Genomic DNA, 270,989 nt, shown 5'->3' with positions numbered 1-270,989 from the left:
AAAGTTTGTAAAAAAAAAAAGAAGTAAAAAAAAAAGGAAGTTTCTGGAAACACTCACTTTATACATTGAGACGTGTCTTTATTTTTTCATAAATAAAGTTTTAAAAGCAACTTTGATTGTGAATCATAAAAACATGGAACACATATTCACAATATGTCCATAGGAGGAGCTAGACATTATATAAAATATTGTATGAGTAGCCACGGCCACTTTCATTTTTAAAAAGTAGTTCTCAAATGAAAACAGTTTTGAGACCCCTGAGCTATAATATAATATAATATAATATAATATAATATAATATAATATAATATAATATAATATAATATAATATAATATAATATAATATACTATAATTAGGGCTGTCAAATGATCATTTGACAGCCCTAATTATATTTTATTATATTATATTATATTATATTATATTATATTATATTATATTATATTATATTATATTATATTATATTATATTATATTATATTATATTATAGTCTAGCTCAGAATAAAAGTTTTTTTTACATAATATAAGTGGGTGCACTGTGTATAATTATTTTGTATATATGCAAATACACACACATGCATGTATATTTAAGAAAAAAATATTATTTATATATAAAATATTTATATTTATATAATATAAATTATATATAAATCTATATACAGTATATAGATGAAAATATTTCTTAAATATATACAAGCATGTGTGTGTATTTATATATATAAAATAATTATACACAGTGCACTCACATATATTATGTAAAAAAAACTTTTATTTTGGATGTGATTAATCACGATTAATCATTTGACAGCCCTAAATATAATATAATATAATATAATATAATATAATATAATATAATATAATATAATATAATATAATATAATATGATATAATATAATATAATATAATATAATATAATATAATATAATATAATATAATATAATATAGCATTAATCTTTAATGTAATTATATTATATAGCAGGTGTGATGATGTCATGTGAATATTTTTATCCAGGTCGCAGATTTGGGTTGCTGTGCGCCAGCATGTCCAGTCCAGAACAACAACTCAGTCAATCTCCAAAAATGCCAGGGGTTCCTTAACCTGCAACCAAGAAAACTAACACACACACCGACACACAGCTTTTCCAAGGTTGGATTTGGCCAGGCTCTAACTATAAACAGGAGAGTCCTCTCAGAACATCAAGATAATGCGTTCATTCTCTCAAGGAGAGCTACACTTTAGTCTAACTGGAAAGTAAGGCATTAAGAAAGAAATGGTACATTAAGCTTCAATGACCCCTATATGTTTTAACCATAGACTGTAAAGGTTTTAACACGTGGAAGACCTTTCTCAAACACAAAACAAGTCCATATTTCATTTCTGGAAGCCGGGCTAAATGAGCAAGCACTGTTACTGCATTCAGAAATCAAATACAGACATTAAAGAATACATGAAAAGAACATTTCAGTAATCACACTGGTAACTTCTATTACAAAGTAAAATCTCCAGAAAGGTCATTCAACTCATTTGATATTTAGAAGGAAAAATATTGATTAATACCTTGATTACAATCACTCATTCATTGCATATATACATTGAAGCAGCAGTGGATTCCAATCCACCCCCTTCAGCACCTAAACATAACAGTTTTAATTAGCAGAAATGTAAATACATTTCTAACCATTTTTATAATCAGATTTGAATTTTTTTTCATTTTCATTTTTTATGTGCCAAATATTTTGGTTTTTTTTAAAATAACTAATAAAATGTAGGCCTAAGTCAAATATCACCCTTGGATGAGTTTAATTTCCACACTCCCTCAGCACAGCCAGTAAGGCCAATCCACATTCATTTGGAAATTATACAAATTCATGTTGCAAAAACATGCAGTTAACCCAGATGTAAAAAAAAAAAAAAAATTAAATTGGTTAGTGCTAAAATGATGTGCATGTTTGCAGATATGAGAGTTTGTAAAACTTTGGTGACCCAACAAGAAAACATAATAGATGTAATGCCCTATGCAGCCTTTTCCTGATTCCTGAGACTCAGTCTTGATTGGAGAGCTGATTTGAGACTTTGGAATCCTGCTGGTGAATTCTTGATTGCATGTAGTCACAGATGTGCTTCTACAGTCGGCTGAATTTGCTCTGTTCATCTTCATAGATATTTTCACAAATTTTCAACCCATTTAAGCAGCCTGCCACCAATAAACAGCCCATGGTTTCACACTTGTATTGCTTGGTAAAGAATAGGCCTACTAGATGAATGTTGATGTCATGTGATAACATTTAAAATAGCAGAAATATGTACATAACAGATGTACAATGAGCAGAAATAATCACGATTTAAAATTACTCGTCTATAGTCTTGGTCGTCCCACCTTTATTTCATATTAAAACAGAGTGTAACAAATTCACTACATGTTTTTTCAGTATACTTGTCACGATTAACAGTTGGAGTGCCCTTGATAGCCACCAGAGGGCACTCCACCCCGGACTATTGCCACACCATCTCGGACTACATTACCCATAACCCACTGCCCGAACTAATCAACCATGATTGTCATCAGCTGTTCCTCAGCCTTGTTTAACTCTGTGTGTGTATATAAGCCTGGTTCACTCTGTCATTCACTGTGAGGTTTTGTTAGCTGTTGACACTGCATCTCTGAGCATTCTCCCATGGTTTCATTGTCTCTTGGTTATTGATTTTGCCTGTTTTAGGATTCCCTTTTTGCATTTGACCCCTGTTTGTTTGTTTGGTTGGACTGACTTCCTGTGCTTGACACTTTGTGTTTAGATTACGATTCTGGATTACTCAAAGCTGCTATGTGTCTCGGAGCAGTTCGTAACAATACTACTGTAAAAAAAATATAATAATTGACTGAAGCCTTGTAGACAAATCAGTTATACTCCCTGTGTGATCTTCAGGCAGGTGTGGCTAATGCTGGTGGACACACAACTTGTCTTTGATATCCAAATCTACTGGAAATCTCTCTTCACTTCCTTCCCATTGGAATAAGTAACTGTGGAAACTGTTGTTTTCTCTCACTACAACATTATAAAATGTTTTATTGACTGTATCCAATAATACAGATACCAAATTTGCCAATTACAAATTGTTGTTGAATATAGGCTAGTCCAATATAAACTGCAAGTTGTTTAAACATTTATCCCTAAAACGTATCTTTAGTTACAAGTATTTCAAAAGTGGCTAGTTCGTTAGATACTAGTAACCAATGCAATAGATACTAATACATTTTTATTAGATATTAGTGCTTATATGCTAGCATTTTCGCAACTAATTTGTGATGAGTCTGAGTCAAGTCGTCCAAGCCTAAGTTAAGTTTCAAATTCAAACTCCAAAATAAAATAAAAATAAAATAAAATTCAAAATAAAACAATCACGACCTTCACAATTTTCCTTATCAAAAACATATTGTTTTCAAAATATACAATTTAAAACCTAATGAAGTAAATCCATTTTTTGTGCAAAATATTATGTTGACAACATTGTTGCAAAAAATACTATGCATTGCATTTATTCTTGATCCTTATACAGTACATGAACATTCATTAAGGAGACTGTTTTGTTTTTGGTCTTAATTTAAAAAAGCACATCAGTCAAGTGATTAATCAAATTACATTTGTATGATGTCTAACAGCAAGCAGATATTTATTGTAGAGATTTACACTCTCAAATATTGTATCCTGATGTCATACCTCTTTGCTTTTTAGATATCTAAAATGGAATAAACATTAAAACTTCAAGAAATATTATTTCAGTTTTCCTGTTTTCCTTTTAGTTATTCTCTAAGCTTTGAAAAGCACATTATTTGTTTTATCTGGCTTTCATTATACATCTTGACCAGCGGTGAAATTAATAAGTTATACTTAATGACAGAATCAGCGGAGACACATTGCAAATATATGCATGTTTACTGATTTTAGCTATGCGCATAAAATACGCTACTACTTGAGGAAGATAGCAAATCATGATAAATACTAAACTTTGACAGATTACTTTGAAGGCCCTTTTTTTCTTCTGGTTCGCAACAGCTCTGCCTCTATCAGTTTTATTGTGTCTCTCTACATTCGTTCGTTCACCTGGTCCTGGACGCTTCAGTGCATAAAGGACAGAAGCACAGCAAAATGAGATTATCATCACTGCAATGTAAAAAACCAGAAAGAATATATGATCTGGGAAATATTCCATTCCAGTGAAAATGAGCCTCACGCTGTTGCCCGTTGCAATTAGCCAAGCTGCCGCTGCCGATGCAATCCTGTACTGGATGCCCTTATATCTCAGGAATGTCAGTGGATGAATCACTGCCATGTAATGGTCAATACATGCACATCTGGAGAAGAGGTCTGACAGTCCAGCTGAGACCAATGGAAAAGACAAGCAAATAGTCACCTGCCACAGTGGGATATCTGGTAACAATTAAGTCAGTAAAACAATGGATGCAAACAATCAGATCCGCTATAGTGATGTTCAGTGGAATGACCAAGTTGGGTTTGATGTTCCCATGAAGAAACACCCAGAGGGACCAGCAATGAGTCGGCGTTCCCACAATGAAGAACAGTGCTAAAGTGGCAAAAATGACAATGCTGCCAAAATGCCCCTTACAAAGACAGACCAACATTACAGACTGGTCGAATGCAGAGATTGAATCATTCATTTGGAAGGATGAATTGCACATGGTTGTAGAGATCTAGAGAAAGAAAAGGAACAAATGAGTCTGAACAAGTCAGAACACTACTGTCAAAAACCTTGGTATAATCTTTGATTCATCTCTTTCCTTCCTTCCACACATTTCCTCTCTCACTAAGTCTGCCTTCTTTCACCTTCGTAATATCGCACGCTTACGTCCATTTCTGAACACCAGCGATGCTGAAACCTTGGTTCATGCTTTCATCACATCACGGCTTGATTACTGCAATTCTCTTTTCTATGGCTTACCCAACTCATCTATAAATAAAATCCAATACATTCAGAACTCCGCAGCTAGGGTCCTTACATACACAAAGAAATCTTCCCACATTACTCCGATTTTACGCAGACTTCATTGGCTACCAGTACGTTTTCGTATTAACTACAAGATACTCCTTATCACATTCAAAGTACTCCATGGTCTTGCCCCCACCTATATCTCTGATCTCATCCATACCTACTCCCCAGTTCGCACACTTAGATCCTCCGATACCGGTCTTCTAACGATCCCACGGCACAAACTATCATCATTTGGTGGAAGGGCTTTTTGTACTGCTGCCCCAACTCTCTGGAATTCTATTCCCCAACACATCCGCGACCTTTCATCATTACACGATTTCAAAACTCACCTAAAAACGTATCTTTTTGCTACTTGTTTCCCTTGATTTCTATGTTTATGTACCACTATCTCAATTTATTTTTTGTTCTATGTCATGTTTCTGTCAGGTTTATTTGTACTTTATTGTAAAGCGACCTTGAGTACTCTGAAAGGCGCTATATAAAATAAACATATTATTATTATTATTATTATAAAGCATGTTAGAAGTAAAACTGAAGTACTTATTGAATTGAGAAATGATTTAAAGAAATGTCATACCTAGATTGATATCCAAAATATACAGCTGTTTCAAGAAATGTTTCCAATAGTGAAAATGTACCAAAAATCCCTTCAGGTTTTGTCCATTTAGACAACTATAAATGTACCTGCCTGCTGTATTTGCATATTGTCACAGGGTTTTTTTTTTGTGTGTGTGTTTTTAACTAGTGTCATTGGCATGTGCTTATAAATATCAAAAGATATGCATATTGTGAAATATTCCAAACAAATCTTGATTTGCTATCCAAACTTTGTTGATGGTGATTCTAGAGAGAATTTTCATATAGCTTCAAGGTTTTGCATATTTTCACCACCAACATGGAACAATTTTTACACGCGGTAATCATCTTATGGACATTTTTATTGGATTTTAATGCCAACTGCCTACATTTTGGCACAATTGTGTATTTTTATTGGAATTTTACTATTTCAACCCCATTTCCTTTAATAAATCTATTTTACACTGGGTACACAAAATAGTTCCACTCTGGACCTTAAGGACAAAAATGTCCCCATTGAAACCCATTAAAACTGCAATTTTTTAATGCAGGGCCATTTAACTATAAAATGATGCAATCTTTGTTAATAGGCTTTCATTTTGTTTGCAAGGCTTCAAAATAAAAACAATAAAACAAAAATGTCCAGATGGTGCCATTTTCTCAGGTTTTGGCCTATAAAGCAAATACTCACTTTATTCATCCTGTTTTCTGCTTCTGCATATTATCCAATTGGATAAATTATGCCGCTGTTTGTATGGATGTCAGAGTGTGTGGAAAAAAAATTGTGTGTGCATGTGTGTGCGTTTTAATATTTGAGAGAGAAAAACTCACAAATCCAACCACTGTGTGTACCAGTGGAGCTTTGCTGGCATCGAATGGGGAAAAGTTGGTACTGCGCCCAAACAAAATCTTACTGAAAAAAATCTTCAACCTCAAATTTGGAACACAACTTATTTAGATTTATGGCTTTGATTTCCTAGCAGTGTTAGAGTTCAACATGTTTTTAATTTTTTTTTTTTACTTCAACAAATAATCTGCCATGGGTCTTCTTTAAAATGAGACCAAACTAAAGTCTGTGCTCCCAAGCTTCTAATTTGTATGATAGTTTTTGGACATGGACTCGGAGCTATATGTAAAAAAGAATTAATTGGCGAACAAGGGTTAAATTATATACACCTATAAGTTTATTAGAACTGTGGGCAGTGAGGAGGCCTTTGCTTGATCATCACAGATAATGATGACAAATCGTGGGCACTTTTGAAATCTTATCAAAATAGCACAAAGCCTTTTGCGCACATTATGAGATTTTTCATTTGAAGTGAAAGCATATTTTTAAATCTGCCCCAGGTTTACTATTTGCCCAAAATTTAAGACAATTAGCTTTCCCCAACTACCTGATCTAAACCCATCAAACTCCATCCACTAGTGCTTTTGTTGACTTTAAGACTTGAATTTCAATTGAACAAATCAAGTAAATGCGGTTGCATTCTTTGCTATTTTCAATTAGTAACATAACATTTTGTTAAATAGGAAGTGAATCACACTCTATATGACAAATGCTAGGAATTTACTATTTCCCTCATAAAACTCCCTCAATCCGGTTACCAAAGCAACAGAGAGCACCTCATCCATCATATGTTCGTTGGAAACTATGAATGCTCCCACTCATACTGGGTTTGCATAGGACTGACTCTGTTGTTTTAGCTGGGTGTTTATGATTGTTGGTACATTCAACATATATGAAATGGTCCAAACACCAATCTTGGTGTATTTGAATATAAAATTCTGACTGTGTTGAATGTTATTGTAGACAGACTTATTTTAACTAACTTTCAGCAGCTTTAGAGTTTCGCATGTTTTCGACAATGTTTTGAATGAACAGTGACACATCATTTGGTCTCCATAAAAGAAAGATTTGCAAAGCGGCCCCAATAACTCAATGGGAAAAAATAAATATATATATATATATATATATATATTCATTGAGTTATTGGGGCCGCTTTGCAAATCTTATATTTTTGGCCTTTTTAGCTGAACTGTGTAGATAGTAAAATGTGCTGTTAATTTCAGTTATTGACTTTTAGAATATATTTGATGCTTCCTTTCTTTAAAGCAGTCTTAGTTCTAAATTCAAGATAAATTAGTTAATTTTCATATTTGCTCATATCATATATGCATGCCATATACAGTACATTGGATAAATACATTTAATAAATGTCCACATAATGATTTGAATAAGGTTCAGTATGTGCTGTTGCAATTTTCTCTTAGAGTGTTAATTGCTTTCTTTAAATATATTTGTGCTGTTAGATGTATGGCAGACATCAAAAAGGCTTCCAGATTTTTGGCACTTAACAATAGTTTTCAATCTGCTAAAATATTTAAATTACTATTTACAGTTATCTTTGTTAAACACTTTAAATTAATCAACTGCATAGTGATTAAACACATTTTTCAATTTACAGGAACATAGGCTTTTGACCAAATTTGTTGTTTTATTAAAATTCACAAAAGACACACCGATTATGTTGAAAGATTGTATTTTTAAGTTGAACGCACAAACATTGATATTACATTCTATAACGTCACATAAGAGATAAAATAATAAATAGATTTTCAGTTGCCGTTTATTTGTCTTTAAAGCTTTGAAAAACACACTATGTGCATCAGCTGGCCATCATTATACATTCTAACTAGTGGTGAAATTAATAAAGTAATCATAGTGATGGACAGAACTGATGGAACAGCTTCACATACAACTGTATGTGTACTGACTTTAGCCATGCACATAAAATAAGCTACTACGTGAGGTAAATAACAAACCAGGATAGACACTAAAATATGAGAGATGATTCTTAAGGCCTTCCTTTTCTGCTGGTTCTCAACAGCTCTGCCTCTGTCAGTTTTATTGTGTCTGTCTTTCTCTGTCATCTCTACATTATTTTGTTTTCCTGGTCCAGGACTCTCTAGTGCAAGAAGGACAGACACACAGCAAAATGAGGTTATTATCACTCCAATGCAAAAAATTAAAAAGTATACATGATCTCGAAAATAGGTAATCCTGCTGGAAACAAGCCTCAAACTGTTGCCCACTGCAATAACCCAAGCTGCTGCAACCAATGCAATCCTGTACTGGATACCCTTATATCTCAGGAATGTTAGTGGATGAATCACTGCCAAATATTGTTCAATACACACGAAGGTCTGGATGAGAGGTCTGAACGTCCAGCTGAGACCAATGAGAAAGGTACATAAGATGTAGCTCGCCCTAGATGAATACATGAAATCAATGAAGTCTGCAAAGCACTGGATGCAAAAAAGCAGCTCCAGTACAGTGATGTTCAATGGAAACAGCATCTTTGGTTTAATGTTCCCACGAAGAAACACCCAGAGGGACCAGCAATGGATCGGCGTTCCCACAGTAAAGCACAATATTGCAAGGGAAACAATGACAATAGGGCCAAAATGTTCCTGACACATGCAGAACCAACTTACATCCTGACCGAATACGGTTGAACCGTTGATAATGAAGGATGAATTGCACATAGTTCTAGAGAGCTGAGAAAACAGAAAAGAGTGTGTGCACACGACTTATAATGTTGTCTTTCATTTTATGAGCTACAAAAATAGATCATAATTCATTCAAGTCACCAGCACTTTATATAGCCTACTGTAGTAATGACTTCTGGATCAAACCTTGTAATAAATATTGCATTATGCGTGTAATTTTACTCTTGAAAACTAAGCTATATGAAAAATGATTGAAGGGATTCCTACCTGGACTGATGGTACAACCAGCAAAATATTTGTTATATTTGATGCCAGCAGTAAGAAGTGCCCCATTCACTTTGTTTCATCTGTTCATAAGCACCTGTAAATATAGATGTGCTCACTCCTATTTTTGCATATATGTTTGGCCCCATGTTTTTTTTAGGTCATGTCATAGGCAACATTAATATGTGCTTGTTCAAGGGCTGCAAAGCATGAAAATTAAGCTTCGATTTAACTCCATCGCCACATTATCTGAATCAGTTGCGACTTCCGATGTGACATGACCAAAACAGGGTTTGTCTTGGGCCATAAATGTCCTTCTCTATCTGTCAGTCACTCTTCGACATGGTGTGAATGCTGACACTAAAGGCCCTTTCACACTGAAAACGATTAAAGCTGCAGTAGGGAGTTTTGAGAAAACGTTGACTTAGCCTGAAAATTTGAACAAGCACAACTTACAGGTCCCACCCCCTTGCTCTCTGCTGCGCTACAGCCCTCCCTCCACAGCTCGTCCTCCACAGCGGAGCCTGTCGTGAACGCGCAGGCTAGTAAACAGGGCCACCGATAACAGCGGATAAAAAGTTATATGGCACATTCACTAATAGGGACTAAACGTCAATAATATGCTTTACATTGACTATGGCCTGCCCATGCTTTGACTACAAACTTGGTCCTCAAATCATTATGTATTTTGCAATAGCCTACATGTAACTTTATAACGTTGCACTCTTTCTATAAGTTATAAATAGCTAGTAAGATAACGTTAATATAACGGTAACTAACGTTACAGTGTGTAAGTAATTATTCTAGCGATATATAATGCTAGATACGGTGTGCTAGTACATTATTTCAGCAACATGACAAGCCAGTGAATTAGCAGGTTTCAATTGTTGCTTAGCAGAGTGCGTGACATTTTATCTACATGTTATGCGGCTAGAGTTTTGACACGAGTCAATGGGCTCTGTGTAATTCTTTCTTTTTACCTTGTTTATGGTCATCAGTCTTTTTCCTTTTACCTCTTTATTTTATGAGCAGGTGTCACTCGAGAATTGGCAGTTTAGGTTGTTTCTCCGTCATAAGCACAGCTGCAGCACGCCGGCAATCTTGAGTTTGAACGACGGCTCGCACTGTGCAAGAGAGGGGTGTGATCAGCGCGTACACGAGCGTGATTGACACTGCTAAGACACTCCTCCTGGCTCTGATTGGTTGTTTCTGACCGGGAGCGTGTATTTCTGCAAATGGCAATAGGACCACTGGGAGGAGCCAGAAGAGCTTGATTTTTTCACAGATTATCTGTCTCATATTCTACTGTCAGGACATAATGACAGTTTTAACAAATATGTAAAAAATATTTTTTACAAAAGTTACCTACAGCAGCTTTAAACAGTGCGAGTGTACAAAGCAACCAGTGCATCCATTTTGTCCCCCGTAGCTCCACGATGAAACAAGCCGTACAATTAGATGTGAGCGAGCCGCTGCTGTTGTACAAAAGTCAGCAAACAGAATAATACAGCAAAAAGATAACTTCTACAAAGGATTTTTATTGGCAGGTAAGTGCCAGAAACAAACGATGCAAGCAAGTGACCGAGTTCATTAAATAGCATGTGTGTCTTGATGAGGTGATAATCAGTGGCAGGTGTGGTGATGGCTGACTGTGTGCAGTTGGGAACCAGGAAGGATTGGATGATGAGAATAGATGTTGACTGTTATTGGTGTCCGAGAACAGATTTATTCCTACATTTTCTTTATACAGATTATCATTTCTATTAGTGCTGCACGATTAATCATATCGCAATTGCGATGTCAAGCCTATGCGATTATATGGCGCAAAATGCTGCGATTTTATGAAATAAATAAATACATGTGTGGACATGACAACCCATTCTCTCTGAGAGATGTTTGCCCATTTTCTATACCGCTAATAAAAAGAAGACCAGTCAGTTTCGGTTTAGGCAGTGGCACGTGTGGAGCGTATGGTCACGTCGTGACTTTCTCCGGTGTGCAGCGCAGAGAACAGGTGAAGATGGATGCAGAGCATGAGGTTAATACCACTGTAATGCAAAAAAAGAAAAAGTATACATGATCTCAAAAATAATTAATCCTGATGGAATCGCTACAGTTACTAACGTACCCTCGGTTCCCTGAGATAATGGGAACAAGCATTGCGTCAGTTTCTTACGCGTATGGGGAATCTCCAAACTCCAAATACTGAAGCATGATTGGTTGGCATCTGTGCTTTTCACAGACAAATAGCTTTTTAGCATGCTACTCGTTCCCGTTATCTCAGGGTTACGTCAGTAACCGGAGCGTTCCCTTTTATACGGTTCACTCGCATTGCGGCAGTTCCTGACTCGTATGGGGAACGCACTGCAAAACGCTGTGCTACCGGCGCAGAACAGAAGTTGTTGTCCGGGGGGCGCTCAGTGAAGAGGACCCCAGGCAGGCTACTAGAGTCAAGGACTTAGAATGCCCAGAAATGGTATGGTATCTCTTAGAAAAACCCCTGAGGGCGGAGACTGATTTAGGCAGACAGAACCCGTGCCTGAAGGACCGAGACGCCTAGGTTATAGAACCTGATAAAGATGGACGGCAAGGACCTGCCGACTGCCGCACAAATGTCAGCCATGGATATTCCGCTAGACCAGGCCCAGGAGGAGGCCATTCCTCTGAGTGGGACACCTATACTTATAAGTGATGTTGGGGCGAGGCGGGTTTAGCCTCCTGGCCCCTCTGAGAAATCTGACCATCAGGTCATGTTTCCCAATAGACTGGCCAGCTATAGAGACATGGTACACCACGATAGCTGGCGTGTCTACTTTGAGCGTGGATGGACGCGTGCTGAATAGGCCACGCCTTCGTCAGTTCTTCGGCGCCCCGGCTGCAGAAACCATCCATTAAGGCAGCTGCTGGCAGGCTCTTCCGGAGCCAACCACTCCAAGCCCAGCTCACTCACTACCTTGGTAAGGACGCAGATGAGTTCCGAGTGCTGCCGAAGCCTTGCTGAGTCTGTCTCTTTAAGCGGCGGGTGGGTGGAGTCATCATCGGAGTTCGCCCAGTCCTCTGCATAAGACACCACTAGTGACATTGTGTCATCACAATCCTCCTCAAAGCCGCCAAATGAAACAATGCAGCTTGCGCCAAGAGGGGTGTTGGTCATCGCAGGTGAAGAGCACAGGAGATTGTGCTGTGGGGAGAGCAAGGCACATGGGTGTTGGGCAGACGTGAGCTCGCTGCAGCCCTGTTGCTCAGCCCCACGGCTGACGAACTCAGAGTGCTCGTCCTTGCCAGTTAAACATTTCATTTGCGTGCTGTTTGGAGCGCGTACAACCGAAGCAAGTGCACTAAAAGCCTGCAGCGCACGAGTACTGAAAAGTTATCTTTCACGTCTTATTGGGCTTAAACTGTCAAATACACAAAGGTTTACATAAATACAGTCGGTTATGTCTAAAGTGAAAGTAGACAGTTGGGAGAATATCGGATGCGTGTCTGTATCCATGCTGCATGAGCTCTTAAAGTGACAGAAACCTAATAATAAACATGCTGCTGCTAGTCCTTTAATAAAACGACCAAAAAGAAAATCAACGTATAATGTATACAATGAAGTCTTCAGTGAAGTCTTCAGTGAATGTAGTTTTTTTTTTTTTTTTACATTTGTTTATTCAATTTCTTATTTGAATGGTGGATTATATACACCTGTTGCTGAAAAAATAAATCACTGTTTATTTAATTTGTATATTATGTTGTTGTGTATTTGTAATGTGCAAAATAATTAAATAAAGATTTTTGTCTTCGTTCACTATGGACTGTCTTTCTTTTTTCTGCTATATTTTGTTACCTTCCCACAGCAACATAGTGTCGGCCCAGATCCGGCCCACATCCGGTACACACGGATTCGACACGGATGTGGGCCGGATCTGGGCTGACACTATGTTGCTGTCTGGGTTGTATAAGGCTAAGTTTTTAAAATCGGGAAATTAGTTTGGCTGTACTGCTCAGTCACTTTCAAAATAGTAAAAACAAAATGAAAAGAATCGTGATAAAATCATGAATCATATCCATATCGCCCACAAACGATTCTTATAACGAATGTTGCGCTCCCAAATGCAAATTATAAGCGACTCAAACACACAGCACTTGCAAAGTAGCATTTACTGTGAATCGAAAATGAGAACTACAGTACTCTGAAACATGCATCACAACCATTGCGATTTGATGATCGCACTAAGCCATATCACATTCTCACATCATAATTGCATTGTCAAAATTCATAAAAAAGTTACTGGGCAACAGGCGAGTAACTTCATCTCAGTGCCAATGGTAGCACTTTATTTTACAGTCCTGCTCCACATGTTCATACTATGTACTTAGCATTATTATAGCATTTACAATAACTGGGTTATAAGGTACTAACCCTGAACCTACCCCTAAACCTAACATTAACCCATGTTACCTTATATTACCAGTACTTTCTTGGGTAAGTGCACTGTAAGTACATGTACTGTAGAATAAAGGTTAACCACAGCGATTTTTACTTGCATTTGACGTTTAGAACCCTGGCTAACATGCTAATAGTGTCCCGCAGATGGCACCATGAGCTCGTGCAGTACTGTTAGAAGCAATCCATGCATGAAATATATGTATTAGAAAACGTTTCTAATTCATTTTGCAGTTTATTTATTGTTTGAGGCCATTTCGCGATTTCAATCATCATACAGTAACCAGCATAATTTTGTTTCTCGGATTTACAAAATTTATGTGGTTCATATTTTTAAAGGCAGAAAAAAACAGAAATTCCTTCATAGCGTCAATCCAAGATGCAGTGTCGAAGTTCCACTTCGAAAGGGAACATCTCAGGTTACGAATGTAACACTGGTTCCCTGAAAAGGGGAATGAGACAAAGCGTCTGGTTACCTTGCCTCTGGCCTGCCTGCATGTCACACACTTGCATTTTAGAAACAAATAACTAAATGACCTCTACAAAAGTATTTCTTATTTTAAGTAAAAAAAAAAAAAGAGTTATACTTGATCCGAAATATGTTATGCAGTCGAAACGTATATACAGGCCCAGGGTTTGAAATTAACACCCGCCAACCTGGGTAACGCTGTCAAATCACTAGCCAATTTGGCGTGTTACTGTTTACTCACTTTGCTGGGGAAGTTCGTGTAAGCCAAATCTGCGTGGAATTAGCGCAAATACTCAACTCGTGAGTCATCGTGATCTATTAAATACAGCGTATTGCACAGAATCTGCACATTTCTGGCTTACTTGAACATACACTTCACTAAGCAACAAATAACGGTGCGCTTGTTCACCCTTATTGAAGCAACAGCGTAGATTAAAAAGCATTTGGTTAACAGAAAAGACATTGCTATTTTCCAACATCCCACATGTTCTTTGTACTGTATTGATCTGTCCACCTAAAACACATTTTTGGTATATATATATATATATATATATATATAAAAGCTGTGACGTAGTTAATCTGGTTAATTTCTTCTTCTTTTTTTGGCTAGTAGAAGTTCTGAATGGCCGGTAACTTAAAAATGTAAATTGGCCGGTGGGTGAAAAAGTTAATTTCAAAGCCTGTACAGGCCTATATACACTCACCTAAAGGATTTTTAGGAACACCTGTTCAATTTCTCATTAATGCAATTATCTAATCAACCAATCACATGGCAGTTAATTCAATGCATTTAGGGGTGTGGTCCTGGTCAAGACAATCTCCTGTACTCCAAACTGAATGTCAGAATGGGAAAGAATGGTGATTTAAGCAATTTTGAGAGTGGCATGGTTATTGGTGCCAGACGGGCCGGTCTGAGTATTTCACAATCTGCTCAGTTACTGGGATTTTCACGCACAACCATTTCTAGGGTTTACAAAGAATGGTGTGAAAAGGGAAAAACATCCAGTATGCGGCAGTCCTGTGGGCGAAAATGCCTTGTTGATGCTAGAGGTCAGAGGAGAATGGGCCGACTGATTCAAGCTGATAGAAGAGCAACTTTGACTGAAATAACCACTCGTTACAACCGAGGTATGCAGCAAAGCATTTGTGAAGCCACAACATGCACAACCTTGAGGCGGATGGGCTACAACAGCAGAAGACCCCACCGGGTACCACTCATCTCCACTACAAATAGGAAAAAGAGGCTGTAATTTGCAAGAGCTCACCAATATTGGACAGTTGAAGACTGGAAAAATGTTGCCTGGTCTGATGAGTCTCGATTTCTGTTGAGACATTCAGATGGTAGAGTCAGAATTTGGCATAAACAGAATGAGAACATGGATCCATCATGCCTTGTTACCACTGTGCGGGCTGGTGGTGGTGGTGTAATGGTGTGGGGGATGTTTTCTTGGCACACTTTAGGCCCCTTAGTGCCAATTGGGCATCGTTTAAATGCCACGGCCTACCTGAGCATTGTTTCTGACCATGTCCATCCCTTTATGGCCACCATGTACCCATCCTCTGATGGCTACTTCCAGCAGGATAATGCATGTCACAAAGCTCGAATCATTTCAAATTGGTTTCTTGAACATGACAATGAGTTCACTGTACTAAAATGGCCCCCACAGTCACCAGATCTCAACCCAATAGAGCATCTTTGGGATGTGGTGGAACGGGAGCTTCGTGCCCTGGATGTGCATCCCACAAATCTCCATCAACTGCAAGATGCTATCCTATCAATATGGGCCAACATTTCTAAAGAATGCTTTCAGCACCTGGTTGAATCAATGCCACGTAGAATTAAGGTAGTTCTGAAGTCAAACACAGTATTAGTATGGTGTTCCTAATAATCCTTTAGGTGAGTGTATTTATTGCCCTTTAACATAATATAGCACATTCACTTTCACAGGTTTATAGCTGCTTCCACTTCATAGAAATATTTATTTTTCCACAAAGTAATCTTATCTGCTATGTTCACAGTTTGTGCTATCCATACTTGATGCAAGCAGGGTAAAACAGACATCAAAATGTTTCAGACGGTTTCCATTTAAAAATCCATTTATTTGCATTTTCAACAACTCTTATAATTTTAATTATATGAATGAATTACAAAGTGTTTAAAAAGTGCTCTATCTATCTATCTATCTATCTATCTATCTATCTATCTATCTATCTATCTATCTATCTATCTATCTATCTATCTATCTATCTATCTATCTATCTATCTATCTATCTATCTATCTATCTATCTATCTATCTATCTATCTATCTAACCTGAAAATCTATCAATTGGACAGTTATAGGGGGGCCTCTTGTGGTCCAAGAGGGAAGGGAGAAGATTCAGATCTTGTACATTGTGATGAAGATTTTCACAAATCAGTAACATACAAAAGATTCAATTTTATATTGACTATAGCGCTAAAAAAAATTTTTTTTACATTGTCAAATACAATTCTGATCCTGTCACATCACTTTTTTCAATTTATTATTTTCCCTTTATTTGTTTGAAAAGCACATTATGTGCTTCAGATGGCCTTCGCTATACATCCTGACTAGTGGTGAAAAAAACACAGCAGTTATAGATATGGACAGAGTCAGTGGAACAATTTCACATAAATACAAATACTTCCTGATTTTAGCTATATTCATAAAATAAGTTACTACCATAGGCAAATAACAAATCAGGATAGACACTAAAATATGAGAGATGATTCTAAACGCCTTCTTTTTCTGCTGGTTCTCAGCAGTTTTACCTCTGTCCGTTTTATTGCGTCTGTTTTTCTCTGTCATCTCTACATTATTGCGATTGCCTGGTCCTGGACGCTTCAAAGCCCAAAGGACAGAAGCACAGCAAAATGAGGTTATTATCACTGCAATGCAAAAAATTAAAAAGAATGCGTGATCTTTAAAATAGTTTGTCCCACTGAAAATGCCCCTCAAGCTGTTGCCAAAAGAAATTAGCCAAGCTGCTGCTGCCAACGTAATCCTGTACTGGATGCCCTTATATCTCAGGAATGTTATTGGATGAATCACTGCCAAATATTTTTCAATACACATGCAGATCTGGAGAAGAGGTCTGACAGTCCAACTGACACCAATAAGAAAGTTGGCTAAACGGTCACCATGCAGAGAAGGATAGCTGATAACAATGATGTCTATAATGCATTGAATGCAAAAAAACAGCTCCAGTACAGTGATGTTCAGTGGAAACACCAAGTTGGGTTTAATGTTCCCACGGAGAAACACCCAGAGGGACCAGCAATGGATCGGCGATCCCACTGTGAAGCATAGTATTGAAGTAAAAAAAGTGGCATAGGGGCCAAAATGTCCTTCACACATGCAGAACCAGTCCACTGACTCATCAAATAAGGAATCTGTATTGTTGATGGTGATGGATGAATTGCACATGGTTGTACAGAGCTGGGGAAAACAGAAATGGGTACATTGATCAAAAATTATTTTCATTACAGCATGTCATTTAATTTCTTGTGTTTTATGCCTGGAGTTCAAATTATAAAAGTGTTTTATTTAATAGTCCGACTTGATACAAACATTGATGGTCAGGTTTGCCACTATTTGTTTAATCCTTAAATCTGAAGTATGTGAATTAAAATGATGGGGAAAAGATGTCATACCTGGATTGATGTTACAGCGTGCAAAATATACTGAAGAATTGTTCTTCAACCCAACAGCGACAAGATACTAAACGTGCCTCTGTTTCAAAAAAACAAGCTACAAAAGCATCTCATCCACCATATAAGGAACTATAAATGTATGTGTGCCCACTCCTATTTTGTTTTGCATATAAGTATGTCTGTCCGTGTACGTAGTTGTTGTTTTTTCAACAGTATCTTTTAGGATGCTCCAAGCTAATTTTTGGGTTTCCACTTATATCATTTTTATACTGTAAAAAATGTAGGCTTATATATCCCCTAACTCTAAACCTACCCATCACAGAAAACATTCTGCATTTTTACACACATAATTTGTGAATGATTTTTTTTTTTAGCTCATGTCATTAAGGATAATGTGGGTTTTCAACAGCTTATGAAAAGGTCCAAACAAATGTTGGTGCAACATTTGAATAGAAAATTATGCTGTGCATTTACAAAAACACCTGTATGCTTTGTTATTGTAGACATACTTTTTTTAATAATACAAAAGCTATAATAAAATGGGCTATAATTTAAAATATTGACTTTTTTTTCAGTCCAAGGCTAGGCTAGTATAAAGGTTTTTATTATTTCCATGTATGTCGTGTTTTTTGTTGTTGTTGTTTTTGTTTTGACAATTTTACTTTTCTTGAAAGCTGTTGTCTTATCCCCGCACCTGTTTACACATTTCCTTTTGTTAACAAAACAGAAACCAACTGTGTGTAATGTATGTGTTTTATGTAAAATTAATGTTTTTCCCTGAACATTTCCAGTTGGTTAAACTTAGAAATGAAAATGTTCACCTGCTGCCTTAAAAGTGTATGTAAACTCAACTAAACATGATTAAACTCAACATAAAGTTAAACAGATTTTTAAATTGCATACATGGCAAGAATCCAGTGAACCTAAGCCAGTGAAACAAAAGAGATATAAAATTAAACCCAGAACCAGATACTGATTGAACATCAAACAAATCTGAACAAAAGTAGAAACACAGACTTCATGAGATGATTACGACCGGGCTGGAAACAATATTAACTCACCTGTTAAACCTAAAGTTATTTGAACTTATTCCTTTTCTTTAACTCCAAATGTCATGACAAGTTTTGGATTTTGAACTCAAGTTTATACGTTTTCAAAAGTTTAACCCTCAATTTATCATTGGGGCCTATATTACCCCGATCGAATTTTCCGTAGTAAAAAACATGGTTCCCTTCATCTCAGTTGCATAAAATGTTGTCACTTTTTCTACATTACCTATCTATACTCACACAAAAAAACTGGGCTTGATTCAGTTGTTCTAAAGGTATATATAAAAAAAATGTAACACAAATGGTCTTTGGGGTCAATATGACCCCACATTGAAATGAATGGAACAATCGGAAAAAAAAAGTGTTTTTTATTTTTCCTTTGTCAAAAAAAATCAATAAATCCAGAATAAATCTGAACATTTCCATACCACAATGAAGTTCTGGTACTAGAGCACAAATGCAATGTGGAACGAACATGATCCCTTGCACACACACGTACGCGCGAGCACAAACACACACACAGGTGTGACTCCAATAGAGAGCATTTTTATAGAAATTGACAAATAAAATCAATAATTCCAGCATAAATCTGAAAATTCTCACACATAAATGAAGGCCTGGTACTAGATCACTAATGCAATGAATGAACATTATCACACACACATGTGTGCCCACACAGACACAAATACACACAGATAGAGAGAGGTGTGACTGCAAAAGAGAGCATTTTTATTAAAATTGGCAAATAAAATCAATAATTCCAGCATGAATCTAAAAATGTTCACACATAAATGAAGGCCTGGTAGAGAAAAAAACAAACAAAAAAAAACAATGTGGAATGAGCATGATTACACACACTCAAACACATGCGCGCACACAAACACACACAGACACACAGGTGTGTTTACTCTTCACTCCTGTTCCTTTTGGTTTTATTTAGTTTTTAATTTCTTATTCTAAAATTAATCATTTTATAAATTTCGATTATTGAAATAATATGTAATTGCAATCAAGTCTTTTCTTTTGGTGGCAACTTATGTGGCATTATTGAAAATTTATTTGGCATTACTGCAAATTTATATAGCATTATTGCAATAACAAGACACTTCAAAAGACCTCAAACAACAACAAAAATAATTCTAAACTTTGACAAAATACTGATTTAATGTATTTTAAAATGTTTAAATATATCTATATCCATAACAAAAGCTGTTATAAGAGCAGTAAGTCACATCCAGACAAATGAATGGATCTCTGGCCTCTGCTGGAAGTATGGTGATTACACTTTCTGGCTAAACCTATATTATCTACAAAAAAACATCTAACCAGCAGATGGCAGAATTATGCATCTAACACCTAGATCATATTCCAGAAACAACTTATATTTAAATTTGTTCATCATTAATGTGTTTTCTTTTCATAAAAATGTAATATTTCATATGTATGCTAATGTTGTAGTTGAGGAATCTTGCAGTAAATAGGTCAAAAAGTACTTAATATTCCCCAAAACACAGCATAAATATATAGATGAGAAGTAAACGAAAAAAATGATATATAATTTGTATTTATTAAAATGTATATTTTTTGTACAATCGCTGTATACATGTTTGATCATAAGTGACAAATATAGACAAAGATCATAAGTGTAAACAGGAAACAAAGATCATTGATCCAGTGTCTTCACTATTTGAGAGTTGAAACACAAGCTATATTAAAAAGTTTGAAGACAAACTTTGATGTTGGCTTGAGAAAGCCTAGTAGTTTTAAAAGCTTGAAGTTTGAAGGTTTTGAGTTTAAAGTATTTTCAAGTTTTGACGTGACATGAAGCGGTGATATCTAAGTGGGTGAGTTGTCTACTTTTTAGTCTTCCCATCAATGCCATCGTTTTGTTCATTCAGTCGGGATTTATCTCACAAACCAATCGTATCCAATCATAACCAATCATAGTGGATGGAGGCATTGCCTCCTCTCACGTGACTTTCCCCACCAAACCCACCACATGCAGTTTAGGGGGTCTGTTAAAACTCATTGGGCTCAGGGGAAGCCAGACAGACGCGGACTTCCGCTGTAAATTTTCCTGCCGGTGTCACTGTTGGACAGTGTTAGAAAAATGTCTTATTTATACACTTTTTAATGTTTTATTTTGTAGTATTTGCGCTTTTATTTTCTCATCCAATTTTTTTTTGAAAAGCACAGTATATGTTTCAGGTGACCTTCACTGTACATTCTGACTAGAGGTGAAATTAACAGAGAAATTGTGGTGATTGATAGTATCAGTGGAACAGCTTCACATATATAAGAAGGGTTTCTGACTTTAGCTAAGCGTATAAAATAAGTTACTACCAGAGGTAAATAACAAATCAGGATAGACACTAAAATATGAGAGATGATTCTGAAGGCCTTCTTTTTCTGCTGGTTCTCAACAGCTCTGCCTCTGTCAGTTTTATTGTGTCTGTCTTTCTCTGTCATCTCTACATTCTTTCGATCTCCTGGTCCTGGACGCTTCAGGGCATGAAGGACAGAAGCACAGCAAAATGAGGTTATCATCACTGCAATGCAAAAGCCCACAAAGAATATGTGATCTTGAAAGTAGTACATCCCAATGGAAACAAGCCTCAAACTGTTGCCCATTGCCAGTAGCCAAGCTGCTGCTACCAATGCAATCCTGTACTGGATACCCTTATATCTCAGGAATGTTAGTGGATGAATCACTGCCAAATATTGTTCAATACACACAAAGGTCTGGATGAGCGGTCGAAAAGTCCAGCCAAGACCAATAAGAAAGTGTAGTATGTACTGGCCCAACATAGAGGGATAATTGACAACAATGATGTCTACAATGCATTGAATACAATAAAAAAGCTCCAGTATAGTGATGTTCAGTGGAAACACCAAGTTGGGTTTGATGTCCAAACAGCGATGTACCCAGAAGAACCAGCAATGGACCGGCGTTCCAACAATGAAGCACAGTATTGAAGTAAAAAGATTGAAATAAGTGCCAAAATGTCCCTCACACATGCAGAACCAATCAAATATAGTTGCATTCCAGATTATTAATGATGAATTGCACATGGTTGAACAGAGCTGTGGAAATAAAAATGGATGAGTGTGCACAAGAGATTTTTAATCATATTTTCTTTCAATTAATCAACCACAAAAACAGAAAAGCTTTCATTCACTCTCAGAAAAAAATGGTACAAAAGCTGTCACTAAGACTGTACCCTTTAAAAAGGGTATACTATGTTCCATTTTAGGCGCTAATATGTACACTTTTGTTACCAATATGTACTTTTAAGGTACTTGTATACAACACAGGTGTACCTTTTGAAAGATTACCTCTTTTGTACCTTTTTTTCTGAGAATGAGACTATATGAAGACTATTTGTAAGTGACTATTTGTGTTGTTAACTCTTAAATATAGACTACAATAAAAAATAAAATTTGAAGAAATGTTCATACCTCAATTGATGGTAGAGAAAGAAAAATATACTGAAGAATTTTTTATTTGATCAGAAGCTACGAGCTACCAAACATGCATTATCAACTTTATTTGTTTGGTCTGTTCATAGGAAACTATGAACAGTGGCCACTCCCTTTTTTTATTTTTTTTGCATATGTCTGTCCCTCTGATTTACCTCATGTTATTATTGCATGCTTATGAATGTAATTTTTTCAACAATATATTGTGGGATAATGGATACAAATTAGGCTATGGTGTGCTTAATGTGTACATACATACACACTTTAGTCACTCAGGAGGTGATAGCTGAAGTCATCAGTCCCTAACAACAATGGCCAAATCTAAAGCCTTTTCTGCCTTCCGACCCATTCAACTTTAAACTTTAGGGTACTGTTCCACAAAAGATAGTTCTCGAGATAGTTCACGTAGTGTAACTGCGCAGCGCTTCTAGGTTGTACGTCACACGCATCACACACATGACCAGTGTCGGCCAATAGTGAGCCTACGTGTGACGTACCACACAGAAGCGCTGCGCTGTTACACTACGTGAACTATCTCGAGGCCCACAGAGAAGGAAATTAATAGTTGAATAAAGTCGTTATTTTTGTTTGTTTTTTTGCGCACAAAAAGTATTCTCGTCACTTGATAAACGATTGAGCCACTGTAGTCACTCGGACTATTTTAACGATGTCTTTAACTTTTCTGGGCCGGCCAGTTTCGATCCCTTAAGAAGCCTATAAAGGAGTGATCCAGCTCTCAGATTTAATCAAAAATATCTTAATTTGTGTTCCGAAGATGAACGAAAGTCTTACGGGGATGGAACAACATGAGGGTGAGTAATTACTGACAGAGTTTTCATTTTGGGGTGAACTAACCCTTTAAGGGTTAGGACGGATTATCATTGCCAGCTTGTTGCGTTGCTTGCAGTGGCCATGGTGATTAGTTTGCCTCTGTTAGTTTGTGTGTGATTTAACCCTGAAGTATATGAATTAAAATTATGGAAAGGTTCGTCATATCTGGATTGATGAAACAGCATGCAAACTAGGGTAAATAATGCCTTCCATCTGTTCCTAAAGAACTATAAATGTACCTGTACATGCAAATTGCATTTGCATAGAATTGTCACTGCTCTTTAGCTCATGACAGTTTTCTTATGAATGTCGATATTTACAACAGCACATTATAAAATGTTGCAAATCAATCTTATTTGCAATATTTGAATAGAAAATTTTACACTATCATAAACATGGTTATTTTACAGACATTTTTACAGATTACCTTTCATTAGCTTTAGGGTTTTGCATTATTCCTGAATCCTGATAATCATCATTATTCATTTTGGTTTGTCAACTTATGATTTATGTATTAATGCATCATGCAGACTGGTTATTACAGCAGTTAACTTACTGATTCAATTACCAGTTTTGTGCCGAATTCCAACCCCTGCCAGATTATCCTTAGGTGGGTCGTTCATGGACCATTCATTCATTTTGAAAGTTTTTTTTTACCCAAGAATAATTAATTGAGCGTGATTTGTTCAATTTGTCTTCATCAATATTATTCCTCACTGTCCACAGTATAGTTGTTCCGAAGATTAATTTGTCAACACAATGACACCGTTCTAACATTTCATATTTTTTTTTTTTTGGGAGGTCTCCTACAATATGTTTACATGCATTCAAGGTCAAAAAGGATTCAGTCTCTCTAAACCCCTCCTTTCCGAGAGCGTAGGCCTACTCTGCTCTAATTGGTCAGATGGCCTAATCTATTACGATTTGTCTGACTGTTTACAATATGTGTCGGAAACTTAAAGTGCGTATGTCAGGTTAAATTTGTAATTATGGTTAACACAAAATAGTTAGGGGAAATAGAAATACACGTTTGACAAGTTGTTGTATTGTTTTGTATGATTTTCGATACCTAAAGGCAGAATATAAGATGAAAAAGTTCGTTATTTTCAGTACTTACTTAAAACTGCTCCTCCGCCCAAACGGATCGCTTGACGTCATAAGAAGGAGACGTCTCCCAGGGCGCTGATAAAGTGAGTGTGTGAGCTGTGGTGATAATTGTGATTAGGACATTTATTTAGTTAGCTATTTAAGTTAGGTAGTTAGTTAGTTAGGTATACGCAGGCGTATTTTCACAATGGTGAATTACTGCGTTTGTGCTGGGTGCTAAAACACAGTTAAAACCGGTCACAGAGTCCACTTTTTCCCAAAAAGCAGGTCTGTGTTCCGTGCCTGGGTCAACTTTGTTCGGACCAAACGCGCTGACTTCAGTGCTGCTTCGGTATCCAAGACTTCGGTCATTTGCAGCGCACATTTCTTCCAGTTTTTATGTTTCCACTGTTCGATCGCGCCCGCGTCTCTCTCTCTCTCTCTCTCTCTCTCTCTCTCTCTCTCTCTCTCTCTCTCTCTCTCTCTCTCTCTCTCTCTCTCTCTCTCTCTCTCTCTCTCTCTCTCTCTCTCTCTCTCTCACACACACACCAACACCAACACCAACAACCTGCGTATCTAACAGTAGTTCCGCATTAATTAATTTGCACGCGAGTTTTATTTATTTTTATACTCGTGTATTTATGCACCGAACCGTGACGCCCGTACCGTTTCGGTTCAATACGAATACATGTACCGTTCCACCTCTAAGTTATGCCTATATACACCTGCCCAACTCTCCACTGGTTATCTTCACACCAGATATTTATGCTTATTCGATAGGAATTATTTAAATTTCTGTTTGCCTCCTCATCTGTCTCACGCCTGGGAGGCTCAAAAGTGTATGGCTGTGGGGGGATTTGAGGGGGATTTTGGATCTGCTCAGACTCAAAACTCTCCATACTTGAATAGAACGTTTGTGGAACGTCTCCCTCTTCTGACGTCACAGCTCAGCTGTGTTTTAAAAATATGATCTTGACAGAAATGGCTATAAAGCTTACTGTAGGGTAATTACAGTAATAATTTTAATGATAATTACATTTTCACTCAGACATCTAACCCTTATTTAATATATCTAAAAAAAAAATTTAACCTGACATAGACACTTTAATGGTCATTACCATATTTGAATTTCAGCTCTGGAGGCTGAAAGTCCAGGTGCAGTACACTGAGTTTATTAACCCTTAAATGCATGAATGTTTCAGCAATCTTTATTACATATTCGGGTCTTTAGTGATCCAGAGCTATTTCTAACACGGATGGGTCTTTACCTGTCGTGATAATATAAAACTCTCCTGATATTAGAGTAACAATTACATAAGAATAAAATAAAGCACATTTTGTTACCGTTTGGAGCTTGGATGGGTTCAGTTTGAGCAGATGTTTTATACCATCATCACTGACCTCGTCAGAGCTCATTTCCTAGTACATTCAGCATCTGGCTCATATTTGTGATCTCAAACATATTCTCAAAACGTCTCAGGTTACGACTGTAACCATAGTTCCCTGAGAAAGGGAACGAGACGATGCGTCATCGACGCTTTGGGAACGCCCCCAGCGTGAATGCATCTGAGCATCAATGTCAACTAGTCCAATGGAAAGAATGAGCATCACGGGCAGGTGACGTCATGACCAGGAAGGGATAAAAGCACATCCGGTGAAAGCCGGCATTAGCTTAAAAAATTGTCGAAGCAAGCCGATCACAGGGATGCAGGAAGTATGGCAGGGTGACGCATCGTCTCGTTCCCTTTCTCAGGGAACTATGGTTACAGTCGTAACCTGAGACGTTTTGAGAATATGTTTGAGATCACAAATATGAGCCAGATACTGAATGGACCATTCATTCATTTTGAAAGTTTTTTTTTACCCAAGAATAATGAATTGAGCGTGATTTGTTCAATTTGTCTTCATCAATATTATTCCTCACTGTCCACAGTATAGTTGTTCCGAAGATTAATTTGTCAACACAATGACACCGTTCTAACATTTCATATTTTTTTTTTTTTTGGGAGGTCTCCTACAATATGTTTACATGCATTCAAGGTCAAAAAGGATTCAGTCTCTCTAAACCCCTCCTTTCCGAGAGCGTAGGCCTACTCTGCTCTAATTGGTCAGATGGCCCAATCTATTATGATTTGTCTACTGTTTACAATATGTGTCGGAAACTTAAAGTGCGTATGTCAGGTTAAATTTGTAATTATGGTTAACACAAAATAGTTAGGGGAAATAGAAATACACGTTTGACAAGTTGTTGTATTGTTTTGTATGATTTTCGATACCTAAAGGCAGAATATAAGATGAAAAAGTTCGTTATTTTCAGTACTCACTTAAAACTGCTCCTCCGCCCAAACGGATCGCTTGACGTCATAAGAGGGAGACGTCTCCCAGGGCGCTGATAAAGTGAGTTTGTGAGCTGTGTTGATAATTGTGATTAGGACATTTATTTAGTTAGCTATTTAAGTTAGGTAGTTAGTTAGTTAGGTATACGCAGGCGTATTTTCACAATGGTGAATTACTGCGTTTGTGCTGGGTGCTAAAACACAGTTAAAACCGGTCACAGAGTCCACTTTTTCCCAAAAAGCAGGTCTGTGTTCCGTGCCTGGGTCAACTTTGTTCGGACCAAACGCGCTGACTTCAGTGCTGCTTCAGTCCTTTCGAGGGAACTCGCGATGCGTCATCGACGCTTTGGGAACGAGAATACCCAAAACGCCAGAATTCCAAGTACCTGAGTGTTAGTCTGTTGGAACTAAGCACTAAGCACCTGAGAACCTGGGGCAGCATCCAGGTCCAAACTGTAAAACCTGACGAATGTGAGCGGTGAGGACCAGCCTGCCGCATCACATACGTCTTGAAGAGAAACTCCAAATAATAAGGCTTTAGAGGCCGCCATACCCCTCGTAGAGTGAGCTCTGACCACCAAAGGACACGGCTGGTCAGAGTACTCGTATGCAAGTGAAATCCACTTCAACTATCCACTTACTACCCGTCTGTTTAGAAGCAGGAAGACCCTTCTTAGGTGATCCAAAGCAAATAAATAACTGGTCGGACTTCCTCATAGACGATGTCCGATGAACATAAGTATCCAGTGCTCGCACTGGACACAAGAGGTTCAGCCTTTCCTGGTCCGCAGATGTAAAAGGAGGAGGACAGAAAGCCTGCAGCACGATAGGCCTCGGAATCAAGGTCGGCACCTTAGGGACGTATCCCTGTTTCGGATATAAGAATGCCTTGACCATCCCCGGTGCAAACTCAAGGCAAGTGGGGGAAACCGAAAGGGCCTGAAGGTCTCCAACTCTCTTAAGGGACGAAATAGCTAGCAGAAAGATAGTCTTAAGGGTAAGAAATTTCTCTGAAACCGAATCTAAGGGCTCGAATGGAGCCCTAGACAGGCCTTCTAGTACTATTGCCAAATCCCAAGCTGGCACCCTAGTGCGAGTTGCAGGCCTCAGCCTCAATGTGCCACGAAGGAAACGTGTAATCAGGGGGTCTCGACCCAACGATGTACCCCCCACCAGGACGTGGTAAGCCGCAATGGCCGCCACGTAAACCTTAAGTGTGGAAGGACATAAACCTGACGTAAAGCGCTCCTGCAAGAACTCGAGTACTGTGTTCACAGAACAGTTAACCGGATCCCACTGATGTCGGTGACACCATACAGAAAAAACTTTCCATTTCAGCGCATATAGTTTCCTAGTAGCTGGAGCTCTGGAGCTTAGAATGGTCTCAACAACCTCAGTTGAGAGACCACTCTCTATGAGTTGGGCCCCCTCAGAGGCCAAACCCACAGATTCCAAATCTCTGGTCGGGGGTGAAATATTGTGCCCCCGGCCTGAGACAGAAGGTCTCTCCTGATCGGGATCTCCAAGGGAGGACCGTCTAGGAGATGGATCAGGTCCGCAAACCAGATCCGACTCGGCCAGCGTGGTGCTACTAGCAGTAGGCTTATACCGTACTGGCGGACTCGCTCCAGAACTCCTGGGAGCAGAGCAACAGGGGGAAATGCGTACAGACGTAGCCTCGGCCACGTCTGCACCATAGCATCCAGCCCCAGGGGGGCTGGGTGAGTAAGGGAGAACCAAAGTGGACAGTGCGTCGTATGCTGAGACGCAAACAGATCCACCTCTGCTTGGCCGTAAAACTCCCAAATTTTCTCCACCGCCTCGGGGTGGAGTCTCCAGTCCCCTGGCCTCAGCTCCTGCCTCGACAGGATGTCTGCCCCAATATTCTGGTCCCCAGGAATATACACTGCCCTCAGGGAGAGTACCTTCCCCAGAGACCACAGGAGGATCTGGTGCGCCAGCTTGCAAAGCGGACGCGACCGCAGACCCCCCTGACGGTTCAGATAAGAGACCACCGATGTGTTGTCTGTACGGACGAGCGCATGATGGCCCCTCAGGTCTGGGAGGAATTGCTTCAACGCATTGAAGACAGCCATCATCTCCAGGCAATTTATGTGCCAAGAAAGATGATGACCCCTCCACCGACCCTGAACCGAGCGGCCTTCCATTACCGCTCCCCAGCCGGTGAGGGAAGCATCTGTCGAGATAGCAACTCGATGGCAAAGAGCTCCCAACACCGGACCCTGGGTTAAGAACCAGTGTTTCCTCCATATAACCAAGGCACGAAGGCACCGCCGCGTGATCTTGATCATACGAAGTGGGTTTCCCCTCGGGGAGAACCCTCTGGTCCTGAGCCACCACTGCAAAGGTCTCATGTACAGCAGGCCAAAAGGTATCACGTTGGACGCTGCTGCCAAGAGACCCAACAGTCTCTCGAACTGTTTTACAGTGCGTGACTGGCCTAGCCTCAGCTCTTCTGTGGCTGCCAGGATAACAGCTACACGAACGGGCGATAGAGTGGCCCGCATCGTCACTGAATCCCATACCACACCAAGGAAAGTGGTTCTCTGTACTGGAGAAAGAACACTCTTCTTGGCATTGAGCCTCAACCCCAACATCTGCATATGAGCGAGAACGACACCTCGGTGCCGAACCGCTAACTGTTCTGATTCCGCTAGAATCAGCCAGTCGTCGATGTAGTTCAGAATACGTATGCCCTGAAGCCTGAGTGGGGCTAAAGCTGCATCTACGCATTTCGTGAACGTGCGGGGTGATAGAGCTAGACCGAAAGGAAGTACCCGATACTGGTATTCTTTGCCCCCGAAAGAAAACCTTAGGAACTTCCTGTGCTGAGGGAGGATGGAGACATGGAAGTAAGTGTCCTTCAGATCTATCGTGACAAACCAGTCCTCGGATCTGATTTGAGTCACGATCTGTTTGAGTGTCAGCATCTTGAACTTGAGTTTCTGTACTGAACGATTCAACAGAGGAAGATCTAAAATGGGACGCAACCCTCCATCCTTTTTCGGAACAATGAAATAACGGCTGTAAAAACCCGACTCTCTGTCGGGTGAGTACACCTGTTCTATAGCTTCCTTTGCTAACAGGGCCTTTACCTCTTGCTCCATTACCAGAGCCTGCTCGGGATGCACTACTGTGAGCAACACCCCGTTGTAGCGAGGAGGACGAGAACCGAACTGGATTCTGTATCCTTTCTCTACAATCTGCAGGACCCAACGAGAAATATTTGGCAGTAGCTTCCACGCTGCCAGAAAATCTACTAAGGGAACCAGCCTCTCGAGGCTGGTCTCTGGTGTTAACGAGACAGCCAGTTCTCGAGCCTGAAACATAATGGCAGGAACTACCTGAACTGGCTGCTCTAAAACCCCCCTCAGAGGGCGCGAAACCGATGCAGTGCCGCAGCCTAGCATCAGCGACTCGCTGGAGACCACTGCGCCCCGAAGCACCAAGGGTGGCGGGGTTGGCAGAACGGTCCCGTGAGGACCCCGAAGTGGAACGGGCACCGTATTCTGAGGTGTACACCGCTCCACTTCGGTCGGGGCCGTCCTCACAGGTCTGACGCCATTGACGTCAGGACCTCTTTTTATGAGCCGAAGTCTTCTTCGCCTGAAGAACGGTCCTCAGATCCGGCTTCGACTTAGAAGACTTCGACTGAGAGTGTTGCGCCTGTTTCCAGTGTTTATGTGGAGGTGCACGAGACGAAACACTCTCTTTTTGTTGCGCACGATATGAGGAGCTCGACGGCTGGGGCTGCTCACGCCCAGCAGCCCCAGGGGGCTGGACACGGCGAGGGAGAAACTTTTTAAACGCCTCCGCTTGCTTCTTTGACTCTTGAAATCACTCGACGACCGCATTGACTGCGTCGCCGAAGAGACCAGAAGGCTCAAGCGGAGCATCTAATAAAAAAGCCCGATCTTTTTCTTTTATTTTGGCCAAATTTAGCCAAAGATGCCTCTCAGTAGCTACAAGGGCTGCCATAGACCGCCCAATTGCTCTGGCGGTCTCCTTAGTAGCCCTGAGAGACAGATCGGTGGCCCGACGAAGTTCTCGAACCTCGTCAGGACCCACTCCCTCACTCCTATCCAGATCCCCCAGCAGGTCAGCTTGGTAAGCCTGAAGCACTGCCATAGTGTGCAGACATGCTCCAGCTTGACCTGCTGCCGTATAAGCTTTGCCCACTAACACCGAAGTTGCTTTAAGCGGTCTAGTGGGCAAAGCTGAGGCCTTCAGAGACGATGCTGGACCAGGTGACAGATAGCTCGCGAGCGTCTGTTCAGCCTGGGGCATCGCCTCATAACCGTACTCTTTCAGCCCTCTTATACCTGAATATAAATGAACTTGAGGGCAGAAAAGACGTGACGAGTACGGTTTATCCCATGATTTAGATAACTCGTTATGTAGATCAGGAAAAAAGGGAAGGCCCCGTGGTGGAGGTGATGTACCTGAAGAAAGGAAACGCTCGTCTAATTTGCTTTTGGGACGAGCACCCCTTTTCTCAGCTGGCCATTCAATATTTAATTTTTCTACAGCCCTAGACATCACATCCACCAGCTCCTCATATGCTGGGGAAACAGGTGGCAAATCTCTTTCCCCAGTGTGTGTGCTTAAACTGTCCATACTCATCGCATCAACCTCCTCAGAGGAAGAACAATGAAGTAATGGAGGGCTCTCTCCCCGGGCGGAAGAAGCCGCAGAGCGGGCTTCCGACACCGGGGGGAGAGCACTGGATCCTCCGGGTAAGGAAGGAGAAAAGGCCCTCGGACCCGTCTCCAACCCCTCCGAAAGATCCTTTTGCGATCCCCAGGAATGCATTCTCCGTGCTGCCTCGGCAGCAGCGGGTCCTGCACCCTGAGGATCGCGAACCTGACCACTCTCGTCAAAGAGTGACAGGCGAGAACGGAGCATGCTTAGCGGAAGCACCTCGCAATGCTGGCACTCAGCCCCCTCGAAGGCTGAGACCGCATGCTCCATTCCCAAACAAATAACACAAAGCTCGTGTGTGTCCCCACCCGTTAAATAACGCGGGCAGGGAGAAGCACACTGCTTGTACATTTGTTTCGCCATAACTCTTCCAATATAAATGCAACAGACAACAATAAATAGACAGAGACAGAGTAACACAGATCGCTTGCTGAGACACAGAAGCTAATGCCGGCTTTCACCGGATGTGCTTTTATCCCTTCCTGGTCATGACGTCACCCGCCCGTGACGCTCATTCTTTCCATTGGACTAGTTGACATTGATGCTCAGACGCATTCACGCTGGGGGCGTTCCCAAAGCGTCGATGACGCATCGCGAGTTCCCTCGAAAGGGAACTATAATTTTCAATGTCTTCAAAATCAATATTTTGATCGCTGACAGCTTCTTCACCAGATCCACCATCAAGTGACAGTGACACTAATATTTAAATGCATTCAATACTTGCTCTGCAGTAAATCACTGAGCCATTTCAAGTTTTGCTGATGATACTTCCTATTCTTTTGTTTTCTGCCTGCGGTAACTATGAGTGAAACATCCCTTCATCATTGTGTATCAGACATTGCCACGTTGTGGAATAAAGATAAATTGCACTTATTCAGTCATTAAAGATTCAATTATTGTTGTGCAGAAAAACATTACATACCTTGGGTTGTTAGCGACCCTATACAATTTTTACAAAAAATGAATGGGAAAACAGGCATTCTTTTATCTTTTTTTTTCTTGTTATAGGCTATTGTTTATAGTGAATTGATTGAGGAATACTAAGAAGGTTGATGTCTAACTTTAAAAAATGAATGAGGAGGAGGGTAGTGAATGAAGTCCCGGCTCACTAAAGACCCGAGGTATGCGTTTAAGGGTTAGCAAATATAACAAAAGTAAGTCCAAGCACAGGCAAAACAAAGTACATCCAAACATAGTGCGAAAACAGAACCAAAAGCAACACACGTGATGCATCCAGCTACTAGGTCAACACCAGACACTGAACAAGGGAAACACTGGGGTTGATGTACACAAGGGGTAATTGGCAAACAAGACACACCTGGGAACTAATCAACAAAGAAAACTACAAACTGATTACAAATATGATCAGAAAAAAACTAGAAATACAATATAAAAGTCAAAACAAACAGGGATGCAACATAAGGTAATTAATAGGAATTAATGTTCCTTAAAACAGTCTATATGTTTAATTTATATAGCATATGAAAATTACCATTTGCATATCCAAAAATTCTTGATCTATTAGAAAAAAGGAATATGTAATTTGTTGACAATATATGATCAAATAGAAAATTACTATTCATTGATTGTGGCTGGATTACAACAAATGGTTAGATACAGGGGTGCTCATTTTACCTCATTCTCTCTTATTCAAATACACCAAAATTTGCTTACATTTCATTATATTCTGTAGCAAATAGCATTCATAAACACACACTAATGAGTGGGAGAATCGTATGCAAACACAATTTGTATGAGCACAGATATTTATAGTTCCCCATGAACAGATGAAACAGATGAAAGTCAGGCTTGTCACTGTTGGGATCAAATGAGAAAATTCTTTAGCCTATTTTGCATGCTGTTTCATCAATCCAGGTATGGTGTTTCTTTCAATCATTTTATATTGACTTAAGTGTTAAATTCTTCATTTAACACTTCATCGTTCTGTTCATTTGAACTTAATTTGCTTAACTAACTCATTATTTCCTTTTTTTTCTAGCTCTGTACAACTATGTGTAATTCATCCTTACAAATGGACAATTCAACCTCCATATTCGATGAGACTCAAAAGTGGTTCATGTACTGCCTTTGTCAGGGATATTTTGGCACTCGTATCATTATTATCATTACAGCATTATCCTTATTTGTGGGAACACCGATCTATTGCTGGTCCTTCTGGTTGTTTCTCCGGAATGTCAAACCCAACTTGGTGTTTCCAATGAATGTCACTATAGTGGAGCTAGTGCTTTGTATTCAAAGCTTTGTATACTTAATTGATAATTATCTCTCAATGGCAAGCTATACATTTGCTTTGTTTCTCATTGGTCTCTGCTGGACTGTCAGACCTCTTCTCCAGATCTGCGTGTGTATTGAACATTACCTGGCAGTGATTCAACCAGTAACATTCCTGAGATATAAGGGCATCCAGTGCAGGATTGCATTGGCAGCGGCAGCTTGGCTGATTGGGGTGGGCAACAGCTTGAGGTTCATTTTCTCTGGAAATAACTTTTTCCCAGATCATATATTCTTTTTGGTTTTCTGGATTGCAGTAATAATAGCCTCTTTTTGCTGCATCTCTGTCCTTTGTGCTCTGAAGCGTCCAGGACCAGGCAATCGCAAGAATGAAGAGATGACAGAGAAAGACAGACACAATAAAACTGACAGAGGTAAAACGGCTGAGAACCAGCAGAAAAGGAAGGCCTTCAGAATCATCTCTCATATTTTAGTGTCTATCCTGGTTTGTTATTTACCTCACGTAGTAGCTTATTTTATGCTCATAGCTAATATCGGTAAGGAGACATACTTGTGTAACATTTTCCCGTTAAGTCTTTCCATCTCTGTGATTACTGTAATAATGTCACAATTATTCAGGATGTATTGTGAAGGCCATCTGAAGCACATAATGTGTTTATCAAAGCTTAGAGGACAAATAAAAGGCAAATAAGACAAACTGAAAAAAAGAAATGAGCTTCAAATATTATTACATTTTAGATTTCAAAACAGCTAAATTATGTGACATTATGAGTATAATAGTACTATTTGAGAGAGTAGAATCTGTATATTGAACACCTGCTAGATACATTTTATCATTTATATATGTGACAATAAAGTGGCATACTGTATATATACAGGGGTTGGACAATGAAGCTGAAACACCTGGTTTTAGACCACAATAATTTATTAGTATGGTGTAGGGCCTCCTTTTGTGGCCAATACAGCAACAAGTCCTGCACAGCGGCCAGAGGGATTTTGAGACCACTTCCAGAACAGTGGACAAGGTCACTATGTGATGCTGGTGGAGGAAAACGTTTTCTGACTTCTGACTTTGGCTCCTCCAAAACACCCCAAAGTTGCTCAAAAATATTTAGATCTGGTGACTGTGCAGGCCGTGTGAGATGTTCAACTTCACTTTCATGTTCATCAAACCATTCCGTCACAAGTCTTTCTGTCTGTATTAGTGCATTGTCATGCTGATACACGGCACACACTTCAGGGTACGTCTGGGCAGCAACAATCTGGGTGTTAAGCTTCTTTGGTGCTTCTACACTCCGTAACTCCCATGGATGTGGGAAAGACAGTAAAGTTGGACTCATCAGAGAACAATACATGTTTCACATTGTCCACAGCCCAAGATTTGCAGTGTTGAAACTGATATTTGTCACTGGTACAAGTCACCAAACTTTTGACTATAGCAACCCGACCATTAATATTGACTCTGTGAAGCTCCTGACTAAGAGTTTTGGTGGAAACAAGAGTCGAGGTGCGCATTTAATTCTGCAGTGAGTCGGGCAGTACCTGGACATCACTTTCAGACAGCTTGCGTCGACAGTTACTCCTGTTGGATGGTGGTCTTATGTGGTGGTATATCGACATTACCCTGGATATCATAGCTCTTGATACACCACAAAGTTAAGCCAGCGAGACGCGCACCAACAATTCGTCCTCTTTTGAACTCTGATATGTCTCCAATTATGCTGTGTGGATTGCAATATTTTATGTACAGCTGTGCTATTGCTCTGCTAATTCAACCTTCACATTCTGCTTTCACTGATGGAATGCAAAATCAGTGTTGTGAATCGTCCAACACTATATTGGCTATAGATAAAAAATAAACAGTTTTGCCTTTAGCCTTGCCCTTACGATATTCAAATGTGTACCGTGTTTTAATCACTAAGGAATAAACACAGCATGAATAAGGAAACTAATAAACCTACTGTTTTCATTTATATTTGTTGAAAATGGCATTGCAAGGAATCACTTGAACTTTTGTGTCTGCATGTTTGGTGCATGTGTGTGTGTATTTGAGAGAGAGAGAGAGAGAGAGTGACATTCTCTTTCAAGAAAGGTGGCATATGCATATCATATTGTATCAATATTTTTCAAAATGTGCATGCTTTTGAACTAAAAGCCTTAATGGAGTTATTTTATGCAGTCCTGTGATCACAAAGCAAGCAGAAGCAAAACATCCTTGTATAAGAACGGCAATACAAAAATTGTTGATCCTGAATGGGGATGATAACCACTATCAATTTGATAGATATTAGAACTTCCTTGTAAAAGAATAATGGGTAAAACAGAATCCGATGCCGAGAAGTCCAGGTCTAAGAAACCTTCAATCATGTGATCAAGTCGTTCATGCTAACCCACTCTTTGGTGCTTGACCCTTAATACAGTGATGATCATTAGTCGTTTTATTGTGTACTTAATATTGTTAAAATAATCAAGTGTGTAAGAGAGAGTGTGACTGCAGAGGTGCTGAGAAGGAAATGCTAGGGGGTGGTGTTGGGAGGGTGAGCAGGGTCAGGGGGATGAAAACATACTGAGGAGAAAGAATGTGTTACAGTGTGTGTCTGGCCATGTGAAGAGTGGGATAAGATTTACAGAGGGCGACAAAAGACATTTTGCTCTAGGAGTCAATAATCTGGAAGTACTTTGTAGTTTTTAGTGTTCATGTGCAATGATACATAATCAAGAGGAACAGTTATATCTGAAGTCTGAAGATTGACCCAATAATGAAGAATTCAATCCAAAGGAAAACAACCTCCAGCTCAACTATTGCTAAAGCCAACATGTGAGTATAGGGATAACTTTACATCTCCCTTTTGTATCTCATAATTACGAGTTTATTTCTCGAACTTGTGACTTTATATCTTAAGAATTGACTCTTTTTCTTGTGATTTAGATTTTTTTTTCCCTCAAAATTACAAATCTATATCTTACAATAAAACTTAACTTTTTTATTTTAAACGGTCTCTCAATTATAAATGTATTTTACTTTGAGGTTAATACATCCATTGATACACAACCTTTCCTTATGCAAATGTATCGCTAGAACAGTGGCAGTCAGATACCAAGATATATTTACCTGAAAAAAATTAGCATTATTATTCATTATAATAGCTTGGTTTTGTTTGTTTAATTTGTTCTTTTCTTTTTTTTTACTTTCAATTGAAAATCAGTCCTAAAAAGTTTTTCACATACAACACCTTAATAGGATAAGAAGCAATCAGTCAAAAGTCACTAATCACAAGCACAGAAATGTATGACGTGATCTGTTTTGGTGCCCAGCGAACAGTCTTGTCACCTGTTGCATTCCATTTTTAACATCCATTGTGAACTTAAACAGGACAAGTGTGTCAAGGTCTTGAATTTGTCCTCAAGTCAAAGTCGCATGCATGTTACTGTCTCTTGTTGTCCACGGGCTAACAACAGGCTGTAAAGTCTTTAGATTTATTCCCACATTGCAAAAAAATACTTAGTTTACCTCATACTTTATATTCAACTGGAGAATATGATATTTGCTTTTAATTCCTGGGTTACGCCAATTCAGGTTAATTCCACAGAATATAAACAATTATATATATATATATATTTAAAATTATGTTTTAGGTGATTTGAGTGCATTTTTTAATGAAACATTTTAGACCATTAGCATAGTGGCGGGCGTGTTGAAATGTATGGGTGAAGCAGGATTCCTCTTTCTGACCTTGTCCAATACCGTTCCTCATGGGGTTCATAGCTCAGATATTCAAGCACAGACCTCAGAGGTTATACTGATCTGGGTAACCTCTTTGAGGACGTCATGTACCAGAGTGACAGGATTCCCCCCACCTCCATAGTTGTTGCATATAGCTGTAACAGAGACCTGCATTTTTCAGGCGAGGCTTCTGTAATTCAGTACGTTTGGCCTTTTCGAGGTGCTGGGTCATTAACATATCTATGAGTTAACAACATAGATACTTCTGGTCTAGTTTCAGAATATGCTAAGACCCCACATCCTAGTAATACAGAGCAGAGGTTGTGCTAAGTTGTTCAACCATCACGTTTATGCTTAGTTTTGGTTTGCCCTTGACTGACCAGCATGGGCTGTTCCCATGTCCCCACCTTCCAGGAATGAAGACATGATGAATATCTATTCAGGCGTTGTAAATCAGATTATCTTAATAACTTAGCACCATCTGCTGAGCAACATGGCTTCAGGTCATCATACCATTACTGCAGTAAAAACAAAAATGTGTGCAATTATGTGCATATCATAATAATTATGATAATTATGATCATATCAATTACATTTTCATTTTCATTACATCTCTTGCTGTTAGTCCCAGTGAAAGTTGTTGAATGATTGAATCTGCTGAATATGTGAATCTGAACATACTTCTGGGAGTGATCCTGCATCAGATGAGCATCTAAAAATAAGATTTACCTAAATAGATGTGTGACCGATGAGTGAGAGAGACAGAGTGAGAAGGCTCAAATGATTTCATTAGGAAAGCAAGCTAGTGGTTGTTGATTCTCGTTGCACTTGGTATTTCAGTTATAGGCCAGGTGGATTAGAGCGCACTCAGGAACATGCCGATCTTCTATTAAATTATATGATGCTGTTCAGCTCATCTTAGAACTTCTCCAATAACAGAAAGCATAAATGCCTCTATGCTAGCATATCTTTGTTATCTAACCTCAGACACACTATTCATATGATGTTCCGGAGTCTTCTTACAGTTTCAACAATAACTTACCAAGGACAAACAGATCATTTAAAGTAGCCAATATTTCAACACAAAGGCCATATCCACACTAATACGTTTTACTTTTTCTCTCCGTTTTGGCCTTCTGTCCACACTGAGACGGCGTTTTTTTTAATAATAAAAACAATCCTTTTTGAAAACGCTCTTCAAAGTGGATACATTTGAAAACGCCGTTTTCGTGTTGTAGTGTGGACTGTCAAAATGGAGGTATTTAAAAACAATGACGTAAGTTTAGTCATGTGAGTGACGCATATTGTAGCTACCAATAAATATTCATGTTTATAGGCTACCGTTATTGTGCCTGTTATGTGCTATTCACTTTCACACTGTTGCTAAAAATGTTACTTTGCACACTCTTCATATCACAGTCCTGCAAAGATGACAGAAAATGTACTCACATTGCTGTCCTGCAGCAATATATGACTGAGAGCAGTTGCGTTTTAGACCAAACATATATGGTGAGTTGGTGACCGAGTCAGTGTGACCTAGACGCATCAGTGAATGGTGAGATATTTTGCTAAATAAAATTATCCTGCCAGAAGAATTGCGCGATAACTTTATTATTTATTTTTCCATCTCAGTGAGGTTTTACGCATGTGCAGTAAGGTGAATATAGCGCTTTCCGACGTTTCAGTGTGGATGAAAAACTTTTTGAAAACGCTGGTGTGGACTGAAAGCGTTTTCAAACGAAAATGCCGTTTTCAAATGTATCCGGATTAATGTAGTCTGATTGCTATCAGGATGTTAATAGATAGAGTTTCAACTAGCCTATAACAAAAAGTGTTTATGTAGCTAAACATTGGATACCCTACCTTTAAGATTTGAAGTATAGCCTACACTACAAGTGTATGGAGCTCGAAATGTGTCTTTATTACATGCGAGAAAATAAATGATCTGAGAGAAAAAAAAAAGTTTGAGAGAAAAAGTTATCACACTGATAGCAAAAAAATATTTCATTAGAGAAAAAATAATATTTGAGAGAAAAAGTTTTCATATCAATAGCAAAAAATAATATTTGAGACTAAAAAAAGTTTTGAGAGAAAGTATTTTCTCATAGAACATAAAAAAATATAAATTAGACATTTTTAAATTATTTCTGAGAAAAAAAATTTCTCTCAAAATACGTGTCAGGATTTTGCTTTTGCTGTGAAAATTGTGTTATGGGCGGGGCCACGTTCTTTTTTTCCTATTGGAACGTTCCTATTGGCCAGTCAGGTGAGCATCATCTTGTCTTGACCATTTCTGTGTGTCATCAACTTACTGATTTTTTTTCTCAGAAATAATTTTTAAAAATTCAAATTTATATTTTTTTATGTTCTATGAGAAAATACTTTCTCTCAAAACTTTTTTTAGTCTCAAATATAATTTTTTTGCTATTGACATGAAAACTTTTTCTCTCAAATATTCTTTTTTCTCTCATGAAATGCTTTTTTGCTATCAGTGTGATAACTTTTTCTCTCAAACTTTTTTTTCTTTCTCTCAGATCATTTATTTTCTCACATGTAATAAAGACACATTTCGAGCTCCATACAAGTGCACATTCAATACAATGTATCACTTATTTTTTCATCTAACAATGTAATTTCTCACAGGAAATCAACGCTTTTATATAAAGATATAGATTTTTTATATTTGTATTATTGATAAAGGGACTTATTTTTGAATGTCACTTTAGCAGATTGCTCTGTATATTAATCTGTTGTCCTTTAAACCAAGTTTGAACTGTGAACATGTGTGCACTCTCTTGAACAGATTTTTTGAATAATGCGTAGTCCAGGTTTTGTCAACCCCTCTTTTAAAAAATATAATTATTTATCGGATGTCACATTATTCAAAAATCAGTCCAGGAGAGTGCACACACACATGCAGGGAGCCATGGTGGCTGTGAATATATGACAGCTGTGTGGTACTTTACACTAGACAAATGTCTTTCACCTCTTACTCATGTTACGAGGACATGCTGTCACAGTGTTTGAAAAACACCCCGTTGGCGTGTTATTAATTATACGTAATGAAGTGAACACATGCCTGAGTGAAAGCCTCCACGAAGTTGTCCTTTCATGCTCTGTGGAGAATAATCGTCCATTCATTAAACTTTAAAGTATTTGTTTATGCATGTTTAACACCGGAGAACTATTTCACAGTTTGCTTGGAAGCTAAACGTTGAGCTCCAGACATGGATTGATGGCCTAGATGAAAGGAAAAGCTTATCAACAAATGTCATTTGAATAATGAGAGTCAAGGGAGTCAACAACAAACAAGAGTGTCCATGGGAAAATGAAATAAAACAAGAGGGGAAAATGTTTCAAGGTGTCAAGTTCTTAAAAATGTAGTGTTCATGCTGGTATAATATGGTTTTGAAAAAATGTTATATAATTTTCAGGAACTTTTTCAATTTAGTGATAAATTTAGTGCAAATTTGGTGTAAAAACAGCAACACAAAATACACATATAATAACAAGTGTTGTTTTCAGAAGAAAATATATATTAAAATTAAGTGACTTTAAGTGACAATAAACCTAATTTAAAGGGAAAACTAGTTTGTTTGTTTTATAAACTTGTTTTCCCTTTAAATTAAGTTAATTTTTCTTACCCCACTGACAGATATTTTTCTTGTTTTTAGCACTTAAAAAGTCACTTAATTTTGATACATTTTTCAGTAAACAAGACTTAATATCTTGTTATTTTGCTTCGAGTTAATGTACAGGTATCTTGATTTAAGAATGTTTAGATATTTGTAAAGAAATCATGTTATAAGATATAATGTTCATTATATCACAGTTTTTTCACCTGGCATTATATAAATTGCATTTTTAATGTATTTTTGAATACATTTCTAGATCATGACAAAAAAAATTGACTCTGTGCTGAATGTATGGGTTGAATGATTCAGTAATATTAGAAATGTATATTCTTACATCTTTTTCCCCCCACAGACATTCACATGCTCCTCAAATCAATACCAGGCCAGTGTGTTTGTCTCAGATGAGCAGTGTTTTCACCGGCGTGCCACCGCTATTTGGAACAACACAAGCTTTCCAGTTGAGACTAGCCCAGCTTGAAGCTCAGTTGGTCTTGAACCTGATTAGTAACATTGCAGCTGGAAAAAATAGCAGTTATGGGAACCCTCTTGTTCCTCTGAGTCTCTTACAGCCTGTTGGCATTCAAAGATCCTCATTTTTTAACATGTACCAGCCACCAGGGGGTTTTACCCTCTCCCATCTATTGAATTCCATACCTCACAGGGCAAGTTACCCCTCATCATCATTCACAGAAATTAATTCAGTTACTGCGAATAAGGAGAGTGGTGACCTTCTAGCAAAAGAGATCAATCAGGAGAAAATACCCATCATTAGTAACACAAAAGTGCCACTGCCAACATCTGAGAAACCTCTCGTTAGATCCCGCACCAACCATCTTGGCAAGCATTTTGCCTTCAAACCAGATGTGGACTGTTCTCGGTACCAGTCAATGACAGCCAAAGCAATGATTTCTCCTGATAAACCACAAATTGAAGAAGTAGAGACAAAGCAACAAGCAACACTACATTTTCCAACAGAAAACCTAAGCAAAGCTTTAGCCAGCCTTGGCCTCTCTTTTGAGGACCTAGAATTACTCAGTCACTTCCCAGACAACCAGTTAACAACAGAGAAACTTCCCTTCATCATACAAGACATCCAACAACGCAAAGAAACAAAGGGCATTTATCATGGCCATGCTAGATGGAACTCATCTGATCAGGTGGAATCAAACGCTCATGGGAAACATCATGATCAGAGGAGTATTGGTGAATGGCAGGGGTCTGCTTTACCAAGTCCCTATGGGCAATCCTGTCCATCCTCCCATTCCCATAGATCCCTCAGCGCTAAAAGATACAGCACATCTGAGGACATTCATGAGCACTTCTCAACCCAGTCTAGAGCATTAAAAAGATTAAGAGATTCATCAGGTGAGTTTTTATTACATCTATAACTGATGCACCAATGATCCAGATGAAAGGCTTTAACTTAAAATATCGAAAAATGTTGGTTGGAAAAATGGAACATCAAATTATTACAATTACCCATAAAATTACTACAATTATAGATATTATGGTATTTATTTATTTAGTATAACTTTATCTCTTCAAGTTGTTGTATTTAGTGTAAATTCGTCTATTCAAGTTTTAAACAATAAAAAAAATGTTATGTGTGTGTGTGTGTGTGTGTGTGTGTGTGTGTGTGTGTGTGTGTGTGTGTGTGTGTGTGTGTGTGTGTGTGTGTGTGTGTGTGTGTGTGTGTGTGTGTGTGTGTGTGTGTGTGTGTGTGTGTGTGTGTGTGTGTGTGTGTGTGTGTGTGTGTGTGTGTGTGTGTGCCAGAAATATACAGCTTAAAAAAATATTGTATCATAGGTTTCATGGCAAAGAGTTTGACCCCTTTCTCTCTACCTCTTAGGAAGTGGATCCAATTCCTTCCTTAAGAGACTGCAGCATGGGCCTGCTGATGTCACCAGGGGGAGGCCTGGTTCAGACTGTTTTCCCTCTCGTTCAAAATGCAGCATACGGCACAGCTTTGTCTCTACAGGCTGTAATAAAACAAGACATTATACAACAAAAAGATCCTTGTCCTCTGCACACAGATCCACCACTTTCAATTCCATGAGAAATGGCCAACAACAGTCTTTTCCAGTCAAGTCTGCAAAATCAGAAGGAACCACTGAATCTATGAACATTCAGATGCCAGGAACTAAGATGACTGAAAAAACATCAGCACAAACTGTAAGCTCTCGCAGGTGAAACAGAAGTGAATTACAAGTGATTGTTATTAATATCATTATTATACGAATAGCCAGTCTTATTAAAGGTGTTTAAAAGTGTGATCACAACCACCGTTATTGAAATACCACCATTAAACCATTAAATTATCAGTTTGGTCTCAGCAGTGCAGGCTGAAAACACACAGGTCACACTAACACAGTCCCATGATGACAAATTTGGAGACAGGGACCTCTAGTGGTGTGAGATGTGTTAATGTTTCGGAAAGGAAACAGCACATATATGTGCTTTAATAGACAAACTCAACACACTTTTAATTAAGCAGTTTACTTTTTTCCCCTCATCGCTCCTGTGTTTTCCTACAGAAGGGTGTAATTCGTGTGTCTGGAATCTCTCTTGACTACTCTGAAAGTGAACTAATCAAAATGGCATCTCCATTTAGTCACCCTGTTGAGGTTTTAATGGCAACTGAGGTTGACATGGAAACCTGTCTAGAATGGAAGAAGGTATGTGCTATTTTAGAATATAAACGTATAAATTTAATTCTATATATAATATAAATGTCTTTTACACTTCATTTTACAACAAAACTACATTTTCTGTAAAAAAAAATATTAAATGAAATTTTGGTCACACTTTAGTTTAGGCTCCAATTCTCACTAACTAACTATTAACTAGGCTATTTTTGCCTCAATAAAGTCCTAATTACTGCTTATTTATTAAAGGGTTAGTTCAAACAAAATGAAATGAAAATTAAAAAATGAAAATTCTGTCAGTAATTACTCACCCTCATGTTGTTCCAACCCCGTAAGACTTTCGTTCATCTTCGGAACACAAATTAAGATATTTTTTATTAAATCTGAGAGCTGGATCACTCCTCCATAGGCTTCTTAAGGGATCGAAACTGGCCGGCCCAAAAGTTATGAAAGACATCGTTAAAATAGTCCGAGTGACTACAGTGGCTCAATCTTAAGTTTATCAAGCGACGAGAATACTTTTTGTGCGCAAAAACAAACAAAAATAACGACTTTATTTAAACTATTCATGTCCTTCTCTGTTGGCCTCGAGATTTCACGTAGTGAAACTACGCAAAGCTTCTAGGTTGTACGTCACACGCATCACACACATGACATGACCAGCGTCGGCCAATAGGGAGCTTACGTGTGACGTGCAACACAGAAGCTTTGCGTAGTTTCACTACGTGAAATCTCACGGCCCAGGCCCACAACAGAACAACAGAACCGGAAGACAATACAATGCTGAATAAAGTCGTAGTTTTTGTTATTTTTGGACCAAAATGTATTTTCGATGCATCAGAACATTCTAACTAACCCACTGATGTCACATGGACTACTTTGATGATGTCTTTATTTCCTTTCTGGACAAGGACAGTATACCATACATACATTTTCAATGGAGGGACAGAAAGCTCTCGGACTAAATCTAAAATATCTTAAACTGTGTTCCGAAGATGAACGGAGGTCTTACGGGCTTGGAACGACATGAGGGTGAGTCGTTAATGACATAATTTTCATTTTTGGGTGAACTAACCCTTTAAGGTAGTTATTAAGTTTAGGTATTGTGTAGGATTAAGGGATGTATGGTAGTGCAGACTAAGGAACTAAAAGGTGCTTTATAAGTAATAAACAATATCCAAGTAATAGGCCTATATGCATGTTAATAAGCAACTAGTTAAGTGAGTATTGGACCCTAAACTAAAGTGTTACTGAAATTTGTGACCAAATATCCCAGCTAACAGGGAACGTTAAACTTTGGATAACATTCTGGTAATAGTAGGGAGGTTAAGCCCAAAAAATAGGCCTTTGACTTCAAGTCATGATGCAAAGGTCTCCTTTGGTATGGAAGTACCTTAGGGTCATACAAATCATTTTATCCTAAGACACAAGTAAGATCACACTTTGTATCAGAAATAAACATGTTTTTTCAAAAATGGCCGCCAATGCGCCGAAAATACTCTAGAGCCCATATTCAATTCAATTCAATTCAAATTTATTTGTATAGCGCTTTTCACAATACATATTGTTTCAAAGCAGCTTTACAGAAAGTACATTTCAGAAATGTACATAGAATAATATAGTTAGTTAATCATCATGTATTAATTTAGGGCATAACATATCGCCGGCGTTGAGTCGTCTCTTCACAGGCGTCGAGTCGTCTCTTCATAGGCGTTTAGTCATCTCATCGCAGGTGTTGGAGCGTCTGAAGTCTCCGTGAGAGGCTGGATACAAACTGGAGCTGACGAACGCTATTTACCTCGGGACTAGCGTCCCGAGATAACAGCATAAAAGCAGATGGGAAATAATTAGCGTAGCTGCTGTTCATAATATTAATGCAGTCGATCTGATTCAACAGTGGTATAAAAGGTAAGCATTATGTGAATGCTTGGCTGAAGAGATGCGTCTTTAATCTAGTTTTGAACTGGGAGAGCGAGTCTGAGCAACGAACAGTATCAGGAAGGCTATTCCAGAGTTTAGGAGCTAAATGTGAGAACGCCCTCCCTCCTTTAGTGGACTTAGATATCCTAGGAATGACCAGAAGCCTCGAATTTCGGGATCTTAAAGAACGCGATGGATTGTAGGGCGATAGAAGGTCCATTAAATACACAGGAGCTAAACCATTTAGGGCTTTATAGGTCAGTAATAGTACTTTGTAATTGATACGGAACTTGATAGGTAACCAGTGCAGAGATGATAGAATCGGTGTTATATGATCATATTTTCTTGACCTAGTAAGAACTCTAGCGGCTGCATTTTGGACTAACTGTAGCTTGTTTATTGAAGATGCAGGACAACCAGCTAATAAAGCATTACAATAATCTAGTCTCGAGGTCATGAATGCATGAACTAACTTTTCTGCATCAGAAACAGATAGCATGTTACGTAATTTAGCAATGTTTCTAAGGTGGAAAAAGGCTGTTCTTGTAACATACGAAATATGATTTTCGAAAGACAAGTTGCGGTCTAGTATAACACCCAGGTCTTTTACTGTAGTCGATAGGGTAACAGGACATCCTTCTATATTAAAGTTGTATTGTAAGAGATTTTGTGGGTAGTTTTTTGGACCAATAAGTAATACCTCAGTTTTATCTGGATTTAGTAGCAGGAAATTACACGTCATCCAGCATTTTATATCTTTAAGACATTCTGTCAATTTAGATAAGTTAGTGTTTTCATCTGGTCGTGATGAAATATATAATTGAGTGTCATCAGCATAGCAGTGGAAATTAATTCCATGTTTTCTTATAATATTACCAAGTGGCAGCATATATATTGAGAATAGCAGAGGGCCTAACACCGATCCTTGCGGCACTCCATAGTCTACTGACGTTATCTTCGATTTCTTATCTTTGCTTCTGTTATCGCTATAATGACAAATTTGGTGTCAAAGTGTACATTTTTGGGGTCAAGGAATCCAATAAAATTGGTTTCAAGTTTAGAAAAATAATAATTTTCCCCATACCATGACAATTGGGGGTAAATATGCACATTTCACATAAAAATTGTCATCAGAGTGACTTTACTTATCTTTTCGTTCAAAAACTTTAATTTTGTATTTAAGCAGTGCAGCTACTTCTGTACATTACATTTGTCCTAAGTAGCATGAGATTTCGACCAGTCAGGAGTAGCCTATAGCATATCAGTTCCGGCAACAACACATCCCATCTGCACCAGGAGCTGTGACAGCTGTTGAAGGTCAGAGGTGACAGGTTAACACTTTGTGGTTCGTATGACTTTCTCATTAAATAGAAAAATGTTTTTAATGTTAGATAACTAATAACTAGCTAGCTAGTTGACTATGGAAAAAAAACCTTTGAGGGAAAACCTCTTTTCTCGAGAATACTGAAGCCAAAAATTATCCTTATAATTTTTATTAATTTAAAACACACTTGCTGCAGCTAGCAGACCTAGGCGAGGCAGCTCGCGCGCCTATTGGATGCTATGCGGCAACTGCTGCAACCTATCGAGGCACTGCTCGTGATGTAAGCACCAATGAGTGGGCGTGTGGGCGAATGGGCGTGGCTTATGCCTATATAAGCCAGAGCTCGATAAGATGCTCCTTGGTTTTCATCGACTGAAGCGAAACCAGATGGTAGCACAAGCACGGCAGGGTTACGCAACACTCATTCCCCCTTCTAGAGAGAACCGAGGTTACGTTAGTAACCGTGACGTTCTCTTACGAGAGTACTCTCATGTTGCGTAAGCTAGCTTACGCTACGGGAATCCAATTTAAAACGCTGTGCGTGCTAAATCTACCACAACACTGACCCAAGGGCGAGCGCCCTGAGTTCATATGATATGGGGATATAAAAATGGGCAGCTAGACCTTTAGATCGTCCACCAAACGAAACAAATAGCTGTCCTGACCGTCTGAAAGCAGCCGAACGTTCCACGTAAATTCTAAGGGCCCTAACCAGGCAAAGGAGATTCACGTCACACTCGCTGTCAGATCCGAAGAGAGAATGTCAGATTGAAGAGGCAGTGGTACCAGTACCAGTCGGCCTTCCAAGGTTTCAGAGCTCCGACGCATTTCTGAGTGACCCTGAGGCGAAACAGATCGGAGGCCCAAGCTCGAGACGGCACTCGTGCTTTCAGCCACCACTGCAGTGGGCGCATGCGAAGCAGACCCAGCTGGAGTACTGATGATGATGAGGCCATGAGGCCCAGCATTTTCTGAAATCTCTTGAGCGGGACTATAGTGCCGCAATGTTCAGTATGCGCTCTGGCAATAGTCGCGCTGTCATTGACAGCGAGTTCAGCTCTGTGCCCAGAAAGGATATTTCCTGGCTGGGGGACAGCGAGCTCTTCGCCCAATTGACTGTGAGACCAAGATTCTCGAGGTGTTCGAGTAATATGGTCCTGTGTTCTATGAGCTCTGAATGAGATCGAGCTAGAATCAGCCAATCGTCCAAATAGTTCAAAGCTCGCATGCCCTGAAGTTTCAGGGGCGCGACAGCAGCGTCCATGCACATCATAATATACAGGATGCCAGGGACAGGCCGAACGGTAGGACCGTGTATTGATATGCCTGGCCCTCGAAGGCGAATCTCAAAAATCGCCTGTGACGAGAGAATGTCAGACTCGCTGTCAGATCCACAGAGACTTGTGCTCTGAAAAGAGTGGCAAGTACTTTGGGGACATAATCATGTCTTGGTTTGAGGATGACCTTGGAGTCATTAGGCCCAAACTCAAGGCACGACGCACTAACAGAAAGTGCGTGTAAGTCACCCACCAGCTTGACTGAGGCGATAGCCACCAGAAAGGCGGTTTTCAATGAGAGATACTTAAGGTCCACAGACTGTAGAGGTTCGAAAGGGGCACCCTTCATGGCCTCCAGGACCAAGGAAAGGTCCGAGGGGGGGCGAGGAGGGTTCATCCTTCTAGCTCCCCTGAGGAAGCGGACACCAAGGTCGTTCCTACCCAGTGACTGGCCATGCGAATGTTTGACAAACGCAGCAATAGCCGCCACATATACCTTGAGCATGGATGGGGATCTACCCTTATCCAAGAGCTCCTGTAGGAAGGAGAGAACCTCCGACACCCCAAAATCTTGTGCATCCAGGTTGCGAGCTGAGCACCAACCTGAGAACACTGACCACTTGGAAGCACAAAGCCGTCTAGTAGAGGGCGCTCTAGCTTGCGTAATCGTGTTTAACACTCCGTCGGGGAGACTGACGGGTACCCGTTGATGGCCCACACATGCAGAGCCCAAAGCTCGGGTCGTGGGTGCCAAATCGTACCCCCGGCCTGTGAGAGGAGATCTCTCCTCAACGGGACAGGCCACGGAGGCAAGCTCTGAAGCTGCATCAGCTCCGGAAACCAAACTTGGTTCGGCCAGAACGGAGCTAATAGAAATACACAGGAACCGTTCTCCCTTATACGCTTGATTACCTGTGGTAACAGCATGATCGGAGGGAAAGCATAGAGAGGGCGGCTGGGCCAGTGATGGGCCAGCGCCTCCTTGTTCTTTGTGAAGCATATTGGACACTGAGCGTTGTCTTGAGACGCAAAGAGGTCGACTTCTGCTGTGCCAAATGTGTCCCACAACAGCTGAATAGTCTGAGGGTGGAGGGACCATTCCCCTGGGGGAACGTTGTCCCTGGACAGCCTGTCTGGACCCACATTAAGATGGCCTGGCACATGCGCCGCTCTCAGCGAGAGTAGGTTGCGCTGAACCCATACAAGGATGCGTTCGGCCAGTGCATGAAGGTTCCGTGATCTCAGACTGCCCTGGCGATTTATGTAGGAAACCACCGACATGTTGTCCGTGCGGACAAGGACATGGTGGCCCTTTAGAAGGGGAAGGAAGAACCGCAAGGCGTTCTCGACCGCCTTCATCTCTAGACAGTTTATGTGCAAGCTCTTTTCTTGGCTTGACCACAGGCCAAAAGTCGGTCTGCCCTCATAGAGGGCGCCCCAGCCCGAATTGGAGGCGTCTGTCGAAACCACTATCAGTTTAGAGATTACTCCCAGGTTTACACCTGTCTGATACCAGTCGACCGCCTTCCAGGGCTCCATAGCTGTGACACAGTTCTGAGTTACCTTGAGACGTAAACGACCGGATGCCCATGCTCGACGCAGGACCCACGTCTTCAGCCAGTGCTGTAAAGGGCGCATGCGAAGCAGACCTAAACGAAGAAATTATTAAGTTGTGAATGGACTGTGTGTTTGGCATGTGTTTTTTAATAAAAAATTGCATACTTCACCTCCAATTGTCATGTTAAGGACAACATTATTGTTTTTTAGTCTTGGAACCTATTTTATTGGACTCCTTGACCACAAAAATGTACCCGTTGATACCAAATTTGTCATTATAGCTATAACAGAAGCAAAGATATGGGTCTCTCAAGTATGGTCGGCGGCTATTTTTAAAAAATGTGCGTATATAAGATACAAAATGTGATCTCACTTGTGTCTTAGGATAAATTTATTTCTATGGCCCTAAGGTACTTCCATACCAAAGGGGACCTTTGCATCATGACTTGAAGTCAAAAGTCATTTAACCTCCCTACTATAAGGTTCTTCAAACAAACGTTCTTCCAGTAACATTAACAGAACGTTCATAGTCATCTGGTATTTAATAATCTACACAAAACATTAGCACAAAAACATTATTTATACATTGTTCATGGAACGTTTTTTCCTGAAACGTTTTGTTTTTAAATGTTACTATTGAATGTTCTCTGAACACTCTGAAACGTTCCCATAATGTTTGCAAAATTCTAAAATTGAATGTCCCCTTTCGCATAACCAAGTAAAAATGTGTTTTAAAAACGTTCAGAGAACATTAAAAAATAAAGTTTTATAACTTAATGGGAACATTAGCATAACATTCTTGGAACATATTTTTGTTTGGATAATGCTTTCTAAAACAATTATCAATAGACATTCAGCTATATCAGCTTGTGTGTGTTTTCCAGGCTTTATTGATGCTTCCAACTGAATTCTCAGCCCAGGAGATGGTAAAGGTTTACTCTGCCATCCCGGTTCATATGAGACAGCAAAGTTTAGAGCTGGTGTCCCAAAACGTTGACCTTAGTTCACCTGTGAGTTAACACACTTATGGATGGATGAAAATTTTCTTGCATAAATACTTCATTTTTTGTTTATTTACTTATTGGGTTTGATTAACTTTTGCATTAGGTGTCAGTGTTTCATGCTTTTGTGGGGCCATCAATTTCAAATGCAAGTATCACTTGGTCTTGAGACATTTCAAATATTTAAGCTAAAAAAAACACACATTCTTTTTCAAACTTCCATCTATTCTCCATGACTCTTAACAACAGTCCTCACTGTCCTTTAGGGGCTGTTGACGCCTTTGGACCATTTGCTGGTTGTATGTAATGTACCTAACCAGCCCTGTGCTGCAACAGGAGTGCTACGTCTGATAAAACCCTTTGGAAAAGTTTTCAGAACTCTGGTGTTTAATGGAAACAATGTAAGCTATGCTGTTGCAGAACACTAAAGACATTTTTGACAGCATATATAAAAGGAGTAAAAGTGAAAATAATATGTGAAAACATGAAAGAGTTTGACTCCATTTCCACGGTCATTCTTTTACCTGTATTTGAGTCTAAAAGATCAGTGAATTTATGATATTTTCTGTTTTCTAGGTGGATGCTGAACAGTGCCATTGGAACAAGAGTAGTATCCAGATGGTTTTAGAAATGGAATCTGCTTCTGTTGCTCTATCTGTATTTGAGTGGTCTCACAAAATTCCTTGTCTTTATCACAACCATCATCTCTCTTTCCTCAGAGGATGTGATATACAGAAAGATACATCTGAGGTCAACTCAGCCAAATACCCTCAAAGTGTTTCCCCTTAAATGTGGTATATTTTCAATACCTTTGTAATAAAATACAATGAAACAAGGTTATAAGAATATTATTGTTTGTCTTTCACCTTTTATAAAGTTGTATATTTATTAAAATGTTAATCAACATATTTAACTACAACAATGCACATTCATGGAAAACCTGGAAATATCAGAACTTTTAGAAGTCTGATTTACAGGCACGGTAAAGTAAATAATAAAAAATTATTATTATGATAATAAAATTATTATTCTAAAAAAAACCTATTCTTCCATGAAAAAGTAATGGAAATTTAAAACCGAATTAAATTATTCTGGTTATCTTCAGCTTTATTTTATTGACTAGAAATTGTGAGTGCAATATCCATAAAATGATTTTTTTTAAGTCATTATCCAGTAATCTCAATCAACTAGAAAGGCCATGGAAAATTCATTTGAAATCCAGGTCAAAATTGTGAGAACCCTGTACAATTAATTGAAAATCGGATTGTCAAAATTACATAGAATTATTATAGGACATGGTTGTATTATCTTAATTGTTGGAGACCGTTAAAAAAGTCAAGATCACTGAGGTGACAAACCAAAATCACAGTTTTAAATAGTTCACCTCCAAAAATGAAAATTATTATTTTGTTTTATTTTATTGATAGCATGATGTTTCTTTCTTCTATGGAACATACACACAAAGAAATGCATTGAATTCATGCATTTTTTCCCATAAAATGAAAGCATTAGACTATAGGGGTCGCTAGAAGAACAAAAGAGCACCATATTTGTCTGTGCCAAAGGGAATATTATCTCTAATATAAGACACACTACAATGCACTCAAATTGACCTCACATACAACGAACACAAGCAACACATCTTTAAAAAGTGCGCGTTCCCTGACCGGGAATCGAACCCGGGCCGCGGCGGTGAGAGCGCCGAATCCTAACCACTAGACCACCAGGGAGAGATACAAATAGAGCGATAAAATACAGTACGAGTCAAATCATATGGTTTAATTGGACAACCAACACTTGAATATTTCTTCCGAAACAGGGGCAGTTACAGTGTTGAATTTTCATCTTGGTTCGTTTCGCTTTTACAAGTGTGTCTGTACTAAATTGTTTTTAATCACCAGGGGTTGTTCTATCTATTTTTAAACATGAGTGGGATATATCAGATTCAAATCTGGATTAATGATACTAACATTTTAGAAAGTCCTGAAAAAAGGTCAAATGTAGCTTAACGGGTATATGGCCATGCGTTCGATTCCCAATAAATGGACAGATGAAATACTGTGTATCTTCAATGCAGATAAAGCATCATGGGATAGGCTTTAACCTCTTATAAAATGTAATGTTCGCTTACAATGATATTTCCTTATTTTGCCAACTTACTACTCGGTACTATCCAAACCACATTCAAGACGTTGGCGTGAAACCAAGTAACGCTAGGCCTATTTTTCCACTGAATTTCCATGTTTGTAAATCCCTTCCAAATTGTTTATGCCGTCCTCAAAATAATATTAACAATATATTTTTGTCAAATAAAATTGACCAACTTATGAAGATTGATAGTTTTTTTATCAGCTTTTTAAATTTATCCTGGATAAAAATTTAGAAGATTAATCTTTGAATATATTTTACAAGCATGCGGGCCGTTTCGTTAAACCAGATCACTTTACATTGATCGTTTATTCTTGCAAACACGCTTGAATCCAAATAACGTTAGCTGTAGCAGGACCCGCAGCAATCCAATAATCAGATGTTAGCTTACAGCCTGTGGCCGCTGAGCTTTATACCGATGATGACCAACAGTAGGCGCGCGCGACATGTTTGTGTGAAAGGCCCACATGAGCACTCTGACGTAGGCTTGAAATCTAGCCAGGTAACGGTGTCGTTGCAAACAGGAAAATTACCTCTTTTAGTCGACTTACTTGGTGATAGTTAGAGGGACAGAAGCGTTACAATGCCGGGTGAGTCCTCTTAACAGCTCAAATCTTTGAAAGGAGCCATGTTTAATATTTTGACTTTATAAATGCGGTATGCTACTCTCTCTCTCTCTTTGTTTTGTGAAATGGTAGCCATCGCTGAATGCGTGGTGTAGCCAAATATAAGTAATTTAGCACATTTAACATGCAGTATAAAGCAAATTAAGCCCATATATGCTCACTTGGCAGAGTTTGTGTTAAGCGCAGTGTGCATGGAGGCCTAGTAATGTGTATGTGATGCAGTCGTGTGGCTAACACACGCATCCGTCGTGTTTCTTAACTTACCACACAGAAGCCTTTAAAACTATTTAACACAACTATAATCAGTTTTTGCTTCGATATAAGCAAAATAGCCATTAAACGTTACTCTTTGAGGCCAGACAACATGTTTTTTTCACGCGGAAAGACCGCTGTTGATATGGCTCGCTCGTGGCTCGAGCTAACACGCACAACGTTAGCTTCACAGTAACGTTATAGTATACGCTCGCCAAACGTGAAGTTTGAACAATTGTTTAACTTTATTTTGCTAAGGCATGAAAAATCTTCAGCAAAAGGGGGTTGTTTTAATTTAGACTTTTATAATGGTTTGTATACTACTATAGATAGTTATCTCTGGAGTCTTAGCCAGGCCTCACGTTACAATGAATCAAATCCATGTGGAGAAAGATGGTGTCTACTGACCTCCTCTTTGTCTCATTTATGCAACACTATGATGGATAGTAACAGATTGTTACATAATGTTTAAACCATGTCAGTTATGCACTATGCCGCGTCGAAGGTATTAGAAGAACTCAATAAACGTAATTGTGCCTTCATATTGTGGTATAAAACGTCTTAAGTTGGTAGCAAGTTTCGTGCTTGTGCCCGAGAGAATATTATCCAAACACAGAGGGACGAATCCTCCTTGTTGTGATAACAATCATTTAAAATTACATTTGCGTATGCATTGATTTATATACTTATTGAATAATTAATTTAGCACGTACACCATAATGATTGAGGTTTTACTTATGCATGCTATCTGTACTAGTTGTAGGCTATTCACTGTCCCAAAAGTCTCTTGTTCATTGGCATCACTTTTGTTATGTGTTTGTGTGTGGTGGGGTACTATATTCTTGGTTGCGTATTAATATTGCATTTCACACCCACAGAACCTGCTGATATTAACAGTCCAGAGGTAGCAAAGACACCAGGAGGAGGCAGTGGGCAAGGGAAGGATGAGAATGTTGTGAATGGACACAAGGAGGGGGATGCCAACCCCTTTGCAGAGTACATGTGGATGGAGAACGAGGAGGAGTACAACAGACAGGTCAGTGTGAACCTGCTGCTCTTAATTGAATTACTGTAAATACAAATTTCCTAGTTAAAAATTGGACATGAACGCCCTCTCAAGTCGTATTTACCACTGGGAAGCTCTGGTATAATTTTGATACCAAGTTTCCGAGTTGCGTGTGCCATAAACTTTATATATGTTGGAGGTGAGAACGATTGCTTCTGTGACTGTTATTCTTAATTAGTTTTTTCCTCAACAGCTACATCAACTTGTTATTAAAGTGCATTTTTACATATATGAATAATCATTTGAAGGGTATTTTATGTTTTACACACAGCAAAAATAGCCTGTATTTGACTGAAATTCCATAATTGTCAGCAAACTATTTAGATAGCACAGTGAATTTTTGTATGGTTGTCAATGAATGTGACTCTAAACATCATTTTGGCTCTAAAGGGAATAGTTCACCCAAAAATTTTTTTTTTTTACACTTACCCTCAATTTGTTCCAAACCTGTATGACAGTTGATGGTAGCCATTGACTTCCATAGTAGGGAAAAATACTATAGAACTCAATGGCTACTGTCTGGTTGTTCTTTTGTGTTCAACAGAAGAAAGAAACTCATACAGGTTTGGAACAAAATGAGGATGAGTAAATAATGACAACATTTACATTTTGGGGTGAACTATCCGTTAAATGAGATTTTCCCAAAAAATAGGCAAGAATTAACCTGGTGTGCTCCATGATTCCTGTTCTCTCCGACAACAAAGCACGAATGCGGCGAGCTCGTAATCACAACTTCAGAAGTGGGACATTTCCGTTTCACAAATGTCTGACGAATCAGACCAGCTTTGGCTGGTGGTAAGGTGGGGTTTAGAGAGAGTGTATCTTCTAACAAACCGACTCTTTGAGAAATGAGTTGTGAAATGTATATTCAGTAGGGGTATAACTGTTCATGTATTTGTCCCGGAACGGACGTTACAGTTCTGTCCATGCAGTCGCACGATGAATACATTGTCACAGGCGATCCACACTCCAATCCAGAAGGCGCGGCAATGCACAGAAGAAGAGACGATCGCTCGATATGTTTACCTCTCTCAACCAGTGTTTCAACTGCGGAAAGAAATCAATAAAACAGTTTGAGAATAATATCTCACATAGCATTATATTTAGGCATTGTGTTGACAGCAGGTTAGTTCGCTAGACTAGAGAAATGAACTCTAGAGAGAAGCATTTCGTATATGCACTATATTAGCCTATTCATTATATTTACTTAACCTGTTAGTAACTTCTTAATGATTGAATGTATGTTCAAATAAATTTGACAGCTACTGTACAAATGATCATATTTCAAAAATGAATTGGAGTAGAAAATTAACTTTATAATTAGATTTAGAAGTTAATCGCAAAACCTGCCTTGTGCATCTAAATATAAATAGCCACTAAATTTTATCATTTGGGCACTTGTTAATTGTAACCTTCAATATTACAGTAATGTGCAACTAAGGGCTCCCCATATAGTTTACAGCATTAGCTAAGATAGATTTTTTTTTTGTCCTTTAGTAAACTTATATTATAATAGAATTTATTTAAACACATATTCACATTTTTATTAAAAAAGTTTGATTTAAAAAGCTATTTTTAGTTTTCTCCCTGCTCCTGTACCGAACCGTGACTTTAATATCGAGGTACATTCCGAACCATCATGTTTGTGTACTGTTACACCCCTAATATACAGTGTGTGGTTTCTGTATTTCATGTATTTGCATGTAGACCTATTGTAGGAGTCCTAAAAAATAAAATTAGGAACATTTAAAATAGCATAATGGGGCACTTTAAACTTTATGTCAATAAACAGCATGTTTTCTTAGTTTCATAACAGCAGCAGCAATAATAATATTAACAATAGGTAGGCCTGCACGGTTAATCGAATTTTAATCACGATCACGATTTTTGGCTTCCCACGATTAAATTCGCGTGATCGAGCGATATTTAAAATGCGTCATTCCGTTCATAGAACGCTCCGGGTTTTTTTTACCACTGTCTGATCACGTTCCTCCGTGAACCAATCAGAGTTGTTCCCTGCACCGTGCAGTTTAGTTTCTAGATGTAGACTTTGACCCCAGGTGCCGGACTGGACAAAAGCGAAGCGAACTGCGCGAGCGAGCTACACTACGCGAGAGAGACCGAGTGTGTCCGAGAACACGATCGACAGTGCGCGAAAGATACCGAGTGTGTCTGCGCGCGAGCGAGACCAAGTGTGTCCTAGCATTAGTAAATTGGTACATAGTAATATATAATTGCTATATAAGAGGCATGGAAGTTCGATTAATGAACTCCAATAATCAGTAGCCTACTACAAACGTCTTGTTTTTAACTATTGTTTAATAAATCATTCGAGCACATAAACTTTCATATGGAGCATTAAATTAGTGAAATCTTACTGCATAAATTGAATCTTATCACTGACACTGTACCACAACCAGGTTTTACGTTTCTTAAGCGTCAAATAACAATGTCTCTGAATTTTATCCATTTATCAAACTTCCATAGTGCAGTTCTGCTCATTTGGTAACATTCTGTTATGGAATATGTGTTTTTCATTGATTGTATATTTTTAGTTTTATTCACATCCATTATGCAGGTACAATGCAAGTTTATATTTTGCTTCCTAAAATATTTTACACAATGTAAAATGGAAAAGTTTTGCTACATTTTCTTTGTTTTCTTTATTTTGATTTATTCTTCAAGGAGATGCACTGAATTTTGGTGAATAAGAGGACCTATTTTATTTTGATGCACATATTTGTACATTAGCAGGAATGTAGCACAATATGGATGTGAAAGCAGTTATAATTAGCCTATGTGACAATAAAATTTGTGTTGGTCAAAAATCAACCAATAATCGTGATCTCAATATTGATCAAAATAATCGTGATTATCATTTTGGCCATAATCGTGCAGCCCTAACAATAGGCAATAAAAAAAAGTCTGTTCAAACGGAGAGCATAAATATATTACTAGGGAGTCTATTTAAATGTAATCATCTGAATAAGACATTGTATAATATTCTATCCTTTGCTGCCAGGAAAAATATTTTACTTAATTGGATCAGTGATAAATCTCCATCCCTTAAAGGATGGCACAAGATCATTTTTGAGTTGATTCCCCTGGAGCGCCTAACCTATGTATTACATGGAAAAACAGGCCAGTTTTACAAAGTTTGGACCCCATATCTGGACGCTTTGGAACCTTGTCTTCGCCCTATTATATTACAAGGAACATTATAACTGTGTAACTTTCTGGACATTTAACCTTATTTTTGTCATCCTCTTAATTTTTTGGAAATGTTATTTTATACATGTTATACATTATATAATGCTGTTGTTATTTTATTTTCCATAAATATGCCTTAAGGTATGGTCCTGTTTTATATTAAAATCTGAGCTACCAAAAAAAAAAAAAAAAATGTAATCATCTGTTTTGGATGGTTAAAAACCACGGTTTAGTAGTTATTGATTTTAATTACATTTCTATGCATTTACGCAAAACTCATACTCAAACAATATTGCAGTCACTTGCAGAGAAAAAAATATTTCTGCAGTGCTTGAGATCACACGCAGTAGTGATATACTCAAAAATTAGAGAACTTTACAATTACAAGCTCCAAAACGGCTTCAGTGAGAAATCATTAGTATCTATGATCTGAATTAGCACTGAGCTGAGACACTGAACAGTCCCACCAGGATTTTTTTCCCCTGTGATATTTGCGATCAAAATGACGGTTTTTGTGGTGATGACTTCCAGAAATTTGTGAAAAATTTTTTTTTATAATTAGGATACCACATTTATTATATTCCTCCGGTTTCCCAGACAAGGCTTAAGCCTAACCCTAAACTACAATGCATTTTTGAGCTGTTTTAACTGAAAACAACTTGCATTGACATATCTTTAAATATGTCAGTGCCATTGCTTTCTCAATTTTTTTTTTCTAAGCCACGTTTATAAAAAGCTACTTAAAGGGGCACTTGGCAACTATTTTGACTTAATAAAACTGTTGATGACTTTCCCCGCTCCCCCCAGCGTTCCCAGGCGGAAAACCAACCTTGCAACATGGGGACTAACGTCCCGGTAAGTTGGAAATAGGAAGTCTCGTGAGAAGCGAGAACGAGCGAGAAACACTAACTGCTTTATGGCAGTACGACATAATTCTATGATACTGTGTATGATGTATTACCCACCTCGGTAGACATAGCTCCACACGATAAAGTTGGCCGGCTCCGATAATAACAAATGCACATGAGCAGCGGTAGAAAGTGGGAGGAGGGTGCCGCAAGTGAGGTTTTTTTATGACAGTGTTGTGAAAATATACGCCCCACAGCTGTAGAGGGAGCTCGATGAGAAAACGTGCGACAACAAAAGCGAAAATCAGTGAAGAAATTACTAGAGTTGCCAAGTTCCCCATTAAATGTCCTAATTAAAGTAAGGACTAATCCTGGCTTATTTTAAGCCCTGCCTGTGAAACCAGGACATTGTTTATTATGTTAGATGCCCAATAGTCATACAAGACACAAAGTACAGACAAAATGCACAACTCTCGTTTATTTGTTTATTGGTCTCATTTGTAGTACATTATAATACATTTGAACCATTACTACAAGCTTTTCAGACTTGGAAAGGGGGATATTGTTGCACAGCCTTACCCAGTCTTCACAAATCTGAAATAATTTCATATAGGATAGTAGAGTGGTGTAATATCTAGTAACAATCACTTAGTGTGGGCGATATGACCAAAATCTTATGAGCAAACCACATCAAAACCAATACAAGTAAAAAGTTCTCAAGATATCAAATAAACAGTCAGTCATAAAATAACAAAGACCCCCACCCAAACTGTTTGTTCACATAAGACATAACGCCAAGGTGGACATTTTGACATAATCATTATGCGTGTATTTGACCATTCAAGTGCAACTAGCCTAATAAGAGAACAGAATTTGGTACTCACATGCTGACAGGCGGCGAAAAGCACGCATACAAATGCCCAGCCAATCTGGCATTCAGTATGTCAGTGCCAAATTGAGTTATTTTGCAGTATATAGTGCCTTCAATAACTTTAAGAACTATCAAGCATATCATATTTTTTTATTTGGTCATTCATTCATATTTCTTAATCGCTACACCCAGACCATGGCAGGTGAGAAAAGTAGTGCTGCCGCAATTAGTCGACTTAGTCGACGTAATCGACCATGCAAATTAGTCGACGGCAATTTTTTTAGTCGACGTGTCTTTTTACTATTGACCGCTATTTATTTTTGGTCTCCCGTCACAAACGGCTCACTGTAATTCACCTCCACACACCAGTCTGTGCGCCGTGCGCGCCCTGCTGGTTTATCTGTTATCATTTTCCTTCACGTTCCCGCCTGCCTTCACTGCTTTGATATGAAAAATTGCGGAGGCAGGTGACGGAGCTTTCTCAGCGGGCTCGTTTGCTGCAGTCCGAGCGCGAGCGCGATTGTTCCCGGTGCCCCCCGCAGCGTTGGTCTGGTTTCACACTCAATTCTATCGAACCCTGTTGAGTTTGCATGCATCTTATGCCATCGCAAACGTGCACGGCGCATGATAGAAAACAGAACGCGGGTCAATATATTGTGTTTTTCAAACGGACTCTTTTGAGGAGACAGTGGATTTCCAAATGTGTTGCCCTGATTGCACACGCAATGCGCGAATACACTGCAGACTCAACTCTCGCGTATCCAAGGTAAATCATCAACACTATCGTCCCTTTCATGTGTTTTATTTAACTAAATGCATCATAATCAGCTAAAACACATGGGCAGGTTACTTAACTTCCTGAACAAGCGCTCCCGAGTCCGTGTTGCTTTCACATTCACGCGAACCGCGGCACGGGCTCGCCATACACGCAAGTGTAAACGCGAGCTACATAACTGCGTGCCTGCCTGCTTTCAGCGCGACTCATAGTGGGCTAGTCCAGACTCTTTCAATTCAATTCCAATTTATTTGTATAGCGCTTTTCACAGAAAATGCATTGCATCTACTTTACTATTCAGAGTGATGTTATCAGTTATGCTTTTCAGAAATGTACATAAATTAATCATTATTAGCTTACTGTACATTTTTTAAGGCAGAACAAAGAGCTAATTTAAGTAATACATACATGTTTGTTATTAGAGGATTAGATTAGGACTCTGACTAATATGGTATAGCCTAATGGAAATGCAGATACTTAATGCTTAGATTGTTAATGCATAATGTTTTTGAACAGGTGACATTTTATGTTTTGGCCCTTCAGTTGAGTTCAAAATAAAATGGACACAACAAAATAAACACTTGATTTTTTTTTAATTAGTCGTTTAGATTAGTCGACTAATCGAAAAATTAGTCGAAAGATTAGTCGTTAGAAAATTAGTCGTTAGTGGCAGCACTAGAGAAAAGTACGCTTTCTTCACACAGACCACTAACTGACATAACGTGCACAACATCTGTAACCTTGTGAAAATAATGCATTACAGCTTTATTTAAATTAGGTTTAATTCCATTCATTATAATAATTTTTGTGAGACATTTTAATTTTTGTGGTGAAATGGCGATTATGCCCGATTGGCAATAAAATGCAACATTTTGTTGATTTTGCGTTGTATTAAGTGATCGCAGATTTGCGAAAAACTGGAAGGACTGACTGAAAGCATACATGTTTGAATGTGATGGTCTAGCGCTCCTCACTGTCTGACTGACATTACTTCAAGTATAGTCTGATTTGTATTCACATTTGCATTTCAATTTGTTTTTACATCCATTTGCAGTGGGTTTGTCTTCATCTAACTGTACAGCAAGTTAGAATTACCGTAATGACTCTTGAAAAGGGGCAAATTTTGATGGGTCTGACGTCTTACTGCAGGTGGAAGAGGAACTTTTGGAGCAGGAGTTTCTTGAACGCTGTTTCCAGGAGATGTTGGAGGAGGAGGATCAGGATTGGTTCATTCCTGCCAGAGACCTTCCCCCTGGTGTAGGGCAGATCCAACAGCAGCTTAGCGGGTTGTCGGTCAGTGACGGAAACGCCGAAGACATCGCAGTAAGTGTCATCCTTCCTGAAAGGAAACCACTTTGTAGACCTTAAATAAACTTTTGTGATATTGTACTCATGTGTACTTCATCTCTGTTCTTTCTCAGCGCAAAAGCAGCTTGAACCCAGAGGCCAAGGAGTTTGTTCCTGGAGTGAAATACTAGAGACCCTCCAGTTAGGGGCTCCTTTATAGAGACTTTATGTGACCGCTGGTGGCCAGGGGTCACCCTCACACATACTTCAATCTTCCTGGGGTTGTGTGGGGCTTGATGGGGTGGGGCTTGTGGGTGGGGGGGAGGGGGTGCTGGATGCTCTTCTATAAGCTTTTTATTTCCGTCTGTCTCCATGTATAACGTGGGCGGGTTGCTCCGTGTAATGTTCCTATTGGACCGCTGCAGATTGTGACTAGTTCTCCTGGAAGATCTTTGTATTAATCTCAGAGGAACAGTTGTGTGAGTTCCACTATCGTGATAGTGACTAGCAGTTTGTCCCCGTGTCATTGCCATTTTCTTTTTTTCCTGTCTTCTCTTTTATTTTCTTTAAAAGGAAGTTTGGCGGGGAGGTGTGTGTCATACGAGTGGGAGGGGAAAGGGCTGGGACAAAGGAAACCTTACAGTACAAGGACTGTTGACAGGTGGACCATTCTTTGATGGACAGAACTGGTGGCAGCTGACAACTGTTGAGGGATTTTCACAGAAACATTTTCCTGTTTCTTTTTTCCTTCCTCCGTTGAAGTTCTGTCACAGTGTGCAACATGCATTAACAAAAATGGAAAAAAATCAAATAAAACAAGCAGGTTGATGATGTTGGAAGATGTTTTGTGTTTGTGCTTTCTATGTAATGTAAAGTAAACCTCAGTCTTGACAGTTCTCATCCCAAAGTTTTACTTCAGTAAATGCAGTAGCATCATAGCACCATTGTTTTGTTTTGACTAACATGCTGTCAAGAATACCAGAGGACCATATTACAATTTTAACTTTAACAAAAGCCTTTTTAGGGCCTTTTTTTTATATTTAATGGTTTCAGGGTAGATAAGCAGTATTAGACTAGTGAGATGTTACAGTGTTTCATTCAAACCGGGTTGATCATTTGTGATATTGAGAGTCTTTGGGCTGCAAATTGCTATTAAATCCATCAGTTGGTGAGCTAAATAATTATTGCAATGTAAATTGAACTAAATCATAAAAAGGCATGCTGCTACAAAATGTTTTCCTTAATAATTTCATGTTTTTTTTTCAGGCTTTTTAACATCACATTGTTTTTTTAATTGACCGATGCGATGCAGTATATTGTAAATTGTCAGCAGTAGCTGTTCTTGTTTCTGGCAGGATTCTTGTTGACTGTATTGAAATGAGGGATTTTCCCAGTGTCTGTAGTCTCATGTTATCGACTGGCTAGCCTAAACACTAGTCCAAAGTCTCTCAGAAGGCATCTTTTCAGTGTATAACTCTTTACATGTTAGTATGTATTTGCTTAGGGCAGTATTTGGATTACCCAGGGATAACTGCAGACAGATAGGTCAGGTGTTGCTTAATCAAACACTGTCATAGTGAAACTGCTCCACCTTTTGAAACAAGGGATTTGTATTATTTTGTGCTTAATAGCAAAGAATATTTCATATTAACATTCCAGATTTTTGGGGGTTCATGGATTTTTCATTTATTTTGAGTGCTGTACCAGTTTCTCGCTTCCCTGATTTCTTGATTCTTTAAGATATTTATATTCTGTAGATGACATATAACATATGTCATATATAACATGACATATTCTGTTGATGACATATAACTATTTTCTATTGAGGTCGATTACCATGATTTTTTTTTTAAATCAAGATACCTTTTTCCTATAGGTACTGTTCTGAGACTTTCCACACTGTTTATATATCCAAGCAGATGTTTTACCATAAAACTGTCTTGTATGTCCTGCATTAGAGATTTTGCCTAGGTTCCCCTTACAGTATAAGTTTGAGTGAAGGTCTGTAGAAGTGTGGTGTGAAACAAGATATGAGGAGCAGCCCGGATGAAGTGCTGTTCAAGAGCCTGGACTCTGCTGTAGGTAGTCCAAATAATCTGGCATTCAATTGCTGGTGCAACAATTGAATGATGTCAGAGGATGATGGCGTTTACATATTTGATCCTTCATTAAGTAATAGTGTGAATGAATGACTGTTTTTAGACCATTGCTCACTTTAACACACATTAGATCATGCTGTGTGTCTATGAGTCTATGTCTGTGTGCCAATCTGAGCATGTAGCTACGTAGTTCTGATATTTGCTTTGCACACTGTAAAGCAGTTTGGTTCAACTTGCGTTGTTTTTAAATGTGCTCTATATATGGTTTAGTTTTGTTGAGATTGTACCCTACTAAAATTGTTTGTGCACAGTGGCTTTGTACTTTAAATTCTCTGTATATTCCATATGGGCTTATGATTTTAAATAGTGAAACCTGGCATATTTTAATGTTTATTTATACTTGATGCCCAACTGTAGAAAGTGCTTATGGTGGAGTACAGTAAAGGTTCATGGTCAAGAGTTCAACATATTCACTCGATTTATGTCTGAATTATACATTTGAATGTTTTTCTTCTGTTTGGTCTAATACATGTATAAATAAGCATCAAAAAGCTGAATAACCATGGCACACATCTTAGTTAAGCATTTATTATCTTGATATACACTTTTTATAAGGCTTTTCAACTCAAATGTGTGCCATGTGGTCATCCAGCTGTTTGATGTTTATAATAGGATACATTGATTAGACCGAACGGAGATGTTAATGTTGAGGAAATAAGAAAAACATTCAAATGTATAATTCATATACAGATCAAGTGAAATTGCTGTTAATCAAACAGTGGTTGTCATTTTTTGTTTAAGAGGAGGAGTCTAAGTTTGCACTTACTCTACCTCATGTAATAGGCTTGGTAATATGTTTAACAGTTTAAAGAGGTCACACATTGCGCTGTAAAAGGATCAACTTTTTTTAAAGCAATTTTTGAGCTGTCAGAGATTAAGGAAATAGACATGGACACACGCGGGAAACAAGGTGAAGTTTACCTACAACATCAGAAACATGGTGAGGTAAGACATCATCGGAACATTGTAATTTATTTTGTGCCATTGCAACCCGGCAGACGTTTTTTGTTTGTCAACCTCTAGTCTAAAACTACAAAATGTTCTGAGCTGATCTAAGTAAAAACAGTCTTAATAAAAATGGTTATGAAACTGTTTACCATGATGCACTCTTAATATTGATATTCTTGTTTGTAAAAAACTTATATAAAGCAGGGCTAATAATCCTGATGGTATTTGCTCAAGGTTTTTTTTTTTTTTTTTTTTGCTCTCATATGTTTTACCATGAACTCTCTGGTGTAAAGTTATGTTCTGGTATGAGACGGAACTGCCTCTACAAGTTGAAACTTGGTGCGCACATCTCGGTCTTGATTTTCATATTACGGTACATTCCAATGACAGAAAACCACGCCCTTATGAAAGTACACTTCACGTTGTACTGCATTCAGGCCCTACCTAACACACACAATACATGTGAGGTAAATGAGGGATTGGCTGATTGAGTAATCTACATCCGTACCTCCAACATGAGGTGCTTTTTAAGCACTTTTTACAATGAGTCCAGAGGTGTGCTCATTACCTGATGTACAAGTTCCACCTGAAAAACATCCATCAGATCTGACTGGAACTTGTCAAACGTGATAAATGTAACTTTCATTTGGTATATTGCATAAAAATGCATTAGGGAAATGATAAATATAAGCTGCTAAGTAATAATATTTGATTTGATTTTAACAGAAGTGGAAGCGATATTGGTTGGCCCTTTATCCGGCAAGTCGGCATGGCATTGCACGCCTAGAATTATCAGAAGCCGTTCACGAACGGTCAACTGTGGTGGTCAGACGACACCTGGAGAGGAAAGTTGTACGTCTGGCTGACTGTGTGAGTGTATTCAAGCTGCCTCCACATGCAGAGGCTTGTCCAGGGGAAAACATGGCTGCCTTCTGTTTGGAGACTGAGGACAAGAGGCTGGTGTTTGCAGCAGAGAGAGAAAGCTGTGGAGAATGGGTGGACATAATATGTAACATTGCCTTTCAGGTGAGGGTTCTGTATTTTATAAGCATATAGATTCTGTTTTAAAGAAATACTTTTATTCAGCAAGGATGCATTAAACTGATCAAAAGCGACTATAACGACATGTATAATGGTAGGCCTACAAAATATTGTATTTCTATTTCAAATAAATGCTGTTTTTTTTTATTTATTTTTTTTATCCTGAAACAAAAAACACAGCTGCTTTCAACTTATAGCCTAATATATGTGTGGTGATAATAATAATAATAATAATAATAAGTGTTTCTGAAGCACCAAATTAACATATTCAAAATTATTTCTGAATATAGACAATATAGACTGGAGTAATGGCTGCTGAAAACTCATCTTTGCCATCCCAGAAATAAATGACATTTTAAAATATATTAAACAGTTCTTTTCAATTGTAATAACATTTAACAATCTCACTGTTTTTACTGTATTTTTAATTAATGCAGGCATGATGAGCCTAAGAGGCTTCTTTCAAAAACATAAAAATATTACCAACCCTAAACACTTTGAACAGTAGTGTATGTATTCATAATTTTTTTCTGTCATAGAAACACACTAAAAGTGCTCCACAACCGGTACCACTTATGGAGGACAATCAGATCTACATGTCCAGAGAACAACGTGAGTACACACAAATGTATCTGAACAATTTGCTGTCGTGTTCCTGAATTCGGACCTTCATGCAGACCTGGTTTAAAACATAAATAGATTATATAATCTCTGAACTCTGAATTTTCATTCATTCTTTATTTGACCAGGTTAAAAATGAATCACGCTTTAAGATTAATTCTGATCATCTAATCTCAATATCTCTTTCATTTTAGTGAGTGAGTTCAAAGTAGTTGTGCTGCAGAGTGAGTCTTCAGTTCGTTGTGGCCTGAAAGGACAGTACTGGCTGCAAGCTGGTGAAGACATACTTGTTCTACAAGATCTGGAGACCAGGAAGACTGTAATGGAGTGGCCATACAAGCTGCTGCGCCGCTACGGGCGAGATAAGGTCAGCTGTAACCATGGACTTGATAAAGTGCAGGACCGTGATGATGTGTAAAAAAAATATGCTGTTAAATTCAGTGCAAAACGCTGGCAGCTGTGGTACAGCCTAAAAGTTTTAATGTAGGCGGGCATTGTGATCCTGTATATTGTAAAATTATAACATACATATATTAATACAGAGCCCCTGAAGGGGCACGGTGATGGGGGAAAAATGAGACGGGAGGAAAAATTTTATTTTGGTGAATTTCTGTTTGTTCGCAAAACTCCTGATGAAAATAATATGAAGTGGGAGGAAAAAAAATCCTGTGTATATATATGTCTGTCAGTGTGTGCATATACCTTACACACACATATATATATATTATCAAGATAATCAATAACATCCATTTTTATATAATTTTTTTCCATTGAAATTTCATTTTTTGTACAAATAGTGCATACAAATATTTTCAACATTCTGTCTATTCCTCTCCAGATGGTGTTTTCAATAGAAGCAGGCAGGCGCTGTGAATCAGGCCCCGGCACCTTTAACTTTGAGACCAGGCAGAGTGAAGAGATCCTCCGCCTTATCGAGTCAGTTATTCGGCAACAGAAGAGCCTTGCCGTTACTGGAGACAGGCACTCGCCACATTCTCCACGTTCTCGCTCTCCTCGCTCACCCCTGCCTAAACGCCCTGAAAGTGTTCCTTTGCTTGATACAGAGGGCAACAACAGCCCTCAGCTTTCGGACTCAAAACTGCCCTTGTACCCTGATCCAGCAGATGCTCTTGGCCCAAACATCTCAAATCCTGTACTTACAAAACCTGTGAGTCCTATTGGCTCAACCGAAGCTGTATATGCAAACCCCGCAGATTGCATAAGCTCCTCAAAAAGCACACTCTCAAATCCTAGTGGCGGAATTAGCTTGATTGAGCCTGTGTATTCAAATCCTGTCATTTTATTAGGCAGACATGAATCACAGCCAGCAGATCTCATCAAATCGCATCATGCTGTAAATAAAGAGCCTCTCCCATCTCCTGATAGGGATGATTCAGAACCAGTGTATTCTGATCCTGCTGATTTTATCCGCCCAAAACCCAACAATTGTGTCCATGCCAACCCTACTGACACGATGGACTGTCAGGCCGTCAAGACGATGTTGAACAACGACAAGCAGCAAGAACCTGTGTACTCTGAGGTGTATGACCATGTCGCACTAATCTCAAGTAAAAAACTTGACCAGAGGATTGAGGAGCCCATTTATAGTGTACCCGATGTCATACAGGCAACCCAAAACAATAACCCTCAACAAAACAAAATGACTGATGAGAACCAACCCATCTACAGCAAAGTTAACAAACCACCCAAAACTCCTCAGGCTCTCGAAGAAAAGAGGCTAGGCCAAACACGAGAGGTTGTCTCTGAGGACCTTGGAATGATTTAACTAAATCTGTAATATAATTTCTTTACACAAACATGTAGCTTTTAATTTGTAATATTTAACATTTTATTCTCCCCCAACCCCACCCCACTGATATCATAATTTATTAATCCATTCTACCAGACGTGGTGGAATAATGACTGAAAATAAATATTCTAATTGTGTAACACTGAAAGTTGTTTTCAATTTTTTTTTTGTGTTGTGTGTGTGTTATATACACACACAAATATATATATATATATATATATATATATATATATATATATATATATATATATATATATATATATATATATATATATATATATATATATATATATATATATATTGGCTTCATATGAGCAAGCACATGGCTAAAATATCAGCAGACCAGACCATACCAGTGAAAAAATAAATAATTCAGGGATCCAGTTAGAAAACAGGTTTGGAACTATATGAGAGTTAATAAAAGATTACTGAGACACTATTAGTTTTGGAGATAACAGTCCCCTTTAACCCTTATGTGATGTTGAGGGTCAGTTTGACCCATTTTGACTTGAGTTGTCGGAAATACCGGATAAACCTATAATTTTTTCTTAACACTTTGTGACTCCTCATTTAGTCATAAACATGCATGCAGAGTGAGGATACACTGATGTGTTTTGAAGTGTAGGTTACACAATTTCTATTATGATTCTGATGTTTGCTTGTCAATTTGACCCACATATTTTTATGTTCCAAGGCAACTGTAAAATAAAAACATTTCCTGGATTTATGTTGGTATGTTGATTTTTTTTTTTTACTACCCAGTGAAGGTAAAAAGGAGCTTTTCCACACTATTTTCAGTACTAAAAAAAACAGATGGTACCAACACAGATGGTAGAAATGAGCTATCATTTTTATTTTCAATCTATCTAAAATAATATTTAACCTATGAATTATTTTCCCCCTGAAATGTTGTGACTTTATCTCATTTGGGGTCATGAACATGTGTGCAAAGTCAGGATACACTGTGTTGTGGAATATGCATACATCATTTTTATACGATTTTGATGTTCACGGGTCAATTTGACCCGCATAGGCAGCTGCTCAGAGGCAGCTCTATAGACCCAAAATAAAACCATTTATTTGATGTATCATGTCGTGGCTCTTCAACTCCGGTCCTAAAGGGCTAGTGTCTTGCTGCAAACCCAAACTAAACACACTCGATAAAACTAATATCACAGGGTTCAGAATTACTGACAAATTATAGATAAATTAAATTGGGGTTGGCTCTAAAGTCTGCAGAATACTGACCCCTTACATACAACATGGAGTTACACATTTTATTTTTGTTTCTTATTACACTGTTAAGGTAAAAATGAGCTTTCCCCACAAATTTTCAGTAATGAAAAAAATACACAGATAAAAATAAGCTCATTTCTGTTTATTTCTTCTTCTTTTTTTTTTTGACAAACGTGAAACCGATGTCATGAGCTTACTTGGCATATTATTGAAAGTGGTTAAAACATTTTTATAAATCACAAGTCTGATAGTGTTGATATTAAAAGTTTACTGTTTGTACCTGATTCTTTGTTTTTCATAGTGTGATTTTTGGGGAATCGTATTGAATCCAATGTGGGTCAGAAATCGAGGGTTAAAAGCTGTTTAGCCCAAAATAACCAAACCAGAACTGAGAGAGCAGCCAAAGATTATCAGTTTTATTAATTCAGCGAATGTATTAACAAAGACTATACATGTATTAGGCAGTGTCGACACCTTTCTTTTACTGTCCATGGTCGACACTAGATTGGTGTGCGCTGTAAAACAGTCTTTATGGCTTTTACGTCATCACTACTGACCGGAAGTGCTTAACGATGTCAAACCCGAGCAACTGATTGTTATTCTCACGATGTTTTGAAGATTTTCTTCAAATTTCGGATTTTTTTTAATCATTTTTATTCATCTCCCAAAACACTGAACGTTTATTGAAACGTGCTGTAGAACGCTTTATCGTTTACCATGTCGAATCGCATCGCTTTCCAGACGCAGTTAGCTTCCATTATGGAGGTGCTGGCTAATGCTGCGGTGGCTGAGATATGTAAACTCGTTGACGACGACTACGCGATTATAAACTTACAGATGACTCAATGTCAGCGTGAAAACAAATCGCTGAAGAGAAAACTTCACATACTGGAGCTTAAGATGGCACGAGGGTTTGCAGAGAGAAGGATGAGTTCACTGAATCGCACTAACCGAGTTCAAGTGAACGCCGCTTTGTCTGAGAAATACAGGAACCAATCTAACGGTGTGTTGCCATAAAACCTCACATGCTATTCTACTGTCAAGTGTATCTGTCACACCAAATAAACTATCAATAATTATGTGGTTAATGTACACTGTGTTGTGTTGTTTCTCCGGTTTTCATACATTCAGACGTCCTGTATGGAGCTCAGTTTAACACGGGACTGTGGAGAGGTGGAGCGACAGACTCGACTCCTCAGCAGGCTGTAAATGAAAGTAACAGTATGGTAGGTAAGCTATCTCTTTATGATAACCGCAATAACTAATTTAGCACGTTTTTATTGTTACATTTAATAATGACCACAAATTGTACAGCAAATAGATAGTCTATCATATAAAAATGAACGATAGATAAAATTGTTATATGGGCAAATAAGTGTATATAGATTATCTATTATATACAAATAAATAATAGATAGATAAACGGTTAAATTAGACAAATGATAGATAGATCGATAATATTTAGCTACACTACATAATATATCTATAAGTGTATAATACATACAGATTTATTAAACATTTCCTTTCATTTCAAAAGACAGGAGATGCAGTAATTTCAGAAGTAAACACCGTGCTGATAAAGGATGAGATGTTTGAGGAGGACCAAACACAGCAGAGATTGTTCATCAGAGATGGTGGTGAGTGGATGGAAGAACATAAGCCTCCTATTATAAACGATGTAACCAACAATAATACCCGTCTTAAAACTTGACTAGACACTGTTTCTCTTCTTTCAGAAGTAACAAATACTCCACCACAGACTGGAGAAGCTGGTTTTAGAGATGTTCAGATGGTGAAAGATGATGATCAAGTCTCTGGGATGCAGCTACCGACTTTGGAGGTCAGTGGATCTGACACTGCGCTAAAATCTGAGCCAGAGTTTGAGAGTGTTAATGGGATTTCACAAGAGCCCATAGAATTACATGCTGAAGCAAAGTGTGATTTGAATGGAAAATCCAGTCCTATGAGGGATTATTTAATGCAAGGGAGTGACAATACAGACTTGCGGCAGCGATCTTGCGTGTACATGAACAATGCAAGATTGACTGAGAGCCAATCCACTGCCTCTGTACGGCGTTCAGAGATCATAGAGGTTGACTCTGCGGAGGAGGGGGAAGAGATTTCTGTGTGGGCTAGGAAAGTAACGCAAGAGAAAAGCCAGGCTCCACGTGTTTATCCACAATACGGGAGGGTGGAACATCAGGATAGCATGGTCCTCTTGCCTTCCTCCAATCCGCCTCTGGTGTCAAGTGGCTTTGCAGCGGTGGCATCGACATCTTCAAAAATACAGGGCACGGACAGCTACCACAATTTCAGAGATGTCAGTTTTAACCAACAAAGAGTTGGTCGGACTAGAAATGACAGAGTTCCTCGCGAAAAACTTTTTGCGTGCACATACTGTGGCAAAGTTTTCAACCGCCCCAAAAAGGTGGTGATCCACCAGCGGATTCACACAGGTGAGAAGCCGTTCAAATGTAACACCTGTGGGAAGTTCTTCTCAGAGGCGGGAAACCTGAGAAAGCACCAAAAAGTCCACACAGGAGAACGACCATATAGTTGTAACCAGTGTGGGCAGACATTTGCCTGGATACGGAACCTCAAAAACCACCAGCAGAAGAACCATCCTGATATGTTTACCGCAGAAGAACTGCTTTCTCTAGGAGTCAATAAATGATCACTAGATTACTCATAAGATCAGTGACCATGAGTGTGTATTATACCACTATCATATCTTTTCTGGATAAAGACTTTCATTGAAATTATATGCATTAGGGCTCGACATTAAGCCTTTTCATGTGCTTGTCCTTCAGACAAGTAAATCAGTCATTCACTTGTCTGAGTAAAAATATTTGCTTGTCTGGAAAAAATAGGATTTTTGTGGTGTAAATATAATTTATTCTGAAGCAATATTCTCATCAGTTCTATCAGCTTTTACATTTAAATCTGCGTATTTCTGATATTTACCCGGGTTTTTTTTTTTTTTTTTACCTTTATAAAGGCCTTTTCTCCCTTAATCTTATTAAATGTATGCTTCATCTTTCATTTCAAATTCTTAAATTTGATCAATAAATTTTATTAAAATAATACGGCACAATAGGGCTGGAACCAATCAAATTAAATAATTTACACTGAAAAATTGCAACTGCATTGAATAATGTTATGAAATTGTTTTAAAAATATTTTGAATATACAAATAAGAAATGTATAAGAAACCAGTAGGTGACGGCAGGTGACCGTTTCAATGAGCAAGTCATTCATTCAAACGTCTGATTCATTCAATAATGAGGCAGTTGTTTATGAACCGGTCATTGAATCTGACTCAACAGATTTGTTCAAAACACTGATTCAGTAATGAGAACACGGCTGAGTGTTGCTGTGAGATGCGCTATGGTTCTGCTGTGATCTTTGTTTGGAAATATTTTTGCTGCTGAATTGGAACAAAAACAGTCAATATTGCATCTTAAATGTAAATGACTTAATATAAACTACTTGTTTATTGAACTGTTGTATGATGCTATTCAGGAAAACTGCACTCTTGGTCGTGTGATGTGGCTTAACTGTATCATATGTTATAAATATAAAAACTCACATTTTGAAGTTTTACTGCAGTATGTTAACTGAGTTTCTTTTTCCTCGAGAACCTTGTTACCATCAGTGCATTATAGTACGTACGTTACATATTAGCTATTATCCACCATCAATCGCCTTTTACACTAAATTAAATAAAATCAGAATAATTCTCGCGTTTAGGTGATTCCATATTATTATTATTTTTTAATTTATTGACGTTTTAAACAGGCCACGTGTCCTGTCGGGCAAGTAAAATTCTCTTTCATTTGCCCTTTCAAAAAAATCCACTTGTTCCGGACAAGCGTTAATGTCGAGTCCTTACATGATTTACATTGTTTTTGATCAATAGTGATGCGAGTCAAAGTGTTTTTATATAATTAACAATTTCAGAGTTAAGCTCTGTGCTGTGGTGTTCTGTAGAAAAAGTGAAGAGAGTCGAAATGGTTCCAAGCATTTTTTTTTTTGGTATATTATATAAATTGTTTGACATGTGTAAATAAACATTTCTGCACTCATTTTGTGTTTGTTTTTTGAAGAACAGCAAAACACTTAGTATGTTTTTGAGACCAATGCCTGTCTCTTATTGGTGTTATATAAAGTAATGACCGTAGGCAGGTAGTTTCAGGACAGGGAAACCATTTAAATAATATTCAGAAGCTCTGTGCAATAACAATTTCAGTTTTTTCCTTTTACAAAACTGAAATTGTGATTAATGAAAAGATGGAATGATTACTTCCACATACCACACTAAAGGACACAACCATTGTTAAATACTATAAATCATACTCTGGTTGTTCAACAGTGGCATAAATACTTTCCCACTTTTGTTTTTTAAGTAAGGAAAAGCTGTTTCTAATTGTTCATATTAGGAACATTATGACACTGCACACCCTCACAACTCATTATATACAAGAAATACCTAGTTAATTTAGACGGTGGAAGCTTTATTCATGTATACACAACCTTTATGTTTCATGTGCCAGCCAGGGTCATGTTGTGTAACAAAACCTTGTTTCGTGTGTTCAGCAGCAAGGACAGGTGGAAGATGGACAACCTGAAACAATAGTGATAAAGGAGGATCTAAATGACCAGTGGGAAAGAAGCCAGACACAAGCCATAATTGTGCAGGATGGTGAGTAGAGGGCCAAAAAGCAGTCATTGAATTGCTGCTTAAGTGAATGGTAGAATATATCATTTTTGGCCAGGCTGTTATACAAAGAAATTATGATCCCATGCAAAAACAAGAGAGAACCAACTAAATATTTATAATTTTGCATAGTAGGCCTATATGATTCCACAGAGTAAAACCTGTAGCTGTAGTTTGCCTGACTAAAATAATTTAGTCAGATAAATACTTTAAGTTTAGTGTTTTGTTCTTCCCTCATATTAAAAATATATATATTTTTGGCTACTACTACTGTATATATACATTTCTCAAAATATCTTCTTTTATGGTATGAAGGGGAAATTTTCTTTTTTGGGTGAACTAATCCTTTAACATTTAGCCTACATACTTTTGGTCTGGAATCTTGTATCAAAACAATTAACATTCATTCTCTTTTCCTCTGGGTCAGCAGAGTCAAATACAGACATTTGTAGTGGGAGACTTTCTACCTCACCAGCCAAAAGCACTGTTGCACCTGGAACAGAGAAGGTTTGTTTATTTACTGTTCTTTTAAAATGCAAAAGAAAAAAAAAAAGAACAGGAACAGGAAATTATCAAGCCACTGCTGCAGAAAAATATTTAGACACTTCAGGATGAATGTGAAAAATTAAATGTAGTTTTATATTGTTTCCAGCCTATAGAAGTGGAATTTTCCCATTTGAATGATAGAAGCCAGAAAACCGACTTTTCTCCATCCACTGGACTGCAGATAAACATACAGGGTGAGTAAATAATAATAATATGTTTTAATTATCAAGCGCCTATCCCAAGCTCAAGGTCGCTATACAGGCAGATAATAAAGTAAACATGGCATCAACAAGATACAGACATATATACATGCATATAAACATACATACATACATAGAAGGTTTAACCCATCAATGCATATTGATATACACTTTATATACACTTTTTAAACAATTTTACTAAATACTGTAGATTGAAAAAAGTTTGAATTTAGAGCTAAGAATATTTGCTAATTAAAAATGCTCTGACAATATATGAACATATTTACATTCAGGTACTGTGGAGTCCAGGCCTAGTAGTTCTCAACAGCACAGGTACCACAAGTTTGTTGTTCAACCTAGCAAGGGTCTAACAACAGGAGAAACGGCAGCTCTCGCAGATTCAGGGCACGTACTCAAGGGAATGGTGAAAAGCAGAACTTCACCCAAGAACCATGAAAAGACATCCACTGAAACTTCAGGAAAAGGCTGCTTGTATGAGAGACCTGCAGAGCATAAAACCAGCTTTACACACTGGCCCACACATCCATCCTGCTCATATACAGAGTCGGACCAGGATCAAGACTGTATGCTGGTTCAGTCAGACACTGTATCATCTGTTAGAAGCTTCAAAGGTGGACGGGATGGAGCACCATCTACCCAAACACATGCTGTTAGAAATGCAGGTGCAGCAGAGGGACCTATAAGAGAAGATGAAAGATGGAATCAAGCTGCCATTTTGAGGCAAAGCCAAACTGAAGCATCAGGCCACGTCAGTAGGCCCGAAACGATTCTGACGGAGACCGCAAGTACAACAAACCCCTCATATTTCACTGTGATTCCCCAAATGAGGTCCAACTTAACTCAGCCTGGGCCTTCTTTTGCTGGGCTGCAACTACCAAAGCACATGGACAAAGGTAGGCGGAAAAGTTACGTTTGTAAGTACTGTGGAAAGGGATTCCCTGGGCTGTCCAATGTCGTGGCACACCAGCGAGTGCATACAGGGGAGAGGCCCTTTAGGTGTGATACATGTGGGAAGCTGTTCACAGAGGCAGGCAACCTGAAGAAACACCAAAGAGTTCACACAGGAGAGAAACCCTTCATCTGTTCCCGCTGTGGGAAACGATTCGCCTGGATCTGCAACCTCAAGACACATCAGCAGTCATCCTCCTGTGAAGGAGTCGGATATAATTAAACATATCTGATGACAATGCAGGGCTTCCAACTTATGCCTTCTTATGAATCCAGTGTGTGTGTTTTTTTTATGTCAAAGGAATCATTATAATTAGTGATGGGACGGTTGATACCGGGGCTCCGACGCAGTTTTCACACACACTGTACTGATTCTTGTATCGAAATGACAATACCACGTGATTGATGACGTTTGAAGCTCCGAACGTCATGCAGTATCGGAAGGTCGGAACAGCTAGTTTGAAAAAAAAAAATGGCGCTTTACGACCCCACCTAATGCTTAAAAAGGGAAATTATTATCGAGAAGGCATTATTTATTTAAACGATTTAACACTATACTTAACCTATAACATAAATCATTGATCAATTATGGGGCGCCGCTAGTAATTTTGGGACCTATGAAAGAATATGAGGTTGGGCCCCGTTACTACTATAATCGATCTCTGGGGGCCCCAGAAGTGCATGGGCCCTTAGAATCGTCCTTATCTGCGGTGACTTGTAGATAATATGGTGGAGAAAACAAGTCTGACCACCCGATGTCGCTAATGCTCATTGTGTTCAAAGCTTCGAGTAATGAACCGTTTTTCAATTTGATGAAAGACTCAAACGCTTCAGAAAGCTTCGGTTTCCCACCACTAATTACAATATTCCTGGAATAAAGAAGATCTAAATTTAAATGGGGATAAGAATTATTAACTGAATGATTAATAGTAAGATTAAGATGTGTTGGTGTTACCAGTGAACTTACTCTTACGTTAGCAACTTCTATTGGTTCTAATGTTGAATGTCCGTGAATTGTAATACTGACAGTGAACAGCAGGTGGTGCACGAGCACTAATAATAAAAGAGCGCCCATCTGGGTTTTCTTTTTGTCATTATCCACGCTGTATTAGCGGGTCTGGCAGTCCAATGAAGTCTACTATTTTAAGTAATTTAAGTTATTGAATATAATTATATGTTTGTTTATTAATGTAATTTAGCGTTTCTTATTTGTTTTTTGTATCGAATATTTTAATCAACATTCGCACATTAGCACTTTAGCTTATTAGCAGCCTGGCTAGCTCAGTCGGTAGAGCATGAGACTCTTAATCTCAGGGTCGTGGGTTCGAGCCCCACGTTGGGCGATAATATTTATTGTTTTTGTTACAGAGAATTATTTCATCACAATCTGAACTCCAAAAGCAGATCTAAACGAAAAGGTAGGGTTCATATTTTCCAACATCTGGATTATCCAAATCAAAAATTCTAAAAAATGTGAAATGATTTATAACTTTCCTGTACATAAAACCAAGATTATATTTAACGTAGACGATAGTTTATCTGATAAAAACTCTGCAGAGAACCACACGTCATTTGAAACAATTAGATATATTTATATACCGGTAATAGGAAATTTGAAAAATAAAAGAAGCCGAAGCTCTGAATTAAATATTGGGTTCTCACTGGAAAGAAGTTAGTTAATTGTGGAAAATATTTAGCAGAGGATGGTTTCGATCCATCGACCTCTGGGTTATGGGCCCAGCACGCTTCCGCTGCGCCACTCTGCTGCTACCATCATGCTTTTTGTCCAGTCGTAATAACTCTATTGACATTACATGTCTTCAACATTACATGTTTACATAATTTTGGTTAGGTTTGGTGACTTTTTGAAATTTTTTGTCGGTCAATTTGTGAGGTAGAATGCATTTAAAAGTTGTTTTTGACAAAACAGTCAATGCATTAACATCCATAGGGAAACACTCTGTTGTGTGTACCTGGTCAGATCATAGATTGTCAAAGGTTCAGATGCGCAAATCATTTAACACGCTTGTTGCGTCGAATACATGTTGGACGGCCAAAACATTTGTTCCCTGACCGGGAATCGAACCCGGGCCGCGGCGGTGAGAGCGCCGAATCCTAACCACTAGACCACCAGGGAGTGGTTCTGTTTTTGGTCCATCTGATGGTATTGTATTTATTGTGCTATATGAGACCATTGTTATTTTGTAACTGGTCGAAAACCATGCAACCAATTATTTAAGGCTAAAGGTTAGTTATGTAGTCATTCGGTTTGACATACATAGTTGATTGATTCAACAGTTTCTGCATTGCTATTTATGCCAAATACGAGTTATCGTTGTATAAATACGTTTCTAGTTGAAAATGAACTCTACCACCTACCATGATAATATCATAGACTGTAAAAAAATAGGATAATATGAATAAATTAAGAATCACATGTCTCATGGTAATAATACATTCCTAGATATTGTATCTGTATGACTCCATACAGATTAGGGGTGGAACGGTACACAGAAGTCACGGTTCGGTTCATACCTCGGTTCAGACATCACGGTTCGGTACGATTTCGGTACAATGGAGGGAAAAGCAAAACAAAAATGCAGAAGGCATTATATTTTTTAAATAAGTTTTATTAATAAAGGCATAGAACCAGTTTATTTGTAGTGCACTGTCAATAGTTTTATATAATTAGTTTATTAATTAAATTAATAAAAAGACAAAAAGACCTTGCGATATGTTTGGTAATTGTACAATTAATTTAAAATTATTTTGCTATATTTCAGATCAATATATTTGTTTTCCTTAATTTTAATTAACATTATTAATTGACAATGTAACATTATTCTCATCTGAATTATAAATAATTGATTTCTGTATGAAATAATACTACCATTAAAAACATTCGATTTTCTTTTTTTTAATCAATGTAGAATGTGTAAGATTAGTGCTCCGAGGACAAGAAATGAAAACCAATGCAATATGACGAATGTCCAAAAGATGGGACCCATAGACTGTTTTGAAATGGAGTTGGATAAATATGTTTTGCTTTTAAAACAGTGTGTGTGTGTGTGTGTGTGTGTGTGTGTGTGTGTGTGTGTGTGTGTGTGTGTGTGTGTGTGTGTGTGTGTGTGTGTGTGTGTGTGTGTGTGTGTGTGTGTGTGTGTGTGTGTGTGTGTGTGTGTGTGTGTGTGTGTGTGTGTGTGATTTTGGTTGGGTGACAGTTGTAGGTTACAGTTTGACAAGAGTTTACAGTGTGACAAAAGCACAATGTTGTGTTTTATTGCGAGTGTACACAAATATAAGTAAACACTTTGCAGGTTTAATGATCTGTATGAACAAAATGACGGAGTATGTTTTTTATGTTTCCACTGTTCGATCGCGCGCCTCTCTCGCTCTCTCTCTCTCTCTCAGTTCGATCGCGCCCGCGCGCCTCTCTCTCTTTCTCTCTCTCTCTCTCTCTCTCTCTCTCTCTCTCTCTCTCTCTCTCTCTCTCTCTCTCTCTCTCTCTCTCTCTCTCTCTCTCTCTCTATATATATCTTTTTTTAACCTTTATTTAATATTTGAGCAGAGTAAAAAAAAGAAGAAAAAAAACCTTTCAAGCAGCCTAAGTTTGACAAAGTTATTCAGATTATAAAAAAGTTTCCGTGTATTCATGTTTTTTATAATGCATTATTATGGCAATATTAACACAATATATTGTATCTTCTTGTATTAATGTCTTTGAAAGAAAAAACAGAAACAACAATAATAGCAAACAATTGAAGTAACAATATATAATTTACATTACCACACATCTCAGCGGCTAAAATGGCATGGTATGGCAATACTATATGTGACTGTAAAGACTTATTCAGGGTATGTACAAGGTAATAGGCAGTGTAAGATATTTTGAAAGTCAAAGTCATTTCCTTTCCCTTCTGTCATCATTTCCCAATACCACTTCACTACACTGTTTTCCCTCTACCCTTTTCTCCTCTTGTTCTTTAGTTTCCTCATCATCCTCCACAGTGTCTTTTACATTTCCCTCTTGACTTCCTCTGTTCCTCTGTTCTCTTAGTGCACATGGCAGGCAGTTGACCAGGAAAAGGAGGGAGGAAAGACAAAGGAGAGAAAGGACAGCTCCAATGCCAATCTCTACTTGTCTATCAGCAGTTTTAACCTCCTTCCTCTCTTTTTCCACCCCAGGAGATAAATACACAACACTCTCTTCGTGGTTGGGGATCAAAACCGCATGCTCCAAGTCATTTCTTTTAAATATGTCATTACCAACATCATATTCACTTGTAGAATTGGCCATAATTTGCTGATCTTCAAAGTTATCATACAGCTCCTTATTGGAGTCGACAAGCATATCAGTCACATCGTGCATCTCAAAGTTGTTTTCCTCACTTCCCATTGGCCAAAAGTCTGTGTTCAGGTTCACCCTTATCCAGCCAGAGCCTTTGGACAAACTTTTTGCTTCACTTCCTTTTGCTTCCATTTCAACATGGTTAGACGCTGGTTCACAGGTGGAAACCAGGAGCTCGGCTTTCACAAGAGGCCCTCCGCCATCACCTTGTGCCAAGATGCGCTGTGATGGAGCGGGTGTCACAGCGACCACAGACTCAGCCAAAGAGGAGAGCCGGAGAGCGAAGGGAATCCCACTAAAGGCAGATACCGATAGGGCTGTGTCGTCATCAAACTGGATCCAAACACTGACAGATGCTTCCTAATAAAAAAAGAGCAGAAATAATTAGAAAGAGAACAAAGTTGGTAGAATTAATAGCATTTAAATGTTAGTACTCCCTATACTTACTTGCCCATAGTTGTACAGTGTGTTGTGAGCATTCACTGTTGCTGTGACAATAGACGGATGAGATGGGCTGGAATTAACTGACAGGCCAAGCCCTCCCACCAACTGAACAGAGAGGTCACCGGGAGTGACAGGTTCAGAGGTTACAATGACATTAGTTCTTCCAAGCACTCCATCCCACTGACTTGATATCACCTTGAAAAACAGAGATATGAGAAGCAATTAGGGGAGGAAATTAGGAACCAAGACAGGTCCATATGTCAAGGGATGGTTCACCAACAAATAAAAATCCTGTAAATTCAGATACCAACATATAATGATGTAATTCCAGGTTTCAAGCCAATTAGATTTCTTTGTTTATCAAGAGCTGCAATATATGGGTTTTCTATCCTCAGCCAGTCTTGGACAAGTTCGGTCACATCCACAAACCAATCCGGTGATCCGAGCATGTAGGTTGGTTGGCCTCCTTGAGCTGCTGAATGGGCGCTGAATTGTGCCAAAATCCGTATAGCGGACCTCTGATAAACTGGTTCACACCTAAAAAAGAGACATTTCAATTTCCTAATAATCAATGCCATTACCTTGCACTATTTAAAAGGTTTGCAGAAGAATATTGTGTAACGCTTTACAATAAGGTTCCATTTGTTAACTTTAGTTAACTATTAGTTAACATAAACTTTGAAAACTTGCAGATAATATTATAATATAATATTAATAAAAAAGTGTACTTAAAGAGAGTACATTTTCATGCCTGTGTCCCATTAGCTCACCCAAAAATGAAAATTTATTTACTCGCCCTCCTGTTGTAAAATGAATCCAAATGAATCGAGCGGTTTAATCCATGTCTTCAAAGTCTTGTGAAGAGATACACATATACACATCACATACTGTATGGTAAACACGGAAGCTCAAACGTGCATGCGTGATGAGTGAGAACCAATGAGGTTTGTTCAAGCATCACATGAGCATCTGTGTTTACCATGTGTGACGTGTATGTATATGTGTTGGTTATTGTTTCCATGTAAATAAAAGTCTAAATTAAATCTGTTCATCATAAAAAAGTGATCATGTCTCTTCATAAGACTTGGATTAAACAGATCAATTCATAAGGATTCATTATATGACGCCTTTATGACATTTTTGGATCTTCAAAGTTTCAAAAGAAGATAATTTGAAGAATGTCAGTAACCAAACAGTGGATGGACCCCATTGACTTTCATAGTATTTTTTTTTTCCTACTATGGAAGTCTTTGGGGCCCATCAACTGTCTGTTCTTCAAAATATATTTCTTTGTGTTCAACAGAAGAAAGAAATGTATACAGGTTTGAAACAACCTGAGGGTGAGTGACATAATTTTCATTTTTTTAATGGAGGGACATAAACCTTCAGGTTTCATTAAAAATATCTTAATTTATGTTTCGAAGATTAATCAAAGTCTTGGAACAACACGATGGTGAGTCAATTATGAGAGAACTTTCATTTTTGGTTGAATTATCCCTAACATGCAATTAAGTGTCTGAAAATATTACTTTTATTTTGCAAAGTAAATTATTTCCGTAATAAGTACTATTTTTAAAAGTATGCTAAAGTGTTGTTGTTTTTTTCACGAGGAAATGCATTAAATATTGTTAACGAATGGGACCTTATTGTAAAGTGTAACCAAATATTGCATACCCGCTCTCACTGTAGTAATTCCAGCCATTGATGGGACTAAGGACAGAGTCAGAGAGAGACACACGTAGTGGAACTACTGGAGCCCACACGGCCAAACACAAAGAGCCACTGAATGCTCCCAAAGAAAACTCCAGCTCCACACAGATGCTGCCCCTTCCTGATTCACTCCCATCCACGAAAAGCACAGAGCAATCATGAGAAACCTGCCAGCAAAGAAAAGAGACATCAGATGAGTTTATGTATTTTATGCATTAGACCAGACCTCCTCCGAAATCTTTATATACCTTGACGATATCTTCATTGGCTGAATGACACTTCACCGCTGTGGTCACATCTGATACTTTGCCATCTTGACCCACCGCTAGGACGATGACAGGAAGTGACACAGGCTGACTTGTCAAGATGGCTGTGTTGATTATTGTGTTGCTCTGCAAATTAAAACAACTGGATCTCAGTAAAACACCACACTCCCTCACAGCCTCGCTTTCATAACTTACCTATCATGGCTCTGATCTGAATTTGGTCTATTCAAAACGCTCACCAAGAGATTGTGAAATAAATCCGATATAACAGACTCAGACAAGTTATATAATGGGGAAATGTGTAGGGTATTAAACTGAAGACATCGAGACTTGTTAACCTGGTGGTGATCCTTATGATCATTTATTGCGTGCATATGGAAATTAGCAATAGATTTATGACATACCTCTGTGATTGGGGCAATGCCCATCACTTCTCTGTCGATAAAGGAGAAAAAGCTTGTGACTGCCCCGTGTGGTAAAACTGCGAACTTGCGTGTTGAGTACTCCACCCACCAGCTAGCAGTGACAGTCATCGCTACGCCGAAGTTTCTGTGTAAAGCCTCAAATGAAAGACAGGAGACCTGGCTTAGATCAGATGTGCTGTAACAGAAGAAAAGGTCCAGAGGCAAAAATTAAAGGATGGGTGGAAGAGTATTCTTAACTAGCTTTCAGGTTTGTGATTAATGATGATGATGGTTTAAAAGCAAAACTATGCTTATATAAAGGACTTTTATTGTCATTTTCTTACAAAACTCTTTTATAAGAGCTAAAGATTGTACTTTTAACAGTTGGACTTGTAGATGGATGAACTTTTAGAATCAATGTAATTCCCATGAGTGGATTTATGAAATATTATTGTGATTTAAAATATATGTTTTCTATTTTTTTATTATTATTATTGTTTAATTTATTCCTGTGATGACAAAGCTGAATTACTCCAGTCTTCAGTGTCACATGATCCTTCAGAAATCATTATAATATGATGATTTGCTGCTCAAGAAACGTTTCTTCTTAATATCAATGTTGAAAACAGTTGTTGTGCTTCATATTTTCGTGATCTATATCTTTTTCCAGGAATCTTTAATTAACAGAAATTTAAATCAGCATTTATTTGATCAGTATTATTCTATGTAACATTATAAATGTCTTTACTTTCACTTTTGATCAGTTAAAGTTGCTCTAGTCTAAGTGATGTTGGGTGTCGTCACTTTCATGTCTTCGAAGTATTGTCAAACAAAACGGAGGCTAGCTAGACCCTCCCTCCTCCTCCTCATCATGTTCTGTCATCATTTACTTACCCTCATGACGTTCCAAACCTCGGGTTAGTTTTACGATCTCTTTATGAACTTTTTGAAGCGTCAAAGTGGTAGTTGTGTGGACTGTCAATGGAGGGACAGAAATCTTCATTTATGTTCCGAAGATGAACGAAAGTCTTACGGGTTTGACACGTCATGAGGTTGAGTAAATAATGATGGAATTTTCATTTTTGGTGAACTAACCCTTTAATGCATCCTTGATGAACAAAAATATCAATTTCTTTCCAAAACAATTCTTACTGACCCTAAACTTTATAATGGTAGTGTATGCTATACACTAATATATTGATGTAAACTAGATTTGTACAAATTAATTCTGTAGGGTCAGTAATTATTCATCTTACCCAGTGCTGTCTGGATGAGTACCAGTGCTTTGGCTTGTGATGGAAATAACATCATGTTTAGAACCCGATGTCCTCTCTACATTCACCATCCACAAGTCAGAGTTTGTGGTGGGATGGACCTCCAAAGACAACAACCCCTTTTTCATTTTCAGTCTGATGGTGAAAAACAAAAATGTGAACAATAATATACAATACATTATAACATAAAATGTGCTGAGCAATTGTGTGTTATGTAATAATATTAATGTTACCTAATGGTCAGTGACTCCCCACTAAAATTTGCCCTCAAGTTTACTGACACTCTGATTGGTTGTCCAGCACGTACAGGCCCTTTGCTGTAGACAATTAGCACATTGGAATCCAACCAAAATTTCTCTTCCGCCTGTCTATCTAAACATGCAGCGCTTTTCTTGGTTTTGTTGATCTCTTGATCTTCAAGTCCCACAGGACCAATGAAGTACATCTTCCTGTCTGATTGCTGTAATACTTCCTCCGCACATCTAGGTGGTCCGACTTTAGGACTGGACACAAAGGAAGAGTAGTAGAGCTGAATTTGATCAGACTGGGCCCTGAGTTGTCCTGGCACGTATGGATGTCTTCTCCCACGTTTTCGGGAACGAGAACGGTTTCTGCTCAGGTGACGTTGCTTGAAAATCTGGTCCAGGTTTGCCTTGATGTACTGATTAGGCTCAAACCAGTCGTTTGGAAGTGTCAGAGTGACCACACACAACCCAAAAGGTGGCTGAGAAGAAATTGAAGAAAACTTGTTAATGATGATAATAATATTGAAGAAGTTTGGAAATGTATTTTCTATGGCTCTTGAAGTATATTTTATAATATATTTACACGACAACGATATGCTTAAAACGGAGAAGGTTTTCCTTTGCGTTTTCCGGGTACAGACGACACCATTGTCAAAACAATCCCCATACGCTGATTTCACGCAGCCGCCATTTTGAAATCGAAAGCGAGGCTCCGGTGGGAAGAACCCTGGAAGTACAGATATACAACAATGCCTTGGACTACCAACCTGAAGCTGCTGCCGCGATTTACACTATTGGATGTTAATATCCAATATGTATATAGTTCGTTCCTGCTTCTTTTTTTACGTTCTGAATTATATATATATAAAAAAAAATGTATTTATAAATGAATTTCACTGTATACTGTATAGTCTAAAGTATGAAAGAAATGTATGTAAATTTTTAGAATAACTAATTTCTACATTAAACACAACAATACGCCATCGCATTCGCAACTCTCCTATGATTAAAGGAGACACTTCCGGTTATCTTCCCACTGGAGCCATTTCAAAATGGCGGCTGCGTGAAATCAGCGTATTCACACGGATCCGCGAAAACGGCTAAAAACGCTGTATTCTGCTGCCAGGCCATTGGATGGCGATTATACGCATGTGCATGATGTCATCGTCTTCAGAGATTCGTGTTTTTGTGGTTGGAGAGACCGCTTTCAAAAACTTGCACTTTAGAAATCTGTTTTCAGGCACCCAAAACGCCGTTTTCGTGTGAATGAACGTCCAAAACGCATAAAAATGTAAAAAAAATTTTTTTTTTTTGAAAATGGTGTGTAAACAGCCCCTAGTTTGGTTTCCCCTGCTTGCCCGTCTGTATTCAACAGTTAGTTCCCTTGGTTACTGATTATGTTACGCACCCGTTTCAGTTTCTGTTAATTAGCCTCCCTTGTGTATTTAAGTTTGTTAAATTTGAAGTTTATTAATGCAATTATCTAATCAACCAATCACATGGCAGTTGCTTCAATGCATTTAGGGGTGTGGTCCTGGTCAAGACAATCTCCTGAACTCCAAACTGAATGTCAGAATGGGAAAGAAAGGTGATTTAAGCAATTTTGAGCGTAGCATGGTTGTTGGTGCCAGACGGGCCGGTCTGAGTATTTCACAATCTGCTCAGTTACTGGGATTTTCACGCACAACCATTTCTAGGGTTTACAAAGAATGGTGTGAAAAGGGAAAAACATCCAGTATGCGGCAGTCCTGTGGGCAAAAATGCCTTGTTGATGCTAGAGGTCAGAGGAGAATGGGCCGACTGATTCAAGCTGATAGAAGAGCAACTTTGACTGAAATAACCACTCGTTACAACCGAGGTATGCAGCAAAGCATTTGTGAAGCCACAACACGCACAACCTTGAGGCGGATGGGCTACAACAGCAGAAGACCCCACCGGCTACCACTCATCTCCACTACAAATAGGAAAAAGAGGCTACAATTTGCAAGAGCTCATCAAAATTGGACAGTTGAAGACTGGAAAAATGTTGCCTGGTCTGATGAGTCTCGATTTCTGTTGAGACATTCAGATGGTAGAGTCAGAATTTGGCGTAAACAGAATGAGAACATAGATCCATCATGCCTTGTTACCACTGTGCAGTCTGGTGGTGGTGGTGTAATGGTGTGGGGGATGTTTTCTTGGCACACTTTAGGCCCCTTAGTGCCAATTGGGCATCGTTTAAATGCCACGGCCTACCTGAGCATTGTTTCTGACCATGTCCATCCCTTTATGGCCACCATGTACCCATCCTCTGATGGCTACTTCCAGCAGGATAATGCACCATGTCACAAAGCTCGAATCATTTCAAATTGGTTTCTTGAACATGACAATGAGTTCACTGTACTAAAATGGCCCCCACAGTCACCAGATCTCAACCCAATAGAGCATCTTTGGGATGTGGTGGAACGGGAGCTTCGTGCCCTGGATGTGAATCCCACAAATCTCCATCAACTGCAAGATGCGATCAATATGGGCCAACATTTCTAAAGAATGCTTTCAGCACCTGGTTGAATCAATGCCACGTAGAATTAAGGCAGTTCTGAAGGTGAAAGGGGTGTCAAACAGAGTATTAGTATGGTGTTCCTAATAATCCTTTAGGTGAGTGTATATTAAAGACTTATTCTAGAATTTTGTCTGTTTTTTTTGCGATTCACTACAATCAAGACACCTAACAGCTGTACTGTTTACAACATATTTTAATATACATCTGAAATCTATTTTGACCAGACATATATACACTCACCTAAAGGATTATTAGGAACACTATACTAATACTGTGTTTGACCCCCTTTCGCCTTCAGAACTGCCTTAATTCTACGTGGCATTGATTCAACAAGGTGCTGAAAGCATTCTTTAGAAATGTTGGCCCATATTGATAGGATAGCATCTTGCAGTTGATGGAGATTTGTGGGATGCACATCCAGGGCACAAAGCTCCCGTTACACCACATCCCAAAGATGCTCTATTGGTTTGAGATCTGGTGACTGTGGGGGCCATTTTAGTGTCATGTTCAAGAAACCAATTTGAAATGATTCGAGCTTTGTGACATGGTGCATTATCCTGCTGGAAGTAGCCATCAGAGGATGGGTACATGGTGGCCATAAAGGGATGGACATGGTCAGAAACAATGCTCAGGTAGGCCGTGGCATTTAAATTATGCCCAATTGGCACTAAGGGGCCTAAAGTGTGCCAAGAAAACATCCCCTACACCATTACACCACCACCAGCAGCCTGCACAGTGGTAACAAGGCATGATGGATCCATGTTCTCATTCTGTTTACGCCAAATTCTGACTCTACCATCTGAATGTCTCAACAGAAATCGAGACAACATTTTTCCAGTCTTCAACTGTCTAATTTTGGTGAGCTCTTGCAAATTGTAGCCTCTTTTTCCTATTTGTAGTGGAGATGAGTGGTACCCGGTGGGGTCGTCTGCTGTTGTAGCCCATCCGCCTCAAGGTTGTGCGTGTTGTGGCTTCACAAATGCTTTGCTGCATACCTCGGTTGTAAAGAGTGGTTATTTCGGTCAAAGTTGCTCTTCTATCAGCTTGAATCAGTCGGCCCATTCTCCTCTGACCTCTAGCATCATCAACTAGGCATTTTCGCCCACAGGACTGCAGCATACTGGATGTTTTTCCCTTTTCACACCATTCTTTGTAAACCCTAGAAATGGTTGTGCATGAAAATCCCAGTAACTGAGCAGATTGTGAAATACTCAGACCGGCCCGTCTGGCACCAACAACCATACCACGCTCAAAATTGCTTAAATCACCTTTCTTTCCCATTCTGACATTCAGTTTGGAGTTCAGGAGATTGTCTTGACCAGGATCACACCCCTAAATGCATTGAAGCAACTGCCATGTGATTGGTTGATTAGATAATTGCATTAATGAGAAATTGAACAGGTGTTCCTAATAATCCTTTAGGCGAGTGTATATACATACAGTGGAAGAGTCAGAGTGATCACTGAGGTTTGTTTGACTCTTATAGAATTCTTGTCCTGACCCATTTATGGTGCCATTGACCAGCAGTACCTGAGTGATGCAGGAAGCTTTCAGTTCTTCGGTCTGTTTGAAAGCATGGAGAGTAACGCAGGTTCCTCTGTTAACATCACCCCTCATATGAAACAGAACTCGCACCTCAAACCGCTCTCCTCTTTCACCCTCAATCTCTTTGACAATGGTTTTAGAAAGGAGCGATGCAGTGAGAGATGGAGTCAGAGGAGGAATGTCTTCAGTCATCACCTTGAGAAGACAAGAAGTGAAAGCGCAGAATAAGTAACTTCACATTATTTTTCTCTGAAGTTGAGATAAAGGTCATTAACCATAATCAATACTGTTTTACCTGTGTGATGGTGTAGGAACCAAATGTAGCACGGAGAAGAGGTTTGGAGGCCGTTCCTGATGGAGGCATGAGGAGCAGGGATTGGGTGGAAGAGAAGGGGCTGGAGTTGGTGAAGAGAAGGCCCAGATCCGCCTGAGAGAGTGAGAAAGACTGCCATGGCGAGGGAACAGTGACCCGGACTGGAAGCGATGGGGAGGTGGGTGTCTGACAATGGGCTTTTGATGAAGAAATAGGGAAGGTGGGTTATTAGTTTGTGAGATTAGTAACAATTGCTTTATTGTTTAAGCATCTCATATTCTCATATTCTCCCAGATTAACTACAACACGTAACACTTTGATTTACCAAAAAAACAGGCATAATTGAAGAATTAAATAAAAATAATAAAAAAATGTCTCACACTTAAATTTAAATTTGGTCTAAAAAACTTCAGAAGAATTTCTTTCTCCTAGTGCTCTACAGAATTAGTTTTTCCCTCCAAAATATTTAAAAAGAGAGAAAAAAAATCTCATTGCAAAATGACATAAAGTAAAGTGTGTTATGTAGTGTTTTGGGGGGAGTGTAAAAAATAAGTCAAACTTACAGAGGATTATGAATAAGTGAAGGATTACCAACAGTCTCATAGTAGACGACTTCCATTTGAGTCTAGAAAGACTCATTACATCCATAACACCCTGTAACACAGCAGAACAATAAAGGCTATTCCGCTATTCTGAATATTAATTGACCAATTTTGTTCTTGTTAAATTATTTATTATAAATTAATACTTTTTTTTATTGAAATACATTAAAATTACATTATACTCATCAAAAATCAACTACACTTAAAAATAAAGGTTCTTTATGGGCATCTATTTGAGTTTGATTGAGTTTTTCGATTGAGGTTTGAGTTTGATTGACATCTATTTCTAACATAAATGTTCCATTATGTTAGAAGTTCTTCATGAAACCATATATAGTTCCATGAAGAACTTCTAACATGGAACATTTCCATTCCATTCCTTTATATTGAAATAGGGGTGTTTAGATTATTACACTTTTCTTTACACTTAGAAAAAAAATGGTTCCTTTAAGAACTGATCAATAAAAGGATCTTTGGGGAACCAAAAATGGTTCTTCTATGGCATCACTGCCCTTGTGGAACCTTTATTTTTTATTGATTTATTTAATTTTTTTATTAATTTCAGGTAAAATAAGATAATATAAAGCAAAACAAAAACAATCGACACTATCAAACTTCCAAAAAGTTTGTACTTGCCTCAATGGTCCTTTCAGATTTTCAGATAGTAAGATATCACTCTCCTCGCACAGACATGCTCAGTCCAATGTGTGATTTTGGTCAGAGTTTCATCAGTCCATCTTCTGTCAGAAAGCTTGCATCTATCTTGTTGAAGGTTTTTTTTTCTTAGTTTTGTAAAAAATATTCCAAGTTCAGGTATGTCAGAATGGTGCAAATGATTTTAAAATCCTTGTTTCCTTATTTTAGTGTGTTGTTTCTTCTCTTTGTCATCTATAGCTCTGCACGGCTAGCTGTCAGTCACTCTCTCTGTCCCTCTTTGGCTGGTGTGCCGGATTCACACAATACGGATTTATTCATTTTAAATGGTAAATAATCCTCTTCTCTCCCCCTCCCCCATTTTTCCTCTCTTTATTTCTTGGATATGTCTGGCCAAAGATAGTTGACGTCCTTCCAAGTAACCCCTTGTAAATCTGAAGACGAAACCCACTTCCTATCTCATCTTAATCTCACTCTCTCCCCGGGTCCTCTACATTAAACATGCAGAATTTATGTTGTAACAAATGGTGAGTTTCTGAACATACTGTACATTAAAGAAATGGGATCTCAATGCTTTTAATGCTTAATTTCAGCGGCTTAATGATTAGTGCACGAGGGAGAAATGCTGCAGACGACATTAAAGGCAAAATCCTATTAGCAAGAATGAGGGCATTATATGCATCTGGAAAAAAATAAAAGTATTTAATCACACCACTGTCTCTTTTTCCATCTAATCTTTCTCTTTTCCTTAAGCACTAAGAATATCTAAATACATAAAATTCTTAGAATATCATATTAACTCTTTCTCAACCCTTTCATTACATCTATCCTCTCTTAGTATCTTAAAAATAAGCAAAACTGCTGAATCTTCACGGTTTTCACTTTTATAAATATCAAGCTCAATTCATTTGCTCAAATTATTTACCTTGAGGTTAAAACTGAAACACTCTAAGGGCATCAATAATTGCCAATCTTTTATTATTTGCTTTTTGCACAATTTATTAAACTGGTAACACTTTACAATAAGGTGCATTAGTTAACTACCTTAGTTAACATGAACTAAGAATGAACAATACTTCTTCAGCATTTATTAATCTTAGTTCATATTAATTTCAACATTTTCTAATACATTATTAAAATCAAAGGTTGTATTTGCTAACATTAGTTAATGCACTGTGAACTAACATGAACAATTAACAACAGTTGTATTTTTATTAACTAACATTAATAAAGATGAATAAATACTGTAACAAATGTATTGCCCATTGTTAGTTCATGTTAGTTAATTAACATCGACTAATGTTAACTAATGAACCGATTGTAAAGTGTTACCATTAAACTTTTAACTTTTTTTAAATAGTTAAGCTTCTGTGATGAATATTATTTTTTCCTTTAGATTTTCTTTCTCTCTGATGGCAATAATAGACCTCAAGAATGATTATTATCCAAAATAGTCAGGATTAACAGTTTGACTATGTTGGATAATGCAAAAAAAATTATGTGGAAATAGACTGAATGCAGTAACAAGCAGGTTTGATGTCAGTGTCACAAGTGTTGAGAGAAGGAGAAATGGCGAATGGATGCACTAGATATTTTATCTCTTTGTTAATCTGTGCGTGTAATCTGTTGTCATCTGTCATTGTTCTCTGCTAGAGCCTCATTTAAACTACAGATTTAATCCTTCACTCTGACCTGAGGATGAGGAGGAGACGACACTTATCCACCCACACACACACACAACACACTCTCTCCCACCAAACCTGCTGTTGCGTTCCCTCGGCTGTGTATTTTTTCTCACAATGAAGAGAGACTAAAGCAACTGCAAAGCGGTAATAAGCAATACAAAATAATGAACAGAACAGAAACAACCATCCTGAAATGCTGTGCATGCATGTAAACACACACTGGGAGATGGGGAAAGGTTTAGGCAAAACCCCTCCAAGCTTTTTAACTTTCTCTCTCACTTGTGCACTTAGAAAGAGAGAGTTTCACTTAGTTATCAGTCAGGCAAGGCATAAGATTTTAAGCTGTTGTGATTTTAAACCCTCTATGAGTGCAGTATTAAAAAAAAGTCAACTGGGTCAGAGAGAGAGGGAGAGAGTGGAGAAAATATTAAAAGAAAAAAGAAGGAAATGGGAAAAAGAAAGACAATGAAACCAAGTGAAAAGAATGAGTACAGTATATTTAGAGCATGAGCGACAGAAATAACACAAACAGGAAGTCAATAGAATTACGACAGGAAACCACATTGCTGCAAAATTGTGCATTAACAGCACATTCCCTCTTCCAACCTTTACATCACTTCCACCTCAGAAGAAGAAATTTCTCATCAAAGCTCAAACAAAAGCATCCTAGAATGTTTATCATGTATTAGTGTTCAACTTATTTACAGCATATCCAATTTCATTATGATTCTGCACCCAAGTCAAAAGCCACGAAAGATCGAAATGATTTTCTTTTTAGTTTATTTAAAATTATTCATACTCCAATAAACAAAAAAAGCCAGTGTCTTTCAGGACATGAGCAAAATTCCATTTTGTTTCTGGCTATTTAGAAAACAATATTAACAAGCATATACAGCAAAATCAAGTAATTACAAAAAAATGATAAAATGAAGCCTGCTATGAGACTAATTTTTTTTTTTTTTTTATCCTGAACTTCTCAAACATATTTACACCTTGCTCGACTTGCCAAAGGACAGCTCAAAGCAACCAAATCCCCACAACACAAGACTGCTGATTCTAGATGAGACTGACGAGAGAGTCTCAGGGTCAGGAAACACACTCTTAGGACTTCTGTGAGCACAGGCCTTCAGTTGAAGCCGTACGAGTCATAGTCACTGTTTCGGTTAGACGAGGGCTCTCTGCTCGTGTTTACCGTCAGCCTCTCCAAACCTGACAGCACAGGGGGGAAAAAGTTGTGCATGGTCTGAAACACTTAAGAATCATAAGATGGTCAGTAATAAGGTTGAACCAAATATTCAACTAAACATTGTATTGAGCTACTCATTTTATGGCTTCCAATTTCTTTTGTTACCAAAATTTTGTAACATTACCAAAAACTTGGTAATTTGTTAACTTGTTTTTAAAAAAATCATTAAATAAACAAATTGTTTTATTGAAAAAAAAAAAAAAAAAAAAAACGGGTAATTTGTTATAAATTAAGTCCTACTGTCATTTGGAACGAAATGTTACTTTTCACTAATTTATTTTTCCCCCCACACTGAACTAAAGATCTATAGATTATGAATTTTGAATTGTTGTCGAGAAGGTCAAATATGATGATAGACCATGATTTAGATACTTAAAGTAAATGTTGTGTTACATAATAGTTTAATCTAACATATCCAACTCGCATCCAAAAAAAGCACACACGTGATTTGAATGAAAGCAATTTGAGTGAAAATCCCAATACATCATAATACTCAATTCATCATTATGTAATTGAGTAAATGAACATGAATGCGAGTGAGAGATTAATAGAACGAGTTCAGAATGGTAAAATAGAAGAGAGAGAGAGAGACTCACCAGGAAAGGATTGTCTCTTGAGTGTGTTGTTGTTTGGGGGACCTTGACCTCTGTGATAGGACACTTAAAGAAGAAAGAGAACATGCTGAATGTTTTCTCACTAGTACCCAGTCATGAATGCGTTCATGTTTGAGATGACTCACCACTCTGACTCTGAGTCGGGCCAACCCAGCGAGTCTCCCGTTTTTGTGAAACTGCATCAAACCAGGTAAAAATAGTCAAATCAGACAGAGCATTTCACTTTGGATTTTAAAAAGATTCAGTGGCAAACCAAACCAACTTAGTGTCAAACTGTATTTTTTGAAGTATAGAGCCACATCGATATTAGTCAGTTTTGCATTACATAAAGTGGGATTCAAATGCTATTACAAATTATATTCTAAGCAAAACAATTTGAGTGAAAGACAGAGTTGAAAATAAACATGAATTTGATCATTCACTCGAGCTGCATAAACTCCACATGCATGAATTCTACAAACAAAAGTTCTTGTGTTTTAATGGAAGAAGAACATCTGACTGTCTGTATAAAGAGTTCACATGATCAATCTCACTAATTTGCTTAGATTTGATTAGCGACCTATAAATACTGGAGAATCTGAAAAATTACAATATCATGTTTTCTTGTTTAAAAAAAAAACAAGATTCAGATTTTGGTAACACTTCGCAAAAAGGTCCCATTAGTTAACATAAGTAAATGCATTGACTAATTTGAACTAACATCGAGGAATAGCCCACATATGTTTAGTATTTATAAATCTCCGTTAATGTTAGTTCATGTAAGCTAATGGACCATTAAATAATATTAAAATATTCAACATTTGATTTTAATTATGTATTGGAAAATGTTAAAATTAACATTAACTAAGATAAATAAATGCTTTAGAAGTATTTTCAGTGTTAGTTCATGCTAACTAATGTAGTTAACTATGTTACCAAATGGAGCCTTACTGTAAAGTGTTACCCAGATTTTCAATTAAACCTTAGTTTTTTGGACTGTATATATAAGCAAACACAGAGACATGTTGAATGGTGCTATGTGCCTGCATATATAAACATTTACATTTTTTATAGTTAATGTGAGATTAAAGACACGCTCGTTCGCTTCACTGACTCACATCTTTTGCGGATGGCTTTGTATGTGGGCTGACCGTACTGAACCAGAATGACTCCCAACATCAAGAAAATTAATATGCCAGTTACTGCTTTATAGGCAGCCAACTCACTTCCTAGAGTATCTGAGAAAATGTGGGAAGAAAAGAAAATGATGCGTTATTCAAAACGCACAGCATATAGCGTTAACAATTATTTTGTCGATGAAACCTGATAAGAAAAAGAAATATGTAACTTTTTTTTTTAAAGTTTCAAATGTCTTATTTTAATGAGGTAAAGCAATGTAAAAACACATGTTGTCATAACTTATTGATCATATCATTTTTTACATTGTACCTTCGCAAGTGATTTGCAGGCCTGTGCATTCTTTACTGAATGACGTCGTCATGTTTCTTGTGAGAACATGACCAGGAGCATTATTTGTGGGCTTATAGCCCTTGAAGTCTCCACATCTCATGTCCTTACAGATTTCACTCCACCAGCTGTCTGATATGTGACCGCTAACGCACAAAGGGGCTCGAGTCTGATTAGGGAAATACAGAAACAGCTGACCCTCGCACGGACTCTTCTTCCGCTTTACCCTCAGCCGGGCCAGAACATACTGAGTGATATAATGGATGGTTTTCGGACATGGGGTCTCAGTGGGTATTGTATTGGGGGTTGAGACATTTGGGGTTGAGGAGGTTGTGTTGGTGATGTTTGGGGTATTAGACATCTGTGATGTTCCTTCTCCTGTAAAGGGAAAACACACAATTACTTTCATGACAATGTTGGAATATGTGAAAATGTTGGAACACCAGAATCATTCTTCTCCACATAAAATGTGTAGTTTGGAAATAAATACAATTCCAATCATTTGAAACATTTTAAGTGTTAAATGCAAATGAAAGAAACGTTAGTTGATTAAAATACTGCTGCAGAGAATTTATATACTTATACTTATATATGTATATGCATGTCATTTTGATTGCAGTTGAAATGCTGCTCTGTGCTCTTCTTTGATCACATTGCAAGACATCACTTCAGTTATTATATTTTTAATACAGTGTGCTACCAATATTCTCCAACTCGCCACTTTCAATAACATCTCACTAACATTTGACATTTTAAGAACTCTAGTACTTTATTTGACATTTTGTATGTAAAAATGTGACATGCTCTGCATTATTCAAGCATAAAACCGGCTTGTAACTGAGGTCAGAGAGCAGATAGCTGGATCATTTGCACTCATTGCGCTACTGCACTTTTTGCACTGTGCTCGAAGGCATTCACACACTTTGCACATTTGACTGCATGATTGCTTGATCCCTATTGCACTCTGCAAACATAGATGGCTATTCAGAGTCAGGTGCTTAACGGATCTACAATTTGGATTACCAAAAATCACCAAAATAATATATATATATTGGTGATTTTTGGTATTTACGTATTTGCATAAAAACATAAAATGTAAGCATGAAATGACTGGAAAAACGTAAAATTAATAATATATATTACTAATTTTAATTTTAAAATGTATTGACATATTGACAACGTGTTTTAACATCAATACATTTTAAAATAAAAATGATATATATATATATATATATATATTCCAATGTACAATGCCTATGCTTATTCACATTAACATATTTTGACAACATACAATAAAAAAAAGATGATTTTCACTTTTCACTGATTCATAATTTACTGTCCTTGTTGATTTTTTTTTTTTTTGATTTTTTTTTTGATTGAAAACAAAAATATAGAAGTCAACATTTGAAGTGGATCAAAACCTTTCCTCAAAGTTATACATGAATTTCTAACAATACCCGTTCTTGTCTTAGGACAACTTTGATCTTTTTTTTTTTGATCCAATTCAAATGTCGACTACTGTATATCAAAAGCTAATTTATTAGTGCTGGCGTTAAATATGTTAAATGGTTTACAACAATTTTAAGTACAACGCCTGTTCATTTGAATTGTTTTTCTAACGGTTTTGTTTATGTCTTATTTTCCAAAACTAAATGGTCAATTAATGTGTATTGCACTCTAACAAGATATGATTTATTTAGCAGACAATGGGCTGAAAAATGTAATTTGGTGGGATTTACCTCTTTAAAACAGTAGGCAAAGTAATTGTTCCATGATTTTTGCCATTTTTATCAAAGCCAACTTTTTGGGATAACTTCTGATAAAACACTAGACATGCACATGACAAATAGTAACACGGTCTACTATCTTATGCAAGAAACAAGATTGAAGTATGCAGTATGCAGATTTTTTTTTTTTACATGAATAATAAAGAAACGTGTAAGAAGAGTTTTTGCAAGGTGACCCATTTACCGAATTCACCCTATTAGTTCAATCACCATATTAAATAGATAACTTGCAAAAATTGTAAAATATTCGTGTTGCCATCAGTTTCCAGTAAACATGGAGTTAAGAGTAAGAATTTGAAAGAACAATAAAAACCACTCCAAGAAATTACATATTTTTTCAGGACACTATTGACACTTGCGCTAATTTTGTAATGCATTCTTGCAGGCCCTAATGTTAACAATGTTTTGCATTATAAACGTTCTTCTATATAATGCACAATGTTGTGAATGAAAGCATTGGACTATTCTAGTCATTGCAATACTAAGTGTTGTTCCTTGGTCCATTTTGTCTTGCTGATATATTAATCCATATATTAGAATATTAAACAGACTAATAAAACTCTAACTGTACATCAGCATCTACAACTGCCTGCAGATCTTTTTTTTGCAGAGCAGATCATATATGTAACATGCATCATTTAAGAGCACAACAATAAAGTATATTTATGAATAATCAATTTACTTACGAACACCGAGGAGCAGGAGCGCCGTAAGAGTCATCAGCAGAGAGTTTTCCATCTGGCAGAAGGTTGTGCCAAACATTTAGAGCTTCATTTAACTTCATTTGACTAAACAAAGTAACTCTATGCACTCTATAAACTGATAACAGGCCCAGAGGTCAAATGAATGACCTTTGGTAGACAAGAAACCGGTGCTTTTCGTTAGATTTAATCGAGCCTCGGCCCAGTTACGTTCAATTTTTCTCATTCTTTTTAGGGGTCCGGTTCAGATAAAGCAAAATAATAAGCATGTTTAGCCTGAGTTTTTATCAGTAGCCTACGGCAACGATTTCGAATCATACCATGACTTAAGCCACAATCAACAAAAACATATCATTCACTACAATGACACTGTATGTCATGGCAATTTGTTGACACAAACCGGACTCACTTTAAAAAAAGATTGTTTATGATGTTATTTTAGATATGTTACAGTACGGCTATTGTTTTTAATTGACAACTGTCTTCACATCTCTGCTTCAAAAGTGTTTTGAAGGTTTTCTTCATCAAAGAGCATCAAACATTTATGAAACACCATGACTCCTAACCAGCTTGTTAACAATATATTATCAGATCTTACCTTGCCTCTGACTGACAAGAACAAATGTGTGCAGCAAGTGACAAGAAAAATTAAGTGAAAGGAAATAAGCAGAGGTGTCGAGCTACTATCTTCATTCCCCGCCCCCATCCTCTCTCTCTCTCTCTCCATATAGAGCGTGTCTTTTATTCTCAAGTATGTTTGATTGCACAGTGCACTGCTTCCTCACTTCAAAGAGCGGCATACAAGAAAAAAATGAAGAAAAGTATGAAAAAGGGCAAGTATGGGTAAGTGGGAGGAGAAAAGGTAATAAGTAGTGTGATATTGTCTAACTTGATATTAAATGTTAAAAAATCGAAAATTACAATTTCTAACACATTTTAAAAATACATTTTTTTTTTTTTAAAAAGTTTACAAAATACTTACCATTTTTCATCAAAAATTATATGGTTGGTGGAGTAAACAAAGCAGCAAAAAAAAAAAAAAAAAATCCGCATATTCAAAACTGAAAATCTTTCTTTTTTGCATACAGGAACTGAGTCTCTTGTGGTGTACGGCACACTGAAAATGTTCAAGCAAGTTTCGCATAGATGATTAATTGTGCTAGTAGGAATCAACTGCGAGTGCCGTGGCAAGTCAGTCAGGCTATAAAACCACCGATATCCACATCTATCCTTTCATTTTACTGTTACTCATATCTTCTTTTCATTCACCATCTTTCCCAGACGCCTCTCTCCCTCCCTCACTCTCTCGATCTTTCTCAGGTGTCGCCGGGGTTGGTTTACCATATTATACAGTCGTAGAGAGGCCCGTAAAGACTGGTTTTTGTACCTGTACAAAAAAAAATTCCCCCAACACCCTCTTGAAACTCGTCTATGATTCAATATGAACGGAATTTAAACAGCCTTCAAAAGTGAGTCAATGAGCTCCCATTTCTCGTCTTGTAAATTTATGAAAACATTGGCTTTGTGTGATCCTCAAAAGAAAAAAAAAATCTGTTCATAAGTTTGGGGTGGGTAAGGTTTAAGGTAGTCTCTTATCTTCATCAAGGCTGCATTTATTTGATCAAAAATACAAATACTCTGACATTTTTCTGTTTTCTCATTTATTTTAAAATGTAATTTATTGCTGTGATGCAAAGCTGAATTTTCAGCATCATAACTCGTCTTCAGTGTCACATGATGCTTCAGAAATCATTCTAATATGATGAATTGGTGGTGCTCAAGAAACATTTATTGTTATTATCAATGTTGAAAATGGTTGTGCTGCTTAATATTTTTGTAGAAAAAACTGGATTCTTTGAAGATTAGAAAGTTCAAAAGAGCAGCATTTATCTTAAATATAAATCTTTTGTAACATTATAAATGTCTTTACCTTCAAAATGTGGATCTTTTAATCATTTTAATTCATCCTCACTGAATGAAAGCATTCATTTCTTTTCCCCAAACTTTTGTACTTTTACAACTACAAATAACAATGAAAAGTCAGAAATTCCAATCAACGCAGAAATCAGATCACCTTCAGAGTTTAATATTCACACCCGAAAAAAGGACAATAAAAATAAAAATACACTTTTAACAGGCTACAGTCATTACAACCAATGCAATAGAATCTCTTTCCTCTAACGCTGCAAATCAATGTGCTAATAAAATTTTCATCCCATTTTTTCCCCCTTATCCTCGTGTCGTATCACCCCTCTCCCTCGCTCCAGGTGCTGGGGAGGGAACCTAAACGTGGGGGTTTTGCTACAAACCTGAGTCTTAATTACTGAGTTCATGAATTAGATAAAGCCACCCGAGGCTTGATTGAGGATGCCTCTGGTTTTGAATTGCTTTAAAGTACAAAAATAAAGAGTGACCCAGCACGCCTATTCTAAAGTGGACCGGTCGAAGGCCCCGCTCCCAGCATCTGTTGCCAAAGAGTTTGGGGCTGTAAGTGTGGAGTGTTAGTGTGATTCACATGGTCCTCCAGCTGGCCAACAAGGACCTCAGTTAGGAGGGAGCTTTTACAGAACTAAATAACACCTCATAATGACACGCACGGGCCGTTTTGTTGGGTAGGCCTACACTTTTGTATTTGGAGGCAAGTGAGGTGTTTATGAGGAAGAATCTGAAGATGGGCTCAAATCAAACCACAAAATTAGAGTAAACACTCTTGATTCGAATCCAGTCCGAATCACGTTGCGATTCTGATGGCAATATGCCTCTGAGAAACAGACAGGGTGGCTGGCTGTGCAAGACCATCAAATGCCTCAAATGTGTCTAAATTTAAAGTGTAATATATGCAGTCTCGCATTCGTCTGCATAGTTTTACCACAAAAGGTTTTCTTTACCTTAACGGTAGGTGCTGAATGCTATATTTACTAACGTAAGCATGTTATGTAGCGCCTATTTTCTTTGCATGTGCTCTGTGCTATGATATGCTTCACCTGCCCCCCCCAAATCCTGTGCTATAGCAGATAGATATGTCTATATTAATATCCCTTGTTCTCCGCTTTCCTTTTAATATTAGTGTAATTCGTTGAGTACACTGTCCTCACTAGAGACTATTCCTTCCGATCAGTGTCGAGCGGTATTTCAAATAAATGGAGTGGAAGGGTGTAAAAGAAAAAAGAAGGAGCAAAAGAGGTATCGAGAGGGTTGGGAGTGATTGATTGGTGCATTAATACACTAAGCACTCGTAACAGGGCGTATTGCACCCATTGATATGGATTTCAAATCAGTACACATGGAAGTTGTCACTTTATTCATGATAAAGAATAAGCTCGGCTTTATTAAGGAGTTTTCATCTGTGATAGAATGTAAAATGGTGCTGTGCTTTCTGGATTGACGCTGTCAACAAGTATTGATATAGACAAGAGAATAAGACTACGGCTAAAGTAACGCTCCCATGTAGTGTGGCGTGTTTTTCTCAGTGGAATGTTGACAAAATGCTTGGAAAGAATTCCCAAATAAGGCTGAGCTGTAACACAATGTCGTCAGAAGACAAAAACAAGCATCTCGTCATTGAACATAATCAATGTTTCAGAGATTTTTGCAAACCGATTTGAAAACATGCTTCAAAATGGACAGAAACTGAGCCGTTTAAGAGTCTCTGACTGAAGTTTCATGGGGGAAACAAGCACACGCTCAATCTCAAGTGTCTTTATAAGCCTCAGACAGGAAGAGGATGTGACATGGGTACTCAAACCACAAATCTGAGAGGGTTGGGAAAAGGCAGAGCAGGAGGAGAAAGGAGGGACAGAGACGAGAGGGAGGATGATGAGAAAAAGAGAAAGACAGACACACACAGAGTGGCTCAGGAGTATGGCTGTGGTACCCCAAAACCTGGCCTATAAAGCGGTCTAGCTGTGGGTGATTGGGTTGATGGCGCATGGGGGCCTGTGGGGTAGCTGTACCCTCCATACGGGTATGGAGTGGGGTACGTGGCGGGCGTTGGACCAAACTGCCCAAACGGTGGGGCAGGAAATGGGGTTTGGGTGGGGTATGGGCAAGCGGGAGGACCAAATGCAGGCCTGGGAGCGGAGTAGCCTGTCGATGGTGGGAAGGGAGCACCCTGGCTGGGGTACGGCTGAAACGCTGTGCTAGGGTTAGCGGTGCCCGCTGTGGAGGCTGAGGGGGGAGCAACGGGGTAGGGGGAGTAGGGGAGGGCAGAACTGGAGGCATTGGAGGGTGCATTGATTTTGGAGCTCTGCTGCTGCTGAGGCTGCTGTGGTTGCCACGGCGATGATGATCCAGCATCCTGATTGGCACAGGGTTGTGATGTCATTGTAGCATCTCCTTTCCCTTTGCTTTTTTGGCAGAGAATCTCTTGCAGCTTTTCAATGCGCACTCGTCTTGTGTGAGCGAGAGAGCGGAGGGAAAGGAAGCGTTCGAGGAAGGAGTCCAGTGATATCGAACCTTCCAGAAACTCATCTGCTAGAACCTGAAAGAGATTGAATGATTTTTCAAATCCTCACACCATGGGGTTGGTAACACAATATCTAAATTTTATAACATTATGCAATGCTTAGGAGGTCGTAGTTCATAAAACTTCAAATACAAATATACATTACATTCAAAAGTTTGGAAACACAAAGACTTTATATTTTCGAAAGAAATTGCAACTTTTATTCACCTTAGATGAATTATGAAATGCTATTTAAATTAAATATATACACTGTATTATTTAAGATCTCTGGTCAAAGAATCATGTTAAGGATTACATAAGATGTTCTTCCGGTTGCATAAACTGCTAAGTTAGTAATCACATTTATTTAAGTCAGTTACATAAAAACGTAGACTGGTCTAATTAAAAACTTAAAAAATAAGACTGATTGCATCTTGACTAACCACTAGCTGGTCATACTAGTCATTAAAGGGCATATTGCAGGTTAGAGGACCCAACGAGTCAATGTATAGAAAAACAATGTAGTAACTAGATTTTCTTTAAAATATACTTATAAATACGCTACATTGGCTTCTGGAGTCGTTTTTGTGAGAATTTTACTTCCGCATCTGAAAATGGGCGTGGCGGGCGTGACGTAACGGGCGGGAGAGCGGTCGATTCAAACCATTCAAACAACAGGAAAACAATGGATCGCAATGACATTTCGGATGTACTCGTATGACGGACCACGGACCACAGCAGGCTCATAATACAATTAATGATTAATAGGATTAATGTTAGACAGAACAACGGTCAGAGGAGACACACATTATTGCAAAGTATTATTATAAAAAAAAACGTGTGTGGAGTGAGTGTGCGCAGCTGCAGTTTATTGCATCACTTAATCGCGCGTCTTTTTGATTAGCCTAGCTGTCAGATACTGAGTAAACATTAAAAGAAACAAGCCTATTCAATCTTCCCTGGATGTTTTTTTAACGAAGAAATTAAATAATAGCAATCAGGAGAATGGAAGCAGCAATAAAAAATGAGGACTGTAGTGCTGTCAGCAAAACATTATACCACTTATGCAATAAAAACTGCACTGCAACAAAAAGGTATGGCATGTGTTTTTATATTTAATGCTGTTCACTGTGAGTTTTAATTAATAGTGTAATAGAATTAATAGTGCATCGTGCATTTTGTTTGCTAAAATGTGAGGTGTATATCGTTCGGTAATGTCGTTGTGCTACATGCACAGAGGGGAATGCCATACTCTAGGTTTTTGTGAAACGCCGCCACTGAGAACGGCAGGTGTCTTGGTGAGACCAGTGCTAGTGATATTGCGCAAAGCTTCTAGGTTGTACGTCACACGCATCACACACATGACCAGCGTCGGCCAATAGTGAGCCTATGTGTGACGTGCAACACAGAAGCTTTGCGCAGTTCCACTACGTGAACTCACTCGTGGCCTACAGGGAAGGAAATGAATAGTTGAATAAAGTCGTTATTTTTGTTTGTTTTTTTGCGCACAAAAAGTATTCTCGTCGCTTGATAAACTTAAGATTGAGCCACTGTAGTCACTTGGACTATTTTAACGACGTCTTTCATAACTTTTGGGCCGGTCAGTTTCGATCCCTTAAGAAGCCTATGGAGGAGTGATCCAGCTCTCAGATTTAATAAAAAATATCTTAATTTGTGTTCCGAAGATGAACGAAAGTCTTACGGGGATGGAACAACATGAGGGTGAGTAATTACTGACAAAATTTTCATTTTTGGGTGAACTAACCCTTTAATATTAACACATTATTTTTTGTTATAATAAATTATATTCTAAATCATTTTAGTTATAATAATTTACAATATTACTATTTTGGTTATATCTTGATTAAATGAAATGCTACACTGGTGAACAGAAGGAAAAAAAAACAAAAAATGTAATGGTGTTTCCAAACTTTTGAATGGTTAGAATAGAAAATACACTATATGAGTGCATCAAGGTTTCCAGACTTAAGCTATTTAAATATAATTTATCCACAAATGATTAACCCTGACAGTTTCACCAGCAGTGAAAACGCAAACATCAAAATGACAAAAGAAAATCCAAGTTGATCATAAAAAAGATGGTGACCCACCTCTGATTCTGACTCTGTGTTGGCGCCCTCTGTCTGCAGACGAGACAACAGCCCCTCCGGAGACACCTGCCCCATGATACTGTCTGCAAAGTGGGACAGAGAGAGAGAGAGAGACAGAAGTGAGAGAGAACTGATACATTAATAGGTTGGCTTGTAATAGAGTAAGAAACTGAAAAATGAGAACGGTTATGCAAACAAATCAGTTGGCTAGAAATGTGCAATAATTTTAAACTTAGGAAAAAGCAGTATTGAATGAACAGAGAAAGAAAGAAGAATGAGACTACAGAGAAGAAAGAGGCCAGCCCCACACATAGCTACTGTGTGATGTAATGTCACAGATGCAAAAAAGGGGGAGGAGAATAAGTGCCTGAACAAAACAAGCTCTTAGAACAGCACTAAATGACAGGGATATGCACAACATATACCAGATTTTCTGGCTGAACAAAAAGCTCTATTTAGAAACCCAGTAAGAATTCCTGCGTCTGTTCAAAAGATCAGGGTTCCCAAAACTACAGTGAAAACTGGCAGTGCACTTTAACTGTAGTATGAACAAAAATCGAAAGAACACTGTAATTTTAATTTCACTTAATCACTGAGCTAATAAGCAGTGCTAACAATGGAATCTTTCAACAAGTTCATTCTGATGAACTCGTAATATCTTTCACAATGCCTAAGCTTTCCCTTTTAGAATATTTATTTGCCATCAGGGCATAAAAAAAATACGAAAATCAATCGTTTCACTCCGAGCAGAATCAGTATTTAAACGTTTCTGTTCATATGTTCCTTCTGTAACATTACAGTTCCGAAAACGGTTTGATTAGAAAAAATGCCAGTTAATATCATCTTCTTTTTTTTTTTGCCAATACTTTATACCTAGAACTTGAATAGAGCTTTATACTAAATAGCTTTAACTAAGAGCTTGTGACTAAACCTCGCAGCTCCACCCGGCTAAATAGTGAATGAAGTGCTGCACACATTTTGGAGACAGTCTCTGCTTGTTTGAAGTGCAAGGGTAAATAAAAAACTGTTTCTTTGAATAAATACTGTGTTTTCCATATTCAAAAAATCACGATGTTTGTATTCACGATGTTTGTAACGGCTAATGTTTTATGAATTTTAGGAGCTGAGAAGAGTGTCTGTCTGCTATTTGTCCTCCTGTGCATAGCACATCATATTACATATAACACACGATTGTGGCCAAATGTATGAAATGACAGGAAAAACTAAGCGCTCACATAGTTACAATAAACTTTGTAACCTGTAAGTTGGTTAAAACGTAATGCTGAACTTACTGCCTTGGATGCGGCCGTTAATGACTGACAAAACACATATCTCAGATATTCATTGTTGAAAAACCTTGTAACTAAATTTGAGCTTGATTTGAGGAAAATGTCAATAATATAATGACACACGCAAGTGCCATAATACTAACTTTGACAACATGGTGTTTACGGTAATTATTTAAAAAGATACAGGCCTACATTTTTTCCTGAATAGTAGCAGTTCTACACTAACCTGCTATTTTCGTTGGTTTCAAAACACACACGACGATATTACATTATTCTTAATACTTTAACGGTTGGCGACATATCCTCGGAAAAACTCCTGAAATCCAAAAGCTAATGCTAGCGACTTACCGATGATAACTTGACAGCTGAGCACGGACATTTCACTCACGTTGGATGCGTCAACGACTCATTTGCATAGGCCGTAGTATTTAAATTCATGATTAGTTGACTGCCAAATTAAAATATAATAAATAGAATGATCAAATAACGTTTTTACAGGTTAATAGTTATTTCAAATAAGTGTTTTTGTTCAGAACGATCAAACTAAATTCCGTTTGATGTTTTAATTTTCATTTAAACACTTGCCAATGACAGAACATTAAGACTTTAAGATATACACTTTTTAGTTACAGCTGAACAAAAACTTGTATAACAAAAACAGAAGAAAAGAAAAAAGATTGAAAATTAAGTAAATGATAAAAACATGACAAAAACCCAAGTCTTGCGAATAAAATTAATTTGACTATATAAGAAGAAATCTGAAAATGTTGGTTACCTTTATTTAAAAAAAAAATGCTATGCAGTTTATAATATATTCAAATTATTTATTTTCCATGATAATACTAAATGGTTCCTGTTTTAACTAGGAAAATACAAATCCACATTACCAACATGAGTAATTTCTGCTCAGTGCAAAACTACTCGCTTCTCCTTCTTGGTTTGAGAAAACCTGCTCTAAAAACAATCAATTTCTCACCCCCTTCATTTTACATCAATTTACCCCGCATTCATTCTTACAGTCTCTTTGAAACCTTTACTTTCGCAAACCAAATCAATCCCTCTTTTCTCTTACCTCTCAGGACACAGTGCTGTTTGTATTTCTCCCTCACTTCCTCCAGTTCAGTGTATTTCTCCACCAGTCGCCCTCTCTCATTTTCGAGACGGGGCTTCATGTCCAGGTTTTGCTCGGCCAGACTGCGGTTGGCAGCCAGAGCCATTTCCCTTTCCAGCTGAATGTTCTGAATCTGAAAGAGAAGATAGTGACACATAACAAAAACTACAATGCTACAGGCATTATGAAGTCCACAAGGACAATATATCTTAAGCAGGACTGTCAAGACTAGGACCGTTTACTTAACGATGGCTGTTGGTGCGAAGGAGACAAGTGGTCATTTCTTTATTAAGTTATGGTGAGATTACTGAGATGAGCGGATATGAAACAATTCAATGTGATGTTTTATGCTGCATTCACGTGCTACCTGAAATGTCCTACTTCACACTTTTGAAGCTGTGAGGACAAGCTTGTCGTGTTCAAGTGCTTTGTTGTCAGAAAGAACAGGAATCATGAAGGACACCAGGTTTATTCTTGCCTATTTATTGAGGAAAGCTTATTAAAACCGAAATTATGTTTGGTGTTCCATTCGTTGGCAGTCATATAAACATTTGCCACGCTATCTAGATAGTCAGCTTGCTGACAATTTTAGAATTATGGTCAAATACAGGCTATTTTTGCTGTGTATAAAACATACAGTATGCTTCAGATGATTATTCATAAATGTATATATGCACTACTTTAAGACAGGGCGATGTAGCAGTTAAAACGAATAAAGAATAGCAGTCACAGTAGCAATCGTTCTCCTCTCTGCCATGTTTAAAGATTATGGAATGCCCAACTTGGGTATAAAATTATCTCAGTTTCCCAGTAGTAAATACAATATGAGAAGGCATTCGTGTCCAAATTCCTACTAGGAAACAAGGCCTTTTAATCGATCAACATTAGAAAAACAAACATTAATCTGCAAACTTTGGATTTGAGTGGTATGGCAGACAGACAATGAAGAATTTTAGTAGATATAGATAAGACTTTGGTCTGTTGGACTACTTGTTCCAACAACAAAAAAACTTGGAATATGGTGCACGGGTCTTAAGGACTAGGGCTTTTTTGGAGCATGGACACCATTCACTTTCATTGCATGGAATAGAGGAGCATGAACACCCTTACTAACATCTCCTTTTGTGTCCCACCGAGGAAGGAAAATGATATGGGGTTGGAACAACATGAAGGTGAGTAAATAATGACAGAACTTTCATTTTTTGGGTGAACTATTCATGTAACAAACATCCATCATCATCTTACCTCATCAGACTCCAGTGCCATGGACTCCACCCGCTCCGAGTTGTCCAGCAAATTCTGCAACTCGGACTGGCTGAGGTCTTGAAGCTTCTCCATTGATTTGCTAGGACAGCTGAAAATCAACAGTAAAATTTACTAAGCTGTACTAATAATTTACTTATTACATTACAGCTCATCATATTCATAATATATGATCATAATATTTGTCAATAGCATTGACATCTCATACAGGTTTGGAAAAACGAGTAGCATAATAAATGTAAACAGAATTTTCATTTTTTTGGTAAACGATCCTTTTAAGTTGACCTATGCTAGCAGTGAATACTTGGTAAGTGTAATTTGGATATGAAACCACGACTGATGATAGGTAATCTGGACCACCAATGGCAGTCATCTATCATTCAGACAGTCAGTGCATGTAACAGTGGACAAACGTTACTTAAAAGTAAGGCGAAGAAAATGTTATTGAAACTAAGATTAACTCTAACTGCTTGTTACATCTTAAAGAATATCTCAATACTTACAAGGTACAAGCAAATCAAAGTCCTCTCCGCAGGGTGCTCATGGAAAAACATCAAACTTAATTGGAAGCGAGTGACGTCAAGATGTAGACGGAAGCGTTGAGACTGACAACTACCTCGCGAGCGTCTTCAGCGTTAAAACCCGCTATCTGGGAGAAACACGCCCGAGGCAGTATCGACACGAGGTGTCACGCGTTATTTAACGCAGCAGAGTAGTAATATTTTCGCGAAATTATTCCTGGAGACTGGAATCTCCCCGCGGTTAGCTGGACGGCTAGCTCAATAAAAAGAGAGCTGTTGGGCAAGGCGGTTGTTATTCAATACAAAACGGCGTCGGACGAAATAACAACTCAGAAAGACATAATAATATGTCTCCGGTAAAACAGCATCGATGTCATTTCGAGCAAAACAGTGCAAATAAAGGTTAATTCACGGTGTATATTCCTATTCATAAGGGAAAGTTTCACTTCTCGTTGACAGATATCGCGGCCATCTTTGGATGAGACCATTGTCGATTTTGTCTAGGGAAGTGAGATACGTTTAAAAACCCCTAAAACACAATTTACCCGTCTTGTCTGGAATATCGCATACAGTTTTAGATTATGGCTTAAATGAATATATAAAGGTTTTATAATGTATACTATTGAAAGGCATTCACATGTTCCCGTGAAAATACCATTATGCTCCCCTATCTTTGACATTACATGGTGTGGTCCTAGCTGACTGAAAGGGAAACCCCGATGTGACGGGAATGTTCCATATGTGATGTGACATGGCAGTAGGGTTGGTCCTACTTTTTCACCACACAGACAACAGAGTTTATATATATATAAAAAGTTTAATATTGTAGCAAGAAAATAATTGTTTCGCATATTTACATATAGAAGCACTAAAGAGACATCCATAGTACAAAATAATTGTATTGCTTGTAATTACAGGCACTGTAAAACTGCACATTTGTTTTTGCATATTCGGTTACATCCATTGTTAATTTTTTGTGATTTTATGAGTTTTCAGAGTTTCATTAGCAAAAGACCATCATTGCCGTTGGTAATAATGGCAACACATTATTTTTACTTAAAAAGTTATGGTAGCCAAACAATTAACCTTACGTTCTGAGCTGTAGTGGGTTAAATACAGTGTAGGCTATAGCAAGCTACTGTCGCCAGTTTCACAAAAAAACTTCCAAATCTGTATTTTGTACATGACAATATTGTAAATTCACATTTTTAAGAAGAAAAAAAAAACACAAGGACAATATCGGTGATAATGTTTTAGAGCAGTCTACTAATTAAAATTGCTCATAGATAAAATGAACAAAGAAAAGTGTATGGTGTATAACGTGATCTCATTGTTTTCTTAGACCTTTAAATGCAGAAAATGTTAGGAAACAATGAAGAACCAAAGCTGCAATATCATAAAACAACAGCTGCCCAGAGATCGCTTTATAAAAACTCTGTCAAAACAGAAAGAGAAAATTGTATGAGTTTATGGTAAAAATGAGAAGTTTATATTTAGCAAAAACATAACAGTATTCGACAATGTGCGATTTTTTGCCTAAATACATTCTCCATTAATGCTAAATAAAATAATGTGACTCACAGCACAGAACATGTGTTATGCTATTTATTTAGGTATAGGGATTTTTTTTAACTGACTAATGGAATAATCAATCAATAATTTGAACTTACTTGAAAAATCTCTTCTGCACAACCAGAATCATGTGAGCAAGGAGGGAGGACTAGAGAGGTACTTGCAGCATAACTATACAGAACAAGACCAATCAGTGTCCCCACCAGGCCAGCAATACCAGAGATCAGACAAATGTTTAGCTTATAGAGAGAAAAACACATAATTGCTTATTAATGTGTATGTCGGAATAATTCACATCCAAAAAAGCTCTAGTTACTTGAATTTACCAGTGCTTTCCTAGGAGTTCTTTCAGATGCCATTCCAAAGGATCCAGCAATCACAGACTAATTGGAGAAGAAGAAGAAGAAAAACATCAGAATTAAAAGAAAAGGTTGGATTGTCATTGTAAGCAACTGTCAGAAGAAAAGGGTCACTGGGACTTGATGTGTGTGTGTGTGTGTGTGTGTGTGTGTGTGTGTGTGTGTGTGTGTGTGTGTGTGTGTGTGTGTGTGTGTGTGTGTGTGTGTGTGTGTGTGTGTGTGTGTGTGTGTGTGTGTAAATGTTTATTTTGTGTATGCTCATTTTATATATTTTTTATTTAATTTTGGCAAATCATAAGACTATGACAATCATTCAAAACATAATTGTATCTTAGTTATAAAATAAACATACCACAGAACCTATACAGAGGGGGCACACAAACATATATTTCATATCAATGCTGGCGCTGTAAGTTGGTATAGTCAGGAGGAGCTGAAACAAACCAAGTAATATCGCCATAACCTAGAGAGCGGAAAACATATGGTGAGAGAAAAAAAATTCAAACAAATATTCAACAGCAAAAACATCTCAAAGAAAACTGTTACGATGTCTATGCGATCCCAAGCTACCATTATCTGTCTTCCTTAATAACAAAAAAATGGCCCACATCCACTTACTGCCACCACTTCAGGGTCATGAAACTTGAACAGACGATGAAATTTGGGAGGATCCGAGTCAGCAGACTGCGTTTGAGTGCTTGACATCTTTAACAGTCAGCTAAAAATCAACCGAGGTACTGAAAAATAGGAACATTTCAAAGTTCAGTTCAACAATTATAATGGCTCCCTACAGTCTGAAATAATAGAGAGTCTGTATAAAACATGATCTGATCCCCCTGGATTAAAGGAACGTTTTGCGGGAATACAGATGCTGTAGGAGAAAAACATCTTTGTGAGGAGAGGAAGTGGGCGGATATAATACAGAAAATGTGGCTGGAGAGAAGAGCAGCACAGCTTGATACAAGTCTGATTACTCAACAGCACTGCAGAGGAAGAGGTTTAGGGTAAAAAAAAAAAAAAAAAAAAAACTTCAGTGCACTACATTCATTTCCTTCAGGGGGCTGGACTGCCCAGATGTCCAAAACAGTTCCTTCCTTCCTTTTTATTTATTTATTTATTTGTACAGCATAAAATCACAAATAGGCATGATAACCACTGCAAACCATTGTACACTTCAAGTGCACTTTTTTTGTTACAGACATAAAATACACTAATGGAAATATAGCTATATGCTTGTATATGTAATTGATAACTGTCTAATCAAATGTAATTAATGTACAAAAATAATGTACGACCGACTCACCTCGAATGTAGTTTCTGTGAATCCTAAGCTCGTGACAGAGAGGAGCTGTTTATGAAGTGATCGAAAACACTTAATAAAAGCTCCTATGGGGAGATGGGGGCTGGACACAGACCCCTTTTCGTTGCGATGCTTGCATAAAAAAACGCAAGGGAGGGTCTAACTCTTTTTGTGTTAAGAAGCGCAGATCTTTTATGTGGAATTATTGCGCACTTATAGACGCGCAATTTGCCTAACAAGAGAAGAAAAGGGTCCTGCCAGCACACTACAAACAGCTCAAAGAATCGACTCGAGCAGAATCTTTGCAGACTTTTTAGGTCAGCCTATCTCACTCATTCATGTGGATTTCTGCTCTGCGTGAACATTCGCTCTTAGTTTGTGGTGCTGACATTACTCAACTGTAACTTTAAAGACGTGTCGTATTTCTTATCCCTTGTTGCAAACTTGACTTACTTGAAAACGAAGGATGACTTTGATTGTGACGACAGACCTGTCAGTGAATACTGGCCCAAGTCGGGTAGAGGAAAAGCTGGAAGACAAACAAAAAGCTCTGCGGGAAAGCATCGAGAAGGGGCAGCCCAAAATATTCGGGGTGAGTGAACGTCGTGTTATGGCTTCATTAATTTTAAAGGGCTCCGCACAGATTCTCGCAGGACGTGTTCTGGCATAGGCTAGTCTTTCCTTAAAAAAAAAAAAAAGGACGTGTAGTCAAATTGGGGTTTAATTTCAGTGATAATTTTATGAACGACCTCCACAAAGCAATGTTTTTTGTTTTGTTTTTGTTTTCTGTCAGAGGAGAAAGACCAATAGATTTGCTAACAACAAATAATAATGTGTGCACAATTTTGGATATTTCCAATTTATCTTTTTGTATATGGCCTATCTGTATAAAATACAATCTTAAATAGCCTAATATCTTTATAGTCCTCCAAATCTCTTAGGGCTCATTATTAAAGGAACATGGCAATTAAGAACACCAACAGGGCACAAGCATAAGCCTTTAAAGTAGACTTTTATTGAACTCCAGTTCCAGTATGGCTGTCAGGAGTTCTGGCCCCCTGTCCTTTTTTACCATTTCTAAATCACTCGCCATTTTGGCTACTAGGCCATTTAAATAGACCCATACTAGTATCATCATGTTAAAGAAAATACTAATTAAAAACTAAAAATAGTCCATGTAGCATATTAATTATAAAACAGATAATTCCTGTCTTGGCTTCTGATTGGTCAATACGCTATTCCAGTTTTAATAAACAAAAAATTGTGTTCTTAATATTTTTTTCATATAATGTAAATTTTAAAAGCAATAAGGCACTGGAGACCATTCTGTATTATGAACTAAAAGGATATTATTATTTCTATGAAATTGTTTTACTACATTTTAGTTCAATAATGTTTTTAATTTAATGTGTTATTTGTATGGGATTATATGGTATTGATTTATATGTATGCATAGTTGTAATCCATGTATGCACTGTTTGAGCACAGATCTGGAAATTTCCAACTTAAAGTGTCATAACTCTTGAATGCTTTAGAGTACAAGTCCAGTCACTTTAAAGAAGACAATTGGCAGCTTTGTAAGTTTGCAAGTTAGTAAGTTTATTGTGAAAAAAACCCCACAAAATTGTTTTTATGAAATATTTTTCCAAAACATGCTTTACTCTAATCTCGTAACTGTACACGAGAAAATCAAACAAGCTGTGTTCCAAATTTGAGGTTGATTTCTCAAAAAAAAAAAAAAGAAAAAAAAAAAAGAAGATCTTTCAGTAAGAATTTGTTTGGGTGCAGTAAACGTTTCCACTAGATAAAATTCGTCTCCCCTTCATTTCCAATGCACAAGTGTGACTATTTTTTTGAGGACCATTTAAGGGTAGGGTAAGCTTTTGTTTGATAAAGTACATTTGTTTTACTGGTTGAAACTATCTTCACATCCTGATAGCAATCAATAATAGAAGTGATCTGAATATAAAAGAAGTGATCTGAATATAAAAGATTATATCATGGAAGTCTCATTTTTTGTAACTTGTAACTTTGCGTGCGGCTCGGCTTCCAAAGATCTTACAGGCAGACAGTTTTACAGGCACACTTAAAAATGTCCATCTTACAGGCACACAGTTTGCACTTGTTCAAATTATTTGCTTACATAATGAGCCTTCAATAGCAGAAATAAGCATGTTTAATACAAATATACATGAAATTAAATAATAATGGTTGATGAAATTAGAAAATATTTAAGAGTTTGTTGTTTAATTTAGTTTTTATACATTCTCATATCCATATATTTTATTTTAATGTCACAAGTAATAATCTCAGGGTTTACTGGATTTTACATGATTCTTTGGTTCTTTTGGTTTATGGGTTTGGTGAAGTGTAATAGAAAACAAACATCGTCACATGTGTACCTTACTTCTCACCGCTGCTTCCTGATGGTTTACAGAACAATTACTTTGAGCGGAGGCTCGTGGTGCGGAGCAAGGCAAAAGTATAAACAAGGCTTAATGCTTTCAAAGCTAGCTTGCTGTTCCTAGCCTACCATAGAAATTGCCTTCCATACCTTTAACCTTTTCAAATCATGCCCATTATTATTATTTTGCACATAGCAAGTGCCAAAACCTTTCCCAGGTGTTTTACAATTCTGATGAAGTAAAGTTTTCTGGTCAAAAATGACTAAAGAGCACCAGAGGGTTAAATGTGAAAAATGTGCTAACATAATATAATAATTATAGAAGAAGGAACATTTTGGTTTAAAATACTTTTAGAAAAAGTACAAATTTAAACTTAATAGCAGCTCAATCTGATTTAAATTTCATGTCAACTGAATGATATTACAAAAAACCTAAGTTATATTTACTTTGAGATGCACACATTTCTTACTGAGCCATTTTTCTGTCTCTCATAGGTCTCTCAGATAGTAATAGGATTGCTGATCATCTCTTATTCTATACCTCTGCTTTCTACTGAGACAACAATGATACTTCACTTTGGTGTACCATGGTGGAGTGGCCTTATGGTAAATCAAACTAATAAGCCTGTAATAGTTATATAATGGATTAAGGTGATGACAAAGTATTCAGTGAAATGTACAGTACTGCATATCCACCAACCATGGACCTATCACTAAACTTTATTCTTTGTGTCCCTTTTTTTTTCAAACAGTTTGTCATTTCAGGCACAGCTGCAATAGTAGTGGAAAAAATTGCCACCATGAAGACAGTGAGTTTGACTAACAAGCAAAGTATCATACAGCATATAGAGTTTGTGTACCGGTATTATAATGATATTCAGTCATGACCAATAATCAATTAAAAAGGCTTCACAAAAGAAGGCACGTTCTGTGTAAAAGTTTCTGTCTCCAAAATCCAATTCACTTACAGGTGTGAAAAAGACAAAAGTGATGAAAGTTGCTCTTGTCTTTAGGTCTCTGCTTGCTTGGCAGTCTCTGTTGTGACCATAATCATCTCAGTTATTGCACTTATCCTATACTATGTGGACATTGCTTCCAATCCGGCAACCACATGCCATATAGGATCAGACCATTTGTGTGACCAACAGTATTATATCACTGTATGTATCTCATACCCTCATATGTGAGAGTTATTTTCTATTATATTATATTAAGACAATTAAACAGTTGTATATTGTAGTAAGTACTCTTTCTTCAAAACAGAGATTCAGCACGGGAATGAAGATAAGCATCTCAATTGTCAATATTGCCCAGACAGCACTGTCCTCTGCTTTCGCAGCTATACTGTATAATCAGAGGAGAAACTTTACGGACTACGCGGTAAGAGAATTTTTTTTATTTTTTTTTATTTTTTTAAATACTTTAGATTAGTGATTTTGTATTGTCTATAATTCATATGAAGTTGTGATTTGATGATGATTTATTCCAAAAAAAAAAAAAAAGCTTTAGTCTTCCTCAGATTTGATGTTTTCATAGTGTTTTGGCAAAGTGAGCATGAAAACTTGTATTCTTTTCAGCACTTCTATTCAGAATTACATTAGGAAAAAAGTTTAATATGGAAACAAACTTCTTACAAACACTATGAAATGTTGTGTTACATTTAAGAACATTTAGGATCAAATTCAAAGCTAATATGCACTCTCTTTCTCTCAGACCCTGGGCCAATGACATCCTGCTTAGGATGCTGATCATCCCAAGTATAACATTTGTGCCCCCATGTATGACAGATGTACCCCTGATGTATCACATTTCTGGATTTTAATCAGAGATCCTTAAACTAACATATCCACTTCATATGTGTGGTTTTGCTTAACCAATGTAATGCTGTGCATTGTGTGCAAGAATGCAATGCACTGAAATGTTGTTGTATTTTAAGTGAAAATGAATTGAAAGTGAATTTTATATATATATTTTAATCTAATATCATCAATATAAACGTCTAAATATGTTTTTTTAATTAAAGTTACATTTCAAGTTTAAAGGTAATATTTTGTTGTTTTATTTTATTTACAATTTACAATTCTGATCATGCGAGCAACTAAGCCATTTTCAAGAAATGGCTAAATATGCATCATTATCGCCAACACTGAACCATTAACACATTCTATTCTATTCTATTTTAGGCCTACATATTATTGCACTAAATTGTTGGTTTGAACGCTTTGTAAGTCGCTTTGGAAAGGCGTCTGCTAAATGATTACATGTACATGTTTGCTAAGTTGATAGAAAACGTTTCTGTGCAGGGCAATTCGTCAGTCACATAGCAATACCATAAGATAATTAGCTTGTAAACGATGATAGGGGTTTGCTCGTGAGTCGTGAAAATTAACCCGTTTAATCCCAAATTTTTTCTTGCAACTTGAGTACATCCATTTTACTTCTTAGACTTCCCTAAGACTCAAACATTATGCCTTTTTTGATTTTATGTTGGTTAAGTTAGTGAAATATTAGGTTTTATACTCGGTCACAATAGTGACCGGTGGGAAACAACATAGTCAGAATTCATTCAAATTCTTTAGACCTATTGACACAATTCATTCCAAGACATCCAATATCTCGTTTTGTCATTTCGTGAAGAAGGCTTAGTGAGGTGAAAAGGTTGTCAGGTACAAAGTTACACCCTGGAGGAACTTCTGCTTGTTCGGCTAGACCCGTATGGGCTAGACCATGACTACACTTGGGCCCTGTCCTAGGCCAGTTTCAGGGAGATGTGTGTTCACTCATTCAGTGCACTGAAGATGGGCCGTACGTTGTAGAAAGGGTTGTTTGTGGTCATGTGTGGTGCACACCAATTGGTTCTCATGAACATCTGCCCAATCCTCCAGATAATTCACCTCTGGATCGCCATTCAATAGTCTACTTGGCAAATGGGCTGTTTCACCCTGGTACTCCCTATCTGAGCCATCACTATCACAGTCACTTTCAATTTGGGGTTGGGGGAAGGGGGTCACGTACGTCAAGAAGGTCCAGCACATTGACCGTTTCTGGGACACTCATCACTTCACTGAACAAAATTATAAACGCAATACTTTTGTTTTTGCCCCCATTTTTCACGAGCTGAACTCAAAGATCTAAGACCTTTTCTATGTACACAAAAGGCCTATTTCTCTCAAATATTCTTCACAAATCTGTCTAAATCTGTGTTAGTGAGCACTTCTCTTTTGCCAAGATCATCCATCCCCCTCACAGGTGTGGCATGTTCAGTGTAGGATTGCCAAAACCTGCCAATACCAGCCAATACCAGCCCATACCTCTGTTTTCAATTGAAGCACTGTGTTAGACTACCGTTCACAATTGTGACCGTAAACAAATTTACAAGTCTTACGAGCAAAATATATATGCAGTCCATCCATCCATCCATCTTCTTCCGCTTATCCGGGGCCGGGTCGCGGGGGCAGCAGTCTAAGCAGAGATGCCCAGACTTCCCTCTCCCTGGACACTTCCTCCAGCTCTTCCGGGGGGACACCGAGGCGTTCCCAGGCCAGCCGGGAGACATAGTCTCTCCAGCGTGTCCTAGGTCTTCCCCGGGGTCTCCACCCAGTGGGACGTGCCCTGAACACCTCCCCGAGAAGGCGTCCAGGAGGCATCCGAAACAGATGCCCGAGCCACCTCAGCTGACCCCTCTCGATGTGGAGGAGCAGCGGCTCTACTCTGAGCTCCTCTCGAGTGACCGAGCTTCTCACCCTATCTCTAAGGGATCGCCCAGCCACCCTGCGGAGAAAGCTCATTTCGGCCGCCTGTATCCGGGATCTTGTCCTTTCGGTCATGACCCAAAGCTCATGACCATAGGTGAGAGTAGGAACGTAGATTGACCGGTAAATCGAGAGCTTTGCCTTACGGCTCAGCTCTTTCTTCACCACAACAGACCGGTACATCGACCGCATTACTGCAGAAGCTGCACCGATCCGTCTGTCAATCTCCCGTTCCATCCTTCCCTCACTCGTGAACAAAACCCCAAGATACTTAAACTCCTCCACTTGAGGAAGGATCTCTCCACTAACCTGAAGTGAGCAAGCCGCCCTTTTCCGACTGAGGACCATGGCCTCGGATTTGGAGGCGCTGATTCTCATCCCAGCCGCTTCACACTCGGCTGCAAACCGTCCCAGTGCATGCTGAAGGTCCTGGTGTGAGGGGGCCAACACGACAACATCATCCGCAAAGAGCAGAGACGAAATCGCGTGGTCCCCAAACCTGACACCCTCCGGCCCCTGGCTGCGCCTAGAAATTCTGTCCATAAAAATTATGAACAGAACCGGCGACAAAGGGCAGCCCTGCCGGAGTCCAACATGCACCGGGAAGAAGTCTGACTTACTACCGGCAATGCGAACCAAGCTCCTGCTTCGGTCATACAGGGACCGGACAGCCCTTAGCAAAGGACCCGGGACCCCATACTCCCGGAGCACCCTCCACAGGCCGCCTCGGGGGACACAGTCGAATGCCTTCTCCAAATCCACAAAGCACATGTGGACTGGTTGGGCAAACTCCCATGAACCCTCCAGCACCCTGTAGAGGGTATAGAGCTGGTCCAGTGTTCCACGGCCTGGACGAAAACCGCACTGTTCCTCCTGAATCCGAGGTTCCACCATCGGCCGTATTCTCCTCTCCAGTACCCTGGCATAGACTTTCCCAGGGAGGCTGAGAAGTGTGATCCCCCTGTAGTTGGAACACACCCTCCGGTCCCCCTTCTTAAAAAGAGGGACCACCACCCCGGTCTGCCATCCCAGAGGCACTGTCCCCGACCGCCACGCGATGCTGCAGAGGCGTGTCAGCCAAGACAGCCCCACAACATCCAGAGACTTGAGGTACTCAGGGCGGATCTCATCCACCCCCGGTGCCTTGCCACCGAGGAGTTTCTTGACTACCTCGGTGACCTCAGCTAGGGTGATGGACGAGTCCACCTCTGAGCCCCCAGCCTCTGCTTCCTCAATAGAAGACGTGACGGCGGGATTGAGGAGATCCTCGAAGTATTCCTTCCACCGTCCGACGACATCCCCAGTTGAGGTCAACAGCTGCCCACCTCCACTGTAAACAGCGTTGGTAGGGCACTGTTTCCCTCTCCTGAGGCGCCGGACAGTTTGCCAGAATCTCTTCGAGGCCAGCCGATAGTCCTTCTCCATGGCCTCACCGAACTCCTCCCAGGCCCGAGTTTTTGCCTCCACAACCACCCGGGCTGAGAGGATGGGGCGGCAGTCGAAGGCGGGGGCCTCGACGACCCGATCCCTGGACACGGAAACTAGCCTTAGGGACGTGGAACATCACCTCGCTGGCGGGGAAGGAGCCTGAGATCGTGCGTGAGGTTGAGAGGTTCCGACTAGAGATAGTCGGGATCACCTCTACGCATGGCTTGGGCTCTGGAACCACACTCCTTGAGAGAGGATGGACTCTTCACCACTCTGGAGTTGCCCATGGTGAGAGGCGACGGGCTGGTGTGGGTTTGCTTATAGCCCCCCAGCTCAGCCGCCATGTGTTGGAGTTTACCCCGGTGAACGAGAGGGTCGTTTCCCTGCGCCTACGGGTCGGGGATAGGTCTCTCACTGTCGTGTGTGCTTACTGGCCGAACGGCAGTGCAGAGTACCTGGCCTTCTTGGGGTCTCTGGGAGGAGTGCTGGAAAGTGCTCCGACTGGGGACTCCGTCGTTCTACTGGGGGACTTCAACGCTCACGTGGGCAGCGACAGTGACACCTGGAGGGGCGTGATAGGGAGGAACGGCCCCCCCGACCTGAACCCGAGCGGTGTTCAGTTATTGGACTTCTGTGCTAGTTGCAGTTTGTCCATAACGAACACCATGTTCAAGCATAAGGGTGTCCATCAGTGCACGTGGCACCAGGACACCCTAGGTCGTAGGTCGATGATCGACTTTGTGGTCGTTTCATCTGACCTGCGGCCGTATGTCTTGGACACTCGGGTGAAAAGAGGGGCGGAGCTGTCAACTGATCACCACCTGGTGGTGAGTTGGATCCGATGGCGGGGGAGGAAGCTGGACAGACACGGCAGACCCAAGCGTACTGTAAGGGTTTGCTGGGAACGTTTGGCCGAATCTCCTGTCAGAGAGATCTTCAACTCCCACCTCCGGCAGAGCCACGACCGGATCCCGAGGGAGGCTGGAGATATTGAGTCTGAGTGGACCATGTTCTCCGCCTCCATTGTATGCAGGAGTATAATTCTCAAATAGTAGACCCTTTAAAGAATATATGTACAAAATATGATAGTTCTATTTGTAAATTAAGATGTTTTATATACTACTTTTTGTAGTAGTCTGAGGAAGACATCTTCTTCTAGATGTGCAAGCAGGAAGTGAACTGATCTGGTCGTGTGACCTTTCACACTAGTCACATGACATTAATTGATTTTAATCAAGACAATCTATTTTGTCATTTAAAAGTTGAATTTCTTGCCCAAAGTCAATAAAAATATTTTTAGAGCTTCCAGAAATAAGAAAAGAAGCTGCGGTCACAGTTGTGACCGGTGGGATTATTATAGTTCCCAGTTGTTAGTGTAACGGTCACCAGCTGGAGTGCCCTTGAGAGCCACCAGAGGGCACTCCACACCAGACTTTTATCACTCCATCACAAACTACATTTCCCATAACTCACTGCCCGGACTCATCATCACTGATTGCATTCACCTGTGTCTCATTACCCTGTTAGTCTCAGCCTACTTATACCATGTTCACTCATTCACTCACTGCGAAGTCTTGTATGTTGTTGCACTGCATTTCCGAGCGTTTTCCCTGGTTTCATGTCTCTTGGGTTTTCTTGCCTGTTCCGTGGATTACTCTTTTGCTTCTGACCCCCTGCCTTGTTTGTTTGTATGGCCTACCTGTGTTTTGACCTATTGCCAGTATATTATTACGTGTCTGGATTGCCCCATAATTAAAGCTGCATTTGGATCTCAACCTTCGTGTCTTGGAGCAGTTCGTAACAGTTAGACTGATTTTAAAGCTGTCGAATTGCCAATTTCCAGAAGAAAAAATCTTGGCACACAAAATATTAATCAAAGGGAAAAGTAAATACATTTATTTATAAAAAATAATGTTTAGAAGCTACATCAATCAATAAGACGTGAATCATCAGCTGGAAGAATGGATTCATTGTGGGATCCTGACAATATGCACTAATACACACGTGTGCAGTAACCTAAACATTTTGTCACTGGTAAGTCAAATATCCAAATGTCAGTTTTATATAGGTCTATTATTTTTCTGTAAACTAATCTATCCCTGTCGCCAAGGGCGTAGGTTTAGGGGGGGACGCTAGGTAGTCCCAATCAATATTTTGAGATGACAAATTTGTCCCCACCAATATTTAGCAAGCTCCTTTGAACTGCTATTTTGATATTTGCGCTGCTATTTGGATCGATTCCAACGGCCAGGACGACGACAGTACAAGATACGCCGTAATTTGATTGGCGGCGGGGTATCTGACAGGCAGGCTACACGCGCGGGCCGGGACTACTTTTTGTGCTTGCACTCACTGGCAGCGAGCGGGTGGTGTGTGTGTGTGTGTGTGTGTGTGTGCGCGCGCGTGCGCGCGCGTGACGACGCCGACGGTAAGTTCCCAGGGCTGTCTCTCTGCATGCACATATCCATGCATATACAAAGGCCAGGGTAAAACATTTTAATATTCCGTTTTTTGCCCCTTTTTGTACTTTGTAGTAGATCAGCTATGTCACCCAAGAAGAAGAAAGGGGACATACGAAGCTTTTTCATAAAGCAGAGTGTAAGTAGGCAAAAATAACTAGCCACACAAATAACTAGCAGTAGTAGTGACTGACCATGCTTTCAAATGCAGATTCTACTGTGGAAAATAGTATTAACTGGTGATCCTGGTTACCCAGGATATTGTTACAGTTAAACCTAGCTTCTGCAATTTTTCAAGGTTAGGAGCATTAATTAGGGGTGTGAAGCACGGATAGACTCACAGAAGTCGCGCTATCATGATAGACGTTAGCAAGTCACTGAATGTTAATTAGCCTACCTTAACTTAGAATCTTGCAGTCATAAACAGTGGATCATCTGAGACATTTTTCGTTTCTACATTCTGTTTATGTATTGTATTTGTGAGTGTAGCCTACTTGCTAGACACATGTCTGGAAAAACATATTGGCAATGTAAAAAAGGCAAAAGTAAACACTGTTGGTTATTCAAATATAATGAATCATTATTTGTTTGATAATATCCAAATAACAATATCTGGTAGGAGGGTTAAACTTGCTTTTTTTTTAAGGATAGAATATATCAATAGAATTTGATATAGAATAGAAGATAGATACATAATAATTTATGTTAAATAAAATGTTTGGTTGTTCAGCATTACAGTCTCAGGTTTTTATTTTTTGAGAGTGCATTTTTGAGATTATACAGTTATACTAGCTCTTTATTGACAGTATACAGGATGGTGTATCGGGGTCAGGATACAATATAATGAGATGGGGGGGGGGGAGGTCAGATGGGATGTCCCCACCAAAGCTGAGACCAAACCTACGCCCATGCCTGTCGCAAATACGCCGTTTTAAAAATGTATTCGGATTAATGTGGACGTAGACGGTTGGATTGTGTTTTCCCCGGTGTGGGCGTGGCCTAAATTCGCTCTGTCTATTAAATATTCATGAGCTGTTCGTTCGTTGCTAACAACAGACGCCGTTGCGGACCTCCCTGAAATAAGCAATTTTTTTGGCTGACTACATATTACACATCAGTTTCTACTATATTTAAGGTTTGTTTCTCGTCACAGGGCAATCTCATTTTTATTAAACGAAAGGCAAGATAAAACATTAGGCCTAACGTTACTCAGTGAATTGGTCTCAAAACTCCGCTCCTGCGGCCACTGTCCTGCAGAGTTCAGCTCCAACCAGCTCAAAAACAGTTTCTAGCAATCCTGGAGAGCTTGTTTAGCTGGGCCAGGTGTCTTTAATTAGGGTTAGAGGCGAGCTAAACTCTGCAGGGCAGTGGCCCTCCGGGAACTGAGTTTGAGACCACTGTCCTAGCGTGTTGTTGTGCTGTTAGGTAGCTTATATCGGAACATCAACTTACAAGTAACTTACTGTATACCGACACATGATTTGTAGTCCATCAAATTTAATAATAGTAGGCCCTAAGTGTAATGATTCGAGTAGTTGACGCAAGAATGCTCTTTGGAGCCTATTGGCATTGCCCGTAGAATCAAAGACAAATTAGGGATGTGATTTAAAAAAAAAAAAGGAAAGTATTGATTTTGTTTCCTGTGAGCATGAAGGTTGATGAAAAGTTACAAAGTTAAATGAAAAGTTACTAGAACTTTTTTTTTTTTTTTTTTAAAGTAACAATTCACCTTCCTTTCCGTCCCTCTCATAGTTTATGTGATGCAGAGACAAGCTAAGGGAGATGACATCTTTAAGCCTATCATCATTGATGGAGTGGTGGTCCGAGACAAAAAGTTCTTGGAAAGACTGGGCAAAGTGCTGAAACTTCAGTGGCTACATGGCAAAAGTGTAGAGGCATGAACTGACTCACTTGCATACAGTATCCAATTACTTAGTTTGTAGTTTGGAAACTTAGCAATGAATATACAGATATGGGGCCGTATTAACAAAGAATTTTATTTTACCACTAAGAGTTTTCTAGCTAAAGAGTTTTAGCTTAAAAAACCTATTCACAAAACTCTTAAAAGCAAGTTTTACCAAGGAACTCCCAATATAAGATTGAGGCGGAGTTGACCTCATTTCTATGGATGATGTAAATTTTAAATTGCACACAGCAGTGTAGCAGGCAGACAGCGGGAAGGAGAAATAAAGATAGAGATATATAACTATATCAAATGCAATCACCATTTTATACACTATATGTGTATATATACACGTACACTATGTACCTGTATAGAACATCATCATGATGGATAATACAGAAGCACAAAAGATAAGACAAAGAGAGTCAAACTGGACTGACCGTTTACTTTAAAACTATGAAAACACCTTTGCGATGCATGTGATTCCTTTTTAAAAGGTCGATGTCAGTGTAATATTCCAATATATTTACTGGGTTACAACGCTCATTGAAAACAGCAATGCTTTGGATCTTTTCTGAGTTTCTATTCAGGGGGACTTTTAAGCTGTTCTAGGTTAAGGAGCTACTTTTAGCATTAAATAGATTAATTAGATAAGTGAAATACTCTTAGATGACAATTTTTGGAGTCCTAAAATTAGGAGCGACACGCCGCTATTTTTAAAGAGTTGCTCTTAAATTTCCTCATTAGGAGCAAATTTTAGCCTTAAGATTTTTTGGTGAATACGGCCCCTGTTATTGAAAGAAATATCTGAGCAGACACCTAACATTATCGTTAATAACATTAATATAATATTATGATTTTTAAACAAATTTAGAACAATTTCACCTTTTCAGTAATAGCATGTAAAGTTAGGCTTTACATGCAACTTATTAATATATGTTCATAGGCTTGAGTTTATACCTTGCTATCTCTCAGATAAGGAAATCGCTCGTTGACAGAATCATTCCTTCTTTTGCTTGCCGAGCTGTGGAAAACAACGATTTCATCTCACTAAGAGTCCTCCTCGAGAAGGTTACTAAACTTCACATTTCCTAAACTAAAAATATGGACAGCAAAAATTTTGAATTCTAACCTATTACATACCCAAAGTGATTTATTTATTTTTTAAACCTCATAAGGTGGATGCCAGTTGTGAAACCTATGACGAATTCACGCCCCTTCATACAGCATGTGAGTTGGGGAATTTAGAGATGATTAATTTCTTGCTGTCAAGGGGGGCATCTCCTCATCGCAAGAACCGCTTTGGAAACTGCCCAATGTACATGGCCATTAAAAACAGGTACAGTACACATGCGATTATTAGTTAATTCAGCTGATATTTTTGACTAGTAAAATGTCAACTTTTATTTCATCATCATTAAGTGTTCGCTCTGTCTGGCTTTATAGACTGCTGTAGGTGTGATATATTTTTGTCGGCCAAAACCCAGAAATTATTTACAACTTCCAGTTCCATCACCCTGAAGTCAATGGTTTCTTGGTTAAATGCATGAAATAAGGTCTGTGGTTAACACAAGCTAAAAATATTGTCACATTTTATTATACGGCATAGAATACATCAGGTTGTCGGGGACATTAAACGTCATCAGCCGACTCATCTATGCACGAGTCCGCTTTTACAGCATCATTGTGTTTACAAATCAGCCTACAAAAACATGTCATCCCTGCAGCACTTTACTGACAGCAGCTCATTTATCCTATATTATCTCAGGCTGAATTCTCACTCAATGTAATTTAAACTAATATTGGGGGCATAAATTAATCATTTGTACATGCTCAGCTCACACATGTCACTGTAGCTGTATTGGTGTTTCTTTTAGGCAGTGTCATGCTGTTAAACTCCTGAGCTTAAAAGGAGTCACTGTTAGACTACAGACAGTGAGAATTGCCATGGAAATGATCCAGTAAGCATTTACCATGTAGTATCTCACACATAAATGTCACACAACATTTTACAGCACAATCGATGTTTCTTATTAATATAATTTTATGAGTCAATGACCTTATTTGTGTTCAACCCTTTCACTCAACAGAGCGGTACATAACAGAGATTACCCTCTGCTGTGTGCTTGGTTTCTATCAGGAGTCGACATGGACGCTAAAGACTATAATGAACGCACTGTAATGCATGAGGCGGTTTATCTGGGAGATAAATCTATGATCAGCAGACTACTGGGATATGGAGCCACACCACTGGTATGAACTACTTTCTTATTGGACAATATTAGAGAAGGATGAGGTGGTTAATAGTAAATGTTTATTTAAAAAAATGAATTTAATATTAAACACACTGACACTAGATAAACGTTTGGATTTACTCTTTTTCCTCATTTCTCCAGGAGAGAGATGTGTGGGGTCAGACAGCCATGGAGAATGCTCAAAATGACACAACGATCATGGCTCTTTTTGAGCCTTTTTTCACAACGCGTTGCCCCACCAAACAGGCCTATCTGCTGTTTAAGGCAGAACATTCACACATATAAAAAAGGTTATAATAATAACAGTAATTGAAAAAAAAGTTGTATTTTATCAGAAACCTTTTTAATTGATCTTTTTTGTGAATTTGTATTTTTCTCTCAATCTGCTGTATTGTATTTGTAGGAGGAAAAAATAATAATTTACTAATAAATAATAAAAATAAATAAATCTATGACAATGTGTGTCATGATGTTGGCTTATAGTGTGCACACTATTCTTTATGTTTTTCACAATTTAAGGTACACTGCTCCGTTGGTAAATTAATTTATACATAATTTTTCTGGCATTTTTAAAATTCCCCCGAAGGCTAAACATGGTTGTGAGAGTTAGTCTTACACAATTCTCATATGGGATCAATTTATGTGTCGTATTTTTCTGGATGATGTATACCGTACAGTCTCTTTAGTCATCGATAGGCGGCGGGGTTGCTCCTCCTTCCAGGAAAGAAAGAGGAAGCAGGCATTTGCTCGTGGAAAATAAACGCTTCATGGATTAGTTTAGCAAACCTCAAGTTTAATATTGATGGGTAGAGCTGGCATCCTTTGTAAGACAATTTATCTGACTCTAATATGGAAAAAAGCCCATCCAAAACTTTACTAATCCCCAAGCGGAGACGCCTGAATTCATCGTCTTGAGTCTGTCTGTGTACGACACTGTGTTGCCAGTTCAGTTGTTTCTTAAACACGTCGTTTGTTTGAGAAGAACATTTCCCTCACGCATAAGAATTCTGCGCCAGCGTTGTCTAGTTAACGCGACCTTTTTAAAATGGGTCGGTGTTTATATTTTACAACACTTATACTTTCAGTTTCATATCAGTTGATACCATTGTGTCACTCTTTCGAATGGGACAAGCAATCTGGTCCCCTGCAAAATGTGCGGTCCATCATCACAGGTTTTTCGGAGGAAGCACACAGTTTCCTGGTCTCTACAGTCGGCGAAAAGAGAATCAATCTGTGTCTCAAGGTGAGCTGATATTGTGGAAAAAACGTCTTTTATTGTATCATTTTTCATATTGTAAATGCTTTTTGGTATCTACCTCTCTATCTAGTTCATTAACAGCATATACAATTAATAATGCTGGCTATATGAGAAACAAAGTATGCATTTATTTATTTATTATTATTATTTTATTTGGTGGGGAAAGCGAAGCATTTGACAAAAATAAGTTTATTAGTTTTTAAAAGCAAATCAATCAATGTAATATTTGGAAACCTTCCGGTGGTCAGACCAGACCTGATGTTAAATCCGTTTCACATGTTTGGTAATGTGATGAAAACCTTGGGTTACTTTGATAAACCTCTGTGTGAACTTGAGGTAATCTGAAATTTCAGTGAAAATGACTTTGACACCAGCTTTTTGACACCAGTTCAAAGTGGTTAAGAAAAGTGAGGTTAGTTCTGAGAAAAGCAGAACTTATGTCATTTGTTTTGCAGATATGGTTTGATATTTTGCTAATGCAGTGAAATTCATACAATTCTATGAGTAGTGTCCAAATACTTTTCCAGGGCTACTGTATATGATATTACTACATAATGATGCTTTTTGGATGACGTTGTGCTGTTCTCTGGAGTTCTTTTTTGGAAAAACATTTACACTATTGTATTTTATTTATGGGCACCAGTTTCTACAAAGCGGTGTGAAGTGGCTATCAGATGCAGTGGCATCAGCTCTTAACACGGTCATCCACTATGTCACAGAAATCTTGGAATCAGCAGGAATGGACGGTAATTGTAAAAAAAAAAAAAAAATCGTATTTAAAATGTATTTAAACCAAAGCACATGCTAACATGTACATTTTTCCATGTGTCTATCTAGCCAAGCAACCTTTCCAAAAAGTTACTCCGGAGGGAGTGATTTTTGTCACTCAGTGGGCCCTTCTGGCTGTTGTGGCCTACATGATACTATCCTTCATCCTGCGCTTGGTTGTCGGTGCTGTGAGGCAGGCTATGTGGCTGCTGAAGGTCACCTTTGCCATTGGCATGTTTGGATTGATTCTCAGGGACACTGGAGCCTCTGCAGAAACCACAGCGATGAGATTAGCAGGCCTGGCGTGTGTTTGTGTCCTGTTAGGAATAGGCGCAACATCTGCAAAGCCAGATACGCACCTCGAAAACAAAATCAAGATGCTGGAGAGACGACTAAGAGAGATGGAGAAAAGCAAAATGGAATGATATGGAAACCCTCACCAGACCAGATGTAACTTTAATTTCCATTTCTCTTTGCCACAGTTGTAAATCCAAGGATAGAATTCAGCATGTTATTGTGACTTGATACCCCCTGCAATACAACCACAAGTGCGTTTTGTTTGTCTAAACTTGGAGGGTGCATTGATATTTCAAGAGTTAGTTAAAAGATTATTGATTCTCAAGTAAACTGGTCCCATACCACAACTGGATCTGGCATTTAAAGGCCAATTAACATCCCACAGACAAACGGCAAAAAAAAAAGTTGGTCGTTGGATTTCGACGCATGTCAAAACACTGATTGAACATGTGCGGTCAGGTGAAAACAAACCCTGACCAACGCAGACAGGGACAAAACCTAATAAACGTGTTTGTTGGCGTTTGTCTGTGTGGTGTGAATTGGCCTTAAGGGGTTTAATTGTTAACAAATAATGAATGTTCAAACACAGAGAAAAGTTCATTTTACAGTGTCTGGGGCTTTTAAGATACAGAGAACTGCAAAATGTCTTTACGCTACATTTAAATTATCTTGTTTTTGTTGCTTTGTAAATTATTCATGGATGTGATGGACAGGGCAACATTACAAAATGTATTTAATCAGTTCATTATAATAAATTTGTTAACAAATCCTGTTCAAATAAATTAATTCTCCATGAGAACAATCCACTACATTTTTCTATGGCTCGTTATGAGAAGAAAAAGCCTGAAATGAATTCCTAAAGTCAGAAATCACAAACTTGGAAAAATTGGTCTCTGCATTTATTCTGAACCAGATGCAAATCTTCGGCTCAAATTCCAGAATCTCCATTTTATTAAATTTTTGCTTTCTTTTTTGTACCCTATTCTACATACCCCCTTCAACTGGCTGAATCCAGTGGAATCTTTCTTGTTATGCTGACTTTACTGAAACCTCAGCAATAAAAAAAGAATCGCAGCTGCAATGTCTATTTTGATACAATCCTGGAGCTGCTCGATTCTAGCTATGTGCTAGAAATTTAGTTCAGAAATGACATGAATATTTATTTCGATAGTCATGTTTATTGTCCTTCTTATTATAGTTTAAAGCGTAACAATAAAATAAAACTACCGATAATGCAACATATAACAAGGGATAAGGTATTGCCAGTTGGCTCTAGAGAACAGATACAGAGAACATGTAGTATGAACATACAATATAAACAGTAAGAAATACAGTCATGTTGGCAGAAATTGATAACAGTATTTTACTTCAGAACAATGGTAAGCCTTTTTATATTTCTATATCCATTGTGATATGAAGGCCATTTAGATTAAGCAAGTACAATGTTTACCCTATACTATAAAACTACATCACTATAACATTTAATGCATATATTCAAGACTCAAGTATAATTGTTTTTTTTTTTTGGTTTGAGGCAGTTGTTGTTTAATTCCAGCTAACAGCACTTTGAAAATCCCCTATAAGCAAATGCAGAAAAGAGGCTATTCGTGTTAGTTGAGAAAAATCTCTGAGAGAGTTGAATGAGAATTCACTTACATGCATATTAATGTGTACATGTGTTAAATTAATAGTGTGTGTGTATTTATATATATACACACACACACACATATACATACACACACCTCCTGTAATGATGTTGCACATGTGGCTAATTCCTGGGGTCTATGTGCTCTTTAAGCAGGTAAAAATAACATTGTATATTTTAGTTACACAAGACCGTTTTTTTTTTTCTTCGTAAAACTAGATGCCTCTCAAGAGGCAGGGGTAAGCATGTACAAAACAAAAGTTGGCAAAAATAATAAGAATGAAAATATATATTGTCGAGTAGAGGGACACCTGTACAAAAACGTACTAAATTACGGTAATGGCTTATTAGTTCCACAAAAGTGTAGAGCATGGCTTTTTTAAGGCTGACTGTTGGATTAATAAAGTGAAAATGGTCATCTTCAAGGGATAGTTTACCCAAAACATGAAAATTCTGTCATCATTTACTCTCCCCCATGTCATTTCAAACCTGTATGCAATTCTTTCTTCTGTGGAACCCTAAGATATTTTGAAGAATGATGGAAACCAAACAATATTGATGCCCAACTGCCCATTAACTTCCATTGTATAGGCACACACACACACAAAATTATTTTATTTTCTAGTCAGGCAGATTTTGGCCGGTGTTTGTCTATGGATATTGCATTGCTGCTTCAATACCCTTACGAAAAAGAAGTATGTCAAGTTCATTTAATGAAGTATACTTAAGTAATGTTCAAGTATATTTTTAAGTATACATTATGTAGTAAGTATACTAATGTCAATATGTACTAGTAGTAAACTTGTAAGTGTACTATTTTAATACCGCTTGGGACTAAATTGGCCCACTTGTAGTATATGTTTAAGTGTACTATAAGTGTAACAGTAGTAAACTTTAAGTGCACAACTAGTTCATAATTACGTTTCTCATTTGTACTGCAAGTGAACTTATGGGTATACTAGTAGTTTACTATTTTAATACTTGTAGCAAATTTTTAGTTTATAATATTAAGTACACTTTGAAGTATACTCATAGTATAAAACTAAGTAAACTAGTAGTTTACTGAGAGTACACTAAAAGAAAACTTGCAAGTATACTTGCAGTATAAAACTACTAAACTAGTATTTTACTGAGAGTACACTAAAAGAGCAAAAATAATATATAATTGGTAAACTATAAGTATAATGTGAAGTTCACTTAAAGAAAACAGTAGGCTATAAAACTACTAAACTAGTAGTTTACTGAAAGTTTTCTTTAAGTGAACTTAACATTATACTTATAGTTTACTATTTATATATTATATTTGCAATTGCAGTAGGCCTATCCTATGTTGACATGTTATTTTTTATACTTGAAAAAATACTTTTAACAAATGAAATGAAGCGTAACCCATGAAGAGAAAGCGACTGAAGCTTTGGGGTTGTTGGACTCGATCTACTCCATCTGTGTTTTCATCATCGTTCTGAATCTGATTAATTAACAAATTAGATTTTCTCAACTTTTTTGATTAAAATGTTTCCTTTTTTTATGAAACTTACCAACATTCAAGTGTTGATAAAAAAGCATGCATGAAGCTAATAAAATGTTTGTTTGTTTTTAATTTATTAAAGTACGGTTAACATTAAGCAGTTTTGATTTACGTGCTGTTTAATGTTTGATGATCACGTTATTTTGGTTATTTTACATTTGCGTGAGCAATCTTCTATCACTTGTTTCAGCTTCTTCTTCTCCTGTGTTTTGATCCGGAGATCCTGTACTAGAAGATGTGTCATAGCGCCCCCTACCGTATAACAGTGAAAACATGGATAGCTGGAAGATTCATTCAATGGTGGGGAAAGACTGAAGTAGAATTAAAGTAAATTCCTGTCCACTACCAGTGGACTAGCCTACACAAAAATTCAGATACGCAGAAATAGAAATATATCTGTTTTATATCAATATTTTAATCAATATCCAATATTTTCAAACAATGTAAGTTTCATAAGACTGTATATGAAAAACTATGTAAAAAAGTATATTTAATAGGCTACTCGATCAAAAGAGTTAACACAAGTACAAGCCAAATATACTTTGAGTACTTAATTATACTTTTACGTATATCTCGATCAAAAGATTGAGTACAAGTACAGGCCGAATATACTTGGACTTTTCTCTCAGTATAAGTCAAGTACACTTAAGTGTAATTTAAAGTAGTAGTTTTTGAGAAGTATATAAAATGTAGACCGAAAGTATGCTTTCTTATTTTTAGTTGAAAAGAAGTTTACTATTTGAACACTTGAATAAACATATTGTTCGTAAGGGTAATTATTATCGTGTACATACAAGATCAGGTTCAGTTCCATGCTTATTTTATTTACTCTCGAAAGCTTGTTACTATATAAACTTGAACATGTTAGTGTATAAAACAGTGTGTATGTTTAAAAAAAAAAAAGTATTTAATAAGCTACTTAATCAACATAGTAAAAACACAAGTACAAGCCAAGAATACTTAATTATACTTTTTAAGTATATCTCATTCAACAAGTATAGGCCAAATATATACTTAGACTTTTCTGTCAGTATTAGTCAAGTATACTTAAGTGCAATTTGAAGTATATTTCTGAGAAGTACATAAAAAGTAGACTTTTTTTATTAAAATTTTTAGTTTAAAAGAAAGTATACTAATAGCACACTTGAATAAACTTCTTTTTCGTAAGGGTATGCACACCTTTCAGCAATTGGTGTCGTTGGAAGCCCATTTAGAAGGAAAATCCTCATAGTTTTGTCCCTGTAGCATGAGTATAATATTAAAAACATTTGGCTGACAATATGGTGGTAGCTTTCTAACAGTAAAATATATATAATTGGTTTCATTAAACAGATTCTTTCCTACTATTAAAGGTGCACTAAGCAATGTCACATGTTTTTTAGGCCAAAAGATTTTTTGTCACATACAGCAAACATCTCCTCACTATCCGCTAGCTGTCTGTCCCCTGAACACACTGTAAAAAATTGCGGTCTCTGCAGACAACCCAGACTCCACAAATGGCAACAAAAACAAACTGGGCTAACCCGCACCACGAAACTGTTTCAGCCAATAACCGACAAGAAGGATTTGGGGGCGGGGTTTGGGGGGTTAGTGCGCAGATGAGGAGGAGGGAGGGTCTAGCTAGCCCCCGTTTTGTTTGACAATACTTTAAACGTCAACAAGAAGGGGCGTCAACCGACATTGCTTAGAGCACCTTTATTTTTAAAGGCTTGGGTTTGTATGAATCTAATTAACAGCTAAGTGTTTGTTTCCCTTACAGTGATAATTCAGGATTTTGGAGTATCTAAAGGAAGTTGCTGCCAGAAGACTTTCCTTTGTTAATGTCAAACTGGACACAAGATTCACCGGAGTTCATGGAAACACTGGCCATAGCAGACTGGTAAGACTAGAAAAAGAGGGGTAAGAGAGAGACACGGAGAGTCAGTGGGTTCATTTTCAGCAATTTTGGGCACATTTTCTGCATTTTGTTTAAAAATTTATCACAATGAATGCAGACAATACAAAAAGGCTGTCACTGAAGGAATGGACAGGTGTGGAAACATTTGAGTATTGTACACCTAGAAACAACAGATGGCACACTGCAGGATTGCACCAAAAAGTTTACTCCAAATAAAATTATCATGACCCGTTTATGATTTTGCAGATTGTGACAAAAGTGTAAGCTTTACCTCAGGTTGAGGTGTGAGCAGTGGTACGGTTGGAGACGGTTCATTCATCTTAAACCCTGCGGCTTCAGGCCCAGGAGGAGCGCTGTACATCACTGGCGTATAGTTCTGAGGACACACAGAGTGTAAACATGTTCAAAAATATACACAAACAAGCACATGCACACTAAGAATTACTTAATTAATCTGCATACTTTTTTTTTTTTCAAAGGCACGTTTATAAAAGCTACTTGTATGTGCTTATTAAACTATGGCATAATCCTGGCTTAATTAATTAGTGTTGCTTTTTGTCTTTTACATATTCACTTGCTAACTTTTTAGTAAAAATAAGCAAACAGAAATGTTAACATACAGGATGAAAAAATAAAAAAATTGCAACATATGTTGGATGTACCACAGGTGCAGATGGGTTGTACTGGGTGGGAGGAGCATTGTACTGTGGAGGCTGAGCGGGGGGAACTCCAAAGTCAGGAGGATAGACAGGGTTTTGAGGCACATGTGCTGGTTGAAAGCCCTTAAAAAGAGAACATGCACAACACTTATGTTTCCAGTTTAAAGTGCACATATAACCCTCACTTTAAAATATAAAACTCTCTACTGCTTCATATGCTTTTCAGCAAGGAAAATAAGTTCATCCATTTTGGCATTAAGTTTTGCGTGGTATACTGGTTCACCAGCTAAACCAATAGCAAACCAGCATAATAAGCATGGAATTCATGTTGGTTTAAAAAGTACCAGCATATCTTGAATTTTGGCATTAAAGGGATAGTTCACCCAAAAATTTAAATTAGCCCATGATTTACTAACCCTGAAGCCATCCTATATGACATTCTTCTTTCAGACGAATACAATCGCAGTTATATTAAAAAATGTCCTATCTCTTCCAAGCTTTATAATGGAAGTCAATGGGTATATTTTCTTGGAAGTTCATCAAAGCGCATCCATCTGTAATAAAAGTGCTCGAAATGGCTCTGGGGGGTTAATAAAGGCCTTTTGAAGTGAAGCGATGCGTTCGTGTAAGAAAAATATCCATATTGAAACTTTATCGACTAAAATAACTAGCTTCCGGCAGACAGCCATATGCAAGTCGACTTGCGCCAAAAGAGTAACACTTGACAATGTATGTCGTAGGATGTAGGAGTATTATTATCATTATTATCATTACGTTGTGCGTCAAGTTCAAGGGTTTCTCTTTTGACGTAAGTCGTCTTGCGTACGGCCATTTGCCGGAAGCAAGTTATTTTAGTCGATAAAGTAACACCCATTTTAAATATGGATATTTTTCGGATGCATCGCTTCACTTCAGAAGGCCTTTATTAACCCCCCAAAGCCATTTCGAGCACTTTTATCACGGATTGATGCGCTTTGATGAACTTCCAAGAAAATAATACCCATTGACTCCCATTATAAAGCTTGGAAGAGCCAGGACATTTTTTTATATAACTCTGATTGTATTCATCTGAAAGAAGAATGTCATATACACCTAGGATGGCTTCAGGGTGAGTAAATCATGGGCTAATTTTCTTTTTTTGGGCGAACTATCGCTTTAAGTTTGCATGTCTGGTCCGGCCAGCTAAACCAGCTATAAAGCTACAAAGCACTTTGAGTAAAATAAAGTTTTGCTATCAGATTTTTTTTTAAGTTACTGCTTCCTTAGGATGAACTGCTTTTGTTGTAACATTCTTTATTTGTCCCTTTGGATAAAAGGATCTGTTAAATGAATAAAAGTACATGTAAATCTCTGTGTGGATTTATGTGAACTCACAGGGTTTGGAGAAACAGCAGGTTGTCCGTTCCACTCTGTTGCTGGAGGATAGTGAATCTGTCCTTGATCTGGATGAGGTGGATAACCAGCGATGTAGCCCTTTGGTCAGAAACCAAAAAACATTCATTTTCATTACAATGTACAGCAGCTGGACTAACATCTATAAATGTTGCTTGGCATGCTCCTGTTAAAAAATATGTTTTTGTTATTTATAAAAATTTTTTTTATACATTTTTGCCTGTTTTTAGTAATTGTTGGTTCGGTGTGTTTGAGTGCTCATTGTTACAGGTACACAGCAAAAGTTCAGTGACATTTTATTTGTGCATGACTTAATGTTTAGCTGAAAGAGTGTTTATGTCAGAATGTTTATTTTTAAACCACAACCTTCTAAACATCATCTAAAAGAACTTCAATGTGTGCTTCTTTTACCGATAGATTTACCGATATATATTTAACAATATATTTAACGATATCTTTTGCATTTCTAATCCAAACGATGTCAAACTCGGCACTGCACTTTCTTGTGCCCGTAGCAAGACACCTGTCAAGTTTGAAATCCATCGGACTAACGGTTCGAGAGATATGCGATTAACAGACAGACAGACAGACAAACAGACATTCCTGTAATTTATAGATAGATGGGGGAGGGGGTGGACAGGAAAGGACAGGACAGGGAGAGAGACCGAATCTTCACATTTATGTTACCTGGCCAGGGCCTCCAGGACCTATAGGACCTACAGGATTGATCACTGTGTTGCTGCAAGGTATGGACACTGGTACAGTATTCAGGTTGTTGGACTCCACTGTTTCTGATTTGTTGGTCTGGCACCTATTGCAGATTCTCCTTCTGCAGCAGAAGCAGATTCCACAAGGAATGCCAAGCAGCAGTAGAGCTAAAAAACCCTTACTATGGTTAGGTGGATGTTGATCTACATGAAACATTTGAAGAGATGAGACAAGAAAAAAAAAATTAGTGGTTACTAATACATGCATCATAAATCTCTAGAATAATCCTGCAAAACACAGACACAGGAATACATTTATTATACTAACATTTGTATACTAATAGTACTGTTCAAAACAAAAAGTTTCCTGTGATGGCAAAACTGAACTTTCAGCATCATTACTCCAGTCTTCAGTGTCACAGGATCCTTCAGAAACCATTCTAATAAGCCTATTTGGTGATCAAGAAACTTTTTTTAATGTTAAAATGTTGAAAACAGTTGTCCTCAATATTTTTGTGGAAACCAAGATTTATTTCGGTATTCTTTGATAAATACACTGAACAAAATTATGAACGCAACACTTTTGTTTTTGCCCCCATTTTGCATGAGCTGAACTCAAAGATCTAAGACTTTTTCTATGTAAACAAAAGGCCTATTTATCTCAAATATTGTTCACAAATCTGTCTAAATCTGTGTTAGTGAGCACTTTTTTTCCTTTGCCAAGATAATCCATCCACCTCACAGGTGTGCCATATCAAGATGCTGATTAGACAGCATGATTATTGCACAGGTGTGCCTTAGGCTGGCCACAATAAAAGGCTACTCGAAAATGTGCGTTTGTGAGGCTGGTTGTGTGACGATTGGCAGCTGTAGTGCCCTCGAGAGCCTTTGGAGGGCACTCTCTCATTGTGTTATGTTTTCCCCATGGACTCATTATGTTTTATTATGTTCAGCTGTGTTTCATTATTGGTTATTGAGTTCCTGTCTTAAGCCCGTGTTTTCCCTGTGTTCAGTGCGAAGTATTGTATAGCGTAAGCGTACCATTCCGAGCATTATTCTCTGATTCTAGTTCTTTGTATTTCGTGTTTCCCTGGACTCTTGACCTTAGCCTGTTATCTGGACTCTGTTTATGAACCTGTGCTGCCTGCCTCGACTTTTGCCTGTTTGACTTCGATTCTGCTGTTCCCTTACAATAAAGTTCTGCACATGGATCCGACCGCCTCTGTCCGTACGTTACAGGTTGGATGTACTGCCAAATTCTCTGAAATGCCTTTGGAGACGGTTTATCGTAGAGAAATGAACGATTCACGGGTAACAGCTCTGGTGGACATTCCTGCAGTCAGCATGCGAATTGCAAGTTTTCGGATGGCACTTAGGTCTGAAGTAATGAGTTAAGGTATAGGGTTGCAGAGCCAGTAGTTGTTCTGTAGGCAAACATCAGTGCCTTGAATTTGATGCGAGTGGGAATTGGCAATCAGTGCAGTTTTATGTGGAGAGGTGTGACATGCGCTCTTTTTGGCTCGTTAAAGACCTCTCTTGCTGCAGCATTCTGGTTCAGTTGCAGAGGTTTGAAAGTGTATGCTGGAAGGCCTGCCAAGAGAACATTACAATAGTCCAGTCTGGATAGAACAAGAGCTTGGACAAGGAGTTCTGTAGCATGTTCCGATAGGAAAGGCCTGATCCTTCTAATGTTGTATAAGTCAAATCTGCAGGACTGGGCAGTTCTAGCAATGTGGTCTGTGAAGTTTTAACTGCTCGTCAATCACAACTCTAAGGTTCCTGGCTGTCCTGGATGGAGTTATGGTTGACAAACCCAGCCGAATGGAGAAGTTGTGATGAAGTTAATCAAGCGCCGAGTCAAGTGAGTCAAGTGAGTCAAGCGCCGAGTCAAGTGAGTCAAGCGGCGAGTCAAGTGAGTCAAGTGCCGCCGAATCAAGCGAGTCAAGTGCTGCCAAATCAAGTGAGTCAAGTACCGCCGAATCAAGTGAGTCAAGTACCACCGAGTCAAGTGAGTCAAGTGCCGCCAAGTCAAGTGCTGCCGAATCAAGCGAGACCACAAGAAGCCCTGTCTTTGTAAGGTTGAGTTGGAGGTGATGGTCCATCCAGCAAGAAATGTCTGTCAGGCAAGCCGAGATGTGAGCATCTACCTTCGGATCATCTGGTTGGAATGAGAGGTAGAGTTGTGTGTCCTTAGCATAGCAGTGATAGGAAAACCATGTTTCTGAATGACCGACCATAGTGATGACATGTAGATGGAGAAGAGATCCAAGCACTGAGCCTTGAGGCACCCCAGTAGCTAGACGTTGCGACGTAGATGCCTCACCCCTCCACGACACCCTGAAGGACCTATCTGAGAGGTAAGTCTTGAATCACTGGGGTGCTGTTCCTGAGATGCCTTTTATCTTGAAGGCTTCAATAGACTTTATTGTACAACAAAGCCGAGCATCTTCTCCAGAAGACTTCTCCAGATTTTTGCTCAGCTCACACATATACATCCTTTTCCAAAAATGGTAGCACACCCTATAGATATTTTTGGGTAAAAGGTCTTGTACCATGTGACATACTAGAATAGAATTTTCTGCTGCAAGGCGTGCAAGCAACATACCAGGACTTTCTTCAGGCTTCAAAAAGTCAAACCAAAAATTCACACACAGAGGAAATAATAGTGTACAAACATATAGCTAAATTACTTATTTTCTAATCAGACTGGTAGTTGACCAGGAGCTTGTTCTGTGCAAGAAAGGTCGATACTTGGTTGAACACAGTTTTTGTGTTTTAGTAATGAATGGAAGAAGGGATAGCGGTCTGTAATTTTCTAGAAGTGCTGGATTTAGAGTGGGTTTCTTAAGCAGATGGGTTATCCGAGCCTGCTTAAATTCTGTGGGAAAGGTACCAGTGTGAAGAGAGGTGTTGATGATGTGAGTGAGTGTGGGATCAACTGAAGAAGAAATGGCTTGAAGGAGATGAGTGGGTATAGGTTTAAGCGGACAGGTAGTAGGGTGATTGAAAAGGATGAGTTTGGAGACTTTAGCCTCAGAGAGCAGAGAGAAGGTGGAGAGAATGTGTGTGTTAGCTGTTAAGATGTGCGTGTTGATTTGTGGCGTGGAAAATTGGCCGCTGCTGGTTGTTATTTTATATATGAAGAATGTGGCTGAATGTGAATGTGAAAGTCATCAGTTGTTAGGGAAGAGGAGGATTATGAAGAGAAGGTTTTGAAAAGTTTGCGAGAGTCAGAAGAATTGTTAATTTTGTTGCGGTAGTAAGTCAATTTAGCAGTACAGACATTAGCAGATAAGGAAGAGAGGAGGGACTGATACAAACCATGGTCAGTGGGATCTTTTGATTTGCTCCCCTTCCTCTTTGCAGCCCTGAATTGAGAATAATGCTCGCAGAGAACGTCTGGCCTGGACGCAAGGGGGCAGAAGTTGTCTTAACAATATGTTAGAGTGCAGAAAAAAAGAGTCAGTTGCACTGTTAGTACAGTATCTAGTGATAAGAGCTGATTAGGGGGAGGAAGTGCGGATGAGACCAAAGAGGATAGGCGGGAGGGTGAGAGAGATCGTAGATTACGCCGAAAGGTGACCTGTGGAGGAGTGTGTGTTTTGTCATGAGCCAATTAATTCTATTTGAATAATTTCAATTTAAATTAGAAATCTTTTGTAACATTATAAATGTCTTTACTGTCAATTTAATGCATAAGTGCAGAATAAAATTGGTCTTTTAAGGTTACAAAGCTCAAAGTCCACTCCAAAGGGAGATATTTTATTTAACAGAATCCACTTGAACTACAACGAAAGATTCGTTTGGACTACAACACGTTTTTTCAGGGCTTTGTGAAGTCACAATGTCACTCATTTAAATAATCCCTGCCCACGGAATACGCAAAAAAAGGGGATGAGGCCTGGCTGAGTTGCATTAAAGAAGACAGTGTTGTTACTATGTCAAAGAGACAGTTTTTTCCACTCCGTTTCCAAAACTCATTTGTTTGACCTTCCAAAAGCTGAGGAACTTAAGAGTGGTTTAAATTTAGTTTAAACATTGTTCCTAAACATTATAATCCCAACGTTTATCTGTGTGTGGCACATTTTACGGATAACAGCTTCCAGAAGCACAATGCAGGCAACGCACAAAAGCTTCTCCTGAAATGGAGCAGTTCCAAAAAAAACAAACATACCCCTCTGAAACGTCCTGTGAAATCCCTTATTGCAAAGTCAGTGCATGAAATCCATTCTGGATGATCATCTTGTTTGTTAACATTCTTAAGTATATAAGTTCCTGAATTTTCAGTGTTCTTGGTGCAGTCTCGTTTTTGCCAGTGTCGTGTTTGTTTGCCTGTCTGTATCTGAATTTATTTGTGTGAATTATTAAAGACCTTTCTGAACTTATTCCTCATCATCATCGTGTGTTCTACAACGGTGCGTCACACAATCACAACACACTGGGCGAGCAAACCAATCACAGCACATTTCGTATTTCGAAAGGAGGGGCTTCATCGAAACCAGAACTTAAAGACACGGGCCAGACTGGGTAGAAGGGTGCTGTAACAATGTAAAATATGTGGAAATATGTTTTTTGAACTATCAAGCATGAAAGCATATTCTAGTACACCCCAAAAACAAAATCAAGGCTTCGTAAAAGGGAGCTCATAATAGGACTCCTTTAACATAAGTACCCAGAAGTGAGCTGAACCTGACAAAAAAATAAAAAATCATTTTGGGGACGTCTTCATTTGTAAAAACGTCATAAAAATAAAGTAAATGCAGTTTTTTTAATTGTGTATTGTGTTTTTAATTGTGTGTGTGTGTGTGTGTGTGTGTGTGTGTGTGCAAATTCAAAATATACTGAAGAAAGTCTTTTCTTACCCACTAGTACCATTGTATTGTTTGAGACAGGTCTGCCTTTATAATCGGTGAGCTTGTATCTGCCCGAATCTGACACATTGACATTGAGAATCTGGATCATTTCGCTGGTCACTTTAAGCCGGTTAATATAGTCTGGATTCTCCTTGCCCACTGGAACTCCATTCTCCACCAGGATGACAGATGAATAATTGCTGTAAAAACGAAGCGTGGCATCACTCTGCTTGAGTCCTAGCAGTGGTATAATTAGTTTTTCACCTGCTACACGCTCAATGATTTCCCTGTTGGCTAAAAAAAAAAAAAAAAAAAAAAAAAAAACGTGAGGATATGTGGACCGTCACAGAGATATTATTCTGAGATGGAGGTTTAAATTACTACTCACTGTTGACCTTCACTGTATAACTGGAGATGGTTGAACCAAAGGTATTGCGCAGGGTGTAGGTTCCCTCGTCGTCAAACGTAACTTGTCTGATTGTGAAAGACCAGCCATTACTAGCGCTGTTCACTTGGCCTTTACTGGGTTTACTGGGCGAGAGAGAGAGGCTTCTATGTTCCCAGATAGTAAATCGATCTCTCTCATCAGCAGAGATAAAATCCAACCTCGCTGTCCTTTCAGGAAGATCCAGAGACAACTGACGGCCGTGGATTAGATCCCTTCGAGATATTGCTGAGACTGGCACTGAGGGAGACAATTTTTGTTTTGTTGTTTCATATTCTAGAGATGTTGTTTATAATTACAAGATGAGTAGGAGTTCTTTAGAACTGCTGGCCAATTAGAATCATGTATACTGCTTTTTTTTTGTCTTATATGTCAACGCATGACATGATTCAACTGGGATTCTAAAGAACTAAATGTACACGTCCTTGCAGAATCATCTTCAGTAAGGTTATTTTAGTGTGTAAGAAGCAAATGTTGTCATACCTGCACAAATAGCAGCTGCTAGCAGGGTCCAAACACTCAGCATCTGTTTGAGAAATGATCTATTAATATTGCAGATAGATTATGAACACATTACAGTTCTAGAAACAAGCATTTTGTCTTAAACTGGTTAAGACAGCTGGCATATGACCATTAACCAGAATTTTGGGCCTGCGGTATCATATTTGATGCAGGCCTCTAAATTATCAACATGATCAAAACTTTGCTGAAAAACCTGTTGTACACAATCTTCTGCCCTCTGATTGATGGTTCATAATTTTTAGGAAGTAAAAAGATTTGTAGTATTCTCATAATTCGCATAATTCTCATTTTTGGGTGAACTATCCCTTTAAGTATGGCACAATATGGTGTATATATTAATTAAATAGCCTGGACAGAGTACAAAAGGGTCCGTGTACTTTTTGATCATTTAATTTCCTGTTTGGAATGGAATAACGAGAAATGAAAACTGGCTCGTTTATTCGTTTTTTTGTTTAGTTTAAAAACGAAAAATTAGATTTTGGCTCGATTTTTCATTTTTCGTTTGTGGTTACAAATCGGTTTATGGGTTTGATATTTCATTTGCACAAGTGGGCGGTGCTGAAACGCCCCTTTCATCTGATTGGTCAAACCGCTCTGCCTTCAGTAAGAGCTTTTCTTTCTGTCAGGCAGAATAAGAGTCACAAGTGCGGCACTGACAAATGCACTTTAATAAAATAATGTCTGACTGAAACCACCACTCAGTGTTAACTACGCACAATATTTAAACAGAAATATGTTGCTCAGGGCTTGACATTAACTTTTTGAGGCACTTGTCCTTCGGACAAGTAAATTTATGTTTCTCTTGTCCATGCACAAAAGTCACTTGTCCGGGTAAAGATTTATAATTTTATCTAGGGCTGCACGATTTGGGGAAAATGTCATATTGTGATTATTGAGTTCAATATTGCGGTTGTGATATGCGATTGCGATATAATAAACAAATGGTTTCATGAGTCAACTTGTTTGGTTCTAAACCAAATGCACACACAGATTAGTGATAATTCTGAAATTAGCAATAACAACTAAATGATTGATAACACCTATAATGATCAATAAGCCATTGATGTCTGGATAAAAATTAACTGTCTAACAGGTAGGACATATACAGAAATTGAATAAAATTATCAAACAGTCTGGGCTGCATAAATTATATAGACAACTACTTATTGAAGATACACAAGTTCTTTAGTCAAGAGCAGTGAGTAATTTTCTCTGTTCCCTTTGTTCTTTCAGTAACTTTACTGACAGAATGCTTTATTGGTAGCTGGCCCTTTAAGAGCAGCCGCTGTGGACAGAGACGCGGATATCACACGCGCCTCATTCTCTCACGTGTCACAACTCTTTATGTCCATCATAAGACTGTTCTTATGTTATGAAGATACTCGACAAATGACATTTTGGCTTAATTGTGTGTGTTGTTGATGTTCGTTCAAGCGCGAAAGAGAACTTCTGGCGCGCGGTCTGTGTATGCGCATTATACTGGCGCGCGTCTTTCTGTGAGTCACATTCAGGACATTCACAGGCAGCGCGAAAAAATTTGTTCGTTTCAAATCGGTAAAATTAAATCTGTAAAATAGACGTAACGAGTGGCACATAACGTGAAGTAACATGTTATTTTATTTTGTTTGAAATTTAACTTGTCCGGTCGGACAACTAATTTTCTCTTCTACTTGTCCTACAAAAAATCCACTTGTCCCGGACAAGCAGACAAGCCTTAATGTCGAGCCCTGTTGCTGGTCACGTAATTCGTGCTGCTGCGACTTGCGAAGCGACCCCATTAATGTGAGACACTGTATATGACAGATTATTTTAGCATGATGTTTTTCCCATTGATAAATACAGTGCAACTAGTTCTGTCTCTTTGGATAAAAGGGAAGTGGAAATAAAAATCAATAATAGGCTGAATTGTACCATGATAATGTCCGTAACATTTGATGTCCGTAGATGACCTTGTTAGCTACATTAGAGTTAGGGATAACACAGTTTGTATACAGTATAAAAATCATTATGTCTAAAGTTCCCATAAAACATGAAAACCCAACAACCTAATGAGAATAAATCCTTGTTGTGTAAAGCATCTGTTCATAATATGTGATTACACAATTCCAATACGAATAGCACCGCAAGGCGTCTGGAATAACAGTTATTCAATATGGAATATTTACTTCCCTGTGGGCCTCGAGATTTCACGTAGTGAAACTGCGCAAAGCTTCTAGGTTGTAGGTCACACGCATCACACACATGACCAGCGTCGGCCAATAGTGAGCCTGCATGTGACGTACCACACAGAACCGTTGCGCAGTTCCACTACATGAAATCTCGAGGCCCACAGGGAAGGAAATGAATAGTTGAATAAAGTCGTTATTTTTGTTTGTTTTTTTGCACACAAAAAGTATTCTCGTCGCTTGATAAATTTAAGATTGAGCCACTGTAGTCACTCGGACTATTTTAACGATGTCTTTAACTTTTCTGGGCTGGCCAGTTCCGATCCCTTAAAAAGCCTATGGAGAAGTGATCCAGCTCTCAGGTTTAATAAAATATCTTAATTTGTGTTTCGAAGATGAACGAAAGTCTTACGGGGTTGGAACAACATGAGGGTGAGTAATTACTGACAGAGTTTTCATTTTTGGGTGAACTAACCCTTTAATGGGGTCGCTTGCAAGTCGCAGCAGCAAGAATTATGTGACCAGAAACATATTTCTGCTTCAAATATTGTGCACTTTCAGTGCACTGTTCTTCTTCTTATTCTGTATTGTAACCACACTAAACAAACAGTGCATTACTGCTATCATCAGATAGCTTGGATCAGAAACATTTTCCTATTCTAGTGCACTGTTCATCGATTGGGACACGCCCATGAATGGCAAGAATGGCAGAATGGCATCCAATAAGAATGGCAGCTAATGTGCATCTCTGAAGCGCGTTAGATTAATTGGACCAGATCCTAAATTGTATCATTACGATACTAGCGAATGCACGGACTAATTAGATTTATTTATGTCGAGTAATCCAATGAATTGAACATTAAGGTGACGTCTTAATGTCACTTCATATTAAAGTAAGAGACGCCGATTTTGGTTGAATCGGAAACTATGCTTCGAATCAAACATCAACCACAAGCAGCGGGGAATAACTGCTGTCTACAAGACAATGTTTGACAAACTATCGTCATTTTAGGCGCCTGGTTTAAAACAAAAACAAACAAAAACACACACACACACACACACACACACACACACACACACACACACACACACACACACACACAAACAACGATGATAGGCGACACAGAGAAAGATCAAAGTGTAGGCTACTTACAATTTCATCAATATGGACGTTCCCGTTGTAAATGTAGGATTTAACACTGTGCCAGGGCGGTAAATTGTGTGGTCGGTAGGTGTGTCCTGTGGTAGTAGGCTGGAGTTGAACTCAGCCCCTCTGTGCTCGTGCATACAAACCGCTCCGGGCACATTCCTGTTCTTTTGTCAAGACTCAAGATGTGGATTATTGATGCTTTTGTGAGGATTGATGTGTGTGTGTAAGTTTTGAATGAGTAGCCTATCTGAAAGAAGGAAATGTATATTATGGCAAGTGTAGCATGCTCATGCCTGCCTTTGAGAAATACCCTGGCTTTAACGTAGGAGTGCCGATACTGCCGAACCTTTTCGTTCCCTAAATGTGTGGAATGTGATATGACCTTCTCCCTTTCCTTTCTTATGTGTTTAGATGGTTCAACTATTCGTTTTCTTATCGAAACTGACTGAGCTTTTGATTTTTTTTTATTTTTTTTTTACTTTATCACATATGCCTATATAGCCTACACTAATACATTTAACACAACAATTTTGATTAGTCATTTTTAAAGAAATGCAAGGACACGTACCAATTTATTAATTTTATTCTTCAAACTAAATATAGGCTCCTAAATATGGAGAGGAAATGCGGACCATCTATATTAGTGCTCCAGCCTTCAGCTGTTCCTTCTATATTTCCCTCAAGCTATAACAGACGACGAGCTCAATTCAGGCTGGCAAGCCTGCATAAACAAACGCAACAGGACACACATCAGAGGCGTGGCTAGAGGACCCCTCTCATCCCAGCATGCATCAGTCTTAGCTCAGTGCTCATGAACATAGACATAATACTATTTCAATGTATTTATTATGTCTATGCTCATGAATGCTTTGTGGAAGGGATAGCCCACACACTGGCCTTGTTGGAATACAAATTATATTTTATATTTTGATAGTCAAGAAAGCAGTTTTCATTTAAAAATGTAAACTGCTTCTGTGATTTTACTGAATATTGAAACTTTGAATTTTGGGCTCTGTTGAAGAAAATTATTATTATATTATTATAATATAAATCACTGCCGAATTATATAGGCTACTAGTCTGGTCTATGTGGATTTCTCAACAACCCTTTTTATTTTGCATAACTTATAAAAGTAAGACAATAACTCAGAAAAACAGAAGTGATTTCACATAAATTTGTTGTATCTCAAAACTTAACAGACTTTTTTTTGTGGCTTGACAACAGAACCGGAAGAGAATACAATGCTGAATAAAGTGGTAGTTTTTGTTATTTTTGGACCAAAATGTATTTTCGATGCATCAGAACATTCTAACTAACCCACTGATGTCACATGGACTACTTTGATGATGTTTTTATTTCCTTTCTGGACAAGGACAGTATACCGTACATACATTTTCAATGGAGGGACAGAAAACTCTCGGACTAAATCTAAAATATCTTAAACTGTGTTCCGAAGATGAACGGAGGTCTTACGGGCTTGGAACGACATGGGGGTGAGTCATTAATGGCATAATTTTCATTTTTGGGTGAACTAACCCTTTAAGTCTGTGGCCCAAAGCATTCAAGATTTATTTCCAATATATAATTGGAAATTTAATTTATATGCTCAAAAAGTGAATAAATATATTATAACTGCATAAATGTAAGTTAGTACCATAAACAAAATATTAAATAAATAAAAAGATCAAACCAAAATATAGTAGGCTACAATCATTTCATTGAGAGAGAGGGGAAAAAAACACGTGAACAGCACCAGAGGGTTAAAAAAATATTTTTCCCTTAAAGTTTGAGTTAGGATACTTTGTAAGTGCATAATTATAAACACAGAAGCCTGCAAAAGCGGACTTGCATGAACCTGTCCGCCATCAAGTTTAATGTCCCTGATGGCTGTAATCCTGACCTATTTAGCCACTTTTTAGCAACTGCCATTTTTAAGACAATTTAAAGCTTTAAAAAAATCTAAAGTGAGTATTACAGATGTATTTTGTGCCATCGTTTCCAGGTTTTGCCATCCCTGCAGCACTATATTGAAAGACTGATTGAAAGGACAGATATTGTCCATCTTTATACATATATATAGTATACTATTATGTTTGTAAATCAAGTTTGTAAAATTTGATTTACAGTATGTTTCTCTCATTGTTTTAACAAAACACAGGCAGTCTTCCAGAATGAACTCCATTTTGAGTGAATGAAAACTAAACTGTAGCCTATCTGACCGTTTTATATATATATATACTCACACCAGTTCACACCCACTCGTTGACGATCACAAGTTGACATGATTGGTTACAAAGCAGTTTGTGATTTCAAACCGCGTTTTTGAGACTGTCTTTGGTTCACTGCAGTTTTTAGGAGAAAATACTCAGCGATGGTGTTGACTTATGCATTTGTAGCCTACATGGTTTATCTTAAAGCATATTAAAAACACCACATAGACGTATAAACAACATTAAAAACTTGATTTTCACCACAGGGGGTCTGGGAATTCATTAGAATTCTATCTAATGAAACCCCAACTTATTTAAAACTTGACTAAAGGTGATGACTTTGAAGTATTCAAGTTTTCCTTGATGAGTATAATAAATTTGATATAAACCAATTTTATTTCCCACCACAAATACTATAGTTTGATTAAGGTATGAATTTAAAGAAAACATTTATTACAAAATTACATATCAGGCAAACAATAAATAAATAAAAATCAACTGATCATTTTGAATGCAAAAGTTCTTTATTATCATTTTAAGGAAGAATTGTTTTTATTTTTATTTTAAGTTTTTTTGTTGATGCAGAGAAAATCATTTTATTCAGAACGTTTTATGGGATGATACTCAGATAAAACTGCTCCATCTACTCCTGGTCTACTTTCAGCATGTCTTGTCGTTTGAAGGCGCAGATGTAGTTTTTCTTGACACTACAAGAGTCGTCGTTCCATCTGCCAACCTCTGAAAATGTGAGGGAAAGTGAAACACTTCATCTATCATTGTGTTTTACCAAACATCCTATTGTCCTCACAGCATCAATATCACTATAAATAATTTAGACAAACATCAAGTTAAAATTTAATGTGATTATCCTATAACTCATTAGTTGTTTGAACTAGTTTCTCTCCATCCTTACCTTTCCAGTTCATCTCCACGCATTCCTCCGTACTGGTGTACATGTGGTTGGGTTCACCACGTGTCCAAATTTGATAATTCCAGTAGGAACCATCAAGCCAAAAAAATTTACCAGACTGAGAAAATGAGAAAGAGGTTTAAAAAAAAACCTAAAAAAACTAAAGATAGAAAGTCAGAGGGTGTTTGTTTGTGTAGTGAGAAACTAGTGGATGCACTTCTGTCTGTTTACCTTGAAGAATTCAAAGCCTCCGAGCCAGAAGCGCAGGTTTCTTGGGTTGAATTTTTTCACAAGGCAGAGCAAGTCATTATTATCCCTTTTTCTATGCACTGACACCAGATGTGCACCAGGGGCTTTGGACCTACACTTGAACTGAGTATGAAACAAGAACATTTAACGACTATATACATTGGGGTTTTTTTTTTTTAAATGGTGGAGGTAATAATGTGTAGGGTAATAGAAACTAAATATCTTCAGTGTAACAATGCAGCAATCTATTTAAAAAATATTTTGCTACAACCCACCTCGGCTTCAGTGAAGTTAGCACGTTGGTTGAAGTATTTGACACAGTATTTGCCCACTTTGAACCAATCGGTGAAGCCATGCTCATCACAGGCTTTAGGCATACTGCACCACGAAGTGACATTAGTATGGTCAACATCAAAACCTAAATGACAGAGTCACACACATGACTATTTTAAGCTCTATGGCACTTTAAAAGTATAGGTGGATAGTTTGCCTTGTCTGTTTGAAGTGTAACTTGTAATATATAAGTCTGTTAATACATCTGTTAATATACAATATCTGCCTTACAGTTTATTGTTATTGGGGTACATTAAGGAATGGGGCTTACATTAGAAAAAAAAGATTCAATGGGGTTGATTTCTATATAGAACCTTAAAGTGTGGAAATTTCAAAATATTGTTGAATTAAACATCACCTCTCTCCATTGTTAAGAAGCTGCCACTCTCAAAGAGAAGAGTCATCAACAGAACAAATCTTATAGATCCTGATTTCCACTGCGAAAAAAAGGCCCAAATAAATAATATATAAAAATTGATACACAGATTGTCCATTCAAGAAAATTACTTACCATTGCAGTTCTTGCACTTTTGTCTTCTATCTGTCCTCACAGTAACCGTTTCACCTTATTTTATTTCATTCCATTCATTTTCACAACTCCTCCCCTTCTCTCAATCTTAACATCTTCAGTTTTTTTATTCTTCATCACACAGGAAAGCGTTTGACACCTCTAATAGTGCCTGCTACTAATCAATTTTTACAGGTCCATTGCTACTAAAGTAACATTAGTACTATCTTAATGTTAATCTTGAACAATAATAGTATGTAGGCTGAAATATACTCATTAATTTAAAACTATAGCAAGTCAAGAGATGCAGAAGTCTGTAAAATAGGGCACAATACTGTATTAATGAAGGAATTTCCCATAATAATTTTTACAGTTTTTTTTGTACCTGTATTTTGAATTACGCATTGTGTTGTGTTCAAGGAATAAATGAAAAGTCCGTAAACTGATAATTACCAGTACCTTTTACTTTTTTTACTGACATTTTTCTTACAGTGTGCATCAACATATAAATTCAAATTTCAGTGGATAACCATAATCCAATGAATGAGAAGATAGCTGGAGGATTGACCCAATTTACTAAACACGACTTGTATTATTATTATTACTTATTAAAGTCTTGCTAAGGCTCTGCACTCGTTTCATTGCAATCTGGTTGTAATGCACTTTGGCTATTGGTTTTTGCACTAATGGTAAAAAAAAAAAAAAAAAAACAAAAAAAAAAAAACCCTGCTATTCTGTTAATTTCCATGACCCTTCTCCTATATCATTTCTGTCAGCATTGTGCTTGCTCGCCAAGTGAAAACTATTTTTGTAGACAGTACATTTGTTGGAGAGAGGTGTCTGGTAAACGACAAGCATCTGAAAGGCTACTAGTTTTACTAGTTTACTACCACACTAAAAACAGGAGATCTTGTGATTACTGACAAAGTTGTGATATCTCAGTGTCTCCACTTGACACTGCCAGCCAAAGTTGCTGCAACTCACAGTCAGAATGGCTTTGTCACTTAATCTGATCATAAAGATTTAATTCATCAAGTTGCATGATAAACTTGCAAGATCTCCTGTATAGAGACATTCATTATTTGTAATTACTTTAAACTTTAATGTAAACATTTGGGTGTTGCCATTAAATTCACTGCATTAGACATACTCTGACTCAAGACTCTTTTTTTTCAACTTCACCTTTAACATGATGCATTTACATTTGTCACTTTGTGTCGCTTTTATTTTCACTACCCCTCCTTTTTTCACATCTCGTTCTCATTTATTCCTCACTCTTCATCACACATTAAAACCACTTGAAACAAATGTGGCCTCATGATAAAGTTCTGCTTGTATTAGAACGTAAATGCATTATTCTGCAAGAAGCATTAGTTCTTCTCATTTCATTTATCAGGCAAAAAAAAAAAAAAAATCAACTGGTCATTTTGATTGCAAAAATTATTGTCATTTAAAGTTTGAATTTGAAGAATTGTTTCTATTTTTGAAAATTTGAGGGACAGTGAAATTAAGGGATTTGTGTAACTTCTGCATGTTATAAAGATAAATAAAATAAAATGAAATACATCTTAGCTGATTGTTAACACTTAAATTTGTCCTTTTTTTCTGAAGAGATTCTGGCTGAATTAACCATCTCATATCCTCATACTTGAAAGTATTGAGATACTCCCTTGACTTCCAGGAAGAGCCGGGAGCTTGTTTAACTCACAGCTTTAGCTAAACATTTAGTTAAAACTCAGTGTAATAATCCTAAACCATTCGATTTTTTCACAAGTTCCCTCTACATTTCCAGTTCATCTCCACACATTCCTCCTTATTGAAGATGTAGTTGGGTTCACCAGTTGCCCAAATTTGATAATAAGAAGGAACCTCTTCACACTTCGGTTTTACCTTAAGTTGAAAGCCTCAGAGTCAGAAGCGCATTGTTTGGGCTAAAAATGTTCACAATTCATACAGTTTTTCTGAATTGCTAAAACACTAATGCCCATTCTCTGAACCGAATTCTTAATAGCCTAAACCAATTTGTCGAATAAATCACTCTTTATGTAAAACATTAAATAAGTTCAAGACGCAATTTGCAAATCTCATGGACTCTTTTTGCAAAACTCTTAATGCATTCTCACTCACTAAAACACATTTTGCACTGTGACTTATGTTTCAAAATGCTAAACACAAGTGCCAAAAGTTAAACACAATTGCCATGGTTTACACACAACGACTCAAAATTGTTCACACTTATTTCTAATGATGTGACCAAACCAACTGTACATAATCCAAGTCAGTTCAGAGTCCCAAAATGTTGCACTGGATGTTGATACCAACAATGGAAACAAGAGGGAGAGGAGGAAGAGTATGTGTAAGAGGTGGTGAACAACGAGGAAGAGGATTGGGATGAGAAAGTGCAATGTGTGGAGAGTGTTGTCAAGGCTGGATCTGGCACATCCCCTTTGCCTTACCTATAAATAATATATATTACATTGGGATATATTGGGTTCCTTGTTGGGGACTCATTATGCTGCAAGATGATTTAGCGCATCTAATTTCTTATTCACTATTACCTGAAATAGTTCACTATCAACTCTTAATCCTTGTTTATGCCCATTTTTAGATGCCGAAATGTATGGAAATGTATTCATGAAAAGCAAAGCTAAAGTTAAAACAGAAAGTAAAATTCTTGGATCATATTGTATACTTGGATACTCTAAATGATGGTAAAAAAACATTCAGAAATATCTTAGTTGGCTCTTGAAAAGCCTGCTAAAGTAAGAGTTTGGCCTGTGGGTATTACGGGTGTGTCATCCTGTGATGACAGTGCACTCAAAAATCTGCTCTTATTCAATAATAATAATAATAATAAGTTTAATTTGTATTGCATTTTACAAGTGAAGGACACATCTCAAAGTGCTACAGGTGCACAGGTAAAAACACTAAAAACAGTCAAATTTTTTTTTTGCAACTTCACCTTTAACATGATGCATTTACATTTGTCACTTTGTGTCGCTTTTATTTTCACTACCCCTCCATTTTTCACTCGTTCTCATTTATTCATCACTCTTCATCACACATTAAAACCACTTGAAACAAATGTGGCCTCATGATAAAGTGCTGCTTGTATTAGAACGTAAATGCATTATTCTGCAAGAAGCATTAGTTCTTCTCATTTCATTTATCAGGCAAAAAATAAAATAAAATCAACTGGTCATTTTGATTGCAATGTTACAAAAAAAAGGACATAAACTCAAACAGAGACCTGATGACGTCCAAAAAGCACCAGTTGATGTTTCAAGAAACACTTTCATTTACAGACCTTCGTCAAGGTTGATGATTTATTTTATGTAAATGAAAATAAAAGGTGTGAGTTTATTTGACATAAAAAGTAGCAATACAAAATTGTAACAACTTATTTTTCAAGGATAACATGATAAAGTTGCATCAACTTATTTCCATTGTGGTCCTTGATTTTCTTTTAACGATACATTTTCATGACAAACCATACTATCACAACAAATACACATATATCCATATCTATTAAGCAATCCCATCTAAAAACAATCTCTTCACTCTTATTCTAAAACCAACATTATCCATTAAAATCTTAATGTCCAATGGCAACTTATTCCACTCCTGCGCACCTGTAGAAATATGAAATATGAAAAAGAAATATGAGTTAAAATAGAACGGGGCCCTATATTAATTATTTTATGAACCATTTTTAGTTTCAGGAATGCTAACAGTCTTTCAAGGTAACCATCCAAGCTGCTGAAAGTTTCCATTATTCACACGAGTAAAAGAATGATATCCTAAAACTACTCTCAATAATTTTGGTTTTTGACTTTATGTTATGTTAATGAGTAGGCTAGCCTACCTTGATGAATAATGATAGAAATGCAATAATGTAAATTGAAATTGTATCATGGATTATTTTGATTTTTTCCAGGCTGGTAATCTTACATTTGCTAATTCAAATATTATTTTTATGATCTTTACTTAATTTTTTTTTTAACTTGTAAAATATGAGATTTGCTTTTCACATTATTGCATTATTATAATTGTTTTCCAAATCTATTAATTTCAAACATTACCGTTCTGCATCCCAGTAGGCTATATCTCTTATGCAGAAACATAAATAGACATTAAGAGATTATTTATTGTTACTTTCACTATCTAATCATCATCTAAACATCCTTATTTCCATCATTATTTATCTTCTCATCATTGGGTTTCAGAGGTAAAATGTTGCGTGCTTGTGCTCTTGGCTTGTGTGCTGATACTGTAGCAGTTCTAATTCATTGGCTGAATCACATGGCAATGACTAGAGCTAGAGTAATTAGCGACCACGAGCTCGAAGATCCGCTGTTTACATCGCAGAGCCTCACACAATACAACCGACCATGAGATCGAATTGTGGATAATTCATTTTTCCAACATCGATCGCCTTGGATTGATCGATCCTCGTCTCTCATACGGTAAGATCGGCAGCTTTAATGCGCATTTGAATTGAACTAATGTGTAAAACAGAGCTCCTCATTGAAACCATAAAGTGTAAATACGGACTATTACTTAAACATATTCAAAGGCAAATGAATCGCATTTGTTCAATTCACTGTGCTGTCCCATTTCTGTCGGCGGGTTTTGTTTATGTTGTTACGCCATATGCTGCAGTAACGGGACACTGCCACCAGACTGTATTACACAAAGTGCTTTTCGACAGACTCGAATAATTCCAATAATTCTCACAAAGCCACAGCATATTTTGATTAAATATGTAAAATGGTCAGTGCAAATATTTATACCACTGTTTACACTGTCCTGGAAAACAGTTAAGGGGTCTCTTTGTACAGCTTTACTTGTCTGGTAAAAGCGAGGAAATGCCTTTGCTGCAATATAGCATACCGTTGTGTAGCTACTTGTTTATAATAAAGCGTTTGTAACTGTTTAAAATAAATAATCATTCAATGCTAAACAAATCTTTATGAGCATTCATATTTTCATAGCATTAAGTATAGTTTTATATTTGAATTGCTGAAACAATATTTTTTTTAATAACCTGGTTCTATCAATAATACATATCCATTTTATTCTGCTATTTCTCTTGTGAAATAAAGTACTGATCAGTGGGGCCTTATCACAGATGAGTTTCAGATGACTCTAATTTAGGTTCTGTTTCCCCTTTCATGAGCGTATTCATCACATGGGTACGGGTGAATCCCCTATGAAATCTCAATTAGATTACATCTAACTGCTGTCACATGCAAACCTTCAGTCTACAATCCTTTTCTTGGATCAAAATGAGGAAAATCACAAGCTACCCTATTAAATAAGTATAGCCGCTATGCCCAATAATGGCTTTTCTTTTCATTGTCACACTGTTTAAGCACACAATAAATAAGCACACTTATCATTTGTTCTTAAATGTGCAAGATATGGAAATGCTTATCTCTAAGCTACTTACATTTTTGTACTGTTAACATTGTATTGTTTATTGTTGAGATTTGTATGCATTATTTCAGGCTACCATGGGAAGCCTCTTCCGAAGTGAAGAGATGTGTCTTGTCCAGCTTTTCCTCCAGGCAGGTTCGGCTTACAACTGCCTCAGTGAGCTTGGGGAGTTGGGCTTAGTCGAATTCAGAGATGTGAGTTTAATGGATACATTATAGCATTCAAAAGTTTGAGGTCAGTAAGATATATTTTTTATTAATACTTTTAATCAGCTAGGATGCATTTAATTGATCAAAAGTAAAAAATTTACATGGCTACAAAATTTTGAACTTTATTTTCATCAAAGAATCCTGAAAAAAGGGTCAAGGTTTCCACAAAAATACAAATGTTTTCAACTTTGTAATAGCATTTCACAATATTACAATAAACTCTTTATCCCTCTTGTTCTGTCTTTCTTAAACCCATTTTTCTCAGTTGAACCCAAATGTGAATGCCTTTCAGAGGAAGTTTGTTTCAGAAGTGAGAAGATGCGAGGAGCTGGAGAAAACTTTCAGTATGTAACCAGTAAATATTTACCTTTCAGTGACCAGCTACCCCTACAGCAAGTATTATATACAGTAGTTATTTCAGTCACTTGTTATTTTAAGGCACTCTCATTATCTGTCAAAGAGTATAGCATAATCATTGTAGCCTGATTGTGCTCATTCTCAACACGTTTCCCCTTCCCTTATTCCTTAGAATATCTGGAGCAAGAGATCAGTCGTTCTCTCTATCCTCCTCTGAAAGGGCTTCTACCCACGGCCACGCCAATCCCATCAGCCCCACAGCCAAGAGAGCTGCTCTCCATTGAGGAGGAGAGCGAGAGACTTGCCAGAGAACTCAAAGAGGTGAGAGGAGGAAAGAGAAATAGGCTTAGAAATCATGAATATCTTGTGTTCCATGATAAACATTGAGTGCAAGTGGTGATCTTGACCCAGTTTGCATTTAGGTGTCAAGGAACAGGGATAGTCTACGTAACCAGCTGATCCAGCTCAGCCAGTACAGAGGGGTCCTGAAGCAGAGCATTTTACTACCAACCTCACAGGTTAAAAAAAATCCAGCTTTTAGCATGCTTACCTCCAAGAGATCTCTCTCAGATATTCACCAAACCTTCTCATAATGTCTTTAAAGGTTCCACCTCCAACTCTTGAGACCACAGCGCTATTGGACAGCAGACAAGATATGCGCTTGAGGTGAGGACAATATCCATCTAAAGGTGCAGTCACGTTTACTGTTGCTCGGTATAGTTTCTTGAGCGAAATCCAGTAATTGCATGTTTAGGAATTTCACGCAATGGTGAAAATTTCCCCATGCAGATTTCACTCACGTTCAAGGTGGTCACGTGAACTAGTGATGGGGACGAGACCGCCTATGCCGAGTCCGAGTCAAGACCGAGTCTTTGAAGGGTCGAGTCCGAGTCGAGACCGAGTCCATTGGTTTTCAAATAAAGTCGAGTCCGAGTCAAGACCGAGTCTTTGAAGGGTCGAGTCCGAGTCGAGACCGAGTCGAGACCGAGTCCATTGGTTTTCAAATAAAGTCGAGTCCGAGTCAAGACCGAGTCCGTTGGTTTTCAAATACAGTCGAGTCCGAGTCAAGACCGAGTCTTTGAAGGGTCGAGTCCGAGTCGAGACCGAGTCTTTGAAGGAACAAGTCCGAGACGAGTCCGAGAAACCAGAAATCGTTCTCGAGACCGGACTCGAGTACCACATCACTAACGTGAACTCACCATGTTGGTCAACACAAAGCTGTTTGGTTTAAAAGTGAGCTGTGCTTTATACATCTCTACACTATTGTGACCACATCTTAACATAACATAGAGAGGGCAGCTATCATTATAATAGGGATGCCTGCCTTAGCAATCTAGTCAGAGATGAAAATGTAAATGTTAAGGAAGTGTTTCCCAACTCTTGGGGGCACACTAACAGTATACATTTTGGATGTCTATTGTCTCCCTTATCTGACTCATATATTTCTGGTCTTGGAGTCTCTGCTAGTGACCTGATGAGTAGAATCAGGTGTGTTTGATTAGGAAGAGTTTGAAAATGTGGAGTGTTGGTGTGCCTCCAGGAACAAGGTTGGAAAACACTGTGTGAAGGCACAGTCACATTAGCAAAATTTTGCGTGCAAAAAAGGTCAACTGTCTGTTGTAAATAGCCTAGAGATTTATGAAGCACTGCTCAGAAGTCACTTTCAAACAAGTAGCTTTCTGTTGGTCAGCACGGCGAAGTTGGGTGACCAACTGGAACATGAGTGTAATCTGCGTGGGGAACTTTTTCGCCCTCACAAGAAACTTCAAAATACATGGATTGCTATTGGTATGAGTGTATTTAGCCCAGCGAAATTTCATTAAACGACAGTAAATGTGACTGGAGTAAAGTGACATGGTATTAGCGACATTTTGTAGGCAAAAAGGTCCATTGTCAGTAATGTTTGAAGCACAGCTTGCACAGAAGTCACTTTCAAAACAAGTAGCTTTCTGTTGGTCAGTGCGGCAAATTTGCGTGAACATGAACGAAATCTGCACAGGGAAATCTTCACTCTTGCGTGAAACTCCCGAGCGCATGGATTCCAATTGAAATGATTAGAATTTGCCTGCAAAATTTCACAGATCAACGTAAATGTGAGCACATCTTTTGACAAGTTGTAATATTATTTTCACATATGTAACAAGACACTAATAACGTTATTCACATCTTTCCTGCAAAGCTTTGTCGCTGGCGTGGTTCATCCATGGAAGGTTCCGTCGTTTGAGCGGCTGCTATGGCGGGCATGTCGTGGTTATATCATTGTAGACTTCTGGGAGATGGAGGAGAGGCTGGAAGTGCCAGACACTGTAAGAGAGTGTTTCATTAAGATAACTCATTTTGATGAAAATGTCAATTGGCCATAAACATGATATGTTTTTCCTGCTCACAGGGAGAGATGGTTAAGTGGACTGTCTTTGTGATCTCTTTTTGGGGAGAGCAGATTGGACAGAAAGTAAAGAAGATCTGTGATTGGTACATTCATAGCTTATATAAATTTAATTATAGCTTACTATAGCACCCTTCCATGATATCACATTATTATCACACATTCTTATTTCAGTAATCCCCTCCCCCCAATCTTTTCTATTTATACATGAGTAATATCTATTCTGGATCTTTCTATTCATAGTTTCCACACTCACACCTTTGTGTATCCAGAGGGCTTGGAGGAGAGAGAAGTAATACTTCAGGGCCTGGAAAGCAGGATAGTAGATATCAAAACGGTGACTTGAATGTTCCCTTTATCCTTTTATTTTGTATAATTACATTCTCTTTGAAATAAGAGCATACAGTGTAAAGTATTTAGATAGTTCATACCTAATGTATGACCTTCATTACATTAGATAACAAAATATGAAGTGGTACCAATTTTAAAGAAAATGGTACAAGCATACATTTTTTAAACAAAACATTGCACATTATAAGTTAACTTATCTTTCATAATCTGATGTATTTCCAAGTGAAACAGGATATTCAACTAGAAAATTTTTTTATACACTGCCACTTAAATGTTTGGGGTGAGTAAGATTTAAAAAAAGGTAAGAAATTAATACTTTTATTCAGCAAGGATGCATTTAATTGATCCAAAGTAACAGTTAAGGCGTTTACATTATTACAAAAAAAAGTATATATTTCAAATAAATGCTGTTCTTTTGTACTATCGATTAAGAATTCTGAAAAAATGTATAAAGGTTTCCATAAAAAAATATTAAGCAGCACAGCTGTGTCCAACATTGCTAATAATAAGAAATGTTTCTTGAGCAGCAAATCAGCATATATGAATGATTTCTGAAAGATCATGAATCACAGGAATAAATAGCATTTAAAAATGTATTAAAAAAGAAAACAGTTTTCAATTATTTTTATATTATTTCACAATATTACTGTATTTTATATCAAATAAATACAGCCTTATAAGATACTTCATACACAAACATAAAAAAAACCTTTAATAAAACATTAAATAAAATGTGCACAGTACGTTCATTAAAAAAGTAAAGAAATAATGGTAACACTTTAGTTCAGGGTCCAATTCTAACTATTAACTAGTTGCTTATTAGCATGCATATTACTAGCATATTGGCTCTTTATTAAGTGTTATAAAGCACATATTAATGCCTTATTCTGCATGACCATATTCTACATCCCTTAATCCTACCTAGTACCTAAACTTAACAACTACCTTACTGACTATTAATAAGCATTATATAGGAGTTCATTGAGGCAAAAGTTGTAGTTAATAGTTAGTTAATAGTGAGAAATGGACCCTAATCTAAAGTGTGATTAAAAGTGTTATTAAAATAGCTCCAGGTCCACTCTCTAACTTCACCTATGTCTGTCTGCAGGTGCTGTCTCAGACGGAGCAGTATATGCAGCAGCTGCTGTCTCGCTGCGTGTGTCAGATGCCACAGTGGAAGACACGAGTGCAGAAGTGTAAAGCTGTGCAGACGGTCCTCAACCTCTGCAGCCCTTCAGTCACGGACAAGTGTCTCATCGCAGAAGCCTGGTGCCCTGTGGCCAAACTGCTTCTGCTCCAGAGCGCTCTGATAGAAGGAACGGTGAGAAATTTAGTGAATTGTTTCACACGAAATACATCACACAGATGTCAAATGTTGATTTTTAGGTATTAAAGAAGTATTGTGGTGCACACAGTTGGCATACTTTTTTAGATGACTAAGAAATATAATAGTGAACCGAAGGTCGCTCATTCAAAGCAGTGAATCTCACAATAGCGTATTATGGTCTTTTTTTATTTCTTAGAGAAAAAGCGGTAGCAGTGTAGACTCCTTCTACAATCGTTTACCTGCACCCACATCTCCTCCAACAATCTTTAACACCAACGCATTCACGTCCAGCTTCCAGAACATTGTGGATGCTTATGGTGTGGCCAGTTACAGAGAGGTCAATCCAGGTAACACACGCACACCACATGGACATTGTTACCTAAAGTTGCATTTAACAGAGTATTATTGTTGTTGGTAGAAAGGTCCATCTGAGAGAGGTTGTTGCTTGAGATAAACAACCTGTAAAAATACATAAACTCTTCACGGAAAATGTCTTGTGTGTGTGTGTTCCCTTCTCAGCTTTGTACACCATCATTACTTTTCCCTTCCTGTTTGCGGTGATGTTTGGAGATGTTGGTCATGGTTTACTCATGACAATGGCTGCCCTGTGGATGGTTCTGGAGGAGAGAGACCCTAAGATGAGGAATAGCACTAATGAGGTTTCTTTCATTTTACACAGTACATATCATAATCTTTACAGCTGCCATCAAGACTGAAAAAGGCATTTAAATAGAACACACCATACAAGTCTCTTTATTTTAAAATAACTTTCTAGGTTCAATACAAGTATCAACACAAGTTACCTTTCTTCAGCATTGAGATTTTACTGTTAATAGGTTTTAATCATAATAGGTTTTTTCAAGATTTTTTTTTTACTCATATAAAGTTCAAATTAAATTAAACATTAAAAAATATTCGTAACATTATAAATGTCTTTACTGTCACTTTTAATCATTTTAATGCATCTTTGCTGTACAAAAGTCTTACATTTGTGCGTCTCTTTTAGATTTGGCGTATGATGTTTGGTGGGAGATATCTGATCCTTCTGATGGGGTTGTTCTCCATCTATACTGGTGCTGTTTATAATGAGTGCTTCAGTAAGGGACTCAGTCCTCTTTCCTCTGGCTGGCACCTCAAACCCATGATTCAGCACTATAACTGGAGGTACACACACACACACTATTACATCCAAGGCAAAGGTACATTTTAACTAAAAGATTTAACTCTACTCTAAGGACAAGGGATTGCTCTATCCTGGGCAATAATGGTGGACATGTTCAATAGCTTTTTTTGTAGAGAAAGACTATAATGGGTTATTTCCTTGTAAGTTAGTTTCCTAATTCATTATTTACTCGCACTAATGTCGTTCCAAACCAATAAGATCATCTGTCCCTCCCCTGAAAGTCCTCTCAACCAAAAAAGTTAATAAAAGCATTAAGACATAAAGAACTTCCATTTACTATATTTGATGAGCTCTATGTATGTCTTGATCACCACAAAACACATAAAAAAATACACCACAGAGTACATCAAACCACAGAAGTAATGTAGAAATATTTGTCAGGAAGTTCAGGATTTCCTTCCCTTGATAAGGTGGTCAATCAAAGGAATCAGACTCTTTACTAGTGTGATAAGGTGCCGTCACAAACATTATTGTTCTGCAAATTTTCACGGACAAAATCCAGTCATTTCAATAGTTCTGTCATGACAACTCTCTGTTTGTCTGGTATGGTAATGGATATGACAATGTTGATATGTTTGGTCTTGGGGGAAAAGATCTGCTATGCTGCTGCTGTTATTGCTGCTGCAGAGCAAGTACAGGACTTGCTACTGCCAATTTATACATGACATGCTACTACGAGCAAGTAAGACATGCTGCTGCTGTACAATATAGCGTACATCAGGTGTGCCCAACCCTGCTCCTGCTGATCGACTGTCCTGCACAGTTCATCTCCAACCCTAATCAAACACACCTGAAGCAACCAATTAAGGTCTTCAGGCTCACTTGAAAATTAAAGGCAGGTGTGTTTAATTAGGGTTGGAGATAAACTGTGCAGGACAGTCGATCGGCAGGAGCAGGGTTGGGCACCCCTGGTGTACATGAATTACCCGTAGCAGATCTATACAGGTGGAGCTGGGAAAGGTGGAGGGTTTCTTAAAGGTGACATATGCCCCTTTTCACAAGATGTAATACAAATCTATGTGAGCAAAAACGCGACGTTTTTGTGTCCTTTTAAATGCAAATGAGCTGCTACTCCCAGGCTCTGTTCATAAGAAGGCCGATCCTTTACACGAGCTTCGGATACAATAACAAAACACGCGAATCTCACTAATCTAAAATCTCAGAAATAACCAGTAGCAGTGCAGCCTTACGGAGAGACTCAGGAAGAGGTTGCAACTTTTAGATGCACATGGACGTTTCTGAATGGTTAGTGTATACATTTATGTAGTTGTTGTGGAGTTACATTGATTCATCTGTTTCTGGAAGATTTCTGTCAAAAATAAAATTAATCCACTGCTCTCTTGTCTCATCTGAGGCTGGGACTAGATAGTGTTCTTTGCTCGTCTGTGCAGCCAACCACAGAACAGTTTGCATGCTTTGCTCGAACTTTTGCCATTGCATTGCGTTAGAACTGGTTACACTGTTGTCGCTTGCGGAAACCAAATGGCGGCACCGCTGGTGGAAATATGCAGATTAAGGGGCGGTAATATTATAATAAGATCCCCTTCCTACGTCAGAAGGGGGGCAAAATCTGATCGGCTTATTATTTGACATGCTTGCATACCAAATGATAAAGTTTACCAAGGCATACCAAAACAAAGTTACTGGGTTGTCACTTTTCACGGTTTCTGGTGACCCGATTATAGCACTGTAAGGCCTGCTAATACTACCCACCGGATGAAGAAGGGTTGGCTCTCAGTCTCCACAGTACATAAAATATTAATTTTATTTTATTTTATTTTTCGTGTTCGCATTTATGAGGAAAAAACAGTGTTACGGACGTGTTCTCCGTTACGGACGTGAGCGCTCTGAAAGCAGCACTAAAAAATGCTTTAAAACTTTCACAGAGACATCAAACAGAAAGCACAAAACCTTTCTTTAACCTGAATTTCGTTTTGTATCAATTGTATCTTAGGCCCCATCCAGACTACTGCGTTTTAGTTTAGAAACGGAGAATTAAAACGAATACGATCTCCGTCCACACCAGCGTTTTAGCTTCGTATTAGAATTGATCTCCGTCCACATTAAAACGACTGAAAACGCGGATCACGTGACCATTCACCAACACTGGGCATGCGCGTGCCGGTGTAAACACAACTTCATTGATAAAATTATCCCACCATGCTCTGGGTTAACCCCAAACCGACGCTCCATGTACGGTCAACGCCGCCGCTGCACACAGGGAATTGTCACAGATCGCTCGAATAATAGCTTGACTCCGGCGCATGTAGGCAGTTATAGCGTTGTAAAATGCAGAATTTACTTGTACAACAGCTGCTAGCAAAGATATACGCCATGACTGATGACACCCAATCATAGAGCCGAGCGTGAGCCTCTACTACGTCATCGTTTCTAAAGTCCTCCGTTTTGACCCGTCTACACTAAAACGCCCTCCGGAGATTCAAAACGAAAAACGGATCGCCAGCCTTTCTAAACTTCTCCGTTTTGGGTCTCCGTTTTTTCCGTTTTAGTGTGGACGGGAGGTGCAAACGTAGCAAAAGGTCTCCGTTTTTAAACGAAAACGCAGTAGTGTGGACGGGGCCTTAATTTTAATCAATGTTTCATCAACCAATTGCCTGGATTTAATAAATAAGAAGCAAATATAGCAGACGACAGATAGGAAACGGAGGCGCCGGCGCATGAACTGGAGCGAACCGAAACTCAGCATATAAGGTAGCCTACTTGCCTCACATGTCTACTTTTAAACAGAACAATTCAAAACGAAAGTAAACAGACTAGACTGCTCTCTGCTTATGTAATCCTTATGAAATGTGCATTTCTCTCTGGCACGTTCACTAGGCTACTGAAGATCGCGAGTCAGCATCGTCAACTTCATCTTAGCCGACAAAGAAAACACTTGTTTATTAATAAACAATTAAAATATCTCCTTGCTATATTTTACATATTCATAATCATTACTTTTGCCGGTTCTTTGTGAAGAACAGCGGTGGCTGTTACTGGCTATTTAAATCTAGCGGGTTTGATGTCTCGCAAATACAATGACGCTGGTAGTGACGATTCTGTCTGACCAATCAGTGATCTGGAGTGTGTTCACGTCACATTTTAGTATCGGTACGGTACGCTTGGAACCTCGACAGAGGTGGTACCATTTAAAGCGAGCCGTACCGTGCAGTGGAAAAGCGCCACAAGTGAGCCGTACCGAGCCGAGCCGTACCGTACCATGCAGTGGAAAGCGCCAAAGCGTGGCGTACCGAACTGTGCCGTACCGTACCATGCAGTGGAAAAGCGCCATTAGATGGTCGCATTCACGCTTTCGCACAATCAAATATATTTTTGTATAGCCCCCATGGTTGTATACACTAGAATTAAAGTAACGTTTTCTTTAGACAGAGGTAAGATTCACCCTATTTAGGTTGGTCGATTAGCAGTTTGGTGTCCTACACGGAAATTCCCTTTTAGTCTTAACAAAACAAGTACACTTAAATTAGTGCCAAATATTAGCAGGAATTCGAAAATCGCAGTTGGTGTGCCCTGTGCTCCACTCAAAACTGTAAATGTATCATGCCAATTTCATAATCAGTTCAAAAATAATCAATACAATAACATCAAATGCTCAGTGGTCAAGAGTAAAAGATGTACCTGACTCAAGAAATACATAATGCTGAGTGTCTGAAAGGCACTTAGCATTACTGGCAGATCTCATTACAAATCACCCTGAGCCTCTTGAGACATTTCATGGAGTACTCAGACCAGGGCAGAAACTTCTTTCAAATGGAAACATGGGCTAACAATGGGAATTTGCATTCAGAGTTTACACCTTTTGAGGGCAGGATGCCATTCGCCTGGAGGACACACCCTCCTCTGTAAGCAAGATATCTCTAAACTCTTAAAAACTTTATTACCTTTTGGTTTACATCTTTGGGGATGATACCTTTGTACCAGTCGCACTGAGACATTTCAAATGATACCAAACATGTATAGTGTTGTATGATTATTGTTCACATTAAACCATATATCTCGAATGGTGATGCTAATTTCACAAGAGAGAGTTCAAATGTTAATTTCCTTTGTTTTCTCAGAGAGTTGTCCTCTCTTCCAGTTTTTCCAGTCTTACAGCACTTAAACATGGAAAAAGTCAGATTTTCTTGATATATCCCCTTTAAAGCATGGTGCAACTGGTACAGCAAATGCTGACCAAGTATTTAAAGGTTGATCAGCGAACTCATTGGCTACTGATACAGCAGGAACCAATCAGCAGTGCCCTACAGAGAGTGATGTGATTGCAAGCAGATTGAGTTAAGGACCTATCAGCCTGCGCCATCTAGAGTTTCATGACAGAACTTGGTATGAATCAGTGCGATTGGAAATTTCACAGGATGGTGAAAGATTTCCCCAAACAGATTTCGCAAACAGTTCAAGTTAGATTCACACAGATTCGCCACGTTAACAAACAGAAAGCTGATTGGTTTGAAAAACTTCTGTGTGAGCTGTGCTGTACAGCTATACACATTTGACAGTAGACAATGGACCTTTTTTGTCTGTGAACTTTTCACTTTGACTCTGTGAACCTGATCAATTATCCATCATTTCAGCTTGCCCATGTGCTCTCATTTTACACTCACTTGTGTCTTCTTTCTTCTGGGCTGGTTCAGTGATGAAACTCTGAGGAGCAACCAGTACCTCACTTTGGATCCAAACGTAACTGGAGTATTCCAGGGACCATATCCATTCGGCATTGACCCGGTAATCAGGCCTTTAATCAGATCCCGCTTGTGTCTAGCTTACTGTGAGGTTTGGGTTTGACCATCTCGTTCCCTGGTTCTTAGATCTGGAGCCTTGCCAGTAACCACCTCACCTTCCTCAACTCCTATAAGATGAAGATGTCCGTCATCATCGGGGTCATCCATATGACTTTTGGAATCTGCTTATCCTTCTTCAACTACATGTGAGTCATAAAGTAGGATTAATTTTGGTCTACCATTACTTGCTTTATATTTCTGATCAGTTCTGGTTTTATGTGGATTAAAAAAACGTATTCCTTTATGTTTTCTTATCCTTTTAATGTTACACTTTCTCCTCAGGTACACAGGGGATGTGAGCAGCATGTTTCTGGTGTTGATTCCAGAGCTAGTGTTCATGCTGTGTCTTTTTGGGTACCTTGTCTTCATGGTGGTGTTTAAATGGATTGCGTTTGGACCTCAGGATTCAGACCGCGCTCCCAGCATCCTGATCCACTTCATCGACATGTTCGTGTTTGGTGAGAACCCAGACAACCCACCACTTTATCCAAGACAGGTGAGAGATTCATTCAGTATACACTGATTCTTGTAACATGTTTTATATCGTACTACAGTTTTACTGCTGTGACAAATACATACATATCCTGTCCCTCTCTTTAGGTGACAGTGCAGAGAGTATTATTGTGTTTGGCGCTGCTAGCAGTTCCGGTGCTGTTACTTGGAAAACCGCTTTACCTGTACTTCAAGTACAGGAATAACAGAAGAACGGTAAGCAGGGGTGAAATTAGGCTGTTCTGGCGTCTTTGATTTAATAAAAAATTTAATACTTTGGCTTTACAGAGTAACTTAGTTGACAACTTTTGACTCGTAATTTTAATGCCAGGCTTTGCCTGACCAACCACGTTCTTTTCTTGATCAGGTTAACCTCAAATTTGAATATATATTTGAATTGAAATCATAAAAATATAGCAAACTATAATAATGTACCATATAATGTAACAGAGTTGGCGGTCCAATAATATACTCTCTGGCAATTGTTTATTGTAGATCAAATACTGAAAAAATGTAAAGGGGTTTTACAATGTTGTGTTCAAAATGTCCACTACAAAAGAAAATAACCATATGACTTTGTTCATGTTGTGTTGTGGAAAACCATTTTTAGTTTCAGGGGGTTGCAGACACTGCAAAAACTAATCAAAGCAAATTCAAACAAACTGAAACATAGGGTGCAAAAAATATTTGTGAGATTATGCTTTCCATTAATGGATAAAATATGATTTTTGTAAAGAAAATTGTTATTATCAGTGGATGTGAAATGTACCCTCAATTGTATCATATTAGAATGATCTGAAGGATCATGTGACTCTGAAAGATCATGTGACACTGAAGACTGGAGTAGTAACTCATAGATATATACACTAGATGTCACCTTGGGGTTCTAAGCATGGGTCAAAACCGCCGCCATCTTGGAACAGGGGTCTTGTCATAGGAAGTAGCTAGGTAACGCTGCTATCTCCGCCTGTACTTCAAATTCAAGGATTTTCGGACTTTTGTGCTGCGTATGGATGTTCGCACAAACGAAATCTGAACTAGGAAGAATGTTTTTAAAATATATATATATTTTTTGCTTCTATGGACTCAATGATAAATACATGTCTGACCATTGGAACGAACCAAAAAACTAGAAAATCGCATTCATGACGATTTATGGTGATTTTATTTACGTTAGACCTTTGCCTACATTGACGCTTATGCATTAAAGAGGAGGGGCTCCCCTGTTCCATGATGGTGGCTCTTTTGACGTTTTCGTTCCAATGAACTGCCGTAGCCAAGGCGACATCTAGTGTATATATCTATGAGTAGTAGCTGCTGAAAATTCAGCAGACATTTTAAAATATATTTATAGCAAACATAATAATATTTTACTGTATTTATGATTTTTTTTTATATCAAATGCAGCCTGGGTAATCATAGCACACTTCTTTTAAAAAAATCTTACCAATTCCAAACTTTGAACGGTGGTGTAAAAAAAAAAAAAAAAAAAAAATCAGGTTGTTCTCTAGCTGACGCATGAGCATATTCTAGAGCAAAAAAGACCAGGTGAAGTACTTACCAACAAGGCATGTGGCTCTTTTAGCTGAAATGTGAGTGTTCTTGCAGGTTCTCCCATACTGTGTCTGATGAAAGGTCTCGACCCTGTTTTTCAGTTACAGGAGGAGCAGCACCCCTTAGTCACAGACACCAGCTCTATAAACGCTCAACTGGGAGACCTAGAGGGAGGAGGGGGAACAGAGGAACAGGTCAGAAAAAGAAAATATCATAACACCATTCCTCAAATGAAGCTAAACATTAGAAGTGTCAAAAGATCACTTCAGAGTTGAAAGATTTTCCATTCCTCTATAGCAGAACTACTGAAATACTGTATGCTTGTCTTTTTTAACTTTACAGGAGTTTGATTGGACAGAGGTTTTTATGCACCAGGCCATCCACACCATAGAGTACTGCCTGGGCTGCATCTCCAACACTGCATCGTACCTTCGACTTTGGGCCCTCAGCCTCGCGCATGCACGTATGCAAATACTCACAAGCATCATTACGCATTACATGTTCACTTATAGGTGAAATTGTTGTGCTTAGTTGGTTCTGGTTTTGTGTGTGTTAGAGCTGTCGGAGGTTCTCTGGGTGATGGTGATGAGAATTTCACTCTCGTGGCAAGGCTATGTGGGATCAGTGGTGCTGTCAATCATCTTCTCCATCTTCGCCATGCTCACTGTCTCTATCTTGCTCGTCATGGAGGGGCTGTCTGCCTTCCTGCACGCCCTGCGTCTGCACTGGTGAGAAAATCACACACAAATAAACGTAATATTGTAGCGGTTTTCAAGGGGGTCGGGACTCACTAGGGTCGTAAAATGATTTTAATTTAGTTTTAACAACATCATTAAAATACAAAAAAAAAAGTTCTCAAATCAGGCTGGTGCAAGATAAACACTTAGTGTAGATAAACACTTAATTTCCCAGAAAGCCATTAGTTGTTGAGTTTCAGTGAAGAATAGTACTTAATGGAATAGATACTAATATCTAAAAAATAAGTACTAGTAGCATGAAAATAGATACTACATATTAAGAATTAAATGTTAAAACGGCTTGCCATAGGTGTAGTGTTGTGTGTGGTAGAGGATGTAACACAATGATTGACAAGAAGGGCGCAGGGTCTATCCTATAGTCTCTCTAATTAAATGAACCTTACTGGTTAATAGCAACCCACCCTGACCTCCATTTAATAGCTGTTAATCCTTGTAAACACCTGCTATAAACCTTAATGATGCCAAATAAGTTCATCGTCTAAGTGATAAAAACAAACATACAATGTTACTTATGAGACTCACGCAATTGCATTGTTCTCACCATCTCACGGCACATTTTCTCACGCAGTGAAAAACCAAGAAGGAAAGATCACACTGCACCGACAGACAAGACAGAACAGATTATTTTGATGCGAAACAAAGTCTCAGCTTTCAAATTCTGTTAATTACGAAATTCAAATTCAAACAATAAATACCGTTTTGGTGCTCTTAAATGTGATGTGACAGATCGCTGTAGCACCTCAGTTCAAGCTCCATGTGAACGGATCTTTACTATTAGTTAATAGTAAATTAAAACGAATGAACATCAGAAGGTATGTTGAAAGATACAGTAATACATGAAAGATACATTCATGTAATCAATCGCTCAATCAGTGTTTCAACTGCAGTAAGAGGTCAGTAAGAGCCCCAGCATGTTAATTAGCTAGGAAAACTAACTAAAGGATTATTTTGCCAAATATTTGGACTATATTACATATTTATATTTTTACTCGCATCATATTCGAACGAGGCAATAAACTACGAGCTGAAACTGCATGATCCTTGTGTTGTCTTAAGTTAAATATTTCAAATGATAAACTCTGGTTTCTGTCATGCAAATATGAAAATGATATTTCAAATTAAGCTAATCACTAAAAAAACAATCTCTAGTTGTGTGAATTTTTGGAGGTGTGTGTGTGCGGTTGACAAGAGTGAGAGAAAGAAATCAAATTCATTAGGAGTAAACTTTATTTAATTTCCCATTTGATGCAGGGTGGAGTTTCAGAACAAATTCTACAGCGGATCTGGATACAAGTTCAACCCTTTCTCCTTTGCCGCAATTCAGCATCTAGAGGAAATGTAAATATTCCCTGTAAAAATGGTTTTATACTTCATTTTGGAACTGAATGTATTATCGCATTAGTAATAAAAGGTGATTTTAACTCCCTAAAATGAAAATTCTGTCATCTACTCACCCTCACGTTGTTCCAAATCTGTATACCTTTGTTTTGTGGAAAACAAAATTAGAAGTTTGGAAGAATGTTCACTGGACTCTTTTTAATTAAATGACAGCATGTGGGGCAGACATGCTCCAACATTTTCATTCTTCATTTTCAATCTTGTTGCAGATTTGCACATTTCTCAAGATCGTGGTTATTCACAACCCCTTCACATCAAGTTTGACCTTTTTTCTTTGTCTAAATGCAAAAGAAAACTCCAGAATAAAGTAAAACAAATGCACCCTTGCCTTTGAAGGTGCTGTGCAGAGTTAACATTAAGACATTAGGAGGATCCTATTGAGGGAAAATTTGAAGCGAATATTTTAAATCTGTACACTGAGTAAAGAGATTAAATACCCAAGAGCTAAAAAAGTAATATATTAGCCATATATCAACTGACATTGTGAGATAAAAGTTAATACATTGAATGCAATTTATTGGATAAAAGGCATACATGTAAATGTACCATTTTGTGCACATCTTAATTGTACAGAAGAATCCAAAAGTCTAAGTTGACCAGTGAAAATTATTTCATTTTCTTTCCTTAATACAAAATCGTGTATGCTTCAAATGGAGGCAAGGAAATGTGACCTAGAAATGACCTAGACCTACATTTTTCAAAACCCTATATTACCAGGAATAAAATACAAGATTTTCAACATGGTTTCAGACTTTTGGACCCCATTGTAGATCAGCCACCCTGTTGTTCTCTGGCCATTAAAAATCCAGATCAGTTGACCAATACTCAATATTCAAAGAAATGTCATATTTGAATTATTGTGGCTTTACTTCTATCTTGAAAAGCTTTTATGCTGCATGATTAACTTTACGCATCAGTGAAAATGAGGTCTAAGCTTGATGCATTAATGATGTAACAATTATGCATTCAGATGAATGGCAGTATAAACAAAAATCAAACACCTTGTTTGCTTTCCACTTTTTATTTTTCCATCTTTTTCATGAAAAAACCTGAACTAAACGAACATCAATTTAAAAAAAAAAAAAAAAAAAAAAAGTCCTCAGAAAATAATTGCTATTGTGTTGCTACAAGTTGCACTTAAATTATAGCTTTCCAAGGGTAAATGCACATTTTAGCCTAAACTGTGAGCAACCCTTCCCAGGACAGGAGAATGCAGGTGAATTGGCCATTTGAGATGACAGCAAGCAGAAGAACAAACCATCAGATGAAAGAAAACAAATAAAGAGTGATTTTAGTTTGGTACGAGTGAGTAAAAACTTAGTGTGGTGGGTTAAGTGTCAACAAACATCCAGGCAGCAAAACCTTCAGTGAGGTTGAACTACCAAAAATTACGTTCAGACAGTCACTAAGAAAGCATGAGTGAACGATCTGGATCAATATGCTGAAGTCTTTATGATTCAGATTCATCCTGTGCTGCCACTACATTCTTTGATCAACAAGTTGTGGCGGATGAGAACTATCAGGATGTGCCATGCCTGTCATTTTCTTCCTCCTCGCAGCTTATCATTGACACCAACTCATCCGTGCCAAAAGATCCATGCCAAAACTTCAGTGGTCACACCAGGACAGGATTCTCTGATCAAACCTTCAATTCCCCGTTCACCAAATCCCACTTAGACTGGATTATGAAGTTCAGTTTCAAGCATATCAGTAACATCTTCTGAAGAAGTCGCTTTGGATAAGGCTGAATGCCCAGAGAAGAAGGAGCCACACACTGGATGTGCCTGGATCGGTCTCATGGGTTGTGGGAATAAAATCCTCACTGAAAATGACCTCTTCCCTGTTAGCCTGTTTTTACCCTTGCAAAACAGCGGCCATATCCTTCCACCCGTCTCTTGTCTTCAGCCTCATCCTCATGTTCAGGCTAGATCAGCCTGTATTGAGTGGGATGGAGCACTCGTGAGCTCACTAAGCAGAGCTGTGCGGAGACTGTGTGTGTGTATGTATGCGTGTGTGTGTGTGTGTATTTGTGTGCACGTTACGATATTCTCTGAATGAGTTTTTCCTCTGTCAGACAGAATAAGGTGCAGTAGGACAGGTCAGAGATGAAGTTTTCACAGCCGTGCCGAGTCACATTCCTACAGCCTCGCAGATCCAACAGAGCCAGAGCCGATAATCGCTTCATATAGGACAGACACGCATCTGTCAACTTATTACAACCTAGAGAGACAGAGAAAAGTAAAACCACCAATCAGTGAGTACCAGACTGATCAAGACTTGTGTAAAATATGAGCATATGTCACTTCTGTGTAATTACTGCTTGCAGGGTATCTTTTAAAAAATCGAATTAAAGCCAGATTAAATTAAGACATTAAATTTCTATCGTATATATCCATATGGATCAAACCCATAAAAAAAATCTCAAAATAAATAATTTAAATGCAAAACAGGGTAGCTGCAATAAATAAAATAAGTTTTATTCAATATATCAATTTGCATTGAAATTGGTTTCTGTGCAAATACCGCAAAACATACAAATTAGAGGTCAATCGATATTGGATTTTTGCTCATGCCATAATTTGTAGAAAGGCAATAAAAGGGAATATTGTGCCGATACTATTAAAATCTATATATTGAATGTATTAAATCCTTTTTTTCCGTCTTTCCTTCCTGTGACTGGGCAGCACACAGAGAAGCTAAAAAAAAAAGACAAAAAAGTTTGCATTGATTTAGGGCTGCAACTAACGAATATTTTGATAATCGATTAATCGGACGATTATTTTTCCGATTATTCGGATATAAAATTTCATTTGCTTTTTTGTTTATTATAACTAAATAAAACCCTAAATCAGGGTATTTTATGTGTAAAAGTGTACTTTAAAAAGTGCAAAAGCCACACATTGAGTTTTACTAATATCAATATTTGCATTGTTTTTAATGATAATTGCTGATGGCAAGTTGACAACCATGATTAATGTAAAAAAAAAAAAATTATATCCAACATAGTAGATCGCGTTTGAAAAACAATTAAAACTTAATAGTAGACAAATGCTATAAAAAGAGAACGGAATGGCTAACAGGCTTGATTAAAAGGACAGGAAAAATGATGCATTAGTGCACAAGTATTCGCTGAAAACAGTACAGTGACTAAAAAACAATATTTTACTGCTGCTGTTATTAACTGCCTTTATATTTAGTGCTTCTTTTTAGTGCTTTGTAAACACCGTTTTAATTTAACCTATTTCTGCGGTAGCGCTATTTTAATCCATCACTTATGTTGCGGACGAACTGATTGCGCAACCTGATGCTCGAGACAAAATACAGACATCCCAAGTCTCGCGGAAGTTCCGGGAGTCACCCGCATATTGATAGCGGCTCCCTGATGCCCGCAAATTAGTTCAAACTCCCAGAATCTAGAGCGCGCGAGCAAGAGCGCGCATGCGAGACAGAAGAGACTGTGCTCCAAACCGTGCAGCGCACGCGCGCGGCATAATCCGGAGGGAGAGAGACCTTGCGTGTGTGCCTCATGAAGCGCATGTAAGACAGAGCATTATGATTGGCCTGTTTCAACCAATCACCAGTAAACGCTCCCCGTGACGCAAGCAGACCAACTAATCGATAATGACATTCGTTATTATCGATTTTATCGATTAGTTGTTGCAGCCCTACATTGATTCAAATCCCATATAGAGTTTATTATGAAACCAAAAATATCAAGGAAAAAAAGTAATATGCATAATGCGTGACATAGGTAACATTTTTTGTTCAGATTGTACAAAATTTATATGAGCTCCAGCTACAATGTTCTTCTGCAAGATGCATGCAGTTTTGTTTACAAAACAAGATTACATAGTGTACCTTTATAGTACTTATGATTCTTATTTTGAAATGTCTATGCTTAAAGGATAATTCCGGTATTTAACACTTGGAGTCTATTTTCTAGTTTGTTTTGGATGAACTAGAGTGGTGGACTTAGAAATTTTGACGATGGGTCCTGTCTCGACTTTTTGACTATTTTAGAATCGCCTCATGAGCGCTTCAGAGTGGCTGTCTACGGGCATGCTCAAACATGTCCTTAAAACAACCCTTAACGTTCGTTTTCAAAACTGTGCAACTCACCGAGTGGTTAGTGGTGTTCGTTGATGTTCCAAAACAAGTAGCGTAGCGAAATACAGTTTCTGTCGTGTTTTATTTGCCATTTTTTAAAATCGCATTGATGTCTGCTGGAGGACTCAGTGCTCGTTGATATTACTGCGCTACCGGAAACGGAAAGGGGTCTGTTTACATTTGGTTGTAGTCTTTTCGCTTGGTTCTCCGTCTCTCAGAAGGCTAGCGTGAGCTGAGCAACTGCGGCAAAGTGGTTGTCGCCATCAAGTGGTCGGGAGTGTGCTAACGCTTCAGACTCAAATATCGAGCGGAAGTTTATACGCGGTTGTGAGGTATCTGAAAAAATAGTTCCACTATAGCAAATAACACGGATTGAAAGCATACATTGCGCCGATATATTTGTTTTTAATCATCAACAAACACCACTAACCACTCGGTGAGTTGCACAGTTTTGAAAACGAACGTTAAGGGTTGTTTTAAGACATCCACTCTGAAGCGCTCAGAGGCGATTCTAAAATAGTCAAAAAGTCGAGACCGGACCCATCGTCAAAATTTCTAAGTCCACCACTCTAGTTCATCCAAAACAAACTAAAAAATAGACTCAAAGTGTTAAATACCGGAATTATCCTTTAACTACTTCTAGCTGCTCATTCAAAAAGATGAGGTAGATAAAATATGAATGTTTACAACCATAACATATTACAACCATTGTCATTATTCATCAAAAGCAGATCTTAAGCAATTGCTTGGCATAATGCACGTATTCATTGATTGCAACTTGCAACAGTGCAGTGCTTTTTCATGTTGAAATGTGTAGCGCTGACATTTATTTGATTTAATTTAAATATTTACAACTTTTTTTTACCTTAATTTGATCTGAAACTGAATTTAAGACATTATAAGACTCTTTTTGCACCACCAGTTAGAAGTAATCAGTTGTGTTGTATTGGGACCACAAGGAAAACCTAAACAAAAATGTGGAATCAAATATCAGAAGATCAGGGGTACCTGAAAGATTGAGCTGTCTGAGTGTGTTGCGAGTGTTGCAGCCAGTAGCGGTGAGCAGGTTGATGGACTGGTCTGTGAGCCCCTGGCAGTGGGACAAATCTAACCGGCGCAGTGATGGCATATGTCTGACGATCATCTTAAGGGCAGAGTCACTCATATCCAGACCAGACAAACGCAGAGTGAGCAAACCTCTCAGTCGACTGCGACTCTCACTGCCTGTGTGACAGGAGAAAGTAAAGGTGAAAGAGTGAATGATTCACTTCAACTCACGCTGTACACAGTCCCAGTAATAATAATTATGAGTGCCTCACCTGGCAGCACAATAAGGTCTTTAATTTGTGAATCTTTGACGCCCACGGCCCAACACAAGTCAAGTGTTCGCAAACCCGGACAGCTCTGCGAACTTAACGCTGACACGCATAATGAAGAACAACCTGACATTATTAAATCTTTTAAACCTGTGAGAAACAGAGAGAGACAGAGTATTTTAGTCTTTATTGTGGTGCACTTTTCATTTTTAAGCATTAAAGCATCAGGCAATTTCAGAGTTGAGACTGTAAAAGTAAACTGTACTTGGGAGGTGATGAATGAGCCAGGCTATCTGTTTCTTTGATACAGGTGTCCAGGAGAGGTCAAGTGTCACAGGTTGTCGTTTAATGACAGCTGACAGAGCTTGGGGGGTAAGTGCCCGACAGCGACTCAGATCTATTCGTGTCCATAAGCGCTTATCACAACACCTGCAGCAGGAGAGGAGAGGATCCACAACAACTGATCAGAGTAAAATCCACCCAGTGATCAAGATAACCATAGATTACTTTTATTTTAAGAAATATGAGCATGCACTTTCTAATAATCAACCCTGTTTTTGTTCGGAATGCACAGCTATATTCCAACATACATTAATTTAGCTTAATGGAGCGCAGAGCAATTTGTAAACACTTTCTTTGATGCAAATGTTTAGTGGGCTAAATATTTTAGCTCATTTAACCCTAAAGAGAACAGGGCTTTTGTCTGAAAAAAACAAAAACAAAAACTAAATTAAAAAGAAAACGGTGTACTACACTTACCACTTGTACCAAGCCTTGCAGACTCTCATACACACAGCCAAGTCTGTCCGACCCAAGTAGCGGAACACTGATACCCAAATGTCTTTTTCACAGCCACGCTCATTTCCAACATCACGGAATGAGGGATGAGAGAGGAGAGAAGGAGGAGAAGATGTGGTGACGGCTGGAGGAGGAGGTGGTGGAGAAACAGAGGAACGAGAAGACATTGAGGAAGGTGACGGTGTGTCTCTGTCTCGACCATCTTGGTTGGTGTTCCGCCTCGTGTGGCGGCCGGAAGTGTGGGCGCTTTTGGACTGAGAGAGGCCATTCCCGGCAGGGGTCGAGGTACTGCTCCTGAGTCGGGTCCTGGGTAGCGTTTTGCGCTGGATGAAGCCAGGACCGCAAGGTGTGCGGGGAGACATAGCCGCCTCTAATTTGGGTACAATGGAGCCCGGGTCACGTTTGGCCTTTGGAGGACGCTGGAGGGTCACAGTCAGGTAGGAATCGTTCAGCAGATCATCATTCAAGTCTGAGACAAGCAAGACAGGTGGATCAGGATCAGAGTCTGATTGGTTCTCTCCATCCTCATCGTCCTCCTCTCCATCATCCAAGTCTTCCATCTCATCATCCTCTCCATCAAAGTCCTGTTCATCACTGTCTTCCTCATCATCATCCTCGTCGTCATCATCATCGTAGTCATCACCTCTTTGTCTCCGTCTCCTTGAACGATGCTCCTTATCTGACCGGCCAAGATGCCTCTCTTCATCACTGTCATCCTCATCATCATCATCATCACCCTCATCATCATCATCGTCGTCGTCATCATCTTCATCCTCCGTTTCATAGCGTCGTCGCCTCATCTGGGATCCTCCTCGTAACCTAACCCGACCACCTCTCTCCCCTCTTGCCCCAAGTCCTCGCCTCATTTTTAGTGAACTTGTTGCCAAGCTGCCTCCCCCTCGACTCCCTCGATGCGAGGAGCCTCTCCAAACACCTCGCCTACCAGCTCCATAACCTCTGCGGGATGAAGAGACCCCACCCCGGACTGACGACATCTTGCCACTATCTCCATCGTCATCGCTGCCTGAATCATCATCATGTTCCATTCCATGTCGCCGGTAGATCTTAGCCACGCGAGGATCAAGAGATGAAGACTTGCGTTTCTGAAAGACAGAAAAGACTATGTAAGAGACTAAATAAATAAAAGAAAAAACCCCACAATAAATCCACCTTTTCACAATCTCCAATAAACGACAGACAGGAAGTCATTCATTTCCAATGGAGAGAGTGCAGGAGCTGCTTGGAGTCCCAATCATATGCATATGTGGAATTTTTGATTTCAATGATCACCAAATGTAATGAATTCTAATCAAAACTAATGTCACGGTCACACTAGACTTTGAGCACACAAAATTTCGGAGGACAATGCAGCGGTTGTAATACATCACACTCAGCGTCTTTTCTAAAAATATAATTCAGTATATAATACATCTAAAAATGACACTTTACTGCAAATGTGCAGCTTTAAAGTTCACATTCACATTCTTACAAATTTGCAGGTCTGACTTCACCAAACTGTGGAACACAGTGAAATTTGCATGAGCGTATGAATGGAAGTCAATGTAACAAAAAGTGTGAGAATTACCTATATTTATGCAGTAAAATGTTATTCTTTAAAGACGGTTTCTGTCAAATAGGCAGTTATAAATAATTATGCGCAAAATAATTATTTACAGTGGTTCGCCCTAGAAAACCTACTGTTTTTTTCTTTCAGATGTGGTGAATAAGCGGAGGGTGACAGCTGCTTCACAACCAATATGAAAGTTGTGCCCGATGGGGGAATGTGACAATCATATGATAATGAGGGTGGGAAGGTAGCTTATGGGACCATTTCATTTAAAAATGTATGATAAAATATTTTTCCAATGCTAGGCACCTACTAAACCACCATCCAGAAATTGGGCATAAAAACTAGCCAAAACTTTTTTACAATTACCGTATATTAATCACAACAAAAGTCTGTTAACTTGTCATATAAGCAACATGTCAGCAAGGTCCAAAATTAACTTTTTGGCTCACCTGCCACAGGGACTGGTAGATAAAAAAAAAAAATCCACCAGCCAAGCATATTTTTTTACCGGCCAAAATAATAAACAGCCTTTTTGTGTCACATATACATTCATTTAAATTTTATATATGATCAGTAACTGAAGGACTGCTATATTCACTTGACCTGTGGAGGGCGCTCTGTTCAGAATTTGACCACGTCATGTTTTTTTTTGGAGCTCTGAACAATCTGCCCTGCTGTTTGTGCATTTGTTTGTTTGCGTGTGTGAGCAAGAGTGACCAAGTTTGTCTTTTCTCTTGGTTTCTTTTTATGTAATTCGTCCCCCTTTTCGTCTGTGGGTTTTCGTTTCAAAAGTTGGCTCACTCATGGGCGTCAGTTTGGTTGAAATGTGCTGGGGACAGAGACGCATTCAGAAGTGCATTTTCAGAAGTGCTGGGTACAATGACGCAATAAGTAAATAGTACAGTTAGTACAAAATATTCTAATGTCACAGAACGGATGTACCTAACACAAATAAATAAAACAACTCCAGTTAACTATCAGAGCATTCATTTAGTTCGCTATTAAGAGATCTAGCGCTTAAAAGTGTTATTTTTGAAATCAAGCTGAGCACTCGTTGCCACTGCGATCAGTGTCATGGATACAGCTGTTCTCCTGTGGCTCGCGCAGTCTTCACCCGGATGCGCTCTTCGATCTATCGCCGTTGCGGAGACTCTCTGCATTTTATTACATTACTATTTTGTAGGGCTGGGATAAACGATTATTTTTTAAACGATTAATCTAGCGATTTTTTATTTTTATGCATCGATTAATCTAACAATTCATTTTTCCAGTCCGATTCAATTTCGATTCGATTATCTCCCCATTAATTGACTAATAGCACTCTATACATGTTGATTTACATATCTGAATGAAAAAAAAACATGAATTCCTTAACATTGCAATATGTTTATTGCTCTTAAAATTCCAAAATAAAAGACTATATAAGTGCAAAGTAATGCATTCTTATTTTCGTAACATTCTCATTTTCCACTAGATATGTTCCTCATTATCTCATCAGCAATTTCGATTTCGGCACGCTCTGCAGCAGCTGAGCACTAAGGAGCGAATGTACAGTGACGTGACATCACCAGATTCAAACTGTGCTTTCGCGCTATGGCTGGCGCTGAGCCAAAGACGGACGCGCTCAGCGCTTGTCATCATAGGCTATATCACAACTGTTCAGTGTTTTTAACCACATAATGTTTATTTTAGGTTTCAGACATTTAAATACATTTAATTTATAGTAAAACAATACATTTATAGTTTCTCCCAGTTCACCGGCCACTTACTTTCATGTATTTCGGGAGAAACTGATGAATTCATGTGCTGTAATAAATCCAACAGACAGGAATCTCGGAACTGCGGCCCAAACAAAAACATGACGGCGACATCTCTCGCATGCATTGTGCGTGCGTGCCGCCCTGCACTTCTGAAAGTCTGAGGAGCCACTCGCAGTGGCGGTTCTAGCCCATTTCAACTGGGGGGGCCAAGCTGGGGCCAGTTGTACTGTTTGAGGGGCCAGTTACATTTAGACCTTATTGTTGTCATATCATTTTCTGCACTGCTGCAGGCATTAACAGGCAAAATACCGTGTTTATAATCATTCAACAATGTATTTGCATTTCCATTATATTTTTACATTTGCATTACATATTCAGTATTAGTCACAGTAACTGTAATAGACATGATGTCCTTCTTTCTCTTCATTTTGAGAACTATAGAACAAAAGCAATGGGGACCAAGAAGCTTATTAATTCATTTACTGAAAATAACTGACTTGATATGTCAAGTTTACAGGGTTCCTGCACACTTTTTAAAGTCAGATTTAAGGCTTTTTAAGACCTAAAGAAATCAAAATTAATACCGTACATTAGGGGTGTGCAATATGTACAAAAATATATTTCAATATTTTCAACATTTTGTTAATAATTAGACAATATTTTACTGATTGTGTTTTTGTGCTGGTGCCATGGCTGCTTTAGGCCTGTTGTTGACAGCTGACTCACGAAGATATTAATATTTTTCATATTCTATGCAGTGGTCAGTTCACAGCAGTGACAGAAATACATTTTTTAATTAAGGGGCAATATTTGCCACCTTAAATTGATTTCCAGGGGCATTTTCACCTATATATGGACATTTTTTCTAAACTTATTTAGAGTTATGCATCACCTTTTATGTCAAATACTAACATTCAAATTATACAGTAATTATACTTATTTATACAATAATACTTAATTATGCAATAATTATACAGTACCACTGTTACCAGTCAAATTAATTAATTCAATCAAAATCCATCTTTGCAGTGCAGAGGTGACACAGAAGTGGCATTAATATATTTACACTCCATTTACAATTGCATAAATAAAGCTATGAGATTTTTTTTAAATCAATATTTTAATATGAAATTATTTCTAATTTTAACGTTTTAATTAAAGGATACTTTAAATATGAAACTAAAACCGCCAGTAGGCGGCGGCAAGTACCTGTAAGAGGGATTCATTCATTCAAACGATTTGTTCAAACGGCTGATTCATTCGGGAAAGCAGCGAGTGATTCGTTCAAAACGCGGATTTCAGTCAATAAATCATCGCTGTGTTGCATTGAGACTCACTACGGTTTCATTATGAAATTCTAGTCGGCGAAATAAAGGGAAAACAAACAATATTGACAATATTGTGTCTAAAAAGTAACTCCCAATGTTAACTTATTGTTAATTTAACTGTTGTATAACATAAATATCACAGTTGCAATTGTGCACGGGAAAACGGCACTCTTGCTGATGTGATATTCTAATATAAGAACATAATATGATATAAATATAAGACAAAAACTAATTTGGGGACATAGCCTACCTATGAACTGCACACAGCAGTGAAAGGACGATAGACAAATGCTATGTCAGCTCACAGTGCCTCGTACATAGTTAAAACAATGATTACAATATCATAATAGACAATACACATCGCACACCCCATACGCACATAAAGAATGAACTTACAACTGAACTGACATTTACCAACTTTCTTCTTCTCTCCTCTCTCGCGTGCAGGAGACAGGCGTTATTCTGCCGCGATTCCCGCGAATGTGATGCGAATTGTCACGTGAAAATGCAAATCCACAAAGATAGAAAAATAAAAAATAAAACGCATACAACGATAGCAAAAAACAGTTTTGTAAAAATTATTTCAAACTCCACATTTAGGGGGGCCACAAGGGGGGCCAAGCTTTTTGTCACAGGGGCACGGGCCCCCCTGGCCCCCCCTCTAGAACCGCCACTGGCCACTCGTGTTGCTATACTACTCTTCGGCGCCACCGTCTTTGTTTTGGGTCTGACGAATCGACGCGAATATTTTGCGTCTACGTATTTTTTGCTGTCCCAGCCCTACTATTTTGGTATGAACATTCACCCGCCAGTGTGGCAGCCTTTTGAGATTTACTCGCCAAACGGAAAATCTACCCGCATTTGGCGGCTGGCGGGTGTTGATTTCGGACCCTGCATGTCAGTATAAAATTATTTAAATGTTACTAAATTTCACTAAGTTTAACATTTTGTGTTTTTAATGTTACTTTCATTAGAAGTTTAGAAAAACATTCAAGCACTGATAAACACAATCTTCCAAAAAACAAATATAACTTACATGTGTTTTACCACCCTCCAATTTTAGCTGCAAAACAGAATAATAATAACATACTGTGGTAAATATGAATTTGAAAAGAAAGAACAGTGATGAACGCATCAGGATCACTGAATGGAATCACACAAGCTGCAAACACAAAGCTAATTCTGAAACCCTCAGCAACTCAAAGCAGTGATTGGGCACGATGATGATGAACAGGGCTGGGTGGGCCAAAAAGAGAGCGAGAGAAGACACAAAAAAGGTGGAACAAATTAGAGGGAATTGACTGCTAGAGGTAGAGAGAGAGCAGAGAAGAGAATACAGATTTGAGCGGCTGTGCATGCGGCAGCAGTGGCGTGAGTAAGGCGGAGCCTCTCACCCTCTTCCTGAGCCGCTGCTCAGGGGCTGCTGCCCGTTTCTGGAGCGACCCGTGAGAGAGAGAAGAGGGGGGCCGCCCGACCCCGTGCCATGCCCCGCCCTCGCCCCCACGCCCCCCTGACCCATCCTGTGCCGTGATGTCATCACCGCTGCCTGACGACTGGCACACAGGAAAACAGGCGTTACTGTTACACACGCACATCGGAGTGTGTACAACACAGTAAGCTCTCGGCATGCATTTTTCTACATGGTGTGATTGTTTGTGTATGCATGTATGCAGGCCTGCATAAGCTAGTAGCATTAGAACAAAAACCCTCATTTAAAAAAAACATTACATCTGGGTGTGAGAAAATCTTACCTCAGAATCTGTTTCTTTGCCGAAAACACATTTGGGACACTCCCAGCAGCTCGGTAGGTCTTTGTTCACCACTCCCTCACCAGATGTCTACAGAGACAGAAGAAAACAGATTTTTAACAGTAAATCTAATTATAATACAGAGGGAAAAACTATAGATGGGCATTGTACTCATATCAACAAGAGCCAACAGAGCTGAACCATCCCACAAAGCCTCCAGTCACTATGCTCACCAGGTAAAGGAATCTGAATAAAGAATTTTGAGAAGTGTATTGAATTGCTGTGGTAATAAGGTTTGTACCTTCAAACAGCTAGGATGAGCTATCTGAGCACAGTTGGAGCACTCCATGAGCTCTTCACTAGTCTCCTGGTTGCCTTCCTCACAGATCTCACATACAGCTGATAGCGGCAGACCAGGCTATTGAGAGAACACACAGAGAAAGTGTTATTAATAAATAGAAGCAAACAAAGGAAGACTACATTAGCCATGCTCAATGTATAGACACTCACAGCGAGACACTGGCGCAGTACACAGGTCTGTTTGAGTTTGCCAGGGCCACCAAATTTCTTCATGTCTCTGCAGAAGTTGCAGTCTCCACATTCTGTGCGTAGACAGGCCTCACAGCGTTTACAGCGCACGCGGCGCCGTCGCAGGACCGACATATTGGAGGCTGGTTTCACTGGCCGTGAAATAACGGGTGTGGTTGAGAGCTTGGGACGAATGACAGGTGGAGGGGGAGGAGGGGGCTGGTACCAGGGGGGCTTGGGAGAGACAAAAGAAATGAGAGGTAAGCACTGCAGTGTGGTGTGGTGTGTTTAGAATAAGAGTATTCAAACAGAATAAAAAAAGTGAAACTGCAGATTTTAAGGTTTTATTTTAAATATCATTATGCTTAAAAAATGCAAGTTAAATCAACCTTGATTTGTTTAAATCAAGCTGTTTACTATTTAGGTAGTCACAATTGTCCGAGCAACAAAGAACATTTTCTGGTCATATTAGACGCGCACCAAAATCAAAAGAAAAAAGGGACAAATAACATTGTGTTGAGCAATTAATTTCATATGGTAATGAAAAATCACTGTCAGGACAATGCTTTTGTCCCACCATATATTAAGTTAAAATCAAGACAAAATAAATTATTAAAACCGATTATACAATAAGAAATTCCTAATTTTAATCCACTTCATGCCATAAAATAAACCAAATAAAAATAAATGGACGAAAAGAAAAACTCTTTAAGTTGCATGATTCACTTAAAGGGTTTTCTGTAAAGTCAATTAAAAATACTTATTTAAAGAAACTAATTCTGTGATCTTACCCTCCTCGGCCATCTGACAATGGGTTTTCCCGTGTAAGAGAGTTTAGGGATGTCATTGGCATGTTCTTTCAATAACGCCTGAAAGTGAGAGAAAAAACATTTTTCATCACTAACCATTATTTTTTTAAATATTTCAACCATCATATTAAAAAATGACTCCTTAAGCGGTGTTCACACTGCCAGCGACAACGAAACATGATTCCATTCATTTTTAATGGAGAGCTGGTGATTTCTGCCGACACGAGTGACAGTGACCGTTGTCGACAGGATGTAGGCCTGTCCAGCAACGTGACAAAGGCTGAGAAAAGGCTTTATACAAATTAATAGCGATTTTCAGGAGCGACAACAGACAGGAGTGAAGTCAGTGGAGCGCACATGATCCGTCACTACGTCTTGTAGTTGAGTGTCAGTGGTAGACATGTGCCTGTATTCGGTAATATGATAATGATATGATAATATGATTCCACATGGTGGAACGAGTGAAAGATGTGCAGAATGAAAATGCACATTCATTCTGACAGCAGATGGCGCTGATGGAACAGCAGAAATGCAGCAGTTACCCCGGTAACCCCATAAACAAAGCAGCAGGGCAACTGAACAGTATTTAAATGTTTCATAAAGCAATTCAGATTTTTGTATTCGCTATGGTGTTCATCACAGCACCAAATACTTAAAGACTTAAAAGATTTTCAAACATAAACATTTTTATATTTTAATCTTGACTACATGATCCCCTAGATATTGATTCTTTATTGTTCAGTCACACTTTACATTAAGGTTCCATTATTTAACATTAGTTATGGAAAGTTAATTTAGCGGTCAGCAATTTTCCTATAATTTATTATATGTCTCTGAGTAAATACGTTGATATGAATGGCTTGGCTTCGTGAACTCAGATAGACTGGCGCTTGTGATTTCCCCAAAGATAAATAGCCACTCATTTATATTTAGTCCTTTGCCTCCAAAATGTTGTAGAAAAGGAATCGGTTTTCTTGCAGCTAAAACTAAACATGGAATAACATCCATGACTGTCATTCATACATTTTACTAGGCAACCAATAGTGGGAACGCCCACTGGAGACCTAACCGCCAGCCACTGGCGACATGCAGTGACAAAGTGGCAGTGTGAATGCAGCTTATAGCAACAAAACCTAAAATTAACAAATTCCAATAACATCCTGCATCTCAAGTCACATTTATAAAATATCTTGTGATACAGCTTCACAAATAACACTCGCAGCAAGTGCATTAGTATAACCATTTCCAAAAAACAAAAGCCTAATAAACTATGAGCGTGAGTTCTGACCCGTATGTCGTGTAGCAGGGCAGCAGCATTGTGTATTCCTGAAGGCACACACTTCTTATGTGAGGGCAGTGACTCCAACTTCCCTATCAGGTTCCACAACCCCTCCAGCTCAAAGGGAGTCAAGTGAAGCTTCACCCCTGGCCCACTAGGTGGAGAGGGAGCATTGTTGTCATCTCTTTCCTCTTTAGTGTGGCCATTTAGTACCTCACAGCCTGAGCTTTCCTGCTTCAAACCTGTGTATTAGTATCAGAGAGAAAGATAGGTTAACTTGCGTAAATCTATGTGGATGTGAATATGTTGTTAATGTACTGACCGATGCCCAAAGAGTATTTCTGGAACTCAGGGATGAGGTGTGATGTGTTGGTCATGCTGTACAGATAACGCTCCAACACGTACCAGCCCATCTCATAATAGAATGGATACCGGAACTTAGCAGGCACCTGAGGACAACCAGAGACCATTACAATTTTCAGTTACATTATTTTCATAAAAATGTTACATATTTTCCTACCAAATTTCCAATAATTATGAGAAAAACATCACATTCTCATTACCGTAAAGCAGTAAGGAAAATCATCCTGTCCGGACACAAAGGTTTTGTTTTTATTAAAATCAGAAAAAAAAAAAAAAAAAATTCAGTACAAGAAATACTGCCATGATTATTTTTAGTATTGAAATTGATCAATTTATTTGATTGAAGAAACAAAATTATGCATTTGACCTTTTTATAATGATAATTGAGGAAATGAGTGATTACTGTTATCAAGATAATATAACAAAGCAAAATAATGCCAATATGCAGCTTCGTTTTTCTAATGCATAATGTATTTTCTTATAAACCTTTTAAATTTAGGATCAACATTGACCCAGACGTGTTCTTTTTGAGATGATAAAAGAACTGAAAAATGGCAACCACTGCAGTGAAATGTTGGGCTCACCCTTGTCCTGTCCTCAATGCTGGAGATGTGCAGTTGCATGGGGATGTTAAAACTATGAAGAAAATTCCCACCAAATACAAGCGCGTCCACTGGTGTGTACACTGCATGAATCCAACCTGATACAAAACGAAAGTAATTTAAGAAAACTTAAACTAGGGCTGTCATGATTCCTTGATTAAATTCAATACTCGATAAAAAAACAAAAAACTTCATTGCAATTTACCCAGGTTGATTAACCAGCAAAATACCGGAAGTGGCGCATTCCACGGATGAGAATCCATGAACCGCATTATTAGACTTTTCTAAAGCTGCTCGATATATTACACCATTTAAAAATCATAATATAGCATAGTGCTATTGTGAAATCACTAAGGCTGTTTACGTGCGTGCAGGTTACACGTTTCGTCCAGTGGATCAGAGCGGCTCTGATCACAGTAGGGATGTCCCGATACCACTTTTTCACTTCCGATACCGATGCCGCAGCTTTGGCTATTTGCCGATACCGATATCAATCATTTATTTTTATTTTATTCTTGAACTAATAATCTTAGCCCTGTATTATTATTGTCTAACCTGTATTATGACTTACATTTGATGAATTGCTTTGTTCCTTTTTTGGATAAAAGCATCTTCTAGCCTAAATGTAGGCTAATAAAAATAATAATAATGACAATTATAAAATAACTATAAATGAGTTCACTTAAGACAGTAATATGTTTATCATAAAATAATTTATTAATGTTTTATTTTTATATAACCTAACATATTAAAGTTTTTGAAATGTTTTTTGTTTTAGGCTATATTTCTATTTTATATGTGAAAGCTTTTTTTGCTTATATTATACTGAGCTTTTTCCTCCCAAAAAATGGACTTAATGAAATTAGCCATTTTATTATCTAAATGTTCCGGGTCAACGCAAATAAAATGCAGAAATCAAATTTCGTAAAACGGAAAAAAAGTTGTCAATTATTTGATTTTCAATTAAATATCTAAGCATTGTATATAAGGAAAATAAGTTTGTATGTGAATATGGTTCGTTTCGTCAAAACGAATAAAGAAGAAAGCATGTTTTTCGTTTTTCAATTCGCCTTTGGCTAAGCCCCGCCCCCCTTAGTTACTGTTGCTACGTCCGACAAACAAACTTCATCTGGGCTCTGGTTTGGTATCAATATGGCTTATGCTGTGACAGCTCTTCCTGCTGAAATTTTATCAAACTTTTTTAAAGCAGCAAATAAAGTGTCCGATAGAAGTAGGCAAAGGGGGCTGCAATATACGTTCGAAGGCTATATTTACTAGCCTCGTGAGACCATCCTGATCTCGCGAGCTTTCAAGGTTTCACTCGCAGATCAGTCTGGATACTTTCCGTTAAAGAAATTTTGGGAGCAGTTCACCAAACGAACGTCCAATCAGCGTTGGCTTTGAGGCGGGTTGAGGTGTGACGCAACGAGAAGCGCGTCAGTTCAGTCTAAAGAACATGTCGGCTTCAGCGGATGAAACTAGCATCAGCGTGGCTATCGAGCAAGTTTTATCGGAATTACAGAGTATTTCTTCACTGAAAGAAGAGCAAAACACTGCTCTGGAGGCTTTTCTCAGAGGAAAAGATACGCTCTGTTAGTACGTCATATGCTTCGTTGATCTGATTGGTTGATTTGGCCCGTCTATCACCAACATAGGCCAATCAGCTAACCAGTATTTTCGCCCCTTACCAAAACTACTTCAACGGAAGGTTTCCAGATGGATATGCGGAGCAAATCCATCTGGCGGAGTCAGGTTATATATTTACGACATACAGGTGAAACGCAAGGAACAACAAGGCATCCAAATAGAGGCAAACGCATACGGTCACAGTAAAAAAAATGAACCACCGCATATCCTACTAATCGAGACGGAGGCTGGGACTAACAATATCAAGGAGCAACACTGTTCATGCAAAGCTGGGTAGGTCTCTATTCACTTCTATAATCGTTATTACAAAGCAAACGGACTACGCGAGTATAACGTTGTATTTATTAGCAGCGTGTGCTGGACGACACTTGTCAGGATTTGACTTCGGTTTTGGGAAGGGAAAAAAACGGACACCCCCCCTCTCTGGGAAACGTGTATCTGTGTTACAAATGCCCCAGGCACAACGTTTAACCATATTTTTTATAAAACTACGACGGTAATAGCCTGCCGAGACCAAAAATATGAGACGCCTGTGTTAAAGTCAATGGAGCGCTGTGAAAAAGTGTCGGACCACTGTGGGAGCTCGTTCTTGGCTGCGCTGTGATTGGTCAATCTACATTCTAGGGTGTGGCTTAGCCAAAGGCGAATTAGGCTACGAGTTAAAAAAGGAAAAGACGCAAAAGTACACCGAAGGTAGTGGGAGGGAGTGTCTGTTGTGAGTTTAGGGGGCACATCAGCCAGAGATGTAGTGGGGTGTGAGTGAGTGAGTGAGCGAGTGAGTGAGTGAGTGAGCGAGTGAGTGAGTGAGTGAGTGAGTGAGAGAGAGAGTGAGAGAGTGAGTGAGCGAGCGAGCGAGCCTAATGCCTGCTGAACAGAGGGTCGCCGAAAGAAGGATCTGAAGTGTCGGTGTTTCTGCTACAAAAACCCGCCGAACTGATCCGAAACCAGCCCAAACCCATTTTTGCCCGCAAAATAGATTGCAAAACCACCCAATCTGGCAACCCCTGTTATCACTTGACAGGCTGCGCCGCTTAACTGGATGTCGCAGCAAGGGAAATGCTAATATTCAAGCATTTAGGTGATGGGTTAAGATAGATTTTCCCATGGTTTGTGTTGGATAGGTATCGGATCATATTTTTTTTCTATCTAGCGTTCTGGGCCAGTATTGGCACGATACCGATGACGTGGATCGGTTAGGGACATCCCTAGTTCACAGTAATAGCTGCTTTAGGGTGCTTTCCCACCTGCCTCATTTAGTGGTTCACTTTGGTTCTGACCACATTAGTTCCCAAGTTCCCGTGAATTTGATAAGAAGGCGCGTAACACTATTTATAGGCAAGATTTTCGTGCTAGAACACTTTTTCAGCGGGAATGCAAATTATAATAGCACTTAACCATGAACACAAAAAGCCACACCACACAAATGGCTTTTAATTTGTTTATATCATTAGCAAACATGTCACTATAATTGTTAAGTTCTTTCCATCGATCAATTTTCTGCAAAAATAACGATCGACATGCTTGTTTGCTTTGTGGCCCCTTTAAATACAGTTTTAAAAAAGACCACGCATTCGATCTACGTCAGAGCATCATAGCGTCCACAAATCTTTCCACGGCGTCGCTGGCAGGGTGGCGAGAGCGAATTTTGCCGCTTTCGCCAGCGGCGGTGTGAACGTACGGTTAGCAGTATGAAAATATTATTTTTGCAAATTGATAGCAATTTTACATTATTTTGAAAATTGATCACCAAAAATGAAAACTACAGATTGTAAGCTTTCAAATGCCATATAGTTTGTCAATATTAGTTTAGGTTTAGTATAGGATATTACCGTTTTAAATATGTACAGTGACACTTAAGGGGTTAAGAAAATACCCCTTTTCTTAAGGGGTTAAGAAAAAACATCCACTGTATTTATTTATTTTCTTAATACAGTGGATGTTTTTTCTTAACCCCTCAAGAAATTCTTTGTAAAGTTGCCAAATATTAAAGATTAAATAGACATTTGATTAAATGTTGTTTGGCCAATATTAAACATGATTGTTGTTGTTACACTTCACAGCCTTGAGGCCAATGCCACCCTCTGCAGGCATTGTTATAATACAAAATGCACATACGTGGATTATGTTTATATTATGTATATTACATAAGGTGTTGTCCAATAAAGCCATAATCTAGTTTTCTCTTCACGTAAATGAATGTGTGTGTGTGTGTGTGCGTGCATGCTTACCTGATGGAATGATGAATGTGTAGCCCTGCTTGAGCTCAATCCTCTGACAATCAGTGGCCTTGTCACCAAGGAAGATGTCGCCTTGTTTCCCTGACAACACCCAGTTCTCATAAAGCTCCAGGTTTTGTGGCGTTGGGGGGATAAGCCAAAACACCTGTAGCAGACAGGCAATCAGGCTCATCTAGGCCAAAAACATTTTGGGCATTTTGACAGCAAACTGATTATCAGATATAAAGCGCAACAGTTCATTTGGCATTATCAATGAGCTGAAGTGTCTAAGCTAAACTCGTATCCCAATGATTTCCACATGTACACTACCATTGGGGTCAGTGAGATTTATAAAAAAAAAATAATAATAATTCAATAACTTTACAATAAATCCCATTAGTTAACGTTAGTTAATGCATCCATTAACAATGACCAATAATTTGAAACAGTAATGTATTAATCTTTGTTAACGTTAGTTAATCAAATACAACTGTTTATTGTTAGTTCGTGTTACATTTACATTGAATCATTTGGCAGACGCTTGTATCCAAAGCGACTTACAAATGAAGAGAGCAATAGAAGCAACAATATGCAAATATCGTGACCAGTCCCAGCTAGACCAGTGCAGCAGACATAGCAAGGATTTTTTATATATAATAGATATAGTATAGAAAGTGTAAATATTTGAGTCAAATCTTGGCGAAAGAGATGCGCCTTTAGTAGATTCTTGAAGATGGCGGCTCGGGTTGAGATATGCAATTCATTCCACCAGCTTAGAACAGTCAAGGTAAAGGTCTGTTGGCTCTTTGGGATGGCACCACAAGGCGCCGTTCACTTGAAGAACATAAGATTCTAGTTTTAAGTTTTTTAGTTCAGGACCAATTGATTTTACTTCATATAAAACAGATACAATTTTTGATTTTAATAAATAGAAAAAGTTTAAATTAACATTTAGGTGAAAGTGTTTATCAATGTTAGTTCATGTTAAAACAAATGTAGTAAACAGAACCTTTTTGTAAGATTTTACCATTAATTATTTCATTCTGCAAGGATGCATACATTTGAGCAAAAGTGACAGAACATTTTGTAACAGTGTGAAAGTCTTTTCTATTTCAAATAAATGAACTTTCTATTCATAAAAGAATCCTGAAAAAAATGTATCACCGTTTCCACATATATTAAAGGGGTGGTTCAGGATTTTGGACATCTGACCTCATTTCCAAGTTAGAATGGGTGTTATTTATCAGTGGAGAAAGTTTTTAAAAAATTTCATCCAGTCCTTCCAGTTGCATAGTTCGCTGGTGGTAGGCTAGCGCGAGTCAACGGTAACTGCTAGCCTGCCATTAAAAACAGTTTTACCCACTCCACAGTTCACCAAAAGCAAATAAATTATAACGTCAGACTATCGATGTAAATGTCTGTTGAGAGAATAATGTTAGAAATCAAATCAAACCCTTTCATCGCATTGCAATAGTTATACTTTGTTCCCTGTATTTATTAGCACCGTCTACAACAGCGGCGGAGTGATATTAAGTTACCTAGGCAACCGAGAGAGCCGGTCCACATGACAATCACGCAAGTGTATTTACCTGCCGCTGACACTCATCACTACAGACGCAGAGTATATTTCACGAAGAAATCAACAAGACATAGGACTATGGCCACGTTTGAAAGCCATGCCACTGTTTCGGACTTTGAAGACGATGAAGACGAGGAATGTGTGTTATTCAACATGTACATGTATGAGCCGGAATACACAGACGAAGAACTAATCGAGATGGATGCTGTTCTGTGTTTACTTTTCGGCGCAGTACTACTAACCGGAGTAAAGTAAAATTCCGCCGCTGCTGAATTTAGTTCCTGTAAATGTAATGCGATCATTGAGATGCAAGAGTAGTTTGATTTCTAACATTATTCTCTCAACAGACATTTACATCGATAGTCTGGCGTTATAATTTATTTACTTTTGGTGTACTGTGGAGTGGGTAAAGCTGTTTTTAATGGCAGGCTAGCAGATACCGCTGACGCGCTAGCTAGCTGGCGAACTATGCAACTGGAACGACTGGATGAAATTTTTTGAAAACTGTCTCCACCATAGACTGTAAAAAAATCTGGACGTAGTGTCTGTGACGTCACCCGTAGGTTTCTGAAGAGTGTTTTTGAAGCCTAAAGTGGGCGGGGCCGGCTGTCGCCATCTTGGCAGCGCGTCACCTCTCGTCACTCCCGGATAAAATAAAATGGGCAAAGAGGCGGGACGTGGGTGGAGCTGAGGTGTCAATGCTACTGGCCTCGCGCTAAAGTGACAGCTGATTGAACAATAGTTAGTTCATATTTTTGCCCTTCGAAATACTATAATAGTTAAAAGACGTAACTAAAAGTGAGACTGTGTATCGTGATGCATTATTGTTCTGCTAGTTAAAAATGTATTATCATTCAGTAACTTACAATATTGCTCTGAGCTTGTGCGTGTGACAGCATGGCATCGCACGTCAAGTTCATAAAGAGCTTTATTCAGTCCATTTTAAAATCTGATTTTGGCCGCCTCTCAATTTCTCAAATGGGTTAAACCAAAAATATTACCTCAGAAGTTCAAGTAAATGCACTAGAAATCCGCGGTCATTCAAGGGTGTGCATCTACTGCATGGACGAAGAGAAAGCATTGTCACTTGCAGGATTTCATCTGACGGTACTTTTTATTTAACACTAAAAAGTTAAATAGTAAAAAGTAAAAAGTTATTTAACACTAAAAAGTTACTTTGTGGAATAATCTGGGGCCGGAATTAAAGCAATGTCAAAGCATTCACAATTTCAAATGTCTTTATAAACAAAAGGTCTGGTCCCTTTACAATGGTAATGAGGCTTGATTGTATTCATGTTGTGTGGAGTGTCGGTTTAGTTTATTTACATTTGTGGTATTCCATCTACCATTGTTGGTTTTGATAATCATTGTTACCTGAGGTAATAATTGTATATTATGAATATGTATAAGTATGTATGTGTGGTTTTCATCTTCTGACTGTGACACTGTACTAGCTGCAACGTTTCAAATAGCTCACGGTTCAGTTTGTATCACGGGTTTAGGTTCACGGTTTTGTTATGATTCGGTATGTGCTATGTTCAGGGAAAAAAAAGACTACTGTCAAATAAAATAAAGAAAATATGAACAAATAATCTAACCATAAGCAAAAGCACAAATAAATACAATAGAGCAAAGATACTAATAAAATAAACTATGCTTTTCAGGTAGGTCCACATTAGTTTTCAGTAGGGATGGCCCGATACTGATACTGGCATCGGGGATCGGGCCGATACTGTCCTAATATACTCGTACTCGTACTCATAAAAATTCGCCGATACCACGCACCGATACCACGTACATTTTGCAAAACGAAACTGGCCGCCGCGAGTGCTTTGTCGAGGTGAACTGAGGCATAGGAAAGTATAATGTCGGCGGTTTGGGCTCATTTCAAGATAAGGGATGATGACAACAGCAAGGCAGACTGTGAGTTATGTTCAGCTAAGGTGTCGAGAGGAGGGAAAGAAAGTACATCGTTTAACACCAGCAATCTAATTAAACATCTGAAGACGCATCATAGATCTGATGGCCGAGCGCGCGCGGGCGGTAATGCACTCACTCTGTGTGTGCGGGTTACGGGAGAATAAAACGATTCGCGGGACTCCCGCAAACTAGAAATATCTATGAATAAAACATAAAAACTAAAAGATTTTTATTCATCTCTTGCAGAAAAGCAACAAGAACAACTACAACAAAATAGAAACGATTTACAGGACAGAGTTTCTATTCATAACATGGTTACAGCGTTGAGCGATGTAGCCAATCACAGACATATGTGTTGATTTCTGGAACGCAATGGCCAATCAGAAGCATTTAAGATAGACTCCCCTCACCGCTCAAAACGGACTTTTTTGTTCAGTGCTGAATTCTGTATGCTGGCAAATCCTCTAATTATAACAAACAAAGTGTGGATATTATGAAAGATTGATTGTGCAGTCAGCTTCATTGATAATAACAGAGATGTGTGAGATCGCGATGAACTGTCAGCTTTTTAGGAATTATTAAGGGAGCGCACTGCGCGCATTCAGTCATGCCAGACCATGCACGCAGTAGCCTGCTTGCTTTTATGTTAAATTAACAGTGGTTTGTGTGTTAATAGTAATACATTTATTATTTTACTAATTTTTATTTATTTTTAGACTTGTTAAAACAAGCAGAGAAGAAAATAAAAACAGTCTTCTAACCGGTGTTCTAAAATAGTCGTCTTCTTTTCTGGGAGCCTATTACTTTTGCGGTAGAAATATCGGTATCGGTACTCGGTATCGGCAAGTACACAAATGTAAATACTCGTACTCGTATCGGTTTGAAAAAAAAATGGTATCGGGCCATCCCTAGTTTTCAGGTACAGAAATTTAATAAAATAATCAAATGTAAAATAACATTGCATATTTGACTATATAAATTAAAGATTAATCCTTATTAAAGTTACAAAAGCTATTCAATTCAGAGCTGATTCAGTAGGCCTACACCGATACTCTGAGTGTCTTTCTTTACCATATAAGTTCACTTAAGGCATAACAGACTATGTCTGCTAGGATACTCATCAAGACGGACATGTTGACATAGGCCTACTTTTTGTGTGAATTTGTCCATTCAAGTGCAAGACTTGAAAGAGAACTCAATATTTGCGCGCTGTCTGAGATGAGTAGCCTACACACACACGCGCGCGCACAGACACACGCGCACAAATCTTCTAGACGCGAGTTCTCTTTCGCGTCTTGCTGTTGAATGTTTACATTGGCAAAACTTAAAATGAGTTTAGTTTAAACACCGATGGTAACGTCTGCAGTCCAGGTCTCGACTGCGCTCGTGCGCTATCAACTCCCGGGTGATGACGGCGTCAATGACAGGTCATCTTCGAGCATTTGGCACTCACATTGAACAGTGTTTACAAAGAGCAATCGTTTTGTTCACGTTTTTTTTATTATAGCTGTTGTAATATATTATTTGGGAAGCCAGCAAGTGAATTTAACTGGCACACTAGCCGCAAGTCGGAACAACGAGTCAATAGTTTGCTTGTTCATTGCTCAGACGCACAGCAGGTTGTCTCCGTCTCCTTCCCACAGACGTTTAAACGCGCGCTCGATTATCTCTAGGACCCTCCCCCTCCACACATTAGCCACTTACAGTGGCCATTCCCTATTCTTCTCACACTCATTGGCCTTCCACTCACACTCATTGGCCTTCCACATATTACGGATTCATTGATAAGCCCCTTCCACGTTTAACGTGTAAAAAAAAAAAAAAGGGACACATTTACTGGTCGCACTGACTCCCACATGTGCGACTGGATGTAAAATTCAGTCGCACACTCTCAAATTTTGGTCGCAGTCTGGAGCCCTGAAATTGTATGAAATAATCCCGAAAAATCACAAACACGGCAGAGATGGTAAGTACAGCAGCTGCTTGAATTAGCTGAGGGTGACGTTAACAGACAGCAGACAAACGGCTAGCAGTGACAGCAGCCGCAATCCACCTGTCACTCAAGTGGCCACGCCCTTATTAATGCAAAACTTTAAGGCTTAATATAATTTAAATGGATGAGTTGTAAAAAAAAATGCACCCCCCTCACAGTTTTCATGAAGGGCAAAATAGCTATATAGACCAAAACCACTATTTGCCACCAGGCTGTAAACATATTTTTTTCTGCTGTAAAGTTGGGCATTTTAACATGGGGGAGATACAGATTTGACTCACTTTTGCTGCCAGCCTCAAGCGGCCAGTCGATGAATTGCAGTTTAATTCACTTCCGTGTTGGTTTCAATAGAGAGACAGGGAGGTTGCCGCTTGGTCTCCACTGATAAATAACACCCAGGCTAACTTGGAAATGAGGTCCGATGTCAAAAATCCTGAACCACCCCTTTAAGCAGCACAACGGTTTTCAATGATAATAATAGGAAATGTTTCTTGAGCAGCAAATCAGCAAATTAGAATGATTTCTGAAGGATCATGTGACTGAAGACTGGAGTAAATAAATGACATTTTATAATAGAAAACAGCTATTTTATTGAAATTTTGATCAAATAAATGCAGCCTTAATGAGTATACGACACTACAAAAATATTTTAAAAATCTTACTGACCCCAAACCTTTATACAGTAGTGTATGTGCAGTTTTCTGACCTTGCAGCCCCGCAGTATGTGGTACCACACAGATGTGCCTCCAAAGTCTATGTGGAAATCTGTGTAACAGCCCTGCACACTCATTAGGCAGTACCTGCACACAGAACAGGCAAATTTGAAATAGTGGAAATGGACTGTTTTGTTAAAATATAATAATGAACAAAGAGAGCTGTGTGAGAAATGGGACGTGAAGATAATTAGGATAGAAAATGGAACACAGAGGACTTATTTCCTGGTGAATGTAGATTTACCTTTGTGTCTTTTTTATGCAATAAAACAAAATGGTTTTGAAAGAAAAAATGACTATATTGCAATTAAAAAAATAGATTACAAATAATAAAAGGCTTCTTTACTTTTTGCGGTGCGAGTAAACCTTTGTTTTTCTTTGTGCAGTTTATCATTACACACACAAATTTGCTATCTGTTCTGCTGTCATTCATTGCGAGTCTAATAGCTTTGCTTAAAGTTTTCAATTTTCAATCATTCCAGTGGGCAGTATCTAAGCACCAGTCTCTCTCACTTGGTGTGATATTTTGGCCACACCCACTATCAGGTCCCACTGCAAGTCTGACATAGCGGGATTGTGTCATGGAGAACAAATCATTGTCTGACACCATAAACCATGTAAGAACACTCTGAAGTGCATGTAGCTAGACAGCCAGTTAACTTTAAAAGATCTCTAGCTGCCGGGATTGTTGTTGATTACATTCACTGCTGGCTATTACTATGACTGTCTTTATTTTCTTGACCTGTTTACATTAGATTCCATATTGACCTTGATTTATGTAAAAAAAAAAAAAAAAAGTTAGTGATAGTAATTTTATTCTCTGTCTGGAGTGCACATCAAACATGCACAACCAAACCACTGGTTATTGTTATTTCAAAGGAAATACATATTCATTTGCATCTGCTCCATTTTATTTGTGAATTTTATTTTATTTTTTTCAGTCCAAAAGTGTGCACATTTGGAAAAAAATATTGATGCATTCCTGTTTCCTTAATATTTATTTAAAAAGAAATGTAATTTTTATAAATTTTCCACTAAATTACTAGATCTGATGAGCGCTCACTCGCTCTGAATCTGTTTCGGGTCAAATGACTCCCAGACAGAGGATTCACTACTGATCTTCCACTCATATTATGTGGTCATAGCATAACCCTTTTATGACAAAAATCCTGTAAACCTCTGAATTCTGTCTCTATACATAAATACCAGATAGAAACGTTTGTACAGATGAAACTTGAAGCTAATAAATAGACGATTACAAAAATGCATTGTTTGTATATTTTTTTCCCATGTGATTTGGGGTATTTTTATAAGAATAAATAATGCTTATATGAGAAATGCTGAAGGTCCAGTGTTATGGTCTTTGGTTAAAAAGCTGTAATATATTTCTGCTCATTTAATTCTAACTCCACTTCAGATCACAATCGGAGGTTATTGCAAAGCTCTAAAAACCTCTTAAATGTTTTAAAGTGAGTTTTGTTGTGCAGATTGCTGCTAATTTTAACAATGCACCTGTTACCAGGTACAATTATATTACATGGGGAATAGCAAAAAAAAAAAAAATTTGTTTTGTAGAAATACAATAATAATGTGGGCAAATGTATATTAGGATCAAACGGACATGGCTGAGAAAGTCTACGCATACTGGGCAGAAAGTGCAATACAGCAGCTGATTATACCGTCACATGTGTAGAGTTCAAGAGCTCATAAAAACAGCTCGGTAGGTACAGTCAAATATACTAAAACTTTGGATTTTGTTAGGCCATTAATGTGTCATCAGCCACTGCCATATTTAACGCTCCCTTGAACATGGCTGAGAAAGACTGCTTCCGAAATGACTTGGCTCATTCAGCTGCATTATGCAAAATTACATAAAAGGTACATTAAATTGTTACTGTAAATGATCAAAAAAAAAAAAGTATTTTTCATTAGAGCATTACAAAGTATATTAAGACCCTGAGTTATATCTAATGCACTCTGTGATACCAGATGGCTGACATAATCCTGCTCTCACTATCAGAGTCATACTCACAGTGCTGACCGGGTAGTGGGTGTAGTGTTGCACGATATACCGGTACTAGAAAGGTATCGCGATACCCTGCTAATAATAACGGTACGATACTTTAAGAGTGACAGAACTCTAAATAATAAGAGCAGTATTTCTTCATTTGCGCTGCTGTGTGACATCAGGAGTCAGGACGTGTGCAGAGCTCTTCTACCACTCTTTACATCCACTAAACAACGGAAGCAGAAAAGTAAAATATATAAGCGCAGCACTTGACAAAGAAACATACATGCATGCATGAGAAAATAAAGCGTGGGACGTGCTCGCGCTGCCGGGCTCAGACCTGAAGCGCGCGCACACGCCTTTCACACAGCGACTTCAGTTCTCTTTCGCGGATAATTAGGTTTAGAATAGTCCAAATTCTATGTAACAATGCACGTCCCGGCGAGTATTCATGTAAACACAACCGGGTATGTCTTTATTGAACGTAAACCATTTGTAAAAAGAAATCGTGTGTGTTCCAACGTGCAGGTCTTAAAGGGCAGGCAGCAGCCTAATATTCTGTGTGATTAATGTTAATCAAACAACAAAAGAAAATAGACAAGCGCGGTGCGATGGACACTATTTCGCCTCATTCGCGCGTCCAGGTCGACTAGATTGATTTCTCCTTTCTGAACTGTTGCTCAAGTGCGTTCTCTCATCACGACCATCACCACTGCTGCAGCTGCTACGTGAATGACGTATCACAACACTGAGAGCTGTCCTGAGAGTCACCTACCTTTAAACCTTAAAGTAGGACATTTGAGGTAATCTGGTTTACAGAAGCCTGTGACTGCCAATAATAGTTTTTCATTTTTTTTTTTTTTTTACATTTGAATACAGTTATGAAAGACCTGTTTGTGAAAGGTTTTTTTATTTAAGTAATTGTTTATGTTAAAACATCACCTGCTTTTATTTAATCTTTTGGTTTTGTGAAAAAAGATTAAAGAGCCATGCGTTAAAAGTCAGATGGCACTTAAGCTACTTTATGATTTGCTGTATGTCTGAATAAAAGAAATAAAAGTCAACTATCTATACCATATTGAATTGCATTATATTTTTCTCCATTGCATCATATTACATTGAATCGCATCGCGTTGAATCGAAATCGGTTCGCACCGCATCGTAATAGTTGTGAATCGTATTGCATCGCATCGGTAGCTGCTTATATGTATCTTTAATGTATCGTATCGTTGGCTATGCATCGAGATGCGTATCGCATCGGCCTCAGCTATGGAGATGCACATCCCTAGTAATTATGATCGGTTCAGAAATCGTCGGGCCAATCAAATTGCCAGGGCGGGCTTTATACGATGATGGAAAGATGATCTGCAGTTACGTAATCATCACGTTATCAAAGAGCGCTTGGGTTGAACTGGTTTCCCTCAAAGTTGATTGCAGCTGGAGAATTGAGATGTATAGATTCTGTTGTAAAAGAAATCGACCGCGCATTAATTTTAAAAGACGAACAGAGAACTGCAATCAAGGCATTTGTCGATCGGAAAGATGTGTTTGCCGTCCTTCCTACGGGATACGGCAAAAGTTTAATTTATCAGCTGGCTCCGATGGTCGCTAAGAAGATGGGACACAATGAAAACCCTGTGGTCGTTGTGGTTTCTCCTTTGGTCGCACACTCGCACTCATGGAGGACCAAGTAAAAGAAGCAACACTCATTATTTTACTACTTCCAGCGTGCGTGCACGAGTTAAGTTCTGTTTGGTTCTGTTGACAACTATGCGTAGCTCAACATGCGTCACTTACTGCGTTGCTCTGATTGGTTGTAGGTCTATCCAATTGAGTGCAGAGGTTTTTTTTTCCTGGTTCGGTTAAGACACGCCTTATAATCAAAGCCCTATGGAGCAGTATCAGACTCACATTCTGACTAGAATATGAGTATGACGAAGTCAGGCTAGGTCTATTTAACAGTAGCATTCAATTTTTTTTTTTTTTTTTACTTATTTTTAATAAAGATAAAATCAAATGAATGATCAATATTGTAATTATAAAACAACATTTAAAAAATATGAAATGACTCATATCTTGAAATAAGATTTTGGTCATCCCAACCTGTTCAGAATTGTGAAAGGTTAGCATTAGCATGATTGATAATAATGTCAATGTTGCAAACATCTCTGTAAGGACGCACACACTGGCATGCAATTATCATTATTTTATTTAATAAAGGGGAGGGTATGGTCAAAAAGCAGGGCATGAACATGCTGGTCAAGTGAGTTAAGTATTTTTAAATTAATTTATAAAACAATGAATTGTAAGTTCTGTTATTTTTCAATTACTTGTACTGTTTTAGTTTTTTTCCCGTGGTATGGATTCAGTATCGGTATCGAGGTATTTTTGTCTGGTATCGTATCGAAGTCATAATTTAGGTATTAAATTAAGTGGGTGTGGCTAAGTGGGTGTGGCCGAATTATTGTGCTAAACGAGAGAGACCAATAGAAACAGGTCTTTCATTCTGGTGCTTAGATACCGCCCACTGGAATTCAGCTTCCCTTTAATTCAACATTTTTCAACTCGCAAGTAAAGTTTTTAGACGCGAAAATAATGACAGGAGAACAGGGAGCAAATTTGTGCATGCGTGAAGAAAACTGCACAAGGAAAAACAAAGATTTACTTGCACTGTAAAGAGTTTTGATTTTGTTTTTTAAATTACACAATTATTTTTGCTCTCAAACATTATGTTTGATTGCATAAAAAAAGACACAAAGGTAACTCCATAGGTGAACAGACCCTTTTTGTTTTAAAGCCTTCACAAGATGTGAAATGATATCAATCATGAATAAATACAAACTATATTGAAAGATCTAAGAAATGCTCACTTCTGCACTTTGGGGTATTGCATCTCCATGATAGAGTTTGTGGCATCTCTTTGCCTTTCTTTTAAGTGCCTTGGCCACATGTTGTCCACCCAGTCAATCATGTCCACCTGTGACAACATGGAAAAAAATTTGCCTATCAAAGACTGGTCTAAATATTTGTATTTTTGGCACGTCTAAGCGTTAAGGTACCTACCGTGGCAGGTCTTTTGACGAGGCTCTCTAGTTTAGTGTGGCTAAATTCAAGGCTGATAACATTATAAAGCTTCTCTCTCTGAGAGGGAGGAGTCTCATAGTAGCGCCTCCACTGGGCCATTGACATCTCTGTGCCCTTTTGAGTAGACACATCCATCACGTCAATCATCCGCCGACTTCCTGTTAACAAAGATGAGCAGGGAGAGGCTGAAGCATCCCAAAGCAGCACCACTAATTCATTCACCTTTTCACCAGATTCAGCATTTCCACCACAAAAACACTTACCTACAAACAACTTCACATCATTCACACTGAAGTCTGAATCCGGCATTCTGAAAAGGAAACATAGCAAAAGTAGATTAGATTCAAATAAAGATCCTGAAATATGAGAAGGAAAAAGACAAAACAGCAACAGTAAAAACAAATAGTCATATGTGAAACTCAAAAGGGAGGTTTTTATAATAAGAGAGTAAAGCAAATTACATGAAAAATTTGATTTAAAAAAGGACAATCTCTTACTTAATGCCAAGTCCATCAGGTCTCTCAAAGATGATGGGGTCCCGGAGCCCACATCTCTGCACGTACTCATATGAGAGGTCTAAAAAATAAAAATAGGCAAAGTTAAATTACACACTCCATAAAGATGTATATCTTTGATTGGTTCCGTAAGAACTGCAACTCTATCACCTTTGCCCTCCATGTGTTTGACTCGGTCAGAGCTGAAGCGGCTGCTGTGCAGCTTCTCCTCCAGATCGAAAGTCCTCTTTCCATCGATCTCGTCATCGGAAATGCCATCGTCTTGGTAACGCCGTCGTGTGCCAGACCGCTGTAAGACAAGAGAATCAAACAATGGAAAATTGTTGCCAGAACAACACTATTTCTCTGCATACATTAATCATTTCCCTCCAACAGTTGAAATATTGTATAAATCACCACAGCATCAAATTGTTGGGCTATTTGAGCACACACCTACACTGGGCTGAGAGATGCACTTGCCCACAATCTCACACATACATATACTACCGTACACTAAATAACTCACTTCCATCATAAGCACTAGCCCACACACAGCAACTATTAATACAATATCATTAATCATGCTGATGCACAAGGATTCACTGTTGAGAGTCTTGGAGCAGAACTGCTGGTGTGGTTTCAGCAGAAAACATCCAATGGCCAGTTTGGCCACATTCGCTTTTCTGTATAATATAGTATGTTTACATCCTTAAGCCGGAGACTCACTTAACAACTGTAAGGCCGATTATGAATGTAATTTGATATTTACGACTGATCATGCCCAAACGCACCGAGTCAGAGACAGTTGCATTCAGTTGGTGTTTAAAATCTGCGCCAGTCATTGGAAACAGTCTGTAAGTGTGTTCTGTACAGTCTTAGAATCTTTCAGCTATTCGTTAAAGTCCCTGTAAAGGCACTTTCAAAAAAAAATTCTAAACACATTATAAAATGTTAGAAATGTATTGCTAAAACATATTACAAAGACTGTGAACTGTGAAGTACTGAATTGTGGAGTTAGACCGTTAAACAGTTTTTCACCATTGCTATTTTCCGGATTTTCTGGGCGGGGCTAAAACAGGGCTCGATGACGCACTGGAGCCCTTGAGCTCCTGGACACGCCCCTACTTGATGACGCACTGGAGCCCCTGAGGCTGGCCGCTCCTAACAATATTATAGAGCACATTCACATCAGTTTGCCGCTCAATCGCGAGTTACTGTCAGTACTATTATTAGTAACACAGCATACAGATTACTAGCTACTAGCTATGCCTTCGTCACGGAAATGCGTACTACCTGGATGCGATCACCGGATCACGTACAAAACAGATCGGTGTCCTTGTTTAAATTTCCGAAAAACGATTACATCAAGAAGAAGTGGATTAATTTTGTGAAGAGCCACCTTGATGGAGAGCTGAGGATCACCACCAAAACCCGCCTCTGTAAGTGATCATTTTACACGGGATAGTTTTATAAACTTTCGTCGGAGATAACTGTCTGGGATTCACTGATAATCCGCTGTTACTGGTGAATGGGGCCGAACCGACTCCCGCCTCAGCCTTCATCCTCCCGTCGCGCCGACAACTGGTGCCATCATCGGCAGTGCGTGGCCACCGTGCGAGCATCTATTCCGGCTGTAGAGTTGAGTGTGGCGAGTCGACGGCAGCTTTCCCGCGAGTGGGCGTGGTTTCAGCGCAGCCAGCGGACACGCCCCCAGCGTTTGAGAGCAGAGATTACTGCTCATTTTTTTAAGATTTTGATAGCTTATTTTATGTACTTGCTGGCTTTTTTTATCATTCAAATTTGGCAGGGTGACTAATAACAAATTTTTCTGTGGTGTGACAAACTCAAAACTTTAAGTGTGTCCCCAGCTTTATGCTACGTTCACACCGGACGCGAATAGCGCGTCAGGAGCGAGTGATTTCAATGTTAAGTCAATGCAAAGACACGTTACGCGCGTAAAAAATTCCTGCGGCGCGAATGAGGCGTAGAGCGCGGCGCGGTAGACGCGAATACGCCTCATTCGCGCGTCAAGTTCGCGCGAATGGCGCGAATTGAGCGTCTGGCGCGTTACGCGCGAATGGTGCATTTTGTGCATTCGCGCGTTTGACGCGAATTCGCGTCTGCCGCCCGAGTTGAAAAATTTGAACTTCTGCGTCAATTCGCGCCGCGTTAACCAATCAGGAGCCTAGCTGCTTGCTGCTGTCAGGCCATCCTTAAAAATATTTTGGTTTGCAGTAACAGCAAAAAAAAAAAAAGAAAGGGTCGGTAGGTAGGTCTATATTTTTTTTTTTCAAAATTCAATGGAAAAAAAAAAGGACAATTTTGGTCATGGTGATTAGGTCGGTATGAATTTAAACAAATTTGCATATCGTGACGTCACTGACTGTGTCTTCAAAACCCCCATGCCTTCGGGCGCACCATTGCGAATCTCATTCTGATACAGGTTATAGACAACAAACAATTTGAAATCTTTGTCAAAAAACATGTTTATTGCATTAATTCCAGCTGCATTCATTTGGGGAAAAAGAGTGGATTTTCAGAGGGAAACAAATAAATTAAAATGACTAATCTCACCAGCGCCGAGCCGACCAATAAAACAGCGCATTTGGCACTATTCGTTTAAATTGGACCCATAAATATCTGCTATTATTAACGGAAATCAGTGAGGTCAAATGGCTAGGCGCATTGTAGAAACTATATTAAGTAGTCCTGACATATTATGGAATGGTCGATTTTCTTTTGTGTAATTTAGTACATTTCGGTATGGGATGTGCTGTTTTATTGGTCAGCGCGGCGCTGGTGAGATTAGGTTGCGCAAGCAAACACTTCCTCCCTGCGCTGTCGAGTCTGTCGCGCTCGCGCGTCTCGGTCCATTGAGCCGCACAGATTACACGTCCGCGCTGCGCGAACCGCGCCGTTTCGTCCTCCTTTTGGTGTGTTTGGCTTCCCACACTTATGTGTGTTTGTCAGAGCCTGCAGTTGCTGTGTGACGCGCGTTCGCGGCGGCCATATCGTGACGAGCTGCTGGACGCGCTCCAAAAAAAAGGCCGTTAACATCTATTCCCTATTTGACCATTAAGAATTTCGAATAATGAGCGCCTAAATGTTTAGGCTCATACAGACGTATTTCACAAGCAGTCGCGCCGCAGCCATCACCGAGCGCGAACCATTGACCGTGAATGAAACGAAGCGAACGCACAGACCATAGTGTGACATGTGTAAACATAATCATCATAGATGACACCACGGGTTTTTATTTAAAAGAAAGAACGTAGCCTACGCAATTTATATTCACAATACTTACTATAATATAATTGATATTTTATTGCATTTGTATTAGTTGTTTGAAGAGTAAAAAAAAAAAATCGGTCGGTCTTAATGCAAGTTTACAACCGGCAAGTCGGTCGGACTAAAAAAAAAAAAAATTGGGTCGGTCCTAAATTGACAGGGTCGGTCGGGTTACGGCAAACAAGAATATTTTTAAAGTCCCTGTAAAGGCAATTTCAAAAAAAAATTCTAAACACATTATAAATGTTAGAAATGTGTTGCTAAAACATATTACAAAGACTGTGAACTGTGAGGTACTGATTTGTGGAGTTAGACCGTTAAACAGTTTTTCACCATTGCTATTTTCCGGATTTTCTGGGCGGGGCTAAAACAGGGCTCGATGACGCACTGGAGCCCTTGAGCTCATGGACACGCCCCTACTTGATGACGCACTGTAGCCGCTGAGGCTGGCCGCTCCTAACAATATAGAGCACATTCACATCAGTTTGCCGCTCAATCGCGAGTTACTGTCAGTACTATTATTAGTAACAGATTAGATTAACAGAACTACAGATTGCTAGCTAGCTATGCCTTCGTCACGGAAATGCGTAGGCCTACTACCTGGATGCGATCACCGGATCACGTACAAAACAGATCGGTGTCCTTATTTAAATTTCCGAAAAACGATTACATCAAGAAGAAGTGGATTAATTTTGTGAAGAGCCACCTTGATGGAGAGCTGAGGATCACCGCCAACACCCGCCTCTGTAAGTGATCATTTTACACGGGATAGTTTTATAAACTTTCGTCGGAGATAACTGTCAGGGATTCACTGATAATCCGCTGTTACTGGTGAATGGGGCTGAACCGACTCCCGCCTGGCCTTCATCCTCCCGTCGCGCCGACAACTGGTGTCATCGGCAGTGCGTGCCCACTGCCCACCGTGCGAGCATCCATTCCGGCTGTAGAGTTGAGTGTGGCGAGTCGACGGCAGCTTTCCCGCGAGTGGGCGTGGTTTCAGCGCAGCCAGTGGACACGCCTCCAGCGTTTGAGAGCAGAGAATACTGCTCATTTCTTCAAGATTTTGATAGCTTATTTTATGTACTTGCTGGCTTTTTTTATCATTCAAATTTGGCTGGGTGACTAATAACTAATTTTTCTGTGGTGTGACAAACTCAAAACACATACTTAATGAAGAATTTATACTATCCAGTTATACTATCCAGTGAAACTTTACAGGGACTTTAAGGATGGCCTCACGTGGTGAAGTATATGGATGCTTCAATAAATTATTTTGTAATTTGACGGTGGTTCTAATGTAGTTCTAATGCACAACAAAGCAAATATTTTATCACATAAAACTTGATTTCAATATAGGCCTATGAGACATATTCGTTTTGTATTGAATGCTATTTATTCCATATCTAGATTAGGCCTATATGAAATATTATTATAATGTAAAGACAACCAACATTCGTGTCTGGACAGTGATGTGTGTGAGAGAGAGAAAAAATCACAGGACAGATTAATCACTTTTGGAGGCTGGCTCCATTTATCATCAAAACAAAAATAAATGACAGATTAGGGGGATGAGGGCGAGGGTGATCCTCGCTCCGATGCGGGACAACAGGTCATCAAGCTGGGCGCGGGACAGGCGGAAGTACCGCTGACAGCGGCCGTCATCCAGGCGCAGCTCCTGGAGCGAGCAAATGGTGAAACTCGCCACACTGGGTTCGCCTTTGAAGGGTCTGGTGGACACAAATACGGCGACGATGACCCCTACGCCGCCGTTCTGCTCTCGTATTCAGAATATATGCAATTCAGAGCAAATACAGAGCGGTGACTCTCTCGATGAATGCTCGATCAACATAAAAAAAGATGGCCGCCAACGGGTTTCGATTCAGACGCGCATAAATTTCGCTTCAAAGTTTTGTTTTTTACGCGCGTCAATTTCGCTCTTGACGCGCGAATGGATTCAAAGTGGTCAAGCGTATAACTAGACGCGGTAGGCGCGAATTTGACGCGCTATTCGCGTCCGGTGTGAACATAGCATTAGAGTACAGGTGGTGAGTTGCAGTACAGTTCAGGAAGTGTCTTTAACAAGCTCTGTTCAAAAATGTATCCTTCACAGTGGAGGAAGTTGCATTTAGGATTGTATTTAAAGCCAGAAGTGATGTTTTCAAAAATGGCACTGCAGCACAAATAAATGTCAGTGATTTCGGCAACATACACTAGCGTTCAAAAGTTTGGGGTTGGTGCAGTTTTGTTTTTGATGTTAATGCTCTCCAAGACTGCATTTACTTGATCCAAAAATATAGTAAAATAGTGAATCAGTGTCACACAATCCTTCAGTAATCATTCTAATATGCTAATTTGATAACTATGAGCAGCTTGTCATTGATGTGCGGCTCTTAAACGCTGCTCCATCTGAAAGCACTGAGTTTGAGTCACTTATAGTGTGCATTTGAAAAAGCAACACACGTCAAACATCTTTTCAAACATGAGAATAATTTATGAACCTCTTGTCCAACAAAAGACAACATTTAATAACATGCTTTACTCCAAACTCACTTCATAACAACAGTTGAGCATCCTTCTGTTAGATGATGTGGCTTCTTACACAGAATAAGGCAGTCGTGTATTTAAAAGTCATGTTTAATCAACAATCAAAGCGTTTAAATCGCCTGTTTATTCAGCTACAGCGATGATGCCCGATAGGGATTTCCTGTGTACTTCTGCGGCGGGGCATATTTGGCGTGTCTGCGTGAGAGCGCCCTCTGGCGTTCAGATGAAGCAGCATTTACTACCAATCAGCTGCACTGCACTGACAAGCTGCGCATAAAATAATCTCAAATCGCGTTGCGGTTTCGTTGCAATTAATCGTGCAGCCCTAGTGACGAATGTTTTATAAATAAGACCCAGTTCGACGCTGGATTTGCAGATCAACTGAAACTGAAAGATGGAGCGGTTCCAGCGATAAAAGTAAGTACCGCAGGCGGTAAGTAAAGCTGCAGCAAATGTCTGAGTTTTGTTGGCAATTGGCGTGCAAGTGCACATAATTTAAACACAAACGTGTAGTGAATCAAAAGTTATCCAGTGATAATGCAATGATGTATTGTGTGTGTTTAAATACATTTGTTTAGCTGACCACCATAAGTGTCCATTTGTTTATTCTAAAATCACACCGTGCTTGTGACTTTAGGCTCCGCCCACGGTACGCCTTCCAGGAGCTTGACTGTTTTCGGAAAGAATCGGTACAGCTGTATCCGTCTTTTATAAATCTGAAAAATAAAACTATAGAACTAAAGACTCTTCGGAGACATAAAAGATGCAATACTACTCTATAGTAGGGGTGTCACGATTCTCCAAATCTTCGATCACAGTTCGATTAGATTCTCGATTTTTACTTCTTTTTTTTTTAAAGCACAGGTTGCTATGCCATTTTTAGACTAGACTTTTTATGCAATGTAATATCTGACCTTTGTTCGCAATGTACCACACTACATTATCAAATTTAAAACATTTATTAACAACATAAAGTGCTTATAATATAATATAATAACTCATATCTTTAGTCAATTGGAAACTTAAGCAAAATAATCTGCCATCTATTTTGTAACTGCAGTCTTCTTTACAGAAGATGACATTCAAGTTCACAAAACAAATAAACAGTTGTTGGTTTAACAGATAAATCTATGTTTTTGTGGTGCCTGCGGAGATGCCCTGCCATGTTAAGCCCCGTTCACACAACAAAGTGACGCGATACCATTAATTTCAATGGGGAGCGTGCGTTTTCCGGCGACACGCGCGTGCTGCCAGTGGAAGAATATGGTACACGGCACGCACATAGCAGAGCTTGCAAACTTTGGCTTTTTTTGAAGCGCGAACGTTGAACGTGAACTTTGTCAACATAACTCACTGGAAATCCAAAATACTTCCACACGGCGACTTCAATGAAAGAGTAGGCGGTTCAAGTTCTGTCAATAGGTCTCCTGCATCTGCAGTTGCCATGCTTTCTTTTGACTGGCTGTAGCTAAGTTAGAGGAGGTTGACTACGCTTGGCACGCCGACCGGACGTGACATTGGGGCGTGGCAGCATCGACGATTTAATTTTTTAATTCGAAGTTCGAGATTGTGACTTCATTTCGGTCGATTTCGATTTAAAATCGAAATCGTGACACCCTTACTCTATAGCAGAGTTTCAGCTAGAAAAAAAAGGTGCCGTTCAAAGTGACCGGCAGAGGTTTCGTTTTACGGACATTTTGATGATATACCGGTCAAATATCGCCTCTTAATTAGTCAAGTTGAGGAAAACTGGAGGCAGGCTATGTAACTTAAAAAATGGCATAATCAGGCCGTATAGAATGCAACATGTTATTATTAGCTCAACTTTCAAATAGACGGAAAAAAAACATGAATGTCCGATTGGCGTCAATCAACACCAATTGTTTTTTACTATGGTTTCACACACATTCACTTTTTGAAACATTGAGGCACGGATGTACCTAATACAAATAAATAAAACATCTCCAGTTAACTAGCAGACCATTCATTTAGTTAGCTATTAAATAAGAGATCTAGCGCTAAAATCTGTTGTTTTTGAAATCAAGCTGAGCGCTCGTGTCCGCTGCTATCAGTTGCATGGAAGACTCGCTGCCAATCTATCGCCGTTGCGGAGACTCTCTATTCATTCCGGTGAAATCACAAAATAAAAAGCACACAAACGTGTCCCTGCTTGATATAGGCTGTAACCACTGATGAACATAGGCTATTCAGTTTTGATGAGAGAAAAAAAAAAACTGTAGCCTACGAGTGCGCGGATTAGAACCACTGATCTATATAATGAGATGTTCCTGATTCACCATCATCCGTCGCGTCTGGCCTCTGAAAAAAGTTTTTAAGGCTAGCCTGCCTGGGCCTGGCCATATTTGAAACGTCTCACTCAATCGTTCGTTGTTTAGGTCTATATTACAGCCGTTTTAGGCGTGCGCTTTATTTGAAATGCAGCATGCGATGTTGTTTAATAACTTTCAAACGGTAGAGCCAGTTCCTTTATAACATAGCCAAAGGTCGGTGTATTTTTGCGTTATACATTTTAGGCTTATTCTCAAATTCATATTGTGTTAGGGGGGCGGGAATATTACGCAATTTTAATCGGACAATTTGACCGGAGAGATTTAATTTTGTCTGACATTTAATTTTTTTCCCGGTCAATGTCCAGTATTTACCGGACAACGGAAACCCTGCTCTATAGGTAGGGCTGGGCGATAGGGCCAAAAAAATTATCACGATAATTTTTTTATATCAGTCGATATCGATATTTATCACGATAATTTTTTTATATCAGTCAATATCGATATTTATCACGATAAATGTCAAATTTTTATTTCTTTTAAGTTTTTCAGATTTTTGCTCCTAAGTGAAAGTTGTAGAAACCAGAGCGTTAATTGTGGTTTTAAACTACTCTTTATTGTCAGAACATATCATGACAAACAGGTGGACATTTCACAAATCTCAGGTAGAACATTCAAACATGCCATTTTTCCTTAACAAAATAAATATCTTAATAGAAAAAATAATTTCTCAGTTTCTGCATGTGCTAATGGGGGATATTGTTTCAAGTCTTGAAACAGGTTTGTGTGTCCTGACTTTAATGGCACGTATCTTCAGCAGTTTGCGGTGCAGGCTGCAATATTAATAGGCCTACATGTTTTGTCTCGAAATAGTTGACAGTAGTATTAGCTTGAGTTAGGATGCAGATTTACTAAGTTAAATTTATATTGATTAGCAAAAACAGTAACATCTGTTTAAAAAAAATAATGACCTCAATTTCATTTGGTAAAATGTAATATTCTGACTGTTTGAATTTTATTAAAATGAACCATTGGTCAACCAGTATCATGCATTTAGATCATGATAACCACAGATAAAACCAGGCATAGCCTACAGTATAGCACCTGACTATCATGGCAAAATGTAACTTGGTTTTTGGTATTTGTATTTGTATGAAAAACAGTAGCCTACATACATTATTAAATACTGTAATTATATTCCATTAGTCCTTTTAGTCCATGTGGCGCGCGGTTCAAATGAGTTTCGTTCCGCTTTTTTTGCGCATAAACATTATCGAACATGTATCGAACTCTTGATATCGTTGTATCGAGTAAAAATTATATCGCGATCTATTATCGTTATCGTTTTATCGTCCAGCCCTATCTATAGGTCCTCAAGATTAACATGAGATTGGCAGAAACTGTGTGTGTTATGTACCTTTTAAAGTATCTTTTCATTTTTAAAATCATTTCATAAATCAACATTTTATTTTTAAAACATAACATTTAAGCATTTATGTCACCTCTGAGCTGCATTAAACAGTCAGTGTAAATACATCTAAATGCCACTTCAGATAGGCTACAGCTTCTGTTTCCTCTGAATTGCAAAGACGGATTTAGTTGATAAGGATTTCATTTGATTGGTAACAGCCCTATAGTCTCTTATTGTTCTAATTAAATTTATTGATTAAATCTAATAATTTGACATAATAAATGCACAAAATGAAATGAAAAAATCAATTTAAACTTATTTGAAAATGTAATTTCTGTCACTGATGCGAACTAACCACCGCACAGAATATGAAGAATAACAAAAACTTTAGGAGTCAGCTGTCCACAGCAGTCCTAAACCTGCCAAAGTACCAGCACAATAAACACACACAGCAAAATAATCATCTGATTATCGTTGACAAAATACCAGAAAATACAGATATTATTTTTGTCAATTTTGTAAACCCCTAACATAAATCTTTATTTCTATTCTAAATAGAATCCTTTACGTTCACTTTGGATACATTTAATGCATCCTTACTACTATATTTATAATATTTAATATTAATATATGATAATATTAATTTCTTTTTTTTTTTTAATCTTACTAACCCAAAACTTTTGAACAGTAGTTTGCAGTTTTAATGATCCTGTGATGCACAAGAGCAGGTGACTAACACATACAGGAGGCACACAATGAACAAAACAATAAGACCCTCCTCTGCTTGCCCTTGCCTCTGCCCACAATGTCTCTATGGTGATGTGGAACCACTAGCCAATCACACGCTCCTAAAGCCCTGTCATCGCACCCTCTCAACGACAAGAATAAAAAAGGGGGGGTAGAAAGAAAAATCAATGAAATGAATTGGGCATGACTGTACAATATCTTAGGAAATTTTCTCCAAAGCATTTACATATCCTGATTGAACCATGTGCACCTCTATAAACATGCAATCAAAACCCTTTATATTAGCACCCAAATGTCCAAACACACCAGCCAATTATTGGTCTCATAACTCTACTTTAAGGCACTATCAAGTTAAAAACAGTTAAACTTTTAAAACTGTGACTCAGACCCGTGTTCTGTTCCAATACATCAATTATGTCCTGTCTAGTTGCTTTTGAAAATTGTTGTCACAAACAATGTCGCCATGTACACAATGTTCCTATTCTTCTAACCAAGCAGATGGTGTGGTACTGCTCAAAATGCAATTGTAAATGATCACAATATAAAGAACAGACATTTTTAAAGATGCAATGGTTATCAAGATCAATCAATGCTGTCATTTCCGAGTACGTAGGCACTTGTGCCCATCCCTAGTCAATGATGCTGCAGTCTTCCCAGTTTTCTGGGCCCGAGGGCAAACCCTGCCAATCTGTCACTCTCTTAATGCTGTATCATTGCATCTTTCAATCTCTTCCATTCACAACAAAGATCTAGAAACTGTTAGTAACAAAAGCAGTAAATATGAATTCACGGTGAAACAGAACAACCTGTACAGCAACGTGTCCCCACACTGGAGGGAGATGAAATCAATCAAGATGAAGTAAAAAAAAAAAAAAAAAAAAAAAAAAAAATGCAACTGATGGCAGGATTAAAACCTTTTCTGTGCCCTTCCACATGCAGCTTTCGATCGCCCTCTCTCCAAGCGAGGCCCTAGACCGCAGTGCGCTAGGAGGAAGCCCTTGTGGAGGGCAATGAGACACTACACACCTCGCACCTTCAGTGTCACATCTTCCTGCTGGCTTTTCCTCTTCCTGCCTCTCCGTCTCACCAACAACATCCCCCCGTCAACAAGCGTAAGGATCTCCTGTCCGTTCTCCATCCCTGCATTTCTTCCCTTCTTTCAAAATGAGAAAATCTGCTGTCTGTTCTCCTCTGTCATCCTTTCGCCTCTGCAGTGCCCCCGCCCACTCCTCCCCCCGTTTCCGCATGTCTGATCACATGGTCTGCTAAACCAATCTAATCATTCGTCCTCCACTTCACCAGTCTCTACAAAAACAGTCTGCACACAACAAGATCTCAAATCCTGCTCACTTCTCCATCCTGCTCTACAGAAAACTATCGTGGGCAAATGTTACAACCAAACCACCAATATGATTTCAGACCATTTTAATCTTATAGAGATAAATTCTAACGCATTGATCGAGATCTTTTAATTTATGTGCTTTGTCCTACAAATTATCTAAAACCCAACCTTAAACAATAGCACCAACTGCACATTAATAATTTTCTGCATGCACAAGTGTCTGGCTGCATCCGAAATCGCATCCTTCCCTACTATATAGTAGGCAAAAAACAGTATGTGACAAAATAAGTATGTCTGAAATAATTCACAGTACTCATAAAAGAATAGGCGAAAAATACCTGGATGACCTACTTCTTTCGGCAAGAATCTGAAGTGTGCATGCATACGATGTAGGGCTGGGAAAAAAATCGATTCGCATCAATAAGTATTTCCACTACGCATCAATATGTACTACGCATCAATATGTATTTCCTTTGTGCTTTGTTTGAACTTTTCAATGCGGACTCGACGAACTGCGCGCTGTAACTCCGTGTTGCTTCAAGCGCATCATTCTGCGCTCGGGATGCGCATAAGCGCTGTGTGCCGCACTGTATTGGAGTCTTTCATATCATAATAATTTTGCGCAATGAAAGATTATTAATAGCCTTTCTTGTTCTGTCCTATATATTATATGTTGCTGCCTCATTAAACAGCTGTGCTATACATTTAAAACATGTCTCAATTTTATAGTAGACTAGGCTATATAATAATTGATCTTTTTGATTTTTGTTATCTTGTTTTTCATGAATGTATTTTCTATGGCTGTTTTCGACTAAGGATTTTCATAGTCGAATCTGATTCGTTAGATTTTGCCGCAGTCGACTGGTAGTCGAACTTTTTTTTTTTTGATAGCAGCTAGACGTTCGGTTGAATAACTGTTCGTTCCTTATAGGACAACTCGCTCCACGTTTATTTAAAATGAACAGCAAGACAACTAGAAGTGTGCTTTCCATTAAATGAATCCTTAACAAAAAACGTTGCAATGAACGTGCTTTGTTTTAAATAAATCACACACAGTAAACAAAACCTTAACAAAAAAACTTTGCAATGAACTTTGCAATTTAGACGCGCAAACTGCGTGCCGGTGTGGTGAGACGCAAATTAGCTTACATGCTCGGGCAGATTCGGCTTGAAGTCGTTCATCCTCGGACGCGGCGTCGCGCGCGCTGTTACAAAAAAAGTTCAGCTGTGCACACAGCCAAGCGAAATGGGGTCTTGCCGGTCTTGCGCACCCAACGCGTCATTTTTTTGCCGTGCGCACCTTCGCGCTAGTAAAGTAAAGTATAAACAAGGCTTTACTCCGTGTCAGCGCGCACTCTGATCGGTAAAGGTGCACAGACCTCTCCCGAAACATCTCCAGCACTCGGCCTCCGACGCACCACTAACTCCGCTTCCCTCGTAAGATGATATTAGTATTTAAACATTCTCTATGATAAAAAATGTTTGTAAAAAATATTTGAATAGCACGGTTTTGGCGGTTATAGAGTTCTAATAACGGTGTTCAACTATAACCGTCAGTCAGTTATATAATAACCGTCACACCCCTATTGATTACATAACACTTCCCTACTATTCGACTATGAGGTTCACAGTCGAATCAGACCTCTCCGAATCGACGAATCCTCGACTATTAGAAGTCAGCCCTAGTATTTTACAACAATACAAAGAGCAATGTGTAACATTTTACCAGATTTAGTGTTACACTTATTGGGTCTCATTCATGAAACACGAGCAGAACGAATTTTTGTGTAAATCGTGTGTAAAGTGGTTCTGGCGTAAATTTTCGGATTCATTAAAATGTTCGTATTTTCCAAATGTTAGTTGGTACACAAGAAATCTACACCTGCTCCCAGCCACGCGTAAATAGTGTGCTTAACACCCGAACGTTTTGCTCATTAATAAGGCTGCATTTTAATTCACCTTAATCGGGTACATATTTGCACAGCATTTTGAAAAAATATTAAATATAGTAATTACAGACGGTTTTTCTTATTATGAGAGCCAGTAATAGCATCTGCGATGGTTGTCCTTCTCCAGTTTGAATACTATTTTTCCGAAGTGAACTAATTCGTTTTTTGCTCTCAAGCTTAATGTCGAACCATTTTCTTCTCACTTCTGGGAATGTTCGATTAACAGATGAAACTCCATTAACTGCATCTGTAATATGCTGCCAAGCTTCCTTTTTTTTTAGGAGCCGATACGCCACTATGTACGCTTGAAAATAAAATGTGGCGTTTTGAATGAACTTCTGATAATAAAACTTAAATTTCTGCATCTGAGAATTTTTTTTTTCATTCGCATTCATGTCATAATATGATGCCCATATATAGTCAGCCGGATTTAATGGGCGGGATTTATGGTAATTGAGAATGAACGTGCACACGCATCCCATTTACGACTGATTGGAATTCATTAACACACACACACATTTCACTATCACATCTGACGTTTACGAAGTATTTGTGAATCAGGAGATGAGTTTTCGGGAAGGTCTCTTTACGCGCAAATCACTCGCATATTTACGAATGTTTCATGAATGAGACCCATTGTCTCTTATTTGTTCCCCACTAAATGTTTTTTTTTTTCACTAAATGTTCAGATTTTATACAATTATTGTGCACTTGTGATTTTTCTAGACTAAATTTTACTGCTGAATTATCCACTAATCTAGTTTATAATAGCATTTTTGTCATAGATTATGACAGGGCCTGAATTTCGTTTTGGAAAATGGGGGGGAAATCCCCCCTTAGATGATTCTCATGGGGGGGATTTTTTTTGTTTGAGGGGGAGAAAGGGGGGGCATTTTTTTCCAAACAAAATTATAACATTTATCTTGCCTAAATGTTTGCGCTCATTGCATTTTTACAACGGTAAATCTGATAAGGCACTTAGAAGTGCACAGAATACACCGAACGCGAATAGAGTGTCAAATACGCGTCTAGTTAGACGCTTGAATCTTCCGCTCGAGTTAAAAATTTTCAACTTGCGTGAAAGACGTTCGATGCGTCTTTGCATTGACTTTGTATGTAATCTACTCGCGCAAATAATTTAATTCGCGTTCGGTGTGAACACACCATTAGTAAACACTTGTTCATTAATAAACAATTAAAATATCTCCTTGCTATTGTTTCCATAATCATTAGGCTACTTTTGCCAGTGCTTTGCGGCAAGCTTCATGTGTGCTGAGGCATATATCCTGCCCCCCAGTAGCCTATATTTAATTTAATTCACATTTATTTGTATAGCATTCTTCACAATACATATCGTTTCAAAGCAGCTTTACAGAAAATGCATGTGTCTAAATGTAGTGACAGTGTAATGCATTTCAATTAATTTTCATTCAGTTTCAAACAATGCATTAAGTTATGGCAGAAACAATGAGCTCATTGAAGTAAAGAATACATGTTGTTAAATGATTAGGAAACAGAAAACTTCAGCATTGGTGCTTTTTTACATACTCAAAATATGACTGAAAAAAAGTCAACAAACTGAAAAAATAAAAATTAGGTAATGTTATATTGTAAAAACTGGTAACATAAAAATTGGTATCGAAAAAAGTATTGTTCAGGAACCGGTATCGAAGTCAAGGTATCTGTATCGAACATTTTGTTACGATAACCAGCCCTATTCATAACTGGCAGCAGGTTTCATCGCAAGTAAACTCCATAAGGACTTTAATGCATAAGAATATAGTCTAGAGAATAAATATATTTAACTTCTTGATGAGGCAAAGGAAATTTAGATATCTGCAAGATCTTCAACGAAATAGCTGTGTCAACTAGTAAATCTCTAGGTGTTTTTAATCACCATAATTTATTGCAAGTACGCTTTGTGAATTTACTCAACAAAATCTGTAAAATTTTCAGAATAATCTATGTGAAAATGGAAATGTTTTCAGATCATGCACCTGTAATGGTCAGTGGTTGCTTGCATATTTGCTGGTCACGTGGACCTTCTGTCAGAAGCCAGCCTAGAATTCAACATCTACAGTATTTATCCTTTCCATGAAAGCGCAAAACTTGTCAAAGCTTTCAAGAAATCTTTAAATGACGTTATAACATCTGCTATGTCCAATTTTTTAAACATCTGGACGCAATAAACCGATACGGAGAACATAAAATTAAAATAAATGTCTTCTTCAGTCACCTTGCAGGTTATTTTTTCCCACTCAAATGACAGCAATAGTGAACATTGCTGCAAACATTTCAACAGCAATGGAATTTATCAGCGAACTGCTCTCAATTCAGAAACTCCATTGTAGACTACCATCCAGAGCAAATCATTTTATTTTCCAAGTGTCTTCTGTGCTGTACTTACCAGTCGCTTGCTGTAACGCGGTTTGGGATCGTCCATTGTCAATTTGTCAGAATAAAGACTCACGCGCAGCCCGCCAGTGAACGGGCAAGTCGCGAGCCAGCGAACGCGCTTCTGTCAGTTTATCCCGTTTTAACCGCCACAAGTTCAATTGTTCTCGGTGGACACTTTATTAGTGTCCGTCTAATCGAAATAATGGCACTTCATATGGATACTGCCTAGATAAAATAATCGCTGTTTTCAAATAGTTGAAAACTCGTCCGCAGCTTTTTTCACATAAAAACGGACCATCACGCTACAAAATATTGTATTATATTTCACACCAAAAAGATTAAAACAGCAGGTCATAATAAAACCATGACAGCTAGGTTGTCAAGCTAAGCGCTGCTGAGGGGAGAGTGAACGAGCATCAGCACCAGCTAACGTTAACCAGCCTACAAACATTACGCGGGTGGTAAAAAAAAAAAAAAATACAAAGAGATATGGGGTTTTAATTATACATTCGGCTTATATGTACAACGTATAATATTGCAGTCACCCATGAGGAGTGAGGCGAGAAATGAAGAGCGTATATTTATCGAGTAACATACGCTAATCTCGGTTCAAGTTTAAAATAAACACACATTTCCACAAGACTTAAACTCGGGCTCACAGTGGGGAAAATCCAGCGGTCAAAATAGTCCTCGTGTATTGTTTACAAATAAAATATTCACTCCGACTAGACTCGTCTAGTAACTTTTATATTCTAACGTTAAGTGAAAGTAAGCCTTATTCAGACAGCTCCACTGTGTGAATTCACGACAAAGTTAATGTAGTAGAATAGATCATTCGCCGCCATTTTCACATCGTCACAAAAACACCACGAAGTAAGCCCCGCCCACTACAGACTTGGCATCCAATCACAGACACATGCGACGCCATCGATTTGACTCCCATTGGTTATTGTCAATGTCACTTCACAGGGAGGCGGTACTAAGAAACAAATAATAGTACAAGAAACTAGACGAGCCATGCTCTCGTTGGCTGAAGTTGCACGCCGATCAAAACAGCTACACAAAGATTGGCTTACATGTGCTGTAAGCTTCGCGTTGCCAACCAATCAAATAGAAAATATCAACACACTCATTCAATTTTAGCAAAATGTATGCAACCAAATTGTTTTTAATTTATTTAATATGCGTAATGTGATTAGTAAAACATAGCTTTTTAAGTACCTTAGATCTTACGTGGCTTGGCGTCCCATCGCCGGCGGACGTCCAGTCCATGACTGCATATAAAGCTCTGGCTTGTGGCGTCTGGTGAAATAAATCTACATTTTCTTCCGAATTAGCCCAGTGTAACTTCACATAAGGTCATCATGAAGTCATCGACATTCCTTTGAGTCCAATAATCCGTTTTGAAATACTCTGATTGATTGTACACATTGAATTTTCACCCGTAATCGACCCCAGGTAACTCCGCATGGTAAAACTTTTCGTTTAACCCAATCGATCAGGAAGTAGTTGCTGATTGGTCAGCAGCTGGTCAGCAGTCATCTAACGCGCAGCGACTCATTGCCATTGGACTAAACATCTGTCGATAACCACAACGTCACAATCAACTCCAGAAAAGTTTATCGCATAAATAAACATTAATAATCATTTATTGTTTTTAAGCCTTGATGAAAGAACGAACAACACAGATTTTTAGACACCTCGGTCTTTTAATTACAACTACTCAGTCTAGACAATAACTCAAGTCAGGCTACTGTATAATTAAACTCCGGTGTCTCCAAAATATACAATACTACTATTATCACTTACAGAAAAATAACTGAAGAAATAAACTAAGTGCTACTCATCTGCATTAAATAAGTAAATGGTCAGTAACAACAGAACAACTCTCATTGAAAATCTCACACATATTTTGACAAACACTAAATTAAAAACATGATTTAAATGTTTAAGTTTTTTTCCAGTAAGGACTAAGTGGGCACAAAATATTTGGTAGTGTAAAATGTTTCACCTGTCAGTTAAAAAAATTGAGGCCTCAAAAACAAAACATAACCTCTTATTTATCTTTTATCATCATACATAGGCTTTATCATAAATTCCCATAAAACAATTAAATAAATTAAAGGGATGGTTTGCCCAAAAATGAAAAATGTGTCATTTACTCAGCCTTGTGTTGTTCCAAACCTGTATGAATTTATTTGAACACAAAAGAAGAAGATATTTTGAAGAATGTTGGTAACAAGACAGTTGACTTCCATACTAGGAATAATACGATGGAAGTCAATGGCTACCATCAACTGTCTTGTTACCAACATTCTTCAAAATATCTTCTTCTTCTTTTGTGTTCAACAGAAGAAAGAAATTCATACAGGTTTGGAACAACATGAGGGTGAGTAAATGATGACAACATTTTTGGGTGCACTGTCCCTTTAAAGCTATTTTTCATACCACAGCCCTAAAATTGACAGCTAGCTATTACATCACATTATACTATGATGCCTCTAACAATGCAAGGCCAACTGATAAGACAGGAAGAATGTAAAAGACCAAATAAGATAAACCAGCACGGGAAAACATGTTATGTGTCAGTAGGGATGCTTATGGTTCACCGGCACTAAGACGCTTCTCTTGATTCTTGATAGAGACTCTGGACTTGGTAGATTAGACAATGTCTTTACCTGAAAAAGACAGGATGTTACTCACAAATAGTCAACATAGAGTTTTATGAATTTAGCTTTATGAATGCTTACCTTGAAGTTTATGTCAGCCAGCTATACACCAGAGAACCACCGATGACCGCAAGAATTGTGCAACACAGCATGATCATCATCTTCTTCTACAAAGTCGGAAGTGAGTGGACAGTGACAGCATGATAATGATATAATAATAGCAGAGGAAAGCAGGGAATGATTGGGAAGGAGAGATTTAGAAGGTGTAGAGAACAGACATATAGAGATGGGGATGAGGGAGAAACCAAAATATAGAGAAGCGAAACAGAAGAAACTCAAAGGATGATGAAAAATAAAACCTGCTGAACATAAAAAAATTGCTGCAAATAGTGTTGTTTATTATATGACACAATTGTTTTACTCCTCATAATTTCCAAGCTCACCCTGCGTGCTTCCTGTTGGAACTTGGCAGCCTTTTTAGTGTCAGCCACAGCTCTTTCCACAAAACCCACGGACTGGTCCATGTTGCTCTCAATTCTGTCAATCATACTTCCCTGTTGACAGATTAGAATAAAATGCTGAGGATATATAATAGACCGGTGTTCAACCTGAATCAAACAGCAGCTGTAATCATAAGGCCTCCGAAATGGGGCTATATCTCTGCTTTATTCTCCACAAAAGACAAACACATGTACCTGATTCTCCACCAGCATTGCAATGTCCACGAACATGTCATGCAACTCTTTTATGCTGCTCTCCAGTCGCATAATATCTTTGTGTCGCGCCTCAATCTCACTTAGTGCCTGTTTTGATATTCCAGAGTCCATAATCTATAGAAAAGGAGAAAGTTGTTTAAATAATAAACACACACTACTGTTCAAAAGTTTAGGATTGGTACAATTTTTTAATGTTTTTTTTTTTGTCTCTTATGCTCATCAAGGCAGCATTTATTTGAACAGAATACAGTAACAATTTTAATATTGTAAAATATTATTACTGTTTAAATTACTGTTTTCTATATTTTAAAATGTAATTTATTCCTGTGATGGCAAAGTTGAATTTTTAGCATCATTACTCCAGTCTTCAGTGTCACATGATCCTTCAGAAATCATTCTAATAAGCTGATTTGGTCCTCAAGAAACATTTCTAATTATTTAAAATTTTGAAAACAGTTGTGCTGCTTAATGTTTTTTTGGAAACCATAATATAGTTTTTCAGGATTATTTTATGAATGGAAAGATCGAAAGAACAACATTTATTTGAAATAGATATTTCTTGTATCAATGTAAAAGTCTTTACTGCCCCTTTTGATAAATTTAAAGGGGTGGTTGATTATGATTTCACTTTTCTAACTTTAGTTAGTGTGTAACGTTGCTGTTTGAGCATAAACAACATCTGCAAAGTCACGACGCTCAAAGTTCAACGCAAAGGGAGATATTCTCTTTTACAGAAATCACTTTTTTAAAGGACTACAACAAACGGTTGGTAGGGACTACACAAGCTTCATCCCGGGTTAGTGACATCACAAACCCTAAAATGTACATAAACTCCGCCCCCGGGAACACAATTTATAGATTATCAAGACATAATATGGTAATCAATGACTAGAAGATGACTACTTATAAGCTACATAAATTCATCAACTAACCATTCAGAAATGTTGTCTACATGTTGTCACTTCTTCTTGAGTCTCTCCATCTTTGTCTGACTCCGGTTTGAACATAAAAGGCTAAAAGTTTTTGAAATTTTCAGTGCATGTCTGTGTGAGGTAAAAGGACGCTGTTGTAGCTCCGCCCTCTGTGCCGGGAGCAGCAGCTCATTTGCATTTAAAGGGACAGACACAAAAACGGTGCGGTTTTGCTCACCCTCAAAAAGTGACAATTTTAACATGCTATGTAAAATATCTGTGGGGCATTTTAAGCTAAAACTTCACATACACACTCTGGGGACATCAGAGATTTACTTGACATCTTGTGAAAAGGGCATTATACCATCCCTTCAATGTATTCTTGCTGAATAAAAGTATTCATTTCTTTGAAAAAAAAAAAAAATCTTACTGACCACAACCTTTTAAACGGCAGTGTAAGAAAAGTATCTTTTAGCTCAAAAACATACAGACAAGTTATGTTCTTTCAACAAAACATCACACAGATAAGTATATAGAATAGCACTCACTCCTGCTGTGAATACTGCAGCGTTACCTCCTTCCAGCATTTCCTCCAGTTCCTCATCAGTAGTGACTTTGCCAGCTGTAAGACAGAAGCCAACATTAGCCTTAAACATGCATATAACATTGCGAACACTGATCTTCTTTTTTAAATCAAAGCCTAAAGAAGATTTGTGTATCTGCTTGTCACTCACTGATCTCCAGCTGTCTTTGGATGCGCCCTTTGCTCTTCTCTTTAAACTCCATTTGGGCTTCATTGTATTTGGTCATCACCTCTACAAACTTCTTAGCAAGAATGGCATGCTAAAATGTAGAAGATAAACACTGTATGAATAAAAAAATAACTAGTTGAAATCATTGTGGGCTTGTGGTAGAGCTAGTAGTTACCTGAGATTTCTTTATCCGTATATCTGCTGAAACCCTCTCCTCGGTGTTAGATGCCAAGTTCTGCTCAATGCCTGTCAAAAAAATCAGAATTTATAGACAAGAGTGCTGTAGCATATTGTCCAATTATTGATATATTTTCATGAACAAGCAATGCAAGAGCTAAAAACTGACTTTTGAGTTTGTTGCGAGCATTGTTGGCCATTTTCTTTATCTCATTAGTAACTGCCTCCAATTCGTCCTGCGTCTCTAGTTGAGAAATGAGATGAGAGATATTTAAAACCTGAACATGGTGGGGAGACGACAAAGAAAAATTATAAATATCTTAAAAATAAAAGTGAAAAATGATTAGACTAACTCTGGTCTGATGTAGGTGCAGAGAGGATGACAGAATACAGTCGCTTTATCTCGCCTATATTTTCATCAATCTTGTCTATACTGCTGCGGATTTCCTCAATCTGTAGAACACATACAGAAATGACCCAATTGTGACCTTCCAATGTCCGCTTTCATTTTCTTACAATGTAGTTAAGTCACATATACCTGAGTGAAGAACTCATCCATAAATTCTTTATTTTCCATTGGAATTTCCACATCATCAGGAGCTTGGTCCGACTTCTATTTTGACATACAGGAACAAAGCAGAAAACTTATTAACTTGGCAGAAACAGTGTTTTCTCTGTGTAAAAACATATTAAACCAGTTTAAGATGGTCTTAACTGGTTTAAGCTGGTCTTCCAGGCTGGTCAAGTCAGAGGGGATACCGACTAAGATTAGCAAACTAGTCTGGTTTAAGTTTTTCTTTCAGCAACCTTTATTTGCTTTTGTCAGTAAACTTATAGATAGAATCCATTGCAGTTTATCTTCAAAATTTCAACAGAAATGGAACATTGCAAAATTTGACATATCAACATATATTTTAAACAGATTTGGCACGACAAGTCAGGATGATGTGGATGCTAGCGAATATCAGACGCGTTTTAATTTAATCGTGATGGCAGTTAATATGTTGTTTACCCTTTTAACCTATTTGTATCATGAGTGTAATTACTGTCAGCTAGATAATCTACGCGTAATTAACCATAACTCCCTACAAAGACCCAGTTAGTCAATACTGAGCTCAGGACCTCCCAGGTAAAGGTCAAACAGTAGCAATTCAGTCCCCAGACCGCCGTTTGAAATATTAACTCATAAGAAAAATCCTCTTACCGCTTTTAGTTGTTCCAGTCGATCCTTCATCTTCGGTTCAATGTAATATGAGACTTCAAATAGCTGTAATGGTCAATAAAGAAGCTAAAAGATTCCAGCGACGATGTTTTCAGACTGGACAACCAGTAAACATGTTTAACTACAGCATGAATACTCCCAGTTAAGAGTTTCAATAGAATCGTAAAGGATTATTGATTTAGACAAAAATATCCTATTTTAACACAAAAATATTCTTTTTTATTGCAAAAAAAAAAACAATATGGCAGTATAGCTTCTATCTTGTAGTTGTCCTAAGTCTATCCTCTCAAAGCGGATTAGAGCAACAGTTGTATGCCGGGTAGCTAATCTTCCTCTGCTGAGGTGCTTCAGTTTCTCCATTAACACAACGATGCAAACAGCGCTTGACACTCAGATCGCACGCAGACGGAGTGACACTTAAAAATAAAATTAAGGAGTTATCAATTCAAACATAAAAATGGAAATAAATGAATACATTTTTAAACAAATTAATATACATAAACTGTTTAATTCATGTTTTAAAATGTAGTTAAATAAATCCCCCAAAAAATTAATTGAACAAAAACTTAACATATTAACTAAATACAACTATTTAATTCCATCCAATAAAAAAGTCGAGGTGGGTTGGGGCACTTTTGAAGTAGGCCTACTGAATGTCTGTATGGAGACAATTGGTAACAACAAGCCAAAGGAAGTGTGGGTAAAATGCTTCTGGACCCACCACTCTGACATTCATTTGTCACCATTTGTGGCTCTGATTGATAATATCCACACATAGACACAAACTCACTCACACATTGGCAGTGTTTTTTGTTAGACCTACACGTTCTTTATACGGGTACACTAAACAAAACATAATTCCATAACACTGTCCATTACCATGCCAAACACTCAGAGTTGTCATGACAGAAACACATAAAGAAGTAAAACTAGAAACATAAGATGTAATGAAGACCAAGTTCCAGTGAAATATCTTCACAGTCCTCTGTCTGTCTTTAAGTCCATCATTTTGGTGTAATTGAGTGGCAGTTTCTCTCCACAGAGGAGGTTATGGGATGTGACTGCATCTGGGAAGAAATACACAATTGAGTTTAGAGTTGCAGTGTGTCCCTTCCATTTGTTTATGTAAAAATAATTATGTTCATGAAGGACAAAAGTAGCAAAAATGGACAGCATGAGAAGTCCTTCACAATGTTAAAAGGCAAACAATCATATAAAGTCAGGAGATAGCTTTTTTGTGTGACTGGGTATGTTTATGCATAAACCCAAGTAATAAAGAAAATCTAACAATATGGATGATAAATTCAATATCTATACTTATGACACTTCTCTCCACTAACTAAACAGAGCTGGCCACATGTTCTGTTAAACTAAAAAGAGAAAAAGTCATTATTGGAAGGAAACAAGTTACAATTTGACAGTTAAAATCAATAGACTTTAATCATTCTTTTTAATAAAAGAAATAATTTACCTGTTGAGAGTGTGTTGACAGTGTAGTTGGATCCTTGAGCTCCAGAAAACCAGTAATGAGGTGGCTTTGACAGTTACAGATTTGAAAACAAAAAAGGCGGGAAGAACCCTAAACTTTTTATAATTTATTATAAAACGGTTCAAGACGACATGGCTCTAAATAGAACTGTTACTAAGTGTAAATAACCATTTTTTTGATGGTTATAAGACAACAACAAAGATTTCACATCCCTTCAAATAAATAAATAAAGATATATGAAGATTGTATCTTAAATATGCATCATTTTTATGAAGCTGTCCAAAATATTGCAATTTAAAAACAAGAGGCAGGTGACTGAAAGATTTGGACAGAGCATTAATTTATTATATACGGCACACAAGTATTTAGTCTTTGTACAGTTCTCACAAGGACAAATAAAATGTTTTACCTGTAAGGATACAATGTGAGAAACTCAACACTTGCTGAAGTGCTTTTGTTTGTTACAACTCTCTTTATTTAAACCCACTGGAGGGTCAAAATATGAAAGGAAGGAAGAAAATGGGGAGGTTTGACTGCTGCAAAATGAGAATATAACATTGGCCTCAACTTGGTTCTCCTGCCATTAGACACTTTTTTATTACACAACTGACCTCAGTTTCTGTGTGAGGTTGTGCACATGGGCACATGTTCAAAGTCGAAATGACAGCTGTAGATGTACAGAGAAATGTTTTAATGCGAGACACCACTTCAAAGCTGCTGTAATTTTTATTTTTTTATGTGTGAACTTAATATCAGAACTGAGCATATATATGTATGACCAAGTTTAAAGAAATCGAAAAAGTATGTGCATCTTCAAATAAGAATTCAGTCCCTGGGCATTGAAAAGGTGCACTCAGCACAACTGTAACTGTCTAAAACCAATTCTTCTTTATGCAATTGAAACTGTGATTATTGGTAAGAGAGCATGTTGAAGACACTGTGAATTGTCACTGTGTTGAGATGAGACAGTCCATGAAGCATGTTTATCTGTAGAGATAGTCAGCTTGAATGTTGGCAGCGATCTCAGCCTCCCACTTATCTCCATTGTTGAGGAGCTTCTCCTTATTATAAAGCAGTTCCTCATGAGTCTCTGTGGAGAACTCAAAGTTGGGGCCCTGAAAAGACAGAGGAGTAGAGGTAAACATTAACTTCAGGGAATATGGTCATGTACAATGTAATATGGCAAATTAAATAATACTGCATCCCAAGCATGTACACTGCTTATTTTCCCTTATGTACCCGCTCATGCTGTACAATATCACAATACTTATCCAAATAATTTAATGCACACTGTATAATATATACACTAATGTTCAAAAGTTTGGGGTCAGTAAGATTGTTTACAACAAATTAAAGCTGCAGTCCATAACTTTTGGCGATCTAGCGGTTAATAAACCGAACTGCATGCGTCTTGCGGAAGAACATTGCAGCCGGAGCTATTTCTCTCTGTTTATGTCTATGACGAGTCAAGCAGGTACTGGGCTACTTTGCAGTCTAAAATAGTCAGAATATAAACGCTTATTACAGGTGTTCCGTAGTGATTCAGGATAAGACAAAAAAACACAGTTAGGAAAATGGATTCATGATGTACTCGCTTATAAATTTTGAACACACAAAAAGTTACGGACTCCAGCTTTAAGCAAGGATGCATTAAATTGATCAGTAAAGATACAGAAAATTACAAAAGATTTCGATTTCAAATAAATGCTTTTTTTTTTAAACTGTTTATTCATCAATGAATCCTAAAAAAATATCACTGTTTCCACAAAAATATTAAGCAGCACAACTGTTTTCATCTTTGATAATAATAAGAAATGTTTCTTGAGGACCAAATCAGCATATTAGAATGATTTCTGAAGGATCATGTGACACTGAAGACTAGAGAAATGGTGCTGAAAATTCAGCTTTAACATCACAGGAATAAATTACATTTTAAAATATATTCTAATAGAAATTAATTTAAAATTGTAATAGTATTTCACAATACTGTTTTCACTGTATTTTTGATCAAATAAACGCCCTTGGTGAACATAAGAGATCACATTACAAAAATCTTACTGACCCTAAACTTTTGAATGGTTATGTATATGCTATTAGTTTTTTCTTACTTTTTTTTTTATATTGTGCTGTAGTATCTCTCTGACAGCTCTAAAAAATAAATTTTGTAAACTTTTTTTCCACAGATTTCCTAGAAACCAGTTCGAACACCTCTGCTTTAAGGCATGTTGTCTGAAAACCCATTAAACAACTTACTAAGTGACGGGATGAGCAAGTGAAATGTGTGCTGCTAGATGCTCACCTCTACAATAGCATCCACAGGACAGGCCTCCTGGCAAAAGCCACAGTAGATGCATTTGGTCATGTCTATGTCATAGCGCGTTGTTCTCCTGCTGCCGTCAGCACGAGGTTCTGCCTCAATTGTAATAGCCTGAGTGAGAGAATTAAGGTGTCCCCTTGCATACATTACTTTTATTTCCTTGTAATTACTCTTCCTATTCACATGTGCAAATAAATAAACATTCATGCAATTACTGCTTGTCATTACAGTGTCATGATATATCAGGATGAACAAGGGCAGTTAGAACGAGAGTGTACCTGGGCTGGGCAAACGGCCTCACAAAGTTTACATGCAATGCATCGCTCCTCTCCAGAGGGGTACCTACGCAGAGCATGTTCGCCACGGAAACGGGGAGACAGAGGGCCCTTCTCAAATGGGTAGTTGATTGTGGCAGGTTCACGGAAAAGATAGCTCATGGTCATTCCCAAACCTGCATCAACACAAATATCAGGTGGCTCCTACTTTTTCGAGTTATCGGGATCATTTGTATGAAGACTTTATGGAAGATGAAAGGCTTATGTTGTTACTGACCTCTGAACAGCTCTGTCCACAGAAGAGTCTGTGCTGCACGGTCCGTGATGGACTTCATATCTGTGGCATCTTCCTGATTATTAACATACTCTGCATATAGAAAAAGTGAGTTATAAAATTCTAATTATGAGACAAACTCGCAACTGTGAGAAAAAATTGTGAAATGAAAAAGTCACAATTATCTTTTTTATTTTTTGCAGAAACATGGTTCCATTAAACATGATGTGATAGGAAAAGGTTTTATTATCATGAACATATATTAGAGTGGCTCCTGTTTTTGTACTATGAGATACTTACTTATCCCTGCTCTGTGTGCGGATAGGCTGAGAGGACGTGCAAGACATTGACTGGCCAGAAATGACCCTAAGGAGTAAATATATAACATCACACATCTGTGAGCCAAGACTTTATTTTGATCACCACATATTAAGATATACATAAATGCCACTGTATTCGTATGCTTCTATTTCATAACCCCACCTGGCCTTGATACGGTGTAGACCACACGTAACGCAGCAGACATCTCAGTGAAGTGCGCTGTGGGCAATAGCGACAAGAATGAGGTAGTAGGTTTTTCATGTGTATTTGCTCAGGTTACAACACTAAACATTCTGGTGGACATCTACTGACAATTTTTAAACATCTAATTAAAAAAAATAAAGAAAATTAGGTAGTTACACAAAATAGTGTGCCACGATTTACTTCCCCTTACAGAACGTAAACAAAAAACCCAAACCATTGGTTCCGCTCATATCGCGAGGCAGCAGATACGTTACATAAATGTGGTTAATTTGACAACCACACATCAATTATCACTAATTAATCGTTAGACAGCATGTAACACGTCCATAATAATGCATAAAGCACTGTTTGGACTGCAGCAAGTGGCTTAGGACACGAACTCAAGCATATCAAGCAGACTAGCTTTCGACACATTTACTACACAGTTCAGTTTCATAAAAACATCAATGTGTATTTACATATTTAATATTTGCATAACTATCTGTAACTCGGTGTTTATTTATTCGATGGCAAATGTTGCTCGTGCAGTGTTTGTAACGTTAGTAGCTTAACCACAGGCAGATTTCTCAAGGACTTTCAATGACTAGTATACTGCTATTAATCGTATAACCTTTAAACCAATATTTTACTTCTTAATATTGAATTAATTATATCGGTTGCACAAAATGCATTGTGTGCTCACTAAAAAAAAAGAGACAAAAAATACAGTTGAGTTTAAAAATCAGTTCGTACTCACCGGACAGTCGCTATTTGGCCTTCTCAACCAGAACAGCGGACGATTGAGGAAATGCACACGGAGAACGCCGGAAGTGAGAGTTTCTTACAAAATATAAGACAGAACAGAATTACAAATAAGGATACAAAATTACAATATTATTTTAAATATTAAATAAAAAATAATAAAATTTATAAAACGGCCTTTATAATCAGATTTGTATTGTTCCACTATCATAAAATAATTCAATAAATGTAGTTCAGGATTTGTCTTTTTTTTGTTTTTTGTTTTTGTATAATGACATTTTATTAAAATTTCTTAACAGATCCTTCACTCAAACATTTGATATATATTTTTTGTCAACATTGTTTCAGCATTGCACAATGATAATGACTTACCATAGTTATGAAAATTATGTATAGTTCAGACAGACACGACGAGTTATACACTACAATTTGGGTTCTGCAGGTGTTTAAAGTCCTAAAATGAAGATTTCTGTGTAAGGATTAAAACGATTTCTCTTATAATGCTCTGTTGCACACAACCATTAGTGCCGTCACTGTAAAAACGGCTGAATGTGTTCAATGGTTAAAGCTTAATGAAGCAGGTTAAGTTTAATTAAAGAAAGCTGTGACGTATGTCCTCATGTAATCACGACATTCAGTGCTCTCGTATCACATATCCAGAAAACAGCCGAGTGTGAAGCTTTCCTTTTTCTATGCTAATTGTTGGGTTTATCTGTTGGCTAACTTAGGTCTCTGCTTCGGTGACAAAGTAAGTCAACCATCTTCTCTATACCCTATAATGTTCTGTGAAGGATAAATAAAAATTAAATGTGATATGCTGTTTTATACACTTAAAAATAAAGTTTTTTTTAAATTAGCATTGATGGTTCCTTTAAAGAATCTTTAACATCCATGGAAACTATTGCACAAAAGGTTATTTATCGTGGAAAAGTTTCTTTAGATTATAAAATGTTCTTCACACTAAGATTTAAAAAAAAAGTTTCTTTGGCAAACTCAAAATCACTAAGTCTCCTTTTGAAACTTTTATTTTTATTTATCCTACTCAGGTTGATTAGACTATAAGCAGGGCTTGACTTTAACAACAACACTTGTTGTTAACATGTGGTGTGTAACACAGTTGTCATGATTATTCTTAGTTTCACCCTCATGGACTTTTAGTTTGTATCCTTCAGTCACATGTCTCATTTGTTCTCGGTTTCCCGCCACTTGTTTATCTCCTTGGTTACTCGTTGCATTCTAGTTTATTTCTATAGTTATTCATCAGCTCCCTCATTTGAATCACCTGTGGTAAACAATCATCTATGTTTTCACTTAGCATATGCCTGTGTTTTAGTTCTCATTTGTCGGTTCTCGTTAATGCTTATGGTCAGTTGGTGTAGTTCTCTTTCATTTAATAAAGTCTGTTCACTTTTATCTTCATCTTCGCATTACCTACACCACACTCAGCCAAAGTGGGACAGCAGTCACTCCTACTAGCCACTTTGGCAGGTTGAATTTTATATGTAATATACATTTTTCAATTGTAGTCTTTTAAAAAGGCACCTGAAATAATAAATTAAGTGCAATGTAGTGTTGTCAAAAATATTAGATGCATAAATATCTATACATATACTGAAATATGTGAAACACTTCAATACCACAGAATAGATACTCATCTCTCAGACAACGAGTTGACACAAACCCGTGTCCCTTTACTCACTCGTTTAATTTGCTCCGGATGAATATTGCTGGTGTTACATGGCTTGGATTTCTGCGTGGGATTGTGCATAATTTTAATAATTCCTGCAGATATTGTGTGCACACACATAAAGGTGCCTCTCAGTAATAAATTTAGTTGTTGTTTTTTTTGCTGCTTATTGCGCTTAAACAGTCCAATACTCACAAAAGAACGACAAAATGCCAGTCTTGGCGAGTATTCACGTAAACAGTCAGTTGTGTTTTAACTTTCAATTGAATCAGTGTCCGTGCATCAGGTCTTAAAGTGACAGCAGCTTAATATCATCTCATAATTTGGCAGCAGGTATATCAAAAATATCTATATGGCAGTTTGCCCACATTGTATCGATGTCAAAATTGTGGCCATTGAAAATGCAGAGTGGCTAGTAACTTTGGAAAACAGCTATAGCCACAGTCGCTGGTGAGCAAAAAAGTTGCTGTCAAGCCCTGGCTATAAGTATGTAATTCTTATTGCTAAATTGATTCTTGATTCCTAGAATCTGTGAAATGATGTATCTTATTCCTTTCAGTGAACACTTCAAGTAATATAACGGAATCAGAGGAGAATTATTGGTCCAGAATTGAGAAGTCTGTTCTCGCTCCCATTCTCACAACTGAGATGGTACTGGGTGTTTTGGGAAATGGACTGGTTTTGATAGTTAAAATAGTGGTAAGAATAATGTATAATGTATAATTTTATGTTTTTTTCTTTTTAATCTGTAATGTTTTTCCCCCCTTAGAGAATGTTTTAAAATACAATGACCTACCTCATGCCTTTATTTATTTTATTTTCTGCTTTCTCACAGTGTAAAGACCATTATCAGTGTCTTTACTGGCTGCCACTTTTCAGTCTCACGCTCTCAGATTTCTTCTGCTCCATCCTCATAATCTGTGGCTCCCTCTTAGCTGTACTGAGTGATGGTCAGATTTCACCGTGGTGTGAGGTAGTGAGCCTGCTAAAGTTCACCTTCATCACCTCTTCCATTGGAAGTATAGGTATGGCTGACATTGAACAATTTATGGAGTTAATTATAGCTCTATCTTTACAAATACTGCTTTCATTGTCATTAGTAATAAAGGACAATATATAAACAGCCTGAATGGGTGCAGACAGGTGCGTTGGACACAGGATATATTACGAGGAAAGAAGAAGAAATCTTGCACACAACCATAGCTTTCATGAAACCAAGTATTTATCTAACAAAAGTAATGTGACCGTCTTCAGATATTCAGAAAATTTGCTGTTTTAATTAATACTTCTTACAAGCAATACCAGTGTTTGAGATTTTTCTTCTTTCATCATAGTTAATAATAAAATATTTATTATTTTTAGGGCTGTCAAACGATTAATCACGATTAATCGCATCCAAAATAAAAGTTTGTGTTTACATAATATATGTGTGTGTACTGTGTATAATTAATTTGTATATAAATGCACACACGTATATATTTAAGAAAAATGTTATTTATATATAAAATGTTTATATTTATATAAAGTATACATTATATATAGGCTACATTCAGTCTATATACAGTATACATGCAAATATTTCTTAAATACACATGCATGTGTGGGTATTTATGTATTAAGAATAATTATACACAGTACACACACATATATTATGTAAACACAAACTTTTATTTTGGATGCGATTAATCGTTTGACAGCCCTATGGTTATTTAAAATGTACTTTAGTTTCAAAGATTGATTCAAATATTTTTTGTTTGTTTAAATTAAAACAAATTAGAGTTATTCTGAGAACTAAACTCCTGTTTGAGCCTTATTTTCTTTCATCTATAAATGTTTATAAAATCTATTAAAAAAAGTTTTCTATAAAAAGAGTTATGCTAGAGGGAGGGGGCTAAAAGGGTAAAATTCTTAGAAGAAACTAGAAAACAAAATTATTCTGAGAACTAAACTCCTTGTTTGAGACTTTAAAAAATCTAAATTATCTATATATAAAACTGTGTTATGTCACATTTATACAATTCTTGTCCTCGGCTTGGGATTTTTTTTCTTCTTTCATTATTATTTATTTGGTTATTTAATTTTTATTTGTTTTTTTAAAAAAGGGTAAAATTCTTAAAAGATTAAGGCAAGCCTTTGAACTTTATTTTCAAATATTTGTTTTAATTAAATTGAATTAGAAAGCGAAGTTATTCTGAAAACTAAACTCATTGTTTTAGCCTTAAAAAATAAATCTAAATTATCTATAAAAAAAGAGTTGTCACAATTACACAGTTCTTTGTCCTTAGCTTGGGATTTTTCTTCATTTGTTATAATTAGTAATAAAATGTTTTTTATTATTAATTAAATATTTAGTTATTTAAAAGGGGTAAAATTGTTAATATGATTGAAGCAAGTCCTTTAACTTTAAATTTCAAAGTTTTCAAAAATAGAAAAATTAAGGTGAATATTCTGAGAACTAAACTCCTCCAAGTTATATGAGTTTGGTTCCAAAACGCGATAAACGCCTCTTTTTTTTCACTGTAGGCTATACAATCAGTATTGTATCTGGTTGGTATTGAAAAGTCAATGTTTAATTTTAAGTAAAATGCGATATCCGCCGTGTTATTCTGTCATGTTTTCTCCCTTTCTTTCCAAACCGCGACAAACGCCAGTCTCCCTTCTCTGCAGAATGCGGTAAATCCGCTCTCAACCAATCACAACGCACCATTCCACGAAACGTAAACAGTAACGGCAGCGCCTTAAATACACCCGGCTTCCTAGTTCTTCTTATCTATTTTGTACTTTTCGATCAACAAACAAACAAAAAAAGAATAATTTTGACGGCATTGATGAACCTGTGGTTGTTTCTGCGGTGGGTAAGAAACGCAAGGCATCGAAATCGAATCACGTGAGGAGATTAAGAAGATGAGGCACTCGGGAGGAGGAAAAATGTTTTCAATCTTCTTTACAGTTCTTAATAAATAATAAACTTACGTTGTTGTGTATTTTCAACAGTTTCAATATGAAAAAGAAAAAAAACTTTTATATTGATTCAATGGATTAATTGCATTTTGAATAAAAAAAAATGGATTTATTGCATTTTGGGGGAAAAAAATAATCCGTTTTTATAATAAATCTTTGAAAATCAAAACCTGGATTTTTATTTATTTTTTATTATGACCTACAAATGCTATGTGAAAGTTTGAAACAGAAAATAGTGGTTTTCATCTTTCCACTTTCTTGAGTAAAGAAAACACATTTTTACTCAAATTAATCTAAATGGATTTATTGCGTTTTGGAACCAAACTCTTCATATATAAAAGTGTAATGTCACAATTATAGCAATCTTTTCTTCTTTGTCCTCAGCTATTGTCTGTGTTCAGAGATGTACGGGCATTCCTTCCAAAGGTACAAGACTGTCTATTGTCATGGCAGTTGCATGTGTGGCATCATGGTGCATTGGAGCTATATTTGGAGCAGTGCCAGTAGTCTATGACTGGATAAGGTGCGTAAAGATGCTCAGAGATACTCCAAATACTGTATATGCATCTACATAACTTCTCACTGTTCTCTGCGTTCCATGTTCAGGTATGATCCAGCTGAAATGCTGTGTGCAGTGTTCTGGGAGAGCAGTTACTCTGACATGCTGGTTTACATCCTCTGTGCCTTCTCCATCTCCATCTTCATCCCATTCCTCCTCATACTCTGCTGCTCCATCCTGACCTATGTAGGCTTTGGGGAAGAGTGTTCCAGGTTTGTAGAGTTGGAAGTGGTGAACACAGAGGTTTTCATAAGGATTTTAAGGTCATTTCCTGTGATATCAGTTTGCACGTTTGATCTGTTTGTATAGCCAGGATGACCTGTCCTCTATCACGCCACTACTGGTGATCGTGTATCTGTTCTGCTATGCTCCATTTGCTGCATCTGAGGTGAGAAAAGAATGGAAAAATCTTCTGTTCTGTGTGTTTTTCAGTGGCCTCTCTGTCAAAGGAAGGATCGATTTGAATGTGTTTGTCCATGATAAAAATTCTGCTCATTCTTGTTGTCCTAGTTGGTTCTCCTTGGAAGGCTTGATCTGTCCCCTTCTCCTGAGTGGCTGAGATCACTATCATCAGTAATGGCATATCTGGACTGTTGTTTAAACCCATTCATCTACTGCACAAATAAAGGCTTCCGAGAAGCAGTATTCATACTGTTTTGGAAAAAAAGGAGATCAACTTTTCCAGAGCCAGTGCTGACTGGGATTACAAGGCTTGAAATATGAAGATTAGTTACAAGCAAAACAATGATAAGAACGTTTTTTTTTTCTTTCTGTGCAACACTTTGTAATGCATCACATTATGATTTTTAATTGTAACAAATGACACACTTTTCTATGACTACATGTGCTGAGATACCAATATGCAGTGTGTTTTTGGTCGTTGTTTTAATGAGTCTAGTTAAGGCAAGAATAATGGCTGTTCATCTGTATATTGTGCATTTACATTCATTTTTAGTCTTCAACTTAAAAACTGGAAAATGAGACTTAGGGATATTAGGAACTTGCATAAACGTTTAGCAGTAAGACGTACTGTTTATATATATATATAAAGAGAGAGAGAGTTACTTAAAAATTTAGAAATATATATATATAGAAATGAACTATAGACGCTTTACAATAAGGTTTCATTAGTTAACATCATAAGGCCTAAATTAGTTAACATTACTTCTACAGCATTGATTAATGTTTGTTAATTTAATCATTTACTAATGATTAATTAAAGGTGTATTGGTTAGTTAATGCACTGTTAAGTAACAAACAAATAATGAACAGCTGTATTTGTATTAACTAACGTTAACAAAGAAAGATGAATAAATACAGTAATGAATGTATTGCTCGTGGATATTAACCTTATAGTAAAGTGTTACCAAAATATATAGCCATATATATATATATAGATAGATAAAGAGAGAGAGTTGGTAAAAAAATACTGTATTATAGGGATTCAGTCAAAACAGCCTATACATAAATGGCTCCTGTTTTTTTTGTTAGGAGAAATATGCCTGAGAAAAAGAAAAGGGATTGCAAAAATGAATCAGGAGGATGAAACTGGTCAAAGAATATCATCAGATCAGTGTGTATTTACAAACTCGTTGATCTCATTAAAATCATTAGACATATTTGTACAATCTGTAGCCTAAGCTGTCAGTGTGACATAATGTTACTGACAAATAATACAAAATATAGCATATTATGTTCATTGTCTTATTATTCGGTTGTATTGTGTTCACACAGTAGGCCTACGTACTAGGCCTACTTATTAAATGACATGTATGAGCATTTATGAAGAGCGTTTGTGTGCATTTTCACTAAGGCGAGTGAGAAAACAAAAACTGTAATGAAACTGCAGAATGTCGCAAACTTTGGACAAGAAATGTCCAGTGAGATTTTGAAACACCCAGTACTCTGCAAGAGAATGATCCAGAAGCTTCAGAACCACGAAACCAGCGCAGGACAGCACCGCCAACCACAGGTAGCGCATGGACTGCGTGTCTCCGTGGCTCATCTGCGCTCGGACGCCTTTGAACACGGCGCAGGAGACGTGAAAACCCAGAGCTACCTCAAACCCTCGGTCGTGAAAGAGCGCCAGGCCATAGCTGAGGATAGAGCACGATTCGACCATTAAAGCGTAACGAGATGACCAGCCTTGGTCAATGACATTACACCACACCAGCACCCACGCAAAAATAGGTAAAGTGAACCACTGGTCCAAAACGGAGGGCGCGCGCCGTAGGGTGGCCAAGCGGACCCACTGCACCGGTCCATATGCGACTGCCATGAGCGCAAACACGTCTTTGGTGTAAGCGGCTCCACTGCTGTTTTTACCGTCTGACATCCGTTGCAAGATCCAATAGATTCCCAATAATATGTATCCTAAATTTATCAGACAGTTAAACGGCATGGCCAAGAAGGCAGGGAGGTCGTCTACTTTCTTCTCCGCATAGTGATCATAAGTGACATCCACCAAAACTTTGTCGAAAATGTGAGTGTTTGCAAGCGCTATGCAAAACAGGAAGGGCACGAGAACGTGGGCGACCGCTGACATCGGCATTTTTTTTAAAAGAAATACAATTCCGTTTAAAGCGACAGCAAGAAAACATGTGGGATATATTGTGTACAAAGTACAAAACAGTGGTTGTTTTCCGCAATCTAGATCACGTGACGACCACTATAGGCTTTCATTGGTTGCCACAGTGACCTTGGAACTCTCCGAATTAGTATACAACCATTCTACTATTTGTTCTTGTAGGCTATAAATAAAATGTATTTATTATGTCTATGGGATATTATGTGTACACTGTACAGTAGGCATATTTTATAAATGGAATAGCCTTTACCCTGATGAGTCTGACTTAGGCCTACTGCATTTGCCAAAATATGCAGCCAAGAACACTGTAGGCTATATTCCAGTATACTTTCACCACTTTCAAAAATCAAGACATTTACAAAAATTTGGATTGAAAATGGAAATGAGCGTCTATCATGTTTATTTTTTAGATAATAACTAGCCTATGCTACTCTAAATATTGGTTGATTGGAATGTTGTTCCGGGATCCTCTGAATGGATCCTCCAGAACGTTGTACTAGGTGAAATCATGTTCAGCTCTGAAATTACACATGCCAGTTGATGTGGTCATATGACTCCCTCCCTCCCTCCCTCCATCCATCCATCCATCCATCCATCCATCCATTCAGCCAGTGGTTCTCCCCCAGGGGGTCTCAGATGACTTAATAATTACTTAGACAATACAACTAAAAATATGTATTTCTTATTTTAATTAAAACTGTCAAAACTACAAAACCGGTCTTGAAAAAGAAAGCCTATTTTAAAATGGTGACGAATATACATTTTTATACAGTTTTTTTTTATTCGCTTTGGTACTATTTTCACAAGTAAGGTGTACATTTTCACAACTCTTAGTACAAAAATCCAAACTGATCACACTTGTAACGCAGCTAGTCATTCTTTCAAAACCTGATGTAATGCTTTCAGTCAGTTGCACGTTTTCAGTCCGTTGCACATGTTTTCAGTCCACATAATCATGGTTTCAAACACAAGATTATTGTAATATGTAATGAGAACATTTTGTTCTCTTACGAGAGGTTCTCTCGTATTGCGTAAGCTAGCTTATGCTACGGGAAAGATTCATCTTTTCTGAGAAATTGAAGCCAAAAAATTATCCTATAATTTTGTATCCATTGTCAACGCAGTTCAGCTGCAGCAGACCAAGAGCGGGCTAGCTAGCAGCTCATTGGTTCGCTCACAGAGAACTGCTTAAGCCTATGAGGAGACGCGAATGAACTCTCGGCCAATGAGAGTCTGACCTGCTCTCATTGCGTTAGAGCCCGCCGAAACGGGCGTGGTCAGAGAGTATAAATTCGCCTCTCAGGCTGTAAACTCTGATTTTCATCTCTTCAGCGAGGCTACACGCATCTGCTGATCCTGAGAGAAGCCGCCGTCGTCGAAAAGGCAACTCTAGCGAGCATCTGGGAGACTGAGGAAGCCGGCCGTCTTCGCCAACTTCAGCCGTCCTGCGAGCTAGTGCCATCCGACGGATTTGTATCCTTTTTACGAAAAAGCTTCCTGTATTGTGTGTATTGTATCTAAAAGAGCCGAGCGTCTTTGTAAAGATGTCTCGTAAATCCTCCTGCGGTTCTTGCCGCGCTCCCCTCGAGACTGGAGACCGCCACGTCATCTGCACTCTCTGCCTCGGATTGGAGCACGCCGAGCTCGCCCTCGCCGATGGCGGCTGCGATCTCTGCGACGAGATGCCGTTGTCGACCCTGCGGGCTCGACTTCAGGCCACTAAAGCTGCTTCCGCGCCGCCTTCGACTTCGCCGCGTAAGAAGAAACGCCGCTCTCAGAGGCCGCCGGAACCCCAGCTGGAAGCGTTCATCCCGCCGGAGCCTATCGCCTCCCGCTCTCCTTCTCCGCCGCTTCCGGACGTACAGTTGCCGCCGAGTGGCCGCTCTGTCGCCTCCGATGACGCCGCGGACATCAAGGATACCTGTTCGCTTCTCGCTTCAGACAGTGATGAATGGTCCGGTTCTCACACCTCCTCGGCCCGAGAATCCTCTGGGACCCGCGCTGGAATCGAGGAGGAATTAGTGCGCCTCCTCTCACAGGCCGTCGAATGCCTCTGGCTCGATTGGTCCCCTCCCCCCGAGCAGACCATCAACCGTATGGACGGCAGCTAATTCCGCCAGCGCTCGACTCCCGTCACTAAACGGGCCGCGCCCTTCCTGCCTGAACTGCACGCGGAACTCACGAAGTCCTGGAATGCCCCGCTCTCTGCCAGAACTCGCTCTGACTCTTCCGCCCCACTTCGCGTTGTGGACAAGCCGCAGAAAAGGGCTATCTCTCCATTCCCCCTGTAGAGGACCTGGTCGCCGCACATTTATGCCCGCCTTCCACGAGATGGCGCTCATCACCTGTGCTTCCTTCTAAAGCCTGCAGAGCGACTTCGAGCTTTCACGCCCGCGCTTACTCTGCCGCCGGCCAAGCAGCCTCTGCACTCCACTCCATGTCCGTCCTTCAGATTCTACAGGGCGATTTACTTCGTGAATGGGACGAGAGCGGAAAAAATCCCCCCTCAGTCGCGGATTTGAGGAGCGCCACGGACATTGCCCTTCGCGCTACAAAATCTGCTGCTCAAGCCCTGGGGAAATGCATGGCCGCCATTTGTGTGTCTGAAAGACATTTGTGGCTCACACTCGCCGACATGGGAGATTCTGAACGCGCCGCCTTTCTCAACGCCCCGCTCTCTCCATCCGGCCTCTTCGGATCTGCTGTCACGGGTATCGTTGACCGTTTCTCCGAAGTGCAGAAAGCCTCCCAGGCCATGAATCTCTTTCTGCCTCATCGCGCTAGCTCCTCTGCAGGCCGCTCACGTGACCAGCCTCCTGCACGAGCCCCACCCCAGCGCCCAGCTCAGCACAGTCAGACTTCTCAGCGACGCCAGGGCGGCCACCCTCGTTCTCGCTCTGACAGCCGCCACAGACCGCCGCCTCCCCGGGGGCCTCGGCCTAGGATCACGCTGAAACCTGATCACTCGAAGTCTGCCTAGCACAGCTGAGAAAAAGACGGCGCTCTCCCGCCGCGGCCGGACCGCCGTCAAAGTTTCGCCCTCTGTTAGTCCCCGCTCACGCGGCTACTACAGCAGTGTACCCCGCCATTACCAAGCCGGTCCCCTTTCCCGCTTGCATGAGCACAAACGCTGTTTTCACTGCGACCCAGAGAAATCTCAAAAAGAGCATAAAAGCCTCCTGTGTAGAAAATGTGCCCACAACACTGTGTTCACTCATACACAAAAGCATTTCAGTTCCCGTGTTTCTCACAGAGCCCACTCTCATAAAGTGGTCCCAACCCGCTCGAGTTTCAGAGTGCATAAGCACGCCCACGAGCCCGTGTGCGCGTCCTACCTCTGCTCACTCTGTTACATGGCCCTTAAACTCCTCTCTGAGTGTAAGTCCCGCTGTCATAAACACTGTGTGCAGCAATGGGGACCATGTAGCCATTCACCCCTTAGCGTTACGCTTCAAAGCGTGGGAAGCTATTCCGAGAATTTCCCAGTGGGTGCTAAACACAATAAGGCTAGGCTATCGCTTACAGTTTCACCGCCGCCCTCCACGTTTCCGAGCGCGGCTAGAAACTATTGTGAACCCAGAAGCAGTGACTCTGCTCCGTTCAGAGAAACGGAGCAGAGTGCAAAAGGGCTATAGAGAGAGTTCCTCTATCTATGAGCGAGTCGGGGTTTTACGGCCGATATTTTCTGGTTCCAAAGAAAGACGGCGGCCTCAGACCAATCTTAGACCTCAGATTTCTGAACAAAGTTCTCATGAAGAGACCGTTCAAAATGCTCACTATCAGAAAACTCCTCGCGCATGTGCGCCAGGGGGACTGGTTCATTTCACTAGATCTGAAAGATGCTTACTTTCAGATTCAGATAAATCCCCTTCACAGGCCATTCTTACGTTTCGCCTTCGAAGGCCAGGTTTATCAATACACCGTCCTTCCGTTCGGCCTATTCCTAGCACCCCGCACGTTCACGAAGTGCATGGATGCGGTGCTCGCCCCCCTGCGGAGTCAGGGGCTGCGAATACTGAACTATTTGGACGACTGGCTGATTTTGGCACAATCACAGAGAGAGCTACTGTCTCATCGTACAGTTCTCCTCGACCATCTGAAAGGTTTGGGCCTCTCTGTCAACTGGAGAAAGAGCGCACTTCAACCCAGTCAGACTATCTCCTTCTTGGGTATAGAGCTAGACTCGGTCACGATGAACATGAACACGATGAACACCGCGCGCGCGCCGTGTTCAGCGTCTCGCCGCATCTTTTCAGATGAACAGACTCACACCTCTGAAAACTTTTCAGAAGGCGTTGGGTTACATGGCCTCAGCCTCCGCAGTGCTCCAGCTGGGGTTACTGCGCATGCGCCCGCTTCAGCTCTGGTTGAAGAGCCGTGTGTCTCACCGCGCGTGGACCACGGGCCGCCAGCTGATAAAGGTAACGCAGACCTGTATCACAGCTCTGCAGCCGTGGGCCGTGGCAGAATGGTTTCAGCGGGGCGTTTCCATGGGGACCTTTTCTCGCCGAAAAGTCATTTCGACAGACGCATCCAACACGGGTTGGGGTGCGGTCTGCGAGGGCTCACCGGCCTTCGGCCCCTGGTCAGCTCAGGAGAGTCTCCTCCACATAAACTGTTTGGAGATGCTGGCGGTCGAGAATGCGCTCACGCGCTTTCTTCCGCGCATTCACGGTCACCACGTGCTGATCCGTTCGGACAATATAGCCGTGGTCTCCTATCTAAACCGTCAAGGCGGAGTCAGATCAAGGAATCTCTTCCAGCTGACAGAACGCATCTTAGTTTGGTCTCAGTGTCACCAGCTCTCGCTCAGAGCGACGCACGTGCCGGGTCATCTGAACGACGGTCCAGACAGTCTGTCCAGGAACACCATTCCCTCCCCGAGAACACCCACTGCCCAATATTTTTTTCAAAGAGCGAGGACGCGCTAGCCCAGACCTGGCCCAGCCGCCCGCTTTATGCATTCCCTCCGGTTTCTCTGCTACCACAGGTGCTTCAGAGAATCAGGGAAACACGCCACTCGGTGCTCCTCATAGCCCCGCGTTGGGAGGGTCAGACTTGGTTTCCGGAGCTCACTCAGCTGTCACAGACCAGTCAGAGCAGATCTCCTCTCCCAAGCTCGCGGCACGATCTGGCATCCCCATCCAGAGCGCTGGGCGCTTCATGCGTGGGTGATCAACGACTACCCGTTGCTTTGCCAGAGGGAGTGTTAAACACGATCATGCAGGCTAGAGCGACTTCTACTAGAAGGCTCTATGCGTCTAAATGGTCTGTGTTCTCTAAATGGTGCACCGACAGAAATGTGGACCCACGGTCATGCGAGGTCCCTTCCTTGCTAGTTTTTCTCCAAGAGATGTTGGACAAGAGCAGGTCCCCGTCCACTCTCAAGGTGTATGTGGCAGCCGTCGCGGCGTTCGCTGAACCCCGGCGCGGCCAGTCACTGGGCAAAGATGGCTTGGTCATCCGCTTCCTCAGGGGAGCTAGAAGGATGAACCCCCCGCGCCCCCCTTCGGTGCCGATTTGGGACCTTTCCATAGTTCTTGAAGCTATGAAAGCCCCCCCATTCGAACCGCTAAACACCGTGGACCTCAAATACCTTTCGCTCAAAACCGTTTTTCTGCTCGCGCTCGCGTCAGTGAAACGTGTGGGAGACCTTCACGCGCTGTCCTGTAGCGCTTCCTGTCTGGAGTTTGGGCCCAATGACTCCTTAGTCGTTCTCAAACCTAGACATGGTTATGTCCCAAAAGCGATTGGTACCCCGTTCAGGGCACAAGTTATTTCCCTATCTGCTCTGCCTGCATCCGATAGCGAATCTGACTCTAATCTCCTGTGTCCGGTCAGGGCCCTGAGATTATACATTACTCGTACTGCTCCGGTCAGACGATCTGAGCAGCTTTTTGTCTTGTTCGGTGGGAGCACCAAGGGGTTGGCCGCCTCGAAACAGACTCTATCCAGATGGATAGTTGATGCCATTGCAGCCGCATACGCATCAAAAGACCTGCCATGCCCTCTGGGCATCAGGGCTCATTCCACTAGAGGCATGGCCTCATCGTGGGCATGGTCCAGCGGAATTTCCATTCATGACATTTGTGTGGCAGCGGGATGGGCTTCCCCCTCCACCTTTGTCAGATTTTACAATCTGGAAGTTCCCGCCTTGCAGGCTAAACTACTAGCTGTCTAGTATGTTACAGCTCTTCTGGTTGAGCTGCACTATCGGGAGTTATTCACTCAGACCGGTTTCGCTCTGTCCCTCTCTATCATGTGCTTATGTACTACATAATCTCCGGCCCGCTCTGCTGGCCTTTGTCACATGTACATATATTTATTCCCACTCATAAGGGTTCCCTGGGGTCTCCCCTGGGACTCATAGTGGATGCTTAGCACGCACGGCGTTGACCAGGTGTTCCCGTAGGGTAAGCTAGCTTACGCAATACGAGAGAACCTCTCGTAAGAGAACGAATCGGTTACCTAACGTAACCTCGGTTCTCTCTAGATGAGGGAACGAGTATTGCGTTCCTGGCCGTGCTTGTGCTACTAGCGTTCTCGCTTCATTTTATGAAAACCAGAGTTTACAGCCTGAGAGGCGAATTTATACTCTCTGACCACGCCCGTTTCGGCGGGCTCTGACGCAATGAGAGCAGGTCAGACTCTCATTGGCCGAGAGTTCATTCGCGTCTCCTCATAGGCTTAAGCAGTTCTCTGTGAGCGAACCAATGAGCTGCTAGCTAGCCCGCTCTTGGTCTGCTGCAGCTGAACTGCGTTGGCAATGGATACAAAATTATAGGATAATTTTTTGGCTTCAATTTCTCAGAAAAGATGAATCTTTCCCGTAGCGTAAGCTAGCTTACGCAATACTCGTTCCCTCATCTAGAGAGAACCGAGGTTACGTTAGGTAACCGATTCGGTTTAATCACCGAAACACAACAGTATGATCTTCTTTCAGTTTAGTACTTTTAACAATCAGTTCATCCAACAGCAAACAATGCAAGATACATGTTTCAAATCGGCCTTAGAAGTGCTGGAATTAATATGCTACAGTACTATAAAAGACAGATGACACAGTTTTCACATTAGGCAATACACTTACATTACCTAAAAATTACATTACCCAACATTTACATAATCTATAATTTCCAAAATATCCATCCTATGTGTAATCAAGTGAAGGATCAATGAAGACATCCTCTACAATCATTTGGGCAAATTAGTTTTTATTTTTCAGATATAATTGTAATACTTTCTATAATGAAATATAACTAAATGAGAACAAAACATAACATTTAGTACACACATTACATTAATTTGGATCAAGCCTGTCTTGAGCATTTGGCCATAGATTCTTGTCCACATCACAATGAATATTATCATTGTTCATGCACCTTGGAAAAAACCTTTTGGCGTGACGATGCTTGACATTGGTCTACACTGATGTCATCACATGCATCATTCATGGCCTGAAGGAGGGTGGCACGCTCAAGGGGTTGGCGATCATAGACCTTCCTCCTCCATGCTGGAAACAATTCCTCAATAGGGTTGAGGAAAGGAGAGTATGGAGGCAGGTAGAGGGTCATTTATCGGGGATGGGCCTGAAACCATGCTTGAACTACCTCTGCGTGGTGGAACCTGACACTGTCCCACACAATTGTCCCCTTAGGTGACCCCTTCACCTTGACAGACCGGCTCAATTTCATTGAGAAACTCAATAAGATGTGCAGCATTATAGGAGCCAAGTAATGGCCTACGTCCTAAGACACCATCTTCAGCTGCGCACATGGAGATGTTTCCTCCACGTTGTCCAGGCACTTGGACAGTGGCCCGTTGGCCGATGCATGATGTTCCGTCCAGGGCGTTGAGTTTTGGCCAGGTTAAAGCCCGCTTCATCAACAAAAATGTACTTGTGATGGTTCACATCAGCGTCAAACACCATAACTCTCTAAAAGATATATTTTGGTTAGTTCTTTTTACAGTGTTGTTCCATTATACATATGATGTAAGTGATGCATCAAATAGTAACATTAATACAATATATGGTGCTGTACCTGAACATACTCAGCCCTTAGTTGTTTCACCCGGTCATTGCTTCTCTCAAAAGGCACCAGGTAAATTTGTTTCATTGATACCTGGGGCCTCTTTAAAAGGCGGCCTACTGTTGGCAGGCTGATGGATGCCACATTGAAAAGTGTGAAAAGTTTGGATGATAGAATTGACAGTTGATCTTTTTAGATTTGGATCTACTAATCTGGCAGCCTCTGCCATAGTAAGGCCTCGGTTCACCACATGATCAACGATGATGGCCCGGACTTCATTAGAGATAACAGTTCTGCCTCCCTCTCTCTGATGGCCAACCCTTTGAAGGGTGGGCCCCATGCCCACCTCTCTGACCTCTCTGTTGGTGCCCATGCCCACCTCTCTGCAGGGCTGGACTGGGACAAAAAATCGGCCCGGGCATTTTGACCCAGACTGGCCCACTATATAACACAACCGAAGTTTGCACGCCCTTGAATATGTATACCAACTCCTATTAAAACCACTAATGCCATAAGTGAATAGGAGTTCGTAAGAGTTAACTGACAAAATAACTACTAAGTGGAACTATACTCCACAGTGATGAATCCTAAAGAAAACTATAAGCTGGGATAGCAATACCGGTTTTTCCCACAGGATTTTGGGAAATCTGTGGTGAGTGCACCTCTGTCCCCTAGGGGGGTTCGGGGGCATGCTCCCCCATAAGAAAATTTTGTGCTTTTTACTGTTAAATTCATCAATCTGGTGCACTTTGAGAGTTAAAAATAAAGAGCTCCAACCCATATTCAGTGTGCAAATTGCACAAAGAAAAACTCAAAACTCTTTTAGTTGTGATATAGTGTCTGTCTACATTACACTACTACATAATGATAGTTATAATATTAATCCCATGGCAGTAATAGCCATATGTTGTAAAACAAATGCACTGAAAAATAAAAGCAACTTTCATAATTAGTTTCGTACTAATTTCTATACAGAGATAAGCACATGATCTTTTATTTTGACGGAAACGGCATCGAGCTTTTATTTTTGAAGAAAAATATGGTTTACAAACCCATTACTCATTATTGTCTCATTACAATTCTAATAAAATGCGTAATCGTCAAATATGCAGATGTGGAAATAATGCGTAACTGGGTAGTGGGTTCCATAGCCTAAGTGTTGTGACAGTAGCCTAGTTCTGCTTACCACAGTTCTCTGCACTCACTCATTTCTCTCCTTATCCTCCTCACTATCCTCATCAGACACTTGAAGGGCCTTTGAAGTTTCTTTTTTCACGCTATTTCTCTGCACATTCCTTGCGTTTCTTCTCCATCGCTCTGAATATTTTGACAGATACAGACTGACACTGCTCGCTCACTCAGAGCTCAAAGGGGGAGGAGTTTAAAGTAACAACAGGTCGTTTTTTGCTCTCGGGCTCCCCCTACAGTTGGGAAACAGTATTGTCCTCTACTACTGTCGTAAACTGTCATCCTACATGCACGTGCATTTGTTGACAACCATGATAGCCCTGAACACTGTAGGAGGAGGTCACATGCAGGTGTTCTGCTTGCATCGCGTGTGAAATGTCTTCATCCCAGGTACAGTGGCATATATTTCAGCATGTCATATGAATATAATTTCATGTTTTTTTTTTTTTTTTCTAACGACAAATGATCGCGATGCTCACGTTTACAAGCCAGCGTCATTATAGTAGCCTAGTCTATTGGTTACCGTTTTACTGAATCTATATGATACTTCAATGCAATGTTTGAGTGGTTGATAATAACCATATATCGTCAATATTATAATATCAAGCTACCATAAATGAATCTGCAAATTTTACAAATCGATTTGCATTATAGCTTGAGGCAAGACAAATAAACAAATATCACAGACATGTTAGGTATCCTAAAATATGATTTTATTAATAATCTTCCTCCTTTCTTTGTACATGTTGAGTAGACTACACTTTTTAGGTCAAACATTTGCTATTTGCATTTCATCGATTGCAAAGTTCAAATCAGAACGAGAATACTAGCGATAGCTAACCATCAAAAACTGGAATATCGTTTACTAGCTACCAGATTGATAATTCGCTACTACTCTAGCGAATTAGAGAGGTTAGAGAGAGGCATTCTTTTTTCGATGGGGGGTTCGATGCTCCCTGCACACGCACAGTGCTCCAGCTGGGGTTACTGCGCATGCGCCCGCTTCAGCTCTGGTTGAAGAGCCGTGTGTCTCACCGCGCGTGGACCACGGGCCGCCAGCTGATAAAGGTAACGCAGACCTGTATCACAGCTCTGCAGCCGTGGACCGTGGCAGAATGGTTTCAGCGGGGCGTTTCCATGGGGACCTTTTCTCGCCGAAAAGTCATTTCGACAGACGCATCCAACACGGGTTGGGGTGCGGTCTGCGAGGGCTCACCGGCCTTCGGCCCCTGGTCAGCTCAGGAGAGTCTCCTCCACATAAACTGTTTGGAGATGCTGGCGGTCGAGAATGCGCTCACGCGCTTTCTTCCGCGCATTCACGGTCACCACGTGCTGATCCGTTCGGACAATATAGCCGTGGTCTCCTATCTAAACCGTCAAGGCGGAGTCAGATCAAGGAATCTCTTCCAGCTGACAGAACGCATCTTAGTTTGGTCTCAGTGTCACCAGCTCTCGCTCAGAGCGACGCACGTGCCGGGTCATCTGAACGACGGTCCAGACAGTCTGTCCAGGAACACCATTCCCTCCCCGAGAACACCCACTGCCCAATATTTTTTTCAAAGAGCGAGGACGCGCTAGCCCAGACCTGGCCCAGCCGCCCGCTTTATGCATTCCCTCCGGTTTCTCTGCTACCACAGGTGCTTCAGAGAATCAGGGAAACACGCCACTCGGTGCTCCTCATAGCCCCGCGTTGGGAGGGTCAGACTTGGTTTCCGGAGCTCACTCAGCTGTCACAGACCAGTCAGAGCAGATCTCCTCTCCCAAGCTCGCGGCACGATCTGGCATCCCCATCCAGAGCGCTGGGCGCTTCATGCGTGGGTGATCAACGACTACCCGTTCCATTATACATATGATGTAAGTGATGCATCAAATAGTAACATTAATACAATATATGGTGCTGTACCTGAACATACTCAGCCCTTAGTTGTTTCACCCGGTCATTGCTTCTCTCAAAAGGCACCAGGTAAATTTGTTTCATTGATACCTGGGGCCTCTTTAAAAGGCGGCCTACTGTTGGCAGGCTGATGGATGCCACATTGAAAAGTGTGAAAAGTTTGGATGATAGAATTGACAGTTGATCTTTTTAGATTTGGATCTACTAATCTGGCAGCCTCTGCCATAGTAAGGCCTCGGTTCACCACATGATCAACGATGATGGCCCGGACTTCATTAGAGATAACAGTTCTGCCTCCCTCTCTCTGATGGCCAACCCTTTGAAGGGTGGGCCCCATGCCCACCTCTCTGACCTCTCTGTTGGTGCCCATGCCCACCTCTCTGCAGGGCTGGACTGGGACAAAAAATCGGCCCGGGCATTTTGACCCAGACTGGCCCACTATATAACACAACCGAAGTTTGCACGCCCTTGAATATGTATACCAACTCCTATTAAAACCACTAATGCCATAAGTGAATAGGAGTTAGTAAGAGTTAACTGACAAAATAACTACTAAGTGGAACTATACTCCACAGTGATGAATCCTAAAGAAAACTATAAGCTGGGATAGCAATACCGGTTTTTCCCACAGGATTTTGGGAAATCTGTGGTGAGTGCACCTCTGTCCCCTAGGGGGGTTCGGGGGCATGCTCCCCCATAAGAAAATTTTGTGCTTTTTACTGTTAAATTCATCAATCTGGTGCACTTTGAGAGTTAAAAATAAAGAGCTCCAACCCATATTCAGTGTGCAAATTGCACAAAGAAAAACTCAAAACTCTTTTAGTTGTGATATAGTGTCTGTCTACATTACACTACTACATAATGATAGTTATAATATTAATCCCATGGCAGTAATAGCCATATGTTGTAAAACAAATGCACTGAAAAATAAAAGCAACTTTCATAATTAGTTTCGTACTAATTTCTATACAGAGATAAGCACATGATCTTTTATTTTGACGGAAACGGCATCGAGCTTTTATTTTTGAAGAAAAATATGGTTTACAAACCCATTACTCATTATTGTCTCATTACAATTCTAATAAAATGCGTAATCGTCAAATATGCAGATGTGGAAATAATGCGTAACTGGGTAGTGGGTTCCATAGCCTAAGTGTTGTGACAGTAGCCTAGTTCTGCTTACCACAGTTCTCTGCACTCACTCATTTCTCTCCTTATCCTCCTCACTATCCTCATCAGACACTTGAAGGGCCTTTGAAGTTTCTTTTTTCACGCTATTTCTCTGCACATTCCTTGCGTTTCTTCTCCATCGCTCTGAATATTTTGACAGATACAGACTGACACTGCTCGCTCACTCAGAGCTCAAAGGGGGAGGAGTTTAAAGTAACAACAGGTCGTTTTTTGCTCTCGGGCTCCCCCTACAGTTGGGAAACAGTATTGTCCTCTACTACTGTCGTAAACTGTCATCCTACATGCACGTGCATTTGTTGACAACCATGATAGCCCTGAACACTGTAGGAGGAGGTCACATGCAGGTGTTCTGCTTGCATCGCGTGTGAAATGTCTTCATCCCAGGTACAGTGGCATATATTTCAGCATGTCATATGAATATAATTTCATGTTTTTTTGTTTTTTTTTCTAACGACAAATGATCGCGATGCTCACGTTTACAAGCCAGCGTCATTATAGTAGCCTAGTCTATTGGTTACCGTTTTACTGAATCTATATGATACTTCAATGCAATGTTTGAGTGGTTGATAATAACCATATATCGTCAATATTATAATATCAAGCTACCATAAATGAATCTGCAAATTTTACAAATCGATTTGCATTATAGCTTGAGGCAAGACAAATAAACAAATATCACAGACATGTTAGGTATCCTAAAATATGATTTTATTAATAATCTTCCTCCTTTCTTTGTACATGTTGAGTAGACTACACTTTTTAGGTCAAACATTTGCTATTTGCATTTCATCGATTGCAAAGTTCAAATCAGAACGAGAATACTAGCGATAGCTAACCATCAAAAACTGGAATATCGTTTACTAGCTACCAGATTGATAATTCGCTACTACTCTAGCGAATTAGAGAGGTTAGAGAGAGGCATTCTTTTTTCGATGGGGGGTTTGATGCTCCCTGCACACGCAAGGTCTCTCGCTCGCTTTCTCTCTCTGCCGTCCGCGCGCGTTGGAGCACAGTCTCTGTCTCGTGTGCGCGCTCGCTCTAGATTCCGGGAGATTTTAACTAATTTGCGGTATAACTTGTCGATCACGAGTGGCTCAACAGGTAGAGATCTATAGATAAACTCATCTTTCAGGCATTTGACCGACCGGGTTGACAATTTAGCGTGAGAAACCGGGGGTGTGGCGTGTGAGCGTGTGAAACCAATCAAATGCGGGTGTCTCACGGCCAATGCGTGAGAGTTGGCAGCTCTGTAATGTTGATCCTCGTTCTGCCTTTAACGCGATCACTTTCTCTTTTTGCTTTGCTCCGATAAAACCTTTGCTTTCTTGTTTTTCTGTGCTGCTTCGGCCATGACTATAACATTTGGCTCGCAAGTCCGATTTTAAGGAAGTGGGGGTGGTGGTGGAAGTGACGTATATGCCGTAAAGCAGTCGAATTTTGTAGTTCTCTTTGTTCGCCGGTTACTACCCGAAACCCGAAGTTTAAAAGTACGATTAAAAACGCTACAGACCCCGTCAGGCTATGGCAGACGTGTCATTCAACCTATTGTAAGTCGATGTACCATCACAAGAGACTTGGAAATATATTATGAAGGCTGAAAAGTTACCTGTTGTTACTTTAAATATGTGATTGGACCAGCCCAGTGTCAATCAAGAAAATAACCAATGGGCCGCTGATCTACGCGTTTCATCATGCGCCGGTCTGTGAGAAAAAGAAAAACCTACGCTGACTTTTTTATCCAATGCATTACACCGGCACAAAGATCCCAGAGCCGCCAATTAAACAAAACTAAACGCAATGGGCCGCCGATGTACGAGTTTTATGGGCCGTTCAGACAAAAAAAAAAAAAAATTAAGTAGGCCTATGAGATGTATCGGCCCACAAAGCACGTCGGCCCACCGGGCAAATGCCCGGTTTGCCTGATGGCCAGTCCAGCCCTGCCTCTCTGACCTCTCTGTTGGTGCCCATACCCACCTCTCTGACCTCTCTGTTGGTGCCCATACCCACCTCTCTGACCTCTCTGTTGGTGCCCATGCCCACCTCTCTGACCTCTCTGTTGGTGCCCATGCCCACCTCTCTGACCTCTCTGTTGGTGCCCATGCCCACCTCTCTGACCTCTCTGTTGGTGCCCATGCCCACCTCTCTGACCTCTCTGTTGGTACCCATACCCACCTCTCTGACCTCTCTGTTGGTGCCCATGCCCACCTCTCTGACCTCTCTGTTGGTGCCCATGCCCACCTCTCTGACCTCTCTGTTGGTACCCATACCCACCTCTCTGACCTCTCTGTTGGTGCCCATGCCCACCTCTCTGACCTCTCTGTTGGTACCCATACCCAACTCTCTGACCTCTCTGTTGGTACCCATACCCAACTCTCTGACCTCTCTGTTGGTGCCCATGCCCAACTCTCTGACCTCTCTGTTGGTACCCATACCCAACTCTCTGACCTCTCTGTTGGTACCCATACCCAACTCTCTGACCTCTCTGTTGGTACCCATACCCACCTCTCTGACAGATCCCTTGTCCACGAGCTCTTCCTATTCCTTGCTCTCTATCCTGCTCCATGTTGAAAGAAATTGCCAGTGTTTACACCCCCACTTTTATATATAGTTACCAATTGTGGTTACCACTATGTGAAATCAATTAGCAATAACGAGTATTCATCATGTGTCGTTACACATAATTTATATGTTCGTACAAACACACATTTTATTACTGTAGTTCTCAAAATCCATAGAAATAAAAATCTATAGGTTACCAAACGGTTCAGCGATTAACCATTAAGATCAGTTGGATTAAGTGTTGCTCAAATGTATTTATGCAAATCAGATGAGAAGCATATCAAAAGTATTTTGAGCATTGCATTGTGAAAAACAATTACTTCATATGAAAGGTATTTATTTGATGACACACTGATTAGGTGTGGTGAAAAAGTGAATGTGTAACTTTGTGCGTTGTTAATCAATTGAACATGATTACATGTTTGAAAAAACAGACCTGCTTTGAGTTTTGGGTAACACTTTACTTGAAGGGGTGTGCATAAGACTAACATGACACCTTCATAATCATGACATGACACATGTTATGAATATGAAGGAAGTTTTATGCATGTTTGTGACAACTGTCATTAAGTGTCATTCGCTCTATTATGACATTTTTAATGCAAATATGACATTGTTTGAGATGTCTTTGTCATGACACCTTGACATAAACCAATACATCATAACCTGTCAGTGTCTTTGTCATGACAACTTGACATTACTAAGACAACACAACCTGTCATAAACACGACATAGCAGATTAATTATCAAACTTAAGAAACCACTTAGCTTTATTGGTTAACATTACATTAAACTGTCAGGTGGTTGGTTTTGACATTGGCTGTCATGAAGCCATTATAACTGTTTAATGACAAATTCAATTTGTACCACTGTAGTTGAGGTCACGAAAAATATTCATGACACAGTTATAATGGCCTTATGACAGCCAATGTCAAAACCAACCACATGACAGTTTAACTTAATTTAATGTCAAGTTGTCATGACAAAGACACTGACAGGTTATGATGTTATGGTTTATGTCAAGGTGTCATAACAAAGACATCTTAAACAATGTCATATTTGCATTCAAAATGTCATTATTGAGCGAAAGACACTTAATGACAGTTGTCATAAACATGCATAAACCCTACTTCATATTCATGACATATGTCATGTCATGGTTATGAAGGTGTCATGTCAGTCTTATGTACACCCCTTCAAGTAAAGTGTTACCGAGTTTTGTACTAACAGTTGTGAGGTTTTACCACATACTTGCGATAATAGTAAAGCGAATAAAAAAAAACCTTTAATATTGACAAACTCATAAATATCTTAATGGAGTTGAAATGTACAAAAATACAAAATATTTTTTAAATCCTTATAAATCATGACAGAAGTCATGAGAACTTTGAATATTGTTGTGGACAATGGGGGACCATGGTGTCAAAAAGGTTGAGAACCACTGCAGTTTACTGTTGTGTATGCAGTAAGCATGTGTTTTCACTGGTGTTGGTGTGTGTATGAGCACATATCTATGTGTGGAAGTCATGAATTAGGGAGATCATTTACAATCAAGTATGTAGTTCAAAGATGAAGTGGAAAGTCCTGGAAGGAATTTCTCAGATCACTAGACTTTCCTGTTTGTCAAGTTTGTCTGACCAATGTGCTTCCTAGCTGGCAAGATCCTCCTCCAAAGACAGAAAGATTCTTTAACATTTCCAGTAAGGATTTCTTTCTTGAAAAAATCTTTAAATGTTTCCTGCTTACATGTAGTCCAGTAAAGACTAGAGATATGTTTGATTGTGAAAAATAACAACATCAAGTCTCACTCTGTAAGTTAATCTTAATATTTTACAGTTTCCTTCCTCAACGTGTTACATTTGCACATTTTGAAATATAAATGATATATTATTGCATAGTCAAAATAAAAAAAAACATTTAACAATTTGTCTCAATAGTAAACTGCACATTATGAAATATAAATTATCTACAGTCAAAATAAAAACATTTAGCCTATATGCTATGGGGAAATGGATTGTGAGACAAGATTTGGAGAACAGGTTTTGGCAGTACAGAAATGCTAGACTATAAAAGGAAATTCAAAGACAGAGAGAAGGCAGTGACTCAGAGGGAAGCACAGAAACAAGGTGCTCCACACAGGTTGCACAACTGTTTTGTAAGAGCTTTAGACTCTGGATTAAAGAAAAGAGAAAATAAGTTTTAACACACTTCAAAATTATTAAGCAATGCAGGATATGTAAAGGATAACCGAAAATGAGAGACTATGGAGGAACCAACAGCAAAGGTAGGAAAAGATTGTTAAAGACAAGATAAGATTTGAAAAAACGCATTTAAGTTCTTAAAGAGCGCAAAATGATCACATATGATGTAAGGTTTGTATAATATATTAGAGTAAATTATGCTCTGTCGCTATTGTACAATCTTATAAAGTATAATAGTAAAGAAATAGTGCTTCAAAAGGTAAATAGTCACATAAAATCATTCGTTTTCTTTTTTCATGCAGATTGATGTGACGGATGGTCATCAGAATGACATCCCATTGCTGCAGTCTATGCTGCTGAAACTTATGAGTCCAAAAAATCGTGTTGACCGTCCAAATACAAGTACTTTTAAATCAGATGCATATCCAGATACAACCAGTGTGTTTAACCGATCTCTGGAGTCTGAAGAACGTATAGCAAATGAAGACAGGAATGATTTGGATACCACAGTCAGATCTGATGGTGATGAGAAACAACCAACAAGTAGTCCTAAAACAGAAGATGGAAATGAAGGGGTTGAAGAGTTCAGAGGGCCTCCAGATGAGTTTCATGAATGTGAGAGAAAGAGTTTTCCTCCTATCTCTTTATCCATACAAACACAGGCAGCAGAATCAAGTCAGGGGCCAAAAGAAGGTGAATTGTTGGAGGACAACAACAAAGAGCCAAGCGTGGAGGAGCACATGGCTGGAGCTGCATCACTGCTTAACAATCCGTCTCAACAATCATCTGCATACATGTCTCTCCTCTCGATGTCCTCAGAGAGATGTTGTGACACTGCACAGATGGAGTTTAAGCATGAACAACTAGATGAGGCTTGTGGTGGTCCCTCAAAAGCAGTTGGTTTGGACACAAGCAGTGTTCTAACCTATCAAACTGCTGTGAACGTTACAAGCAGGACAGCAAGATCCGCTTCAGATCCAGTACCCCAGAAGCGTAGGGAGGAGAGAACCCTCTCAGCTCCAAGTATGTCAAACCTCCAGGAATATGAAAACATGGTAGATACAATGAAAAGGTTCAGCAAAACTGCTACGATTTTGGAACAGGAGAACTCACTTGTCAAAATGCAAAAGAAGGGAGTGAAAAACAAGATGAAGAATCTTACTCATAAATTGATGGAAAAGTTGAGAGAAAAACATGATTGTGAGCACGCCGACATCAAGAGCATCCAAGACAGTGGGGAAGAAGAGGCACAATGTGTATGTTTACATTATCATACTTCTATTCTCATACATCTTAAAGTATGACAGATCTTTAATTTCAATGAATTTTGGAACTGATAATTAACTTTTTTGTTTTAACTATTTAACTCTTCCCTCTGCTCTTTTTTCAAACTTAAATCGCAATGAATCACCATGCAGCTAAATTCCATGGAGGTTGAGGTTCCACCACCACTTCCACCAAAAAAGGGGAAATATGTTTTCTTAAACAGGTGGGATATGCTACACATATTTACCAGTGTTATTTTTATATTGTTTATATACTATTATTGTATTTATTCATATTTTGTGAATTCAGTTTTATTGATATTTAAGTTTTAATTTTAATCTTAATTTTTTTTTTATCTTAAAGGGATAGTTTACCCAAAAATGAAAATTCTGTTATTAATTACTCATGTCGTTCCAAACCCATAAGACTTTCGGTCATCTTCGGAACACAAATGAAGATCTTTTGTTCTGTACTCTCTATTGACAGCCTACACAACAATCACTTTGACGAGACTCAATCGCTTTATATGATGAACAGATTTTATTTAGGCTTTTCTTCACTTTTCTTTCAATAAATATTGATCAGCGACCATAAACAGAAGCTTAACCGAAACTGATTGACGTGCGAGAACAAACCTCATTGGTTCTTGCAGAAGCTCAAACGTACTGCGTAACATGAGAATGAACCTCATTGGTTCTTGCAGAAGCTCAAACGTACTGCGTAACACGAGAATGAACCTCATTGGTTCTCGCAGAAGCTCAAACGTACTGCGTAACATGAGAATTAACCTCATTGTTTCCCGCAGAAGCTCAAAAGTACTGCGTAACATGAGAATGAACCTCATTGGTTCTCGCAGAAGCTCAAACGTACTGCGTAACATGAGAATGAACCTCATTGGTTCTTGCAGAAGTTCAAACGTGCTGCGTAACACGAGAATGAACCTCATTGGTTCTCGCAGAAGCTCAAACGTACTGCGTAACATGAGAATGAACCTCATTGGTTCTTGCAGAAGCTCAAACGTGCTGCGTAACATGAGAATGAACCTCATTGGTTCTTGCAGAAGTTCAAACGTGCTGCGTTACATGAGAATGAACCTCATTGGTTCTTGCGGAAGCTCAAACGTGCTGTTTAACACGAGAATGAACCTCATTGGTTCTTGCGGAAGCTCAAACGTGCTGGGTAACACGAGAATGAACCTCATTGGTTCTTGCAGAAGTTCAAACGTGCTGCGTAACATGAGAATGAACCTCATTGGTTCTCGCAGAAGCTCAAACGTACTGCGTAACATGAGAATGAACCTCATTGGTTCTCGCAGAAGCTCAAACGTACTGCGTAACATGAGAATGAACCTCATTGGTTCTTGCAGAAGTTCAAACGTACTGCGTAACATGAGAATGAACCTCATTGGTTCTCGCAGAAGCTCAAACGTACTGCGTAACACGAGAATGAACCTCATTGGTTCTCGCAGAAGCTCAAACGTACTGCGTAACATGAGAATGAACCTCATTGGTTCTCGCAGAAGCTCAAACGTACTGCGTAACACGAGAATGAACCTCATTGGTTCTTGCAGAAGCTCAAACGTACTGCGTAACATGAGAATGAACCTCATTGGTTCTTGCATAAGTTCAAACGTACTGCGTAACATGAGAATTAACCTCATTGGTTCTTGCAGAAGCTCAAACGTACTGCGTAACATGAGAATTAACCTCATTGGTTCTTGCATAAGTTCAAACGTGCTGGGTAACACGAGAATGAACCTCATTGGTTCTCGCAGAAGCTCAAACGTACTGCGTAATAAGAGAATGAACCTCATTTGTTCTTGCAGAAGCTCAAACGTACTGCGTAACATGAGAATTAACCTCATTGGTTCTTGCATAAGTTCAAACGTGCTGGGTAACACGAGAATGAACCTCATTGGTTCTCGCAGAAGCTCAAACGTACTGCGTAACATGAGAATGAACCTCATTGGTTCTTGCAGAAGTTCAAACGTACTGCGTAACATGAGAATGAACCTCATTGGTTCTTGCATAAGTTCAAACGTGCTGGGTAACACGAGAATGAACCTCATTGGTTCTCGCAGAAGCTCAAACGTACTGCGTAATAAGAGAATGAACCTCATTTGTTCTTGCAGAAGCTCAAACGTACTGCGTAACATGAGAATGAACCTCATTGGTTCTTGCATAAGTTCAAACGTGCTGGGTAACACGAGAATGAACCTCATTGGTTCTCGCAGAAGCTCAAACGTACTGCGTACCATGAGAATGAACCTCATTGGTTCTTGCAGAAGCTCAAACGTGCTGCGTAACACGAGAATGAACCTCATTGGTTCTTGCAGAAGCTCAAACGTGCTGGGTAACACGAGAATGAACCTCATTGGTTCTTGCATAAGTTCAAACGTGCTGGGTAACACGAGAATGAACCTCATTGGTTCTCGCAGAAGCTCAAACGTACTGCGTACCATGAGAATGAACCTCATTGGTTCTTGCAGAAGCTCAAACGTGCTGCGTAACACGAGAATGAACCTCATTGGTTCTTGCAGAAGCTCAAACGTGCTGGGTAACACGAGAATGAACCTCATTGGTTCTCGCAGAAGCTCAAACGTACTGCGTAACATGAGAATGAACCTCATTGGTTCTCGCAGAAGCTCAAACGTACTGCGTAACATGAGAATGAACCTCATTGGTTCTCGCAGAAGCTCAAACGTACTGCTTAACGCGAGAATGAACCTCATTGGTTCTTGCGTCTCTCAAACGAGTTGCGTAACATGAGAATGAACATGCTTGAGCTTCCGTTACCAGATCTGATGTGTGAGTTGATGAATGTTTATATGCGAATAAAAGCCTAAATTCAATCTGTTCATCATAAAGTAAAAGTCTTTTCTGAAAATTTGGACTAAACCCCTCAATTCATATGGATTTTATTTATTTTACGATCTCTTTATGAACTTTTTGAAGTGTTAAATTGTCAGTTGTGTAGCTGTCAACGGAGGGCCAGAAATCTCTCAGATTTAATCAAAAAGATCTTCATTTGTGTTCCAAAGATGAACGAAAGTCTTACGGGTTTGGAACGACATAAGGGAAAATAATGACAGAATTTTCATTTTTGGGTGAACCCTTTAAATGATTCATGTGGGACCGATGTACATGATTAAATCGTGTAAATCCAACACACCTTTTTTCAGTGCAAGGGTCTCAATCTCAGTTCGGGCCACTGTCCTGCAGAGTTGAGCTCGAACCCTATTAAACACACCTGAACCAGGTAATCAAGGACTTTAGGATTACTAGAAACGTCCAGCTATTTTGGAGCTAAACTCTGCATGACAGTGGCCCTCCAGGAGCTGAGTTTGACACATGATATAGACCAGTGGTTCTCAACTCAGTTTAGCACCTTGATCAAACTCACCTGCCTGTATCTTTCTAGTAACCCTGAAAACTTTGATTAGCTTGGTCAGGTGTTTTTGATTATAGTTTAACTAAAGGTGCGTTCAGTTCAGGCCATGTCGTAATAACTTAAATTAGGCCTACATGATTTCAACTTGTAAAAAGTGTTCATGTCCTTATAGAGCTCAGAATTAGCCTACTGCTTGTAAGATGGGAATTGTTTGAGAGCTCCTACTTATACCACGTGACCCCTGCATATTAATGTAGGCATTGATAGGGGTGCCATAGAAATGCATAATTCCCAGTCCAGAATATAACGTTGCATGTTGTCATCTTGAGACTAAGGTAATTACGACATGGAGTGAATGCTGCATAAACTCTGAAGGAAAGTGGACCTCAAGGGCCAGAGTTGAGAACCCCACTTGTTTAAATGTTATATGCACATTCCTTTTATTTTTTTCAATCGAAACTCTTTTTTTCTTTTCTTTTTTTTTAAAGCACTTCCTTATTTGTAGCATTATGAAGTCCACCTATTTATAACTTATTTCTAGTTCTGTGACATTCCTTTTATGTGAAGTGATGGAACAAATCAAACACAAACATGCCTATCTTGTAATATAGATCTGCTACGGCTGCCCCTTAAAAACTGCTGAATGACTAAGTCCACATAAACAAATGTGTGTGCACATCTCAATCAGCTCCCTATAGTCCAGTAATAATCAGGGAACTGTTCAGGGAGTCTGCCATTTTAATGCTGTCTGTCTCAATAGCAAATTTCTTCCAGTGCACTCCCTTAAATGTTCGCTCCCTTAAAAGTCCCAATATGCACAGTGAAAACCAGGGAGCATCGATGCTTAACGGAAGTTCTGAAGCACAAAACATTAATCACACGGGTGAGCCAACTCACTACACATAATGGCACGCGATAGATGCTTTTTAAGAACCATTAGTTAATTATATTTCAGCATAAACATACAGGTAATGAACAAAATAGCTAACATTTATAAATTATTTATGGCTGAAATGCTGCACTTGCACTTATATGTAACAAGCAAAGATTTTATAATAATACTTTACATTAAAAAATAATTTCATATAGATATCAGTTCTGCAGTTGTTCATAAATACCAGTAGTGATGTTGTACAATGAGGACGTTGTCATGTCACCGGAAATAGAGTTATCAGTGTCCCAATGTGTAGTGAGCCAGGGTCCTTAGTTACTGTCCTTACCAGTGCCCGAATTCATGTTCACAATATACTGATTCACAAACTACGAGGTTGGGGAGCTGATTGAGACGCATCCCAACTCTACACATTTTCAAACTCTTCCTAAACAAACACGCCTGATTCAACTCATCAGCTCATTAGAAGAGACTCCAAGACCTGAAATAAATTGGTCAGATTAGGGAGACCTAAGGGAGATCCAAAATATGTACTATTGTCGTTCCTACATGGCAACTAGAGGTCATTAGAGTAGACTGTATGCTTAATATGTGCTGACTGTATACTTTGTAACTGACTATATACTTTGCAAGTACATGTCAACTTATTCTACTAATCTTAACCCTAACCCTTATGTAAAAGTCTACTAATACTAATGAGAGTTCACATGGTTTTGCAAATGAATGTGAGTTAGTTGACATGTAGTTGAAAAGTTACTTAGTTAACAGAATGTCTAAAGTGGACTATCAAAATAAAGTGTAACCCAACAAAGGTTTGAATCTATGGTAACACTTTACAATGAGGTCCCATTTGTTAATGTTAAAGCATTAACTAACATGCAATGAACAATATATTTGTTGCATTAATCTTTGTTAACTTTAGTTGCTAATATATCTTGTCTTTCTGAGCAGAACATTTACCTTAAAGGACTTCAAACTCAATCTTGAACCGATCAACTTAATGGAGGAGATATTCACAGGAAAAGAATGGCTCAATTACCTGCCCAGCAAAACCAGTCCAGCAGAGAAAGACACTAGTGATCAACCAATGACCAATGATGTTCTCCAAACAGAAAAAGATACTCAGCTCAATATTCCACAGCAGACACCGCAGCAGGACCAATCAGAGGACATAAAGAACAGCCAAGATGATGTTAGTGACGTTCAACGGGACAATGTTGCAAAAGTAAACAGTGACTTGCATTTAAGACAGGATGCAAATACTTTTGCTATTCCTAAGGCACTGCTAACAACTCCAATAAAACTAATGGCATCTGGGATAGACTGTAAGTCAAAGAAATCAGATGACATCTATGATTGTTTGCACATGTATATTATACCCAAAAATTATGTACCATTAATGAAAAGAAAGTCATCGGATGCTCCGCCGATGGACTTTTCAGCAGTCAAGGTGGGGAATACTTCTGTATTTTTGTCGTTAAAGTTACTAGGTTATGTTAATATGTGAGAGACTGTTAATTATTTTACCTTGATTTTAACTGTAACTTGATATAAAGTGGAATAAATGACAAATACGATTTTTTCTCTCTCAGTCATTTGAATTGCTGGACAACTCTGCTCTCAAAAGTCGAATTCGTCTCAGCAAAAAGAGACCCCACAAACCACCCAAAAAAGGTGAGAAAACGCTCTGGGGGGGTTGGGTGGAGTGAATGTACTAAATGAGAGAAATGAACATGTGCAAACCTCTGACAGATTTGTTGCTTTCGTTTTTTCTCTCAGTAAAAGAAGAAAAGTCAAACGCCAAATTCTACGAGATTCCCGAAAACATCCTGAATGAATCCCCTGTCCGTGCATCTTTACCATTTAACAGCATCCCCTTTTCCAAGTCTCCTCCTCATTCACCACTGTTTCTAGATCACACCTGACCAATCACTCCATGACTGCTCTATCATCTGCAGTTGTCAGGTCAATAAAATCACATACAGTAGACAATAATCTATAAAAACCACAGCAAAGCACAAATAGAGAAAGATCATTTTGTACTAAAACAATTCCATTATTTAATCAAGTAATGTGATCATTGTATTAATGTTATTTCTGATTATCTACTTTCTCAGCAGATTAAAGGATACCTTGACTGTAAAGACTGGAAAATTCAAATTGAAGTTCAAGGACATTTATTGGTGGAAAAAGTGTTTTACTGAAAAACTACTGAAATGACAGAGTTTGGATTACACCGATTTAAGATGTTACAGTGGATAATGGTGATCACGTCCTATTTTACTGTTTGCTAGGACCTTTTTTTATGCACCCTAACAATTATTTTTATAACAAATGTCATAAATATGATGATTTATCATGTTAATATAGGCAAAATGGAATTTTGTGTTATTGAAGTTAATAATACACCTGTTCATTCATAACTGCTGATGAACTGTAAAGCACAGTAAATCAGTCTTTTTCCATATTATAATGTGAAGTGATTTATTATGTGAAATATCATGTCATTTTAGATTTTGTGTGTGCGTCCTTTGCTTCCTTTTCGATTTCGCTCATGAACTGTAAATCAACAAGCTATTAATTATTGTTTTTTCCCTTCCACCCCTTTCCCTTTTATACTACTTCCTGAATTCAGTTTTGTGCTTAATGTGAGAATTATGTGAGAAACCTAATGAAATTCTGCAGTATTTAAAACCTGGCTAAAAGTGATGACTTTGAAGTATTCAAGTATTCTTAATTAGTGGTTCTTAATCAGACAAACACTAAATGAATAAAATCAAGTGCTTGTTATGATTGCAAAAGTTTTTTATTATCATTTTGAGAATTTTTTTTATTTTTTTGATGCAGAGAAAATCATTTTATTCAGAACGTTTTATGGGATGATACTCGGATAAAACTGCTCCATCTACTCCTGGTCTACTTTCAGCATGTCTTGTCGTTTGAAGGCGCAGATGTAGTTTTTCTTGACACTACAAGAGTCGTCGTTCCACTTGCCAACCTCTGAAAATGTGAGGGAAAGTGAAATACTTCATCTATCATTGTGTTTTACCAAACATCCTATTGTCCTCACAGCATCAATATCACTATAATTTAGCCAAACATCAAGTTAAAATTTAATGTGATTATCCTATAACCCATCATAGGATTCCTCTGTCTTTCCATCCTTACCTTTCCAGTTCATCTCCACGCATTCCTCCGTACTGGTGTACATGTGGTTGGGTTCACCACGTGTCCAAATTTGATAATTCCAGAAGGAACCATCAAGCCAAAAAAATTTACCAGACTGAAAAAGTGAGAAAGAAGTTAAAAAAAAAGACAAAGAAAAACTGAAAAGTCAGAGGGTGTTTGTTTGTGTAGTGAGAATGAGAAACTAGTAGATGCATGTCAATGAAAAACAGACAATAACAACTCAATCATTTCTCTTTGCTCTCCCAATTTGTGAACCTCTTCAGACTTCTGTCTGTTTACCTTGAAGAATTCAAAGCCTCCGAGCCAGAAGCGCAGGTTTCTTGGGTTACATTTTTTCACAAGGCAGAGCAAGTAATTATTATCCTCTTTACTATGCACTGACACCTGATGTGCACCAGGGGCTTTGGACCTACACTTGAACTGAGTATGAAACAAGAACATTTAATGACTACAAAACATTGATTTTTTTTTATGAGGCAGGTAATAATTTGGAGATGAATACAATAGATTTTTTTTGATGTAACAATATAACAATTTATATATATATATATAAAAACAACAACATCAACAGTGCTACCTACCTCCGCTTCAGTGAAGTTAGCACGGCTGTAGAAGTATTTGACACAGTATTTGCCCACTTTGAACCAATCGGTGAAGCCATACACATCACAGGCTTTAGGCATACTGCACCACGAACTGACATTAGTATGGTCAACATCAAAACCTAAATGACAGTCACACACATGACTATTACTTTGAGCTTTATGGCATTTTAAAAACATGATAGGTTGGTAGTTTTTCTTTGTCTGTTTTAAGGATAAACTTGTAATATATATCACTCTGTTGTTAATACATCTGTTAATATAGGCTAGCTAGGCCTACTAATGCTGTCGATAGCTACTCAAAACAGGTCATATCAGTGAGCATAGAAAATACTTTATAAACAATAAACAGAAAAATATGTAGTGGTCACATGTTTTTGTTAAACAATATCTGCCTTACAGTCAATGACTGACTAACAAAAAGGAGTTATTAAAAGGGTGGCGCGGGAAGGCTATATGGCTAGGCAGTCAGCTGATTTTAATGCAAAACCCCACTGACCCCATTGCAAAAGTATCCAGCTTATGCGGTATCCACATAAGTAAATAATTGAACACAAAATATTAATTTGACATATTTTATTACCTCACGATGACTCACAATACCTGCTTGAGCGGTCTGTTCAGTAGTATGTTATCAGTTGTAGAGGTTGTTATAATTTAATAACATAGCCTACCACTAGATGGCGTGATTGAAGAATCAGAATTGAGGAGCCGTGTAAAATTATAAATGAATACTTGGTTCTGCAGTGCACTAAGCATGGACAAGATTGCGAAAGTCTTGCCAGTGGCAAGTAAATGTAAAGCAGACAATGAGTTTACAACGTCATTGAAGTATTTGTTCAGTTATTTAACTGAATCGTCAAAACTGAATTTAGCTGAATTATAAAACTTAATTAGGCTACTACAGCTGCTTTACAGCAGAATTTGAAATGATCTCATATTTTATTAAGTTTGCATCATTAATTCTGTTTGTTATTGTGAATCTAATTTAAAGCTATAGCCTATAAAGCGCAATAAAATTAAAGTTTAAAAGGTAGGCCTACACTATGTAACTTTTTTGATTAAAACAATTTAAACAATGAGTCAATCCATCATCAATCATTCTTCAAAAATGTGTTTCCCTTTCGATTGGGAACTAGTCCCAGGCCTATTCATTTGTAATTGTTCAAAAGCACTCATTGTAAAATTACAAGAAAGTCTCAAAATGAATCAAATGAGATCGACTCAGAAATTACGTTAATGAATGCACGCGTGTCACCTGATCCACAATGCACGTATTTGTTGCATGCACGAATTATTATACACTAATACAAAAATAAAACATTTGTATTCACAAAAAACTGTCTCTATTTGTACAAATTGCAAATTCATTTAAATCTTCATTTAAAAATGTTGCACACGTTGAGGATAGTAAAACATATCTGCAACATTTATCAAGTTCATAATTGTGCATGCATATGTTAATCATTTTGAGACTAAATTTATTCCATATGAGACTATCTTAATGTGGGTGCATGAATGTGGAGGGTTTGTACATATTTTTAAGGGGGGCCGGCAGAACACATGTTGGAACAACTGCATTAAGGAATGGTGGTGGAATTTGGAAATTTCAACATTAATATATTATTGAATGAATTAAACATTAGGCCTACCTCTCTCCATCGTTAAGAAGTTACCACCTCCAAAAAGAAGAAGCATCAACAGAATGCTAATAAATCCTGATTTCCACTGCAAAAAAAAAAAAAACATAATAAGGGAAATGAGCGTAACCATAACTTTTTTGATATGTATATATATATATATATCTTACCCCAAGGGTCTATCATTTTATATTTTTACTTCAAAATAAAAACTGAATAAATAAAATAAAAGCACACACAAATCCAAAAACATTGTTGTGTCCACAAATCCCTCATTAACAAATGGACAAAAAAACTTTTATATTCAACATAATGTTATAGGTCACTATTTTCCAGGGACACAAAATTAGATCAGTTAACCTCAAAACTGTTTTTCACAAATGTCGATATTCAGATAAAAAATAGCGTAGCCATTCATCAAAAGTGCTGAGATGATGGTCAGGGGAAAAAATAAGGTGGTGGGAGGGTGTAATCTTTCACCACGGTTTACTGTATGTATGTAGCCTATATATATATATATATTGTCATGTATTTGTCTCGTTTTGTGTGCTAACACATGGCCGGTTGGTTTGGGCTATGTGTTTGCATTGTCTTATGTTTTACCTCGTTAGTTAATGTTGTAGCGTCACCTGAATGTGATCATGTCTCCTTACCACGCCCATTGTTCTCTCGTTATTGATGTTCATCAGTGTCACCTGTACCTCTGTGATTATGTGTTCTATGTAAGCTCCCGATGTTTGTTCCTCAGTGCTTGTTCGTCTTGTTAACATTTAGCTCTGTGAGTATTGTGATCTCTCTGTGAATGTTCCAGTTCCGTTTTATTGTCAAGTTATTGTTTGTTTGTCCCATCGTGGGTCTTTGTTTCTGGTTATAAATAAACCGTGTTTTGTGAAAGTTACTGTCTGTGCTTGGGTTCTATTTAGCGTAATGTGATATATATATATATATATATATACAGTATATATTGGATACAAAGTGTCATTACTTACCATTGTTGTTCTTGCACTTTTGTCTTCTATCCTCACAGTAATCGTTGCCTCACCTTGTTTTATATTGTTCCATTCATTTTCACAACTCCTCCCCTTCTCAATCTTAACATCTTCAGTTTTTTATTCTTCATCACACAAGAAAGTGTTTCACACATCTATAGTGCCTGGATTATTAATCAATTTACAGCATTGCTACAAAGGTAACATACTTCCATTAAATCTAAATGTTAAACTTGATAATAGTATTGTCTACAATGTAAGCTATAATAATTCACTTAAAACTAGTCAAATCAAGAGATGCAGAACTAAAAGGCTGTTAGGGCATTTTTCATACTAATTTTTCACAGCTCTTTTACCTGTATTTTGATTTGTGCGTTGCGTTGTGTTCTTTAGGGTTAAAGTATAATGTCTGTGAACTTAACAGATCAATCTCTGCATCCACATTTCAATGGATAAACAAATAGTGCAATGACTGAGAAGATAACATAAGTGTCCAAATGGGTTCAAACATGATTACTCGTATTATTTCCTCAAGACTTGATATCGTGCAAGCTTCTCATTGCAATCTGGGTCATAATGTATTTTTGAATTTAATAAAGGTTTAAACTAAACAAGACATATAACGTCTTGGTTACACATGTAACCCTCGTTCCCTGAAGGTATTATGTAAGATGTCGTCTTATGAATTGAGATCTCGCCTGAGAGCCCAATCACCTTCGAGTGTAAACCAAACGAGCCATTGCACATTACAGGTTTGCACATTGCAGTGCGGGTATAAATACGGAAGCGGATGCAATGCACATTCAGGTTTTTGCTGAGGAGCCGAGCCGGTGACCCGGCCGCCCAACAGTGGTACAGTAATTGTGATGGCGGGACGTAACGTCTCCGTTCCCTCCTTCAGGGAACGAAGGTTACGTAACCGAGGCATTCCCTATCAGTCAGTCACGTTCGACGTTATGTCAGATGTGATCTGACGAATTGGGATCCCTATCCAAGTCCCAGTATTGGTGCACCTTCCAGCGCTCCACGAAAGCCACCTGATCCCCTCGCACTTCTGGGGCGGAAGATGGGACAGGGCTTTACGCAGAGAAAGTTAATCACTGCTGTTCCGCATGACCTGTTAGATTATTGGATAACACTGGGAAAGCATGCATTTTCCAGGCAGAAAGGAAAGCTACGGAATCCACATCTTGCCCGTAGAGAGCCATAATGTGGAAATTAGACATATGGACAGGCCATTAGGGCAGTGCAACATATGGATTGTCTCTGAGGTAGCTCCGGCCTAGTTTGGGAGGAGTGAAGAACGGAAAAGACACAGGCTCGCCGAGAGGGGAGCCGTACCATGGAAGAAAACACATATTGGATCACTGTAGGGATCACAACATATGGGACATAACCTAGCACAGGGGTCAACCATTGGGTGTACTTACGAGTGTTAGGCCTGGCGTCGGACTCTCCGCCACATCTGACTGCCAAGAGTGGTGGAGGAACTCAAAAGGGTTCGCCAGATGGGGAACTCAACCGAAGAGCAAGATAAGCTCACGTTTCCGGTCAATAGGAGGGGAATGGCGCAGCAAGTGAGACACCCAGCGGGTCCCCGACGTTCACTGGCTACTTGGGGCGAGTGCACGGGAGGACACTGGCTCTACACGAAGACTATAACATCTGGCAAACGTGTTGGGTGTCGCTCAGCCCGCAGCTCTACCCTCATGCATTATGAGTGCTTTTGCCTTGTAGACTTTCAGAGGCAGCACTGTAAGCCCAGCAGCCTTCAGACACCCCGGCAGAGTAATGTATCTAAAACTGTGTAACTGTGATCTAAGTTGGATTGTCTTGTATAAATAATAAAACTGCTAGATCTTGTAGTTATGGATTCAGTTGTGATCTCTTAGTGTCAACCTCCACTTAAAGGGATACTCCACTTTTTTTGGAAATAGGCTCATTTTACAACTCCCCCAGAGTTAAACTGTTGAGTTTTACCGTTTTTGAATCCATTCAGCCGATCTCCGGTTCTGGCGGTACCACTTTTAGCATAGCTTAGCATACATCATTGAAGTGGACAAGACCATTAGCATTTCTAAAAAAAAAAATGACCAAAGAGTTTCGATATTTTTCCTATTTAAAACTTGACTCTTCTGTAGTTACATCGTGGACTAAGACCGACGGAAAATGTAAAGTTGCGATTTTCTAGGCTGATATGGCTAGGAACTATACTCTCATTCCTGCGTAATAATCAAGAAACTTCACTGCCGTACCATGAGAGCAGCAGGCGTAATGATATGACGCAGCGCCTGAAAATAAACCACCTTCCTTCAACACAACGGAACTATTTTCAGGCGCTGCGTCATATCATTACGCCTGCTGCACTCATGGTACGGCAGTAAAGTTTCTTGATTATTACGCAGGAATGAGAGTATAGTTCCTAGCCAAATCAGCCTAGAAAATCGCAACTTTACATTTTCCGTCGGTCTTAGTGCACGATGTAACTACAGAAGAGTCAAGTTTTAAATAGGAAAAATATCGAAACTCTTTGGTCATTTTTTTTTTTAGAAATGCTAATGGTCTTGTCCACTTCAATGATGTATGTTAAGCTATGCTAAAAGTGGTACCGCCAGAACCGGAGATCGGCTGAATGGATTCAAAAACGGTAAAACTCAACAGTTTAACTCTGGGGGAGTTGTAAAATGAGCCTATTTCCAAAAAAAGTGGAGTATCCCTTTAAAGCTGCCAGCCAAAGTTGCTGCACCTCACAGTCTGAATGCTTCATAGATTTTGTCTCTTTTTGCATTTTTACTAATCAGATAGCTACACAAATATGTTTTCTTGTCATTATGGGGTATTACCCAGCAAAAAAACAAAACAAAAAACAGCTGAAACCCCCCCCCCCCCAGCATAAACCAGTATGATTCCCATGTCCACCATTTTTTCAGCCTTATAACATACCTTATACTTTTGACCAGTGAGGCTGGATTTGTTCAGCAGGGTAAGCAGATGTATGTGTAAATTTCAGCATAAGGCAGCAACATAACAAAATGTTTAAAAAAATTAAGGGGACTGAATACATTCTGAATGCACTGTATGAGAGTCATTTAAGCAATCCGATCGATTATCATGTATAAATTGTATATAAGCCATAAGAGACATTTAGCATAACTAAACTAGTTCACTGCATCCTAATTACTTAAGACTCAAATTTCACGTCAGGCAGAGAGAAAATGGCCAGTGTATAACTTGTATCCATGTTTTTAAAAAAAACCTTAGGCCCATACCTAACACCCTGCCAAAAATCAAAAACTTTTCCAGAAGTGCCCAATCTTCATGAATTTTCACGTATTCCTTCCCAGCTAAAATGTTTTCTTTTAACTTAATTTTTAACATAAAATTGTTTCATTTTTCACTTTATGCCAGTCACTCTGTATCTCTTTCATTTTCACAACCTCTCACATTTTGTTCTCGCGTTTTAATCGCGCGTTTCGCTTTCAGAGATATCCATCACACATGAAACGCCTTAAAAAAATGCCCTCTGAAGATAACAAATAGCTGCTTTTATACAGCGATATGCTGCAAGAAGAATTAGTTATCTTATTTCTTTACACATTACAGGTAGACATACACATTACATAGACAAATTCCAGAAATAGTATGTTCACACATGTTTCAGATGCTTAAATAATAATGTATTTAGGCAGAGCAAAGTTAAAGTTAAAACAGACAGAAACATTTCCTATTAGGCCATGTTGTGGGGAGAAGGTGCGACAACTAACACTTTTTGACTTTCTTAGTCGGTGTAAATTCACTTGGGGTTCAGAGTATTTTTCCACATTAATTTCACACATGTCTAGAACAATTATGTGGTTTTGTTTCATTAACAGTGTATACTTTTTTCTTTATTTACCCCGAAAGAATGGAAGTGAAAAGTGACAACATTCTCCACATTGTAACATGACCATATGACAGCTTAAAATGTTATCTGATCTAATCCAAAAATATACAAGACAAACTTAACATTTTCTCAATTAAATACAATTATTAACTTTTTCATAACAATAATTAAAAATTAACACATTTGAGCTCGATAACAAACACACAGCAAAACACAGCTATACAGGATAGTTCAAACATAATAATTTCTGAACATTGACTCTCAGTCTTTATTCATGGTTTCTTAATATAATTAATAAAAGTCGTTAATTGGGAATTTATTATAGGCCTATTGCTAACATCATAGAATAGCATAGTTCTAACTACGGTCCCACTTTATATTAAGTGGCCCTAATACCTGTGAACTTACATGGTTAGTAGATATGTACTTAGTATGTAACTACAGTGTAAATACACATTGGTAATGTGTAACAGGACATTGGTAACAACACTTTTTCCACTACAGTAAGTACACATGTGTAACAGGCATTATGTAACTACAT

The 270,989-nt window shown here is 38.7% G+C and overlaps 21 protein-coding genes, 1 long non-coding RNA gene and 2 other non-coding genes across 40 annotated transcripts; 10 read left to right on the top strand and 14 right to left on the bottom strand.

Annotated features, from left to right (window-relative positions):
• The first annotated feature begins 36,243 nt into the window (after positions 1–36,243).
• si:ch211-89o9.4 (uncharacterized protein LOC566247 homolog) lies at positions 36,244–51,607 on the top strand. The gene is made up of 8 exons (XM_056241337.1): positions 36,244–36,506; positions 41,400–42,412; positions 42,897–43,219; positions 43,582–43,722; positions 50,655–50,780; positions 50,878–50,919; positions 51,038–51,172; positions 51,348–51,607. Exons 1-8 carry the CDS (start codon positions 36,448–36,450, stop codon positions 51,558–51,560), a joined length of 2,052 nt encoding a protein of 683 aa, XP_056097312.1. The 5' UTR covers positions 36,244–36,447; the 3' UTR covers positions 51,561–51,607.
• An 822-nt stretch (positions 51,608–52,429) lies between these two features.
• On the bottom strand, positions 52,430–52,501 carry trnae-cuc (transfer RNA glutamic acid (anticodon CUC)). The gene has a single exon. It is a non-coding gene; the product is annotated as a tRNA-Glu (tRNA).
• Positions 52,502–53,360: 859 nt separating this feature from the next.
• Positions 53,361–62,693, top strand: paip2b (poly(A) binding protein interacting protein 2B). The gene is made up of 4 exons (XM_056241336.1): positions 53,361–53,509; positions 54,676–54,833; positions 61,717–61,890; positions 61,989–62,693. Exons 1-4 carry the CDS (start codon positions 53,503–53,505, stop codon positions 62,043–62,045), a joined length of 396 nt encoding a protein of 131 aa, XP_056097311.1. The 5' UTR covers positions 53,361–53,502; the 3' UTR covers positions 62,046–62,693.
• Positions 62,694–64,812: 2,119 nt separating this feature from the next.
• On the top strand, positions 64,813–68,528 carry dok1a (docking protein 1a). 2 transcript variants are annotated; one of them, XM_056241327.1, is made up of 5 exons: positions 64,813–64,953; positions 65,688–65,987; positions 66,542–66,614; positions 66,818–66,990; positions 67,462–68,528. In XM_056241327.1, exons 1-5 carry the CDS (start codon positions 64,951–64,953, stop codon positions 68,407–68,409), a joined length of 1,497 nt encoding a protein of 498 aa, XP_056097302.1. In that variant the 5' UTR covers positions 64,813–64,950; the 3' UTR covers positions 68,410–68,528. The 2 variants fall into 2 exon arrangements, with proteins under 2 accessions (XP_056097302.1, XP_056097301.1); XM_056241326.1 differs by having other exon boundaries at positions 64,813–64,958; positions 67,462–68,527.
• A 1,675-nt stretch (positions 68,529–70,203) lies between these two features.
• On the top strand, positions 70,204–75,189 carry si:ch211-89o9.6 (zinc finger protein 502). Of its 5 annotated transcripts, none has more exons than XM_056241331.1 (7): positions 70,204–70,672; positions 70,801–70,895; positions 71,207–71,306; positions 71,406–71,509; positions 74,269–74,371; positions 74,814–74,893; positions 75,039–75,189. In XM_056241331.1, exons 1-7 carry the CDS (start codon positions 70,387–70,389, stop codon positions 75,132–75,134), a joined length of 864 nt encoding a protein of 287 aa, XP_056097306.1. In that variant the 5' UTR covers positions 70,204–70,386; the 3' UTR covers positions 75,135–75,189. The 5 variants fall into 5 exon arrangements, with proteins under 5 accessions (XP_056097306.1, XP_056097308.1, XP_056097305.1 ...); XM_056241333.1 differs by having other exon boundaries at positions 74,266–74,371; positions 74,817–74,893; XM_056241330.1 differs by having other exon boundaries at positions 74,266–74,371.
• A 2,977-nt stretch (positions 75,190–78,166) lies between these two features.
• Positions 78,167–78,238, bottom strand: trnae-cuc (transfer RNA glutamic acid (anticodon CUC)). The gene has a single exon. It is a non-coding gene; the product is annotated as a tRNA-Glu (tRNA).
• A 1,440-nt stretch (positions 78,239–79,678) lies between these two features.
• tmem132a (transmembrane protein 132A) lies at positions 79,679–90,583 on the bottom strand. Its single transcript, XM_056241325.1, has 12 exons — positions 90,431–90,583; positions 89,756–89,846; positions 89,175–89,389; positions 88,865–89,074; positions 84,781–85,271; positions 84,530–84,682; positions 83,274–83,469; positions 82,852–82,995; positions 82,568–82,770; positions 81,205–81,430; positions 80,897–81,088; positions 79,679–80,809 (listed from the first exon to the last, which is right to left on the bottom strand). The coding sequence occupies exons 2-12, from the start codon at positions 89,838–89,840 to the stop codon at positions 80,003–80,005; spliced, it is 2,922 nt and encodes a 973-aa protein (XP_056097300.1). The 5' UTR covers positions 89,841–89,846; positions 90,431–90,583; the 3' UTR covers positions 79,679–80,002.
• A 2,523-nt stretch (positions 90,584–93,106) lies between these two features.
• Positions 93,107–95,751, bottom strand: LOC130076295 (T-cell surface glycoprotein CD5). Its single transcript, XM_056241335.1, has 5 exons — positions 95,422–95,751; positions 95,091–95,210; positions 94,119–94,169; positions 93,976–94,038; positions 93,107–93,342 (listed from the first exon to the last, which is right to left on the bottom strand). Exons 1-5 carry the CDS (start codon positions 95,540–95,542, stop codon positions 93,260–93,262), a joined length of 438 nt encoding a protein of 145 aa, XP_056097310.1. The 5' UTR covers positions 95,543–95,751; the 3' UTR covers positions 93,107–93,259.
• Position 95,752: 1 nt separating this feature from the next.
• Positions 95,753–98,761, bottom strand: LOC130076298 (uncharacterized). Its single transcript, XR_008805626.1, has 3 exons — positions 98,526–98,761; positions 97,913–97,964; positions 95,753–95,817 (listed from the first exon to the last, which is right to left on the bottom strand). It is a non-coding gene; the product is annotated as an uncharacterized LOC130076298 (long non-coding RNA).
• Positions 98,762–99,992: 1,231 nt separating this feature from the next.
• Positions 99,993–109,167, bottom strand: vps37c (VPS37C subunit of ESCRT-I). The gene is made up of 5 exons (XM_056241334.1): positions 108,649–109,167; positions 108,128–108,236; positions 106,844–107,015; positions 104,483–104,565; positions 99,993–102,407 (listed from the first exon to the last, which is right to left on the bottom strand). Exons 2-5 carry the CDS (start codon positions 108,218–108,220, stop codon positions 101,781–101,783), a joined length of 975 nt encoding a protein of 324 aa, XP_056097309.1. The 5' UTR covers positions 108,221–108,236; positions 108,649–109,167; the 3' UTR covers positions 99,993–101,780.
• A 382-nt stretch (positions 109,168–109,549) lies between these two features.
• Positions 109,550–127,054, bottom strand: si:dkey-9i23.16 (uncharacterized protein LOC571915 homolog). Of its 3 annotated transcripts, none has more exons than XM_056241300.1 (6): positions 126,971–127,054; positions 111,216–111,334; positions 110,950–111,060; positions 110,565–110,621; positions 110,337–110,477; positions 109,550–110,101 (listed from the first exon to the last, which is right to left on the bottom strand). In XM_056241300.1, exons 2-6 carry the CDS (start codon positions 111,300–111,302, stop codon positions 109,994–109,996), a joined length of 504 nt encoding a protein of 167 aa, XP_056097275.1. In that variant the 5' UTR covers positions 111,303–111,334; positions 126,971–127,054; the 3' UTR covers positions 109,550–109,993. The 3 variants fall into 3 exon arrangements, with proteins under 3 accessions (XP_056097275.1, XP_056097273.1, XP_056097274.1); XM_056241298.1 differs by lacking the exon at positions 126,971–127,054 and adding an exon at positions 112,351–112,488; XM_056241299.1 differs by lacking the exon at positions 126,971–127,054 and adding an exon at positions 111,901–112,015.
• tmem176 (transmembrane protein 176) lies at positions 112,358–116,342 on the top strand. Its single transcript, XM_056241296.1, has 6 exons — positions 112,358–112,489; positions 114,797–114,907; positions 115,054–115,110; positions 115,315–115,461; positions 115,565–115,681; positions 116,015–116,342. The coding sequence occupies exons 1-6, from the start codon at positions 112,364–112,366 to the stop codon at positions 116,027–116,029; spliced, it is 573 nt and encodes a 190-aa protein (XP_056097271.1). The 5' UTR covers positions 112,358–112,363; the 3' UTR covers positions 116,030–116,342.
• si:dkey-9i23.14 (60 kDa lysophospholipase) lies at positions 124,631–126,415 on the top strand. Its single transcript, XM_056241295.1, has 5 exons — positions 124,631–124,914; positions 125,022–125,182; positions 125,721–125,804; positions 125,934–126,096; positions 126,240–126,415. Exons 1-5 carry the CDS (start codon positions 124,780–124,782, stop codon positions 126,381–126,383), a joined length of 687 nt encoding a protein of 228 aa, XP_056097270.1. The 5' UTR covers positions 124,631–124,779; the 3' UTR covers positions 126,384–126,415.
• Positions 127,055–127,118: 64 nt separating the features above from the next.
• On the top strand, positions 127,119–128,805 carry tmem109 (transmembrane protein 109). The gene is made up of 3 exons (XM_056241294.1): positions 127,119–127,341; positions 128,000–128,102; positions 128,194–128,805. Exons 1-3 carry the CDS (start codon positions 127,144–127,146, stop codon positions 128,547–128,549), a joined length of 657 nt encoding a protein of 218 aa, XP_056097269.1. The 5' UTR covers positions 127,119–127,143; the 3' UTR covers positions 128,550–128,805.
• Positions 128,806–133,174: 4,369 nt separating this feature from the next.
• wu:fc21g02 (uncharacterized) lies at positions 133,175–145,397 on the bottom strand. Its single transcript, XM_056241322.1, has 9 exons — positions 145,388–145,397; positions 142,031–142,073; positions 141,491–141,787; positions 141,112–141,396; positions 136,230–136,453; positions 135,525–135,623; positions 134,154–134,273; positions 133,763–133,867; positions 133,175–133,479 (listed from the first exon to the last, which is right to left on the bottom strand). Exons 2-9 carry the CDS (start codon positions 142,071–142,073, stop codon positions 133,378–133,380), a joined length of 1,275 nt encoding a protein of 424 aa, XP_056097297.1. The 5' UTR covers positions 145,388–145,397; the 3' UTR covers positions 133,175–133,377.
• Positions 145,398–148,096: 2,699 nt separating this feature from the next.
• LOC130076286 (galactose-specific lectin nattectin-like) lies at positions 148,097–149,737 on the bottom strand. The gene is made up of 6 exons (XM_056241321.1): positions 149,598–149,737; positions 149,445–149,523; positions 149,029–149,171; positions 148,736–148,876; positions 148,508–148,622; positions 148,097–148,332 (listed from the first exon to the last, which is right to left on the bottom strand). The coding sequence occupies exons 1-6, from the start codon at positions 149,598–149,600 to the stop codon at positions 148,238–148,240; spliced, it is 576 nt and encodes a 191-aa protein (XP_056097296.1). The 5' UTR covers positions 149,601–149,737; the 3' UTR covers positions 148,097–148,237.
• Positions 149,738–153,862: 4,125 nt separating this feature from the next.
• Positions 153,863–169,870, top strand: tcirg1a (T cell immune regulator 1, ATPase H+ transporting V0 subunit a3a). Of its 2 annotated transcripts, none has more exons than XM_056241313.1 (21): positions 153,863–154,060; positions 155,105–155,227; positions 155,508–155,586; positions 155,772–155,920; positions 156,022–156,117; positions 156,204–156,265; positions 157,779–157,905; positions 157,989–158,071; positions 158,229–158,322; positions 159,445–159,657; positions 159,860–160,010; positions 160,183–160,322; positions 160,670–160,827; positions 165,499–165,589; positions 165,673–165,791; positions 165,928–166,141; positions 166,246–166,353; positions 167,799–167,885; positions 168,034–168,154; positions 168,248–168,419; positions 169,701–169,870. In XM_056241313.1, exons 2-21 carry the CDS (start codon positions 155,111–155,113, stop codon positions 169,789–169,791), a joined length of 2,472 nt encoding a protein of 823 aa, XP_056097288.1. In that variant the 5' UTR covers positions 153,863–154,060; positions 155,105–155,110; the 3' UTR covers positions 169,792–169,870. The 2 variants fall into 2 exon arrangements, with proteins under 2 accessions (XP_056097288.1, XP_056097287.1); XM_056241312.1 differs by having other exon boundaries at positions 167,793–167,885.
• Positions 169,871–170,847: 977 nt separating this feature from the next.
• On the bottom strand, positions 170,848–219,168 carry kdm2aa (lysine (K)-specific demethylase 2Aa). 8 transcript variants are annotated; one of them, XM_056241306.1, is made up of 23 exons: positions 218,897–219,168; positions 201,881–202,019; positions 201,713–201,791; positions 201,479–201,525; positions 201,195–201,373; positions 201,002–201,108; positions 196,117–196,210; positions 189,931–190,084; positions 186,038–186,153; positions 185,654–185,677; positions 185,413–185,539; positions 185,100–185,332; positions 183,794–183,871; positions 182,985–183,236; positions 182,776–182,892; positions 182,478–182,564; positions 182,121–182,279; positions 181,763–181,789; positions 176,030–177,171; positions 175,536–175,699; positions 175,274–175,420; positions 174,963–175,178; positions 170,848–172,067 (listed from the first exon to the last, which is right to left on the bottom strand). In XM_056241306.1, exons 1-23 carry the CDS (start codon positions 218,945–218,947, stop codon positions 171,886–171,888), a joined length of 3,921 nt encoding a protein of 1,306 aa, XP_056097281.1. In that variant the 5' UTR covers positions 218,948–219,168; the 3' UTR covers positions 170,848–171,885. The 8 variants fall into 8 exon arrangements, with proteins under 8 accessions (XP_056097281.1, XP_056097282.1, XP_056097278.1 ...); XM_056241307.1 differs by lacking the exon at positions 218,897–219,168 and adding an exon at positions 217,686–217,830; XM_056241303.1 differs by lacking the exon at positions 218,897–219,168 and adding an exon at positions 213,021–213,216.
• An 875-nt stretch (positions 219,169–220,043) lies between these two features.
• Positions 220,044–224,415, bottom strand: stx3a (syntaxin 3a). Its single transcript, XM_056241316.1, has 11 exons — positions 224,105–224,415; positions 223,439–223,513; positions 223,254–223,353; positions 223,070–223,144; positions 222,899–222,969; positions 222,706–222,814; positions 222,520–222,593; positions 221,040–221,174; positions 220,788–220,898; positions 220,426–220,511; positions 220,044–220,353 (listed from the first exon to the last, which is right to left on the bottom strand). Exons 1-10 carry the CDS (start codon positions 224,132–224,134, stop codon positions 220,434–220,436), a joined length of 858 nt encoding a protein of 285 aa, XP_056097291.1. The 5' UTR covers positions 224,135–224,415; the 3' UTR covers positions 220,044–220,353; positions 220,426–220,433.
• Positions 224,416–226,349: 1,934 nt separating this feature from the next.
• ndufs8a (NADH:ubiquinone oxidoreductase core subunit S8a) lies at positions 226,350–229,817 on the bottom strand. Its single transcript, XM_056241320.1, has 7 exons — positions 229,739–229,817; positions 228,961–229,017; positions 228,778–228,843; positions 228,481–228,570; positions 228,207–228,379; positions 227,911–228,039; positions 226,350–226,726 (listed from the first exon to the last, which is right to left on the bottom strand). The coding sequence occupies exons 2-7, from the start codon at positions 229,001–229,003 to the stop codon at positions 226,595–226,597; spliced, it is 633 nt and encodes a 210-aa protein (XP_056097295.1). The 5' UTR covers positions 229,004–229,017; positions 229,739–229,817; the 3' UTR covers positions 226,350–226,594.
• Positions 229,818–231,947: 2,130 nt separating this feature from the next.
• On the top strand, positions 231,948–235,992 carry si:dkey-9i23.8 (type-1 angiotensin II receptor A). Its single transcript, XM_056241317.1, has 6 exons — positions 231,948–232,129; positions 232,266–232,455; positions 234,776–234,914; positions 234,998–235,162; positions 235,260–235,338; positions 235,461–235,992. The coding sequence occupies exons 1-6, from the start codon at positions 232,079–232,081 to the stop codon at positions 235,671–235,673; spliced, it is 837 nt and encodes a 278-aa protein (XP_056097292.1). The 5' UTR covers positions 231,948–232,078; the 3' UTR covers positions 235,674–235,992.
• Positions 235,993–236,512: 520 nt separating this feature from the next.
• tmem187 (transmembrane protein 187) lies at positions 236,513–237,570 on the bottom strand. Its single transcript, XM_056241318.1, has one exon. It carries the CDS (start codon positions 237,499–237,501, stop codon positions 236,731–236,733), a length of 771 nt encoding a protein of 256 aa, XP_056097293.1. The 5' UTR covers positions 237,502–237,570; the 3' UTR covers positions 236,513–236,730.
• Positions 237,571–254,476: 16,906 nt separating this feature from the next.
• On the top strand, positions 254,477–262,935 carry si:dkey-9i23.6 (uncharacterized). 2 transcript variants are annotated; one of them, XM_056241315.1, is made up of 7 exons: positions 254,477–254,680; positions 254,900–255,853; positions 256,016–256,086; positions 261,097–261,595; positions 261,738–261,819; positions 261,925–262,110; positions 262,266–262,935. In XM_056241315.1, the coding sequence occupies exons 1-6, from the start codon at positions 254,660–254,662 to the stop codon at positions 262,068–262,070; spliced, it is 1,773 nt and encodes a 590-aa protein (XP_056097290.1). In that variant the 5' UTR covers positions 254,477–254,659; the 3' UTR covers positions 262,071–262,110; positions 262,266–262,935. The 2 variants fall into 2 exon arrangements, with proteins under 2 accessions (XP_056097290.1, XP_056097289.1); XM_056241314.1 differs by having other exon boundaries at positions 262,263–262,935.
• A 34-nt stretch (positions 262,936–262,969) lies between these two features.
• LOC130076277 (lectin-like) lies at positions 262,970–265,598 on the bottom strand. Its single transcript, XM_056241302.1, has 5 exons — positions 265,589–265,598; positions 263,916–264,058; positions 263,614–263,754; positions 263,314–263,428; positions 262,970–263,145 (listed from the first exon to the last, which is right to left on the bottom strand). The coding sequence occupies exons 1-5, from the start codon at positions 265,596–265,598 to the stop codon at positions 263,051–263,053; spliced, it is 504 nt and encodes a 167-aa protein (XP_056097277.1). The 3' UTR covers positions 262,970–263,050.
• Between the last annotated feature and the right edge of the window lie 5,391 nt (positions 265,599–270,989).

The sequence above is a fragment of the Rhinichthys klamathensis genome, unplaced genomic scaffold, assembly GCF_029890125.1.
Source record: "Rhinichthys klamathensis goyatoka isolate OS25496 unplaced genomic scaffold, OSU_Roscu_1.1 h1tg000636l_1, whole genome shotgun sequence".
Taxonomy (NCBI): Eukaryota; Metazoa; Chordata; class Actinopteri; order Cypriniformes; family Leuciscidae; genus Rhinichthys; species Rhinichthys klamathensis.
This window is presented reverse-complemented; position numbering and strand designations above follow the sequence as displayed.

Excerpts from the sequence above, each read along its gene's own strand:
- si:dkey-9i23.14 (XM_056241295.1), top strand. The coding sequence starts at position 124,780 with ATGTTCATAGGCTTGAGTTTATACCTTGCTATCTCTCAGATAAGGAAA. Across the intron at positions 125,183-125,720 it reads TACATGGCCATTAAAAACAG|GCAGTGTCATGCTGTTAAAC; the intron begins GTACAGTACACA and ends TGTTTCTTTTAG. Across the intron at positions 126,097-126,239 it reads GATATGGAGCCACACCACTG|GAGAGAGATGTGTGGGGTCA; the intron begins GTATGAACTACT and ends TCATTTCTCCAG.
- tmem132a (XM_056241325.1), bottom strand. The coding sequence starts at position 89,840 with ATGGATGTAATGAGTCTTTCTAGACTCAAATGGAAGTCGTCTACTATG. Across the intron at positions 84,683-84,780 it reads GGGGAGTCACTGACCATTAG|ACTGAAAATGAAAAAGGGGT; the intron begins GTAACATTAATA and ends TTTCACCATCAG. Across the intron at positions 81,431-82,567 it reads AATTACTACAGTGAGAGCGG|GTGTGAACCAGTTTATCAGA; the intron begins GTATGCAATATT and ends TCTCTTTTTTAG.
- vps37c (XM_056241334.1), bottom strand. The coding sequence starts at position 108,220 with ATGGAGAAGCTTCAAGACCTCAGCCAGTCCGAGTTGCAGAATTTGCTG. Across the intron at positions 107,016-108,127 it reads TGGCACTGGAGTCTGATGAG|ATTCAGAACATTCAGCTGGA; the intron begins GTAAGATGATGA and ends CTTCTCTTTCAG. Across the intron at positions 104,566-106,843 it reads ACAGCACTGTGTCCTGAGAG|ACAGTATCATGGGGCAGGTG; the intron begins GTAAGAGAAAAG and ends CCCACTTTGCAG.
- tmem109 (XM_056241294.1), top strand. The coding sequence starts at position 127,144 with ATGGGTCGGTGTTTATATTTTACAACACTTATACTTTCAGTTTCATAT. Across the intron at positions 127,342-127,999 it reads GAATCAATCTGTGTCTCAAG|TTTCTACAAAGCGGTGTGAA; the intron begins GTGAGCTGATAT and ends TATGGGCACCAG. Across the intron at positions 128,103-128,193 it reads GGAATCAGCAGGAATGGACG|CCAAGCAACCTTTCCAAAAA; the intron begins GTAATTGTAAAA and ends GTGTCTATCTAG.
- dok1a (XM_056241326.1), top strand. The coding sequence starts at position 64,902 with ATGGACACACGCGGGAAACAAGGTGAAGTTTACCTACAACATCAGAAA. Across the intron at positions 65,988-66,541 it reads TATGTAACATTGCCTTTCAG|AAACACACTAAAAGTGCTCC; the intron begins GTGAGGGTTCTG and ends TTTCTGTCATAG. Across the intron at positions 66,991-67,461 it reads GCCGCTACGGGCGAGATAAG|ATGGTGTTTTCAATAGAAGC; the intron begins GTCAGCTGTAAC and ends ATTCCTCTCCAG.
- wu:fc21g02 (XM_056241322.1), bottom strand. The coding sequence starts at position 142,073 with ATGCTGAGTGTTTGGACCCTGCTAGCAGCTGCTATTTGTGCAG. Across the intron at positions 141,788-142,030 it reads AGCAGCTGCTATTTGTGCAG|TGCCAGTCTCAGCAATATCT; the intron begins GTATGACAACAT and ends TGTCTCCCTCAG. Across the intron at positions 135,624-136,229 it reads GTCCTGGAGGCCCTGGCCAG|GGCTACATCGCTGGTTATCC; the intron begins GTAACATAAATG and ends TTCTGACCAAAG.
- tcirg1a (XM_056241312.1), top strand. The coding sequence starts at position 155,111 with ATGGGAAGCCTCTTCCGAAGTGAAGAGATGTGTCTTGTCCAGCTTTTC. Across the intron at positions 155,921-156,021 it reads TTGCCAGAGAACTCAAAGAG|GTGTCAAGGAACAGGGATAG; the intron begins GTGAGAGGAGGA and ends GTTTGCATTTAG. Across the intron at positions 168,420-169,700 it reads CACGCCCTGCGTCTGCACTG|GGTGGAGTTTCAGAACAAAT; the intron begins GTGAGAAAATCA and ends CATTTGATGCAG.
- si:ch211-89o9.4 (XM_056241337.1), top strand. The coding sequence starts at position 36,448 with ATGAAGAATTCAATCCAAAGGAAAACAACCTCCAGCTCAACTATTGCT. Across the intron at positions 43,220-43,581 it reads AAAAAACATCAGCACAAACT|AAGGGTGTAATTCGTGTGTC; the intron begins GTAAGCTCTCGC and ends GTTTTCCTACAG. Across the intron at positions 51,173-51,347 it reads TGGTGTTTAATGGAAACAAT|GTGGATGCTGAACAGTGCCA; the intron begins GTAAGCTATGCT and ends TCTGTTTTCTAG.
- LOC130076286 (XM_056241321.1), bottom strand. Across the intron at positions 149,172-149,444 it reads CTTCTTAACAATGGAGAGAG|GTTTTGATGTTGACCATACT; the intron begins GTGATGTTTAAT and ends TCTGTCATTTAG. Across the intron at positions 148,623-148,735 it reads GAGGCTTTGAATTCTTCAAG|TCTGGTAAATTTTTTTGGCT; the intron begins GTAAACAGACAG and ends TCATTTTCTCAG.
- LOC130076277 (XM_056241302.1), bottom strand. Across the intron at positions 263,755-263,915 it reads CTAACTTCACTGAAGCGGAG|TTCAAGTGTAGGTCCAAAGC; the intron begins GTAGGTAGCACT and ends TTTCATACTCAG. Across the intron at positions 263,146-263,313 it reads CGTGGAGATGAACTGGAAAG|AGGTTGGCAAGTGGAACGAC; the intron begins GTAAGGATGGAA and ends TCACATTTTCAG.
- kdm2aa (XM_056241303.1), bottom strand. The coding sequence starts at position 213,125 with ATGGAGAACGGACAGGAGATCCTTACGCTTGTTGACGGGGGGATGTTG. Across the intron at positions 190,085-196,116 it reads ACATACTGCGGGGCTGCAAG|GTGTTTTGGCTTATCCCCCC; the intron begins GTCAGAAAACTG and ends TGTCTGCTACAG. Across the intron at positions 181,790-182,120 it reads AGCAGCGGCTCAGGAAGAGG|CTAAAATTGGAGGGTGGTAA; the intron begins GTGAGAGGCTCC and ends TCTGTTTTGCAG.
- si:dkey-9i23.6 (XM_056241315.1), top strand. The coding sequence starts at position 254,660 with ATGGAGGAACCAACAGCAAAG. Across the intron at positions 254,681-254,899 it reads TGGAGGAACCAACAGCAAAG|ATTGATGTGACGGATGGTCA; the intron begins GTAGGAAAAGAT and ends TTTTTCATGCAG. Across the intron at positions 256,087-261,096 it reads AAATATGTTTTCTTAAACAG|AACATTTACCTTAAAGGACT; the intron begins GTGGGATATGCT and ends CTTTCTGAGCAG.
- si:dkey-9i23.16 (XM_056241300.1), bottom strand. The coding sequence starts at position 111,302 with ATGTCAAGCACTCAAACGCAGTCTGCTGACTCGGATCCTCCCAAATTT. Across the intron at positions 110,622-110,949 it reads CCCTCTGTATAGGTTCTGTG|TCTGTGATTGCTGGATCCTT; the intron begins GTATGTTTATTT and ends TTCTCCAATTAG. Across the intron at positions 110,102-110,336 it reads GTGCAGAAGAGATTTTTCAA|AGTTTTTATAAAGCGATCTC; the intron begins GTAAGTTCAAAT and ends CTGTTTTGACAG.
- tmem187 (XM_056241318.1), bottom strand. The coding sequence starts at position 237,501 with ATGCCGATGTCAGCGGTCGCCCACGTTCTCGTGCCCTTCCTGTTTTGC.
- si:ch211-89o9.6 (XM_056241328.1), top strand. The coding sequence starts at position 70,387 with ATGTCGAATCGCATCGCTTTCCAGACGCAGTTAGCTTCCATTATGGAG. Across the intron at positions 70,673-70,800 it reads ATACAGGAACCAATCTAACG|ACGTCCTGTATGGAGCTCAG; the intron begins GTGTGTTGCCAT and ends TCATACATTCAG. Across the intron at positions 70,896-71,206 it reads TAAATGAAAGTAACAGTATG|ACAGGAGATGCAGTAATTTC; the intron begins GTAGGTAAGCTA and ends TCATTTCAAAAG.
- si:dkey-9i23.8 (XM_056241317.1), top strand. The coding sequence starts at position 232,079 with ATGGTACTGGGTGTTTTGGGAAATGGACTGGTTTTGATAGTTAAAATA. Across the intron at positions 232,130-232,265 it reads TTTTGATAGTTAAAATAGTG|TGTAAAGACCATTATCAGTG; the intron begins GTAAGAATAATG and ends GCTTTCTCACAG. Across the intron at positions 232,456-234,775 it reads CTCTTCCATTGGAAGTATAG|CTATTGTCTGTGTTCAGAGA; the intron begins GTATGGCTGACA and ends CTTTGTCCTCAG.
- LOC130076295 (XM_056241335.1), bottom strand. The coding sequence starts at position 95,542 with ATGAGATGTGGAGACTTCAAGGGCTATAAGCCCACAAATAATGCTCCT. Across the intron at positions 95,211-95,421 it reads CCTGCAAATCACTTGCGAAG|ATACTCTAGGAAGTGAGTTG; the intron begins GTACAATGTAAA and ends ACATTTTCTCAG. Across the intron at positions 94,170-95,090 it reads CAAAGCCATCCGCAAAAGAT|TTTCACAAAAACGGGAGACT; the intron begins GTGAGTCAGTGA and ends GGTTTGATGCAG.
- stx3a (XM_056241316.1), bottom strand. The coding sequence starts at position 224,134 with ATGAAGGATCGACTGGAACAACTAAAAGCG. Across the intron at positions 222,815-222,898 it reads TACGGATAAAGAAATCTCAG|CATGCCATTCTTGCTAAGAA; the intron begins GTAACTACTAGC and ends TCTACATTTTAG. Across the intron at positions 220,899-221,039 it reads CAATGCTGGTGGAGAATCAG|GGAAGTATGATTGACAGAAT; the intron begins GTACATGTGTTT and ends ATCTGTCAACAG.
- paip2b (XM_056241336.1), top strand. Across the intron at positions 54,834-61,716 it reads AGGAGGAGTACAACAGACAG|GTGGAAGAGGAACTTTTGGA; the intron begins GTCAGTGTGAAC and ends GTCTTACTGCAG. Across the intron at positions 61,891-61,988 it reads GAAACGCCGAAGACATCGCA|CGCAAAAGCAGCTTGAACCC; the intron begins GTAAGTGTCATC and ends GTTCTTTCTCAG.
- ndufs8a (XM_056241320.1), bottom strand. The coding sequence starts at position 229,003 with ATGTCTGCTGCGTTACGTGTGGTCTACACCGTATCAAGGCCAG. Across the intron at positions 228,040-228,206 it reads AGGCCGTTTGCCCAGCCCAG|GCTATTACAATTGAGGCAGA; the intron begins GTACACTCTCGT and ends TCTCTCACTCAG. Across the intron at positions 226,727-227,910 it reads CTGTGGATGCTATTGTAGAG|GGCCCCAACTTTGAGTTCTC; the intron begins GTGAGCATCTAG and ends CTGTCTTTTCAG.
- tmem176 (XM_056241296.1), top strand. The coding sequence starts at position 112,364 with ATGACTTTGATTGTGACGACAGACCTGTCAGTGAATACTGGCCCAAGT. Across the intron at positions 114,908-115,053 it reads CATGGTGGAGTGGCCTTATG|TTTGTCATTTCAGGCACAGC; the intron begins GTAAATCAAACT and ends TTTTTCAAACAG. Across the intron at positions 115,462-115,564 it reads ACCAACAGTATTATATCACT|AGATTCAGCACGGGAATGAA; the intron begins GTATGTATCTCA and ends TCTTCAAAACAG.